Genomic DNA, 288,358 nt, shown 5'->3' with positions numbered 1-288,358 from the left:
GATCAAGTTATAATATTTTTTGCTTTCAATCATTGTGCATTGTGCATTTCCAGAGTTTGATATTTGAGATGAGCAGCTGTACAAAATAATAAAATAGATAACAATAAATGGCCAAATAAAATAAAGGATAAGGATAAGATAATTTTATTTCTATACCGCCCCTCTCCCGAAGGACTCGGGGCGGTGTACAGCCAGGTAAAAATACTAGCTAGCCCTGCCTGTGGGAAGAGCAGGGTCTTAAGAGCACAGCAGAAAATTTGGAGGTCAGAGATCTTGCGTATGTCCGGGGGCAGTTCATCCCAAAGGGCAGGGGCTCCCACAGAGAAGGCTCTCCCCCTGGAGAGCAAGTTAAAAAGTATATTTTACTATTTTTCTTCAGGATTTCTGTGTGTTCTTTTATGCGAGAATAAATTACAAATAACATGGGGAAATAGTTCATAGTGATATTTTTTTAAAAAACTTGCTAGGGAATATTCTGTGAATGGTGTCATCCTCTCTACCGTACCAGATTCCATTACAGCATAGAGAACAGCACTTTTCAGAATAGGGCAGCCCCCATATTTCTCTGGTCAGAAATATGAATTAAAAACACATTTTGAGAGAGATCCTTCTGACAAAGGATGATTGCGAAAAGATAATAGTTACGCAAAAACACACAGAGATTCTCCTGGGGAAGTTTATGTAAGAAGGAATTATGTAACAAGGAACAAGAAAAACCAGAGAAATTTGTTTTATAAAAAGTGGGTTCATGCAATGATTTACGTCAGCAGTTCGGTGGTGCAAAAGAAGCTCTGAATAATAGAGAAAGGAAATGGATGAGGATGTTGTTAGGAGCTAGTTTAAAATACCCTGATCAGTTTGGAATACAATTCTTCAAACAGCCAAAGCCTTTTACCTTTGCAAAGAAAAAAGAAAAAAAAAGCTTTCTGTTTATCTACTTCATTTTCAGAGTGTTTTAAAACTTAAGAAATTCTTGTGATGTTTTCAGGCTGGCTTGTTTGTTCTGAAATAACATACTTGTTTTTCTGCCACATACCACATTTAATTAAAGTAAGGGAAGACAGGGAGGTGGTAAAAGGGATCACCATACAGTGATAGAAGTACACATCCGTAATCTTTTTTTCCATCTCATAAATATGGGCTACGTAAGGGAATTTCGGCCTTGTAATCGAAGAACACGAGGCACAAATGTTTCCTGCCCCTGGTTTGCAAGCATATTCCTGCATAATTCTCCTATATATGACCTGCTTGTAGTCATTAAATGTATTTATAGTTAAGTGTGTATAATCATATAAATAACTATAATAAGATAGTAAAGCTGTTATGCCATAAATAACTATAGTAATACATAACAAAAAACTATAATAACATAAATAAAATATAATAACTAGTTACATGTATATAATAAATTACATGAATAACTAGCAGATTGAAATACGGTGAGCTCAGTTTCTGTTAAAACTAAATTATCCACTGCAATCCTATCATTACTTAAATCAGGTTGCTGCACAATTTGTGTTGCAACAAATTTCAATTCCTTCGGAGCTGGGAATGAAGCAGCTGAAAAGGCCTTGGGGAAAAAGAATAAAAACAGCAGGCAAAGGCTGAAAGCTAATCCTAAAATATACAGGTTCAGAAATGATACCACACTTTGAGATCAGGCAATTGCTAGTTTCTTTTCTTGTCGTGGCTGGGATGTCTTGTGTGGGTTATTCTGAGAAATTAACAAAGGCTGATTGGGAAGAAATTGCTCAACAATCAGGTTAGTGGGCAGAATAATAGAAGTTTTGCTGAAATTGCTATTGGCAACCATCAGATGTCGAAACCCGAAATGTCATCATGATCCCCCTCTGGCTACTAGCAGCCACGCGCTAACAAAGGTTGCCAATCCTCCTTCTTGGCAGTTTAGAAAGCCAGTGAAGAACGAAACACAAAAGTCAAGAGTCCATTCTTCAAACACCTAAAGATGTGATTTCAACAGTAGCATTTGACTTCTGTAGCTAACAAACAAGGGATGATGAACAGCTGAGGAAGTAAAGATCTTTTCTAATTGTAGTCTCAGTTATCAGACCCCTTACCCTCCCTCTTGTTCAGGCACAGGCATTTCCAGGAACCAAAATGTGAGCAAATGATGGTACAACGTACTTCTGTGAATGACTAAGAAAACAGAAACCATGTACAAACGTTTCCCTTCCTAGCAGTTCTAAATAAAACACCAGTGTCCAAATAAGAACTCTATATTTTTTTAGGATGCAATATTCCAAAGTGCCAATATTTATAGAAAAACATTTTCCCATCAATGTTATTATTCAACTATATGCCCTGCATTCTCTAATTTTAACAACTTTGAAATAGGTTGGTTAAGAGCAAGTGACTTGGCTTCAGATCGCTTAGGGAGATGTGTAGATGTTGAATAGTGACAGAAAACCCAAACCATTTTATGATCATAAGTTGTTGTGTTGCTATTCTCATTTTTGTTTCGTCTTCCATGATTTTAATCACATTCTCCCTAAATGTAAATATACAGAAACGAGACATTTCATCAGATGGCATAATTGTTGCTGTGAAAACAGCCAATGTTAAGTGTAGAAGCTATGCCACCTACTGGTTGTAAACGAAATGTACTGTTACTAAAAGTAAGGTCAGAAATATACAGTAGCCCCATCAAGTGGCAGATTTGCACTTATGTTAGACTGCAACAGCATATAGTATTAGTTATTAGTTCTCAGATTTCATGCAACAGATTAAAAAAAGGGACAAAATTTGAGAATATTTACTATTTAGTTCTCATGATATGCATGCCTCTCTATGTATTTCACTCAGAGTAAATAACCTCACAGAACTGCAACATAGATTTTGGAAAAGAAACAGTGATTACCCTAAATTGAACTGGAGAAGAGATACCAATGACTTCAACATTTATTAAAACTATTGATAGCCTATTAATTGGACAATAGATATAGTAGATTACAATTCCTCCTTAACATAAAGAAATTTGTTGTGGCATGAAGTTGCTATTACTCAGTTATACAATGTGTGACTGGCCTGTAGATAAAATTCAGGTTCCATTCACAGGATCTCAGGTTAAAAGACTGCACTTATATTGAAAGTATCTATCAAGAATAATGTTAACCAGCATTTAAATATTCTTCAGAATCCTTGTTTCAAATTACATCATAGTACAAATCTAAAAATAAAAAGTAAGAAACAAAAAAGAGATTACAATATAGCTCTAAGGATGTTGGAAAAATTCAACAGCATGCAGTCTGTTGTCACTTTAAGATGCAATGTTACTATATGCTGTATGAAGTATCCACACAGAGTATTTGTGTAATCTGAAGGAAGAGAAGTACTGCTGTTATGCTACAGGTGTTAAGCAAGAACAGAGTCAGTTTTGCTCAATTTCATTGGACCTATTTTTTTCAAATAAGTGTATGTCAGGTCACACTTTAATCACTGAGCCTGAGTGGCTCAGCAGACTAATGCTACTGTTAAAGGTAGTATTTAGCTTCCAGCTGCCTGCAATTACTGCGAGTTCAATTCTCACCAGGCTCAAGGTTGACTCAGCCTTCCATCCTTTCTAAGGTAGGTAAAATGAGGACCCGGTTTGTGGGGGCAATAAGCTGACTTTGTATAAAATATGCAAAAGTATGAAGGCTATTGCTTAACGCCTTGTAAGCCGCCCTGAGTCTCCAGAGAAGGGTGGCATATAAATAAAAAATAAAATAAAATAAATACTCAAATCAAGATATTTCACAATATATAGAAAAATGGCAGTAAAAGTCTAACCGAGAGAAATCAGATACACTTGCCAGGGATTGTTTCACCTCTCACATTGCTCCAAAGAAACTCTATAGTATTATACCATTGAAATAATTCAAAGGAAAATTCTAAACTCCATACCTAGGCAAGTGAAGATAATATTCACATAAGAGGCAACTGACTCCCTACTTAAATCCTCACCAGCTCAAGGGCTGCCAATAGATGGTTTAAAGTTTACTGTAACATCTACTCATTTATTCCATTCCAAACAGCAAACCTAAGATAACCATATGTTCTGATGGGCAGGTCATAGAGAAGTCTTAATTCACTGGTATATATTTTTGAATGATACAATATAGGTTGTAGGATAAGTCACACTCAGGGTTGGGCTGCTGCGGGTTCGCAGGGGTTCAGGAGAACCTCTAGCTAAGATTTTGTGCAGTTCAGAGAATCCCCAAATCCCACTCCTAGTTGGCCCTGCCCACCCCACCCTGCCCCTCCCAGAAGTCCCCATGCGGCCCATTTTAGATGCAGGTAAGTGCAGGGCGCACGCGGAGGCTTGGGTAGGGCGAAAAACGGGCCTACCGGAAGTTTGGGAAGACCAGAAATGGCCCCATTTCTGGCCTCCAGAGGGCCTCTAGAGCCTGGGGAGTTGTTTTCGCCCTCCTGGAGGCTAAAGGAATGCCTCTGGAGCCTGGGGAGGGCAAAAATGTCTTCCCCACCAACCAACACCTAGCAGCAGACTCTTCGCCACGAATATGAACAAGCTGCTGGTCACCCAGTGTTAGTCCAATAATGCAAAGAGCTCGTTCATTGTCTCTGTTAAACTTGGCTATTTTCTTCGCATCTTCTTCATCAGCAGGATCCCATGCTGTTACATCCGGTGGATTATTAACTATGTCCCACAGTCCTTCTCTACACAGAAGTAGAGTACATTTTGCAGACCAGGATACATAGTTTGTTCCATCCAGCCAGGTTATCATGGAAAAATTTGCTGCTTGTTCTAGTGCCATCTTCACTTGGATTGTTTATCACAAACACAGTTTGTTCTATTCACATTAACTCTCAGTTTAGCTTTTAACAATCCTAGTTAGTTCTGGTTGGCTCTGGGCCCATAACCAATGTTAAGGATATTGTTGTTGTGTTACCAACCAGCAGAGTAAATGCATAAGGAAATGTTGCTGAGAGCAATGAATAAGAGTTATGCAAACTGGTTTATCAAAAGCTTACTTTATAGTAGAAAAACAGTCTCATAGTCTTTAAACAAATTCCAAGTCTTTTCCAGTTAAATCAGTCCAGTAGTTACAGAATCTTCTTACCCAACAAACATTAGTTGGTTAGAATAACAAACTCACTCTGGTTCACAAACCACGATGGTTGCAGATCCATCAAACAATAGCATATCATACTCTGGTAGCATATCATATCAGCTTCATCATCAACAGCAGCATATTATAGCAGCAACTGAACACGTTACAATACCTTGCTTAAATACTCTCACAACCAGTCATTACCTAATTACAGCATGACTCAGTATTAAAGTCACATAATACATTTACAGATTAAAGTTACAGTACACATATATTGCCTGGACAACATAGTTAGGCTCAAACCATATCCTAACAGTGCAGGAGGCTGACTAGGCCATGCCCACCATGGCCACACCCACCCAGCAACCGGACAGAGAACCCCTTACTAAAATTTTTGAAGCCCATACCTGGTCATACTTTCAAACATAATCCTACATTTTAGATAGGCCATTATAGTATATCTGTAACGGTGAGAATAGCCTTGGGAGACAGGTCATAAAGCTGCAGAATACACAATGGTCAGGCAAGCTGAAGCTGAGTCCACAGAAAAAATGAGGGCATGGTAAACAACCCAGAAGAGATCCTCTCTAGTTTATTGGCCTGTAAAGGTGACGGGGGAAGAGATATACTTTCAGACTTTATAAGATTCTGTTACCATAACTTTACAATAAAGTTAGGGCTATATATACACATTTGTTATAAGGCTATGTATGCATTTAGATTTACACAAGTGTGATAATTTTTAAGATTTTCAAGTCAAGGTCTTAGAAATAAAGTAGAAGAGCCACAGCTATAAGGATTAGCCCAATTTGTGAAACATTTATGATTCTGATTATTCTTAAAAATAATTGAGACCAATGAAATATAATCTCAAATTTTATCTTTCATTTCATGAAAGTCAAGTTATTACCATTTTTTTTAAAAAAATATGCTTCTTATAAAACAAAATTAAAATCATATTCAAATATTATTATAGAACTATATAATGTAGAGGAAGCACAAGGCAACAATGACAGCTATGAAGCAATTTAATTAACTGTTTTCTAACTACAAGCAACAAAATATATGAATTTCTACATTTCCGCTCAGCATAGGACAAATAACAATGCTTCTTTCTATAAATATCACAATATAAAATAGTGCCAGGATATCGACCAGTATTGTTCTATTACTAAATGTCTAATGCAATTTTCATTAAAAGTTACATATATGTACAAAACTGATTTGTTTATTTGTTTTCTATTAAAGATCTGGAAGACAAAATGTATAAATTGTATTATGTTTTCATTGTTAAGATTATCAAAATAGTATTTTCTTAAACTAGGAAACAGACCGTCTTCATTAGGCTTCAGACTGGTTTGCAAAGTCTTCTTTCCTATATAACAAAAAAAGTAGTTAATAAATTCTAGTAATGAAACATGCAGTTCGTGATATTTACTATTCTAGATGTAATGTTATCACCACTAACCTTTTTTTAAGAGAAGACATAATAAACCATTAATGCACAGCCTGCAATCCAGCCAATCATGAGAAGAACAGGTACAACATACCTGGAATACGGCAATGGCTCTGGCTCTAAAGAGAAAGAATGAAGATTTTATTTACACGATGGGAAAATATTTTTTTTTTAAATATGATTGACTATAAGCAAAATTTGTAGCTCATTAAGATGAATATTTGGGATGCATTCTTTACTGAATAATGCATATGATATATTCTTTGCAAATGTTACACATAGTAACATTTTAGAAACTGCCGTTTAAATATATTAAATCAGATGTTCAGAATGATATTCTATTTGTATATTGAGGGCAGATATCATGCCAGAAAACATATCCTCCTAGGTCCTTCTAGATGACATTGCTTAAGTGATAGGACTCAAATACTCTGTCTGATCTCACTGGATACATAAAAACAACTGGACACAAACGGTCCATCAAATAACTGAGTCATATATCATGAATAGTTTTACAGGTGATAAACTATAAAGTTTATATCTGGTCCCACGAGGTAGACTAGAACAAAAAATCAACACAGGAAGGCTAAAATTAAATTTACGGAAATTGATTATAGTAACAGAAGAAGAAATTGGATTGTTTTATACCCCTTCTTCCTTCTTGCCATTGAGTAAATTAGGGAGGTGTCCATTTGAGCCACTTCTACATGTCATCTGGATGTTCAGGACTTTAAAAATGTTTTACATTATGTAATCTTGCATATCTTTGTCAAGGCCATCCATATAACAGCACTTTGAAATGCACCTGAGACCAACTAGTAGTCAGTTTAGCTCAGAGAGCAATGGAATCATATTGGCACACTGAGAGATGCTCATCACTTTCTTGGCAACTACATTCTGGATCAATGTCTTGTAGGTTATCTATAAGAAGTATACAAGATCAATGACAGCCTTTAAGGGTAAGCCAGATAGAATCAAAACCAGATTAGCTATTTTATTGAAATGCTAGATTGACAGAAACTTGCAAGTCTGAAAGTAGAATTCTTCCTCACCCCGTCTCCTTTAATGCTTGTAAAACTAAGAAGGGAACTCTCCTGAGCATTTTCACTCATTATCTTGCTGTGGGCTGTGCTGTAACCCAGGGGCCCCCAACCCCTGGGCCAGGGCCCACTACCAGGCCATGGCCTATTCACAACCGGGCCACACGAGTGGCAGGCAGGCACACATGCACATGTGCATAACTCAACTTGCACAAGCAGTGGGCCTGTGCGCGTGCACACACATGCATACCTCAATTTGTGCATGTTGAGCTGAGCGTGCATATACGTGCCAGCCTGCTACTCACGCACCCCAGTTCCCTCTCCCCGCCCAGCCAGGCCACCAAGCTGCAAAGGTTGTGGACCACTATTGTATCTCATCTGACCTGACCATTCCCTTGGCAGTGACTTTTTGCCTATTCTCCCAAAGTTTTTTTTCCACATTCCATTACATAATTATAGCTGCATTAAAAGAAGTGGAAAAGAAGAGTGCATTATCCATCATTCAAACATCATTAGTGCTGAAATTGAAACTGAAAATGATAATTTCTCAACATTTTTAAAAAAATATACAATCAGATGTGTTTGTATAAAATATACAATCAGATATGTTTGTATGATAAGCTCTTTTATTTTTAAGAAACCACAATTGCTTAGGGCAATTCCTTGGCATGGTTTTAAACTAAAGAAGCCATCTGCCCATGACATCCTAATTAAGAATAAAGTAAGCTAGCTCATTTACTACACTTACAGTAATAGATACTTTGTTTGTGTTAATGGTAAAGAGGCACTGAGTCAGTTTTGAATTTATAATTAGAATGTGCAGACTCTAGGATTTGTGTGTGTGTGTGAAAGAGGGAGGGAGGGAGGGAGGGAGGGAGAGAGAGAGAGAGAGAGAGAGAGAGAGAGAGAGAGAGAGAGAAACTAGGTCAGTGGATTAATACTAAATACTGTAGCCTGATATAAATTCTGAGTGGGGCATGAGAGAATGCACCATTAAAATGTACTGGATGTGAAATAATGAACCACATACATATTGTAATATAAGTCTTGAGTGCAATCATTTTGTTTCAGCTGTATAAATCAGGCTAAGACAGAAGACAGACTCTAAAATGGGGGTGTAGCCATTAAAAATTAAATTCATTGTAATTTAATTTAAATGCAAATGTTATCTGTTTCATTTTTCTTATACGTTGCCTTGAATGCTCCCTAGTCAAAAAAGAGTTACACAAATCATACCAATACACACCTAAAGAAATGTAAATCAACTCCAGAGATTCTTGTGTGTGTATATATATATATGTAAGTAGTGGGTTTCAAATCCCAGTGCTACCGGTTCGCTATCGGTAGCACTTGGGGGCATACGCTCGCTTTCCGAGTGTGCGGCACTTCTGTGCATGCACAGAGTGTTTTTGATGACATCTGGGGCAGGTGGGATAGGAAAATAGTATCCCCCATTCCTCTCAGATAAGCTGGGTATCGGCGCTCCCGCATGCGTGAAAGCCAGCAGGGCCGCACATTCCTCGTGGGATGGTTTCGCGTGCCATTTCCGGCAAGCAGGCCAGTACACAGTGACATAAAAGGTTAGCCATCACTAATATAGCCTATAGGCTAATCAATATACACACCAGTGGTGGGTTGCTCCCGGTTCTCCCCAGTTCGAGCGAACCGGTAGCGGCGATGGCAGGAGGCTCTGCCAGTCAGTGGTGCTAGAGGAAAAATGCTCAGTATCCCGATTGCTCCAATGTGGGTTTTCTTAAGGCTCCCCTGTACTATTTAATATCTTCAGGAAGGATGGTCATCCATTGATTTAAGATAAGATGTAAACAATACCTTGACATCAACCAATTGTACATCACTACCATGAGTCAAACTTCGCAAGAGGACTTGCTAAGATTTCCTCCCCCTCACTTTCTGTAGTAAGTGAAGTATAGACAAGTATAAGGCCTTCTCAGCAGTAGCCTCCAGTTTATGGAATTCCCTAAGTATGTGTGGTTTCAACGCTACTGGCTTTTTGCAAACATGTTAAATTTGCTTAATTTAATCATGCCTTTGGCTCCAGCTCACTAGGTTCAGCATGATGTTTTTTGTTTTTGAAAAGGAATTTTATTGCATTTGTTGCTTGTTTTAATTGAATCGTTGCTGTTTTATTATTTGCTGCCCAGAATCTGTTGGGAGAAGGTTGACCTAGAAATATCATTAAATAAAGAAGCAAGCTTTTAACAGCAATCCTCCTGCACATTTAAGTTCTGTCCTACTGTTACAGTGAATTTATAATCTAATGAAACTCAGGGATGTTTTTAGGAACATTTTTTTAAATTTTACTTTATTTTTTATTTTATTAGATTTTTTATACCGCCCCTCTCCCACTGGACTCAGGGTGGTGAACAGCAAGAATAAAAACATCACATACAAAATTTAATTTTAAAAAAAGAATTAAACAAATTTTGGCCCAATAAATTTAAAACACCCCAACTAAAATCAATTAACAATTAAAAATATCTAAAGGGGGGGGGTTAAACCAGCCTGGCTTGATGAAATAAAAAAGGTTTAAGGGCACGGCGAAAAGCACGGAGATCTGGGATCCTACGTATCTCCGGGGGCAGGTCGTTCCAGAGGACAGGTGCTGCCACAGAGAAGGCCCTCCCCCTGTGGGTCACCAGCCAACATTGTCTGGCCGACGACACCCTGAGGAGTCCCTCTCTGTGGGAGCGTACTGGCCGGTGGGAGGCTATCGGTGGCAGAAGGCGGTCCCATAAGTACCCAGGCCCTAAGCCATGGAGCGCTTTAAAGGTGGCAACCAACACCTTGAAGCGCACCCAGAAGACCACTGGGAGCCAGTGCAACTCGTGCAGGAGGGGTGTCACATGGGAGCGCCCCATCGCTCCCATAATCCCCCGCGCGGCTGCATTCTGTACCAGTTGGAGCCTCCGGGTGCTCCTCAAGGGGAGCCCCATGTAGAGAGCATTACAGTAGTCCAGGCGGGAGGTGACGAGTGCCTGAGTGACCGTGCGTAAGGAGTCCCGATCCAGAAAGGGACGCAACTGGCGAATCAGGCGGACCTGATAAAAAGCCCCCCTGGCCACAGCCGTCATATGATCTCACATACCCAGGCCGTAGGAAATCTTAGGTTCTCCCATGGAATAAATTGAATTATTGCCATTTATTCTTATTTTTAATATTCTTACTAGATGCATAAAGTAAATTCTTGCAGAAATAAATAATATAATTTGGCTTTAATAATATTTATTTATTTATTTGTTTATTTATTAGTCATATTTCTATGCCGCCCACTCTCTGAGGACTCTGGGCGGCTTACATCAAAGACAGTATACTAAATAGTATTGCCCCCTAACAATCTGGGTCCTCATTTTACCCACCTCGGAAGAATGGAAGGCTGAATCAACCTTGAGCTGGTGAGATTTGATCCGCTGATCTGCCAAACTAGCAGTCAGCTGAAGTAGCTGCAGTATTGCACTCTAACCACTGTGCCACCTCGGCTCAGTGATTCATGTATGTCTGGAAGTATGTAGAGTCCCTGAGCTAAGTATACAGAAGCCAGCTAAACTAGACAACCTACCCATCATTATGGCATTCATTTATACAAATACCTTAATATTAGTTAATAGAATAAGAAAGAGCTATAAAAAAGAACAAAGCCATCAACATGCTTTTTTAACAAAAAATCAATTTAGTGGAAGTCAGATAATGTCAAAAGGTCAGAGATGTCCTGCAGAGCTTCCCTATATCAGCAGTCAGACAACAGCTGGCTGGGAAAAATGATTCCAGGGGAATTATTACAAGCAAGCAAGCAAGCAAATAGCTGACAGAATTTGAAGAAACATGACTGCTGCTTGCCAAAATGAACATCTAGGGAAGCCCTTCCAAAATTAGCCTTTCTTTCTTTCTTTCTTTCTTTCTTTCTTTCTTTCTTTCTTTCTTTCTTTCTTTCTTTCTTTCTTTCTTTCTTTCTTCTGTCTTTGTGTCTGAATCAATATTCTATTTTTGTATTGTATTAAGAAACATAACAGGTTGGGACACAAAGTTGCCATGGTTGAAAAACACTTATCAAGAGCATTATTCTGAAGGCTCAGTAATACAATAGTATTGGGGGCAGTATACCTCCAAGCAGTGGTGGAATTCAATTTTTTTTACTACTGGTTCTGTGGGCGTGGCTTGGTGGGCATGGCTTGGTGGGTGTGGCATGGTGTGGCATGGTGGGCATGGTGGGTGTGGCTTGGTGGGCGTGGCAGGAGAAGGATACTGCAAAATCCCCATTCCCTCCCCACTCTTGGGCCAGCCAGTGGTGGTATTTGCCGGTTCTCCGAACTACTCAAAATTTCTGCTACCGGTTCTCCAGAACCTGTCAGAACCGGCTAAATTTCACCACTGCCTCCAAGTAGCCGGCTATAGAGGACCCACAATGGGAGAAGGTTCTATCTCAGCTTCCTACTTGCAAAGAAAAAGCTTCTACAAGAAGCAAATGTATTCAACTAAAATGAACCTGGGCTTCATCATGTCAGGTTCTGCCTATAGACCAAATGTTGCCACTAGTGTTGCTATTCTATCTTATTGTCCCACCAGATAAATCTTTGGACTAGATTACATAGATGTCTACACCATTTTGTAATTACGACAAAGCAATGAAATGTATGATGAAACTTCACTGAAGTTTACTGTAATTTTGATAATTGTTTTCATTTCCCAAACCCTCAGCACATTTATGGGGTATTTGGTGCTGGTCCCCATTACTGCTGAATTGACCTGTTGAGAAAAATCTCTTCTCTACCCCGAACTGCTGCAGATCACAAAGCTTCTCACCATCATACCACACAAAGGAGTGAGTCGGTCAGACCAAGAATGAAACCTCAGAAGTCTAGCACTCTACACCAAAATTCCTCTCTGATGATGAAAGGGAGGAATGATTAAATTCTGGCTAGCTTCACACTAACTTTTTCACTTGGGAATGGATGAAGAAGACCTGCAAAACCATGAAGTCAGAATTTATCTCCCAGGATGTGAGGTTTGGAATCCCCCAAAATGTATGAAACAAGAATTTCCTTCAGCAAATAGGAAGTGAGTCAGTGGTGGGTTGCCCCAGGTTCGGACCGATTCTATAGAACCGGTAGTAAAATCAGCAAGAGGCTCCGCCCACTGACCCCAATGTCATCAGGAAGCTTCTGTGCATGCACAGAAGCGAGAGAGAGTGAAGCAAGCACACGCACTTGGCCCCGTTGCGAACCGGTATTAAAGGTAAGTAGAACCCACCCCTGAAGTGAGTCATATTGCATCCCATCACCTGCCAAGAAAAATCAAACAAAAAACAGTTTTGAAATAGTTTCAGCCATGTTGTAGCAGACTGGAAATAAACCAGCTTAATTGATGCTGTGGGAACAGAAGCTTGCTCAAAATGCCAATGGGGAGACTCTCTAAAGAACAAAACTTAAGTATTCTACAGTGCCACTTTCAAAAACAAACAAAACAAACCCAAGTGCTATTTTTGAAGCCATTGTCCTACATTCTATTTAACTAAGTGTGTAGCCCTCAGAAAATAATCTCTCAACATGAGTTAAGCATAACAGTGTGAATTTCCAGTGGTCAGGAAAAGCATGCTATATTAATAACCATGATGGACTGCTGAATGATTTTCCTGACTGCTATCTCTACTTCAGTATCAGAAACATTGTGATATTTTTTTTAATTTTTTTTATTTTTAATTTGATTTATATGCCGCCCTTCTCCGAAGACTCAGGGCGGCTTACAATGTGCTCAGCAATAGCCTTCATCCTTTTGTATATTTATACAAAGTCAGCTTATTGCCCCCACAAACTGGGTCCTCATTTCACCTACCTTAGAAAGGATGGAAGGCTGAGTCAACCTTGAGCCTTGGCGAGATATACCATTTACCTAATAAAATCCAAGGCGAAATTAAAACTGGTTCACTACAATTTATTCAAACTTGCCTTTTGAGTATAGATCTGCATAAGTCCTTGGTGGAGGTCACTATACCCATGGTGCCAAAATCTAAATTCCCAGTAGAAAGAAAATGAAATAGAGAAGATTCCCTTTGCTACCTAGTAGTGACCCAGATTTTGGCACTGGCACAAATCCTTTATCCATAGCAGCCTCCCCACAAAAGGTAACCTCTACCGTTTTTTTACTGCTATGTATCAAAAATGTTGTTTTCTGGTTTGTGCCAGCTCAGTGCAATGTTCACCTGTTCTGTCCATTTTATTTTGGGAGAGGGATCCACCAATCAGCAGCCATGGTAAATAATCATATGCTCCAGACCCCACATCAAACCAACCAATGAACAAAGCAGAGGAAGATGTTGAAGTCCAAAAAGGATTTCTTAGGATGGGTTCATTTCTGTCCAGTTTCAAGGGAGTCCAGCAGGTATAAGATCTCAGCGAATCGTTTGTTTACTTTCCATGTGATCTTCAGATTATCCATGCAGGGCCAGAGCAAACAGTACTCTATTGAGAGTCTATCAGTTAACCAGAATTTATATTTCTTAACTTTTCTATTTCTAACATCTGTTTTTCTGCCAGTGCATTCTTTAATGTATGCTTGTATCTGTCTCTCTCTCTCTTAAAACTGATCCCATTCATTTCTGTCTTGAAACTTCTTGTAAAAAGATTGCACGGCTCCATCTGCCTCATCTTTTTTTAGAGTGAAATATACTGTCCATGAGCTTGTCAATTGAAATGTCGGCAGTTCAGCGGTTCGAATCCCTAGTGCCGCGTAACGGGGTGAATTCCCATTACTTGTCCCAGCTTCTGCCAACCTAGCAGTTCGAAAGCATGTAAAAAATGCAAGTAGAAAAATAGGGACCACCTTTGGTGGGAAGGTAACAGCGTTCCGTGCGCCTTTGGCATTTAGTCATGCCGGCCACATGACCATGGAAACGTCTTCGGACAGCGCTAGTTCTTCAGCTTTGAAATGGAGATGAGCACCGCCCCCTAGAGTCGGGAATGACTAGCACATATGTGCGAGGGGGACCTTTACCTTTTACCTTTATGCTAGCCACAAAATTCAATGTAGGAGTTTCAGCAAGGTACAATCTACTCTGACAATGAATTGTTCAGTGTATTCTGACCCTTGTATTGGAAATTGCCCCATGGAAACAACAGAAAACAAATAAATGTTTTTGACTTGGATTTCAAGGTGCTCTGCTAGTACAGAATATTTTCTACTCATAAAAGGACTGTATTTCACAAACAAGCTGGTCTGGACATAGATATTGTTTTTCTGATTAAGAGTTGCCTAAGGTTTTTCTCTAAAACTGAAATGCTATAACTTAGTTACTTTATCCATCTTTTTTTTTTTTACTGTTGAAGAACATATATTGCATTGTTTTTCACTCAACAGTTCTATTGCAGCTCCTTCTTCCATTCCTAGTTCTTGGGATTCAAGTTTATGACAATATTGTTTGATCTGTTGAATTTCCAGTATAACTTTAACATACCTATTTACGCACATGCATAGCATGCCCACAAACATTACAGTTTCTCTCTGCAGACTCAGTTTCATCTGATGCTGAAAATATCCTCATATGTATTTTATAATTCTAAATTTGGAAAAAAAAAAAAAAAAACCCTGCCGTCCAGAAATTGCCATCAAGGTGTTTGGCAAAATCAAAACATCATGGTAGAAAAATTCCATTGAGAGCAATCATCCCCCCAAAAAATAGCTCCTTGAAAATGCATCAGAATTATAGAGGAAAAAAAAACACCTTTGTTTTTCCAAAACTTTTGAAGGCATTTTTGGCATTTGATCCAGTCTTGCACAATCTGATTTACAACTTTAATATTAATGGATGATATTAATATTAATGGTTTTGCCTAAAAGTGCAAAAAATTTATCTTAACAATCCAAATTCCATTGCTGGATGATATGGTTATATATTTACCGACCAAAATAAGATTTTCCACCAAAGGAAAAAAGGAAGGGAGGGAGGAGCAAAAATGTCTTCACATTAAGACAGTTATTTTACATCATATATGGATTTTTCATAATTACAGTTTCATATATAGTATTTTCTTTTTTCTTTTAAAATATCCATAATTCAGTCAGTCATAATACAATTCATAATGATTATAGCCGTCTGAATTAAAGTTAATAGTGACTACCAGTATTTTCAAACACTGAGGCTATTTCTTCTTTAATTAAACAGGGGAGTAACATAGATCTTGTCAGTAATGTTAATTAGCTACAAACCACAAACAATTTATGTAATGAAATAAATGAAAATAAACATCAACGGCAGCATATTTTTGCCATTCTCCTTCACAAATGCTTTCAGTAATGCAACAAGTTATTACCACTGGCACGAATGTATTTGGATCTCATGATTCATGTCCACAGAAGCTTTTCTGCAGCCCAAATGACATTCATCCGCCATTTTTTTCAAATTTGGTGAAACGTCTGCATTTGATTCTGGGTTGGCCCAAGTTCTTTTGCTCTTTGAAACAGAAGCCAAGATACATGCCTTTTTTTCTGTGCACAAAATGAATCACTTTCAACTCTAGGGAAAAAATAATTAAAAATGGCTCCAAAATTTGGATAGTGTTGTATGATTGTCTGAATTTTCTTCTTCCCCTCATTCTGCTTAGAACTACATATGCTGTAAACAAGTACCTTTAAGTCTACAGAGAGCTCTCTACTGCACAAACAAACCCAAATAAACAAAACACCCTCTACATTTCTGAAGCGAAATAATTGTGTTGCCGTCTACTTTCAGGAGTTTTCTCATTTTAGCACATTTGAATATTTTTATATTTAGAAATCAAATATTACAAATATTTCCCCCAATGCTCATACAAATGAAATGTATTTTTGCTATGGTGAGGGAAGTGTGCAAAAACAATTTGCTAATACTCACAGAGATAACCCTCAAATTGACTTCTTCGCTGTTGACAATGGAAAAGCTATTGCTATTATTAAACACTAAACAAAATTGTCACAAGTAAATAACATTTATTTGATTCTGAAAAATCTATGCATTGGGCGTCCTGAGCTTTATTTTAAAATCTTACCTTGTTTCAATAATCTAGTTATGGTTTGAAATGCAATGTTAATTTAATAATTAGCAATCATTATACAGCAAGTAACTGCTATGCTCAGGCTTGAAGTATTTTTCTTGAAAGTATCAGAGATCTCACCTTTAAACACCTTCCCCAAAATGCCCATAAAATTACAAAACCATTAAAGTAAGAGTAAAGGTAAGAGTGATAATATCATCCACTGTATAAGGGAAACATCTTAAGTTTGAAGCAGACAGATTAAAAACCCATATTTGATGAATGAAACCAACAGAAACTCCCAGACTAAGTGCATAGCTATTTGTACTATATAGTTACATGAATAACATTTCAAAAATAACTCAGTTTGTATAATACCTGTTCTGGCCATTGTTCTCTTGTGAGTTTAAACAGACTTGATATAATCCTCTGAGGCTGTTGTTGTAACTCTGAGCTTTCAGGCGGCTTTAAATAGAGCAATATTTGGAATGCCCTGCACCTGTTTCTCTTTGGATTGCCAGCATTTCACGTAACTTTATTCAAGAGTCAGAAAAGATAGTGTTTATTTATTTATTTATTTATTTATTAGTTTGATTTATATGCCGCCCTTCTCCGGAGACTCAGGGCGGCTTACAATGCATTAAGCAATAGCCTTGATACTTTTTTGTATATACCTGCTTAGTAGGGCTTTTTGGCTCCCCCTAAGCGGTGTTCTCTTTTATACAAAGTCAGCTTACTGCCCCCACAAACTGGGTCCTCATTGTGTTGAGGAAGTTGCTCTTTAAATTCATTATGCCTGTTCCGAATATGGAACAAACCATTAAAAATACAAACCAGTGATGTGTTGGCCTATTAATGGTCTCAGTTATATCACTGGCAATTTTCAGGAAGCCAATATTTCCACATAGAGCTTGACTGACATGCTAGAATTAGGTGTGTATAGTTGCAGATATTATATTTGACTTTTGGGTTTGAGTATAGTTTGGAAATCCCACATGAGGAAATTATTTTAAACTTTAATCCTACATCTTTCTTGTGTAATGTATTCAAGCTACCATCTTTTTTTCAGACCAGCTCTTCCTAATCTTTAATCATAGCAAGCAGGCATCAGTTGACCCCAAAATGTCTGTTGTTAAGCGAGACATTTGTTAAGTGAGTTTTGCCTCATTTTATGACTTTCGTTGCCACAGTTGTTAAGTGAATCACTGCAGTTGTTAAGGTAGTAACAAGATTGTTAAGGGAATCTGGCTTCTCCGTTGACTTTGCAATGGAGAAGCCAGTTGCAAAGTCGCAAAAGGTCATCACATGACCCCAGGACACTGCAACTGTCATACGAACCGATTGCCAAGCATCTGAATTTTGATCTTGTGACCATGGGAATGCTGCAACGATTGTGTGAAAAATGGTCATAAATCAGTTTTCTCAGTGCCCTTGTAACTTTAAACAGTCACTAAATGAATTGTTGTAAACGGAGGACTACCAGTATATGAATTTTTGCTTTGCTGAGATTTGCTGACTTAAAGAAAATAGTTGAAGCCTAGGGATGAGAATTTTATTTGAGTCTGAGCTTTTTCTTTTGCTGAAAGCCTATGATTTCCCAAGAGTTTCCTTTCTATCTTGAGGAAGGAGAATTGGTTTTTCCACTGCATTCTCATTTTCTTCCTGATTTCTTTTGGTAGTAGTTTTGACCTTCTTTACTGCTTCAAAGAAGCTGTTCTTTGGGACGCCATCTCTTATCACCTTGCCCTTGCTCCCTGGCTCACCACCTTTTGAGTTATTCCTGGGATAAATTCCCTAAAGCTATCTGCTTTGAGATTTAATTCAGATTTAGAAATGGGGGAAATCAATGCGTAGCCAAAGTTATTTATTTATTTATTTATTGGTTCAATTTATATGCTGCCCTTTTCCGGAGACTCAGGGCGGCTTACAATGCGTTAAGCAATAGCCTTCATACTTTTGTATATACCTGCTTAGTAGGGCTTTCGCCCCGCCCCCCAAGCGGTGTTCTTTTTTACACAAAGTCAGCTTATTGCCCCCACAAACCGGGTCTTCATTTTACCTACCTCAAAAGAATGGAAGGCTGAGTCAACTTTGAGCCTGGTGAGATTTGAACTTGCAGTAATTGCAGGCAGCTGGTGTTACTTAACAGTGCTTTAGTCTGCTGCACCACCAAGGCTCTATTCCTATTGAAGGTAAAGTGAAGAATCATACTCCTCACCCCATGAGAATTTCACTGATTTTTTTTCTCCTTTTAAAAATAATTTGAAGGCAATTTCATTCTTGTCATGTGGAATGAGAAGGCTCAAAAATGCAATTTTTTTCCCCGCTGCAAATGACTATTCCTCGGGAAAAAAAGATTAAAAAGCAAATGGAAATGAATGTCTTCATGAAAATGGCATGAAACAGATTAAATAATAGTTGAGGCTGATTTCATTCAGGAGATGTACAAAATTTTTCCTTATGTGACATCAGCTTTCTCCTACTAAACATCCATCTGATGCCACCTGGTGTCTTATAATATGTCAAGAGATTATGATGAAGCAAATTGAATTTGATGCTGGTGAGAATAAGTCACTGGGTCATTATATAATGATACATGGCCCTGTTCCTTTTCCTAAACAGAAATAGTGATTTAAAAATTTACTGGTGGAAGCACTTTTTTTTTTGCCGGAAAACTGTTGCCTGATCAATCCTATGTCTTGTACTTCTGCTAATTATATATCACAAATGCCTGATCTACTGGAAATAATTTCCATCACGACCAATGCATTCCTAACCTAACAAGACATGTTGACCTTTGCAAATTGGTTCCTTTCCAGTCCTTGTTGTTTTGGACAAGGGCATGGCAACAATTGCCCCTGCAGAAGTTTGTACAAGAAACTATTAGATGAAAGCTAATTTTTTTTTCTAAAGGCAGCAAAACTAGACTTGAAATGTACAGTTTTAAAGGACATAATGAAAGGACATTTTAGGACCAGGATGAAAATTAAGCAGACTTTAACTTACAACAATGCTTGAAGCTGCCTTCTGATACAGAGGACTGGGCAGCAAGAATTGCTTTCATAACCGCTTGAGCATATGTTGGGTGAGAGGTTAAGCCTCTTATGTTGGCTCCAATCCCTAAGCCAGAAAAAGCCTATACTTGGAAAATTATGGCAGGAATGTATAATAAATTACATACTTCAGATAAAAACATAGTGATGCTGAAGTAAAATACAGTTTCAAATTCATGAAATAAAATCACATGTTTTGACCCATTCAGATATAGCGCTGATTTGTGGTTTGAAAAATCCATGATTTACTTATTATATTTTAAGCAAATTGCAGTTGGTTTACGTAAACTTGGAGTGATGAAAATTCAGGCCCTATACATGTACAGTAAGTTCAAAAATTAATTATCAATGACTTTTTTAAAAAAACATGCGGCACATGACCAGATGGGCTGAAAGATTAGCAGGATTGAACTCTTCCCTCACTTTCAAATCCTTCTCCTTTTGTAACAACTTTTGTAACCAATTCTCGAATAAAGCTCGTCTGCCTGGAATCCACACTGTATATCAGACGTTAATACAATTGAGCAAGTCCAGAAGTATTTCATGAGAAGAGTACTCCACTACTCTACTCACAATAGAATACCTTATGTCACCAGGCTTGAAATTTTGGGCTTGGACAACCTGGAACTATGCCACCTATGGTCTGACCTAAGTATAGTACACAAAATTGTCTGCTACAACGTCCTACCTGTCAACAACTACTCCAGCTTTGACCACACTAATACATGGGCAAATAATCAATACAAACTCAAGGTAAACAGCTCTAAACTCGATTGTAGAAAATACGACTTCAGCAACAGAGTGGTCAATGCCTGGAATGCTCTACTCAACTCCGTTGTTACATCCTCAAACCAGAGATGGTATTCAACAGGTTCTGACCAGTTCTGGAGAACCGATAGCAGAAATTTTGAGTAGTTCGGAGAACCAGTAAATACCACCTCTGACTGACTGCCCCCATTCTGTCTTCTGAGTCCCAGTTGATCAGGAGGGAATGGAGATTTTACAGTATCCTTCCCCTTGAGTGGGGTGGGAATGGAGATTTTACAGTATCCTTCCCCTGCCATGCCCACCAAGTTACGCCTACAGAACCGGTAGTAAAAGTTTTTGAATCCCACCACTGCCTCAAACCCCCATAGTTTTAACCATAAACTGTCTACCATGGACCTCACCCCATTCCTAAGAGGTCCGAATGGGGGCATGCATAAGTGCTCCAGCGTGCCTACCATCCCTATCCCACTGTTACCATTTATTTGTGCTCATGTCCATGTTTATACTTATACCTGTTATCTCATACATGCTTGACAAATAAACAAACAAACAAACAAACAAATAAACATTTACCTGCCCTTACAATTTACTAGAATTGTTATTCATTGTCTGTCTCTGTGTAAGCAAACAGAGATACTGTTTTAATAAATTTATTTTTATAGGTCAGAAAATATGGGTAGCAGAAAGTCTATCCTTACAAGACCTTTATCTTATGGACTTCCCTCCCACTTTCTGTCCCAAAGTTTCAAGATTTATCTTGTTTGAATGAAATGAAGCAACTATTTTGAAGATATTGATCAGGAGACTATTTACCTCCAATATGTAAATGAAGTAGGAGACGCGGTCGTTCAGTGGCTAAGACGCTGAGCTTGTCGACAGAAAGTTCGGCAGTTCAGCAGTTCGAATCCCTAGTGCCGCATAACAGGATGAGATCCCATTACTTGTCCCAGGTTCTGCCAACCTAGCAGTTTGAAAGCACGTAAAAAATGCAAGTAGAAAAATAGGGACCACCTTTGGTGGGAAGATAACAGCATTCCGTGCGCCTTTGGCATTTAGTCATGCTGGTCACATGACCATGGAGTCGCCTTCGGACAGCGCTGGCTCTTTGGCTTTGAAATGGAGATGAGCACCATCCCCTAGAGTTGGGAAATGTGCAAGGGGAATCTTTACCTTTATGTAAATGAAGTATTAATCATTCAGGCCAAATGTTTCTTTAAAAGTTTCATTTTGGGGAGAACCCCCCTGCTTCTGTAGGACAAGTGTTGGGTCATTTCAATGACTCTCTGACTCTCTCCCTGACCAAAATTTTGACTGAGGAAATTACTTGGCTGATTGAGTAATGAAACATCTCAGTTTTCATAAACTTTGGTCCAGTTGCCGTGATTTAACCTTTTTCTAAGATATTTACCTCCAATTTTGGGGGGGATTTTAATTAATGGGGAAAGAAAATGTGGAGGTCTCTCATGGATGCATAGAGGAAAGATAGCAGGTATAGGCATATGTGCAGGGAAAAGAGACTGGATTCTTAATGGGACTTGAATGCAATTTTACCTCCTCTGTGTATTATAAAGATGCCACAATGCTTTGCTTTCTAAAAAGAGCTAGTCTTTGATGCCTGACAAGCAGAGCGATATCTGGTTTATCCTGACATCTCTGAAATGGGACATTATGCAATCTCATTGAAACCATTTCAATCCTGTCTGTTACTAAAATTGAAAGCCAATTGATTTTTCAATAAAACTGTGATCAAGATATCTAGTGAATGTATTTGGGAGACATGTATCTATTAGAAAAATAATGAGGACTGAAGTTTGGAGATATAATAAATTGCAAATGTTTATAAGAAACAGGTGTGGTTATGACATTATTATTTTATCCAGTAAGATATTTGATATTCAGCTTCAATTTCCCCAAATGCTCAAGAACTGTGAAGTGTTTTGCTCAACCAATCTGATCTGGACTAGCAAAGGTATTAACTAATCAATTGCCCTGCTAGAGATTTAATGACAAGTCATGTCACATTTGGTTCCTTATTGATATATCTGAACTCCCTGGAAGGTAAAGGCCATCACAAATTAATAGCATATTAGTCATTGTATTTATTAAAAACTAAACTTTTCGGTCCTGCTTTCCCCTCCAAGTAGTTTGCAATTTGTTGGCTGAATAAAAAAGAGATGCAGAAATTATTTTCAGCCTATTTCTCATTTATACATTATTTTCCCCATTTATTTTAGTGAGGAAATGACTCAACTCTGGATTCCATTTCAGGAAGTGATATGTATTAAAAATTTTAAAGATGAAAATATATCTAAACTGTGAGCATTTGCGTATAACAATTAAAATTAGGCAAAATCTTAGCATGAAGAAGTTCATGCTTTCAAACCAGTCTAAACCCAGAATTTCAAACTATTTATTTACTTATTTGAACAATTTCTAAGGCTACCAATTAGAGGACACTACAGTGTCCTCTAAATCGGGGTAGGTGGATCAATTTCTCTCCCTTAGTTGATTGGAGTATTGTGAAGATTAAGAATCACTAATATTGATTCATAGCACAGATACAATCAGAAGTAAATCCTATCCGATATTCAGTTTTAGGTTCATGAACAGTGTCTCCTGGTTATGTACCAGAACAAGAAAACATAAAAATATATTTATATTGGGCTTTTAAGTTTTAATCCCACACTCACACTTTGCCCAATGCCAGGTTCTTGTTTCTGTTGACCTTCTTTAGTTGTTTAAATCTAGTCTTTTTCCTAGAACATAGTGAGTCAAAACTGCTAGATATTGAACCTCATATAGTCAACAATTACCAGCAGTCTGACTAGAGTTTTAAGAAGAGGCATATTGAGATCTTCCTGGAGGTGCTATGGACTGAATTCACCACGTCTTAAATATTTGTGTTCTATCTCTGGGCTATAGATTATCCACTCTCTTCAGACAGAGGCAAAGATAGATGATAATTTTATTTGGCTCATTTTAAATGAGAACGTGCCTTAGCAATGTTTTGCAATTATCTTTTAAGAAAGTTATAATTTCATATATTCAAAAATACAAAACAGACTAATCATGCAATGCAGGATTTGATTCCATAATTCATGAAAGTCTGTGTTTGAATCCGTGTATTCTCAAGCATGATTCTTGTGGGAAATAAGTTTACTCCACAGGATATTCATTGTAAACAACTACACAGCTTCTGTAGGTTCAATATTTCAGAGAAGAAACAGAGAAAACTATTGTATATGCCTAGAGTAGAAGAATGGAGTGGCATAGAATATGTTTTGAATAATTCTTTTAATTTTTAGAACTTTGCAGAAACATATTAAGATTAAACCATTTTAAGATTACCTATATTTGTTCATTTGCTTGCCTATTTCTAGCAATTTCTATTTATATGCCATTCCATTGAAATCAGCTCTGAATAGTGCATAAACACAAGCAAAAAATAAAAACAAACCACAAGATCACCGTTCCCCCAGAGGCAGGTCCAAAGATAGTATCTCCCAAATGTTTTCTTCCAGAAGCATATTTTCACAAGTGCCCAAAAATTCATCAGTGATATGGCAGTCTGTATGTATAGGGCTAAGCTATTTTGGGGGGAGATACAGCAATGGAGGAGAGCCAAAGATGCTTTTTCAAGAGGCAACTGGACTTTCTGGTTTTTCTTTGAAGACGTTTCACGTCTCATCCAAGAAGCTTCTTCAGCTCAGAGCTAAGAAGCTTCTTGGATGAAAAGTGAAACATCTTCAAAGAAAAACCAGAAAGTCCAGTTGCCTCTTGAAAAAGCACATTTGGGACAACCATGACTTAGGTGGCTGAAAATCTCCATAGACAATGGAGAAGGAACTATTCAGAAATGGAAATACTTGAGATACCAACATATTGAACTTATTTGGGGATCGGATTCCCAGCAACATTCTCGTTATTATTTTATTTCATTCATTTCAGAATAAGATGTCTAGATCCTGAGCCATGTAAAAATTTAAAGGTAACCAGCAGTTTGAATTGCACCCAGAAACTAAGAAGTCAACAGTTTCAAGAATAGAGGTATTACATGAGCAAATACACTCAGCTATTGAGGAGTAGATACACTCCTCAATAGCTGGGCAACTGCATCCTGAACCAGTTTCAGCTTGTACATGGTCTTGAAGATGTACATGGTCTTGAATTAAGATGATAGCCATAGATGACAAGGGGATAAGTGACCATGCACAATGTCTCTTGATTCAGGCTGGAACTGGCACATTCAGGTTGGAACTGGCACACAAAATGTAAATGCTCTTTTGCCACAGTTTTTACCTGTTGCTCAAATAGGAGCTGTGGGAGAACCTCTATATTGTGAATTTTCCAGAACTATAGATGCACTGTCTTCAGACTTAAAAGCCATTTTATTTTGTTAGGATTAGTCTACACATTTCCTTTCCATCCAGATCCTAACCACCAGGTTCGGGCCAAGTCAAGTTCACCCCTTTATCTCCTGCCCAGTTCATTTGAGCTGGTATCATCAATTAAACCACACCCCATGCTGATAAATGACATCATCATGACAAATGAAGTCATTTGCTGTCAAAGACCTCATTCAGTAATTTCATGTAAATATTAAATAGTAAAGGGGAAAGGGCTGAGCCATACATTATATCATAACAAAGCCATCAAATGCCCAATATCATTCTTCCATCACTGCCACCATCAGGTACTGGTTGTTCAAGAAGAGAATCACAAAATTATCCTTCCCCATAAAAAAATAAATAAAAAAAACCCTTGCAATCAGTCCAGAAGGATATAAAGATTGATAGTGTAAAAGGCTGATAACAAGCCAATCAAAAAGTAGTAAACTCCGAACCTAGCATGTAAAGAAACATATCAAACATATCTGTAGAATAATACTTTAGCAAAAAAAAATGTTTATTCTTGTGCTAGCATATAGTTATGCATAAGCATCCATGTGAGATTACACAACCTGGATTTCAGCTGGATAGAAAGAAATGTAAGTCCTGAAAAGTATAAAGTCCAGAAATGCAAGAATACAAATTTACAATCACATGTTCAGATTCTGTAATGGATTATGCGAATGACTTTGGGGGAAAGAAAGGAAGAGATTCTGCAATCTCTTGCAATCAGACAAAAAGCACAGGAACTCCAAGTGGCTTAACAGTCAGAAAAAGTTACTTAGGAAGGACCTGCCCCAATGGATCAAACAATTAAAAATGGTGGTAGGAACTTTGTACTTTCAGACCTGCAAAATTCTTTTAAAGTAGTCCTCTAATAAAGTATCATTAGTTCATCTAGTTGTATTTCCTGTTCGGCTTTCCCAGGAGGGCTGACAGATTCCTTGAATTTGGCCAATTTGGAAGACACACCAAAACTATCAGTGTTGCTGAAGCAGACTTGTAGAGTGTATTACAGAAATGAGATAAGGCTGTAAATTATATATGGCCACCAATAACCAGATCTGTATACTCCAGATATGGTTGTAGGATATCCATAATAGAATAAGCTAAAATGGTTTTTAACTTATAATTTATATTGCATATGTTTATTAAAAGTCACCCCCTCAATTTTATTTCTATAAATTTAAATTTATTTCCATGCATTTCAAAACTGATCTGGTTCAGGATTTCCTTGGCCTCTTTAGGACACTTCAGAAAAAAGGAAACAACCTCCAATAATCTGTAGGGTTTGCCTTAGGTCAAGCTCAAGAAGAGTTCTCAAGATTGAGGATAATTTCTCCAAAAGGGAGCATTGTACCATGGAAAGTCTTTTAACTATTCTTCCAAATGAATACCACTCAAGATCATCATCCAGGCATGTAAACACTTTCAGTATCACATCACCTAAAATTGAGCCTAAAGAAAGCAGAGAGAAAATTATATAGTTTCTTGAAGAATAAAATTGGCAGTTTCTACCTATCTTATTCAGGTCTTGAAACCCAAAGACATGGAATGAATCTGTTTTACTTTTACAGTTAGATATCAGTCATTTACCGACCCGTAAGAGGCCTGGCTCCATTGGCAGAAAATCTGATTAACTGGATACAATAGCCATGCACGTGGCCCCACTTGTTGGTGCAACTGATCACAAAATAAATGTATCTGGGTATATCTGCCTTGTTCTCGGTGTCCAAAACTTTCCTAACCATTTTCATTTGATGGATCTTATTCTCTTGGCTCCAGGGGGCCTGCAAGATCTCAAAAGGGCCTGGTGGCTCAGCAGACTAATAGAATTGTGATTAACACCAGCTGTCTGCAATTACTGTAAGTTCGAATCTCACCAGGCTCAAGGTTGACTCAGCCTTCCATCCTTTCTAAGGTAGGTAAATTGAGGACCCAGTTTGTGGGGGCAATAAGCTGACTTTGTATAAATATACAAAAGTATGAAGGCTATTGCTTAACGCATTGTAAGCCGCCCTGAGTCTCCGGAAAAGGGCGGCATATAAATCAAATTAAAAAAAAAAAGTCATGTCATTTCCAACCAGGGTATTTATTACACCTCAGAAAGAAGACTTATTCTCGGTGTCCAACACTTTTCCATTCAATGGATCTTCTGTTCTGGACTCCAAGGGGCCTGCAAGGTCTCAAAAGCCATGTCATTGCCAATCTCATACAGAAAATAAGTACAATTAGTACTTGAGCAACTGTTAATGGATCAGAGCACTCCTGTTGCATTTTCAGTTTCTTAAAATCAAAGTTGTATCTACCCTAAATTTTTGTTGACAGAGAGATGAAATTGTGATAAGAGTATGTGTAATTAGTTTTTCAGGCTGAATATCAACACCTGGGTCAATGTGTAAAAACAAACTTTGTAATTATTGCTAAACAGCAGTTCATTCATGAAATAAAGGATCTGAAAGTGACTTAAAACAAAAATGAATAAAATAGATATCCGCCACTATTGCAGTGATAAAACTGTATTAGACATTTGGTATTAACTGTAATATTTCAGGTTATCATTTATTAGAACAAACCGTTGAGTGGGATTGTATATTCTACTTTATTTATTTGCTAATTTGAATCTAAACCAATTACAAACCCATGAGTGAGTGATCTCTTGGAGCCTAAAAAATGTACATAATATTTGGGAGTAATATGAGGATCACATTGGTTGGGCCAGTCATGAGGAAAGTTTTCCTGGTTTTTAAAGAGTTTTGAGGACTTTTATTGCTCATTAAAGTTATGGTAAACCTATTTTAGGGCTTATGCTAAAATTTTCATGAATGTGCTTCATTAGCATGCAATAAAACAACACTATCAATTTTCAGCAATGAAGATCAGTGGAGGCAGGGCCCCCCACAAAGGTCTACACAATGTGTGTCCCACTCTCTCAGGAACTACAGGGGCTTCATGAAAGGAATGTTTATATATATTTTCACACCTTTCACTTTTTGTACTTAGCAAAAGTGTTTTATGGGATTAGACATCTGGAAAGCAGCAGCATTTAAAATGAGTCAGTGCTAAAAATAATATGACAAAGAGAAGGTGTCTATGCCCCAGAGAGGGAAAGTAAGAGCCCAAGAAATATTATGAAATGTTTCTTGAGAAATGCTAGGTTTGTATGCAGCTCCACCCTGTGGCAAATATATGAATAATATGTGGCAGAGTTTCGTGCATCTTTTTCAGGCCTTCATCTAAAGTTAATTCAAGCTAGGCGTTGCATCTTGCTGGACTAGAAACAATAGCATGGAGGATCTCCTGACCCAGGTAGCCATTGTTTAAGGACATGAATTTTGAGGGAGAATTTCTTTTACCCCTCAAGTTCAGAGAAACCATTCAACTATTTCCTGATGACAAATTTCAATAAATACTTTTAAAGAGACAACTCTTGATGTCAAGCCCCGTTGACTTTGAGTTTGTAAGAACTGAACCACAGTTCTGAAAGGCACTATAGCTGAGAGGACCCAATCTATGACATTGAACCTGCTTGATTTACAAAATAAACTACAGTCAAGTTTGTTATGTTAGAACAGAATAACTATTCTGTTCTGTCAACTCAAGCACAATTTTTTAAAAATTGAAGAGATAGACTGAGATCATTAACGATCCCTTAATGATACCATTATTTTTTAATTTAAAATCTTTTTAAATTTAATTTAAAGGGGTGGTGATGGGGCGGGGAAATAATCTGTAAACATTTTTTAATGTTCTTCCACCAACCTAAAACTAGTCTCCAGCTCCAAATACATCTGAAAACAAAACAATTATATATAATATAATTGTATAAGCACCAGTTCAGCCTAGTTGATGCCTTCAAGGATTTCAAAAGTGCTGACTCTGGAATCACTTCATTTTCTAGAAAAATATATGAAGACATAATTACTATGAGTTTGAGGCCATAATGATTTGCTGAATAGCTACTGATGCTATTTTCTTATTATGACAGTGCATATTGTACTTGAATTAAAGTTTGTTCACACTCCAATATTCAAATAAATATCCTTTATTTAAAAAAAAAAGTACAGCATCCAAATTGTTATGGAAGATTACAAAAGATTCTGTTAAATTATTTATTTATTTATTTATTTATTTATTTATTTATTTATTTATTTATTTATTTTATTCGGCTTATATGCCGCCCTATCTCACAATGGACTCAGGGCGGCTCACAACAATAAAACACAAGCCACAATAAAAATAAAGACTAAAATCTAAAAATTTTAAAATTAACCCATTAAAACCCTTAGAACCCCATCATCAGACCAGGTCAAGGGATTTGAAAAGCCAAGTTTTTATAATTTTATAATATTTTATAATTTTTATAATTTAAATTATTGTTCCCTATCTCTCAGCAATTTTAATCAAGAAAACCAAGTTGGACAGAAAGGTATCAAATTAAATAGATGAAAGAAACCTCATTTCATTGTCTGGGTTGTTTGTTTGTTTGTTTGTTTGTTTGCCAGGAGGAAGACAAATCTTGCATCATTAATGTGCCAGATCACATGCCTTATTTTTGCCTTATTTTTGAGAAACACATAAAATATAGATAATTTTAAAACAGAAGGTTCCTTATCCTGGGAAGGCTTGAAAAAGATCATACTGTTTCCCGGATATCTTTATGCTTTTTGAAATGGATACTGTAAGATTTCCTGAGTAAGATAATTCATCCCACAGTAAAGTCTTCAATTTAGATTTCAATTTAGAACAATAATTCCATTCTTATATACATACTTTTAAAAAAGAGATAAAACTAATACAAACTATTAAAAAAAGAAAAGAAGAAAGAAATTGAAGAGAAAGCTAAAAACATAAGGAAGAAAAACTAAGAGGAAAACAGAAAAGAAAGAAAAGATGCAATAAGTCGCCTCTGATCTTGTAAACCACTCTAAACAGTTATAAGTACAATGTTACTTCTTAATCTATCATTGCAATTTTATTCTCTTCTTTCTATAATCTATTTTGTCTAATTGTCAAAATCGTAAATCATACTTGCAGTCATTTTGTAGAGGATATGTGCTTTTTTCCCCCCTGTTTCATGCAATAAATGACCAAACTGATTTCTGTGATTAGAGAAAATATCTACATTAACCTACATTAACCATATATAAATATATATATATATATATATATATATATATATATATATATATATATATATATATAGGTTTATAGGTTTCCAGTCAGCAATTAATGTAGATATTTTCTCTAATCACAGAAATCATTCTAGACAATTTCTCTGGTGACATAAACCAAAGTTACATTATTTTATAAAAATTCCCCTTAGAATTATAATGTACTATGTATATAAAATTCAGTCCCTTCAACCCCATATTTTCTCATTATCCCATCTGTATATTATAACCAAGATTTTAGCCCACTCTGCATGCATTCTTTTCCTTGTTCGACATTTGTTTTAAATGTTCAAGTTTATACATTTTAGCAATTAACATGTTCATCATTTATAGACATTTATAGACAATTCCATTTAAAACTCAGTTTTACAATGTTCAAAACATGAATTATCTACTATAAATTTTTAAATTTAAAAAGAGCATCATTGCCAAGCATAGATTTCTGCCACCAGATCTTTTCTTATTTTTATCTTTCATTCCTTTTAACAAAATTCTAATATTTTACATCCAGTTAATCTTTTGTATTTGATTATTATTTCTCATCCATAAAATACTTCTTATGCTGAAAAAAGTTGTTTTGTGCAGAACCTGGACTTCTATCTATTCCACATTGTCAGAATGGTACACCTAACCCCTTGTATTAGCTCTATTTTTATGTTACCATGCAACCCAAAGCTCAGGTTGCATCCTTCTAATTCCAAAAGTCTTCTATTTCTTAGAAAAAGCCACTCTTTCATCAAAACCAAACAACCAGTTGCAAAATACAAGTTAAACACAGGTAATATGTTTACAGATAATAAAAGAAAATATGTGCAGAGAATTCCATGCTACCACACTTTCCTGAACATAGTGGTCTAATAATCCATCAAAAGTATTCATTAAAGCTACAGAAGAAGAAGAAGAGATGAGAGAAAAGGAACATAGCAATAGCACTTAGAATTATATGCCACTTTACAGAGCTTTACAGCCCTCTCTAAGTGGCTTACAGAGTCAGCATATTGCCCCCAACAGTCTGGGTCCTCATTTTACCCACCTCGGAAGGATGGAAGGCTGAGTCAACCTTGAGCCATTGAGGATTGAAGTCCTGGCAGTCAGCAGAAGTTGTACATTGTAAAAGAGTAATGAGGAAAGTAGCTCCTCAGTATTAACACCTATAACATACATTCATTGTTTGTTTCCAATTTCCAAGCCACCTGTCAAAAAGAAGGCATTAGAAAATTGTCACATTTTGAAAACCCTCATAAGTGAAAGGAGGAAAAATGGGCAAACATGAAGCTACTTTTGCCAGACATGCAAGTTGGTTGACCTCACAGGAAGTGGGGTCCTGCGGATAGTTGAAATAAACACTGTCTGGAGAATACATGGAAGGGTCATCATCAAAATAATTGTAGGGTCTCAAGAAGAAACCAACCACATTCCCAAGGGTTGCAGTATTGGGTATGTCTTCAGCATGCGGAATATGGAGAAAACCAGCATTGATCCAGGCAACCAGATCCTATGAAAGGAAAAGGGGCAAGATCATTGTGATATCTTAGATACAACATCTACTAAATAGAAAACGACAGAGGAGCATATTCAGAGAAGCCAAGCTTATTAATTAAAGCAGCAGATGTAGGAAAAACTGAGATAATCTGACAGCATAGTTTTATGCTTGCCTACTCAGAATTTGGGATACGTACAAATGGAAAACTGGGAGTACAAAATTGTTAGCAAAGCCCTTTTATCCATTCTGCAAAATTTTATTAGTCATGGTATTAAAAAGCCATTAAAAAACAAATGCAAACAGTAAGGCATAAATCCCATGCATACAAGTTTGGCTCAGTGTATTTTCCAAGGTCACATTACCTCAGCTAACAAGAATGCAAACAGGAGAACTGAGGCCTGATATAGGAAAATTTAAGTTGTCCTCTGAGTAGTCATTTGAAAGATCACTAAGTCTGTTTTTTTTCTTAAGGGAAAGTGCTTCTAAAACCTTTAGCAGCATTAGCCTACTTCCGGAGTACAGGTGACAGCCCAACAGGCTACCTTCCTATTCTGATGTCTTCCAAATAAGTTTGACTTCAACCCCAATGCATTTGGACAGCACCAGATTGTGGGATAATAACCTGCAAGGTGCTTCACTGCTAGTTGGGATCCATCTTCACTTACCTCATTGACAATGCTCTCATTGTTTATGAAGTCAGCAAAGGCCACGGGAGGATTCCATGGGTCAACCTGATTGTAGGCAGTGGTGCTGAAAGGTTCATTTTCCTTTCTCCTGGTAACAGCCAACTTATAACTTATAAGGCAAAAGAAGAAGAGTTGCAGAGATTGAGGTTTATTAATTATTATGTTTCCTCTTAAAGATCTTAAAGAGTTTATAGTTCCAGGAATAAGTCTTGAAGAGCAATATAACGACAGGTTTCTATTCCATGACTGCCCACTATAAAATATAGTGCTATCATTTATTATAAAAGAACATTTTATAATCAGCACCTCAAATTAGGCCCAGACGTGCAAATGTAAAAAATAACAAGGCTTGGATTCTTTAACTATTCAATCAGAGCAATTTGAAAGACACACATGGCTACCAATAATCAGATTTTTCTACTCCAGATATGGCTATAGCTGGAATAATAGCAGCAGTGAAATCCCCCCATTTCTATTCAGCTAGCCAACCGGTAGCGCCGGCGGCCGAAGGCTCCACCCACCCACCGGGATGTCATTACGTCCCATTTTTTAACCATCTGCACATGTGCAGAAGATTCTGTACATATGCAGAAGAGGCACTCCAGTGCGGAAGCGCACCCGAAGTGGTAGCGAAGGTAAGTGGATTTCACTGCTGAATAATAGGATGATTTCAAAAATGTATTTCACAATTCTATCTTTAATTTATGTTGTTTACATTTACTAAAAGTTCAACCTCTCAATAGTTTTTGTCTAAATTTAAAGTTACTTCCATAAATCTCAAAACTTATCTGATTCGGGGGTTTTTTGGTCACTTTGGGACATGTTGGAGTAAATGAAAGATTGTAAAACCCATTTTGCTAGATAGTATTATCCTCCAATAATCTGTAGCATTTGTCTTAGATCAAGCTCAAGAAGAGCTCTCAGACTGAGGATAATTTCCTAAAAATGGAACATTGTAATTACTATTCTTCCAAACATGATTGCAGATCAAAGCCCAAACATACAAAATTTGTCAAAGGAACTGTTTCTTACTACACAATCAAGTAGTGAATTGTTAATAAAACCAAGTTCCAGGGATTTAAATGACCTGTCATGATTAATAGTGAGAAATGTGAGCTTGAAGAAATTCTGCAGAGTTTGGATATCATTTTGTTCTTTTATATGCTCTATTGTTATGTCTTGGGACTGGAAGTGTCTTTTTTAGCAAATATTTGGATATTATCACTTTTTAAACACTTCCAGATTCAGCCCTGAAGCTGACCTGACTGAAGCCATTTTTGACTGCTTCAATGTTGCCACATTGGAGCTGAGGGATAGGGAGGGGGTAATTGAGATAGTTTGAACTTTGGTGCTGGAGAAGACTCTTGTGAGTCCCTTGGACTGCAAGGCAATCAAACTGGTCAGTCCTAGAGGAGATCAACCCTGACTGTTTTTTAGAAGGCCAAATCCTAAAGATGAAAGTCAAATACTTTGGCCACCTAATGAGAAGGAAGGACCCACTGGAGAAGAACCTAATGCTGGGAACGATTGAGGGCAAAAGAAGAATGGGACAGCAGAGAATGAGGTGGCTGGATGAAGTCACTGAAGCAATAGGTGTGAGTTTAAATGTACTCCAGGGAATAGTAGAGGACAGGAAGGCCTGGAGGAACGTTGTCCATGGGGTTGCAATGGGTCAGACACGACTTCACAAGTAACAACAACAATTGAGATAGAGGGAAAACTGTAGCCAAAACAACATCTTTTCTCTTGGTAACCAAAGACATTCTCACACCTGGTCAGAGGAAGGCAGAGTGATGCTATCCGGCTGCCAGCCTGTACTGTGATTGGACCATGTTATCAATTGTTTTGAGAAAGTAGAAAAACTTTCAATCATATGGTCCAATCACAGTACAGGCTGGCAGCTGGGTAGCATCACTCCCCTTTCCTCCGACCAGGTGTGAGAATGTCCTTGGACAGCCACATCCAGTATCTCATCATCTACAATTGGCTAAAGAAAGCAGAGAGATGGTATTAAAGATTTCTTTAAGATTAAAATTGGTTATTCCTGCCTATCTTATTCAAGGTGCTGAAACCGAAAGACATGGGTGAATCCATTTTACTTTTAAACTTAGAAATCAGTCACTTACCGACCCCAGCTTAGGCCTGGCTCCATTGGATCTGACTCTGGCAAATGGTCTCCAGAAAAGCTGAACGTCTGGATCCGATAGCCATGCTTGTGGCCCCACTTATTGGTGCAGTTGGATGCAAAATAAATGTATCTGGGCTCATCATCATGGAGACGGAATGCTGCTTTGTTCTCGGTATCAAAAACTTTCCTAACCATTTTCATTCGATGGATCTTATTTTCTGGGCTCCAAGGAGCCTGCAAGGTCTCAAAAGCCATGTCATTGCCAACCAGGGTATTTTTCACACCTCAGAAAGAAAACAAGTGGAACAATCAGTACTTTGAGTAGCTGTTGATAAATGAAAACATTCTTGTTGCATTTTCAGTTTCTTAAAATCAAATTGTTTATACAATAAATGTTTGCTGACAAAGGGATGAAATTGTTATGTGTATGCATAATTAATTTTCCAGACTTAATATGATCCAAGTAAGTCAGTTTAAAAAAATCACTGCAAATATTAATAAACAAAAAAATCCAAAAATGATAAAGCTGCATTAAAGATTTGGCATAACTGAGATATTTCAAGTAATAGTTTATTAGAACTAACCACTCTGTGAAGTTATTCAGTCTCCTTTATTTATTTGCTAATATGTACTTGAAACAAGGTGGGAACAGATTAGCTTCCATCTTTTAAATATATATTTGCAAGCTAGGTAACACAATCTCACATCTTTCCATGACAATGTCTTTGTATATTAGCAAAGAGGGTTTTTCTGCACATTCATTATCTCTACTTGAGAAGCAACCTTGCCTAGAATATAATTCAGGACCATTATGTTGTTATTATTATTGTTTGTCACATAGTCAGCCAGATGTTGAGACTGCATTTGGCATTTTTGTCTATCTATTGAGTCCTTTCCAAGTAACTGGCATAGGAGTAACTGGCATGCTATCTGGATGTTTGATGGTGTTACAGATATCATTGCAAGATGGAAGCTATTCAAGTAAAGCTACTTTTTGCAATTAATTGATAATTTGTCAATGCCTATGGCGTTCAATTGGTGCTCTAGTTGTTTTGGGATTGCACCCAAGGCGCCAAAGATTATTGGGACCACATTTGCTTACTTCTTCCACAATTGTTCTATTTCTATTTGCAGTCTTTGTATTTTGTAACCTTCTCGAGTTCATTCTCTTCTATTCTGCTGTCTCCAGATATTATCATGTCTAGACTTTTCTGTCTTTCTGATTGATAATTGTTAATTCTGGGGTGTTATGTGACAGGTATCCATCTGGTTGAATTCTAAAGTCCCAGAGCAAGTTAGTTTCTTTATTTTCTATGACTCTCTATTTTATGTCCCACCAGTTCTTGCTTGCAGGCAAATGATATTTCTTGCAGATCTTCCAATGTAGTATTGTTGCTACTTTGTCCTGCTGCTGCTTGTAGTCAGACTAGGTGATCTTCCTGCAGCAGCTAACCAGGTGGTCTGCTTTTTCTTCAGCTTCTTTGCAGAGACAGCATTTGCTGTCTTCTCAATTATGGCTTTGTACACATTTGTTGTTCAGGCTTGCTTTTGTGCAGCCAGAATTAGTCCCCAGCTCTCTTTCTTCAACTTTCTTGCTCTTAGCCATTTGACAGGTCCTGTTATCTGTTTTCCCTGCTATCTTTTTAAGGTATTGCCCATGTAATAGTTTGTCTCCCCATACCTCCTTTCTCTTCTTCATTTGATCTTTCTTTTTAGGCCTGCTTGGTCTCTCCAGTATTCAGTATGCAGAGTAAACAGAGAAGGTTACAGAGTAGACTAGAGTAGTATACTCTATCTATCAAGAATAATGGGTGGGTGTGGCTTCCGGTTTGCTCTTTGTAGCCACCAGACGGTCTCTCGGGACCGCCAGCCCCTTCGCCTGTAAAGAGCCGCCTGTACAGCGCAAAGGCGGCTCAAAAAACCCCATTTCCAGGAGGAAATGTGGGATAGAGCAGGTGAGTGTAGGTAGAGCTCTCCGTAGCCCCCAGGGGTTTTTTTTTTACTCTTGGGAGCGGGCGGAGGAAGCTCCCTATAGCACTCGCCGTCTGCTCCGGGCGTTGGGAGACTTCTGCCTTTTTGCAGAACAAGGCTACGAAGACAAGCTTTTTAAGATATTTAACAGATTAACTAAAGATGATGAGATTTGGATCTGGACCTGTGACCCTAAATTGCAAGTATTAATACTTATTTCGCAAAGGATATTCAACAAAGTAAAAAAGACCTTTTAAAATGGCGATTGCCGAAACTGGAGCAGGGAAGCTGAAAAGAGAAAGTCCTTCCGTTTCTTATTAAGTTACAAAGTAGCAGAATAAATGCTCCTGGCTACATTTGAAGAGATATGAGCTGGACCTGTGACCCTGAATTGCAAGTATCTTACTTATTTCATAATAATTATTGAAGAAGGAAAAGGAAAAGGAAAAAAAGAATCTTTAAAAAGGGCGATTGCCGAGGCTTGAGAAGGGGCTGAAAGGGAGAGTCCTTCCGTTTCCTATTGAGATACAAAGTAGCTGAATAAATATTTGCTACACTTGAAAATAAAGCTCTACTTTTGTGTTTTTTCTCTTCCTGGAGATCTGATATTGATCTTGGTTGGAAAGAAGTTTTTTTTTTCTCTGCTGCCTCTCTTTTCTTTAAAAAATAGTTTGTCTGTGTTGAAATATGGCATTAAAGCCGGACAAACAAGCAAGGGGGGGGGATTCCCCCATTAACAAATTACGTGATCAAGTTTTAAAGCTCCAGTCTCAGAAAACTGATTTTAATATAATTGAATTTCTTTTGGAGGAGATTGTAAGAAGGGATGAGATTGTGAATCAGAACTTTGAAAAATTTAAGCAGGAAATTAAAGAATTGGTGCAATTAAAGCTTGATATTCTGGATCGAAAGATTATAAAAATGGCTAATGGCTTTGCAGAATTTATGATCAAGTTGGGTGAAAATACTAACTTATTAGAGTCTAAAGTGGAAGAAATTGAGGACAGTTTGGATAATAAAATACAAAAAATTGAAAATGATTTGACAAACATTCAAGACAATAGCTCAGAAGAAAAACCTAAAATGGAGGTTGAACAAAAGTTTTGTAATGCAGAAAATTTACAACAACGGATTGAAAGAGAGGTCCTAATGGTGCATTACAATTTTACAGAATATGCGATCAGACTCAGAGGTTTGCAGGAAAATAACAGAGATGATTTAAGGAAAATATCTTCTGAAATTCTGGCTGGGATTTTAAAGGTTCAACCTGAGGAAGTGTTTTGTAGGATTGACAGAGTCTACAGAATAAACTCCTGGATTGCAAAGCAAAGGCAATTGCCTAGAGATGTGGTGATTTATTTTACAGATAAAGAAATTAGGAATAATATCGTGCAAAATTCCTTCAATTCTACTTTGCAATTGTATGGAAGAAAGATATGGATCTACAAAGAGCTCCCCCCCAAGATGTTAATGGAAAGGAAGAAATTTGGTTTTTTGGTGACTGAGCTAAAATACAGAAATATTCCATTTAGGTGGGATGCCCCAGTTGGCATAATATTGAGATATCAAGGAGAAAGATACCAATTAGATACGGTTGAAAAAGCGGAAGAATTTTATCAAAAAATTTTGAAAATGAACTTAACATCTATAGGCACAATACAGGATAAGCAGAAGGAGTTGGAAATAAAGGGAAAACATCGAATTACAGAGGTTGCGGTAGACAAATTGCCTTTGGATTCTCTCGATACCCCAGCTGGATTACCTACAAATATGAGAGAAGCGGCATCTGATTTCAACGTGATGATTCACCAAGTTAAAGATAAGTATGGAAATCAATTAGCTGATATACAATTGGCAAAAAAGAAATATGAGATACAAAAACAAAACCAACAAGATCAACTTATAAAGCAGAATGAAAACCGATCAGTTGATATACAACTTGTAGAAAGGAAAACAGGATGGAAATTAAACCCACAAAAAGAAAAGAAAAAAAGAAATAGGTCTCATAAAAACAGAAATTTCTAAATTAAGCAACGGTGAAGCCAGTGATTTTAAAAAAATGAATGAATATGTGAAAAGATAGTGGAGGCGAAGTATTGGTTAATATCATCCTGAGGACAGTGACAGACCTCTGCAATGCCGTAATTTTGGGATGTGAAAAGAGCCTTAAACTGTTGGATTTGAATTATCTATTTTGGATTTCTTTCTTGTATTGATAAATATATTATAACTATTCTGAGCTACAAGGCAAGAGAGCTACGTTGGGGCATGCAGAAGATCTGGTTGTTACCCATTAGGATGATGGGAATTAATAATCCTGATGAAAGCCACAATTACAACTATATGGAATATAATCATAATGTCACTCGGGTGGTTGTTTTTACTTTTATATATATATGAGGATATTCATTACTGATGGGGGCAGATGATGACTGAAGACTTTGAACAAACTGTTGCACCAGGATGCTACGTTACCCAATTATGGATGAGGGACTCAACAATCCAGTGGAAAGACATCAAAGAAGATATTATATGGATTATAAATTTAAAGTTATTGTCTTTTTTTTTTTTAAATAACGGAATACACATATATATATATATATATATATATATATATATATATATATATATATATATATATATATATATATATATATATATATTCTAGCAGAGTGGGCAGTGGATTAAAGACATCAAGAATTGTTGTGCATGGTAATTTTGTAGGAAAGTGGGTGGAAATATGTTAGTCTACTGATTGATTAGTTTAAGAAAAGGGATGTTTAAGTGATATATTTAGGGCAGTGGAGGAAATGGATAGAGTTGAATAAATGTTAAATTAGGATTTATGGGGAAGGCTGCTTTGAAATGTTATATTAATATACATAAAGAATAAATGTTAAAGTAGGATTTATTATATAGTCTTAAAGTGGAAGGTTGCTTTGAAATGTTGTAATAATATATAGATATAAGTTTTGGGGAGGACAAAAAGGGCAGATTATTGCTAAATTGGGAGTTATAATAATATTATGCTAAACTAGAAGTTATCATACAATGTTATAGCAGACTGCTTTTTTTTTGAAAAGTATGGTAAAAGGGGAAAGTAACAATACTAATAATATATTTAGTAAGTAAGGGTCAGTATATAGAGGAGGGAGTAAGGCGATGGTAAAATATTATGTAATCTGTTATGAATTAGGTTTTTGGTGTGAAGAAGTCACGGGGGGATGGGTGGCAAGGGGGGGTTAGGGAGGAGGGGGGGAAGGAAAAAAGGGGGAAAAAATTGTATTTGAAAACTTTTTCAATAAAAAAAAAGAATAATGGGTGGGTGTGAAAAATTGCAAGTACATCAGATGGTTGAAGAAGAAGAAAGACCATTGGAAAAATTTATACAGGACAGCAATGAAAATGCATGGAAGCCAGTATACCAGGAAGACTTACAAACTAGTGGAGAGACCAAACTGGCCCTACAAGAAAGATAAAATGAAGAACAGAATTCAGACAGACAGACACCTGTCACATAACACCCCAGACTTAACAAGCCTTTTTGAAACTCATTGTGACGTTCAAATCCAAATGTTTTTGCCAGCATGCAGCACATGACTGAGTGTACTATTGAAGACACAGGATTGTATATAATATTTTGGAGTAATTTGAGGAATACATTGATCAGGGGATTGGTAAGGGCATACATGAGAATATTTGTAAAACATGTCTTGTGGACTTTTGTTGTTTCTTAAAGCTATGGTAACCATATTTTTGGGCTTACACAACCATTTTTATATAGTTTTTGCATTAGCATGCAAAAAAACTGCACTTCCAATTTTCAGTAATGAATATCAGTGAGATTAAATAAGGGCCACATAATGTGTGCCCTATCTTAATAGGAAATACATGAAACTTATAAAAATGTTTACATATACTATTTTCTCAGCCCTCCTTCTGACCCATACAATATACAGGTCCTCAATGGAAGGTAGGCTGGTTGCAATTGTTTTTTCTGCAGTCCTAACTATCTGTTGAAGTCTGTACCTGTCCTGTTGCTGTTCTAAACCAGACATTTATAGGCAGATTCAATAATTCCTCTGTAGTTCTGTATCAACAGCTCCTGGGGCAGTCTGAACAAATCAGATCAAGTTCGTCATTGCATTTTGCTGGTTTAGAAACAAATGAGTGAGAAAATACTCTTTAAACAATTTTTAGTTTTATTCCTCTGTCGTGAAACCACCCACCAGTTCTGACTCCATCTAAAAACCAATTTATTTATTTATTTATTTATTTATTGAATTTCTATACCGCCCTACTCCCGAAGGACTCAGGGCGGTGTACAGCCATGAAATAAAACACATAGATATACAAAATTTAAAATCAAATAAAATGAATTAAATATTTACAACTGTAACTTTAAATGTGAGTACAGATAGTCCTCAACTTTTGACTACAATTGAGCCTAAATTTTCCATTGCTAAGTGAGACAGTTAGGTGAATTTTATAACCTTATTTGCCACAGTTGTAAATTGAATCATTGCAGTTATTAAGTTAGTAACATGGTGGTTAAGTGAATCTGGTTTCCCATTGACTTTGTTTGTCAGAGGTTTGCAAACATGATCACATGATCCCAGAACACTGCAACAGTCATAAATATTAGCCAATTGCTAAGCAGCTGAATTTTGATAATCTGACTATGGGGATGTCGCAACGCTTGTAAGTATGAAAAATGGTCATAAGTTACTTTTTTCAGTATCATTGTAACTTTGAACAGTCACTAAATGAACAACATGTTGTAAGTCAAGGACTACTTGTTCAATATTGTTGATATCTTCAAGTATTTCAAAAGTGCTGATTTTAGAACCATTTCACACGTACAAATCCCAGAAATATATGAAGACATAATTATTAGAGTTTGATGCCATCATATTTTGCTGATATTTATCTTATTCTGACAATGCACACTGTATTTAAATTAAGTTTTGTTAGAAACCAAATAATGAAATAAATATCTTTGATTAACAAAAAAACTTTATTCCATGGACCAATGGACCATAGAATGGACCAATAAATAAAAAAAAAAGAAAATCACAATTATGAAAAAAGAAAAAAATAATGATTTTAAATGATCTTATCACCTAAAGTGTTAAAGAACATTACAAAAATAATACTTATGTTCCTCCTGTTGGAAGCATATTGTTGAGTCTTTCTTCATTGTAGTAGTTACAATCATTAAAATAATTATAAGAAAGCAAATTGAGACAAAGAACCTATAATTTCCTTGAAAGTTACAAACATTTTTCCTACTTACCACCAATATCCAAATCCACCTTGAAATGAATATTATGGGTATGAATTGTTCCCAACACCCATTCTTGGACTCTATTGCCAAAGTTTTCGGCATCACCAAAGTAAAATGAAGTTTGAATGTACCCAGTGGCATGGACTCGAACACCAACAGCTCCATTTTGGTGGAAAATAAAATCCCAGACATAGTCATAGTTGCCAACAGTAGATACAGTCCGAAACACCAGACTTGAATCTGCCAACCCTCCATAAAAAGGAGGCTGGACACTTTCGTAATGTCGTCGTATGGGTAATTCAGCATTCTGCTCAAAGATGCAGATAGCCTTTTTACGGCTAACAGGTAATGAACTATCATAAAAAAAGTGCCAGTCTAAATAACTGGATAAATAAGGACAATCCAGACCCATGGTGAGTGGTGAGATATGGGATCCAAGTCCAAAGCTGGCATCCATGTATCTGATCAACATGGATTTAGGACTGTTGGAGCCATAGATAGCACTTGCTTCTTGCAAACTTAACTCATAGATTATCCTTTCTCCATTAAACCTGACATCAAAGATACGTGGACCCCTGCTTGCATCAATTCCAAATACAAAACTCCATCTCAAAAAAGTGACATGATTATTGTGAATCCTATAGCGTGGTCCACGAGGTTCATACCTCAAAGGGCCTGGATCTTTTGGTGGTACCCTCTGCTTCAGTGAAGAGTAGCCCCCATCAAGAGGTGCTTCTTTAACCTTGTCTACCCTAACCTTTCCCATATTGAATTGTCTCTCAAGGTCTTCCATATCTTCAAAGTATTGTCCATTATAAAACACTTTTATTACCTTCCACTCAGAAACATCCAAACTACTATGATCCACTTGGACCTCAAAGCCAACTGAATGCAAAGAGGAGCCACTCACATTCTGGAAATGACTCACCCACATTTTGCGATCTCCTGATTTTAGCCCTGGTGGCATTTGACTGCTATACTGAAGATTGCTTCCATTGTAATTTAGAACTTTTTGCATGAAATTTGGAGCCTTCAGGTATTCATTTCTCTTTAAGAAATTACGGATTTCACGAAACTCATTTGTCAAAACCATCCTTTGATAATAAGGTAATTTCTTTCCATATTTTTCTACTGTGATATCTTGATGATAGGTTGGTTCTGGAAGTGGACCCACCAGATATTCTGTCACATTGGGCTCCACCTGATTTCCAAAATGGACCCCAGCCAGAGCTTCTCGTGATGGCTGAGGTCCTTGATTATCTAAGAATTGTAATACTTGTGCTTTGGGAGGGAGCTGCAAAGATATGAAATAAATGCAGTTGTCTGATGGCATGGCTTGAGGCGTCTCCACCAGTGGGACTCCAAGGTTGGACTGTAAATATCTCTTCACTTGCATTATCTCTTCTGGGGTTAAATCTTGAAATACTTGACTGCCAAAATCCTGATCACCTTCCTCTTGTTCCTTTTTCTGGGAAGAATTCTCACATTCTGTGGGTTTTTCTCCTCTAATTTGGAAACTCAAGAATAAGATAATAATGATTGTGATGCCTATTGCTATGAGAGAATAAATCACTTTGGGATTCATTTTCCAAAACCTATGGACAAAACATAGAGAATATGGTTTGTTAATTTCAAAATTTTATATTTTTAATCCTGGACACAAATATTAAAGACACTTGTTAAGCATGTAAGTTTCAAAAGGATACATTTCTTGCATTTACAAAACAGTCTAGAACAGTTATGGCTAACCTTGTTCTCATCGTGTGCCAAAAGTGTGTGCATGTGCTGGCCCCCATAATGCAATATGCCCCTGCGCATGTGCACATGACCCTCCATGCTCCCCCACACATGTGCATGCAACCCCCCCACCCGCACCCCGTTTGGCTTCATCTTCTTCTTAGTCTACGTCTTGTATTTATTTTTGTATCTGTGACTTCTGAACGTTTGCCAAGAAAGGCCTTTGGCAGTTTGCCTAATTGGACCAAGGTTTGCGATAAGACTGAGGAATTTGTGTTGGGAGGAATTGGCTTTAATTTAGTTGAACAACACTGGGAATGAAGTAATTCTCAGCTGTTCGAATAAAGTTTGTTTGTTTTTTCACTGACTGATTTTTCCTACTACTTACTTGGGCCTGGGTCACAACAATCTTTAGGCTAGTGTTGGTGCACAATCTGTGGATCCTCCTGGACTCCAAGCTCCTGATCAATTAGCTGTCTGCAGCCATGGCCAGAGAGACATTTGCACAGGTTCCTCTTGTGTAGCAATTGCACTCATGCCTGGACTACGATGCCTTGATCACGCTGTCTCATATCTTTAATACCTTCTGTTTGGATTACTATAATGTGTAACATTACTGCTCAATTAGCTGCTGAGCTGATTCCCAATAGGCTTCTGGGTGCAATTCAAGATGCAGATGATCACCTACAAATGTCTCCATGGCATAGGGCAAAACTATACATCAGAACACTTTTCCACTGTAGTTTCTGCCCACCCACCAGATCAAGAAGAGAGGACATGCTCTGGATACCTTCTATTAAACAATATTATCTCATGGGTCTCCAAAGTCATGCCTTCTCAGTGATGGCACCACTTCTAAATATCAGGGAAATAATTAAATTCACTCGGAAACAAAACTCCTATTACAGGACTGATTCTTATTTCCTTTTTAAAATAGTAATTTGATTAAATATTACAATTAAAAAGATAAACATAAATTAATTTAATATTAACAAATTAAAAAGGAAAGAATAAAAAGAAAGTGCATCAATTAAAAAATAGGATAGAAAAGAAACACTAAGATTACAGTAAAGAAAAAAAATAAAGATGTCTCCTCCCTCATACCAAATACAACCAAGTTTAGTATTGTCTTCTCTTAAAATACAATAAGTCTTTTCCCCATATTCCATCTCTTATGTATAAACAAATCCTTAAAGCCTGTCATTCATCATTTTGCTGAACTTTTACGATCAGCAAAAGTTGCACTGTCACCAGAAAAAACAGCACTTCATCTTTAACTTTGACTAAATATACTGACCTTATATTGCTTCTTTTTACTTTTAACAATCATAAACTTTAATCTCTTCAAATAATTTCATAGAACTTGATTTCTTTTCATTTTTTCTTTGGCCCTTCGTAAAAAATTCTTCAATTCTTTAACAAAGCTTTTTTGTAAATCCAATATAGGAAAGTTATGCAGGTTTCTTGCTTGTATATCCCTTTTAATTATTAAGGCTTCATTTGTATGCCCTATATATCATCAGTTTCCATATATTCTTATAGACTGTAATCTTTAATCCACTTTCAGGTCAGTCTCAGTCTTGTGCAGTTCCTCTTCAATAATGACTCAAAACTGGAATGAACAGATTTTATATCATGTACAACTCAGCAAGGAAAAAAGGGAGAATCATCTGCGTATGCAGAAAAATAAATGCATAACGACAGTTGTTCAGGCATTCCCTTCAAATTGCTGAATTATTTGATGGTTAGATAAAAATGTTTAGATATTTCATTCTTTGAAGAACATGCCAAACCAGAAACAGCATCTTTTTGTGCTGGTGACATCTGAGATTTTGAGAACATGTTTAACAAACAAAATAGTTGTTGGAGAAGAATAGTGCTTTTTATCAAAGATGCTGTATAAGACTCCATGAATTATAAAGCACCATAAATTGTCTTTACTACCTCTGCTGCTTATCTCTCTTCTTTCTTTTGCACAGGTATCTTAAATTACAAATGGAAACATTTGTAAACACAAGGGATCTTTACATGAGTCCACAAATTCACTTCATTTAGGAAGGATGTCAAAGGGCCGTGGTGGCTCAGTGGGTAAGATGCTGAGCTTGTCAATCAAAAGGTTGGCAGTTCAGCGGTTCAAATCCCTAGTGCCGCATATTGGGGTGAGCTCCTGTTATTTGTCCCAGCTTCTGCCAACCTACGTGCAGTTCGAAAGCACGTAAAAAATGCAAGTAGAAAAATAGGGACCACCGTTGGTGGGAAGATAACAGTGTTCTGTGCACCTTTGGCATTTACTCAGGCTGGCCACATGACCACGGAAATGTCTTCGGACAGCACTGGCTCTTCAACTTTGAAATGGAGATGAGCACCACTCTGTAGAGTCAGGAACGACTAGCACATATGTGCAAGAGGAACCTTTACCTTTACCTTAGGAAGGATGTGTGGGGTTCAATAGCTAGCTGTAGCCACAGTCCCTCTGGAAGAACCACACATCTTCTCCTTCTTTCCTAATAAATATCCACTAGTTATAGATGAACTTTGCAACACATTCATACTGATGTAATTTAAGAGCAGTTCTATACACATTTCCTCATAAATGTCCCCAACTTCTTTTACTGGGTAGTAGGGTTTACTGTTTCTGAAGGATATCTAGAAACATGTGTAGCCAACATATATGAAATCCAATGGTTATTTTGAATTGCAAGTGAAATTGATATTCCATAGTGGGGAATGATGAACTATGTAAAAGGAAAAACATTCTCAGTATTAATTTCACCTGTTTAGCTGTCAATAGAATTGTTCATGATCAGTACTTAAACTCCCCTTGCTGGCAGCCTATCTGAAATCTTTACACAGCCTGTATTTACATATCTGTAATTAGTTCATTTTTGCCATCTTCAGTTCCTTTCTTGGTGTAGTTTTGTTCTGGAGAACTGGTAGCAGAAATTTTGAGTATTCGGGAAACCGGTAAATACCTGTCTGGCCCTGCCCCCATCTATTCTCTGCCTCCCAAGTCCCAGCTGATCAGAAGGAAATGGGGATTTTGCAGTAACCTTCCCCTGGAGAGGGGAGGGAATGGAGATTTTATAGTATCCTTCCCCTGCCATGCCCACCAAGCCACACCCACCAAGCCATGTGACACCCATCAAGCCACCCCTACAGAACCGGTGGTAAAAAATTGTGAAACCCACCACTGGTTCACGCATCCATAAATGCATTTCAGAGGGGATGGAAAACCTGTTTATTATCACGGCTAGCTCAGACTCTTACAAGGAAACCAACAGAGAGCAGCCAATCCCAGAACTGCCAGGCAATCCTGAGAAGCTGCAGGCAAAGGAGGTTATGCTGTCTGCCATCCAGGAGACACCTGTCTCAGAAAATGAGAGTCTGAGATGCCACTCCCTGCCAGTGCAAGTGCTCACTATGTGCAAAGGAGAGTAGAGTTAAGGTGCTCTTCAAGACTTCATTCAAGAAAGGAGTCTTATCTTTCCAAATAAGCAACATCAGAGTTCTTTATATACAAAAAGAGCAGAGAGCTCAAGACTCTTCATTGGCAACAATTGCTTGTTAACCAAGATTCCAGGTGCCTTAATCCTTGATTTGAAAGTTTGTGACTGTGATTCTGGACCTAGATTGGCTGGTGACAAACAATTGGACATTAAAATTTCCCCTGACCACAGTTGTATCTACTGTTTTGGATTTGGAGTCTCTTTCAAGGCAAACTTGCCGGACTTCTGGGGGACTTGATTTCTCTTCTATGTGTGTGTATGCTTGTGTATTTGCATGCACTTTTGCTTTCTCCCTTGCTCATTTGCTTGAAAAGTTCCTGCACGTCTGGCAAAGATGTTCCCAAACACCACACAGAACTGTTGGAAATGTAAAACATACAAAGGGACCTATTACCACATGTGGTGGTCATGCCCAAAGGTTAAAACATTCTGGAAAATGATCCAAAGACAACTGGAAGAAATTACTACACAGAAAGTGCCTCTTCGACCAGAAACTTATTTATTAGGAATATTGACAAAAGACTACAAAAAAGAAATACAATATTTGATAATACACATTCTTACAGCAGCCAGAATTACTTTCGCACAAATGTGGAAATTGGAAGACACGCCATCAGAAGAGAAAACAATACAAAAAACATTGGAATGTGCGGAGATGGACAGACTTACCAAAGAAATTCAAGAAAAAGAAGACTCAGATTACTATTTGATTTGGCAAAAATGGTACGATTGGTTGGAGAAAAAGAAGACGAAATAAGGGAATACCACTCAAGGACACAAAAATGAGGAACCAAAATTAATATCATTACATAAATATCGTTATATAATGAAGTATATATATATGTAGATATATGGCTATACAAATTACCGATGTAGCTCCATTCACAAAGCTCAAGTTGCATGACTTGATTTTAGTGTACAGTTTGTTTATGTATAGTTTGTTTTTATGTGTGTATGTTTGTATATGTATGTTTGTTTATCGTTAATAAAAATAAATAAAGAAAAGAAAAGAAAAGTTTCTAGTGAAGTTTCCAAACCTCCCTGTGTGTTTGTGAGTGTTTGGATTTAGATAAGATATTTATCCAATGAAACAGACTGATTGGAGGAACTGGGAAGGAACTGGCTAAGAATGGCAGTAGAAATTTTTGGTATACTAAATCTTATTAGTTAGCTTTAGCTTTAATAACTGTATAATATTTGCATTGCGATTATGCAGATATTATGCCACATGTTTATTTTCATTGTTGCATCCTGATGGAGAGGGATGTTATAAATAATGATAAAAATGTATGTTTGCTTGCTTGATCTGACTTTTAAGGGCCACACAGGATGGACTTTGTAGTACCAACATGAACTTTGTAGTATTGTACTTGCTAGCACAGTTATTTTGTATTTTTATTATTTTTCTCATTTTTTAAATGATGTTAATGGTTTATCAAACCATTGCAGATTGAAATGTAGAATGGATTGGTTGATAGCTTCTAACATTCCTAACTGAAAAGATAAAAACTGCTTTTGTTCCCCAGGTCAGGATAGGATGGGACCATGTTTGCTTTAATAATATGCCTGGAGTTGGTCTTCTGATAAGAGAAAGCTTGTTAGTGCTAATTGGTACCTGGTTTGTCTCTCCGTGAACTCCAAACAACCTTGTGACCTTTTCCCCTCATTAACACCTTAAATTGTACACCCCTGCTTTTGTCAGATTTCATTTAAAGGAACATGTGTGTTGTTGATATGTTTGACTGCATGTAACTGCTTCCCTATGCAAAGGGAAAGTTCCTTTTGTCCTGTTCAATCAATTTTTATAAATTCCTTTGATGCGTTAACTATAAAAAGGACTAAAAGCTGAGAATCGAGGTTCCTTCTTTGAATGAAAGGAATCCTTTCTAATCAGAACATTCTGAAAAAAATGGTAGTAATCTTCCTGTTTTGGTCTGTTTCACTGGAAAATTTTCTTGCTGAGACATGAAGCCATATTTCGGCCCTCTCTTTAACTAGTTCTCACCTCACCAGATGTAATGGGGTGAGCTCCCGTTACTTGTCCCAGATTCTGCCAACCTTGCAGTTCGAAAGCACATAAAAATGCAAGTAGAAAAATAAGGACTATCTTTGCTGGGAAGGTAACAGCGTTCCGTGTGCCTTTGGCGTTTAGTCATGCTGGCCACATGACCACTGAGACGTCTTTGGACAGCTCTGGCTCTTCAGCTTTGAAACGGAGATGAGCACCGCCCCCTAGAGTCAGGAATGACTAGCACATATATGTGAGGGGAACCTTTACCTTTACCTTATCTACTTAGGCCTCCTATTGGATTATCCTGTGTCAGAGAAAGATACAAAAGGGCTTTCTGGGTTACAAGACTCCTGCTGCAACAACATCTTGCAGTCCTGAATTTTTGTTACTTTGAGACACTGGTTCATTCTATCCCATCCATAAATTCACCCCACAGTTCTGATTTAGTCTTTATACCAATAATTGGCTGGATTTCTCTGGATCTTCCCACCCTGCCAAAGGTGTCCACAACTAAAGTCCAACAATATTTTTGAGAAGTCAAGCAGACCTGGACCTAATCAGTGCTTGCCTACATGGCAGAGTCCTTCCAAAGAGTTTTACACTTTCAGCAGTTTTAATCGAGAAAACAAGGTTGGACAGAAAGGCATCAAATTAAGTAGATGAAAGAAACCTCTTTCCATTATTTGAGCGTTTTTTGCAGGGGGAAGACAAATTTCATATCATTCATATGCCACTTCACATGCCTTATTTCTGAAAGAGACATAACTCTAGATAATATAACAGGGATTCCTTATCCTGGGAAAACTTGAAATATACTATGCTTTAGCTTGGATATCTTCATAGATAACTCAAATGTTTCTGAAGTGGATACTTTGAGGTTTGCTGAGTAAGATAGCACATTCCACAATAAAGTCCAGAGCAAAATGCCACCATACATACATACTTTTAAACATGAGATTAAAAACTTATAAAAAGTGAGTAAACAAAGAAAAGAAATTGACAAGAAACTAAAAGTATAAAGAAGATAAAGTAAAAGAAAAAAGAAAAGACATAAGTAGCTTTTGATTATGTAAATTACTATAAACATAAGTACAACATTAATTTACCTCTTACTCTATGGATATAATTTTATTCTCTTCTTTCTATAACACTACATAACAAATTTCAATTTAATTTTTGTTCCTTGGTACAAATTGTGTTTTCCTAATCCCTTATGCCTAAAATAAATAGAAAATAGCTATTGTTCCACAAAAACCTTGCTTCTGTGGTCAGGACAATGATATTTTGAAATTAATCCATTTGTGAGAACATTCTCGATTCACATTCAATGCTGAGTATACTTCCTGAATACTCTTGAACTGTGAGAACTGCCCAGAAGTTTCTACAATTAGCCAGCCTTTCTAGAACTTTCTGGAATCTTTTAGATCTTTCTAGCAGTTTTTTTGGACTATCCTGTAGTATCCATAGAAGTATAGAAGTACAGATGCCTTTAACCAACCTTTTAGTTTGTCTAATTGCTGAATAAGAGAATACTGAATAGCAATATTTGATTTAAATGGCATCAAGAAGTTGCTTGCATCCAGAACATACATTTTGCTACATGTGTGGACAATTTATCACGGCAAGATACTCTGTGAAAGCATATGTTAAGCTGTGTGAGGCCTACAAAACATACTTTGGCATGTCTGTCGGGGATCAAAACAAGCCCTGGGCACCTCATTTCACATGTCAACACTGCAAGAACACTCTTGAAGGTAACGTGAACAATTTGCTGCTCGCCAGATGAAATTTCAGTGGTTTATTACAGTTTAAGAGTTGTAATTAAGACGTTTTTCACTGTTTTCAATATTCTAGGAAAATGCAGGCTACAATATACATTTTATGCCCTATGGTAATATCTTGCACATATTAGGTAATGTGTGTAATATCTTTTTTTAAAATATATATATAATTCTGCTATGTTTACCAGCTGGTATGGGGATGAAAAGAGGGCCATGAAGTTTATTATCCCAAGAATTTGACAGGAACCAACTGACCTCTCAAGCAACTGCTACTTTTGCATGGTGGACTGTTTACTATCATGTATCCAGACATTCCTTCATCCATCGCCAAGGTACCACACTGCACTGAGCTCACTCCTGCCATCTTCAGGAGCGAGAAGTAAGTTAGACAGCGAGGAAGATATTGCAGATACAATTACAATTTCACAGATGCAGCTGAGGAGAGGAAGCCATACATTCCCAAACAGAAAGACCTCAATGATCTGATCAGAGAACTTGGTCTTACCAAGTCCCATGCTGAGCTTCTGTCATCTAGGCCCAAGGAGTGGAACTTGGATGAAAATATATAAGTCACAGATCAGAAAAAGCATCACCAACGTTTTCCAAACTTCTTCAGTTGGCAAGGTGGGCTGTGCTTTAGCAACAATGTGGCCAGTCCATTCAAGGCTATAGGAGTCAACGGTGATTGGCACATATACATAAACAGTTCATCTAGGAGGCTCAAAGCCATGCTGCTTCATAACAGGAACATCTATCCGTCTCTCCCTGTGGCTCATTCTGTGTACCTTAAAGAGTCTACACCATTAAAACAATGTTCATATTTGTCTCCATATCTTTCCTCACCCCGCCACCCCTGCCCAACAAAATTCCCAAGACATCAATAATTACTCCTCTCTAATATCTTCTTCAGAAATATTACTTCTAAGTAATCCCATATCTTCTAAAATATGGGATTACTACTAGGTCACAAAGAGGACATCACCGTGCATTTTATGATCTTTCTCACCAAAGACACCCCTGTTGTCCTCTAATCAGTGGATCAGAAAACTAATTTTCAATTCTAACATCAGTGTTTTAATATTGTAAAAGGAAGGGAGGATTATAGCCAATAAATGCGAGCATATATCTTTCTCTGTGTCCTCTGTCAAATTAAAAATGTGAATCATGCATGCTTTCTTTCCTATAGAAAAGAAAAAGTTCTACAACCTTCCTCTTAATCCCCAGATAATTCCATTTCATGGTTTCCTGAAGAAATTGGGCTAATATTCAGACAAAAAATATCCATTAATGCTGCAGAAAGAAGAAACAAGTATTAGCTGCCAGTAATGCAGACTCGTTGTTTCCAAATTCTATTTCACCTATCAAAAAGTAGAAGACATTAGAGAGTTATGTTTTGAAAACCTTCATAAGTAAAATGAGGGAAAATAGGCAGACATGAAGCTAATTTTGCCAGACATGCAAGTGGATTGGCCTCACAGGAAAGGAAGTTCATCTTGTGGTGGAAGTAAATACTGTCTGGAGAATATATGGAAGGATCATCATCAAAATAATTGTAGGGCCTCAAGAAGAAACCAACTACATTCCCAAGAGCTGCAGTAGTGGGTACATCCTCAGCCTGTGGAATATGGAGAAAGCCAGTGTTGATCCAGGCAACCAGATCCTATGAAAGGAAAAGGGACAATATTATTGTACTATCTTAGGAAAAAGACCTGTTAAACAGGAAAGTAGTACAGCAATGGATTCAGAAAAGCTAAGTTTATTAAGTAAAACAGCAGATGATGTAGTAAAATCGGGGGGGGGGGGGTAATCTGATAGTATAACTTTTTGCTTGCCTATTCAGAATTGAGGGTGTGTAGAAAAGGAAAACTGGAGTAGAAAATTATTACCAAAGACCTTATATCCGTTCTGCAAAATTTTATCAACTTTGATACTAAAAATCCATTAAAAATGCAAAAGGTAAGACATAAATCCCATGCATAGTTTCCAAGACCAAATTACCTCAAGTAACAAAAATGCAAACAGGAAAGCTGATCCCGGTACATGAGAACTTAAGCTGTCCTCTGAACAAGCATCCTAAAGATCACCATGACGGTTCCTTTTTCCCCTAAAGAGAAAGTGCTGCTAAAACTCTTAGCCGCATGTGCCTACTTCCAGACTAAGCTTTGGGTGACAGTCCAATTGGCTACCTTCATAATCTGATGTCTTCCAAATAAGTTTGACTTCAACCCCAATGCATTTGGACAGCACCAAATTGTGGGATAATAACCGGCAAGGTGCTTCACTGCTAGGTGGGGTCCATCTTCACTTACCTCATTGACAATGCTCTCATTGTTTATGAAGTCAGCAAAGGCCACGGGAGGATTCCAAGGGTCAACCTGATTGTAGGTAGTGGTGCTGAAAGATTCATTTTCCTTCCTCTTTGTAACAGCTAGTTTATAACTAAAAGGAAAAACAAAAGGACTTGCATTTCTTATTTCTTATTAATTATTAAGATTTATTATTTCTCTTCTTAAGATCTTAAGAGATTATTGTTCCAGGCATAGATCTTGAAAGACAATATAATGACAGGATGCTATTCCATGATAGCTTAATTATAAAAATATAGGGACTATCATTGTTATAACTCATTATTAAACTACAAATGAGTTTTAAGTTGATTTTACACTTGAACTGCCATGTGTAATTCCGTAGATGAGTTGCAGAATCCCAAGATCACTGTGGAGATCTCTGCCAACCTAGCAGGTATCATGGATCTCCATCCTGGTAGATAGTTCATTAAATATACTGACCCCAAATTCAGGAGATTAAAGTTTACTAGGAGCATCTCAGATTTGGTCCAGAACTGCAAAAATACAAATTTATAATAACATGGCTTGGGTTTCTTCAATACTCAACCAAAGCAATTTGAAATTTTCACCAGTAGCCAGTTCTGCTGACTTCAGATATAGCTAGGTACAAATTTACAATAATATGGTTCGGATTTCTTCAATGCTCAACCAGTACAATTGAAAAGACACATTGAAACCAACAATGTTTCTGAAGGGGACTTGTGGGAGGGTATTACAAATATCAGATAAGTGATAAAAATATGTATGGCCACCAATAGACGGTTCTACATGTATATGCTCTGGATATGATTATACTGTAGCTGATATGAACTTAAAGTATTTCAGGCCACAATTTTATCTTTACTTTATATTGTTTGGATTTGATAAATGCCATTCTCTCTTTTTCCCCTAATACATTTAAATTTTATTTCTGTACATCTCAAAACTGATCTGGTTCAGGATTTTCTTGGGGTTTTTTGGGAAACATTGGAGAAAAGAAAAGATTGTGAGACTCATTTTACTATTAGATCGTATTAACCTCCAATAATCTGTACCATTTGTCTTAGGTCAAGTTTAAAAATAGATCTCAGATTGAGATTAATTTCCCCAAAATGGAACATTGTAATGTGGAAAGTATTTTAACTACTCTTCCAATTATGATTATAGATCATAACCCAAACATACTGCATTTGTCAAAGGATCTGTTTCACTCTATGCCAGGGGTGTCAAACTCAATTTCATTGAGGGCTGCATTAGGGTTGTGTTTGATCTCGAGGGGCCAAGGTGGGAGCGGCCAGGGTGGGTGTGGCCAGCTTGACATCACTCATATCAGGGGCGCCTGTGGTGGACTGAGCGCTCTACCAGAGGAAAAAGGGCTCCCAAGCTCCATTTTCGCTGGCAGAGGCACCACAGGCCAGTCCTTTGCTGTTTCCAGGGCGGCCCCATTGGCCAGATCTAAGCACCCTGTGGGCCAGATTAGGCCCCGGGCTTTGAGTTTGATACCCCTGTTCTATGCAAAAGAAATTCTGCACAGTTTGAATAGCACTTTTTTCCTTAACTATATTCCACAGTTAAATCTTGGAAATGGAAAAGTTTTCCTTCGCAAATATTTGAAATATTTAAATTCTTTAAATAGATTTAAAGAAATCTGCCTCTTTAAAATGAATACATTTGGCAGTTCCTGCCTATCTTATTCAAGCTACTGAAACCCAAAGACATGGGTGAATCTATTTTACTTCTGCATTTAGAAATAATCACTTACCGACCCCAGCTGAGGCCTGGTTCCATTGGATCTGACTCTAGCAAATGGTCTCCAGAAGAGCTGACTATCTGGATTCGATAGCCTTGATCATGGCCCCATTTGTTTGTGCAGTTGGATGAAAAATAAAGGTATCTGGGCATGTCATCATGGAGATGGAATGCTGCCTTATTCTCAGTGTCCAAAACTTCCCTCACCATCTTCATTTGATAGATCTCATCTTCTGGGCTCCAAGGGGCCTGTATGGTCTCAAAAGCCATGTCATTGCCAACCAAGGTATTTTCCACACCTCAGAAGAAAGAAAACAAGTACAACAATTAGCACTTGAGCAAATGCTGATGGATCAGACCACTCCTGTTGCACATTCATCTTCTTAAAATCAAAGTCGCTTCTACATTAATTTTTTGCTGACTCAGAGATAAAATTATGATAAGAGTATGCGTAATTAGTTTTTCAGGTGGAATATGAACAGTATGTTCATGTGTTTGCTGCATCAGCATGCAAACACATGAAAACCACACTACCAATTTTCTGCAATAAAGTGGGTGCAGAGGAGGCAAAAAAAACGGGCAATAGGATGTGTGTCCAACCCGATCAAGAAAAACAGGAATTTCATGAAAGGGATGTTTATAAATGCAGTAAGAGCATCCACATAGTGGTATTAGCAATATAGTTTTATGGGATCATTGTCTAGAAAGCAGGAGCATTTAAAATGAGTTAAATGAGCTACAAAGAATATGACAGGGAGAATGCATCTATGTAACAGAGAGAAAGAAACAGAAATAGAATTGGACCTAACAAGTATTATGACATAATGTTAGTTTGGAAATGTTACATTTATATTCATTCTAGTTGGTGGCACAAATATGAAGATTTTCACAAAATATTTTCAGGCTTTCAACTAAATCTTCAAATCCAATCAAGCTACCTAGAGCAGTGATGGCTAACCTTTTCCGGACCAGGTACCCAAAGCTCACGCGCCAGAACCCCCAAAATGCAATGCGCACATGGGCCCTGCGCGTGCACCCTGCCCTGCGCATATGTGTGTCCTGCTCCTGGCCTTCTGTGCATGGGCGCATGGCTGGCAGGAGGCACACGAGCATGTGCAGCAGAGCTGAACTGGGGCAACAGCTTGTGTGCCATCAGAGAGGGAACTGCATGTCACCTCTGGCACGCGTGCCATAGGTTCGCCATCACGGACCTAGAGAATCTCCTAACCTAGATGGACACTGTTTAAGCCTTTTACACCTGAAGAAGTCATCATCCAACATTTTTTCTGATGACAAATTTCAGTGGAGACTTTTAAAGACACATTTCTCCATATCCATCCCTATTAACATTATGAGAGTTGAACAACAGAAAGGAAATGAAGTTGAGGGAGTTCGAGCCATGAAGTCTGGATCAAAGAAGCTTCTTGGATGAGAAGTCAACTGTTTTCAAGGAAAAAAAACTAAGAAAGTCCAGTTGCCTTTTGGAAAAGCATCTTCGGGACAACCATGATTTGGATGATTGAGAATCTCTATAGACAGTCCATTATGATACCATTTTTAATTTAAATTCTCAGGGGTGGGGGTGAGGAAATAATCTATTAAAGTTTTTTGATTTTATTTCTTTGCCCTGAAACCAGAATCCAGTTCTAAAGCTACCTGAAAAACAACCAATGTACAGATTCAGCTTTAAGTAATAATGCAAATTTGTTGACATCTGTAAGAATTACAAAAATGCTGATTCTAAAACTACATGTTCAAACCCCCAAAATATATGAAGACATAATTACACAACTGATGTGTAATTATATTTTCTTGTTATTATGGATTTGAATTAAGTTTTGTAACAAGGCAGTGAAATAAATATTCTTAATTAAAAAAAACTCAGTTCTCAATTGAAGTTCAAAAACATTATTAGGAAAATAGTAACCATATTCTTGTGTTTGTCTTCATTATAGTTCTGACAGTCATTGGAACAATTCTGAGAAAGCAAATTAAGGCAAAGAGCCTATAAATTCCATGCAAGTGACAAAGATTTTTCCTACTTACCACCAATATCCAAATCCACCTTGAAATGAATATTATGGGTATGAATTGTTCCCAGCACTTTTTCTTGGATTCTATTGCCAAAGTCTTCGGCATCACCAAAGTAAAAGTCAGATATAATGTACCCAGTGGCATGGACTCGAACACCAACAGCTCCACTTTGGTGGAAAATAAAATCCCAGATATAGTCATAGTTGCCAACTGTAGATATAGTCCGAAACACCAGACTTGAATCTGCCAACCCGCCATAAAAAGGAGGCTGGATGCTTTCATAATGTCGTCGTATGGGTAACTCAGTATTCTGCTCAAAGATGCAGATAGCCATTTTACGGCTAACAGGTAATGAACTATCATAAAAAAAGTGCCAGTCTAAATAACTGGATAAATAAGGACAATCTAGTCCTCGGGTAGTTGGAAAGATATGGGATCCAAGTCCAAAGCTGGCATCCATGTATCTGGTCAACATGGAAGTAGGACTGTTGGAGCCATAGATAGAACTTGCTTCCTGCAAACTTAACTCATAGATTATCCTTTCTCCATTAAACCTGGCATCAAAGATACGTGGACCCCTGCTTGCATCAATTCCAAATGCAAAACTCCAGTTCAGAAAAGTGACATGATTATTGTGAATCCTATAGCGTGGTCCACGAGGTTCATACTGCAAAGGGCCTGGATCTTTTGGCGGTACCCTCTGCTTTAGTGAAGAGTAGCCCCCATCAAGAGGTGCTTCTTTAACCTTGTTTACTCTAACCTTTCCCATATTGAATTGTCTCTCAAGGTCTTCCATATCTTCAAAGTATTGTCCATTATAAAACACTTTTATTACCTTCCACTCAGAAACATCCAAGCTACTATGATCCACTTGGACCTCAAAGCCAACTGGATGCAAATAGAAGCCAATCACATTCTGGAAATGACTCACCCACATTTTGCGATCTCCTGATTTTAGCCCTGGTGGCATTTGACTGCTATACTGAAGATTGCTTCCATTGTAATTTAGAACTTTTTGCATGAAATTTGGAGCCTTCAGGTATTCATTTCTCTTTAAGAAATTACGGATTTCATGAAACTCATTTGTCAAAACCATCCTTTGATAATAAGGTAATTTTCTTCCATATTTTTCTACTGTGATATCTTGATAATATGTTGGTTCTGGGAGTGGACCCACCAGATATTCTGTCACATTGGGCTCCTCCTGATTTCCAAAATGGACCACAGCCAGAGCTTCTCGTGGTGGCTGAGGTCCTTGATGATCTAAGAATTGTAATACTTGGGCTTTGGGAGGAAGCTGTAAAGTTATTGAATAAATGCAGTTATCTGGTGGCTTGGCTTGAGGCGTCTCTACCAGTGGCACTCCCAGGTTGGACTGTAAATACCTCTTTACTTGCACTATCTCTTCTGGGGTTAAATCTTGAAATACTTGGCTGCCAGCATCCTGACCACCTTCCTCTTGTTCATTTTTCTGGGAAGAACTCTCACAACGTGTGTGTTTTTGTCCTCTAGTACAGAAAACCAAGACTACGATGAAAATGATAGTGACACATATTGCTATGACAGAATAAATCACTTTGGAATTCATTTTCCCAACCTATAGACAAAAACATAAAGAAAAATTCATGAAATTCTAAATTATATGTTTATAATCCTGGACAAAAATAATAAGATATGTAAGTTTCAGAGCTACAATTTCCTTTGCATTTACAAAACACACCAGAAATTGTGCAAAGATAGCAATGATATGGTCACAAATTCAAGAAACTTACCATCTAGACATGATCTTCCTGTTTTCATTAACTAAAACCAAGAACTCAGATGAAAACACTGGTTGGACACTTCTAAACCGACTGGAATTTAAGAGCAAGTCAATTATACATAGGTTAAAAGGGAGGAGATCTTTTATGCAGATTTAATTTTATAACCTTCTGTTTTGAGGAAATGCAATCTAGAAAGCTTCATAAACCTTGTTTGCCAGCCTTTAGTCATTTTTCAACTTGTCAGCATCCAACATAATTCTCCAAACTGAAATATGTTTGGACTAGATGCTAACTTCTTTGTACAACAACTAAATGTCTCCTCATCCAAATATTTAAAGAATGACATAAGCACCAGCACAAGACTCTCACTTGATTGCCTTTGATTGCCTCTTAACTTTTTTTTTAATGAACCCAGCTTTTAAAGGAAGTTGTTTAATCTATTGTGAAACTTCTTTTTAATAACTATTCAGTGCTAATTCAGTATGTTTTGAAAATGTCTACGGTTTGAAAATAACTCATGCAGCATCCCTGATTACAATGGGTTTGCATCTTTCAAAATTTGTTCTAAAGTAAATCATTTTATTATATGGTTGGGCTCTGCAGCATTTACCACCACACGGAAAAGGAAGCCTCCAATCTGCTGACTACATTTCAAATGTTTTTAAAGGAAGAATTACTCATTTTAGCATCAGGACTAGAGTAATATACCAAAGATAAAATATATTATATCAATTCTCTCTGAGCATAATGTTCCTAGTAAATTTAACATTCTTCTTCCACTTATAAATTATGACTAGTAAAACTATCAAATTCAATCAAACAACTTTTTCTCTGCTCGTCCCCCTCTCTTTCCATCTTCCTTCCTTCTCCTTTTCTGTCCCCCTTTGTTCCCCTATGTTTTGTGACACGACAGTGAAATAAATATTCTTCATTAAAAGAAACTCTTCTCCTAAATTGAAGTTCAAAAACATTACTAAGAGAATAGTAACCATTAGAACAATTCTGAAAAAGCCAAATTGAGGCAGAAAGCCTATAATTTCCATGCAAGTGACAAACATTTTTTCTACTTACCACCAATATCCAAATCCACCTTGAAATGAATATTATGGGCATGAATTGGATCCAGCACCCACTCTTGGACTCTATTGCCAAAGTCTCTGGCATCACCAAAGTAAAAATTAGATATAATGTACCCACTAGCATGGACATGAACACCAACAACTCCATTTTGGTGGAAAATAAAATCCCAGATATAGTCATAGTTTTCAACTGTAGATATAGTCTGGAACACCAGATTTGAATCTGCCAACCCTCCATAAAAAGGAGACTGCATACTTTCATAATGTCATCGTATGGGTACCTCAGCATTTTGCTCAAGGATGCAGATAGCATTTTTATGGCTAACAGGTAATGAAGTATCATGAAAAAAGTTTGAATCCAAATAACTGGATAAATAAGGACAATCCAGACCCTCAATGAGTAGAAAGATATGAGATCCAGGTCCTAAGCTGGCATCCATGTATCTGGTCAACATGGAAGCAGGACTGTTGGAGCCATAGATAGAGCTTGCTTCTTGCAAACTTAACTCATAGATTATCCTTTCTCCATTAAACCTGACATCAAAGATACGTGGACTCAGACCAAAACACTGGTTGGACACTTCTAAACAGACTAAAAGTTGAGACCAAGGAAATTATACATAGGTTAAAAGGGAGGAGGTCTCTTATGCAAATGTATCTTTAAACTGTAAACTTCTGTTTTGACAAAGGCAATTTAGAGAGCTTGGGAAACCTCATTTCCCACCTTTAACCATTTTTCAAGTTGTCATAATTCAACATAATTCTGGTTGGACTAGATGCTACCCTCTTTGTGCAACAGGTAAATTTATGTCTCTTTGTCCTAGTATTTAAAGGATGTCATATGTTCCAGAACCAGACTCTCATTTTTATTGCCTTTGATCGCTTTTTTCTTTTTAATGAACCTTGCTTTTAAGAACTGTTATTTTGTTGGTATTAAATTTGTTGTTAAAATTCTTTTTAGAAGTGGAATACAAATTAATAGAACACCAATAGGAAAAAAATTATGTTATTTAATGGGGGGAAAGCTTACATCATCCTGATAATTAAAACAAAGTGGAATAATGAAAGAGCAAAGTATATATAATATCTATTTATATTAACATAGGATTAATTCAGACCTGAAATTTATCATTAAATTTAAATGATTTGGACACATATTGAATTTTCTTATTACAGTCTAAATAATCAATAATGCATTCCACTAATTATACAAAAGTTAAAATATGAGTTCTAGAAATGAAATTTTGGACCGCATGTTCTTTTAGATGTGTTTCATTTCTATGTGTCAATTCAGATAAATCACGAGATAAAGGAGAGAAGCATACGAAGAGATCATCCATTATGAAATCCATGTTAAACCTCTAGCATGATCATACAGTCTAAAATTTCGAGTTGTGAAGTCACCTCATTCTCTTGAGCCCTGAACGGAAAAGGAAGCCTCTAATCTGCTGACAACATTTCAAATGTTTTTAGAGGAAGAATTATTCATTTTAGCATCAGGACTACAGTGATATACCAAAGATAAAATATATTATGTCAATTCTCTCTGAGCATAATGTTCCGAGTAAATTTAATATTCTTCTTCCACTTATAAATTATGACTAGAAAAATGTCAAATTCAATCAAACAACTCAATATTCCTCCTTAATTCAGCAGTTATGTTACTACCAAACAGCTTGTTGAAGATACTGAAACTAATCAAATGTAGAACAAATCAGAATAAATGATTATCTCTCATCTGAGGGAAATTCTTGGATCCTTCATGTTTATATAAATAACCATTGAATAAAAGCCCAGATTATTATTTTCCTATATTTATTCCAAATATTCAGATACATCACAAGATAAACAACAGAAGCATAAGTAGAGATTATCCATTATGAAATTCATGTTAAACCTCTAGCATGATCAGACAGTCTAAAATTTGGAGCTGTGAAGTCACTTCATTTTTTTGAGTCCAGAATATTTTTTTTTCTGACCAACAGTATTTATTTAATTTATATGCCACCCATATCACTATCCTGAGTGACTCTGGGCAACTTACAATGGTATAAAATAACACTATATAGATAAATAATTCTCTAACCTGGATTGAAAATCTGCAGCAAAGCAGCACTTGTGTCTCCAGGAGGCCAGCGGTTACTCCCTGTAATACTCCTTACATTCAAGAAATTCACCTCATGTGTCTCTTTCATAAAAGTTGCCCTGAAAGACTTCACTAGTTGCAAATTACCAATAAATAGTCTTTACTACCACTGCTACTTACCTCTTCCCTTTTTTTTGCAGAAGTAATGGGATGTGATTCATAAAAAACTCAAAGGATCATCACATAACTCTACAAATGCAGTGTATATGTAAGGCTCAATAGCTAGCCACACCCCTCCACTGGAAGAACCACACATCCCTTTCTTGTCTCCTCCTAAATATCCATAGGTAATAGATGAGAAGAACTTTGCAACGCATTCTCTTAAATTTAATTTAAGACCAGTTTTATAGTGCATTTATTCTTAAATGTCCACCAACTTCACGAATCTAACTTTTTCCAGGTGAATTTTTTCCCACAGCATCAGAAGGTTATCTAGATATAAGATGGCAAATATTCAGTGAAATCCCTTGGTGTTTTGCACTTACCATGAGGGAATATGTCAAAGTAACACAGATACAGACTTTGTTCTGTACCAACATCCAGTTGATTAATGGTTCAGACAGGATCTGAAGCCTGGAAAGCTCCTTAAATTTTAAGGGGAGCCGTAGGAATCATTCCACATGTCTTCTGGATAGTCTGAGTTGGCAAGAAAAGGTGGAAGGGACTTTGCGATCAAACGGTGAAGTACCAAATAAAAGAAAGGAGGAATATCATGTCCGGTGCTGTGGTGCAGTCCAAATAGGACAACTAGTCTTGGCTTCCTCATTGTCCAAACAGTGTTTTTTGTTGTATTTATTTGCTGGGTAAGAAATATTTTGACAAAGTATATTTTTCCTCTTGATGATTTCCAATATTTCTAAATTTATTTTTGCTTGAATTATTTTGGAAGTTGGATTGGATTTTTTAAATAAATAAAAAAAACACAGTTGTGTTTTGCTGGATTTGAACTCTATTTCTTTTTAAGAAATGTTATTATTTTAAAAATATCTGCCAAAACTGTTTGTATTGAGGATTTGATTTTTTTTCCTGCTTCCGATGGTTTTCTTCTTCTTCTTCTTCTTCTTCTTCTTCTTCTTCTTCTTCTTCTTCTTCTTCTTCTTCTTCTTCTTCTTCTTCTTCTTCTTCTTCTTCTTCTTCTTCTTCTTCTTCTTCTTCTTCTTCTTCTTCTTCTTCTTCTTCTTCTTCTTCTTCTTCTTCTCTAACTCTCTGGGGATTGAATCTGTAAACAATTGTTAATTGAATATTCACTGTCTTACTGACAATATTGCTTTTTGGTCAGTAGAGGGTGCTATTGTTATTTAATTATGTCACTAGTTGGTGGAAAACAAAAGAAGGAACTTTTGACTTAAAAACTTTTATGGAAGATTTTCCAACAAAAATAACCCATTTTATCAGTTCAAGATTAGGAGCATGGAAGAAAAATATGGATTTAAAAGTGGAACAATTGATTGCTAATGCTAAATAGATTAAGGAAACAGAAGCCAACCTGGGTTTCTCAAAAGCAGATCAAGCCAATCAAATTGAATTGCATTTTTTGACAAAGTGACTAAATTAGTGGACCAGTGAAATTCTAGGGCATAGCACACTTGGACCTCAGTAAGACATTCAACAAAGTAGACCACAACCGACTTGAGTTGTACAGACAAAAGGGTTTTACACTTTCAGCAATTTTAATTAAGAAAGAAAGTTTGGGCAAAAATGTATCAAATTAAATAGATGAAAGAAACCTCATTCCATTGTATGAGTGGGATTTTTTAATTATTTGTTGTTGGGGTTTTTTGTTATTCTGTTAAATGTTGCATCATCCACATTTCAGGTCACATGATTTATTTATAAGAAGTGCATAATTATAAATAATTTGATAACAAGGGGTTCCTCTTCCTGGGAAGATTTGAAGATTTGAAATAGGTCATGTTTTTTCTGGATATATTCATAGCTAACTCAAACATTTTAGAAGTGGATACTTTAAGATTTGAGTAATATAATACTTCCCACTGTAGTCTTCAATTAAAATGTATATAATTATATATACATATATCTATTTATCTTCAAGAATCCACTTCAAACAGAATTTATAATAAATGTGTAAAATGTGTGCAATTCTTTCAACCATATATGTTTCACAATGTTTCATCTGAATATTGTAATATATTATAAATATTATAACCATTTTTAGTCCTCTTTATTATATAGGCTCTCACATGTTGTTTTTCTGTTTCAAATTTTAATGACAGTTTATACATTTTAGCAATTCCAAGTTCATCATTTTTACACAATTCTACTTCAAACTCAGTCTTAAATATATTCAAAACCTGATTTTTTGTAAAAAAAAGTTTAAAATATCAGTTGTGCATACCAAGTGATACAATTCCCACCAATAAATTGTCTTTTCTATCTCTGCTGTTTATCTCTCCCCTTTCTTTTGCACAGGTATCTTAAATTACAAACAGGATGCTATTCATAGAAAACAGAAGGGATCATGACACAACACAACAAATTCCGTTCAGTCAAAAAGGATGCATGGAACTCAATAGCTGGCTATAACCACACTCTTATTGAAAGAACCACACATCTCCTCCTATAAAGGTGCTTTTTCAAGAGGCAACCGGACTTCCTTGTTTTTCTTTGAAGATGTTTCGCTTCTCATTCAAGAAGCTCCTTCAGCTCCGACTGGATGGTGAGGAATGGAAAGATTTATATTCCTATTCCTATAAATCCTTTCCCCACCATCCAGTCAGAGCTGAAGAAGCTTCTAGGATGAGAAGCAAAATGTCTTCAAAGAAAAACAAGAAAATGCAGTTGTCTGGAAAAAGCACCTTTGAGACAATAATGATGTGGAAGACTGAGACTCTCCATATTCACACATGTCCTCCTTCGTTCCTAATAAATACCTACTGGGTATAGATGAACTTTGCAACACATTGATGTAATTTAAGAGTAATTCTATACACATTTCCTCATCAATGTCCCCTAGCTTCTTTTTCTGGATGGTTTTGTTTATTGTTTCAGAAGGATATCCAGATTCACCTGTGGCTGGTACTTATGTAATCCAATTGTATTTTGAATTGCAACTGAGTTTCATATTCTATAGTGGGGAATAATGAACTCTATATTAATTTCTCCTGCATAATTGGGCTGTATCAGTACAATTGTACATGACCAGTGCCAAAGAGCAGAAATGTTTGATTGCAATCAGTGCAAATTTCTCACACCGGCAGCTTATCTGAAAATCCCTACAAAGCCTGTATTTACAGACCTTGTATTTAATCTCCTATGATTAGCAGCTCATTATTTGCCAACATCTTTTTCTTTCTTGGTGTGGTTTTGTTCATATAACAAGGCAGGAGCTTCTTTCCATTTCCTTTTCTCCTTTTGCCCCATTTCATTTGCACACACTTCAAGATGAAGGTCTTCAATTATGCAGTTCTTTCCCACCCCCACCCCCACCCCCACCTCATTCTGGGTTAAACTTTCCTAGATGCATTGCAGAAAGGTTGGAAAACCTGTTTATTATCATGGATAGCTCAGACTCTTATAAGGAAACCAACAGAGAGCAGCCAATCTCAGAACTTCCAGGCAATCCTGAGCAGCTGCAGGCAAAGAAGGTTACACCGTCTGACATCCAAGAGACACAGCTGCCACCTGTCTCAGAAAAAGGGGAGTCTGAGATGCCACTCCCTGTGCACCTGTCAGTGCAAATGCTCACCATGTGCAAAGGAGAGCAGAGCAAGGATACTCTGCAACAGTGGTAGGTTGCCCCGGTTCGCACCAGTTCTATAGAACCAGTAGTAAAACCAGTGGGAGGCTCCGCCCACTGATCCCAACATCATTGAAACGCTTCTGCACTTGCACAGAAGAGCGCGTGTGTGGCCCCGCTGCGAACTGGTAGTACAGGTAAGTAGAACCCATCCCTGCTCTGCAAGGCTCCTTGCAAGAAGTGTTGCCAATGTCTTGTCTTTCCAAATAAGAAACATTGGAGTTCCTTGTATTTAATAAGAGCAGAGAGCTCAGGACTCTTCATTATCAACAATTGCTTGTTAACCTAGATTCCAGGTGCCTTAATCCTTGACTTGAAAGAATTGTTCTTCATAGTTCTAACTCATTACTAAAATACTTATGAAATTTGAGATGATTTTAAGCTTGAACTGCCAGACGTAATTCCATAGATGAGTTGCAGAACCACTAAACTACTGTGGAGAACTATGCCAAACTATCAGGTGTCATGTGTTTCCATCCTGGCAGGGAGCTGATGAAATATACTGATCCCAAACCACATAGGAAATTAAATTTCAGTTTAGCACTTCAAATTAGGTCCAGAAATACAAGAGTGCACATTTAAAATAATATGGCTCAGATTTCTTCAATACTCAACCAGAACCATTGGAAAGACATGCTGAAACCAGCATAGTTTCTGAAGGGGACCATTGGATGGTATTGCAAAAATCAGATAAGGGAGAAAATTGTGCATGGCTACCAATAGACAAATCTTTCTACTCCAGATATGATTATAGCTGATATAAACTTTAAATGTTTTTCAAGCCACAACTGTTTGGATTTGCTAAACGCCATTCTCTCATATATATTTTCCCCTATAAATTTAAATTTTATTTCTGTGCATCTCAAAACTGATCTGGTTCAGGATTTCCTGGCCTTTTTGGGACGTGTTGGAGAAAAGCAAAAGATTGCAAGACTCATTTTCCTAGATAGTATTAACCTCCAATGATCTGTAGCATTTTGTCTTAGATTAAGTTCCCAGAAATGGAACATTAGAGCATGGAAAACTTTTAGCTATTCTTCCAATCATGATTATGATCATAACCAGGGGTGAAATCCAGCAGGTTTTGACAGGTTTTGGAGAACTGGTAGCAGAAATTTTGAGTTGTTCGAAGAACCAGCAAATACCACCTCTGGCTGGTTCCAGAGTGGGGTAGAAATGGAGATTTTGCAATATCCTTCCCCCAGGAGAGGGGAGGGAATGGGATTTTTGCAGTATCCTTCCCCTGGAGTAGGGTGGGAATGGAGATTTTGCAGTATCCTTCCCCTGCCACGCCCACCAAGCCATGTCCACCAAGCCACACCCACAGAACCGATAATAAAAAAAATGGGATTTCACCACTGATCATAACCCAAACATACTATATTTATAAAAGAAACTGTTTCTCTCTATGCAATCCAATAGTGAATTTTGTGATTGGTAGTGAGGAATATGAGCTAAAAAAAATTTTTTGCACAGTTTGAACAGTGCTTTTTTTCTTTTATATGTTCCACACGAATGGAAAAGTTTTCTTTAGCAAATATTTGATCATTATCCAGACTTTTTAACCATATCTACAGCAGTGACTAACAAAAATGAGAGATGGATATATAGATTTCTTTAAAATGAATAAATTTGAAAGTTCCTGCCTATCATATTCAAGCTCCTAAAACCCAAAGACATGGATGAGTGTATTTTACTTTGTACTTAGAAATCAGTCACTTACTGACTCCAGCTGAGGCCTGGCTCCATTGGATCTGACTCTGGCGGATGGTCTCCAGAAAAGCTGACCATCTGGATCCTGACGCCTTGCTCGTGGCCCCATTTGTTTGTGTGGTGGGATGCAAAATAAATATATTTGGGCATGTCATCATGGAGACAGAATGCCGCCTTCTTCTCGGTGTCCAAAATTTTCCTCACCATCTACATCTGATGGATCTTATCTTCTGGGCTCCAAGGGGCCTGTACGGTCTCAAAAGCCATGTCATTGCCAAGCAGGGTATTTTCCACACCTCAGAAAGAAAACAAGTACAACAACTAGTACTGTTGATGGACCAGACCACTCCTATTGCATTTTCATCTTCTTAAAAATAAAGATTGTTTCTACTTTCATGTTTTGCTGACCTAGATATGACGTTATGATAGCAGTATGCATAATTAGTTTTTCAGGCTGAATATCAACATCCTAACTCAGTGTGAGAAAACAACTTTTGCAATTTTAATAAATAGCAACTCATTAAATAACACCATCTGAAAACGACGTAAAGTGATAAAACTGAATTAGAGATTTTGCATAAGTGAAATATTTTGGTTAATTGTTTATTAGAACTAATCATTCACAGAGTTTTATGCATTCCCCTTTATTTATTAGCTAATGTGTAGCTGAAACAAGCTTGGACTTGTCAGCTTCAGGTCTTTTAAATATATATTTGCCATTCAAGTAACACAATCCCACCCTTTTCCCTGACACTGTCTTTACATATTAGTAAAGAAGGATTTTCTATATATTCGTCTTCTCTACTTCAGAAGGGACCTTGACTTAGAATTTCACTTCCATGTTCATGTGTTTGCTGCATCAGCATGCGAGAAAACCACACCAACAATTTTCAGCAATAAGGTGGAGGCACAGCAGGAAAAGAAAAGGGCCATAAGTTGTGTGTCTATCAAGAAATACGGGAACTTCATGAAAGGAATGCTTATAAACACAATAATAGCATTCCCTTTGTGGTATTAGCAAAAGAATTTTATGGGCTCATTGAGCAGAAAGCAGCAGCATTTAAAATGAGTCCGTGCTAGAAAAAAATATGGCAGAGAGAATGCATCTATGTAACAGAGAGAAAAGAATAGGAATATATACAGTAATTGGACCTAACAACTACAGGTAGTCCTCGATTTACAACCTCGACTGAGCCCAAAATTTCTGTCGCTAAGCAAGACAATTGTTAAGTGAATTTTGCCCCATTTTATGACCCTTCTTGTCACAGTGTTAATCACTGCAGGTGTTAACTTAGGAACACGGTGGTTAAGTGAATCTGGCTTCCCCATTTATTTTGCGTGTCAGAGAATCGCAAAAGGAGATCACACAGAGAGTCGCAAAAGGTGATTACATGATCCCTGGACACTGCAATCATCATAAATATGAATCAGTTACCAAGTGTCTGAATTTTGATCACAAGACAATGGAGATGCAACAGTATTCATGAGTGTTAAAAACAATCATAAGTCACTGTTTTCAATGCTGTCATAACATTGTATGATCACTAAACAAACTGTTGTAAGTCAGAGACTACCTGTGCTATGAAACAATGTTTGTTACGTGGTGGCACATGGTTAGAATGCAGTACTGCAGGCTACTTCTGCTGACTGCTGGCTGCCAGAACTTCAGCAATTTGATTCTCAATGGCTGATTCAATCTTCGATCCTTCTGAGATCGATAAATTGAGGATCCAGATTGTTAGGGGGAATATGCTGACTCTGTAAATTGCTTAGAGAGGGTGTAAAGCACTGTGAAGTGGTATATAAATCTAAGTGCTATTGCAAATGCTATCGTTTGGCAATGTTAATATAGTGCTTCCCCCTGCAATGGTGTCATGCCCCCGTCGGAGCCTGAATCTCCAAAGGAAGATGAGCCGAAACGGGATCTGATGGAAATCGAGGGGGCAGCTTTGTTGGCTTTGGAGGCAAATGAGGAGGAACAGGCCCAGTCAGGCCAGGACCTTTTAGGATTGGGACTGTTTGTAGGCAGGTAGGAATGGGGTCAGGATGACCAGGAGAGGCTAAGCAGTGAACATGAGAGACAGAGCTCAGGCAATGATCAAGAACCACCCCCTCCTGATCCGTGAGCACAGAGAGTAGAGAGAAGGCAAGAACAGCACAGACTGACCTGACTACTTGGGAGGAGAGCACCCCACCACTCTTCACAAGGCACACCTGGGGACTGAGACTTAAGGAGACCCTCTGGGGAGGGGCATTTCTCAGGAACAAACACTGAGTTCATGGAGTGGTTGAGTGTCAACGTTTGAATTTTCCTGGATTTTCTTTCTGGATTTCTAGTTTACTTGCCTTGCTCCTTTACTTTCTAGATTCCTCAACTTGCCCTGCTGGATTTCTTACTTTGCAGCCATGGTGCTCACAGTGTTGGGTTGGACTATTTGCAGCCAGAAGGTCTTTGAGGGCGTGTGTGTGTGTGCGTGCGTGTGTGTGTGTGTGTGTGTGTGTGTGTGTGTGTGTGTGTGTGTGATCACTTTGCTCTGGGACTTGCCAGAAATGTGGGAGTGTTTGGGGAAATTTGGATAAATAAAGGGGTGGTTCGAACTGCCAGCTGCCTGTGTTACCTCTATGCCATACCCAGGTCATCACAAAGGGCCACTAGAGTCTGGGTCCCTCTGTTCCCTTTCTCCAGGCAATTAGGTTCTTCCCTGCTCTCAATCACTCACCAAGAGTCTCAATGTCCCTCTCTCTGTAGCCCACTCTGGCTGTCAGCCCACCTAAATCACTGGCATGTGCACTTCTGCTCACTCAGCACACCTCTCACCTAGCCCATCTTGGTCATCCTCTGGCATGTCTAGCTCTCCTTTGGTCACTGGCTTGCTCACATGCTTGGGCCATGTGGTGGGTTGGCATCATGGCAAGCTGATAATACCTTCTGCCACCCCTTTTCTCTCTTCACCACTTTCTCTGCTTACTTTGCCTCCTTTTCCACTTGATTCTGCTGTCTCCTTCTCCAATTCACTTTTTCCCTGCTTGTCCCCCTCTCTTTCCATCTTCCTTCCTTCTCCTTTTCTGTCCCCCTTTGTCCCCCTATGTTTTGTGACAAGACAGTGAAATAAATATTCTTCATTAAAAGAAACTCTTCTCCTAAATTGAAATTCAAAACCATTACTAAGAGAATAGTAACCATTAGAACAATTCTGAAAAAGCCAAATTGAGGCAGAAAGCCTATAATTTCCATGCAAGTGACAAACATGTTTTCTACTTACCACCAATATCCAAATTCACCTTGAAATGAATATTATGGCTATGAATTGGACCCAGCACCCACTCTTGGACTCTATTGCCAAAGTCTCTGGCATCACCAGAGTAAAAATCAACTGTAGATATAGTCTGGAACACCAGATTTCAATCTGCCAACCCTCCATAAAAAGGAGACTGCATACTTTCATAATGTCATCATATGGGTACCTCAGCTTTCTGCTCGAAGATGCAGATAGCATTTTTATGGCTAACAGGTAATGAAGTATCATGAAAAAAGTTTGAATCCAAATAACTGGATAAATAAGGACAATCCAGACCCTCAGTGAGTAGAAAGATATGAGATCCAAGTCCTAAGCTGGCATCCATGTATCTGGTCAACATGGAAGCAGGACTGTTGGAGCCATAGATAGAGCTTGCTTCTTGCAAATTTAACTCATAGATTATCCTTTCTCCATTAAACCTGACATCAAAGATACGTGGACTCAGACCAAAACACTGGTTGGACACTTCTAAACAGACTAAAAGTTGAAACCAAGGAAATTATACATAGGTTAAAAGGGAGAAGGTCTCTTATGCAAATGTATCTTTAAACTGTAAACTTCTGTTTTGACAAACGCAATTTAGAGAGCTTGGGAAACCTCATTTCCCAACCTTTAATCATTTTTCAAGTTGTCATAATTCAACATAATTCTGGTTGGGCTAGATGCTACCCTCTTTGTGCAACAGGTAAATTTATGTCTCTTTGTCCTAGTATTTAAAGGATTACATATGTTCCAGAACCAGACTCTCATTTTTATTGCCTTTGATCACTTTTTTCTTTTTAATGAACCTTGCTTTTAAGAACTGTTATTTTGTTGGTATTAAATTTGTTGTTAAAATTCTTTTTAGAAGCGGAATACAAATTAATAGAACACCAATAGGAAAAAAATTCTGTTATTTAATGGGGGGAAAGCTTACATCATCCTGATAATTAAAACAAATAAAGTGGAATAATGAAAGAGCAAGGTATATATAATATCTATTTATATTAAGACAGGATTAATTCAAACCTGAAATTTATCATTAAATTTAAATGATTTGGACACATATTGAATTTTCTTATTACAGTCTAAATAATCAATAATGCATTCCACTAATTATACAAAAGTTAAAATATGAGTTCTAGAAATGAAATTTTGGACTGCATGTTCTCTTAGATGTGTTTCATTTCTATGTGTCAATTCAGATAAATCACGAGATAAAGGAGAGAAGCATACGAAGAGATCATCCATTATGAAATCCATGTTAAACGTCTAGCGTGATCATACAGTCTAAAGGGCTCGCAACTTGGGCGTCCTCCTGGATTCACAGCTGTCTTTAGAAGAGCACTTGACGGCCGTGGGCGGGAGGATTTTTCATCAGGTTCGCCTGATCCTCCAGTTGCGTTCCTTTCTAGATCGGGACTCTTTACACACAGTCACTCATGCCCTCATCACCTCTCGTCTGGACTATTGTAATGCTCTCTACATGGGACTCCCCTTGAGGTGCACTCGGAGGCTCCAACTGGCGCAGAGTGCGGCCGCGTGGATGGTTATGGGAGCGACGTGGAGTTCCCATGTAACACCTCTCCTGCGCGAGCTGCACTGGCTCCTGGTGGTCTTCCGAGTGCGCTTCAAGGTTTTGGTTATCACCTTTAAAGCGCTCCATGGCTTAGGACCTGGTTATCTACGGGACCGCCTGCTACCACTGATAGCCTCCCACCGGCCAGTACGCTCCCATAGAGAGGGGCTCCTCCGGGTGCCGTCGGCCAAACAATGTTGACTGGTGGCCCCTAGGGGGAGACCCTTCTCTGTGGGGGCACCTACAATCTGGAACGAGCTCCCCCCGGAGATACGGAGGATCCCGGATCTGCACATCTTCCATCACGCGCTTAAGACCTTTTTATTTCATCAAGCTGGCCTGGCCTAAATCTTCTCCCCTTTTTAAATGTAAATTTTAATTTGTTTTTAAATTATGGGGTATTTTAAATTTGTTCAGCCAAATTATTTAATTCATTTTTATTCTATTTTAAATTTTTGTATTTATGTGTTTTATCCTGTGGCTATTCACCGCCCTGAGTCCTTGGGAGTAGGGCGGTATAGAAATTTAATAAAATAAATAAAATTTGGAATTGTGAAGTCACCTCATTCTCTTGAGCCCTGAACGGAAAAGGAAGCCTCCAATCTGCTGACTACATTTCAAATGTTTTTAGAGGAAGAATTAACCATTTTAGCATTAGGACTAGAGTGATATACCAAAGATAAAATATATTATGTCAATTCTCTCTGAGCATAATGTTCCGAGTAAATTTAATATTCTTCTTCCACTTATAAATTATGACTAGAAAAATGTCAAATTCAATCAAACAACTCAATATTCCTCCTTGATTCACCAGTTATGTTACTACCAAACAGCTTGTTGAAGATACTGAAACTAATCAAATATAGAACAAATCAGAATAAATGATTATCTCTCGTCTGAGGAAAATTCTTGGATCCTTCATGTTTATGTAAATAACCATTGAATAATGTAGCAAGGTGGAGAAAGCCCAGATTATTATTTTCCTATTTTTATTCCAAATATTCAGATACATCACAAGATAAATGACAGAAGCATAAGTAGAGATCATCCATTATGAAATTCGTGTTAAACCTCTAGCATGATCAGACAGTCTAAAATTTGGAGCTGTGAAGTCACTTCATTTTCTTGAGTCCAGAATATTTTTTTTCTGACCAACAGTATTTATTTAATTTATATGCCACCCATATCACTATCCTGAGTGACTCTGGGCAGCTTACAGTTGCATAAAAACATAAAAATAAAATAATTAAAATAATTAAAATTAGCAACCATTAATAAAGGTTAAATGAGCATGGATAGTACATGATTGGGCTTTTGTCTGTCACTCAACCAATCACCTCCAGCATAGCATACCCCTATCAGGGCCTCAAGCCAACTGAAAGAGCAGAGTTTTTTTATTTATTTATACATTTTTCTTTAACATATATAAGTATTTAGTAAACAGTTTATTGTCTGGGTCATTTTACATATACATAATGATAATAATAATAATATTCTTTACTTGTATATAATAGTATTCTTCCAACTTCTAATTTCTACCTTTATTATCTAACTATTGATAAAACACAGAAAGAGCAGGTTCTAAGGCCTTTCTGGAAGGCTCAGCAGCACTTTTTCGTGTGGCTGTTGATAAAAATAGGATTGCCAACATGATCGCCAACGTCCGATGATGGATATGTATTTATTTTATTTATTTATTTTGTTTGTGAAACATGTACAAGATAGCAGGTATAGATATAAACATAAACATAAACAAAGGAAGTAAGTACAGATAAATGGGGACAGAAAGACAAGGACGGTAGGCATGCTGGTGCACTTATGCATGCCCCCTTTACAGACCTCTTAGGAATGGGGTGAGGTCCATGGTAGACAGTTTGAGGTTGAAGCTGTGAGGATTTGAGGCTGTAACAACAGAGTCGGGTAGAGCATTCCAGGCGTAGACCACTCTGTTGCTGAAGTCGTATTTTCTACAATCAAGTTTGGAGCAGTTTACTTTGAGTTTTTATCAATTGTTTGCCCCTGTATTATTGTGGTTGAAGCTGAAGAAGTCATTGACAGGTAAGATGTTGTAGCAGACAATTTTGTGTATTATGCTCAGATCGGACTGCAGGTGGCGCATTCCAGATTGTCCAAGCCCAGAATTTCAAGTCTGGTGGCATAAGAGATTCTATTGTAAGTAGAGGAGTAGAATACCCTTTTCATGAAATACCTCTGGACCCGCTCAATCATGTTAATATCCGATATACAGTGTGGATTCCAGGCAGATGAGCTGTATTCAAGAATTGGTCTGGCAAAGGTTTTGTATGCCCTAGTTAGCAACACAATGTTACCAGAGAAGAAGCTTTGCAAGATTAGGTTAACAACTCTTAATGCCTTTTTGGTAATGCTGTTACAGTGAGCTCTGGGGCTTAGATTGTTTGAGATGAGTACTCCTAGGTCCTTGACAAAGTGAGGGTCATCTACAAGATCGTTTCCACCCAGCATTTGGTGTATTTGGTGTTCTGATTTTTTTTTGCCAATGTGCAGGACAGAGCATTTATTAGTTGAGATTTGGAGTTGCCAAATACACAATCATTCTGACACATAGTCAATGTCACTTTGTAGGGCAGCAGCATTGTCAGTGGTGTTAAATAATTTTACGTCATCAGCGAAGGGGACACAGCTGCTTTTAATATAATCTTATAGGTCATTGATGTAAAGCAGAAAGAGTGTGGGTCCTAAAACGCTGCCTTGGGGGACACCGCTGTTAACAGGTGCCGGATTTGATTGGGCCGTCCCTATTTTGACCATTTGTTGCCTGTTGGACAAGAATGTGGCTATCCACTTGTGCAGGGATCCGGAGATGCTGTAAGAACTTAGTTTCAACAGTAGTTTGTCATGCATAATATGGCACAAGAAGAAGAAGAAGGAAGGCCAGAAGGTGGAGACCGATCTCACCACAGTGACAAAGTGCTCCAGAGAGCAGGTGGCATGATAGAGAATCTCTTCTCCATGCTAAGCTAAATTCCTTGGCTGTTGGAGTTCACAGAACCCAAGAGAATAGAATGAACCAATCTCATTATGGTGAGATGGTTCCTCAAATAACCTTACCCCATGCCATGAAGGCTATGGAAGCGATAACTAATACTTTGACTTGGACTCAACAGCAACCCAGCAACCAATGCAGCTTTCATAACAGCATACATGCACCACCCTAACGGCCTCCCGAACTATCCATGCCTCTGCATTCTGTAACAGCTGTAGCTTCCAAACTCTTCAAAGGTAGCCCTATGTAGAGCATGTTTCAATAATTCAAATGCGAGATGATTAGGGCATGAGTGATAGAACGGAGGGCCTCGTGATGCACAACATCCTGCTCTCCCCAGAGATCATCTTCAAGCACAAAATACAGGGGTTTTTTTTTCTCCTACAACCAGGTCTGAAACCCTACTGAATGGAGTCCAGATAATCAATTTCATCCAGGCTCTCCAGGAGCTGCCGTGTAATCACCTTTTCACCTTAAAAGGAATGTGAGAAATTGGACAAAAATTTTCCAGGCAGGCAGGCTCCAGGGATGATTTCTTATTGGGGAGGGGGGGGAACCAATATCTCCTTTGATAATGCCAGGATAATGCCTCCCGCAGTGATGTGTCACTGTAAATGTAGCATCAAGAATATTAAAGATCCTCTGTTTTTAATTTTTTAACATAAATACTTTTAAAAAATAGGCGATAAATTCATATACGAAATCCATTTAGATTTTCCATAAAAGCATTAATTTTATTGTAGCACAAGTAGCTATGCTATCCAAAATCTCACGTCATGACCTTCTGACTCCAGAAACCTTCTATTTCTCAGCAACATGCACTCTTTTTTCAAAATCAAACAACAAAATGCAATTTCAGATCAGTTAAACCCAGTCCCCCTCTTTCCTTCACATCTTGTAACATTATGTAATCATGTTTTATTCCCGTGTCAAAGAAATTCCCTGCTATTTAAATTATGGTTTTCTGCCATAGTTTAAATGGTGCATTAATTGTTAAAACAGGTGGTGTATTTGTAACTAGGTATAAAAATGCTTCCCAGCAAAATCAACTATAGTTTCTCCCATCTAAACATATCTCTTTAAACTTTATTCCATATCTTTAAACAATCATTTTCAAATAACATTCAGTTCATATTTGTCATAGTAACAGTGAGTTGGAAGGGACCTTGGAGGTCATCTAGTCCATACTGCCAACTGAATTTAACTTCTTCTTAAAGGTATCTTATAAAACAGATAAAGGGTAACAATAATTAGAAAAAATGTCCATTAATTATGCAGAAGGAAGAAGAGAGAAAGAAAAAGAAAATTGTAGAACACTAGCAAGTAAGATAAATTATACCCATGAATTTCTAAGCAAAAACCAAAAGTATTATTGAGATACAGATTAATATAATACATACACATCAGTGATGAAATCTAAAATTTGTTACTACCGGTTCTGCGGATGTGGCTTGGTGGTGGTGGGTAATGTGACTGGGCGGGCATGGCCAATTTTTTTTTTACTTTTAAAACCATTTTTACATGTAAAACCATGTAAAAAAATGCTTTTAAAAGACTCTGACGATCCCAGCTGAGTTGCCTGATTGTCAGCGGGTTTGCCGATCAGGCAACTCAGCTGGGATCATCAGAGCTTGGATCGTCAGAGCTTGGCTCGTCAGAGGCATTTAAAAGAAAAAAAGCCTCTGATGATCGCATGGCTCAGCTGGGCATGGGGGGCGGGGGGCTGGGATTTTTGCTATTGGTTCTCCAAACTGCCCGCTGCCATCGCTACCTACTCTCCCGAGCCGGTCCGAACTGGGAGCATTTCAACCCTGATACACATAGTCTAAAATTCTGATTTCAAAAATACTGTGCAGAAACCCCCCGGGTGTTAGCTGACTATAGTACAAATTTATTGTTTATTTCCAAATTCAAATTCACTGTCAAAAAGTAAAAGACATTAGAAAGTTGTCAAGTTTGAAAAAAAACCATAAGCGGAAGAGGGAAATGGGCAATAATGAAAAATTTGGCATCTTTGCCAAATGTTATTGATTGATTTCACAGGTATTGAGATCCTGTTGACCGATGAAGAAAACACTGTCTGGAGAACACATGGAAGGGTCATCATCAAAATAATTGTAGGGTCTCAACAAGAAACCCACCACATTCCCAAGGCTTGCAGTATTGGGTATATCCTCAGAATGTGGAATATGGAGAAAGCCAGTATTGATCCAAGCAACCAGATCCTGTGAAAGGAAAAGGGATAATATTATTGTGTTATTGTAGGGAAAAGACCTGTTAAACAGGAAGGTAGCACAGGAATGGATTGAAAGAAACGAAGTTTGTTAAGCAAAACAGCAGATAATTTAGGGTGTAATATGACAATATGATTTTTTTGTTTGTCTACTCAGATTTAGGGATGTATAGAAATGGAAAACTGGGAGTACAATATTGTTAGCAAAGACCTTATATCCATTCTGCAGAATTATGGGATAATAAGCTACAAAGTACTTTGATGGTAGGTAGGGTCCCTCCTCACCTACCTCATTGACAATGCTCTCATTGTTTATGAAGTCAGCAAAGACCACAGGAGGATTCCATGGGTCAACCTGATTGTAGGCAGTGGTGCTGAAAGGTTCATTTTCCTTCCTCTTTGTAACAGCTAGTTTATAACTAAAAGGAAAAACAAAAGGACTTGCATTTCTTATTTCTTATTAATTATTAAGATTTATTATTTCTCTTCTTAAGATCTTAAGAGATTATTGTTCCAGGCATAGATCTTGAAAGACAATATAATGACAGGATGCTATTCCATGATAGCTTAAGGGAGTATCATTGTTGTAACTCATTATTAAACTACAAATGAGTTTTGAGTTGATTTTACACTTGAACTGCCATGTGTAATTCCGTAGATGAGTTGCAGAATCCCAAGATCACTGTGGTGATCTCTGCCAACCTAGCAGGTATCATGGATCTCCATCCTGGTAGATAGTTCATTAAATATACTGATCCCAAATTCAGGAGATTAAAGTTTACCAGGAACATCTCAGATTTGGTCCAGAGCTGCAAAAATACAAATTTATAATAACATGGCTTGGGTTTCTTCAATACTCAGCCAGAGCAATTTGAAATTTTCAATGTTGTTGAAGGAGACTTGTAAAATCTATTATAGAAAACGGATAAGGGAGTAAATTATGGATGGCCTCCAATAGCTTGGTCTGCCTACTCCAGATATGGTTAGAGCTAGGATAATAGGATAAATTAAAAATGTATTTCAGGCCACAGTTTTACCTTTCATTTATATCACTTAGATTTACTAAAACTCAATCTCAATTTTATTTCTATAAACCTACGTTTATTTCCATACATGTGGAAACTTCTGGATCTGTAGGATTTTTCATAGATCAAGCTCAGTAATAGCTGTCAGACTGAGGTCTGTTTTTAACTATTAACTATTCTTTCAAACGTGATTATAGATTACAACTCAAACATGTTATATTTGTCAAAGGAATTATGTATTTCTATGCAAGCCAATAATGAATTTTTAATAAAAAGAAGTTCTGGGACTTGAAACATCTGTCATGAATGGTAGTGAGGAATATTACCAAGAAGAAATTCTGCAGAGTTTGGATAGGACTTTGTTCCATTATATACTCTATTGTTAACTACAGCAATTGGAAAGATTTTCCCTAGCAAATATTTTATCAATATTCAGACTTTTTAAACATATCATCTGCAATGAGGCCTAACAGAAGCCAAGAAATAGATATATACATTTCTTTAAAACAGTGGTGGGTTTCAAAAATTTTTACTACCAGTTCTGTAGGTGTGGCTTGGTGGACATGGCTTGGTGGACATGGTTTGGTGGGCGTGGCAGGGGAAGGATACTGTAAAATCTTCATTCCCTCCCCACTCCAGAGGAAGGTTTCTGCAAAATCCCCATTTCCTCCTGATCAGCTGGGACTCGGGAGGCAGAGAATAGATGGGGGTGGGGCCAGTCAGATGTGATATTTACAGGTTCTCTGAACTACTCAAAATTTCTGCTACTGGTTCTACTGTTGTGGCTCCGTTGCCTGAGCCTGGGATATTGACAGATGCAGACTCTGAGAGTGAGGGAGAGGAGTTGGCAAGGCCTCCCTCTCCAGGACCCTCCTCTCTGGCAATGCCTCCGGAGGACACCGAAGGCCAAAAGATAGGCTCAGAGCCAAGCACGTCCCCGCAGCCACAAGTGGACAGCGATGAAGAAGATAAGTGATGGCTGGACCCTCGCCTGAGGCGCAGGGAGAAGCGTGTGCAGCAGAGGGGAAGGTGTGCCAGAGATTAGCTGAGTCACTGGACCACACCCCACAGGGTATAAATGTGGGTGTGGTGTCCGGTTCAGTTTGTGATGAGCAAAAACTGGAAATAATCCATGATTTCTGCATTACTGGACTTTGCCTGCTTTATCGGACTGCATTTGGATTAATCCTTGTATTGTTGAAACTCTGCCTGTTTTATCGGAATGCTTGCAGTCTAATCTTTGTTTTGTGTGAGTAAAGTCTGAATTGGCAGCTAGCCACTGGGTTGCTACTTATCTTCAAAGAGTTTTGTCGTGTGGCTTATTAACTCCGGGCCATCTGTGGGGGTGCGTGTGTGGTATGGGGACAGAACATCTACAGAACTGGTCAAAACCTGCTGAAACTCACCTCTGCTTTAAAATGAATAAATCTTATTCAAGTTCCTGGAAGCCAATCCATTTTACTTCTGCACTTAGAAATAGTCACTTACCGACCCCAGCTGAGGCCTGGCTCCATTGGATCTGACTCTAGAAGATGGTCTCCAGAAAAGCTGACCATCTGGATCCGATAGCCTTGCTTATGGCCCCATTTGTTTGTGCAGTTGGATGCAAAATAAATGTATCTGGGCATGTTGTCATGGAGACGGAATGCCGCCTTGTTCTCGGTGTCCAAAACTTTCCTCACCATCTTCATCTGATGGATCTTATCTTCTGGGCTCCAAGGGGCCTGTGTGGTTTCAAAAGCCATGTCATTGCCAACCAAGGTATTTTCCACACCTCAGAAAGAAAATCAGTATAGTAATTAGAATCTGAGCAATTAATGATAAACCAAATTATTCCTGTTGTATATTCAGCTTCTTAAAATCAATGTTATTTATATCCTAAAGTTTTGCTGACATGGAGATGAAATTGTGATAAGGATATGCAAGATTAGTTTTCCAGACTGAATATGAACAATGTAACTCAGTGTGAAAAAACAACCTTTGCAATTTTAATAAACAGCAGCTGGTTCATTAAATAGCACCATCTGAACAATGACCTAAACCAAAAATGATAAAACTGAATTCGAGACTGAAACATTTCAGGTTAATGGTTTATTAAGTGGATCATAAGCTCCCTAACAAACAGGAAGCAGCAGGTGAAGCTAAACAAAATCGTATCAGATACCTGTACAATTAGCACAGGGGCCCCCCAGGCTGTGTGCTCTCCCCACTTCTCTTCTCTCTGCATACCAATGACTGCATCTCTAACAATCCATCTGTTAAACTACTGAAGTTCACAGATGACACAACAGGGATCGGTCTCATTCGAGGCAATGATAAATTGACATACAGATGGGAGGTTGAACAACTACAGTAGCCTTGTGGTGTGATTGGAACAATCTGGAACTGAACACATTCAAAATTGTTGAAATGGTGGTAGACTTTAGGAGAAACCCTTCCATATTTCCACCTCTCACAATACTAGACAACACAGTATCAACAATAGAGAACTTCAAATTTCTAGGTTCTACCATATCGCAAGATCTAAAATGGATAGCTAACATCCAAAAACGTCATCAAAACAGCGCAACAAAGAAGTTCTTTCTGCACCAACTCAGAAAGCTCAAACTGCCCAAGGAGATGCTGATACAGTTCTACAGAAGAGTTATTGAGTCACATCTGCACCTCTATAATTGTCTGGTTTGGCTCTGCAACCCAACAAGACAGATACAGACTTCAGAGGATATTTAGAACTGCAGAAAAAACAATTGCTACCAACCTGCCTTCCATTGAGGACCTGTATACTGCACGAATCAAAAAGAGGGCTGTGGAAATATTTACAGACCCCTCGCATCCTGAACATAAACTATTTCAACTCCTATACTCAAAACAATGCTATAGAGCACTGCACACCAGAACAACTAGAAAGAAGAACAGTTTTTTTCCCAAACGCCATCACTATGGTGAACAAATAATTCCCTCAACACTGTCAAACTATTTACTAAGTCTGCACTACCATTAATCTTGTCATAATTCCCACCACCCATCTCCTTCCAGTTATGACTGTATGACTGTAATTTTGTTGCTTGTATCCTTACGATTTATATTGATATTATTTCCTGATTGCTTATCCTATGACTATCATTAAGTGTTGTACCTTATGATTCTTGACAAACGTATCTTTTCTTTATGTACACAGAGCATATGGACCAAGACAAATTCCTTGTGTGTCCAATCACACAAGGCCAATAAAGAATTCCATTCCATTCCATTCCATTCCATTCCATTCCATTCCATTCCATTCCATTCCATTCTATTCTATTCTATTCTATTCTATTCTATTCTATTCTATTCTATTCTATTCTATTCTTTATATACACTATAATAACTTTCACTTTGTTGCATTGGAAAAAGAGTTTTATGGGATCATTGTCCAGAAAGCATCAGCATTCAAAATGAGACAGTGTTAAAAAAGAATATGACAGAGAGAATGTCTCTATGTAATAGAAAGAAATAGGAATAGAATCGGACCCAAGAAATAGAGTGAAATAATGTTTGTTTAGAAATGCTAATTTCTATGAAATATTTTCATAGAAATATTTTCTGGCTTTCAACTTAATTTTCAAATCAAGCTAGCCATTGCTTCTTGCTGGATCAGAAACAAGGCCAAGACAGCCTCCTGATCTAGGCGGTCATTGTTTCAGCTGTATGTAGGAGAGAGACTGGCCAAACCAAGAGGAGGAGTCAAATGAAGAATTAGTCTGGAATCTCTACATGGGCACAAGACTGTAAAGTTCGACAAACCCCCCTCACCTTGAATGTTGTTGAACCTTATCTAGTCTCATTGAGGTATAAAGTGTGAGTCTGAGTAGATTCCTGTGTATAGGCTTGAGCAAGAAAACTTTAACTGAACTCTTCATACAGTATATGGGTCTGCTGTTTGCACATTACACTATATGATCTTCGATGGAAAATTTCTTCTGACCTGCAAGACTCATTCATTAGGTTTCCTGATAACAGATTTCAGTGGAAACTTTTGAAGATGGAGCTTTCCATATCAGGCCCTGCTAACTTTGGGATTATGAGAATTGAACAACAGCCCATATGTAATGCACTATAGCTGAAGGAACCTGATGACATGAAGACCTGCTTGACTTACAGAATTAATCACCTCCAAGGTTTTTTATTTTTATCCCACTTTTTATTATTTTATTATAAACAATTCAAGGTGGCGAATATATCTAATACTCCTTCCTCCTTCTATTTTCCCCACAACAGCCCTGTGAGGTGAATTGGGATGAGAGTGAATGACTGGCCCAAGGCCACCCTGCAGGCTTTCATGGCTAAGGTGGGACCAGAATTCATGGTTTCCTGCTTTCTAATCTGGTGCCTTAACCAGTAGACCAAACTGGCTGAAGTTTACTATGTGTGGATGATCAGTCTTTATTTTATTATTATTATTACCTCAGAGCTTATTCTTTAAAACTAAAGCACTAAAAAGAGATCACCCATGACCCATTTTATGACATCATTTTTTTTTAAAAAAAAAAAAAGACTCAGGGATGAAAATGAGGACATTTGGAAGTTTTAAGAAGAAATTAGACAACCATTAGTTTGAAATGGTACAGGGTTTCCTGCCTGAGCAGAGGGTTGGACTAGAAGACCTCCAAGATCTCTCTCATCTCTGTTATTCTGTATTCTAATTAATCTATAAAAGATTTTTGGTATTATCTGTCTTGAAAGCAACTTTTAGTTCCAAAAGCACCTGAAAATCAACTAATTTCCAGATTTAGCCCCCAAAATGTATGAAGACATAACTGCAATAAATTAAATGTCATGATATTTTGTTGAGAAAATCTGTTGATCATATTTTCTTATTATAACAGTGCAAATTGTACTTGAATTAAGTTTTCATAGCAGACCAATAGTGAAATAAATATTCTTAATTTTTTTTTAAAAAAAACTCTATCTTCTCCAAAATTGTTAAAAAACATTACTGAGAACAGTAAGCATACTTTTGAATCTTTCTTCATTATAATTTTTACAGTCATTATAAAAATTCTAAGAAAGGAGTAAAGAACCAATAAATTTCTTTGAAAGTTGCAGACATTTCTCCTACTTACCACCGATATCCAAATCCACCTTGAAATGAATATTGTGGGTGAGAATTATTCCAAGCATTCTTTCTTGGACTCTATTGCCAAAGTCGCTGGCATCACCAAAATAAAATGAAGTTTGAATGTACCCACTGACATGGACCTGAACACCAACAGCTCCATTTTGGTGAAAAATAAAATCCCAGACATAGTCATAGTTGCCAACTGAAGATATGGTTCGGAACACCAGATTTGAATCTGCCAACCCGCCATAAAAAGGAGACTGGATGCTTTCATAATGTCTTCGTATGGGTAATTCAGCATTCTGCTCAAAGATGCAGATAGCATTTTTACGGCTAACAGGTAATGAACTATCGTAAAAAAAGTGCCAGTCCAAGTAACTGGATAAATAAGGACAATCTACTCCCTGGGTAAGTGGAAAGATAAATGATCCAAGTCCAAAACCCACATTCATGTATCTGATCAACATGGAAGTAGGACTGTTGGAGCCATAGATAACACTTGCTTCTTGCAAACTTAACTCATAGATTATCCTTTCTCCATTAAACCTGACATCAAAGATATGTGGACCCCTGCTTGCATCAATTCCAAACGCAAATCTCCAGTTCAGAAATGTGACTTGATTATTCTGAATCGTATAACGTGGTCCATGAGGTTCATATTGCAAAGGGCCTGGATCTTTTGGTGGTACCCTCTGCTTCAGTGAAGAGTAGTCCCCATCAATAGGGGCTTCTTTAACCTTGTCTACTCTAATCTTTCCCATATTGAATTGTTTCTCAAGGTCCTCCATATCTTCAAAGTATTGTCCATTATAAAACACTTTTACTACTTTCCACCCAGAAACATCCAAGCTACTATGATCCACTTGGACCTCAAGCCCAATGGGATGCAAATAATAGCCAGTCACATTCTGGAAATGACTCACCCACATTTTACGATCTCCTGATTTAAGTCCCGGTGGCAATTGATGAATGTACTGAATATTGCTTCCATTGTAATTTAAAACCTCTTGCATGAAATTTGGAGCCTTGGGATATTCGTCCTTTAAAAATTCATTGATTTCATTAAACTCATTTGCCAAAACAAATCTTTGAGAATAAAACAGTTTCTGTCCATATTTTTGTGCCGTGATATCTTGATGACATGTTGGTTCTGGAAGTGGACCCACCACAAATTCTGTCACATTGGGGTCCAGCTGATTTCCAAAATGGACCACAGCCAGAGCTTCCCGGGCTGGTCTAGAACCTTGATGATCTAAGAATTGTAATACTTGTGCTTTGGGAGGGAGCTGCAAGGTGATCAAATAGATGCAATTGTCTGATGGCTTGGCTTGAGGTGCCTCCACCAATGGCACTCCCAGGTTGGACTGTAAATACCTCTTTACTTGCATGATCTCTTCCGGGGTTAAATCTTGAAATACCTGACTGCCACAATCCTGACCACCTTCCTCTTGCTCCTTTGTCTGGGAAAAACTCTCACAATTTGTGGGTTTTTTCCTTGCATTTCGGAAATTCAAGACTAAAATAATAATGATGGTGATGCCTATTGCTACAAGAGAATAGAGCACTTTCGAATTCATTCTTCCAAACCTATTGCCAGAACATAGAGAAAACAGTTGGTTAAATCCCAAATTATCAATTTTTAATTCTTAACACAAATATTAAAGACACGTGTTGAGCATGAAAATTATAAAAGTATAAATTCCTTACATTTACAAAATACTCCAGAAATTTTGCAAAGATAAGCAATTATATGTTAAATTTATATTTACCGACAAAGAAATAAAGGGAGACTAGTATAGATCTATTTCAAGCTGTTTAGCTCTCATCAGCTTGCCGTATACTTCTGGGATTCAAACCTGGGTGAACCAGCTAGCTGACGAAAACTAAATAGCTTGAAATAGATCTATACTAGTCTCCCTTTACTTCTCTGCCAGTAACTATAAATTTAACACAAAAATAATTTATCACGAAAGCAACTGACTGCGAAGGCTTCTGGACTGGGGCTGAAAGGTGAAAGCGGAAGCAGTATGCTCCATCCCATATTTTGGTAGACCAGGTTGCTCTGATACAAAATACATAAGCAATCATATATATATACATTTTCAATAATCTTACCATCTAGTCAGGATACTCCTTTTTTCATTAGCTAAAACCGAGAAGTCAGAAAAAAGCAATGGCTGGACACTTCTAAACCAACTAAATGTTTTGCACAAGAAATTTTACATAGGTTAAAAGGGAGGAAACCTCTTATGCAAATGTGTCTTTAAATTATAATCTTCTATTTTGAAAAAATGCAATCCAGGGAGTTTAAGAAAACTCTTGTGCTACCCTTTAATCATTTTTTCAAGTTGTCAGTGTTTAACATAATTGATTTCTCCCAATTGTAGGTGGTCGGGCTAGATGCTACTTTCTATATACACCAGGTAAATGTATGTGTCTTTGTCCAACTAGTTAAAAGATAACATGTTCCAGAATCAGAGTCACACTTTGATTTCCTCTTATCCTTTTTTTTAAAAAAATGAGCCTGGCTCTTTAAGGACTGTTCTTTTGTCAGTATTTATTCTACTGTTAAAATTATTTTTAGTAGTGGAATTCAAACAATTACAACACCAATAGGGAAAAACCAGGGTATTTGTATGCAGTGAGCAAACACTTGATCTTGAAACCCAACTGGCTGCAAATAATAGCCAGTGGTTTTCTGAAAATGACTCACCTACATTTTGCAATCTTCTGATTTTAGCACTAGTGGCATTTATTTATCTTTGTCAATTTCATATGACTACTGTATATGGCTACATCAAAAAGTCAATGGTCAGAACAATTAACAATAAAACAATAAATACATTAAAACAATCATAATTAAAATGCAAAACAGTCATTATTAAGAAAATAAAACCACATAGTGCAGGTGAGAATGTATCAGCCACAGTTACAGAGTCATTGTAATATTTCACAGGTTCCCTGGTACCCCCCAGACCTGATAACAAAGCCAAGTCTTTCTGAACATTAACAGTGATGGATCTCACCTTGCTTTGTGGGGGAGGATGTTTTATAAGGCAGGTGCCATTGCAGAGATGGCCTGCCTCCTTGACTCACCTAGCATAGATCCCTCATGGACAGAAGCCACAGCATGCCTTCTCTGCTAGACCTGATAGGACAGGCAGATATAATCACGGAAAGGTGGTCCCTCAGATAACCCAGTCCCATGCCATGAAGGGCTTTAAAGATTAAAATCAGCATCTTCTTGAGGGAAGAGATGTAACATTGCTCTTCTAGAAGCACATATAACTGCCACTGCCCCTCTATTCTGCATCACTGAAGCTTCTGAATTGTCTTCAAGGGCAGCTCTATGTAGGATGCATTACACTAGTTAAATAAGGAGGTAACTAGGGCACAAATTACTGTGAAAAGAGTTCCTCTTCCCCAAATCTAACAACAGCTTCAGAAAACTTTCCAGGCAAGTCAGAAGAACCTCTTTTAATTATGAGTTAAATTATATGATGAAGATGAAATAAAGCCAAATTACAGATTCATAGAATCAAAAGGGATCTTACAGTCCATATAGTCCAACCTTCTGTTCTTTGTGGTATGGGTGAAGGAGAAGATTCCAGCAAGATTTATAGTAAGATGGGATAAGAAATAATAATTAATAAAAAAGGTAAATACTATTTAGTCATCGAATTTAGATACAAAACACAGTTTAATCCCTGAAATTTCTTAACCAACGTCTGCCCTTAGCTGTTTCTTAAATATTCCTCTGATTTCATTTATAAATATGTAATATGTATTGTCGAAGTGAAAAACATACACATTATTACATTTTTGACAATTCAGTGGCTTCATTTTTGACATCTTCCCTGTTTTTGAGGGCCAGTAAGTATGCTTGAGAAGATCTTATGGTAGCATCCTCTATGGCCTCTGGCAAAGATGTTGAGTTGTCAAAGCTATTTGAGTATGTGTAGACTTCTGGGAAGTTTGGAGCTTCTCAGGTTGCAAGAGAAGTTGAGAGCTTAAATGCCTGCTTGGTGCCAATATAAGAACGATGATTCATAGGATTTGTTTCAGGATTTTAGGATTGACTGATAATAACATTGAAAGCAGGTTGGTGGTAGAAGAAACACCTGCTTAAATTACTTACGGCATTTACTGGAGCCTTTGAAGTTATCAGGCTGTTGGTTCTTAATTGTCTGACAACCTAGAAGAGGCTTGTTGTCTATGTTTCATTGGCTGTGTATTTTCCATTTATTTCCAAACCCAAAATGGGTTTTTATTTTTCAATGTAGACAGAAAAAAACTGAATGCAAAAGCAGAACTTGACAGCAAACTCACTTAAAGAGCCAAGATGTTTCATCCCAATCAGCAAAAAATACAATGCAGTAACAGTAAAATACTATCAGCACAATTTGATTTACATAAAAATAGAAAAAGGATTTCATCACAAACCAATAAAAAATCTGGGAAAAAGAAAGTTAATAGTTATGGTAATAAAAATTTAAGCTTCATTCATGATTCTATTAATAGATGGATAGAATCAAGATCACACAAAGTATTAGTACCACTTTACAAAGCCTTAGTAAGACCACACTTGGAATACTGCTTCCAATTTTTGTCACCACTATATAAAAAAGATGTTGAGACACTGGAAAGAGTAGTAAGAAGACCAACAAGGATGATTAGGGAGCTAGAGGCTGAAACTTATGAAGAATGGTTGCAGGAATTGGGTTTGTCTAGTCTAATGAAAAGAAGAACTAGGGGAGAGATGATAGCAGTGTTTCAATATTTGAGGGGCTACCACATTGCTGAAATCTAAAATTTGTTACTACTGGTTCTGTGGGTGTGGCTTGCCTTCAGCCTTGCCTTCAGAAGTGCTTCATCACTGGTGGTTTTTAAGAAGAGGCTGGACAACCACTGGTCTAGAATGGTATAGGGCATTGATGGCAAACCTTTTTGGCACAGAGTGCCAAACCGGAATGCATGTGAAACCTAAAGACCAGCTGGCTGGTGCACGCATGCCTATTTTATGGCCATTTTTTGGGCCGTTTACAGGCCATTTTTTCAGGCCAAAAATGGCCTGAAAACAGGCTGAAAACAGGCCGAAAAATGGCCTGTAAATGGCCTGTTTTCAGCCTATTTTCTGATATTTTCAGCATTTTCAGGCTATTTTCTGGCGCTTCGGTGCCCATGAAGACCAGCTGTCTGGTGCACATGTGCATGCCATAAACCAGAAGAGCAGCTGGCGACGGAGCATGTGCCCGCAGAGAGAGCTCTGTGTGCCATCTCTGGCATGCGTGCCATAGGTTCACCATCACGTGTATAGGGTCTCCTGCTGAGGAGGGGGTTGGACTAGAAGACCTCCAAGGTCCCTTCTAACTCTGTTATTCTATGTTCTATGTCCTATTCATTACCCAATGCTTCCCAAACTTGTGTAAATTACCTAAAATTGAATAAAAGTGGTTTTTGTTTGGTAAAGACACATAAATCCATTACCTATCATAACAGGGACATTTAACTAGACTTAAATATTGTTATGTATATTAAAATACGTTCAAAAATCTCCTAAAATATTCCTATTAAGATGAAAATGATGAAATTACAAAAGATAATTTGTAACAGGTCATTGAGTGATAGTAATCCTTGAATTAGAAACTTTTGTTCAGCGACCCTTGGAAATTATGACTGGGCTGAAAGAAGGGACTTATGACCAGCCATAAGTTTGTTTGTGTGTTTATAACATTTATAGGCTGCCTATTTTATGTCAGAATAACTCTTGGGAAACAATGTTTACACTACCTGATCATAATGCTGGTCTCTGGTATCAATGAAACTCAGAGAATGAAAGTTAGTCTCTTTTGGTAATACCATAATGTGGACTTCAACTCCCAGAATTCTCCAACCAGCCAAGGTGGGAGTTTGGGAATTCTGACAGTTGAATTTCAAACATCTTCAAGCTTCCAACACTGAGAAACACTGTCATTAACATGAGAGGTGTTTGGGTCATAAATTTCTAGCTTGCTTTTTATTCAGATCCCTAAAAGTTGCTAGGGTTCTACATAGATAGTACTTTTTCAGTAATCCCTGCTAACGAGAAGTGCTATCCTTAAGAAATGATCAAAGAATTTCTCCTTTTCCTTGACAATGCAAGGGAAGTTTTTTCCAGCACAGGAAAAATAAATGTTTTTATACTGTCAAATTAATTTATAACTATTTATAATTAATTTGACAGTATAATTTATAGTGTAATTTATACTATATAATTTATACTGTCAAATTAATAGCAGGAACAACTGGCAATGATCATTCTTCTTTTATACATAGCATACATACATTTTATACATAACATCAAAAATCTACCCAATTCATCGACTCATAGAATGAAAGCTTTAGACGGGAATTTGTAGATCATCAAGTCCAATCTTACTGCAGGAATCCACTATCAAAGCATCCCTAGTTGAAGGCCATTCAGACACAAATTTAAAATCTTCCATGAAGAGAAGAGAACCCTAACCAGTGGTGGGATTCAAGTAATTTAACAACCGATTCTCTGCCCTAAGATTTCTTTCAACAATCAGTTTTCCAAACTGCTCAGAAAGTTAACAACCGGTTCTCCCGAAGTGGTGCGAACTGGCTGAATCCCACCACTGACCTTAACCCTAATCCATCTCTCAAGGAGCTCCTTACACCTTCAAAATATCTGTCAGAAAATAGTCCTGTTTTCCAATCCAAATCTGCATCTTTGTAGTGCCATTTTCTTTGTCTTATTTTTAGGAACAACACTGAACAAGTTTGCCCCATCATCTTATCAGTTCAAGGTTGACTCAGCCTTCTATCTTTCCAAGGTCAGTAAAATGAGGATCCAGATTGTTGGGGAAAATATGCTGACTCTGTAAACCACTTAGAGAGGGCTGTAAGGCATTGTAAGTCTAAGTGCTAATGCTAGTGCCATCGTCTTTTCATTCTCAATGTTTCTTACCATTCCTCGTTGTTTCTTTCTTTTCTTTCCTTTCATTTTGAGGCTTCTTATCATCTTGACCTTCTTGGTTGCTTTCCTGAACTCATGCTCTAGTTTGCCTATGTTTTTCCTAAAATGTGGTGCCCAGAAGGGGATGCAGTATTCCAGAAGCAATCTGACCAATGAAGAATGAAGAGGAGCAATGACTTTTCTTGATGTTTACTTTACTGTTTATGTTATGCTGTTGATGCACCTCAGAATTATATTTGTTTTTTTAAAGGTATCAAGTCCTAGCTTATGTTCAGTTTATGATCCAAAAGACCACTAGATCTTGTATTACTTCCCAGTGTGCTTGTTCCTATATCTCCATCCTATTTGCATTCGATTTTTCCTACTTGGATGAAGAATATTTGTCCTCGTTAAAGTTTATTTGACTGGCTTCTGTCCATTGCTTACTCTACATAACACAATTGATTAAAGTATTGATTAAAATATTATAGCATTGGTATTAGGAGTTTTTGGGACACAAGCTATCATTTATAAGGTATCAACCATTTAGAGTTAAGACCACAGGTGGCCTTCAAAAATTTTAGCAAGGGGTTCTCAGCCTGGTTGCTGGGTGGGCATGTCCATGGTGGGCATGGCCTAGTCGGCCTCCTGCACCATGGGGAGGGTTTTCCCTCCCCGGGCTCCAGAGTCTTTCCTCGAGCCTCCAGGAGGACGAAAACAGCCGCCCCAGGCTCTGGATGCCTTCTGGAGGCTGGTCTTCCTGAATTTCCAGTAGGCCCATTTTTTGCCCTCCCCAAGCCTCCGTGCACACCCTGCACTTACCTGCATCCAAAAAGGGCGACATGGGGAGGGGAGGGATGGGGCCAGTCAGGAATGGGATTTGGGGGTTCTCTGAACTGCACAGAATCTTAGCTAGAGGTTCTCCCAAATCCCTGCGAACCTCCAGCAGCCCACCCCTGGTTAAGACCTTCTAGTCTTGTTCTTTTTGAAAAACCAGGAAGGGCATAGTAGGGTCATACAGATAATGTATGAAATTAACATTTGAGTTAAGATGCTCATCTTTATCTCTTCATAATACCATCTGTGACTTGTCAATTATATATGTAAATGAAGCATCACCTGCCCCAAATCTGTAATCCTGGAGTTGTTTCATTTTTTAAAAATCATAAGAAATAAGCTTCCTTATTTATCACTCCAGATTAGAGCCCATTTAATTAAAATTCATGATGATGATTAATGTGATTCAGTATATGTAATTTATTGGGAGGGGAAAGAATGCATTCCAGAAATGTGGTAGTGCAAGAATACAGCTCTATTATCAGACTGAAGGGCAATTTGCTAAATATATTAAATTGCTACCAGCAGAGGACAGTAAAAGATCTGATCATATTAGTAAAATATATGTGTGCTTTTATTATTTTAAATGTTTTTTAGTCAACATGTTAAATTGGAAAGCTGAAGTCCTTGGAAAGAAAATTAGAATATTTTTTTAAAAAAATGGCACATATACAGAGAGCAAGAGAGAGTTAGAGCTTTATATGTTGATTATGCACCAGCAACCCTGATGTCCTTCTGGATTAGCTTAGTGGGGCAAGAGCAGAGGGCACTGTTTTTCAGTGGTTCCCCTTCTTTCTGCAGGGCTGATTTTACCTGGTTTGGTTAGCATCATTTTATATGAATGCCTCAAGGCTCAGCACTCTCCCCACTCTTCTTTAATATTTGCAGGAAACTGCTGAGTGAAAATGTTTATCAGCACAGGATGAAATGTCATCAGTATGCAGATGATACTCAACAATAATTTCATTTGGGAAACTAATTACCCTAGACTACGGGTGTCAAAGTCGATCGTGTCACAGGCCGGATCGTGACGTATCACAGCGTTTTTTGTCTTGGCGGAGCTGGGGTGGGTGTGGCCTGCACATGACATATCCGGCCTGCGGGCTGCCAGTTTGACACATCTGCTAGACCAAGCCAAGTACAAAACCACTATCTCTCTCATCCTTTTTTTCAAATTCCAAAATTTAAATAATCATACACAACACATGCACATTATTATATGTTATTTCCCTTCATTTTAACAAGACCTCAGTAAGCAATGCTAGCCAGCTAAACCCAACCTTCTGCACTTTGAAAACAGTATTAATTCCTCACTCACTAAATTAATCAGAACTTTTTTTAATCTTTGTTATTTTGCTATTTTCCTCGAAATTTACATAATAAGGTTTCATTCTGATTTAATTGTAATATAGATTTATGCAGATTTACTAATTTCTGCCCATTTAGAATGTGCAAGAGATATGGACATGTTTATACCATAAATACAAGATTCTTAATTAGGCTTGAGCAGAATTTTATAGTGTGACAGCCTGAGAATTATAAAGATACCAAAATGTTTGTTTTTAAAAATCAACTAGGATTACCTGTGGGACCTGACATGAAGTCTGATGATTGATTTATCTTGACACTTGTGAAATAATACATTATAAAATGTATTTCAATCTTATCTGACTTTTTTTTTTCTAAAATGACAATTTGGTTTTCAGTAAAACAGTAACAAAAATATCTGCCGAACTGACATGTATCCATTAAAACAATAATGACTACTGCTGCTTGGAGAAATAGCAAATTACAAATTTACATATAAGCCAGCTGCTGCTGTGCCTCTTCCTCCAGTAAGATACCTGTCTTTCGCTTTATTTCCCCAAACTGCTGAGGTTTTGTTCAATGAATCTGTATTTGGAGTGGCAGAAGAATGAGCTCATAGTCCTGCCAGGCAATCTATAAAGAATCACATCATTTCAGCTAATAAGCTCAGCTCATTAGAAATTAAATGTCACCGTAAATTGCTTACTTTGGGGGCAATATATTTCAGTAGCTTAGTTATACCTAACATAGGTTCAGGATATGGCTGGATATTAAGGCTGGAAATTATAGGACTTAATTTCTAGGAGAAGTGTTATGATGATAACCAGCAAATGAGGAGGCCTACCAGCAATGGTGTTAATAGAAATTCTTTTGAAAGCCTGTTCTTGAAGATATGAATTTGATTGTGAAGATATGAATTTAAAGTACTGTGACTCTATCAAGATAACTTTATAATGAGTTCACCATTTATCAATCTTTTGTATGCTGGAATTTCAGATGGTTTGAACTCCAATAGCTTAACTTAATAAAGAATTATGGAAATTAGTCCAGCTCCAGGTTGGTCAAGTTATGCATGCTAACAGTGTTAAAAGCAAACGTACTTTATTTATGACCTTACATGATACAGAAATGTAAATAAACTTATTTATCACTTAAAAGTAATGCTTCATATTCAACTGTAAAGATTAAAGGCAGGGATATAATGTAATAGAGCCAAAAGCAAACTGTTTATTTTTCTTAGGAACAAAAATGATTCATAATTGCAATGGATGAGGTTGGATAATGGTAGCATTGGCCAAGGAAGAGAACGTGACTATTTGTTGCTGAAATTGTCAGTCAGTCATTTTGGATTATGCCTCTTTTAGATGTAAAGGAGCAGAAGAGCCAAGTGGTGTGCAATGTGTGGCAATAAATGAGAGAGAGGGGGGGAGGGAGGGAGGGAGGGAGGGAGGGAGGGAGGGAGGGAGAGAGAGAGAGAGAGAGAGAGGGAGGGAGGGAGAGAGAGAGAACACACTTACACATTTGCTCTGTGTAAGATCCCCTCAACTGGACAAGAATCTCTTTCTTTCTTTTTCTTTTTCTTTTTCTTTTTCTTTTTCTTTTTCTTTTCTTTTTTTTTTTTTTAGCTTTTTTACATGTTCACCAAGTTGTTCCTTCATGTTATTCACATTTTCAAGAAACATCTGACTTTGTACATTTAGTAGAATCTGGTGTAACATACCAACAATATATCATTTTATACAAATTGTCTTTAAAATCATAACATAATGTAAATTTCAATCCTTTTAGCCACATATTTTTCCATTGATCTATCTGGTATATTATAACCAACATGCTTAGCCACTTTAATCATATATCCTTCAACTTCTTCTTCCTCTATTTCAAATTTCAACAACAGTTTATACATTTTGGCAATTACATGTTCATCACTAAGTGCACAATTATATTTTAAATTCTGTCTTTTCCCATTAATGTTTCTAGTTTCATTAGCAGATCTTCCAAAACTGACACCAGGTAATCTGCAAATGCCCTTAACTTATAATTTTCCTTTTTTTAAAATCTTAATTGCCTTGACTTTCTCATCTCGTCTTATATTTTTTTTCCAGTACTTCAAGGACTCAGTTGAATAAGAGTGGGGACAGAAGGCATCCTTGTCCCTTTTTGAATTTCACAAAGTTTTATTGGTTCTCCCTTAACAATTTTTTGTTTTTTCTGTGAAGTATAAATTGATATTATCCATTTAATAAAATGGGCTCCAAGATTCATATGTTCCAGAACTCAAAATAATAAAATCCAATTCAAGTCAAAGGTCTTCTCGGCATTTAAGAATATCAAGGCTGCTTGTTATAATATCAAGACAAGAATCTAGTCAACTAACTGTCAAAACTACTTTCGCACTAAAAAACAGTTAATAGAATTCAAGAGGGTTTGGGTTTAGACCACTTGTGGGAACGTTAGCATCTCCAGGCTAATTACTCTCTTGTCTCCATCCCCAGACTCTGCCTGTGTTTTCCACTACAAAATTGTTCCAAATACTTCCAAATATTCAAAACATTTCTAATGTTTTCTCATAATTGTCTTTTAGGTAAAAAGTCACATTGATAGAAACAAATAGAATTCTTTATTGACCAAGTGCGATTGGACACACAAGGAATTTGTCTTTGGTGCATATGATGCATATGTCTCTGCATAGGGAGAAGTTCACAATGTAGCAAGGAAAAATAATAAACTGTCTGTAAAATGAACTTTATGCAGATGTATCATGAGAAGAGTTTGCACATCTGTGTAGACGGACATGCCTACAATGTGATCCAAAATTCATCTTAGAAGGAACATCACTCATAGAAAAAGTAAAGCAAAGAAGGAACCAGGTTTATACTGTGGTGAAAAAAATGCTGTAACTCTTCTCTTTCAATGTTGGACTTCAGCTTTTGCATCATGGGCAGTCCCAGATAACCTCAAGAGAACAACCGAGCATCTGCATATGGCAAGTTTATATTTGAGTTATAAAGTAGTCTTGATATTATATTAATTATGACAAAATCAGCACCTGATTGATCTCTGAAGCTAAACAAGATTGGCCTTGATTAATACAATAAGAGGAAACAGATTAGGGATTTCTGGATGGTAGACTAGACTAGGAAGTTATAAAGAAGAAAAGGACATTCCAAGTGGCAATGGGAAATCTCTTTCATTGCACATGTTAAGAAAATTGCATGGATCCAGTTGCCAGAAGTCTGATTTGACTTAAATATATATTTTTCTTTTTTCTGACAGTTCTGGTTCAGAGGTGGGTTTCAGCAGGTTCTGACCAGTTCTGGAGAACCGATAGCATAAATTTTGAGTAGTTCAGAGAACCAGTAAATACCACCTCTGACTGGCCCCGCCTCCATCTATTCTCTGCCTCCCGAGTCCCAGCTGATCGGGAGGAAATGGGGATTTTGCAGTAACCTTCCCCTGGAATGGGGAGGAATGGAGATGTTACAGTATCCTTCTCCTGGAGTGCTGTGGGAATGGAGATTTTACAGTATCCTTTTTTTTATTTTTAAAATGATTTATATGCCGCCCTTCTCCGGAGACTCAGGGCGGCTTACAATGCGTTAAGCAATAGCCTTCATACTTTTGTATATTTATACAAAGTCAGCTTATTGCCCCCATAAACTGGGTCCTCATTTCACCTACCTTAGAAAGGATGGAAGGCTGAGTCAACTTTCCCCTGCCATGCCCACCAAGTCACACCCACTGAACTGGTAGTAAAAAATTTTGAAACATACCAGTGTTCTAGTTCTCAACACTTTGGAAAGTAATAGTACTTAGCAATAGCACTTAGACTTATATACCACTTCACAGAGCTTTACAGCTCTCTCTAAGTGGTTTACAGAGTCAGCATATTGTTATATATTCATAAATATATTTTTATAGAATTGTATTCAGAAAAATTCAAACACACACAAGTACAATATGAGATTCAAGTTTCCAAGATACTATAAGATACACTGCAGTATTAGAAGCTGCTTGTCTTATATATGTCACAGTGGTTTCCAATCCACGTTTCCTGCATCCAATCCATCTGTCAAAAACTAAAAGATATTAGAGAGTTGTTAGGTTTTCAAAGCCCTCATAAGTGAAAGAGGGGAAAATGGGCACACATGAAGCGGTTTTTGACAGACATGCAAGTTGGTTGGTCTCGCAGGAAGTGGGATCCTGCAGGTTGTTGAAGTAAACACTGTCTGGAGAATACATGGAAGGGTCATCATCAAAATAATTGTATGGTTTCAAGAAGAAACCAATCACATTCCCAACAGTTGCAGTATTGGGCACATCCTCAGAATGTGGAATATGTAGAAAGCCAGCATTGATCCAGGCAACCAGATCCTGTGAAAGAAAAATATTTTTTTAAAAAAGTCCTGTTAAATGCTGAGCTAACAGAGGAAGGAAGAACTGACTCAATAAGACTCAGTGTTTGCTGAAAGATGAATCAGTATGATCTGATCAAATGGAATAATGTGATAGCACAATGTCTTACACATTGGCAACAAAAATCAGAACACCAAATACAAACTGGGTGGATACGACCTTGTAGATGACCCTCACTCTGTCAAGGATCTAGGAGTACTCATTTCAAAAGATCTAAGTCCCAGAGCTCACTGTAACAGCATTGCCAAAAAGGCATTAAGAGTTGTTAACCTAAGTTTGTGAAGCTTCTTCTCTGGTAACATTGTTCTGCATACAAAGGGCATACAAAACCTTTGCCAGACCAATTCTCGAATACAGCTCATCTGCCTGGAATCCACACTGTATAATGGACATTACATTACTGTATAATACAATTGAGCGAGTCCAGAGGTATTTCATGAGAAGAGTACTCCATTCCTCTGCTTGCAATAGAATACATTATGCCACCAGGCTTGAAATTTTGGACCTGGACAACCTAGAATTATGCCGCCTACAGTCTGACCTAAGTTTAGTACACAAAATTGTCTGCTACAACGTACTACCTGTCAATGATTACTTCAGCTTCAACCGCAATAATACACGAGCAAACAATAGATACAAACTCAAAGTAAACCGCTCCAAACTCGATTGTAGAAAATACAATTTCAGCAACAGAGTGGTCAATGCCTGGAACTCACTACCTGACTCTGTTGTTATATCTCAAACCCCCAAAACTTTAACCTTAAACTGTCTACCGTGGACCTCACCCCATTCCTAAGAGGGGGCATGCCAGTGGTGGGTTGCCCTCGCGTTCGGACCGGTTCGCAAGAACCAGTAGTAAAACCGGTGGGAGGCTCCGCCCACTGACCCGGACATAATCATAGGTGAACTGCGCACGCGCAGAAGAGCACATGCACAAGCGTAACAAGCGAGCATGCGCGGGCATGATGCGAACTGGTAGTAAAGGTAAGTAGAACCCACTCATGGGGCATGCATAAGTGCACCAGCGCGCCTACCGTCCCTGTCCTACTGTTCCCATTTATTTGTACTCATTTATTATGTATATATTTATACCTGTTTATACTTATATGTTTATATGTTATGTTTATACTCATACTTGTATTCTCATACATGTTTGACAAACTAAATAAATAAATAATAAATAAATACACAATTTTCTTCTCAGAGGTAGGATGTTGTGATCATTGCAAATCTGAGGAGACTATTCCTTTTTTCATCCATGAAAGGAATGATACTAAAAAGCAATTTTGTTTAATGACAAATATGAATCCAGCTCATGATAACTTTAAAATAAATAATAAATAAAATAATAATAATTTTAGTATGGTTTCAAGTGCATACAGACAGGAAGGCTATGCTGGAAAATCAGAAGCAGTCAATTTTTCTCTGAGCAAATTTCCCAAAGATCATTACTCTCTTCCTGTCAGGATTATTTCTCAGAATGGAGTGGGGCAAAGAAAAAATAGATTATTTTTACAAATTGGTAGTGAGAAACATTTTCAGTACCATTTGCCACTGATTTTTCACTGAAAATGCCCTCTTTGCATTTGTGTTTAGAATATCAAGAAACTGTTTTAAAATGTTCTCTCATAATGCATTTCTTTGCCCAATCTCTCATCAGAGATAACCTAACATTTCTAATTAATTGCCTTTTAAAACAGCAGCAAAACATATTTTTTTTTCAAATTAAAGTTCAAAAATTCATCTGGGCTCTGTTTGTTTGTCATGTATGCCTTCCCATCTCACTTATAATGACTATACTCTGTTGGGGGAATAGGAGGCATATTATTATTATCCAGCATAATTATTTTCCAGCATAAAAAGAATTAATTACAGGGTGTCTTTATAAGCAAGGAGTAAATATAACTACATAACTTAAAAGAAGGCAATTTTTAAAACTTGTGAGCCATCTCTTTTTCTAAACTAAACCATTGTATTATATATATATATTTTTAGGAAAAAAAATGAAAACTATTTTTTTTTAAATGTCTTGTTTATTTCTGATAGAGACTAAATTATTTTTTCAGTGCTTATGGCTTATATATGATCTCTTCAAATGGCAGTGTGCTAATGGCATTTTTTCTAAACTCATTGTTTTATTTGTTTGCATTTTATTGTAAACAGCTTTGAAAAAGTTTGAGGGGTAGCTCACAAAATGGTAAAAGGTAAAGTTTTCCTTTTCCAGTCATGTCCAACTCTAGGGCACAATGTGCTCATGTCTGTTTCTTGGCTGAGGGAGCCAGCATTGTCTGAAGATATTTTTCATGGTCATGTGACCAGCATGGTTATATGCCACAGGCACATGGAATGCTGGCACTTTCCCACTGAAGTGGTACCTATTAATCTACTCGCATTTGCATGCTTTCAAACTGCTAGGTGGGCAGGAGCTGGGGCAAGCTCACTCCATTGCACCACTTTGGTCTCAAACTTGGACTGTCAGCTTTCCAGCTGACAAGCTCAGCATCTTTATTCGCTGAGTCATCACGCCTTACGATAGCTCATACAAATGCTTCATTAAATAAAAAGACCCATTGTAATGATATGTGGGAAGGCCTTGGAAGATAAATCAAAGAGATGCTGCCTAGGGAATGGTCAAATAAGAGACAGCACAGTCTGCAGATGGATAGTGGGCATGTCATGCCCCCGTTGGAGCCTGAATCTGTGGAAGAAGATGAGCTGGAGCCAACGGAGATCAAGGGGGCGGTTTCGTTGGCTTCGGAGGAATGTGAGGAGAAGCAGGCCAAGTCAGGCCAGGGCCTTTCAGGATTGGGACGGCTTGTAGGCAGGGAAGAACAGGGGCAGGATGACCAAGAGAGGCTAAGAAGTGAACATGAGAGACAGAGCTCAGGCGATGAGCAAGAACCACCCCCTCCAGATCCTTGAGCACGGAGAGTGAAAAGAAGGTGGGAACAGCATAGGCTGACCTGACAACTTGGGAGGAGAGTGCCCCGACTTTCTTCACAAGGCACATGTGGTGACTGAGACTTAAGGAGACATTGTGGGGAGGGGCATTTGTCAAATACTGAATTCATGGTGTGTTGTGTGCCATTCCTGATGTTTGAAGTTTCCTGGAGTTCTTCCTTTCTTGCTTCCTTTCTGGATTAATTGCCTTGCTCCTTTGCTTCCTAGACTCCTCAACTTGTCCTGCTGGATTTCTTGCTTTGCAGCCATTGTGCTCATAGCATTGTGCTGGACTACTTGCAGCCAGAGGCTGCTGGAGGTGTTTGTGTGTGATCACTTTGCTCTGGGACTTGCCAGAAACGTGAGAGCATTTGGGGGAAAGTTGGAGCAATAAAGGAGGGCTTTGAACTATCAGCTGACTGTGTTGCCTCTGTGCCATGCCCCTGGTCATCACAGGGCAGGGCAAGAAGCTCAGGATGGACCTTCTCTTGTTTGGCATTGGAGGAAGTAGGTGGGTAAGCTTCCTCTGCTTATAAGCAATGCTGTTAGGGTAGAGAAATAGTGATATTTCAGTTGCAAAATCTAGTTGTAAGCTGGGCACAAGGGACACTTTCATTCCCTAAGCAGCATCTCTTTGCCTCCTCTTCCAAGGTCTTTCCCACAAAGCATTACAACCATTGATAGCATTTGCCCACATCCTGAGTGATTTTTGGTTCTTTTTCCAGCCTGACCTCTGCTCATCCGGATATATTGGGGTTCCATTTTTAATTGCTCTGCTCTGTGACAGTGAAAAACCAATAAAACTGAAGAGTGGGAAAAAACAGTTTTCCTCGCTATGTTAGATCCTCGTGACTCACCTCATTGACAATGGTCTCATTGTTTATGAAGTCAGAAAAGGCAACAGGAGGATCCCACGGATCCAGTTGGCTGTAGACACTGTTACTGGTCGGCTCCTTCTCCTTCCGCTTTGTAACAGCTAACTTGTACCTGAAAAGCAAAGCAACAGTGACATTGTGGTAAATTGGACTTATCGTTTATTTTCTTTTAAAAGTACATGAGTTACTCTTTCATATGTGATCATGGAAAGCAGTATGGAAAGAAAGGATAAAATTCTTGTAAGAGAAAGTTGAAGCCTCTAACTGAAGGAATACAGTACAGATAATCCTTGACTTACAACCATTTGTTCAGTGACTTTTTGTAGTTATACCACCACTGGGGAAAAAAGTGAGCCATGACTGGTTTTCATACTTAACAACTATTGTAGCATCCACTGTGATCAAAATTCAAACGCTTGGCAACTGGCATGTATTTATGACAGTTGCAGTGTCTCAGAGTCATGTGATCACAATTTGTAACCTTCCCAGCTGGCTTCCGACAAGCAAAGTCAATGGGGGAAGCCAAATTTGCTGAATGAGCAAATGATTTACTTAACAACTGTGGCAAGAAAGGTCATACGGGGCAAAACTCATTTAACAACTGTCTTGCCTAGCAACTGAATCAGGGGTGAAATCCAGCAGGTTCTGACAGGTTCTGGAGAACTGATAGCAGAAATTTTAAGTAGTTCAGAGAACCAGCAAATACCGCCTCTGGCTGGCCGCAGAGTGGGGTGGGAATGGAGATTTTGCAGTATCTCTCCCCTGCCACACCCACCAAGCCATGCCCAAGCCACACCACGCCATGCCCACCAAGCCATACCCACAGAACCAGTAATAAAAAAAAATTGGATTTCATCACTGAACTGAATAACTCATTTAGCAACAGAAATTTTGGACTCAGTTGTGGTCATTAGTACCTATAGTACTTAACTAATGGTCCGTGAATTTCTGGACCCTCACAGTCATCTGATTGCAATCTGGACTCTTAATTACCAGCTCACATTTACAACAGTTGCAGCATCCTGCAGTCAAATGATCACCATTTGCAACCTACCTTGCCGACTTCCTCCAAGCAGAGTCAATTGAGAAGCTGATAGGGAAGATCATGAGTCACTGAGGTAAGTCTTCCCCACCAGACAGCAGCCTTCCCAATCCCATTACACTCACATAGCTTCAGTCACCTGCACACATTTGTGCATCTTTCTATCCCTGGAAGCAGCCACTTACCTACCTACCAGCCAGCTTGTGAGTCACATGAAACTTGCAACTTCTTACTGACCATCGGGGACTCAAGACTTTCTGCTGGCTTCCCCACTTTCTTTGGTTGCTGGCAGACAGCAGGAAATTGCCAGGAGGTCCTTGCTTAATAGCCTGCTCCTTGCTAGACAGTGGCAAGAGAGACTGCTAGGATTGCCATTGCTAAACAATGCGATAACATGATATCACACTTTACAATCTTATCACTTAGCGATGGGAATTGGTCTCGATCACCATTGTTAACTGAGGTCAACCTGTATTTCTTTACATGTTCCAGAGCTACATTTCTTGGAGAAGAATAAGTCATTACCCAGACATTCTTAGCACTACCAAGAGTTTCAGTAGAACCCAGAAGAATCCAGAAGGCACTTTATACTACTACAAGTGAATAGTCATCAGCCTGAGAAATTTTGACTGGTAGAAATTGACGACATACCTGCCCCAACTGAAGCCTGGCTCCAATGGATCAGATTCTGATAGATGGTCTCCAGAAAAGCTGACTATCTGAATCCGGTAGCCTTTTTCATGGCCCCACTTATTGTTGCTGTTATTGGCAGCAAAATAAATGTAGTTGGGCATGGCATCATGGAGGCGGAATGCGGCTTGGTTCTCAGTATCGAAAACTTTCCTCACCTTCTTCATTCGATAGATCTTATGTTCTGGGCTCCAAGGGGCCTGCAGTGTCTCAAAAGCCATGTCATTGCCAACGAGCATATTGCCCACACCTTAGAAGAAAAACAAATACATTCATTAGTTTTTGGTTAGCAGTATAGATCAGATTTCTCTTGCTGCATTTGTCTGCAGAGTGACACAGAAATGGAGCTATTATATGTGTGTGTGTATCGAACTATCCTAAAAATACGAGTTCCAGGTATAGCTATAAAAGAAGAAACAGACATTGCGATCTCCAGAACTTAAAATATATTATCCACTTAGCTTTCGTTAGCCTCTGCTAACATCGTCAGAGTGTAAAAACTACCATTGAAGAGATATTCGGCTTTATGCATCATTGATCAATTGGATGGGATGGGCCTATCACGCGCACAATGGCCAAATTGATCAATGATGCATAAAGCCAAATATCTCTTCAATGGTAGTTTTTTACACTCTGGCAATTTTAGCAGAGACTAAAAAAAGCTAAGTGGATAATATATTTTAAGTTCCGGAGATCGCAATGTCTGTTTCTTCTTTTATAGCTACATCTGGAACTTGTATTTTTAGGATAGTAGATGCTAATTAAAAGCAGAATAGACATTAAATAGCAAGTTTTCAAAATAACATAAAGACAAACGTTTAATAACGTTGAAGATAATGGTTTGGTATTATTTAATTACCATTGTATTTCAGACATCGTAGGAAGGAGAGCCATGTTCATCTATGGTTAATCTTCTCCAGTTTTGACAGTATTACAGGGGGAAAATATTGAACATGTACAATAGCACAATGGGATTAGCATCCCTCATCCACCCTCATTCATTCTAAACTATTTTACATACTACCCCACTTTTCTTTCACAATCTGGCATTTTCAATGAACAACAAGTTACTTTGGAAACAAAAATAAGATATTTTTGGGAGATGGTTTTTGCTGAGTTTCTTTAAAATGTTATTCCTCAAGATGAATAGTTTGGGGCCCAATAATACAAAAAAAAGAGAGAGTAATAATCTGGAAAATGTTCAGAGGCTGGTTACTAAGGTACTAAAAGATCTGGAAACTAAACCTTATGAGGAATTATTAAAATATCTGGGTTTATTTAGTCTACAGAAAAGACAACTAATGGAAGATATGTATCTAAATACTTAAAAAGTAGTCACACGAAAGAGGCAACAGACCTCATATCTATTGCCCCAGAGTTTAGAATCAGAATTAGTGGGTTAACATTACAAGGAAGGAAGTTTGGGCTAACTTCAGAAAAAAAATTCCTGTCTATAGAAGAAAACATTTATTAGTTTTCTGGAAAGATAAATGCAGAATATTTACAGAAGAAAAACTGGCTGTTTCTTGCAGCTCCACAATAAAGAAGCAGATTTCTGTGGCACAGATGCATATGAAAAGAAATATAAATGTTGTTCCCACTTCCAGGTAGTTCTTCAAGTAAACCATCCAAGAAGTGAGAGGATAATATCTCTTTGGAGTAAGGACCTAAAACGGGCTCGGTTTTTAATAAATGTCAGTCAGAACATACATTCTTCTTTCATCACTTATGGACAGTAGAAGCAACTGCTCTGGATTCCACACAATGTTTAATATTTAAATTGCCATCCAGGCAGATACTTTTTATTCAAGCAAATAAAGTTAAGAAATTAAAACTTAATCCCTAGAGAGGTAGAAAAACATGTGGAACAGTCTGTCTCACTAACTCTTCAAATCCTTGGAGCCTTGGTAGTACAGTGGTTTAAAGCACCCTGTTATTAACACAGCTGCCTGCAATTACTGCAGGTTGGAATCTCTCCAAGGCTCAAGGTTGACTCAGCCTTCCATCCTTTCTAAGGTAGGTGAAATGAGGACCCAGATTGTGGGGGCAATAAGCTGACTTTGTATAAATATACAAAAGTATGAAGGCTATTGCTTAATGCATTGTAAGCCGCCCTGAGTCTCCGGAGAAGGGCGGCATATAAATCAAATTTAAAAAAATAAATAAAAAAAAATCTTAAAAAGTTTTGGTTAGATACAGAAAATGTTAGCAATTCAAACTGAAGCATGAGACTTTTGTCACGTAATCAAAACTGCATCCACCTCAAAAAAGGGATGCAAACATTTCCAAAAAAACACTGTACAATAAGTTATGTCAGGCTTAGAAATCACTGGCGTTTTTAAAATATCACAAATGAAGCTGCCACTCACCACCAATGTCCATATCCACTTTGAAATTGATATTGTGGGTGTGAATTGATCCCGATACCCACTCTTGAACTCTGTTGCCAAAGTCTGTGGCATCCTCAAAGAAAAAAGCAGTTTGAATGTATCCGGTGGCAAGGACATGGACCCCAACAGCTCCATTTTGATGAAAAGCAAAGTTCCAGATATAGTTATAGTTACCGAGTGCAGATATGAATCTGATAACCAGACATGAGTCAGACAACCCTCCATAAAATGGAGACTGGATGCTTTCAAAATGACGTCTCAGAGGCAACTCAGAATTCTGTTCAAAGATGCACATGGCCTTTTTATGGGTCTGATGGACTGAACTAGCATGAAAAGTGTGCAAATCCAGGTAAGTAGCTAGGTAGGGGCAATCCACCCCCTGTGTGAGTGTGAACATTCTAGACCCAAATCCAAAGACCATGTCCATGGATCTGACTGACATCATTGTAGGACTATTGGAACCATAGATAATACTTGCATCTTGTAAACTTAACTCATAGACTATTCTCTCTCCTCTAAATCTGACGTCAAAGATACGTGGTCCTCTGTTGTTATCAATTCCAAAAGCCAAACTCCAAGACATGAAAGTAACATGGTTATCCTGAATTCTATAGCGTGGTCCACGAGGTTCATAATGCAAAGGGCTCGGTCCTTGTGGTGGCACCCTCTGCTTCAGTGATGAATATCCCCCATCACGAGCAGCTGGTTTAACTTTGTTTACTTTAACCTTTCCCATATTGAATTGCTTTTCGAGATCTTTCATGCCCTCAAAATATTGTCCATTATAAAATGCTTTTATCACATTCCACTGAGAATAATCCAGGCTGCTAAAATTCACTTGGACCTCAAATCCAACTGGATGTAAATAGCTGCCAGGAACAAGCTGTAAGTGATTTAGCCAGATTTTGCGATCTCCTGATTTTAGGCCTGTTGGAAATGCAAAAGTGTACATGAAAAGTCTTGCTGGATAATTAAGGACTTTTCTCATGAAATTTGGAGCCTTTAGATATTCCTTCAGCAGCAACATTTTATATAGTTCAATCACATCCCTCAACAAAGGAAACCTTTGGTAATAAGGCAACATCTTTCCATACTTTTGCAATGTAACATCTTGATGATACGTTGGCTTTGGAAGAGGACCTACTACAAATTCAGTGACATTCGGAACTGGCTGATTTCCAAAATGAACCACAACCAGAGCTTCCCGTGCAGGCTTGACCCCTTGATAATCTAGGAATTGTAGCACCGCTGCTTTGGGAGGGAGCTGCAAGGTGATGGAATAGATACAGTTGTCTGATGGCTTGGCTTTTGACGCACCTACCATTCGCACTCCCAGGTTGGATTGTAAATACTTTTTTACTTGCATCATCTCTTCTGGAGTTAAATCTCGAAATACCTGGCTGGCAGCATCCTGACCTCCTTCCCCTTGCCCTTGGGAAGAACTCTGACAACCCATATATTTTTCTCCTCTATGTCGGAAAGCCAAAACTAAGATGACAATGATGGTGATGCATATTGCTATGATAGAAGAAATCACTTTCCAGTTCATTTTCTCAAATCTACAGACAGAAACATAAAGAAAAGAGTTTGTTAAATCCTAAATAATATGTTTTTAGTCCTGGACACACATGTTAAAAAGACTTTTTGAGCATGTAAGTTTCAAAAGTACAAATTCAAATGCAGTTACAAAACATTCCAGGAATTGTGCAAAAATAGCAATGATGTGCTCACATTTTCAATAAACTTACCATCTAGTCAAGATATTCCTTTTTTCATTAGTTAAAACCAGGAAGGCAGAAGAAGGCAATGGCAGGAGGCTCCTAAAACGACTAGATGTTGAGCTCAATTCAAATGAGATTTTACCTTTTTTAAAAAGCTGGTGTGCACTCAGTAATCTGCTGCTAGTATCAGGAAATTGTACATTGTTTAAAAGGGAGGAGACCTTTATGCAAATTGTATTGAAACAACAATCTTCTATTTTAAATGCAATTCAGAGCGCTCTCATGCCAGTCTTTAATCTTTTTTTAAGTTGTCAGCATTCAACATAATTTATTTCTCCCAACTAAAGTATGGTTGGATAGATGCTATATTCTTGATACAACAGCTAAATTTATGTCCCTTCCTCTAAGTATTTAAAGAATAACACAAGTTCCAGAATGAGACTCACACTTGTCCCTTACCTTTTTTTTTTTTTAAAAAAATGAACTTGACTTTAAGGGCTGTTGTTTTGTTGGTATTTAATCTTTGAAATTATTTTTAATGGTGGAATACGGACAACTACAAAACCAACTGGAAAAAATACTGTATTGGTTATGTAGTGAGAAAATAATGCACATTGTTGATGAATTTTTAAAAAAGGAAAAGACCTAAATAAAAAATAAATCCATATAATATGTATTTATGTCAACGTAGGATCCATATAAAGCAGTGGTGAACTCCAATTTTTTTTACTACCGGTTCTGTGGGCGTGGCTTGGTGGGTGTGGTGTGGCTTGGTGGACCTGGCTTGGTGGGCGTGGCAGGGGAAGGATACTGCAAAATCTCCATTCCCACCCCACTCCAGGGGAAGGATTCTGCAAAATCCCCATTCCCTCCCCATTCCTGGGGGAAGGATATTACAAAATCTTCATTCCCACCCCACTCTGGGGCCAGCCTGAGATGGTATTTGCCAGTTCTCCAAACTATTCAAAATTTCTGCTACCCATTCTCCAAACTGCTCAAAATTTCCACTACCAGTTTTCCAGAATCTGTCAGAACCTACTGGATTTCACCCCTGATATAAAGTCTATATCAACACAGGATTAATTGAGTCCTTAATTTATCATTAAATCTAAACCATTCAGAAACATAAGGCATTATCTAACTACAGTCATAAATAATGCACTCTACTAACAGTACAAATTATACCGTGAGTGAAAATATAAGCTCTAAAAATGAAATGTTGAGTGTGGCACAATTCCATGTATGAGATTGCAATCCAAAAATGATTTCAAGTTTGAATTAAATTGATATTCAATTTTTATTTAGAACTTATTTTAGATGGCATGACATATTCCCACAATTCATTTAGTTATTTTTACAAAGAAGGAATTAAAGGTCTTTTCCCATATAAGGCATATACAGGTAGTCCTTGATTTACAATCACAACTAGGATCAGAATTTCTGGTGTAAATCATTGTGATCATAAGTTGAGTCATCATGTGATTGGACCTGATTTTACAACCATTTTTACTGTGGTCATAAGTTAAAGCACCACAGTCATAAATTGAGTCACACAGTTGTGTGAATCCGAATTAACAAATGGCAGTTTTTCCAGTTGTGAATTCCAATCATGTGACTGCAAGATGCTGCAATCAGATGTAAATGTGAGCTGGTTGCCAAGTGTCCAAACTGCAATCATATTAGCATGGAGGTGGGCAATGGTCATAAGCTTGAATTTAGATCATAACTGGCTTTTTTTGGAGACAGTTGTTGGTGGTTTGCCCCTGGTTCTCACTGGTTCTATAGAACCGGTAGTAAAACCAGCGGGAGGCCCCGCCTACTGAGCCTGACATCATGAAAATGCTTCTGCACTTGCGCAGAAGAGCGCGCGCGCACAAGCGTAGCAAGCGCACGTGCGTGGCCCCATTGCGAACCGATAGCAAAGGTAAGTAGAGCCCACCCCTGGTCTGAACTATCGTTAAGTGAAAGATCCTAAGTCCCAGAATGCCTATAAACTCCTTGCTGCCACTAACGTATACAATGCAAATTCAATATATTTTGAAGAGATACATGGTTTGGTAAAATTTAATGAAATAGCTTAGGTTGCAAAGGATATGTAGCTTTCAAAATTTGTTCTGTTCTATAGCAAATCATTTTCCAATATTGTTAGGCTACACACTATTGATACCATATGGAAAAGGAAAGTTTCAATCTATTTACTGCATTTTAAATATTTTTTAGAATTATTATTAGTGTTACTGTCAGTTGTTATTATTATTATCTCTTTTATTCATTGAACGTGAAACTCAGTCAACTGAACATTTAAAAATGTATCACAAATACCATTGACTGATGCTAATGGTTGATACGGGTTGCTATCAGCATCCTAGGTATCAACCAAGTATCTTCTTAAAATGTACGATGTTCCGAGTAGTGCAGTTTTTTGTGTTTTATAAAATTCTTGGACATGGTACCAAGTGCCCCGATGACAATGGGTATCACTGTTATATCTTTCATCTATAATTGTGCAGTTTCGATGGCCAGGTCGCGATATTTTGTGATTTTTTCCAGTGCTTTTTCAACTCTGGCATCTCCTGGTACAGTGATATCAATAAATTGTGTGCTTCAGCCCTTGACAACCATGATATCTGGCATGTTGTGTTGTTGTTGTTGTTGTTGTTATTGTTGTTTTTATCATCATCATCATCATCATCAATATTGCAGTAGTATTCCTGTGATAAAATATATTATACCAATTCTCTGAGGATAATGTTCAAAGTAAATTTAATATTCTTCTTCCACTAAAATTACCATAATTTGAAACTCTATAACTATACTCCTATTCTGCACCAATTCAACTACACAGTCTCTATTTTGTTTGGATTCTTAGTCATAGTACACTAATATTTATAAATTGTGCTTAACAAATTGTCAGTAGGACATGCTTTAAGACTGTCAAATTCAGTCAAACATCTCAATATTGCCCCTTATTTCAGCAATTCTATTACTGCCAAATAGCTTATTGAAGATATTGAAACTAATCAAGTGTAGAATAGCATTGAGATTTGATAATTTTGTTTTTGTCCTGTTAATAATACCTTGCCATCTGAATAAATTAATATGTCTTGGATCTTTCACCTTTATAAAAAATAACCATTGAATAGCACAGCAAGAGGGGAGAAAACACAGATTTATTATTTTATTGTATTTATTCCAAACATTCAGTAGGTTACTGAGAACTGCATGATCTCTTAGAGGTTGTTTATTTCTATGTGTGCCACTGCATGTATATGTATACATAAAGCACAGAACCGTAAGAAGAGATAATCCATTGTGAAATCTACATTAAATCTCTAGCATGCTCATACAGTCTAAAATTTGGAGCACATTGCTTTTTATCCTCTATCAAATTCCATGCCATTTGACTTTTCTAATATTATTAATTTAATGAGAATGGATGGTATTGCTGAATAAATTGCTTTCAAAATCTTGTAGTCCAATTGTCTTAACAACCTTGGTTTGAAAAACTGGCATAATATGATTCCAGGAGACAGGCTGCAAAGCCTCTAACCGATGGTCCTTCCTACCCTCCTACCCAGGTCCTACCCTATCTTCAGAATAATAAATCTGCATCTTCCTTTCTGTAACAGTCCCTCAAATTTTGAAGGGCTGCTTTCATACCATCTCTTAACCTTGTCTCCTTTAGGTTAAAACCTGGTGCACAATCTGGGGGTCTTCCTGGACTTTCAGCTTCTGCTCATTGAACGGGTAACATGGGCAGAAAGGGTTTTGCACAGGTTCCTCTTGTGTACCAATTATACCCATGCCAGGAATAGGAGGTCTTGATCACGGTGCCTCATCCCATAGCACCTTCTGTTCAGATTGGGATCCTGGTAACCTTTTGGGTACAATCCAAGGTGGTGATGATTACCTATAAAGTCCTTCATGTCATCATTGTTGTTGTTGTTAATCGCAAAGTCGTGTCCGACCCATCGCGACCCCATGGACAACATTCCTCCAGGCCTTCCTGTCCTCTACCATCCCCCGGAGTCCATTTAATCTCACACCGATTGCTTCAGTGACTCCATCCAGCCACCTCATTCTCTGTCATCCCATTCTTCTTTTGCCCTCAATCGTTCCCAACATTAGGTTCTTCTCCAGTGTCATAGGGCCAGGCTACTTGTGAGATGACCTTTCTCCTATTGTTTCTGCCCACCCACCAGATCTAGAAGACAGAACATGCTCCAGATCCCTTCTATTAAACAATGTCATCTCATGGGTCATGGGCTTCTCAGTGGTGGCACCCTAACTCTTCTTTTCAGTTGGAAACAAAACTGATTCTTATTTTTTTAACATTAATTTTATTAAACATTAGAATTAAAAAGATAAACAATATAAGCAAAAAATAAAAGAATAAAAAGAAAGCACAGAAAAGTAAAAAAAAAAGTAGGATAGAAAATAGAGAAAAATTAAGATTATAGTAAAGAAAAAGAAAAGAAACATATACAGAAATGACTTCCCGTTCCTCAAAAATATAATCAATTTTAGTAATTTTTTCCATCTTCACTTAAAATACAAGTGATTTCTTCTTCCCATGTCCCATCTCTTATCTATAAACAAATCCTTAAAACCTTGTCAGCAAGTCCTGATCAGCAAAAGTCCATTAAGAGTTATCTGATATAACCACACTTCTACTCTGGCCTTGAATAAATATACCAACTTTCTATTCCTTTCTTTTACTTTTAAGAATTTTAATCTTTAATCCCTTCAAATAAGTCCTAGAACTTGGTTTCTTTCCATTTTTTCTTTGCCCCTTCTCAGAAAAATTCTTCAAAGAAGAATTTTTGAAGTCTCTTTTGTAAATCCAATATAGGAAAGTTATGTAGGTCACTCTTTTGGTTTGTTGCTTCTCTACCCCTTTTAATTATTAAGGTTTGTTTGCATATTGTTTGCCATAACATTCTTGCAGCCTGCCATGTTTTGTTTCACTTTCAAATCTGTCTCAGTCTCGTGCGGTAATACTTGTTCCTCTTCCATAATGACTCAAAACTGGAAACTAGATTTTATATCAAGTACAATTCAACAAGGGAGAGGACAAAATCTTTTGTGTATGCAAAAAAACCCTAAATATATAATGATTGTTTACAAGCAAAGTTGTTGAGACATTCTCTTTATTAAAATAAGTTTGCTGAGTGATTTAATAGTCATTAATGTTTTAAGATATTTTGTTGACTGTGCTTGCAGAACATGTTAAACCAGAGACAGCAGTTTTTGGGACTAGTAAAGACATCTGGGATTTTGAAAGCACACTTAATAGCAAAATAGCTCTAGGAATACTTGTAAAAGCTGCCATCTAAGACCTAACAAATCACGGATAAAAGGCCTTTGCTACCTCTTCCCTTTCTTTTGCACAGGTATCTTAAGTTACAAATGGAATGTACAGTAATTTATACAAAACACAAGGGATCATGACATGACTCCACAATTTCAGGAAGGATGGATGGGGGCTCAACATAGAATAGAATAGAATAGAATAGAATAGAATAGAATAGAATAGAATAGAATAGAATAGAATAGAATAGAATAGAATAGAATAGAATAGAATAGAATAGAATAGAATTCCTTATTGGCCAAGTGTGATTGGAAACACAAGGAATTTGTCTTGGTGCATATGCTCTCAGTGTATATAAAAGAAAAGATACAATCATAAGGTACAACACTTAATGATAGTCATAGGGTACAAATAAGCAATCAAATCATATTAGGAAACAGTCAATATAAATCGTAAGGATACAAGCAACAAAGTTACAGTCTTACAGTCATAAGTGGAAGGAGATGGGTGGTGGGAATGATGGGAAGATTAATAGTAGTGCAGACTTAATAAATAGTTTGATAGTTTGAGGGAATTATTTGTCATTTGGCATTTGGGGAAAAACTGTTCTTGTGTCTAGTTGTTCTGCTGTGCAGTGCTCTATAGCGTTGTTTTGAGGGTAGGAGTTGAAACAGTTTATGTCCAGGATGTGAGGGTCTGTAGATATTTTCACAGCCCTCTTTTTGATTCGTGCAGTATACAGGTCCTCAATGGAAGGCAGGTTGGTAATAATTGTTTTTTCTGCAGCTCTAATTATCCTCTGAAGTCTGTGTCTGTCTTGTTGGGTTGCAGAACCAAACCAGGCAGTTATAGAGGTGCAGATGACAGATTCAATAATTCCTCTGTAGAACTGTATAACAGCTCCATGGACAGTTTGAGCTTTCTGAGTTGGCACAGAAAGAACATTCTTTGTTCTGCTTTTTTGATGATGTTTTTGATGTTAAGTGTCAATTTTAGATCTTGAGATATGGTAGAACTTAGAAGTTTGAAGGTCTCTATTGTTGATACTGTGTTGTCTAGTATTGTAAGAGGTGGTAGTATGGGAAGGTTTTCATCTTTTTTAATCTCACAGCAACCAAAACTGGATGCAGTATTCCAAGTGTGGTCTTATCAAGATGATGGTAGGATGGAGCTTCATTTTTAGTGGTGCTCAGAATAAGAGATTGCGCCCAATGCATTGATTAGCTGCTTAAAAGCATAGATTCTCTCATACATAAAAACTAAAAACGACTACCATACAAATTTATCAAGATTAATTGGTCACAATGAATTTCTGGATTTGGATTACAGTTAGTCCTCGATTTACACTTATTCATTTAGTATTGTTAAATTTTTTAGCAGCACTGAAAATAAGTGGTTTATGACAGACCCTCACACTTATGACCGTTGCAGCATCCCCACAGTCACACAATCAAAATTTGAGCGCTTGGTAACCAGTATGTATTTACAATGTTTGCAGCTTCCTAGGATCATGTGATTGTGGGTTTCTGACAAGCAAAGTCGGTAGGGAAGCTGGATTCACGTAACAAACTGCAGTGATTCACTTAACAAGAATGAGAAAAATGTCATAAAATTGGGTGTGGTTCGTTTAACAACAACCTTAGTTAGTGATGGAAATTCTGGTTCCAATTGTGGTTGCAAGTCAAAAACTACCTGTCTGCTACCAAGCCATTTCAAAAGACTTTTGGATATAATCCCGATCATTGATTCCACGCAGCTACATGTTATTAAGGAAAGCTACCATATTTTTTGGAGTATAAGATGCACTTCCCCCCCTAAAATTAACAGAAATTCGTAAAATCTCTGATCTCCGTGTGTTTCGCTGTGCCGGCAAAACCATGTTGTTCCGCCAGGCTGGGCTATCAATGTAAAGATTTTAATTGGTTTTAAATGGGATTTTAAATTTGGGGTTTTGTAAATTGGGCCTATTATTTAATAATTTTAATTATTTTTAAACTCTGTCTGTCTTTGTGTTTTTAATTAGGCTGTACACTGCCCTGAGTCCTTCGGGAGAAGGGCGGTATAGAAATAAAATTAATAAATAATAATAAATAAATAATAAATAAATAAAAGAGGGTATAAATGTGGGTGTGTCTTATACACCGAATGTAGCCCTGCCCACCCGCCGGCCCCCACCCTTTGGCCTCTGCCTCCCAGCAATTTGCCTCCTTGCAGCAAACAGCCCATTTCAGCTTCAGCACAGCCTGATTAGCACAAGCAGCTGATTGTCAGTTGGATCGTCCTCCTGACCATCACCTGTTTCAGGCTGCAGGGATTGCCATTGCCTATTGCTGCGTGCCCCATTTGCTGCAAGGAGGCAACTTGCTGGGAGGCAGAGGCAGATTTTTTTTTTCTTGTGCTAATTAGACTGTGCTGAAAATGAAAATGAAACAGGCAGTTTGCTGTTTGCTGCAAGGAGGCAAATTGCTGGGAGGCAGAGGCAAAGGCAGATTTTTTTTTCTTGTTTTCATCCCCCAAAAAAGGTAGGTGCGTCTTATAGTCTAGAGTGTCTTATACTCCGAAAAATATGGTATTTAATCACAGTTAAGTAGCAAACCGGCACAAGATTTTATTTTTCTGTGAAAGTAATGAGCGAACCAGAAATTTTCAGAGGCAAAATAAAAAATAAAAAAACAACTCACAGGTAATTTCAAAATGGAGAAGCACATATAATAAATGAGCCAAAACACAATGTGAATCAGCAATGTGACATGGCAACAACGAGAAAAAAAAACGAATGCAATTTTGGATGTGGTTTTTAATCCCTTGTTTTTGTGTCAAAGGAAGTGCCCCTGTATTACACAGCAGTCAATCTCTCTGGCAATGCAAGATCTGGTCTATTTCTTTTTTTTCATTTTCTTATTTTTTGTTAGTTTTTATCTTTAAAAGAACTTTTAATAAAAAAAAATTATATAAAAAATATGGAACTTGCATAGTTGGCTAAACTGACTTTCTTGTTTGGAAAAAAGGCAATATCTAAATTTATTGCTGACCGGAAAACCTCCTTATCAATGATCTTATGATTTGTAGTTTTGATGATTAAAAATACATTGGAAGGCTTTTCTATTTCTTTTTATCTTTTCTTTTTTCTACTTATTTTCCCCCTTTTTCTCTCCCTCGTTTCTTCTGTTTCTTTATATTAGTTTTAGCTTGTTTTTAAAACAAAGTAATAAAAGTATATATATTTTAAAAAGGGAAGTAAGATCTCATTATCGGCACTGCTCTTTAAGAAAGCTGCCCAGCAGTTTCAGAAAGCATTCATATGGTTTTCAACTGCCAGAATTCTCAACTAACAAAAGAGATTCTGACTGGAAATTAATTTGAATAGCAAAGCTATACCACCCTTTCTTTTGTGGGGGGGGGGCATTGCAAAGGTGGTCAGTGATCATTCTTAAGTGAAGATAGAACCATGGTGGCACAGTGGTTAGAATGCAGTATTGTAGGCAAACTCACTGCTCACTGCCAGTGGTTCAATCCTGATTGGCTCAAGGTTGACTTAGCCTTGCATCAGGGGTGGGTTCTAAATTTTTTTACTACCGGTTCTGTGGGCGTGGCTTATTTTGTGGGTGTGGCTTGATGGTCATGTGACAATTATTTAGGATTTAGCAGAGGTTCTGGTCTACCAAGCTGTACCGATCTACCCATTTGTTTTTGCAGGCACTGGTCTACCCATTTATTTTTGCAGGCACTGATCTACTCATGTATTTTTGCAGGCACCGGTCTACTCATTTGTTTTCTTTTAAGACTGATCAGCTGTAGGTGGCCCTTTGAAGCCCCTACAGCATTTAAGCCCCTTTGAAGCATTTAAACAGTTTTTTTCCCTCTAGCCATCAGCTGGGACTCAGGAGACAGCAATAGATTGGTGGTGGGCCCAAATAAAAGGTAAGAATAATGTGGGGGTTGGGGTGGGGGGCGGAGGCGGGGTGGCAGAACCGGTTCGGTGACGTCATATCGTCACCGCTACCGGCTCGGCGGAACCGGGCCGAACCAGGAGGAACCCACCACTACCTTGCATCTTTCCAAGGTCATTAAAATGAGAACCCAGACTGTTGGGCGCAGGATGCTGACTCTGTAAGCTGTTCAGAGAGTAAAGCACTGTAAAGTGGTATATGTAAACTGTAAAGTGCAAAGGTTAGAAAATGGATGATGAAAGAGGACCAACAAGTTAGAAACAAATACAGGTATAAAGCTATATAGAAGAATATGTATTGTAAGCAATATTGATACTAGATTGTACATAATTGCAAATCAAAATATATAGAGTGATAAATGTAAAGAGATGTATGTTATAACCATGGATACAATAGATATAAGTATGTTGTATAACATTAAGTTCTTATTCTTTCTTCTATGGACTATACTGTACAAGAGTATAATGGTCGTAACTAGGATGTTATAATATCGTGTATATTTAAAAAGGTGCTGATATAACCAGCATATCGTTGTTGCAAAAGTGAAATTGCTATGTAAAATGAAGGAAAATGTACAATAAAATTTTTTTTTTTAAAGTATAAGTCTGAGTTCTATTGCTATTGCTAAGATATCATCAGTGGCACTTGAGAAACTCAGAGTGATCAAGTAATACTGAATCATCATAGCCAAGTCCTGGCCTTTTTCTTTATGCATTCACACCCAAAAGGGGGTAGAATTTGCATGTCAGCATTGCTTTCATTATTCTGATGAGATCAGTCATTGAGAACTCAATTGACCTGACCTGTATCTAGAATCTGTTGAATATAAAGTATTTGCCCTGGTTGGTAAAGGGATTGAGGGAAGTTTTGGGAAGATTTCTATTGCCCTTCAATACTGTTCAATCCCTGAAGCTATCTTTTGGCTTCATCATTCCTAAAAGATTCTTAATTCCTGAAGCTTAATACATCAGAGCAGCCGACTATAATGAAAATTCTCATCTCTTGTAAAAAATAAAATACGTACTGAATTTTAAAAGGAGAGCATCTGACCTACTGCCTAACATAACGGCATCCAAAATATTTCAAAAGTAAAGCATACCTGCAGTATGGAAGGGGGTGGAACTGAGGAAAAATACAGTTTGGGTCATGGTTTCTGTACTTGTTGAAAAGGTAATTTGGGCAAGACATAGTTTGTCATTGACCATTTAGTTTTCCATACAGTGTGTTCCTATAGAAAGCATAGTCACATATCGGGCACATCTCTTCAATCCATCAAAGCAGATTGTGATATAGAATTATAGAATAACAAAGTTGGAGTCTAGTCCAACCCCCTGCTCAAGCAGGAGACCCTGTACCATTTCTGACAGATGGCTGTCCAGTGTCTTCTTGAACGCTTTCAGTGATGAAATACGCACAGCTTGGTTGATTGTTCTCACTGTCAGAAAATATATCTTTATTTCTAGGTTGAATCTCTCCTTGATCAGTTTCCATCCATTATTCCTTGTCTGGCCTTCAGGTGCTTTAGAAAATAGATTGATCCCCGCTTCTCTGTGATAGCCAACACTGCTATCATGTCAACCCTGGTCCTTCTCTTCACTAGAGTATCCATGCCCAGTTCTTGCAACTATTCTTTATATGTTTTAGCGTCCAGTCCCCTGTTGCTCTTCTCTGCACTCTTTCTAGAGTCTCAGGATCTTTTTTATAGTGTGGTGACCAAAACTGAATGCAGTATTCCAGGAATGGCCTTAGTAAGCCTTTATAGATTGTATAGTACCTCATGTGATCTTGACTGAATCCCTCTGATTCAATTCTGATTCAATTCTGAGTAAGAAGAGTTTTATTTTCTTTTTTTCGGTCCACCATAAAGTATGCTGTTTCTGTATTCTGATTCCAAACTCCATGTGATATCATGCTTTGGAGAGAATTGTATAGCTATAGAGTAAGCATGAAGTTGGTTCAAGATGATGATGAGGACAATGGATTCTGATGCATGGGCAATGAGTTTTTCTTCCTTGTTTATGGACTAGACTGAGAAAAGAGATCACATTTTCCAGCAGGTAATTTCTCAGTGTGCTGGGACATCTGGTATAAAGTTTGGTCTGAATCAAGAAAAACCAAAAGTACACTTATAGACTGGGTGAAACCAGGCTTAATAGCAGTAACTGTGACAGGGATCTTGGAGTCTTAGTGGACAACCAATTAAATATGAGTCAGCAGTGTGCTTTGGCAGCCAAAAAAGCCAACACAATCCTAAATTGCATTAACAGAAGGATACAATCAAGATCAAGTAAGGTACTAATACCACTCTATAAAGCATTAGTAAGACTACACATAGAGTACTGCATCCAGTTTTAGTCATTACACTATAAAAAAGATGTTGAGACTGTAGAAACAGCGCAGAGAAGAGCAACCAGGATGATTAGGGTACTGGAGACTAAAACATATGAAAAACAGTTACAGGAACTGGGAATGGCTAGTCTAGTGAAGAGAAGGACCAGGGGAGACATGATAGCAGTCTTCCAATATTTGAGGGGCTGCCATAGAGAGGAGGGGGTGGATGGAAACTGATCAAGGAGAATTCAATCTAGAAATAAGGAGAAATTTTCTGACAGTGACAACAATCAATCAATGGAACAGCTTGCCTTCAGAAGTTGTGGAAGCTTCACCATTGGAGGCTTTCAAGAAGAGATTGGACTGCCATTTGTCAGAAATGGTGTAGGGTCTCCTGCTTGAGTGGGGGTTTGGACTAGATGACCTATAAGGTCCCTTCAAACTCTGTTAATAAGTAATCTGTAATGTATGGTATGTACTACTTGTTGGACTGCAAAACCATAATGTGGTTTCTTCAAATTTGGCTGAGCATATTGTATAAACTCATCTATTGTGGTGCATTAATAAAAGGATGGGTGATTGTAGTCTAAGCATATAGTCACTGAGTAACATTAAGCAATTTACCTCAGCTTGTACAATATGGTGAACCTTAGTCAGTTGTTTTATGGTTTAGCAGCACATGCAACATTTTTTAAAAAAACTGAAAAGAGCAGTATTAAAAAAATGATCAAACTAATTAATTCATACCAAATAAACAAAGTACTATATATATAAAAGAGGAGCAAATGACACAAAGATCTTTTCAAGGTTTTCAGATGCTATTATTTACCTCTGTGTCTTGAAATTTGTGCATTATGAAATATGAGCCACAGTGGCGCAGTGGTTAGAGTGCAGTACTGCAGGTTACTTCTGCTGACTGCCAGCTGCCTGCAATTTGGCAGGTCAAATCTCACCAGGCTCAAGGTTGATTCAGCCTTCCATCCTTCCGAGGTGGGTAAAATGAGGACCCAAATTGTTGGGGGCAATATGACTCCGTAAACCGCTTAGAAGCACTGTAAAGCGGTATATAAGTCTAAGTGCTATTGCTATTGCTATTATTATTTTTAAAAAACCGTCTACCCCACCATTGAGATAATACATTTATCTGACTGTCTTCTCTCCAGATAATTTAACTATTGGTGTGCAACGTTTCTCTGTTCTTTGAAGTAAAGTTTGGACTGGAGTACCCTGGAAATGGAAGAGAATGCTTTCCTACAGATGATTCTTTGTTTTCTCTTAAATAGGACTCAAAGCCCCTTGGTTTATATATATGGTCAAATTTCCAAAAATTATAGCTAGGATGCAAATCCTCTTACCCAGACACTTCTTTCCCAATTCAGTCACAAGAGGTATTTTTAATAAATGAAAAGTTTTGTGTAGCTGTCTATTATTATACCACTCCAACTGCATTTAAGCTATCAAATCTTTGTCTGAAAGCAATCTTTGTGTATGTATGAGATGGACTAATTTGTATGCAAGGGGTTGTACGATTGAACAAATGGATTTGACAGCTAGAGCATATTATTTCACACCAATGGCAGAATTATTAGTGAAAATCTTGTAAACCTGGCTACTGTTATCCTAGCCACTTGTTTAGCAATTTTGGCATCTTATTTATGCACCCAGGAGATTAGCTTTATGAAGAAAGCAGGAACTCATTTATCAGAGCCTCATGGTGTTCATTATGGAGTATCTTGAATATCTAAGAGATCATGATTCTCCAAAAAAAATGGAGATCTTGAAGCATGCTGAAAAAAAATAAATGTCCCAGTAGAATACCTGGAATATTTTCACTTGTAACAAAAATGCCAAGAGGATTCTAGAAGAAAATCAGAAGAGGTATTATAGGAAGACCATTTATTAGTGATTAATATCACAAGTCCATAGCAATCAGGTTTGGCGGTGGAAGCTGTCTCTTCAACATATTTGTCAGTTCCTTTCCTGAAATTTTAATGCTGTCTGGATTCTTGCTATCTTGGTCTTATTGATCATGAAATGTGCCAGGTTTGAAATCTTTTTTTTTTCTTATTGTCTTATAGGTATGATTTAATAAACTCAGTTGAATTGTAAATGTAATGGATCAGTTTGGAAGTTGTACCTGATATCATAACAGCTCTTCTGACAGCTGTAAAAACAATCAAGAAGGATATTAACTTCTTTGGTAAACAGCAAAGTTAAATTAGCTAAGATCCAAACCAACCAAAGGTCCAGTCCCCACTTTTTTAAATTTCAGAAAAACATCAAAGAGATGGCTTTTATCCTAAATGTTGGGACAGGGGTGGTCAGCAGTAAAAGAAAGTATTGTAGGTTGCTTCACAGAAATTTAGTTGTGGTGCTAGTTTTTCTGTTTCTGCTTTCATTGGTTTCTGTTCCCACTATTTCTATTGTGCTATTTTATCCTTTGATTGCAAGCTGACCAAAGTATAAACATTTTAAATAATTAAATCATATAAGAAGTTGATATGAAGAACTTGATGACCTCCAAACATTTTGGTCTTGCATTCTTGGAATGAGTCTAGTACGTCCAGATGATCCAAAATTGGGAAAGACTGCCTGAATGGATTTACTCAATACAAAAATCATTTCAGAGGCTTAAATTATCTATTATTGTGCTGTATATTGCTCACTATATTTACACAACTATGATCTTATTCTTACAGCAATAGATACACTTCTTAACATTTAACAGGTAAACATCCCTATTTCCAAGGATATATATGTGTATGTGTATATATGTATGTATTTGTGTTTATGTAGTACACACAGAGTTTTAATTAAATATCCACCATATAGACAATATTATAGGTAGTCCTTGATTTATGACTACAATTGAGGCCAGAATTTCCATTGCTAAGCATTGTTGGTTGTTAAATGAGTTGCGCCCAATTTTACTCCTTTTGCCACAGTTAAGTGAATTTTCTGTTGTTATGTAAATCACATGGTTGTTAAATGAATTAGGCTTCCTCCCATCAACTTTGGTTGTCAGAAGTCAACAGGGAAAGTCCTAAACGGTGATCATATAATCCCAGTATATTGGAACCATGGTAATTACATGCCAGTTGCCAAGCACCTAACTTTTGATCACATGATTTCATGATTAAAATGTGATGGTCTTGGGTCGATGGTCATAAGTCAGTGCCAGTAACTTTAAATAGTGCTAAACAAATGGTTGTAAGTTGAGAACTACCTAGAGATGACTTCAAGAATAATTTTAAACAATAATAGTGGGAATGACCCACCTCAGGATATGCTGTAAAGCAGGGATGGGCAACTGCGGCCCTTTTACAACCTGTGGACTTCAACTCCCAGAATTCCTGAGACAGCCAAGCTGGCTCAGGAATTCTGGGAGTTGAAGTCCACAGGTCATAAAGGGGCCATATTTGCCCACCCTTGCTGTAAATTTTACTCAGAGACAGCATTTCCTTAATTTAAGGACCAGCCTCCTTAAAGAGACCACATACTTCAAAAGCAAGTGAATATGTGGTAAAACAAGCCACCGCTCCCTGCTCCTCACAGCTGCTCTCCCTTTGGTTGTTTATTAACCCCTCTTGGAATGCCCTCCTGCTGGCTTGTCTAAATCTATTCTTGTTCTCTTTCCCCAGCCAACCCTTCTAGGCCTTCCCAGTTGGTGAACTTTAGCAGACTTCCTATCCCCTCCTTGGCCAGATGACCTACTGATTCAGCTGTCTTGCCCTTTGCAAGCTGTCAACCTCCTTGTTAACTGTGAAAAATGAAACACCAGCTGGACACATAATGGTAGAGGTAGAAAAGCTTTGTGGTTTTCCTTTTTACCACTTATTCATGAGTAGCTTCTCTATCTTTCCCTTAATTGGAAAACATTGTTCCAAATCACTTTATCTCACCCAGCTGCCTCCTACTCAGCTAACCAGTTCCTTTCCTTCTTTCTTATAATTCTTTCTTATACTAGCTTTCCTCTCAAGCAAAGCCTTTACTCCTCCATCCAAGTGTATGCATTTGCCTATATCAGAGGAGTCTTGTATCTCAGCTCCACAGCTTTTTATACCTTTCTCAAACTCAAATTTTTATTTTCCCTATCTTTATTATTTGGAACAAATTCTCCCTTTAGCAGGTGCCTAATTTTGATTTTCTCCCAGGTTCCATAAACACTTTTCTATGATGTTTATTTCAATAACCTGTTTAATTTCCCTCCTAGGAAGAATGTAAAAAGAAAAGAAAAAAAAAAGAATCTGATCTGAATTTAAGAGAACCCTTTCATGTCTTCTGCTCAAAAAGCATATTTATCCAACATTTAATATAGCATATGCATTTATACTTGTTGGTACATGTGATTATATATATTGGCCATTTTTAAATAATAATAATTTTTTTTTTTTACAAAAGCCTCAAGGATTTTGTAATTTTCTGGTTTTAACAGGCTGTAGGATTGCTGTTAAAATTCCTAAGCTTTTGGTTAATTAGAGCAGTTCAGGGAAATAAATAACTACAGTAACACTATACACTATAAATTTTCTTCCACAGGAAGGGAGAAGGAGAGAGAGGAATAGAAGAAGGGGAAGAGGAGAGGAAGAAAGGGAGTGGAATAGGAGTAGGAGAGAAGATTAGATAGGGAGGAAGAAAGGAGGAGGGAGAGAAATGAAGGGGAAGAAGAGAAGGAGTAGGAGAGGATGGAAGAAGAAGGGAGGGAGGATAAAAGAAGGGAGGGAGAGGAAAGAAGAGAGAAAGAGAAGAAAGATTGCTGTAAAACAAAAAAGAGGAAATGGAAGAAAGGCATCCCCAAACATGTTTAACATACTAGGATAAAGAATGAATTATTAAAAATTAAAAGAGAATATATATGATTAAAAATGGAGAAAATAGAACTTGAGGGCGAAAGAAGATGCTGTTTATATAAACAAGAATAGAAATATTAAGATTTGATTGAAAAATATGGAAAAAGAATACTTTGGCAGAAAATGTAACCAAGTAAAATGTATTTGGATATGACAAGTTGTATATGATATGATATGGTCAATACTGTGTTTCATAAAATATGTGGGTGTATATCAGGGGAAAAAAACCTAATAAAACTTGATTCAAAAAAAAAATTTTTTTCTTCCACTACTGCTGACAGAAAGGAACAAACAAATGCTCAACAAAGAAATTGCACAAAAAGACGTTTAAACTTTGCTAGTCAAAATTTTAATAATCTCCAGACTTCAAACTGTTGCCTTTTTCTGCATCTTTAGTGGTAATATGCAGAATAAGAGGAAGTATGATGTGGTTGTTACATTATTTCAGTTTCTGAAATAATACAACATATTAAAGTTAAATATTAAGGTTCATGTTTGGCTAGGCTTGTCATGAAGTGTGAGTTTTACAGTGGTTTGTAGATGAACCAAACCAATGTCTTATTTCAGAAATAATAGTTAAAACAAACACAGTATGGAACAGTAGTATAGCCCTTTCTTTATTTGCAAGTGATTAATATACTGCTTATTGGAAGAGGTACATGAATGAGATATTTGGCTAAAATTGTTCATATTTGTCTATTAATAATGTTATATCCTTTTCAAAATTATTTATCTTTCGATTCAGTTGTTTTCTATATTATACTAGCAGCCTTTTTTTCCCTTAGAGAGAGAAAAAGACGATAAAATAATTGGAAGTTTTTTCATTCCTTTCAGTAGATATAACTGTCTAAGACAACTCCAAAACTCATATTTCATTATTCTTAAGACCTATTGATTTCTGTGATTCAGTTCCAAGTAAGATTATGCCTGTGTTCAGTTCAAAGTCATTAATGTTTCCAATTTTCAGTGCTTTCTGTCTTCAGCATAGATACTCTGATCATGGGGATATGAGTCAAACTTTAAAGTTGTTCTGAAATACTGAGAAGTCAAGTAATTCTACCTCAATAAGTTGAGTCACTGACTTTTCTGATTATTCATTTCTTCATCAAATAGGGGGCATAATGGATAATGCCATTAAGTAGTTTGGGTGTTTCCCCCCTTTTTTCCAGATTTTTCATATTGAAGCATAACAGTAATCAATAAAATCAGTTGCCTTGTACACAACCATAATGAAGACCAAGAAGCATTTCTGAGCATCATCAATACATCAAGCTTCATAATTAAAAAGTTGGATACAAAAGTACCCTGTTTCCCCCAAAATAAGACATCCCCTAATAATAAGCCCAATTGGGCTTTTGAGCGCATGGCAATAAGGCCAAGCGCTTATTTCAGGGTTCAAAAAAATATAAGACAGGATCTTATTTTCAGGGAAACACGGTAGATATTTAAATTGCACACAAAATAAAAGATGCTGATTTTCATGTACAATTTTGCACTAATATTTTGTAGTAGAAGCTTAAGAGATGTACACATTTGCAACTGTAGGATAAGAAATGTTGAGATGTCTGTCACATAAAAAGAGAAAAAGAATGGATGGAGGATAGGAATAAATGAAAGATGCATCAGAGGCTAATATCTGGATTTCTCTATCCATCAGTTTTCTTGTCATGTTTTGGTTTTCCTTCATGCTCTGCTTTGATGTTTGGTGTTTTTTTTTCCCCAGCCTACATGATAGCTCTGAAATTATGCAAATATTTCCAAACTTTTATTAACTAGGACTGACTTTGGTTAGGTTCTTAATAGGCTTTTAGCTCAGGTTTATTAGTACCACTACCTGCTGAGACAACACAGTATTTTGTGTTTAAGTCACTCTCTGACTGGTTCCACTCCTTTTTTGAGTGGACAGTTCCATTTAGGAGTGGTAAAAGTGCATGGGAGTTGTATTTGGATATCAAAGGGTTCGCTCTCTTCTCCATCTTAGTAAACTTCTATATGAAATCACAGTTTGAGGCCTTAGTGACATTTCTTTTGTGGGTGCTGTGTTGCCTGTCAATAGCTTTCTGAGTATATTTCAAAGATTGGGTGATGATTCAGAAAGCCCTTTATGGCTTAGGTCATTGTCATCTATGGAATTGTCTATTTCAGGTGGAGTCGGTTCCTTGTGTTCCATCCAGAAAAATATGCTTGATTTCATGACAGGTTTGCCAAATATTTCACTGAAATCAGGATGAACTAAATTAAACACATTCTATTTGTCTACCAAACCAATTACTCATCATCAAGGAGAGCCGAGATTAGTCCAACATTATTTATTCACAAAAGACCTAGGCTGCTTCCTGGGAATGACAGCATTTCTGAGTAAATAATTTGAGATAATCAAATAAGCACCCCAAAAATAAAAAATCACGACAATAAAGATAATGACCCCATAGAAACATAACCACTGGAAAAAAAAAAAAACTAATCAAGAGACAAAAATCAGATGGCTAAAGTTATATCTGGCTTATAGTGGTATAGGCAAGTACTGCTTTATGAATGCACCCATGTATGCAGAAACTCATACGGTGCTCTTCAAATTCAGATGTCTACATGACCATGATGGCGAACCTATGGCACTGGTGCCACAGGTGGCACATGGAGCCATATTGGTGGGCACGCGAGCTCAGTTCCGGCATGCATGCGTGCGCCGGCCAGTTGATTTTTAGGCCTTCTGGGCCTACCAGAAGGCAGGAAACATGCTGTTTCCGGCCTCCGGAGGGCCTCTAGGAGGGGTGGGGAAGGCCGTGTTTGCCCTCCCAAGGCTCCTAGGAAGGCTCTGGAGCCTAGGAAAAGCGAAAAATGGGCCTACCAGGCCCACCGTGCCATCACGTGCAAAAAGCAGGGGAAGCATGGGGGCAGGGCACATAGAATTATGGATGTGGGCACATGTGTGCGTGACCCCCCCGCACTTCCGCTTTTGGCACGCGATGGCAAAAAGGTTAGCCATCACTGCCCTAGAATGTATTCCCTCAAAAAGTAAAATTAATCTAGTGAATTCTATCTGGCATTTCTATTCCTGAGGTTATTGGTTATTCTATAGTTTGATTTCAACAAATGTATACATTAAATGAGAAATAGAACCACAGCCCATTTTGAGCCACTTTTTATCAATGTGTCTTGCAAATGTTACTTGCAAAATTAGTGACAAAACCAGAAGCCTTCCAGTAAGGTCTTTCTAATGGAATGGAAGCCATGGGCATTCAGAGATTATTCAACACGTTTCAGCATTTCTTACCATTGATTACAGGTAGTCCTTGATTTACGACCACAACTGAGACCAAAGTTTCTGTTGCTAAGCGAGACAGTTAAGTGAATTTTGCCTCATTTTACAATTTTTCTTGACATGGTTGTTAAGTGAATCTGGCTTCCCAGTTGACTTTGCTTGCCAGGTGGTTGCAAAAGGGATCACAGGACCCCGGGACACTGCAACCATCCTAAATACATGCCAGTTGCCAAGCATCTGAGTTTTGATCCTGTGACCACAAGATTGTGGCAACAATTGTGTGAGAAACAGTCACAACTTACTTTTTTCAATGCCATTGTAACTTCACTTAAACAAATGGTTGTAGGTCGAGGACTACCTGTATATTAGCTGAGAATCTTGGGAATTGAAATTTAGCAACATCTGGATAGTCACAGCTTTTTGTTGTTGTTGCCAATATAGCCTTGGGGTGGGGGAGTAACTAATGTGTGAGTAATCACGACAGACGAGGAAGCTCCTATTTTTTTGCTGTTAGAAGAACATTCAGTACAGGACTTTCTCAATCTATGGATATTTTCAAAAATCAGATAGGAAGTTTTGGCAACACATTGTTTTCCTTTCTGAATAGAAAGACCTGAAGGGAATTGCATTTCGGTCAAGTTTTGTTTGCTTCAGCAGGGGGGCTAAGACTCTGAAACGTACAAAGAGCAAAGAATCCAGAAGGAACAAAATCTGCTGCATCCCATTCAATCTATTTGCTTTTTGAGCTCACAAAAGTGTTTCATTTTTCCGGAGTAACAGATAATCTTTAAGAAGTTCCTTTATAGGGTTAGGTTTGGAACTTCTTAAAAATTATAGGATTTGTCCTTTATAGGACAAAAAGGCACAATAGTGGAAATATTATGTGTTTTATTTTATTACACAAGTTAGCATGAACCAGCAAGGAAACACCCAGGTGAATTATTGTTTATACATTAGTGTAGACTCCCTAGAAATAAACATGTTTTAATAATACCCCCCTCCCCCTCAGTTCCCACTGCTAATTATTATAGAAAGTAAGGAAGAGGACTTGGTGGAGTATGCAAGAACAATTATTTAGGCAAAAGAGGTGGAACCATTTTTTAAATCCAGAGAAATGAGATAACATTCAGAAGCTGTTCAGATGCCGCCCTGATTTACTGGAATTTAAGAAGAGTAGGTACAGTGCAATCAGACTTGCAAGATTGATGCTGGCCCCACTAGATAGACTAGATCAGGAAGTCAACTCCACAGAAAAGTTATAAATGCAGGTAGTCCTTGAGTTATCATCATTCATTTAGTTACTCAAAGTTACAATGACACTGAGAAAAGAGGTCTTATGACATTTCTCAAATGACTCTTGTAGCATCCTTATAGTCACATGATCAAAATTTGGATGTTTGGGAACTGGCATGTATTTATGACAATTGCAGGGTCCTGGGGTCATCTAATGATCTTTTGAGAGGCCCCGACTGAGCGTTCCAGAAAAAAACCCAACTCCAAGTAAAAACTCAGAAGCAAGCATTTTTCAAAGTTCTATTTACTAGAATAGGTAAACTGGCACAGCTGGGAAAACCCAAATCTGAAAGGTCCGGGTTTTCCTTCAGTAAATCAAAAACCCTCAAAACCATCCCCTCACTCAGTCAATCACATGCTCCAATTACCATCCGTCCCATCTCAAGACAGCACTCCGACCACTCCTCCTCCTCCAGATGCAGGATCAGCCTGACCTTGACCGACAGGAAGAATGTTATTATGTCTAAAGACAACCCCTCTACTAAATCTCCCTTCCTACTTTCCCACACATGAGAAGGTGGCAGTATGGAAGCTTCCGGCCGACAAGCAGAGTCAATGGGGAAGCCAGATTCACTTAACAACGGTGTTACTAAAAAGTACAGTAACAAGTGTGGCAGGAAAAGTTGTAGAATGAAGTAAAATTCACAATAGCCGTCTTGCTCAGCAACAGAAATTTTTGTCTCAATTGTGGTTGTAAATAGAGGAAGCTTTACCAAGACTGGCTTTAATAACGGAATCTTGAAATTCCGGTCAATTGACTTGTTTTAAAATTGTAAAATTAAATTTAAAATACTCATTAGTATATTTTAAAACTTTTTTTAAAAAATAAATACAAAACAAACATAAATGTATGTGCTGTCTATTCTAACAAAAAGTCTAGGTGGCTCATAGAACAAAACATACTACAAAGACAAGTGAAATAAATACAGAAATTCTAAGAGTCTTATAGTCAAACTAACTCCATATCGGGGTGAAATGCTCCCAGTTCGGACCAGATCGCCCGGGTGGTGGGTGGTTCGAAGAACCAGTAGCAAAAATCCCTGCAACCCCCCTCCATGCCCAGCTGAGCCGCATGATTATCAGAGGCTTTTTTTTTTAACTTTTAAAAGCATTCTTTCTACAACTTCTTCCACTGAAAAAATGCTTTTAAAAGTAAAAAAAAAAGCCTCTGATGACCGCGCCGCTCAGCTGGGATCGTCAGAGCCTTTTCAAAGCATTTTTTAAAATCACCTCTTCCACTGAAAAGGTTGCAGAAAAAAATGCTTTAAAAGTCTCTGACAATCCCTGCTGAGTTGCCTGGTTGTCAAAGAGACTTATAAAACATTTTTTTCTGCAACCTCTTCAGTGGAAGAGGTGGTTAAAAAAATGCTTTGAAAAGGCTCTGACAATCAGGCAACACAGCTGGGATTGTCAGAGACTTTTAAAGCATTTTTTTCTGCAACCTTTTCAGTGGAAGAGGTGATTTTAAAAAATGCTTTGAAAAGGCTCTGACAATCAGGCAACACAGCTGGGATTGTCAGAGACTTTTAAAGCATTTTTTTCTGCAACCTTTTCAGTGGAAGCGGTGATTTTAAAAAATGCTTTGAAAAGGCTCTGACGATCCCAGCTGTGTTGCCTGATCGGCAGAGCCTTTTCAAAGCATTTTTTTGCATTTGCAGAAAAAAATGCTTTGAAAAGTTAAAAAAAAAAAGTTGGCCACACCCACCGTCACATTACCCCACCACCACCAAGCCACGCCCACAGAACCCATAGTAACAAATTTTACATTTCACCCCTGCTCCATATCCTCTCTGAGCAACTGCCTGCATTTAAATGGGATCTTTTGTTCTGAAGGCTTGTTGGAAAATGGAAAAAGGACAGTTGTTCTAAGGTATTAGCAGAAAAAGGGGCAGCCTAAATTGAGGGAAACTATTCCAGAGTGAGTGAGCTACTATTGAGGATTATTTCCAAACCAACATGATGGAGGGTAGGAATCCGCAGCCTGCCTTCTTGATTACTACAAAAAGGAGGACAGATTTTATGTGAATTAAACAGGCCTGCAAGTAACAAGAACTCAAGCCATAACCAAACCTGTCATTCCAGAGTCTGTTCTCCTACTATTCTTTTCATGATGCATACCAGATCCCATCAAAATAGGATATTTAGAAGTTAATTGTGATGTGCAACACATCTTTATTTTCAGTTTGGGAGAGATGTCAAATGATATACATGTTCTCTATCCTGGTTTTCTAATAATTTTTCCCCTAACAATTTCATATCCTGTTATAGGCAAATGCATAGCCATATGATTTAGTCAGCAATTGTATAATTTTATTGCTTTTGTCATATTCTGTTACCGTCAGATAATTCTGCCTTATCAAGAGAGGAAAGAGAAAAATCTCTGTGCTCTTTCCCAAGATAATAAAGAGCTAAGTGTTAGAATTTTAATTACAATTTTCAAAAAAGATCTGGAATTGATGAAAAAATAAAGACTATTCAATTTTCTTTGCCCCAAGTTGTAGAAGACCAATTGGATCTATTAGTTAATCAGTTCTACTTACCTGGGTTTCATTTGTTGTCAGGATAATGATGTTCTGTTTAGCAACCTGTTATTGTCATAATTTCTTTGGTATGTGATATGTTACTGAATAAAATGTATGCTTATTCTACTTGAATTTTGAAGAATATACCTTCAGAATTTTCCTCTTGAATTACTAGTATTTGGCATTGTGTCCTGATTTCAGTATGATCAAGTACTCTGCCTAAACATTTTATTTCATTTATTTAATTATATTACTTCCAGATTGTCTACTTAGGTTTTTGTTGCACTATGCTCTTCTCAAAATTAGCTTTGCTTTGAAACTTTATGTCCTTTTTTATTTCCAGACAGAAGGTAGAAAAAAGGCTTTTCATCAGGTGTCCTGGTCTTTTCTCTTCTGGTCTCTTTAGTTGCAAGCAATCCATTCTCTGTGCTAGACAAAGGAAGAAAACCTTCACTGGCCTATTTTGATAGATTTATATATTATTTACACCCAATATGTCCCCAATGACTGCTCCTTCACATTTAGTCTCTATTTTATCTTTCTTCCCCAAGTGTAAATCTTTTACCTTTTTTTTTTTTTTTGTAAAGCCAAAATGCAGCTGCTCTTTTAAGTTCTGTTAGACATTTTACCCTAATAATTATACTTTTTAAAAAATGTTGCCTTGCCTTCCTGGATCTAGTCCAGCCTTCTTGCCTCATATTTTTGAAGTCTTCTCTACTTTTAAGTCTGTGTTTGGTTTCATTTATTTTTTAATGATAAAAAAGGGTAAGGTAATGTTATATAGAAAATAAATAGTAATCAACAATGATGCATTGCAATTTTCTAAAACAAAATTGCATTTACCAGTAGGAAAGTAGACATGATGTTCTTTAAAAGGAGAATCTATTAAAAACAAAATGATGGAAATACATTAACAGCTATATTAAAATGATATTCTACCTGCATAATTGCAGTCTTGCAGGACTAAAAGTTCCATTTAAAACCATAAATGGCCAGAAACAGCCATAAATGTTCTTCTATTAAAATTAATTTCCTCTTCGTAAAAGTTGGCCTTTCAGATGCTTACCATATTTTCCGGAGTATAAGACGCATCGGAGTATAAGACACAGCTTAGTTTTTGGGAAGGGAAATGTGGGGGGGAGAGAATCTGCCTACCAGGTATTCATCTGGCTAGCACCCTTAGTCTGGTCAGCTTCAGCACATTAGTTTCCTGTTTTTTTATCCCTTGCTTGGGGATAAAAAACAGCTTCTAAGGCACAGCTGAGAGGAAGCAGCAATGGGAAAAGCAGGCAAAGCACAGTGGGGTGGGAGGTGGGGGAAGATCTCTTCACTCAGCTAGCGCCTAGGTAGGACTGAAAAAAAGCTTCCAAAGAACAGCTGAGAGTCGGAGCAAAGCATGGAGATCACTTCACTTGCTAGCGCCTCGTTAAATCACAGAGTCGAGGGAGCAGGCAAAGCTGGGAAAATTGCTGGCTAGTGCCTCGTTAGCGCTTCATTAGGGTTTTAAAAAAGCTTCGAAAAAGCTACATTCAGAGTATAAGATGCACCCAAAATTTCAGCCTCCTTTAGGGGGGAAAAAGGTATGTCTTATACTCTGAAAAATACGGTACTTTTTGTTAATTGAGCAGTTGCCTATCATGCAAGTTTTCCCAGATTCTGACTTAGTCACAAACCTGCCACTTTAGCAAAAAATATTCTTTCTGTCATGGCCCCATCAGAGCAGGGTTTGGAGGAGGAAGAGGAGTTGGAACTGGGACCATCCGATGGAGATGGCATGTCTCCTTTGGCATGTTTGAAGAGGCCAAGGACTGAGGTCGATGCTGTCCCAGGCCCCTCAAGCATTGGGGGAGGTGGTCAACCAGAGAGAGAGCTGTCTGCCCTCACAGGGGAGAATTGGCTGCTGACAGGCAGTGGCGCTGATAGGCAGCAGATCCCCTCTGATGAGGAACAGCTGCCTCCCCCACTCAATCCAAGGGCACGGGGAGCGGAGTGTAGGCAAGTTCAAAGAAGGGCTGCAATGCCAGTCAGGAAAAGGTTGCCACAGCCCTCCTTGCAGGCAACAGCTGGAATAGATTGACTTAAGGAGAAGCCATGGGGAATTAGTCTTTCCCAAGAACAGTTTTTTGTTTTGAGTTACAGTACATTCCCTCAGCTTTGAGTTGCCTTGCCTTGCCCTGAGGACTGCCTTTTGTCTTCTACCTTGACTTTGCCTTGTGGACTATAGTTTAAACATGTTAAAAATATGAATAATATGCAGGGTTATTACAATAGTTCCCAAGCTTCAATTTAAATATATAAACACAATCACACACAAATAGACTTCAAAAAGTTACATTAATACCCATTTTGTGAATTGGACATAGTATTTTCCATGAATTAAAGGTCTGTAAATAACAACTGCCTTCCCATGATAAACTTTCATTTACTTGACAGCATTACTCTACTTCATAGCTCAGAAGCATATCTTTGGGTATTACAAATTTATTTAAGGTTTCCCTTTCATGAAAACAAATAATCCTATATTACAAAAGAGGTGTACATATCTTGTACATTGAACAAGATTTCTCATTACACAATGCAAATGAAGCTGCTAAAACATTGCTACATAATATTGAGGTGATTTCACTATGACTCTCCTTCCTCTCTTAGCATTAACTAGAAAAAGCCCTTGTCCCAAATCCACAGCAAGATAAAGCTTTTTTGTTTCTATGTGTGAAGTTATAATGTTATTGCATACCACTTTGCTACTGCATTTTAAGTACGTTCATAGCCAAATACAGAAAATAAATACATGAAAAGCAAAATTTCTTTAAGTCAAAAGTTCAAAAGAAATACAAACTGCTCACAGAAAAGTTTGGGAAGACATAACATTCATTCTTATAGACTCTCCCCCATACAGTATTCTAGAAATCAGGAACTAGAAAACTAGAATTTGTTATCAAATTCCAATTTCAACAATTGGCTAATTCTGTTTCACATCAAACATAGCTATCTCAGATGGAACATTATATATTGGTAAAGGTAAGAACAATATAGGAAGAACTTGTAGCATGCTGTTACTAGGCAATTGAGTAATATTACATCTGTACTGACTTCTGGGAACAGATTATTTAATTAGCATGGAATTTTAAATCGAAACTGCAATGGTGGTTTTCTGTGAGTCACATAATTGTAGCCATACCTTTATATAGTTGTAAATTATAAACATGTCCTTTAAGGACAAGGAGATACTTCTAAAAAACCACCAAACTTCAATCAAGCTGTGCCAAGAGTATTAACATGAATAAGGTATTTCTGCCTAAAGGATAAAGCAGCCACATCCTCTGGGATGCTCACTATCCAGTTTTTTGAAGGTATAAATGCAACAGTGACAATATTTCAACTCAGACTGCCCTGTAGAGATAGCTGGATCCTGTCTTCAAAGTTAGTGTGTGAACCTGCTAGAGCAGGGGTGTCAAACACACAGTGTCACATTGTCATCACATGATGTATTGTGACCTTTTTCCCCTTCGCTAAAATGGAGGTGGGCGTAGCTAGCGTGTGATGCATCTGGCCCATGGACCACAAGTTTGACACCCCTGTGCTAGAGGATGCAGCTGCTTTAATGCTTTGAGCAGGGGTGCTTTGCTTGCATAACAAGGCTTTGCAAAGCAACTTTGTCAACTGCTTTGCTGGATCTCCTTTTTAATCTCATTATCAACAACAAAAAAACAATTGAACTCATGACCTCTTGGACATCACAGCACCACTTAAACAGCCAATGAAAGAAGCACGAATCTTTACATCACTCCAGAGGATATTCTTTGGGACAATATCCACAATTTACTGTGCTCTAACATAGCGGTATCAAAACAATCAAATATCTACAAAGAAATGATACGAAAACAAGTCACATAATTCCTTAATCACACTAAATCACACTTGTATTGCTGAAAACAATTAAGGGAAGAACTGGATTTCTTGGGAGTCTAGTTGAAATAAATACAGCAGCAGCAACAGAAGAAGAAGGAATGGGATACCCAATTCAACAAACTAATAAAAATAAACACTACAGAACTTGTAAAAATGAAAGTTTCTGCAGTTTATAAAAGAATGTTCTGTTCCCCTCAGTGTAGGAAATTCATTATTATCTAATAAATATGGAAGGTATGAAATTTAAATTTAGGATATCTTACATTTTGTTTAATCTGGAAAATGCATTAAATTAAAAAAATGTAATTCTTCAGGAAGAGAATTATATGATGGATGATAATTCTAAAAATCTGTAGTAACTCAAAAATGCAGCAAACGTAACATTTCATAGGTGTACAAAATTCTTTTGTATCCAGTTCTCCTGGATAGGAGAATTCACTTCATGTAGAAAGCAACAAATGTGTAGAAATTCTCAAAAACAAAATACATGACGTATTGCCACAACTATTTACATAAACATTTATCAGAATGTGACGCACTAATTAATTACACGATTCAAGCCGTACAAAAAAAAAAAATCTGAGTAATTGAAAGCCTAATGGATGCAGTGCTTACTGATAATCCTTCATTCAACAAGAAAGCTTGTAAACAATGAAGATATACATTTTTACAATTTATAGTCTTAGGAGAAAATAGATTTCTGGTTTATCATCTTCATTTGGCTTGGTCTCTAAAAGGGACTCATCTGTACAAAACCGGTCACTGTACCCCAAATGCAAAGATGAGCAGGCACCTTCTGGGACCCCTCTGCGTTCTAGGTCATCTGTGTTGAAGTTATCTAGATAGCTTGCTATATAAGATCCAGTAGAATGCCTGTTGATGATATGAGGTGGTACTGGGGGCTTTTTTCGAAGGACTATATCTGTTACATTACTGCTAATATTAGAAGGCTTTTGTTTATTGGCTTCTTGTCGTTCCTTGGCACGGCTAGCAATATTTCTCACTCTACTCTGACTTCTGGATGATAGTTTTCTGACCAGCATTTTTGGGCAATCATCATTTTGTCTAGAACAAAATGACTGGCAACTCTCTTCTTGATCAAAAGACACAAGTTTTCGCAGTTGTTCAGTCAGAATGTCTGTAGTTGATGGTTTCTTGGCCTTCAGAGTGGCCACCATGTTGTCTCTCATACCAGATGTAATAAAACCTCTACTAATGTATTTGTACTTGCTCTCAAAATTGCATGAGATATCTTCCGAGGTTAAGTCACCAAGACTTTTTGATTTACAAGGGCTCTGTTGCTTTTGAGCTCCAAGAAAGGGTGAAGGCAGAACATTTTGGGGCTTAAGAGCAGCATTGATGCTGTTTGATGGAGGGATGTTTAACAATTCATTTTGGGCATCTGAAATTTGCAAACAATTATTGTACAAAAGTTCGAACGTCTGCTGGCGTGGGTATGGAAAATACTGATTCTTATTGTTGAACTTTAAACCTTCAGCTAAGTTTTCACTGTGAAAGTCCATGCCCTTTAGGGGTTCACATATAGTTTTGTTATAGTATAGTGTATCCTGACTATGCTTAAGTTTCAGAGGAGAAGCAACTTGGCTCATATCTTCTATCTTATATTCAAAAGCAGTTATCAAGAGGTCTTGTAATTCCCCATCAATTTCCATTAGGCTACTACCTGTAGAATTTGCACAAGTGACTGGGACAACAATGGTATTCTGTTTGTCAGAAGTATAAGAGTTGCTATTGCTGCAAAATTCCCAGCTTGTTCCACATTTTCTTTTAGAGTTTGCTTTCTGTGTGGCGACAGGTGAAATACAGGAAGTGTGTTCATTTACACAACTATCTTTTGCATCCTTGGTTGTATCTTTGCAAACAGGTATATCCATTAATGCAGACTGAGAAACTGGAGAAAGAGAAGCCTCATGAATAATTGTGTACAGAGAACACCCGGTTGTCTTAGGGGTGGATATTATGGTGTTTTCCAGTCTTGAACCAGATGAACAAGCTGATCCAGCTGATTTTAAGTTTAAGGACTTATCATCCAAAATGACGCTTTGTTCATTCAGTGATGTACATGGTAGATGTATGGAGTTTAGATTATTGTTCTCTTTATTAATATCAGACGGACTTGAAACAAGAGTTAAGTCAGTTTGGTCACTTGTGACATCAACTTGTTCTATCAGCTTCGAGATAGAATTATCCCTTTCTCTCTCGTCAGCTAGAGAAACCTCATTAATCAGACAAGAAATGTCACTATCTGGGATAGTTGGTGTACCATTAAAGCCACACACATTAGTTATTGTTGTATTTAAAATTGGGTGGGATTCCATATTAGCTTTTTCATCTGCTATTTTCCGCTTTTCTTTGCAAAGTGCAATTATCTCCAATGTCTTTGGATCCATGCAGCCTATGTCTTCATGTTTTTTTCTTTCAAGGTCTTCCTTTACATGAACAAATTCATTGGAAAGACTACTTTTCCAATACTCAGTGGAGAAATAGGTTTCGGCTATCCCAATTGCAAAGTTTAGGCTTTCTCCTTTTTCATCAGGACAAAGTGTGTCACATGTACCAGACTTGGGTACATCTTTCTTAGGCAGGTATGTAAAAGATGGTTTTTTCTCAGAAGAGGTGATGGTTTTCTTTGCATTTGTACAATCCTCACTTGTATTGTTTCTGCTTTCTGCTAAATCAATTCAAACAGAAAAACAAAAACAAAAAATGTGTTATAAATATTATCTTACTTGCTTATGATTAGTTTATCCACAGAGAAATGGAGACTGTAAACTCAATCACAGTTGTGGAAAAAAAATTAATTATGTGAGTGTGTATTTACTATAAATTATCCATGTGATGCACTGAAATGGAAAAAATATACAGTGGGAGGCATTTCACTGAAGTTTTTCTTCAATGCTTTATTACATCACTGCAGTCATGATGTAATATTTGTATAAAGAAAGTCAATGAGGTATCATAATCTAGACATGTGGAATTACCTTCAGCTGTATTCCTATTCAGATTTGAACTATAAAGGAGCATGACAAACAAAGACAGAATAAGATAGCTCTGTTAAAACACCATCTGCAACAAGAAGCATATTTATCAGAACTCTTGAATTATACACCCAAACTTGCACTCTATGCATTAGCACGATTCCTGTATTGCTAATAACATACAAATATTTTCTTTTCCCTTTACTTCTAATATGATTTAAAATATAGTCTAGACTTTCAAGGTTATAAAGCAGACTGCTCTTTGTGAATTACCAAATACTTGGCATTGATATGGAGGTTCAAGTTTATTGCTGTGATAACAGCAATCTATGATGGAAGTAAAACATTGGTTCAACACCAAGCAGAGAATAAGACAAGAAATAATGATATTCCTTGACTGTTTAAAGTATTGATGGATTAATCTACAATGAATGTTTGTGGTTACCCAAGCTGCTGCTTCTATTGAAGGTTTGACCTCAACACATGAAAAACCTAGTGTTTGTGGTAAAAACAGAGAGGTGTTGCTGAGAGCTGCAAATGTATATGCAGGTAACCATGTTATTGGCTGACACTTTGAATGATTTGTACTGAATATTAGCTAGGCTATATAATGTAAAAGAAAATATGGATCTGAAAATTAATGTTGACCAACATAGCTGTTGTGTTGACACATAAAATAGGGTAACAATTTTATGCAATTGCCAGTTGTTTAAGTACATGAAGGAAGAAAATTAGAACAGATAGATGAGTTTGTATACTTTGGGAGAATGTTTAGTAAAGATCGGGAAATGGAAACATTTTAAGACATACAAATGCTGGTAAAAAGTTAATGGATAGTAGTGGATAATGGAGGTATGTGGAGCATACGTCCATTATTTTATATGGAATTGAGAGTTAGATATGGCAATAGGGATATAAAAACAAGTTGAATGCAGTGGAAATGGCATATTTAAGATGTTGAAACAAAAAGATATGGAGTCAAGAATGAATAGGTAATGAATGAATGTGGATTGATTAGAAAAGAGAAGGACTAATATAGAAGTGCAATTAGGTAATTTGGTCATATAGAGAGAATGAATGAGGATCATATTTCAAAACAAATATATGAAAGAGTGAGTAGTAAGAAGAAGGAGGAGAAAAAGAAGATTGTAGTGATTGCATGGAGTTAATGAAATTTTCAAAAGGAGTAAGAAGTTTACAGAACAAAAAGCAATGAATTGATACAGTGGAAACAAAGATGGTTTGCAAGGATAGAAAAGTATGGAGAGGTACAATAAACAAAGTTGTTGTGAATTAAAATTAGTGACATTGCCATTCCTATCTTGAATTTAATTTATTTTGCTTGCTACTCACCACTTTTCTGGCCCACGTGCCTTGTTTCGAAAGGAAATAGCATGTTAGGTATACAATAAGGTACGGTGTTTATGTATATATGTCCATACATCCTATTAGACTAATTTTCAAGCAACAAGCACAGAACTGACTTGATCAAAAGGTCAAAAGGTCTCAAAATTATTATCCTGAAAGTCTCATAGTGGGTAACTCACCAGATGTACTTTCACTTTTGGTAACTTCAACAACTCTGCTAGCATCCTGGTCTGGTGGTGGCAATCCTGCCAGGAGATATTTTTCAACTGGCATGGAGATGGGACGCAATTGTAAACTTCTGCTTGTTTGCCTGAAACCTCCTTCCTTCTCTTTCAAGTCCAACGTATCAGATACACTTTCCTTAAGGTCAGTGGTTTCTTGAAAGCCCATTTTGCTTTTTTTCCTGCCCTTTGCTGGAGCACTGGCTGTGCGTCGAAGGATTCGGTCCCCAAGTGACCTTTTTCGGATATAATTAGTACTGTTTTCCACTGAATTATGTTTGGAGTTCTTATTAAAAAGCCCTCGGAGTCCTATTAGTTGCTTGTTCTGGAAAAAAGAAGAAGAAAATGAGAGCGAAGAAAAGATCTAGAGATTTGGGGGGGGGGGATGGCCTGTTTTACATAAAGGAACTTCTACATTGCTGTATTTGCACACATTATCTGAGCAGTGACTGATACTGTATCTGATAAGAAAATCCCAAGCAAATCAAGGAAAGCCATTAAATGAAGCAAGTCCACATCAAGCTGATTTAAAAAAGGTGAAGCTCACCATGAGTTCATGCATGTATAAGAAAAAAAAGAGGCAGCCTGCCTTGAAGCAAAAGAGGTTTTACAAGACACTTCCTAATTGCATGTGACAAGCTCGCAAAACATTTCCTTGGGTGAGAAGCTAGCCTGGCCCAAAAGCATGTATTTTTATCACACGGGACCTTCAAAGCAGCAGCACAAACTTTCAAATGCTTGATGAGAAATAAAGCACTATGGCAGTAAGAGATCATGCGATTCAGAAAGCCTCCAAAAAGGGAGGGGGGGGGGGGGTAAAAGCACCCAGCTAGTGCAAAATTGCATGCTAAATTAAAAGCTACCTTTGTGGCTCCTAGAAAATGCATGATAGTATAACTGGGATTGAGGATTAAAGGACTCCACTGAAAGACAGAAAAAAATAAAGAAAAAAAAGCAAAAATGTCGAACTCAATTTCTTCATCTGAATCACAAGAAAATACATACGTTATAGTAAATTATTGTTACAGATAAATGGCAGAGCTGCTTTTGACATTCCACTGCTTCCTACAGGTGGACACCTCCAGCTGAATGTAACACTAACCTGATACAGGTAGTCCTCACTAAGTTCATTTGGTGACTGTTAAAAATCACAACAGCACTTATGACCATTTTTCACACTTATGGCATCTCTGTGGTCATATACTCAAAATTTGGATGCTTGGCAACTGACTCATATTTATGACAGTTGCAATGTCCCAGGACTACCCTGTTTCCCCAAAAATAAGACCCAATTGGAAAATAAGTCCTAGCATGATTTTTCAAGATGCTTGTAATATAAATCCTACCCCCAAAATAAGCCCCAGTTAAGACTGTCAGCCAGATGGAGTCATTTAGTACCGTATTTTCCCCAAAATAAGACCTAACCAGAAAATAAGCCATAATGTGTCTTTTGGAGCAAAATTTAATATAAGAGCCAGTCTTATTTTCGGGGAAACATGGTATGTGATCCCCTTTTGCATCCTTCGGACAAGCAAAGCCAATGGGGAAGCCGCATTCACTTAACTAACATGCTGCTTAACTTAACAACTGCAGTGATTCACTTAAGAACAATGGGAAGAAAAGTTGTAAAATGGGGCAAGACTCACTTAACAAATGTCTCACTTAGCAACAGAAATTTTGGACTCAATTGTGGTAAGTCGAGGACTACCTGTATAGCCTTCCTGTTAAGATTTCTACTTCCTGGGGAAAATTTCCTTTAAAGAAACATAGATCAAATGGTTCTCTTCCTCTCCCACCTCTATCAATTATTGCCAGAAAATAAAGGCGACAACTAATGAAGGACCAAGTCAGAGTTTCCTTTGCAAAGTAGCTACATCCCTAGCAATCCTTGGCATGGCTGTTAATAGCTAATGGGTAGCACTTCAAAGCAGTGGTGAAATCCTCCACGTGTTGCCACCAGTTCACTGTCCCTGCATGCGCACCAAACGTGTGCTGTGTGTCTGCTGTGTGCATGCATGCACAGTGCGTGCCAAATGCATATTGTGCATGCATGCACAGAGCGCACCAAATGCACATTATGCATGCATGCATGCAGAGCGCACCAAATGCACGCTGTGCGCAAATGCATACTACACACCAAACGCACGCTGCATGAGCACATGCACAGTGCACATCAAACGCACGCTTCATGTGGGAAAAGGAGCCGTTTGAAGGTAAGTAGACCAGCGAGCATTCTAACAAACAGAGAATGAGAGGCTTCAGGGGAGAAGATTTCCTCAGGCTTGAAATACCCATCTATTTTGTACTTCTTTGAATAATGATCCAAGTCAAGAATCAGAGTTCTAGATTCATGGAGCAATAATACAGGGAGGTGCACCAAGCAAAAGGAAGAAAAGCTCCTCAAAACAAGAAAACAAGAGCGCTGACTCCAATCTTTAAGCAGATAAGGGAGAAACAAGGGAAAAGGTGGGCAATGATTATTAACATCAGCACTGAGTTAATTTAGTGAATTAGGCTGTTCAACAAAGCAAGATGTAAAATGGGTTAATGAGTTCATCCTAGAAAATGTACTGTGCAAAATCTGATTTTATCAAATTGGAGAGTGCCTCTTTTGCACATTGTAGTTCTAGAAAGTATTTTTTATCAGCTTATGAAACTAAAATTGGCTGAAAAGTGGTACAATTATTGCCCCTATAGACTAGGGAATCTCTGTTTTTTCTTCCCTCTTGAATCACTAAAAATAAAGTTGCTTGGAACAATTAAAACGGCATATTTAGGCATCAAGATCATGAAGCTAAATGGAAAAAGTCAGTTATTCCCAAATCATAGGTTTAATTCAGATACAATGGTAAACCTTTACTGAACCCACAGTTAGGATCAACTGAATCCATTTAATAAGTAATAAATCAAAAGATCCAATCTTCTTGTGGCTGCACCAAAGAAAATGTGACAAAGAATCCTGAAGTTCACTTTGATTTACAGCCCGTGAACCTCTAGTCTGAGATTTACCTAGGCTGTCATCTTTAACAATAAATCAGAGTTCAGAATTACTGAACTTTCCTAAATATAGTCAGCAAAGACAGTGAAGAGCTTACAATGTCTTTCATAAATGTAATTGCTTGCAACTGCTTTGCAATGATAGCAACTCAAGTACCTTAAACGTTATTGCCGGGGACACAGAAAATATTGAAGTCATTTCAATTCCTTATTTGCAAACTAATGCCCTAAATTGACCAATGTTTCAGATGGGAGTCTTTTGTAGCTCACTTAGAAATGCCAAAAATTGAACATAGGACTATCTGCATGATATGAAACTAGCCTCCCTATTGTTCTATGGCCCCCCCAAGCAACTAAAATATTCTTCCATAACAGAAATTGAGAAAAAAGCAGTTTGCAAAAAATAAATTATTTGCCATTTTAAAACTTAAACTAAGTTTTAAAATTTTCCAAATTCAGAAATATAAGAGAACAGCAGCAGCTTTGCTTTAAAATTGATTCAAACTAAACACAAAGCAATTACCAGTAAAAGAAACAAATTCCATTGAAGAAGTATTTTTGCAGTTCAATGAGAAATGCAGTTCTGGAGAACTGGTAGTGGAAATTTTGAGTAGTTCAGAGAACCGGTAAATACCACCTCTGGCTGGCCCTGCCCCCATCTATTCTCTGCCTCCCGAGTCCCAGCTGATCGGGAGGAAATGGGGATTTTGCAGTAACCGTCCCCTGGAGTGGGGTGGGAATGGAGATTTTACAGTATCCTTCCCCTGCTATGCCCACCAAGCCACACCCACAGAACGGGTAGTAAAAATATATGAAACCCACCACTGCCTCCCCCTAATTTTGCTTATTAATCCCAAAATGGGAGGGATCAATTTAACTTTTTAAAGAAAGAGATGGGTGTGATAAGAAAAAGTAGGTAGGAAAGAAATGTTCTCATGAATATTTGGGCACAGTAATTTGCCCAGCAGCAAAATAATAAATTATTTCATATCTAAGGAAAGTACATCTATTAAGATGCAATTAATGTCATTTACTTCCATTATAAGCACAGATCACAATTCCTGGTTTTGAAACTTAAGTCCGATGCCCTCCAGAAATATTAGGAGTGCCAATATATCTGGAGATATGGCACTAGTGAAAGCAAATGTATCTCAAAACTTGAACATTCTTCAGACATTTGTACTCTGAAAACAGAAGGCTGAAGTTGTAGCTTAAATCTGTGGTTAATCAACAACTGCTCTTTCATTATCAAATGCTAATGTCAATCTTAACTGTTCAGTATGTAGAACTGAATACTTATCTCTTACCTTTCCATAAATTTCATTGATGGTTATATGAACAAAAATTGATGCTTCAGTCAGTCCTTCTAAGTAAACATGACGATAACCTGGTGAAAGTGAATATCATCAATAATGTTAAATGGTATGTTTCATAGTTAAGATGCTATCCTACAATGTTATACATAGAATAGTTCACACAGGATGCTAGACTAGATTAAAAGAAGGTTGGGTACACATTCTGATAGAGAGAAGTTCCCTGAAGATGAGCTCCAGCACAAGTCCAAAAGCTCAGAAGACTAAACCTCTGGTCCCAGTGACCGACCCAGATTGGATCCTGCAACATTATCCTGGGACACGTATATTTGTCTTCATTTATGAAGGTTGGGTAGTTTTTGGTTCAGGGTTTCTGTGGGAACTCAGTCACTATCTTTGCATATGGAATGAAGCTAGTGCATCAAATGAAGCCATAACATAATTTGTTGGTTTCAGCATCACATGTTATATGACCAGAGCATATTTTGTATATAGCATGGTGAAGGAATCCAGCTATAGCACACTAATAAAGGACACAAACGATGACTAGATGGTGGAAACAAATGAACTAAGAAAAACTTCAGACTCATCCTGCACATATGAGAGTGTGAAAGTATCTTTTTTTTTTTAACAAACCACTATACAATTGGAAAAGTATGTTTTAACTAAAGTAGGTTAACAATCAGGAATTTCAACCACTTTTTTATTCTGATTAAGCTTGACCTGGGTTAATGAGATTAAACTCTCCAAAATTGAATAGAGCAGTGATGGCTAACCTTTTTGCCATCGTGTGCCGGGGGGGCGGCGGGGGAGGGTCGCGCGTGGACGTGCCCATGTGCATTCGCACACAACCCCACCCACCCCCACTCCTAGCACATGATGGCCTCGTAGGCCCGTTTTTCTTTCTTACCTGGTTCCAGATCCTCTCTATGCATCTGGGAAGGGAGAAAACGGTCTTTCCCACTCCCTTGGAGGCCCTACGGAGGATGAAAGGGCCCATTTCCCAACTCTCGGTGGGACAGGAAGTGACATTTTTTGCTGTCCCCAGCCTCCAGAACCTCTCTAGGAGTCTCTTGGAGCCTCTCTAGGAGTCTCTTGGAGCCTCTCTAGGAGTCTCTAGGAGCCTCTCTAAGAGTCTCTGGAGCCTGGGGACAGAAAAAACGTCACTTCCTGTCCCACCAGGAGTCGGGAAATGGGCCCTTTCAGCCTCCGTAGGGCCTCCAAGGGAGTGGGAAAGGCTGTTTTTGCCCTTCCCAGATGCATAGAAAGGATCTGGAGCCAGGTAAGAAAGAAAAACAGGCCTTCCCCACCCCCACCCCAGGCCCTCCAGAGGCAGGAAACAGCCTGTTTCCCTACTTCTGGTGGGCCCAGAAGGCCCAAAAATCAGCTGGTCGGCATGCACATGCGCCCAGAGCTGAGCTGGCGTGCCCACTAATATGGCTCCGCGTGCCATCACGGGAATAGAGCATAGAACTATTTGTTCTATAAGGAAACAAAATGTTTCCATTTTCAACTTGTTGCAGAGAATTGAAAGATAAGTGTTGGAAAACCTGCAATTTGATGCAGATTATTCCTGTAAACTGGTATGTGGTTCTTCTATTTTCTAAATGCTACTGTACAACCTCCAGACAGCATATCTAATAGTACAAGGCAAGGGAATAAGTGCAAAAATATAGTGGCTAAGCTTAAATATTTGTTTTAGTTGTTAGAGGTATATCACACCACACAAGGCAGCATACATGGCAGCATTCTTTCCTATTTTTCTTCCCCAACAAACTTGTGAGGTAGATTGACTTGAGAAAGATTGCCCAAAGTCATCTAGTGTGCTTCTGTGCCTAGTCCAGTATTCTAATAACTATGCCACAATAGTCTGAACTAAACTGTACAAGGAATTCTGGTTGGAAAGACTTCTGCACTGATTTTATAAATCAGAAGAACAAGGACAATTTAGATTATTTTTATTAATAAATAAAATAAATAAATAAATAAATTTATTGTCATTGTACGTGTATACACAGTATACCCATACAACAAAATTCACTTAACACCCAAAGACCAGGTCCAACACACATAACAATCCTCAAACACACTCCCACCCACCACAATTTTCCACCCCTAAACCACCCAAACATCCACACAACAGAACAAGTAATACTGTCCAACAGCTCACTGATAGTGGCCCTTTAGTTCATTGTTGAGTGCAATTTTAGCTCTGGGATAAAAACTATTCAGAAAATGTATGGTCCAAGTTTTAATTGTTTTGTATCTTCTGCCAGAAACAACAGTCCAAAAAGATTGTAAGCAGGATGGGAAGAGTCTTTGAGAATGTTATGCAACTTTCTCAAACAGCGAGATTCGAAGATGTGGTCCAGGACTGGTAGCTGGAGTCCGGTGATATTCTGGGCAGTTTTAATGATTCTCTGTAGAGCTTTTTTGTCCACTACAGAGCTGCTCCCATACCATGCAAGAATGCTGTATGTCAGGACACTCTCAATGGTGCTGCGATAGTAGGACAGAAGTAGATGCTGAGATAGATTTATATCTCAGCATCTATTTCTGTCTAAGATAGAGCATTGTCAGGAAGTACAGCCTCTTTTGTGCCTTCTTCACAAGCATGTTAGCATTCATAGTCCATGAGAGGTCGTCCAAGATATAAATGCCCAGAAATTTAAAACTACCCACCCTCTCTATCTCCTCACCATTTATGTACAATGGTAAATGTACATCTCTCTTCCTCCTGAAGTCAATTATAAGTTATTTAGTTTTTGTGGTGTTAAGTGTGAGATTATTTTCATTACACCACAATGTCAGCCCTTGTACTCCCTTCCTTTAAGCAGACTCATTGTTCTTATTAATGAACCCCACCACTGTTGTGTCATCTGCAAATTTAATAATTGTGTTGTTGTTATACAATGGGGTGCAGTCATGTGTGTACAAGGAATAAAGGAAAGGGCTTAGCACACAACCCTGGGGGGCTCCTGTGCTTAGTATCAGAGTAGAGGAATGGTGAGATCCCATCCTTACTGACCATCGCCTATCTGTCAGAAAATCCCTTATCCACAAACAAATCCTCTGATTTATACCCAAATTGGACATTTTAAAAAACAATCTGTTGGGTAAAATGGTGTTAAAGGCAGAGCTATAATCCACAAATAACAGCCTCGCATATCTCCCCTGTTGTTCCAAATGATTCAATACAGTATGGACAACAAGAGACATAGCATCGTCAGTTGATCTATTACCCCTATATGCAAATTGGTATGGGTCCAAAATAGATGGAAGACTAGCCTTAATATAGTTCAACACCAGCCTCTCAAAACATTTCATGACAACAGATGTTAAAGCTACTGGTCTATAATCATTAAGGGATACCACTACTGTCTGCTTAGGGACTACGTTGTTCAAGATTTATCCAATGAATATACTTTACTAAAGAATATTATCAATAGATCTGCAATCCCAATCTTAAATGGCTTAAAAGACTGCATTATATTAGTGAAAACTATTTTCACTCCAATCACCTCACAGGGTTAGTCCTTCTTAAATTTAGTTTTCCATCTCAGCAAGGGTAATGGTTTTTCTTTGTTTGCTCTACATAACTTTCTTCATCTCAAGTACTCAAGAGATATGAGGAACATAATTGGACTTTCCTACACTATAGAATGTGAAAAGATATTCATTTCACCTGCTAGTGAAGCAGCTAAAGAAAAGAGAGAAATGCTCACCAGGCATCAAGCTGCTAAAAGCCACAGTTCTTTGCCCCACAAAATCTCGGCCAATGGGGTCATGATCCCATACTAGAAATCGGACCAAAGCTATTTCAGGCATGTGGATAGTGAAAGTCAGGCTTTCTTCCCAAACAGGGTTGAATCCTGTGAGAGCAAAATATATAGCAAATGTTAGGGTAGCATTAATCAGAAAGAATATGTGTTATTTTTGATTTACAGATCAATTTACAAGTCATCTACATGCCAAATCTAAGAGGAATTTTATTTAATGAAGAACTGATTCTGTATGAATAGATAAAACCTTATTTAAGGTTGCAAACACAATTATACTGTATATAAATAAGTTTATTTTATTTGAAATTAAATTATATATAATTGAACATTATAATTTCATATTAACGTTAAAAAATCCTAAACACTGTCTTTGACTAAGTATGTAATCAAATACATTCATGTTTTGCTTCCAACACCAAGAAGGAATGACAAACCAAATGCATTAGCATTCCATTAAACCCACTGGCTGAATTTTGACTGACTGACCAACTGTTCCATTCATTTATCTAATAGCACCCAACCTCCCACATTATTGTCAGGTCTAAGCTACAGCCTAATCCATCAAGATCAACGTTTCTAGAACCTGGGACTTGCAAGTCAGAATCTCTGCAGCTTCAGCCCCAGAACAGATGGCAAAGAAGAGGGAGCTAGGCTGGGAAACAAGGCCATTCCATACCCTAACTGAAAGATCATTTTTAACCAGTGTCTTTTCTCTGACAACTGTATCCTGCTTGGAGAACTAATACTTAAATACTCCCTCTTTCCTCTTGTACTTGTTCTAAACAAGGGGTGTCAAACTCGATTTCATTGAGGGCCACATCAGGCTTGTGTTTGACCTCATGGGGGTGGGGTGTATGTGGCCAGAGTGGGCATGGCCTGCTTGATGTCACTCATGTCAGGGGCGCCTGTGGCAGCCCGAGTGCTCTGCCAGCAAAAACAAGCTCCCAAGCTCCATTTCCGGCTGCAAATGCCTCCTGCAACCCTCTGTCAGTGAAAACGGAACTCAGGAGGGCCTGTTTTCGCTGGCAGAGGGTTGCAGGATGCCGTCACAAACAGAAACGGAGCTCAGGAGCCCATTTTCACTGGCAAAGGCACCACGGGCCAGTCCTTCACTATTTCTACGGTGGCCCCACAGGCCAGATCTAAGCACCTCGTGGGCTGGATGCAGCCCGCTGGCCTTGAGTTTGACACCCCTGTTCTAAACCTTCCATTTTAAAACATGAGTGGGTACCCTTTGGCAGCCCTTAGCCCTCATTTATTGACCTCAGTGTGCCAAGAAATCATGACATCAAAATTGAGAAGCAAAATGGCTGAATTTTGCCAACACAGTTTTTGGTGAGAAACTGAAAATCTGCAAGGTTTATCTCTTACCATTATCATCTACAACTCTGGTTTGGTCTTTGCAACAATCAGCTGGTAACCCAATAATTTCAACTTCAACAAATGGATCGATTATCTGCTTGAGACATTTTTAGAAACACAAAATCTGCTTGAGATCTGTTCATAAACATCTAAAGTAAATATCCCATCTTCCTTATATTGCATCCACAGGTTTTAAAGACAGAGTAAACTATTGCATTAGATTATAGTGATTATAGTGATATTATATCACAGCTCAGACATTCATAGTAAATGTTGAATTTGAATTTAGATGATGAAATGAGAACCATCTGCTGGAATTTTGCTAACTAGATGTTTTGAAGCAAGCATAGATTTTATTCAGACAAATATAAATTCCAATATTGAGAAAGCTGTAGTCATAGTTTTGAATATGTGGTTTATTTTAGGTATGGGAAACCTACATCCATTTAAATGTTGGTGGAGTAAAATCAGCTTTAGTCAACATGATTAATATCAATAATGATGGGACTTGTAATTAGAGTCTCTTGCCCTTGGTTTACATTTCTGATATGACAATTTAAAAAACTTGAAATTAGATTTGTTGAAGAAAAAAGTTACCTTGACAATTTGCAAAGCAATTGTCAAGCTGAAATAGTCCATATTGGATTGATTGATTGATTGATTGATTTGTTTGTTTGTTTGTTTGTTTGTCATATTTCTATGCTGCCCACTCTCCGAGGACTCTGGGCGGCTTACACCAAAGATAGTATACTAAATAGCATATTGCCCCCTAACAATCTGGGTCCTCATTTTACCCACCTCGGAAGGATGGAAGGCTGAGTCAACCTTGAGCCAGTGAGATTTGATCCGCTGATCTGCTGAACTAGCAGTCAGCTAAAGTAGCTGCAGTACTGCACTCTAACCCTTGCGCCACCTCGGCTCTTTAGTACAAGGGATTTCTTTGTGGATGCAAATATAGCATTATTAGCATTATTAGGTGATTATCATGGCATATTAAATGGCTGGAAAAATTGTACTAATAAAATCTGTGGTTCTAGAAACATGGAACAATTAAAGAATCACTGTCAATTGAACCAACAAATTAACTAAAGCTTTTTATTTCAGTCCAACAGTGTTTCCAATAATTGTCTGTTGGATCATAATCTTTGCTTTAAAAAAAAAAAACAACTCCCCCACAAAAATTACTTGTACTTTTTTATTTTCTGATAGTGAACTTTTATTATAAATAAAAGTTCTAAATCCTATATAGGCCTTACATATATTTCTGAATAAAGGATTGTTTATTAATAAATCAATTCTCCTTTTTTCGGGTTGCTATTATTTAAATCAGCAGGAAGAATGAAAATAAACATAGTTACAAACCCAAGAACAGTTAAAAAGCAAAGTAATGTTCAATAATTCTGTAGAGGAATAGTGTAGTTTATATTTAAACCAAATAATTTCCCTTTGCATTCAGAAAATTATTCAACTATAAATATCACAAATTAAATCTTGCAAACTCCCAAGCTATAACGTTTTTGTGTTATGTGTGCACCTAGATTATTAATATGAAATGCAAAGTATATTTTAGAATTCATTTTTAGCAATACATTAATACGAAATTTATTATAAATTAAGGAACTGCTTTAAATGACATAAATGCAGATATGTGTCATATGGCTAGTGTTTTTTTTTTGTTTTTTTTTTGTTTTTTTCATCCTGGCTTAAGTAGCACATTGGGCTACTGGTGTACTCCACCATTCTCAATCTACAGCTCCATTCTCTGCATCCTTCCATTTAAGGTTGCTGTTTTTCAGGTCTTCCTGAAATTGGTGTCAAGTTTTCTTTGGCCTTCCTCTTTTTCTCTGATCATGTGATCAATCCAATTGATTGCAGTCTTTGTGGGACGTTGCTCACTCATGCGGAGCACATGTCCAGCAAAGCACATTGATTGTTCTATTAAAATACATAAATTGAGATGTGAATGTTTGGATGCTACGTATTATCATGTTTGGTGGACTTGTAGGAAAGTTAAGGCTTTTTGGATAAAAATTTGGTGGGTCATGCAGAATGTTTTGAAGAAAAAAATTCAATTTTCTCCACAACTGTTTTTATTGGGTATAGTTCAGGGTTTTACATCGGGTGAAACAAAATTGATATTGTATATGATAACAGCAGCAAGATTGTTGATAGGTAAATATTGGAAGAATGAAGCTTTGCCCACAATTGAGGAATGGACTTTGAAGATGGCCAGTTTTGCAGAGATGGCGAAGATTTCAGCATATTTAAAAGACTGTTCACAAGAGACTTATGAGTGGGAATGGAAAAGGTGGATAGAATATGTTCAGAACAAATATCAAACTAGAAAGTATCAAATAGCATTTATTTGAAAATAATGTACTAGAAATTTTTTAATGTAATGAGATAAAGAGAAAAATTATACAGGGGAGGGAGGGGTTCAAGTTTATATATAAGTGTTATATTAGGGTTCTTTATGAGTATGAGTATATTAGAGGGAAGTCTGGGGGGAGGGGAGGGTTAGGGAGGGTTAGGGAGGTTGGGAAGTTTGAGGGGGGAGGTGGGGGGGAAAAAGGGGTGAAAATGTAATTGTAAAACTTTTGCAATAAAAAAAAATACATAAATTGACATGCTTATTTAATTATTAGTTTTACATATGCAATGAGTTTTATGGAGTAATTATTGACTAAAACGACTCTATCTATCTATCTATCTATCTATCTATCTATCTATCTATCTATCTATCATCTATCATCTATCTATCTATCATCTTTCATATGCAGATTAGAAAAATATCATAACATTCTTGTTTCAGGTCATTAATGAATCTCTTCTCCCATAAGTGAACTAAATTAACTCTATCACCAATATAGTTTACCTCTCCTCTGTCTCCTAACATGGAATCTGGGGGTTTTGGTAGTTGTTGACCACTGATGATTTTGAGTATAAGTTGCTTTTTAGGGAAAGCAGGAAGAGGATCTCCAGAATATGGATTAAAAGTGCCTATGGATAGAAAAAATATGGAAATGTATAATCTTAAGAAATACAACTTGTTTTCTGTACATTTGAGAAAAAACCTACAGTGAAGATTAAAAGAAAGAATAAAGTTAATATTAGAATTTAATATGTCAAATGTATTCCTAGACAATAATAATAATAATAAATTGGGGGTATTTCACTATTTTTGTTGTCCATCAAAATACAACAAGTACAAAATGACAGCAAGTAAGCAAATACAATTCATTAGACAGATCCATATCAACAACTGTATTAAATGTTTCATTTGTTTGCAGAAGTGTAGCTTAGCTACATTTTTCATTTAACTCTCTTATTGAAATATGAATATTTCATTATATCTTGCTCCTGATCAAAGTTTCCAAACTAACCTGTCCAATGTTACTAGCTTTCTCCAAACAGGTGTCATATTTTAATATTAACTAAAATGTCTTTAATAAATGACATTTATTGCACAATAAGTGCAAATTAGGAGATTGAGGGGTTTTCTATCGAAATTTTTAGTCAAATTTTTAAGGGGTCCCAGGGAGGGGGAGGGTCAGATTGGAATTCGGGTTGTGGGTATGGGGGATAACCCACAAGAGGGAGGGTCGGGTCTGGCAGTGAAGCGCGGTGTGGGGGGTGGGGGACCCGGGGTCGAGGGGGGGGGGTTAGAGCTTGTCCGGATAGTTTTTTGAACATCAGTACTGTAGGTGGGAGGGGTAGATATGGCGGGAGCAGGGGGCCATATCGTGTTAGGGGAGTGCACACTCGCTGTCTACGAGCGGTGGCGTGCTCCGGCCCCCAAGGCTCTACTCGCTCCTCAGGTTGCATAGACCCTCAGGACCCAGGCCTTCGGCTGATGCTGTGCAATGCCAGGTTCGTAGTAAATAAAGCCCCCCTCATCTGTGATCTTGTTCAGGAGGGGGGTGCGGACCTGGCAGGTATTACGGAGACCTGGTTGGGCCAGGAGGGGGGGGTTCCCCTCGTTGAAATGTGCCCGCCAGGTTTCCAAGCATTCCATCAGCCGAGGTCACAGGGGAGGGGTGGGGGGGTAGTGGTTATCATTAAAGAAGGTCTGAGACCGAGGGAGGCCACTGTTCCTCAGACGGCCGGCTGTGAATCCCTTTTTGTGAAATGGGGTCATGGGGTTCAGATGGGTTTGCTGATCACGTACCTGGCTCCCTGCCATGTGGCAACAGCCCTGCCCGAGCTACTCAACATCATCGCCGCGGTGGCGGTTGATACCCCTAGGCTTATGGTCATGGGAGATTTCAACCTGCCGTCTGTGGGTGAGACGTTGGAGATGGCTCGGGAGTTCATGGCTTCCATGACAGCTATGGACCTGACCCAGTTAATTCATGGCCCTACCCACACAGGGGGAAACACGCTGGATCTGGTTTTTGTCTCTGGACAGTGGTCGAGGGATCTTGAGTTAGGGGATATAGTTACTGAACCCTTGTCATGGTCAGATCACTCTCTCCTTCGTCTCGACTTTCGAACCGCTGCACCCCGCCGCAGGGAGGCGGAGCCGGTAAGATGGTTCCGCCCCAGGCGCCTGAAGAAACTTGACAGATTCCAGACGGAGCTTGGGCCATTTCCTGAGGTTCTAGCACATGCCTCGACTGGAGACCTGGTGGCCGCCTGGGAGAGGGCGGCTGCTGGAGCTCTGGATCGGGTCGTGCCTTTGCGGCCTCTGACCCAGCGCCGATCTCAATTGGCTCCTTGGTTTACTGAGGAGCTGAGGGAGTTGAAGCGCCGGAAAAGACGCCTAGAGAGTAGTTGGAGGGCCAGTCTTTCTGAATCTGACCGGACACTAGTAAGATCCCACATTAGGAATTACTTAGTGGCGATAAAAGCAGCGAAATGTAGCTATTTTGCTGCTCTTATTACATCATCAGATAATCGCCCGGCCGCCCTCTTTAGGGTGACCCACTCCCTGCTCCATCAGGAAGTGCGGGAGGACCCCTTGGAGGGTAGAGCCGAGGATTTTGTTCAGTATCTGTATGACAAAATCACTCAGATTCGGGAAGATTTGGACTCCGACTGGGTAGTCTCAGGGGGAGAGACAGGGGCAGGTCTTGAGAATGTTATCTGGGATGAGTTTGATCCTGTGACCCCTGAGGACGTGGACAGGATTCTGGGTAGACTGAACGCGACCACTTGTTTATTGGACCCGTGTCCTTCCTGGTTAGTACTGGCTTCCCGGGAAGTGACACGAGGCTGGCTCCAGGGGATTATAAACGCTTCGCTGGGTGAGGGTGACTTTCCCGCCGCCTTGAAAGAGGCGGTGGTGAGGCCTCTCCTCAAGAAGCCTTCCCTGGACCCGGCAATGTTGGTAAATTATCGTCCGGTCTCCAACCTTCGCTTTGTGACGAAGGTTGTTGAGAGTGTGGTCGCGCAACAGCTCCCCCAGCACCTGGATGAAACGACGTATCTGGATCCGTTCCAGTCGGGCTTCAGGCCCGGGTACAGCACGGAAATGGCATTGGTCGCGTTGGTTGATGATCTCTGGAGGGCTCGGGACAGGGAGTGCTCCTCTGTCCTGGTCCTGTTAGATCTCTCAGCGGCTTTTGATACCATCGACCATGGTATCATGCTGCACCGGTTGGAAGAGTTAGGGGTGGGAGGCACTGTGTTGCGGTGGTTCTCCTCCTTTCTCTCTGACCGGTCGCAGTCTGTGTTGACAGGGGGACAGAGGTCGACCCCGAGGCCCCTCATATGCGGGGTGCCGCAAGGGTCGGTCCTCTCGCCTCTCCTGTTCAACATTTATGTGAAGCCGCTGGGCGAGATCATCCGTGGTTTCGGGGTGGAGTACCATCAGTACGCTGACGACACCCAGCTATACATCTCCACCCTGGATCACCCCAACAATGCCCCTGAAGTGATGTCCTGGTGCCTGGAGGCCATACGGATCTGGATGGGGAGGAACAGGCTCAGGCTCAACCCATCCAAGACCGAGTGGCTGTGGTTTCCGACGTCCCGATATAGTCAGTTGACGCCATCACTGACTATTGGGGGCGAATCATTGGCCCCCACGGAGAGGGCTCGCAACTTGGACACCTTGGGCTGTCTTTAGAAGAGCACTTGACAGCCGTGACCGGGAGGATTTTTCATCAGGTTCGCCTGATTCGCCAGTTGTGTCCCTTTCTGGATCGGGACTCATTACGCACGGTCACTCATGCCCTTGTCACCTCCCGCCTGGACTATTGCAACGCTCTCTACATGGGGCTCCCCTTGAGGAGCACCTGGAGGCTCCAACTGGTGCAGAGTGCGGCTGCACGGGTAATGGGAGCGACATGGCGTTCCCATGTAACACCCCTCCTGCGCGAGCTGCACTGGCTCCCGGTGGTCTTCTGGGTGCGCTTCAAGGTTTTGGTTACCACCTTTAAAGCGCTCCATGGCTTAGGACCTGGGTACTTGCGGGACCGCCTACTACCACCAATAGCCTCCCACCAGCCGGTACGCTCCCATAGAGAGGGGCTCCTCCGGGTGCCGTCAGCCAAACAATGCCGACTGGCAGCCCCCAGGGGGAGAGCCTTCTCTGTGGGGGCACCTACTATCTGGAACGAGCTCCCCCCAGAGATACGGAGGATCCCGGATCTGCGCAACTTCCGCCACGCTTTAAAGACCTTACTATTTCACCAGGCGGGCCTGGCCTAATTTTCTCCCTCTTTTATAAAAGATTTTTAATTTTTAAATATCTTTTAGTATTTTATACATTCAATTTTAAATTGGTTTTAAAAGTTTGGGGTTTTAAATTTGTCGGGGCCAAAATTATTTAATTTGATTTTATTCTACTTTTAAATTTTGTATGTATGTGTTTTATTGTTTGGCCGCCCTGAGTCCTTCGGGAGTAGGGCGGTATAGAAATCAAATAAAATAAATAAATAAATAAATAAATAAATAAATAAATAAATAAATAAATAAATAAAATGGATGTATAGGAACACTAAATATATTCAGTGCACTGCCTTGTATTACCTTTGCACATCTGTTGCGGTTTCAGGATGTAACCACAGTTGCCATTCATCCTGAACTTGGCTTGGTTTAACTGCATCACCCGCCCTTCAGACTGGTAATTTAATGCCACTGTTGAATAAGCAGATCTTTATATTAATTATGAAATTCACTAGCTATAATCATATGTTTATATGGCTTTATACTTATAGGATTAGAATCAAACTAAATTAGTTTCATTTAGTACCTTAAAACACGATTTAATTAATTTAATTTATTTATTTATTATAATTGAACTTTTTATTTGAAGAAGTATCTTAGCTCAAATTCAAGCGGTCAAGTTAAATATTATTTCCAGTAGCAGTTCCAGTGATGAGAAAAATATGAAGAGGTGACAAAGATTGGCTTTCTTTCAGCTAACATTTGTTACTTCCACCATGGGAGCAGCAGAAATGTTTGAATGGAAAAAAATCATAGTGTGACTTTTTTTTTCAATATGACATAATTTTAATAAAGGAGAATATTTATAGATCAAGGTTGAAATGAGGGGTCCTGCTTGGTTGTTTTCTTGCAAACATTTCATTACTCACTCTAGATAACATTATCAGTGTTAGTGAAATATTTTTAGCCTGGATCGAATTCCTATCTATGCACTTTCTATTCTTTTTAAAGACCCTAAACAAAAAATGGATAAAGGGCACAGCAGAAGCCCAAAGAGCATTAATAATAATTGTATGGACAAGGAAGAGAAGAGGCCTTAATACTTCATACAGATAGTAAATAGCTGAATTAGTTATTAACAAATCAAGATACTGGGGCCAAGGGTACACAGCTTAAAGAAAAATAATTTTTTTCTGTTGCTCATTCTTCAGGAGTTATGCATATTGGGAAGAGGTTTGTCCTTCCCATGGTACAAAAAGTTCATCCTTGGGTAAAAATGAAAGCAGAGTCACCTAATCCTTGACACATGTGCACATGTTTAGTAATATCAAATTGCCGGAGATCATCCAAGCAGTAGAAGGTAATAAACATGTGGTAGTCAGTGGCCTCCAGCCTTCTTCATTTTGGCACCTTCCAAAACTTTGAGATAAGACTGAATTCCTTTCACCAAGCTGATTGGCCATTCTGGAAAATATAGCCCAAATGTAGTGGAGGATATAGAATAGAATTCTGTATTGGCCAAGTGTGATTGAACACACAAAGAATTTGTCTTGGTTCATATGCTCCCAGTGTACATAAAAGAAAAGATACATTCGTCAAGAATCATAAGGTACAACACTTAGTGGAGGATATCAGGATAGACAAGTCTGACTTGACTCAAGAACAAACAATGATGGGCATCAGGTAATCTGTTCCCCTTTACTGACTGCTGCTAAAGAGGGAAGACATAAAACAATTCATCAAAGAACTTCCCCATTGCTGATTCAGCCCACTGTAGAAGTTCTGAAGTGCATTGTTCCAAGGAGACAGCAGATCAGTAATAGATTTGATACTCTGTTAATCCACAACTACTAACTCTCTTTATGGAGCAAAAGAAGCAATCTTCTAAATGCATCTTTGTACGTCTATATTTTTTGTACGATGTGAACTACCTCACATATGGAATGAATGTAGGTAGATAATTAACAGGTGCCATGTCCATGGGGTAAAGAAAAGTTTAGGCACCTACATAACTGACAATACCATGCATCACTCACCAAGCTGGCATCCAACATTCCAATACGGTACAGGGTTAAAGTTGCTAGAGTCAATCCGGTAGGCAGATGGATAGATTCTGGTGAGCTGCTCCTGGTTATAAAGGATGAACTGCTCTGATTTCTGCTGGATCACCTGATGAGCTCTTGTCTCACTGAAGGATAATACATTCCCAACTGATCCTGCATGTTAAAATAATCAATAGGAAAAGGCATAGACAGGACAGCTTTAGTTTGTATTTGTAGGGCTTCCAAAGAAAAGGCATTTGTTACGCCACTATACAAACATGCTAAATATCCATTATTATTTTTTTCTGGTTCAGAATAGAAAAATGTAAAATGATCTTTAAATTTAGCAGTCTTCCAATATATGAAGGGATAATATGGGGAAGAGGGAGTAGATTTTACAGTGAGAGTCCAAAACTAAGTAAGAAAGAATTTCCTAATTATGAGTGCTATTAAGTGATGGAAGAGTCTGCCTCCTGGAGTCATGAGTATCTCCAGGAGTGGGATTCAAAAATTTTAGCAACTGGTTCTCTGCCCGGTTGCTGGGTAGGCATGGCCATGGTGGGCATGGCCTACTCTGCCTCCTGCACTAAGGGGGAGGAGTGTTTTCACCCTCTCCAAGCTCTGGAGGCTTTCCTCGAACCTCCAGGAGGGCAAAAACAGCCTTCCCCAGGCTCCAGAGGCCCTCAGGAGGCTGGAAACAAGCCCATTTCTGGACTTCTGGAAGGCCTGTTTTTCACCCTCGCCAGGCTCCGGAGGCTTTCCTCGAGCCTCTGGGAGGGTGAAAATGGCCTCCCCGGCTCTGGAGGCCATCCGGAGGCCGGAAACGCACCCATTTCCAAACTTCCGGCAGGCTCATTTTTCGGCCTCCCAGTGCCTCTGTGTGAGTGCTGCACTTACCTGACATCCAAAATGGGCCACATGGAGACTCCTAGGAGGGGAGGGGTGGGCGGAGACAGCCAGTCCTTGCAACTACCGGTCAGCGAACCACTTGTAAAATTAGCATTCGGTTTGCTTGAACCGGTCTGAACCAGCTGAATCCCACCCCTGGGTATCTCTGGGGGTTTTGAAAGAAAGATAAGACAGCATTTGTCCAGAACGGTATGAGGATTACTGTATTGGGCAGGGGGATAGATAGAAGGCCTCCAAGATCCCTTCCAACCTTATGATTCTATATTATAGCCTTCTTCTAGCAACATAGTCTGATGTTAAATATTAGCTGTGCCATTTTGCCCCTGGTAGTAAAAATTCTCAAGTTTAGGAAAGGCTTCCTACAAATATAAGACTGGGCTATGCCATGCATCCACAAGGCTATGTATTGTGTACAGATATTCTTTTATACAGTATTTTATATTTTTTGTTATCTCTGACATAGGACCTTATGTTTAACTTACAATGGCTTTGGGATTCTTTATTTATTTATTAAATTTATTTACTGCTTATCTTACTATCCAAAGTGACTCTGGAAGAAAGAGTCGTCTCAGGGATTACACTGTGAATATGATGGCCACATGAGATTAACTAATTACTGCCACCATTTGGGGCAAATGAATGTAGTGCACTGTTTGCCTTCTCTAAACAACAGAGGAAAGTGAATGCTGCAATCTATTTGTCAAGGCAACAAGCAATAAGTCCTCTTTCAGTATTCCTTGCTGATCTACCAGGTGACAGTGGGGGTAACAGGGTTATTTTACGTGCCCCGCAGCCTGTGACTCCTGGTGCTAAAGAGGAGTCATGATTCTCGACTAGGCGGCCACTTTGGATTTTTAAAAACCCTCCATTTGACTAGGAGACAATTAATCCCCCCTTCTACTTTCCCACATACGAGAAGGTTGCAGCATTGGAGCTTCCGGCCTAATATGGCTTCCAAAGCTGACACAACGACTGTTGTATAACTGTTCCCAGTAGCAACAAAGTTACAAAATAAATTTAGTTTCACATACATAAATATTTATGTGGACATTTTCAAACCATGACATAATTACTACTTCTTCCCTTAAATTTCTGAATACTAATCAGTTTATCAAAATGAAGAATTTCAGTGAATTTTGGATGAGGAGTTATTCTTCTCACAGCATTAATTTAAAAGGCCTTCCTGGCTTTCAGTATAAGGCTGTGAAGAATATCCAAAAGGTACATAATCAAACCATTCAAAAACAATTCAGTAAAACAGATGGTTTTAATCCCAAAGGTATGGGAAGTCTGTACTTCAAAAAGCTTCATAATTTAAACCAAGGTAACTATTTTTTCACATCACAGGCACCTGTGGCTCCCCTGAACGATTTAAGTAATAATGTAGATTGGCCGAAGTTAAGTCAGAGGGGAAATTAAAGAAATGAAATCTTATGTCTACACATTTGAGAGTTTACTAAATGTTACAAGCAGAATTTCAGCTCTGTCTTTGTAATCAGAAGTAATTGACACTTGGGCCAACAGAGATAGGTAAGCAATGCATGGTTTACTTTAAAAGTTTTCACAGAAATTGGAATGTAATCACAACCCAATATATCCCTCTGGTGATCTTTGAGGAGAATGAAAACCCTGAATGCTGACTCTTTTTTTTTTTTTAAGTGAGGCTCAAATTTGACAAATTGCAGAAGACACACTTGCCTCATGACAAAATAAGAAGTGTCATTACAAGATTCCCCCCCACAACTCTGTTCCACAAAATAGCCTGCTAGCACTTTTTCATTTGCTCTACTAGTGCTTATCAAGTTCAGTATGATTTCACCTCAGTCGTCATCCGATATCCCAGCAGGCCTAAATCCAGATGGCAAATTCTTTGCAGAAGATTGCTAGAGTATAATTACTTATGTATGTCATCCGTTTTATAGGGAGATAGATATTCTGACATTAAAAAGCTACCCAAAACACTCTCTTGGATAGGCTGCTGAGTGGAATGATAGATATCAGTATCTATACATGCTGAGACCTATGCAGTGACATTGCTTATCAAATATTTATTCCAGAGAAAAGCTGAGTGGCAGAGCTGGGTAGAAGCGTGGAGGGATTGCAAGTGAGATAAAACTTTAAAGTCAAAGAAAAGTAAGCAAGATGATACCAGAAACATGCTAGAAGGAAAACAAAGAATTGTGAAACAAACACTTTAAACAATTCTCAGAGATGAATTACCAATAGACAAGTATCAACAAGTATAAACTGAGTCATAGGTAGTTTTGTCACAAGCAGTAGATGCCAGCATATAAATCTACCCACTTAATCCTCTTTCTAAAGACATCTTGCCTTGAAGTTTTATGCAGTTCGATGGTATCTTCCTTTGTTTTCTACCTCTGCCATGCCAACCCTGGGATTATAACTTCTATTAATTTTATACCAGAAGAAAATGGCACATTGCAGGAATGAAAAGTCACAGAACTTGTAGCCAATTAGAATGTTTTCTAAAATTGCCTATTATTATATCAAATGTATAGGCTAGCTTTTTAAATCAACTTAATGCCTGAGAACCGGTAGTGGCGACCACAGGTGGGCCTGCCCACTTGCCCCGGAGCTATGCCGTCCTATTTAGCCACGTTTTCTATTTGTGAATGAGTTTTAATGTTTTTAATGTTTTTAATTTTTAAATGTTTTTTTATAATGATTTTAAATGCATTGTGAGCCGCCCTGAGTCTTCGGAGAGAGGCGGCATACAAATTGAATTAATATTAAATATTATGCCGCACATGCAAGCAAAACGCATGCACGGAAGGCGCACGTGTGAAGCGAGCGTGCGCTCACATTTTCGGTGTGTGGCAAACCGGTGGTAAAAATATGTGAAACCCACCTCTGAATATAATTGATATGTATTTGACCCATTTTACTATTCTCCCATCTCTTTGACAATAACAATCAGAATTTCTCAAACATTCTTATTAATTAAGACTGACATTTCTTAATGCTCTCTACTCAGAATGCCTTGTATTAAAATTCCCATGAGGCACGCTTGCTAGGGTATATGGAAATCAAAGTATGACACATTTGAAATCAATTTAATTTATTGCAGAAATCACAAATATTCTCATTAGCGGTCCAAATTCTGCTTATACCTGTTGCAACATCACAGCATTACAAAGTCACTTCTATGTCAACTTTGGCCCATACTGGCATCCCTGATTGCTTCACAATGAGTGAAAAAGATTTATTAAATTCAGGTTCAAACGATTATTTTTCTTCATTTTGTCATGAATACTGCATGATTTTCTTTTTTAAAGATTCCAACATTAGTTAGTCATTGCTCTGGAAGATCTCATAAATTGAGCATATTTTATATTCCAACCCAATAATCTTCATTCACATTTTATAAGGCTGGGGATAAGATGTATAATATTCTAAGCAATTCTGAAATGGGTAAACTGATGTCTTCGCCCCCACCCCACAATCTTCTATCTAGCCTGCAACCCTGATCTCTAAAGGAATCCTATACATTATATGTATTAAAAGGTCCAATTCTTTCAAGACCAAACATGATCAGAAAGATGTTAGCACCTGAGGCAAGTATTATCTATAGGACTATAATAACTACAGAAAATGTTTTTTGGACTTAATCCTTCAAACAACCACTGGAAGCCTCATTTATCCTCTGCTTGCATGAATGAAGGTATTGATGTGATAGAATTATTAAATGCCATCACATCATATCAAGAAACTTTTTCACAGGTTTCCATATACAATAATAAACATGCCCACACATACACATACACACTTAAGGAGTGTGGTGGCTCAATGGTTAGGATGCAGTATTGCAGGCTAACTCTGCCCGCTACCAGGAGTTTGATCCTGATTGACTCAGCCTTCCAACCTTCCAAGGTCGGTAAAATGAGCACCCAGATGCTTGGGGGCAATATGCTGACTCTGTAAATCACTCACAGAGCTCTATAAAGTACTGTAGAGAGGTCTATAAGTCTAAGTGCTATGCTATTGCTATTAAGCACACAATACTAATTTGTTCCTTAATATAAATTACACACCACCTTACCATCATCAATTATGTCTTGAGCTGCCACAGAGTTTGTGTACACCACTAGATCAGAAAGGTCACGGCACAGCTTCATCGTTTTCCTCCGCCGAGCCAAGCGGCTGGGAAAAGAAAGGATTTTTCAATAGGTAAATGGAATTATAAATTGATCTCTCTGTCATGAATTATTTTTCCCATCATGCCCAAAAAACTAGTGTGGTAAGCCTATCATTCTTTCTGATGTGCAAAGAGGGGAACAGAAAAAGAAGAGGAGGAAAAAGGGAAGGCGGAAAAAGAGACGTGTTGAAAGATGAAAGTTGGAGTCCCTGAAAGTTTTCAGGGACTCCAATTTATTTTTTAATCCTTCATTTCATCCCTAAACCTTTACATGTGCATGCCTTCTACTTAGGTGTATACAATGAAATTAAAGAAAACTGGATACATATCAGTTACCTTATTTTGGGAAGGTGTGGTAGAACATAGTCCAGATTCCCAGAAGGGAGGGAGTGCATTTCAGAAGAGCAAAAAAATAGCAAAGTTTGCCTGGGATGAAGAGTTAAGACTGCTCATCCCCAGGAATTCCCAGAGTATACAGTATGTTTAATGGTGCAAGTGGTTTCTGCTTTGGTTTGGCAAGACTTTGTTTATAAATGAGTAGCAATAAAGAAAACTGCTTAGAAGAACCTCAGTATATCTTTCTTCTTGGTTTTGAAGCTTGACATAGGCAAGATAAATAGGAAGCTTCTTCAACGCAAACATACGTGAAACAATCATAGCTTATGTATTACGTAATGAGTTAAGACATGAAGCATTATTGGCTTCTATTTCATTTACAACTGAATAGATCCATATTCTGCCCTGCAGTGTATTGCTGTAATTCTTCATTTCTTAAAAGGTAATCACTACATATATTGCAAGAGAAGTGCACTTTAATGTATGGCCTCTATTTAATATTTTACAAAAAAACGGATGTGAGTATTGTTACTAACCTGTATAATTGTCCAGATTCTTTTCCAGACACATTTTGTTGAGAGTCTTCATCATCGGATGTGCTGTGTGGTTTGGACTTGGATTTAGCTGCCTTCTGTTTGAGAAGCCAAAGTCTTACTTAACAATGTCCTCAATTATACAAAATGGGTTGATACGTTTATCTTAATATAATCATGGACTATTACTATATGGTAAATCCTAGGCAACTTTTCATGATTTTTTAACTTTTGTGAGAGTTTGATGATGTACTTTGATCAGCAACTTGGTAATTTGTGTGCCACAAGCTACTTTAAGAGAAAGAAAGAAGCAGACAAATCTACACAAAACAAAACAAAGAATCCCACTTTGCAGCCCAGATGTTTAACTAACTATGTTTTCCTTCCTCTTTCCTCTGTCTAAACACTTTGTATTCCCTGTCAACAGGCTGTATAAATTTGTCTATTCTCAAGCTTCAATACTTTGAAGATTGGAGCTATATTGATTATGAAAGTAGTGACATAAGAACGACTACCACTAGCAAAAGTCTAAAAAAAAATGTAACATTTTACCCATGCTACCTTTTGAAAGGGCATCTGCTGAAAATCAATCTGGAGGACAGTTACAGATATTTTTATAAGAAACACCTTCAGGCTAGATGATTCTTTTACCACTTTGTGAAAAATCATTCAAACCAACATTTTTTTAAAAAAAATGAAGTGGAGACTTCGATATACTAACAATTTCCAGTACAAAATCACTAGAAAATCTTTATCGTTACAAGGTAATAAAATCTAAATATTTAACGCTTAATGTTATGAAAACTCTCTCATTTCTCTAAGGTTATTAAAGAAAATGTTCTGTTTTTCAAAAATGTATGAACTGAAGTTTTACCTAATAATCACATCATAGAATAGTTAGAAGTTGATAAGTTTCACCAAGTTCACATTTTGAATTACCAGACAGATTTGGATTCTGTCAGTAGGCTAATATTTAACCCTAACTCCCCAATCATAAACAAATATATTCTTGGAAGCTGCAGCTTTTCTTTAGGCCCATCAGTATTTCTTAACCTTGTCAAATTTAAGATGTGTAGATTTCAACTCAAAATTCCTCAGCTGGCATGTGTGAAGTCCACCTATCTTCAAGTTCACAAGGTTGACAAATGCTGATTTAGTTGGCTAGTACAGAGGTGGGGGTCAGGAGAAAAGGATTCATAGTCAGACCACTGCTTACCTTATGTTTACCAAAGGTGCCCATGAGCTTACTGTGGGATTTTTTATTAGTGTCCTTCAAACCTGAATTCTGTGGAAAAACAACGAATTCATCAAAAATTATTTTCTAACTTAATTAGTTGTAGGTATTTGTGTGTGTTTTGTGTGTGTTTCAGAAGATCACACTGCATTTGGATAGTGATGGTTTTGGACACTATAGACAATGTAGAGAAAGAACAATCTTGCCTGGGCTATTAGAACTATACCAAAATCTATTTCAGAATGGAACTTATTTCCTTTCTTGTATTTCTTGCCCTAAAGCTAATTTTCAAACTTAATCTCATCTCTGGCTTATACTAACATAACATAAAGAGTAAAAAAAAAAAAAAAAAAAACCACAAGAAACAACCAGATACTAACTGCAAAGAATTCTCACTTACTCACAATAATAATTTTAAGATCTATTGAGACTTCATAACCATCACATCTGATTTGAATTCCACTTTACCCACACCTTCTAAATATTTTTCCTGTCCCCAAAGAACAGTTCTTCCCATTAATTTACTTATATGGATAATAATTTTAGTTCTTTTTCTTTTAAGATATGGCTTTTCTGCCTCGGTGAGCTTTTGATCTCTGATTGTCTCATTGATGGCACAAGCTTGAGTTCCAGTTGTGTGACTCTTAATAATAGCTTCTTAATAAGCTCATTAAGAAGCCTATGCTTGGTTGTTTTATTTTGTTGGGTTATCTTAGTAATACCCATGGAAATGAAAATATGTAATATAATAAAAACTGTTTCATATTCATTTCATCAGTATCTTCTCAAAAGTTATTAGCTGGGTATTGTAGATCAAATCACATATCCCTTAAATCAAGGATTACAGTATAGTTGTAGGAGGAAAGACAAAGCATCAACAGCAGGGGTGAAATGCTACCGGTTCGGGCCGGTTTGCCTGAACCAGTAGTAAGAAAATGCTTAAAAAAGTAAAAAAGAAAAGTTCTGACAATCAGCTGTGCGACAATCAGCTGTGCCGCATGATTTATATTCACGCGGCACAGCTGTTCCCCCCCTGGCTGTTCTACTTATCTTTGCAGACTCAGAAAAGGCTTCTTAGCGCCTGTGGTGTGCATGCGAGTAAAGTGCATGTTTGGCAAAGCGCGCATGAAGCAAACCAGTAGCAGATTTCAGAGCATTTCACTCCTGATCAACAGCCAGATATTATGAATAATAATATTTATTCCAAATGAGATTTTATAATTTTAAGGTAATTTTAGCAGATATTAGATTACACTAGGATTTCAACTGTCTGAAAACTATGCATTCTTATACTTTTCAATCCCAAGGCAAAGAAACAACAGTGTGACAAACCAGGCTGTGCACAGCAATAGGAGTAGTCATAACCGGTACTAGCAAATCTTCATTTTATTGCATAAACAACTATATGCTATATTATTATGCACAAAAATAGAGATTCTGTATATTATTTAATTTGCTATACTGTGTTTCCCTGAAAATAAAACCCTGTCTTGTATTTTTTTTGAACCCTGAAATAAGCACTTGCCCTTATTTTTGGGGAGGTCATATTATTTTGGGGCGCGTGGAGGAAACCAGAGGAAATGGCGGGGACCAGTTGCATATGTGTTTAAATATTTTCAGGGAGGGCCTATTTTCGGGGGGGGGCTTATTTTAGTGCATGCGCTCAAAAGCCCGTTTGGGCTTATTATATCTTATTTTAGGGGAAACAGGGTATATTTGTAAATCATAGATACATTCAGTAAATAAAATTACCTACAGAAATCTAATGGTCCCAAAACATTGTTTTGTACTCAGATACTTAAATCAAGTCAAACCAAATATTACCCAGGAGGACAAATCAACCAATCCTATCATTTGACATTCTGAGATAAATAGGAAAGGCAAGAAAACAGAACCGGAGTCATAGTTCTAGCCCATCTGAAATTCACACAAAAGAGACTCCCTAGGGTCAACAGCTTGATGAAATGTGACAGTGTTTCTGTCAGAACATGCATTCATACAGAGCTGAAAAAGGCACTGAGATACATTCCCTCAGCTATTCACAGTGCAAGTTGTTTCCATTATACAATATGTGGCCTGCAACAGGAATCTATGATCCATTCACTTTTTGGTGAAGAACAAAGAATGATTTTTCCCTGCCCATTTTCTAGACTTAGCCAAACTTTTTACACTAACCATTAATTCCAGATATTCATTTCCAGTTTAGGATGAAAACACAATGTGGGAATTTCTTTACTAATACATACTCTCAGTCAAGTCACCTACATTCTTCACACACTGCTTGGAAACTCCAAGGTGGCACCCAAGCATATAAAAATAAGAGTATAAAGGAGAAAAGCACATATACATGTGACCGAAGGATATATTCACACTGAAACAACAATACTTTGAGTGAATGAATGAACAACAATACTTCAACTGACTTAAAGTCAAAGAAAGAGGGTGTGGATGTATTCTCCAAAGCATTTGAACTAGTAGGTGGAAGTTTTAGTGTGACAGATCCAAACTTGAAATAAGGAAAATCCTAAAAGCTCTTAAAGCAACGGAACAGCCTGCGTCTTAAAGTTGTGGGGCTCCATCACTGGAAACTTTCAAGATTTAAAAAAAGATTAACTAGCCATTTGCACAATACACAACCTCACCATTTTGGTATTCAAAATAATAAGAATTTTTTTAAAAAAGCAAGTTCTGGTTTCTGGGAAATAAAAAATAGAATCATAGATTTACATCATCTAGTCCAACCTTCTGCTCAAAACAGTCCAGTTAAAAGAAATGAAGTCCAACTCTTTTGATTTAGTTTTTCTTTTGCAGCGAAAGTTCTTTATTTGGGAGAAACAGTGGAAATAATGATCATTTCTCCCTTTTTAAAGTAAGTGTCATTTTTCTTGTATGTAGTTTGTTCTAATGGTTAAGGCACCAAGCTAGAAAATAGGTGGTTGTGAATTGTAATCCTGCCTAGTTGGGCGACCTTGGGCCAGTTACAGTCTCTCAGCCCAACTCATCTCACAGAGTTGTAAAAGGAGGAAGGTGATTTGGGTATGTTTGCCACCTTGACTTATTTGTAAAAATAAAAAGGCAGGATACATATAAATACATGATGAACGAAAGAGCAGCTATTTTAATGTGACTTCTGCTTATCAACTATAAGTATATGTCAGAATAGCAGCGATAGATATTCCCAGAAGAGTAAGAAAAAAATGTCTTACCGGTTTAAAGTTCACATTTAAGCCCTCATGTGTTGCTTTTAAAAGTGCCCTCACAGTGAAGCTATCAGTGTCTTCTTTGTCTCTGATTTGAGACTCTTTGAGTAAGGATTCAAGTTTTTTCCTTATAAAAGACTCTATCTGATGCTCTGTTGTGCCGTTGCTCTGAAAGAGATCAATACGCAATACAAATCGTTAACAGATATTTTTTTTTAACAAAAGGCAAATAGAGTTGGGAAATGTATTGACAAATTTAAACAGATTCTTTCTTATATATTCTATTGCCTTTCTTTTGAAGTAAGTTAGAGCAAGAAAATAATTTAACTTTATTTTTTCCATATACAGAATATCTGAGATAGCAACTGCTGATATAACAGACAGAAAATCTCCTTGGCCAGGGATGAAATGCTCCCAGTTTGGACCAGTTTGGCCGAACCGGTAGCGATGACGGCCGGTGGTTTGGAGAACCGGTAGTGCTGGCAGCGTGAGGCTCCGCCTACCTGCCTGGTCATTACTTCCTGGTTTTAACCAGGAAGGAACCTGTTTTTTACCCTCTGCATATGCGCAGAAGGGTTTGCGCATGCGCAGAGGATCTGCACGCACGTGCACTTCCAAACAGGTTGGGAAGGTAAGTAGATTTCACCTCTGTCCTTGACCATTTCCTTTATTTCCTTTGGGTATAATATAAATATGCGGCAGTCTATCACAAATGGCTTTTTATGAGTGCCTAGTAAAAACTAAAGTTTCCCCAATAAATTATCATTCCACTTGATCAAAGAGAATTTGACATTCTTGCAAAGAAAAGAGAATTTTGGAGAAATTTTTAGGGTGGAGGGTAATAGTCTTGCACTTCTTCTGTTATAAGGTGGCCAAGGGAAGAATATGAATTCTTTTACCTTTCTCTGTACAAATGCCTCCCAAGCGGTCTGCAGCCTTCTTATCTTCCCACCATCTCCTTAATACAATGGCATTCATAAAAGAACACTTCCCTTTGGGCTTTCTCAGCAGCAGAGCTCCTGTCTACACTAAGGCTTCTCTTTACCTACACATGACATTTGAGAACCACTTATGGGAAACACACAGCTCAACCAAAATGTTACAGAAAAGACATAGAAAATAAATGCACACAGTAATGTGAGCATTTAGACTTGTATAGTATTCAATAGAATTTTATCTGGAAGTATAAATTAGAAATCCAAGAAAGTGATTCATTTTACCCTGGATTATGAAATTGGGGTAGGATGAAGTCAGAGATGGAGATGCAAATGCAAATAATAAAGTATAAATGTATATGTCCATGCCTGCTTCCATCTTCATGTAATCTAGACTTCATTGACCAAAGGGCACTTCACTATTTTATAAAATCAAATCAAATATCCACATTTTACATAGCTCTATCAAAGATATGTCTCTCCCTCAAGAGGTTTACAATTTAAATTTTGATGGGGAAGACAGCGCAGGTTGCTGAAAAAAATAAGTTACCCAGTGGTATAATTTATACTTATGCTTATTATTCAGCACTCTGATAATATTTATGATAGGTATTTCATGAATTATTGTGGTTGGTCACACAGTCAATGAGATGTTCAGATTCAATTTGGCATTTTTATCCACCTATCGAATCCTTCTCAAGGATCTGAGAAAGATAACTTAATCAGGTATCTTGTGCAAGCAGAGTCAGATCTAACCCCTTGGATAAAAGACCAACAGGAAATCCTATAGCTGTTAGAATAGACTGGTAAGTTGAAAAAGCATTCCAGAAAGGCAATTATAGGTCACTTCCACCTTGCTGCAAAAAAAAAAAAACCAAAAAAAAAAACCTACTCGGGCTTATCTAGGAAGTCACTAACTTCAAAGACACTTCATTAAATTAAAGTGAACTTTGGTTCTGGCCACACCTACTTTATATGCCATACATTAAGGAATAATAGGAGCATTACATCAATCAAATTACTATTGAGGCAGTGTGGGAAAATCTAGATTTAAGCCTCCATCAGAAAACATACTAGATCAGGGCTGTCAAACTCCCGGCCCGCAGGCTAGATGCGTCACGAACTGGCCACACCTACGCCTGGTTTAGCAAAGGAGAAAAAAAGTCTCGATTTTTTGACACCCTTCTACTAGATGTAATATATGGACTTACATAAGAAAAATTTAACTTGCAGTCATCTTCAATTTCATCAGCACTGTCTTCATCAGAAACCTCTCCTTCTTCAGCATCTGCACCAAGACTATATGGGAGTTTTTTACCCTGCAAATGAAAATAATACATTTTTAAAAAATATTTTATTTCTGATATGAAATTCAACTCTTACTTGTTCAGCAAAAAAATAATAGCTTATGATAAATGTACATTAGAAATCTAAGCAGATCCAATGATATGTACAGTAGCATCATATGAAATTATTACTTAGAAAATTACGATAGAGCAGGTACTAATGTCCAGTTTTATTCCAGTAGCTTTTAAATAATGAATTTTTCAATGTTCTCCTATTCTCTGTTATCTGTTAAGTGTCTGTTAAGTGTCCAATCACACTTGGACAATAAAGAATTCTATCTATCTATCTATTCTATCTAAATAAAAAAAAACCAGACCCTTCAGTATATATATATTCAAAGTAATCCTCTACTTAATAATGGATAATCCTGTAGATTCAAAAAGATTTTTGTCCCAGAGCATAACTTTAAGTGACTGAAGATACCACCTTTTCTCCATGCTAGTTTTTCAATCACTTTTTCAGAATCTCTTCCCATCTAAAGCATATTCTCCATGGCATATAGAACAGCTGTTTCTAGGACCTCTAACTGAGCATCGGATATCACATACTTGCATGCTTAACAGCATAGTATAACAATAGGCTTGTTTTATCGGACCAAAAATAGATCAGATCCAGGGATGTGTATTTGAGTCAGATGCCTCCTGGGAAATTCATTAGCAAAAGATGAATATAACATGTCATCCTCTAACTAGTTTTCATAGTCGGAATTCAATATATAGCCATTAATGACAAATAACCTTTTATCTTCCATTAAATTATCTAATCCTATTTTTAAAAACTTTCTAATTAGTGGCCACAGTCTTGTTTTTCATTACAGAACAAGCTGACACATTTGAAAAAGTATATTTCTCTCATTGCTCAGGCACATAACTTTATACACTTCTAGCTGTATTATCATACTTTACATACTTTGTTTTACTAATTTAGTAGCATTTGCTAATTTGGATACAGTCAACAGCCTAGAGTTCTACCCAACTGTGATAAATCAATCCCATAAAAAAGGGAAAAAAAACATAACTGTCTACCAAGGAGCCTTGGTAGTACAGTGGTCTAAAGCACCCTGTTATTAAGATCAGCTGCCTGCAATTACTGCAGGTTCGAATCTCGCCAGGCTCAAGGTTGACTCAGCCTTCCATCCTTTCTAAGGTAGGTAAATTGAGGACCCAGTTGTGGGGGCAATAAGCTGACTTTGTATAAATATACAAAAGGATGAAGGCTATTGCTTAGCACATTGTAAGCCGCCCTGAGTCTCCGGAGAAGGGCGGCATATAAATCAAATTAAAAAAAAAAACTGTCTAAAGCCCTCAAAAGCCATAATCAATCTTGGGCTGGGAACTAACTCAATACAAGGAAATTTCCAGGGCACCAAAGTGCTCTGTGAATGAAACAACTTTAAAAATGATGTAACTCAAGACTATTCCTACATCTGCACTGTATCTGTAATAAATAGGTCTCTCTTCATGAGCACCTCTTGACAGGGTCTCTGCTCAATCATAGTTTCTAAATACTTGTTGGCTAAGGAAACAAGAAGTGGTTTAACATTAAGTTTCCATCAAATGGTTGTGCTTCATTTTAGAACTCAGTAATTCAATAAAAGTCTGGAAACCCCATGATGAGGGACTGATGAGGGTACATCAAATCACACGTACTGGAGATTTCTGAAGTGTATTAGATATACTGAACAGACAGGTCCTCACTTAATAGAAAAAAGGAAAGAGTTAATGTGTTTAGGCAGTCTGAGATGGTCCCTTTGGTTAAAACCAGAGTATAGACAGAGGGAACCGAACAGATAATGGTGGTAGGGTATGGTAAGGGTTTAAAGTCAAAGCAGTTGAGTTTACAGTAGTTGGAGTAGCAGTAGCTAGAGTAACAGTAGCAGTGGGGAAGAGTGGAGAAGAATGAGTAGTAATTAATAGTGTGAGTACATGAGCCTTGTGGGTGTTGTTTAGGAACCTGTTTTTTTATTGGCTGTTTTGTGATATGAGCCACCAAGCTGGATGTAGTTGAAAAGAACCCATGACAGGCATAATGATAAAACTACAATATAGCCTTGATTTATAGTTCTAGACTCCCCATATTTCTTTTGCACAGTCGACACAGCTATTGAAAAGGATGCCAGGATTTAACAGCCGACAAGAGTAAGAAAGCCTTTAAGAAGTAAATTCATGGAGAGCTTAGCTCTTCAGAAAATCCTTTTCCACCGCCACAACCTGATCCTCCCTGAACAGCCCTTTGTAACAGCTTGTCTTTTGAGAAAAGGATGGGTGGCTATTTCCTACTAATCTTTGTTGGGCTTTTTTGTTCTGTGCTATGAGAAGGTTAAGGTTAATACCGAAGAGACAAAGACAAGTGGTGGCCTCTGACAGCCCATATAGGCAAGAAAAAAGAGGACCATTAAGGAGGTGCACAGACCATGCAGCTCCCTGTAACAGACTGGTGATTTGCAGCACATTTTACTATGGGATTTAAAGGTGACCTAAGAAATCATTATTAGCTAAAAGTACCTTCTGCACTTCCATCAAAATGGCTCCGAACGGTACTTCAGTCACATGCTGTAGTAGCCTTTCAGAAGCCAAGACTCACAGATATAATCTTTGGCTACCCTTCATTCAAAATTTTTAATGCAGAACTTCCTAAACATACGATCTTGGAAATACATTTATCAGGATTAGAAACTGGAGGGGCATACTTGTCTGAATGAAAAACTGGATGAAAATGATTCCCTTTCAACAGCATGAATGAGCAGGATAATAGTCTGTTAGAAATGTGTTCTTTAATCAGCCTCTATTTGGCTTACTGCTCGCGAAGTGACAGGGTGAGTAACATCTCAGCGTGAGTAATAAACAGCTTTTCCAAAACTTTTGCCTGAATGTAGATAAACTGCTTCCACCCAGGTCAGGTATAAGAGGCAAAGGTTCCCTTAAGTTCAATTCCTAATGACTGCATGAATCCAATCATGCAGTTTTGTGTCAATGCCTTCTGCTGGCTTGGTTCAACTTCTCTGCAACAATTGAATTAACAGAAATTTCATATCTAAAGCCCTACTTAACTGCCAAGGCTGATAAAGTAACTTACAAGCATGTAACTGATAAAGGTAGGTGAGATACTGCCACCAATTGAAACAGTTTTAAACACAAGGCAGAAAAATTATATACAGTAATCAATCACCCGAAAACTCTACATCTAATAGAGCAGGGGTGTCAAACTGGCAGCCAGCAGGCAGGATGCATCACGCGCAGGCCACGCCCACCCTGGCTCCGCAAAGGCAAAAAACACCATGATACGTCACGTGACGTCATGTGACTCAATCGAGTTTGACACCTGTGTAATAGGGCACCAAAGCTGCTAAATGAAATTAAATGGCTAAATGTTATGAACAACTTCAATCCATTCCTGGGCCAGTCTCAAACTGTTACTATTTTGACATGGCTTCAAAGGCTCCTATATATACTTATCTGGATCTTCAGATTACTCTGAAAAATCAGAACAATTAATCAGTGGAAAAAATTGCCTCCAGACATTGTGGGTGCTCCAACACTGAAGGCTTTTAAGAAATGGTATTGTCTGAAATGGTATAGGGTTTCCTGCTTGGACAGGGAGTTGGACTAGAAGATCATCAAGGTCCCTTCCAACTCTGTTATTCTGTTAAATCTGTTAAATTTGTTAAATCACTTTCTGTACCCCTCTTTAGAGAAACATTTGTCATGTGCATACAAAGAGTTGCATTTTCACTAATGGCACATCTGTAGAATGGCTCCTACCATAGAAATGCATACCTAATATAGTGTATAATCTTTTCAATGGCAAGGTAAAATTTTATTATTTTCCCAGATTTTTAAATGACTCCTCAGACTGACACCCAAAACTAGTCACTGTGAAAGACTTCTGACATTGGGGGATGCTAAAGGTTTTAAGCCATATCTGTATGGTGTGAGTTTAAACTATGCTCATTGGAAATACTTTATTATTGATTCCTATACTGAGCAGGGAGTTCAATTTGGTGGCCTACATAACCGCATCCAACTATGATCTCAGCTACATTTTTTTAATATTGTGCTGCATTTTTATTGTTCTTTTTATATGCTACCCCAAGAAACTTAATTAGATATTCTAACAAGGATTATATTACACAAACATGCTAGAAATCAATCAATCATATAAATCAAAACAGTGAGAGAAAAGCAATAAATTACACTATGTATCTCCATATGCATAATCTCATTTGTATTATAGGCTATTTGAGACAAATAAATGGCTAACTGAAAATTATGTGCCAGAACTCTAAACTATTTCATTTTTCGTGTATCAAGCTTTTGTCTTCATAACTGAACAATGATGGATTTAAGTGTCCTTTTCCATCAGAGAAGCAGTTATGGCTATTTTAAAAAGCGGTTTGTACATGTAGCTTGCAAACTTATTAGTGTTATTTAGGGCAGCAGTGTGTTACTTACAGGAGCTGATTAACTGAGATTTGGCAAAGCATTTTGTTAATAAAAAGTATGACTGAGATTGATCTTCAGGAAATTAAACCTGCTTGTTACAAGGTGTGCTGATCTGACTCATCCAATTTTGATTAGTTCCAAATTCCAATAAAAACGTACTGTTCTACAGAAGATACTGTCCCCCTTATTTATTTATTTTATGTCATCTTTTTATCAGCACGGCAATAGCACTTGTACTGAGCAGAATCACATGAAATAGAAATGCACCTAGTCAAACGAAAGACACATTCAGGAAGCACAGATCTGGCTTGGGGTTCACTGAGTCTATAGTGTTCCATTTCACCCCACTAAAGCCTCTTCTTTAGAAGTATCAAAGGGCAGCAGCTCGTGGAAAGATTGTAGTGTTCGAAAGTCATCAGATATAGATAGCGCATTCCCACAAGACAGAATTCAGAAGAAATATAAAACTCTCTTCCACAAAAGATAAAGAGTGACAGTTTGGTGGTTCTGTTTTCCACCAGAGTTTTCTCTGGTGGGTATCCTAAAATAGGAATGGCGTTTTTTGCCCGAAATTCCAAAAGGACATTGTCCATTGTTGAGAATTCTGAAAGCTGAAGCATCCACATCTGCAGGGTTGGAGAAGGCTACTACAAGGATGTTGATAACTGGTTAATCTAAGAGCCAAACAAGGAAGCTACAGGTGGCTTGGAATAGTGGGTATGTGCATTGACCATCATCAGTATGATTTCATACTGTATATAAATTAAATATATTCAAGTATAAATAATAACCAGTACAATCTATGCATCCCAAATGCTGTATTAAATAATACAGAAATTCTCTTATTTTGAATAAACACTTTGATTAAATGTTGTCAAAAACATTCATGTTGGGGATCTGATGCATTGGCAATTCAACTTTACCTAAAAAAAAGTATTAATCTGGAGATGAGAGAACCATGAAATATTAACAATGAAGTAATTAAGTATTAACAGCCAGCTTCAAATATGTGAAAGTCTTCTATCTACTTACGTCTTCTGTTTCACCTACAGGAAAGAAAGATCTATTGTGTAATGTTTTGAAGAGCAGAAAAGGAAATTGTAAGGAAGCAGAATTTTTTTTAACTAAACTTTGGGAATTTTTTTGTCATATAACTTATTCAACAGGGAGATATATTACATTGGGTGATGATGGTATCTCCTTCAATAGCGATATTCAGCAGAATATGGATATCTGTTTCCTATGTATAACAGAGAAAGGATATTGAACTCGATCATGGATGTAAAACGTACAACCTTAGGCCATACACAGCCCTTCAGTATCATTCTTGTGCCCACCCCACCCCCCTTCAAAGATTTCCTGATAAGGAATAGGTTAAAAATGTCAATTCTTTTCTTTCTTTTGCATTTTCAGGATTGGAGATTTAAGAGTCTCCTAAATGAATATCTGGAGACTTGGATATGCTTAAGATTTGCTCCTTAAAACCCTCCCAAAATAGACCATGGTATTGCTCACTTTTGAGAATGGTCCTTGACACTTTACAGACACTATTTGGGTTTTCAGGTTAACAGAAGAACCCCAGGATCCCTTCCATTTTAACATTCAGTTATTTAGTTATTATAGTTACTCACACATGCACACACACACTCAACATGATTCTGGAGGAGACGTTTTATCTGTAGACAGAATTTGAAAAGAAAAACAAGGCTAGATATAAGATTGAAATTACAGTTTTCCAGCAGGCTACTCTTTGTCATTGTTTACCTTGACTAGAATTTTGCCTTTCAAATTCTGAGGACTTGGAAGTTGTTTGAGATCCCCAGTGTTCACAGAGGTCAAATCTAGCTTGTCACCAAAAATCTCCTTGAGGTACTGGGCAATTTTCTTTTGCTGTTGAACATTACAGTGATTTTCAATAGACAATATAATTGGAAACCTAAAAATGAGAGGGAAATCATTTTGAAAATATTAAAACCACTGCAGGGCAACACTATTTTTTAACTTCTATGAGTAGGGAGTTCCCAAAGAAAGCAATCAATCTACCAGTTGTTCACTGAGGGTAGAAAGATACTAATAGATAAGAAAGAAAAGGAAGAATTATTCAGCTTCTCTTTTGGCTTAGTCTTCTTCAACAAGAAGATGTGTGTTGCAACAAATAATTATGAGGAGAAAGATAAAGGACAAGCAATACTAGTAGATAATGACCAACATGTAGTCCAATAATGTATATTTATTTAGAATTAATTTAAATTTCAGGAGGCTGATGAGTTACATCTTCTAATACTGAAGAAATTTTAATAAAGGACTAGCAAAACTTTTATATAATAGTTCTGAAAAATCCTGGAGTAGTGGTAGTGCTAGATGACTTGAGGGAGACAAATCTTCCCCATCTTCAAAAAAGGAGAGATGAAAGATCCAGGGAACTATAGATTTGTCAAATTTCTAAAAGAATGTCATACAGAAGATCAAGATTTCTTCTCTTTACCTTCCATACTGCAGGACAAGGAATAATGGATTTCACTAAAGCAGATTCCAATTTGATAGAAAAACTCGCTAAGTGTGATCACTTTTGCAACCTTCTGACGAGCAAAATGGGGAAGCCAGATTCACTTAACAACTGCAGTGGTTCACTTAACAACTGCGGCACAAAAGGTCATACAATGGGGCAAAACTCACTTAGCAACTATCTCCTAAGTACAACTCAGTAAATTGGACACTTCTCTTATTAAAATGAAAAGAAATATGATTGAGAAATAAAATTTGCTGTAATTTTGAAGAAAAAAATCTGTTATCAATTAAACACGTTACCATATATTATTTACAAACACAGTAATGAGAAGAGATTTGCACAACTCTCTTTTAATTGATTACAATATTGCATAAAATTCACAGACCAGAAGGTATTGTTTACATACTGAATGTACTGTACTTACTCATTCTTAGTAAAGGCATTTTTGTTTATTACATCTATTACATCTTTAAAAGGTATTTTGGAAGTAAGGGTGTAACCATGATGCACAACTGGTTCTCCATCTGGGCCATCCCAGCAATCAACTATCAAGATAAGAACATTATATGTTAAATGAATATTTTGCTGATATTTTCCCTTCCAAGTAAACAGTCTCAGAGGAGATTAATGCCCCAAGCATATATTTGGCATTTGAAAATGCTATTCAACAAGTGGACATTCTCTTATTACATGCATCAAGTCTCATCTTTCATAATCTATAAAGCTCATGCTGGCAAATGATTAAAGCTGACAAGCTATTATTATCGCACAATAACAGCAACAGTTTTGCTGGAAAGAAAAGTACCTCAGAAGTACAAGTGAGAATGCTAACCAACCTTTTATTTAGAGCTGTATGTATCAAAGTATTAATTTTTGTGCTGTATTTTCAAATATTTATTTATACAGAAGCATAAATTACTAGCATTTGATCGTATTCTCCATTAAATATTTTGTATGCTTTGAGAGCAGGCATAGAACAGAGTCATTGGATGTGTATGCACATATATGGAATTCCTGTCTGGAGGGAACTAATTTTACATATTCAGTGGAATAGTGGAAACTCCACAGCAATAGACCACCAAGTGAAATAAAGAATACACCTTCAAGACATCGGCAGCCATCTTGTAAGACTCGGGCATACATCTCTACTTTAGACTGAGACAGAAGCTGGTCTCCAGTTAGATATGTGTTGTGGGAAGAAGCAATAAAATAGTTGCAAAGAGGTTGATCCATATCCTGATGTACCTCGCTGTGCAGTGGATTGAACACATCACAGGCCGGACTGCACATAAAATTGGTAAAGCCTGTAAAATTAGAGAAAATAGCAAAATATGGAAAAGTTTTATATTAAGCACATAAATTTAGACCATTCATGAAGGAGTAACAACATAAAATAGAAACTATTCAAGAATCATCACTCAGATACTTTCTTTCAAATGTCATTCTAGCATTCCCCAAATGGTTACCGTTGAGATCACTTGCCTTAATGCTTCATACATTTTGATGCATAATTATAAGTCACTAATCACTTCCATTCCATCAGTAAATAAGCCAAAACTTTTAGATACACATCCAAATTCATCCAAAGCATATTCAATGCTGAAATGCTTTCCTTGTCTTGTCTATGGTCTGTTAAGACCTGAATCTTACAAGGCAAGAGCATTAGCTATTTTAGAATTGGAATTTATTTGACAGCATTTCAAGGATTTAGAAATCACAGCAGAATTGTGGCATACATTATGACTATTGATCTGAGGTATACTGTTCATTGGTTGTTCCATTCTAAAAGCAGGCAGATGGAAATGCTTTGGATCCAAAGCGGCATGCTCTCTGTAGCTGTTGGCAGTTCCTTAAAGGAGATATCCCTTTTATTGGGCTCTCTTACTAGTCATTCAAGATCAGAAATATTAATACAATTGAGTTAAGCAGCCATCGAGGTGGTGGGTGAAAGGGTGGTGCAACACAGGTGCACCATCACCAATGTGGTAACGTCTCCTTTAATCAGATCCATCTTTTCCAGAACCCACAAGGTCTTCATACAACCTCAAGGAAAACCATATTTCCTTTCAGCATAGCTGGCAGATATGGAAAGGGAAACCACTTCAGATCTGAATATTGCTCACTTCTCTTCTGTTCCCATTCATGTCCTATTCATTTCATCATCAAAGAGTCACATGATGGAATTTCCCCTTCAACTGCAAGAATTAGCTAATCTCTTTGAAGAAATAATTTTTAATTAAACATGCCAAACCAATAGACATACATTTATTTCCCCAAATTTCCTAGTCCCTTAACATTGAAATATAAGCTGGTTCATCATGAACATAGCAATGTCACACAGATGGTGCACAAAACTAATTTAAAACTACGACAAAGCACAACAAAGAATGTTCTTTCTCCACCAACTCAGGAAGCTCAAACTGCCCAAGGACCTGCTGATTCAAAAAGAGGGCTGTGAAAATATCTACAGACTTCTCACATCCTGGACATAAATTGTTTCAACTCCTACCCTCAAAACGACACTGTAGAGCACTGCGTACCAGAATAACTAGACACAAGAACAGTTTTTTCCCAAACGCCATCACTCTGCTAAACAAATAATTCCCTCAATGCTGTCACTAAATCTGCACTACTATTACTATTAATCTTCTCATTGTTCCTATCACCCATCTCCTCCCATTTATGACTGTATAACTGTAACTTGTTGCTTGTATCCTTACGATTTATATTGTTTCCTAGTATGATTTGATTGCTTATTCTTCCCTATGACTATCATTAAGTGTTGTACCTTATGATTCTTGACGAATGTATCTTGTCCTTTTATACATCAAAGACAAATTCCTTGTGTGTCCAATCACACTTGACCAATAATTGCTTAACGCATTGTAAGCCGCCCTGAGTCTCCGGAGAAGGGCGGCATATAAATCAAATTAAAAATAAAATAAAATAAAATAAAATAAAGAATTCTATTCTATTCTATTCCAAAAAAAAAAAAGACAAAAAGACAAAAACAAAAGACCAGGCAGGTTTAAAGAAAAGTTTTCCCCAGTTCAAACTGAGTATAGAAATTATTCTAGTCAAATAGAATCTTAGTTTTTGGTCTTTTTTAATGGAAAATAAGAATACAAGAGGAAAGAGAGACTCAAGCAGAGCAACAAAAGAAAAAAATCAGTAAGGCTTTGGAGGTTCCAAAATGCTTAAGCTTATATATTAACCTTCTTTTCAGATTGTTTTCTCCAGCCTACCAGAAAGGATGTTTGTGATAAAAAGAAAAAAAGAAAGTCTTACAAAGACCCTGGAGAGCTTTGTTTTGTCAATTTTGATGTGCAGTTTCAGGCAAAATGGCCCACACTGTCTAGTTCCATCTATCTATCCATCCATCCATATATTTTATTCATTCATTCATTGATTTCATTCATTCCACAAAAACAGGTCATCATCCTTAGTATGGTAACTTACTCAACTGCCATCAAAATTAATTTTCATCTTTTAAAAACTGCTTCCTAATGCTCCTCAAAACAACGTTGAGTTTAACAATGTTAAACTTCTGATCTTTATCCCAAGAACAAGATTAAATACTAATGAGATATTTAAAAGTATGGAGTCTACATACTAACCAAGCAGTCAATCCACACTGTTTCACCTACAATAATCCAAGTGTTTGCATTAGGAAGCTAAAATGGGTATAGGCAGCACCTTATTAGTTAAGCAATTTCCCAGATGACAGGTGCACCCATGAAAATTTTGTTTGGGTTTGGCCTTTACAAAATTGGATAAACAGAAAATTAAATAATTATAAATAGGTTCAAAAGGAATACCCTTCAGGGTCAGCTGCATTGAGCAGGAGAGATGGGATGGAATGTGTATCATGATGTATACCTGTGACCTACTTTCTTATGTCAGAGGCAATGATGCAAATTGGAAAGGACAGGACTACATCATGTCATCATTTTTTTGACCTGCTACAGACATTGCTGACCAGCCTGAGACATTTTGATGTTGTTGGCATTCCTTTAAATCCAATACAAAGTAGACAGTATTCTAACTTGGCTTAGTTTTTTTTATTATTATTACAGTGTAACTAATTTAGATTTAGATTTAGATTTCATTAAATTTTTATACCGTCCTTCTCCTGCTGGAGTCAGGGCGGTGAACAGCCAAGAATAAAAACATCACATACAAAATTTAAAATTTTTAAAAGAATTAAACAAATTTTTGGCCCAATAAATTTAAAACACCCCAACTAAAATCAATTTACAGTTAAAAATATCTAAAAATATTTAAGGGGGGATTACGCCAGCCCATCTTGATGAAATAAAAAAGTTTTAAGGGCACGGCGAAAAGCACAGAGATCTAGTATCCTACGTATCTCCGGGGGCAGGTCATTCCAGAGGGCAGGTGCTGCCACAGAGAAGGCCCTCCCTCTGGGGAGTCGCCAGCTGACATTGTCTGGCCGATGGCACCCTGAGGAGTCCCTCTCTGTGGGGGCGTACTGGCCAGTGGGAGGCTATCGGTGGCAGAAGGCGATCCTGTAAGTACCCAGGCCCTAAGCCATGGAGCGCTTTAAAAGTGGTAACCAACACCTTGAAGCGCACCCAGAAGACCACCAGAAGCCAATGCAGCTCGCACAGGAGGGGTGTCACATGGGAGCGCCCCATCGCTCCCATAATCCCCCACGCGGCCGCATTCTGCACCAGTTGGCGCCTCCGGGTGCTCCTCAAGGGGAGCCCCATGTAGAGAGCATTACAGTAATCCAGGTGGGAAATGACGAGTGCCTGAGTGACTGTGCGTAAGGAGTCCCGATCCAGAAAGGAACGCAACTGGCGAATCAGGCGAACCTGATAAAAAGCCCCCCTGGCCATGGCTGTCATATGGTCTTCTAAAGATAGCCTTGCATCCAGGAGGACGCCCAAGCTGCGAGCCCTCTCTGTGGGGGCCAGTAACTTGCCCCCAATAGCCAGCGATGGCACCAGCTGGCTATATCGGGATGCCGGAAGCCACAACCACTCGGTCTTGGAAGGGTTGAGTCGGAGCCTGTTTCTCCCCATCCAGACCCGCATGGCCTCTAGGCACTGGGACATCACTTCAAGGCATCATTGGGATGGCCTGGGGTGGAGATGTACAGCTGAGTATCATCAGCGTACTGATGGAACTCCACCCCAAAACCACGGATGATCTCACCCAGCGGCTTCACATAAATGTTGAACAGGAGGGGTGAGAAGACTGACCCCTGCAGCACCCCACAAACAAGGCGCCTCGGGGTCGACCTCTGCCCCCCTGCCAACACCAACTGTGACCAGTCAGAGAGATAGGAGGAGAACCACCATAAAACGGTGCCCCCACCCCCAACACCTCCAACCGGCGCAGCGTGATACCATGGTCGATGGTATCAAAAGCCACTGAGAGATCTAACAGGACTAGGATAGAGGAACAACCCCTATCCCGAGCCCTCCAGAGATCATCCACCAATGCGACCAATGCTGTTTCCGTGCTGTACCCAGGCCTGAAGCTGGGCTGGAGCGGATCTAGATAGACAGCTTCATTCAGGTACTGTGGAAGCTGTCACGCCACCACATTCTCAACAACCTTCGCCACAAAGCGAAGATTGGAGACTGGACGGTAGTTAGCTAAAACAGCCGGATGCAGAGAGGGCTTCTTGAGGAGAGGCCTGACCACCGTCTCTTTCAAGGCGGAAGGCAAGACGCCCTTACTCAAAGAAACGTTAATAATCCCCTGGAGCCAGCCTCGGGTAACCTCCCGGGAGGCCAGCACCAACCAGGAGGTACACGGATCCAATAAACATGTGGTCACGTTCAGCTGTCCCAGAATCCTGTCCACGTCCTCGGGAGCGATAGGGTCAAACTCCTCCCAAATGACATTCTCCAGACCTGTCTCCATCATCCTGCCTGTATCCACCCAGTCAGAGACCAAGCCTTCCCGAATCTGAGTGATTTTATCATGCAGATACTGCACAAAATCCTCAGCCCGACCCTGCAAGGGATCCTCCCAGATGGAGAAGGGAGCGGGTCACATTAAACAGGGCGATTGGGCGATTATCTGCAGATGTGATAAGAGCGGAAAAATAATTACATTTTGCCGCTTTTATCGTCACTAGGTAGGTCTTAATATGAGACCTCACCAGTTTTCAGTTAGATTCGGAATGGCTGGTCCTCCAACCGCTCTCCAGGCGTCTTTTCTGGCGCTTCATCTCCCTCAGCTCCTCGGAGAACCAAGGAGCTAGGTAAACTTGGTGATGGGTCAGAGGCCGCAAAGGCACGACTCGGTCCAAACCGTCAGCGGCCGCCCTATCCCAGGTGGCCACCAGCTCTTCAGCCGAGCCGTGAGTCAGAGCCTCAGGGAATGGTCCTATAGGAGATCAACCCTGACTGCTCTTTAGAAGGCCAGATCCTGAAGATGAAACTGAAATGAGAAGGAAGGACTCACTGGAGAAGAACTTAATGCTGGGAAAGATAGAGGGCAAAAGTAGAAGGGGACGACACAGAACGAAGTGGCTGGATGGAGTCACTGAAGCAGTTGGTGTGAGCTTAAATGGACTCCAGGGGACAGGAAGGCCTGGAGGAATGTTGTCCGTGGGGTCGCGATGGGTCGGACACGATTTTGCAACTTACAACAACAACTAATAATTTGTGTAAATCCCAAAATATGTTGCTCAGTGATAGGGCTGTTACCGAGATTTCTTCATATAATACTGAAAGGAAGCTCTTCTTGATTCTGCAAGAAATAATTATCTTGGACCATCCTTCTCTGTTCAAGAAAATGTTTCCTTCTAGAGAAATGCTTCTCTAAATGCTCATACTCAAGACTAACACCAAACCTTAGTCTGTATTTTTTTTTTCCTCCCTCAGGTTCAATGCTACAGCTGGAGTGTGGTGGCTCACATGGTTAGGACGCTGTGGTTGGAGGTTAGCAAGTCTGTGTTCGAGACTTGAGTGCTCCTGCATGGTGGAGTGAGCTCCCATCATTTTTTCCAGCTCCTTGAAAGGAGTCTTTACAGGTATCTCCCAGGCAACAGTGATGTCATTGGCTAATTCTTTCAAACTGGAAGCACCTTACATGATGCCTCCGACACAAAAAGGAATGCTACAATTCCAAACATGAGGAAAAATATTTTGGATCACTGCTGAATCCATATGCCAGTCTATCAATTTAAATCCTGGGGGAAGTGAACCAGTGGTGGATTGCTCCCGGTTCTGTCTGGTTCTTGAGAACCGGTAGTAAAAATGGTGGGAGGCTCCCCCCACCTGCACTGATGTCATATTTGATGATTTGCGCATGTGCAGAAGAGTGCGTGCGCACTCCCATTGCAAACCAGTAGTAAAGGTAAGTAGAACCCACCCCTGAAGTGAACTTGAGATAGGATATTTTCAAGACACGGGTAATAACATGCTTCACTCCAAACAGACACCCTGATATGAATTGCTAACAAAGTGGTTTCTTCAAATTATTGGTGCCCCTTCTCCATTTCTAGGTTCATCAGGCCAATATTTCCTATATAATTTCCAAGCATATTCACTAAATAATGTGAGAACAACTCACTACTATTATTTGCCATTTATTTAAAGGAGGCAAAATTATAAACTATAGCATTTGTTATTTATAGAGTGCTTTGCAGCTTTCAGTGCAAAATAACCTTTATAGCATTTGGATACTATAATTCCAGTTTAACAGCTAGGAAGTGGAGGTTGACAGAAAGTGACTTTTGCAAGGCTATAGATATTGAGCTCAAGACAACCTTAATTTGAACTGATACTATGTAAATTAAAGCCTATTTTCTCCATCTGGCAGACACTGGCATTGTTCATTTTTTTATGTTAAGTCTTGAAATAGAGAAAATTAATTATAACCCTTTTTGTTCTGCTTAAATACTACTTCAACCAGCAGTCACTTACATTGTTTTCTCTCCTTGTTTCTAATTAAATCTAAAATACCATTCTAAAGAATAAGACTAGAAATGAATTTCAATGGAGAAACAAACTCTGTCTCATAACAGCATCACATTCTGCATTATTCATAGTCTCATTTATGTTTTCCATCATTAATTAAAATGCTAATAAACTGACCTCTCTTTTACATACTGACATATTAATCTAATCTTTCTCAAAGCAGCACTCTTCATATGTTTTCGAAGTACAATCTCTGCAATCACCTGCTAGAATAGACAAGGATGAGCAGCATGATGGGAGCTGAAATCCAATAGCATCCAAAGGAACTGAAATGCTAAAATATATTACCTTCTATTCCCAGAACATTCTGGTTCTTGTTTTCTTCTGAAACCTCAAATTTTCTTATGATGTCTAAACAATACTCTGTTGTCACAGTATTCATCTGTATCAAAGACAAAATTGATATATATTTTTGTTTGCTTTCTGAGAAAAAGTGACCTATATGTCAAAGTTTAAAATCCCATGGTCATACTTGGTGTGCAGTCAACTCTAACTGCAACTGTCAGGATTTTTTCAATGACCTTTTACAGTAGTGAATTGAAAATTATATATGTTGTTTTTGTAAAAGCATCACAACTATGCTTTAAATACTGCAGTTAAACAGTGAACATAACTAAAATCATGCATCTCTCTGGTCCAAATTGTATTTTTTCCACAGGATTTATGGTACAATAAAGCCTATAAGCCAAAAAAACAAAACAAAAAAAACAAAAAACATAGTTTTGTAATTCTGCAACAGATGTTTCCACATGTATATGCAAAGAAAGAACTATATATAGCTGTGTCACCCAGCATAAACAATTTTGCATGGGTACCCATTCTCTTGTGGAAATTGGGGAACCCAAATGTTATTCATGTTGTCTACACCATAAGAAACATTAGAGTCATTTTTCTAGATACAATTGTCCCAGTTTAGTGACACTGTGCTTATCACTTTTCGACTCAACTCGTGAGATAATATCAATTACACTTTTCAGTGCATTGCAAATTACACACTCATAATACCAGGAGAAGAGAATAACTGCATCTCAGTGTGAACTGTAAAGTCCTTGATGTTCTCTGAGTTTGGTTGCTTGCTAGCAGACATTTTGTTATTAAGCTGGGTTACATCTTTAGGGGTAGAAAGGAGTGGGGTTTGCTGTCTATTTATATTTGGTATCTTACCCTATCAGTGTTAGAGAGAAAATTCTGGTCACACAAACTACCTAAAGCTCTCAGAAATATCTTAAGTAAATCAAAAGACCCAATAGCCCAAGAAAAAAAAATAGAAATCATCTAAAGACTATAACAGCTGCAATATAGGAGACAGACAGACAGAAGGCCAGTACAGCACATCCATGAACACCACCTAGCAACTAGCTGTCAGAAGACGTCATGAAAATTGCTTAATTTCACAACACATGGACAGAACTAACCACAGTTTCAGCTGGGAAACGGTGAGCACCCTAAATCAATCTCAATCCAGAATTAGTAGGGAATTCCTGGAAGCATGGCACTCAGACAAATCTGTCATCAACAGACACACAGAGATAAACAACATCCTCATACCATTCAAGAGAGAATGTTGTTTTCTTATTAAAGACCAGAGCACCTCCTCACCAACAATCAACAACCAGATAAGCAAGGATTAACACCAGATAAACAATGAAGAAGTAAACAACAGTCTAATTAAGGATCTGTTAAGAAGAAAACAACATCCCACCAACAATGAGAGCTAATGTATAAAAACAGGGAGCAAAGTCCATTCTTTTCTAACACTGAATATATTACCTGGTCTGGTAGCAAAATGTCTGCAAGCAAACAACCAAGCTCAGAGAGCATCAGTGATTCCTCCCACTTACAGTGTAATCGCTATGAAATAACCCTGGCACTACATAGGTATTAAAGCTAAACTGAATTCTCTTAGATGAACAGCAAAGTGTGAAATCTCCAAGAATAAAATAAAATTCTTTATCAAGAGTGTTCCCTGCTGTCTTCCCTTGAGGAGGAGGAAGAAGACGACATTTCACTTCTCATCCAAGAAGCTTCATCGGTTCTGGCAGAATGAATCAATTCTTCCATCATCTCCTGCCAGAACCAATGAAGCTTCTTGGATGAGAAGCAAAATGTCTTCTTCTTCCTCAAGGAAAAAACAGACAAGCTGCCTTTTGAAAAAGCACGTTTGAAACAGTATCAGTGTAATCTATTAATTCATTCAAATTATAGGCCACTGTATAACAGTGGCTCCTTGGGCAACATACAAGATAAAACAAGTCAAAATTAAAATTCAATAAAATGCATTCAGAAAGTGAACAAAAAAAGAAAAACAGGTCGGCGCAAATAGCAAGGAGAGACTAATTCCCACCAAGTCCCTATCCATGATTTCAATGTCCTCATCTATAACTAAATAACAGAGTTAGAAGGGACTTTGGAGTCTTTTGGTCCAAACCCCTGCTCAGGCAGAAAACCTTATACCATTTCAGGCAAATGGCTGTCAGTCTGATGAATGTTGTCGTTGGGCTAGAAATTCTAATGTATCCAAACATGTTTCTTTGTACTTTGAAAGGAGTTTTCTAGTTCATGTTCATTCATTTTCCAAGCCAATCAGAGAAGCTTGTTTAAGGAACGATGATCTCTCAGGGCACTGGATGTAACAACTTTGTCTTCCTTCCTCTCTATCAGTTCATGAACGAGGAGGTACATTTATCCTTCCAAATTTGCTGAAATTCTAGAAGTAATGAAAGACTCGAAGGGAGGCTTAGCCAATCTCATTGTACACATGTTGTACTCTGACAATAAAGGTTGGCATTGAATTGAATTTGAATTGAAAAGACTTCAGAATACAATGTCCTTCAGAGTCTATTCTTCAGCATAAAACAAAGCATTTATTTGCAGCCTCAGCCTAATATCAACAGTGGAATTCACTTTCAGTGTTCATCCAGCACATCTGATGAAGTGATATGAGCACACTAAGTTCATCTTGTGACATAATCACAGTATAGGTCAGGGGTCAGCAACCTGCGGCTCTGAAGCCGCATGTGGCTCTTTCACCCCTCTGCTACGGCTCCCTGTCACTCAAAATATGCATCACGACCACAATGTGCAACACCCACCGGCACGCAATTTATTGAGCTTTTCAACCATGGATAAATCCAAGAAAAGAAAAGTCTCAGAAGAAAACAGAATGCTTAATTCAACTACATATGCTAGTTTTGTGGTCGCTCAAGAAATAGTCAGGCATGGGAAGGGTTTTGTGGCTCCCAGTGTTTTATTTTCTGGGGGAAGTGGGTCCAAATGGCTCTTTGAGTGTTTAAGGTTGCAGACCCCTGGTATAGGTTACGTTAACTTAAGGTTTGTCCTTATATAGGTGGGTGACGTTCCAAACCAGGGGTGTCGAACTCAATTTCATTGAAGGCTGCCTCAGGGGGCCAGGGTGGGCATGGCCAGCTCAATGTCACTCATGTTGGAGGCGCCCATTGTGGCCTGAGCACTCTGCCAGTGAAAACAGGCTCCCAAGCTCCGTTTTCTGCTGTGATAGCCTCCTGCAACGAAAGCGGAGCTTGGGGGAGAAGTTGCAGGAGGCTGTCACAGCAGAAAACGGAACTCGGGAGCCCGTTTTCCCTGGAAGAGGCACCGTGGGCCAGTCCTTTACTGTTTCTAAGGTGGCCCCGCAGGCCAGATCTAAGCACCCCGTGGGCCAGGAACTGGCCACCGGGCCTTGAGTTTGACACCCCTGTTCTAAACAAACAAACAAACAGCAAAAAACAGATGCAAAAAAAAAAAGTATACTGCAATAAATACAGACAATTGTTTGTGGTCCTAAGCCACCAAAGTGTGATTGCTATTAGCAGGTAGTCTAGAACATGGACAAAAAAAAAAGATTAAGCACATCATCTGAACCTGACCTTCATCTACCCTGGCTTTATAAAGTAACCCTCATAGGGCTAACTTGTGCTGGTCAATATGTACCACTGACATTCTATTACTGAAGCGCTTAGGTTCACTGCTCTTCTGTGTGTCTCATATATATTTTTATTACTCATTTCAACTTCAAAGCTCAACTTGTCTCCTGAAAGGAAATCATAATGCTGAGCACGTTTGCAATCTTTTGAATGGACAGCAGGTGTTTTTCAAAGTCATTGATCCAGAGTGAAGTAATGGACACAATATAACTGTCTTGCATGAATATACGTGATAAGCCCTATGAATAGTGACAGGGATAGAGAAGCTGGGCATATTACAGCTGACAAATGCATTGGTAAAGAATAACAGATGACCAGCCAAAGCTGACACACCAATGAAACAAAATACCAATTATTTATAACAGGTGTCAATATTGGCTTTGGCCTTGAGCTATACCCAAAGCCTATAGTCTTTCTTTCTGGATGCTTCAAAACTGATATTTTAGCTTTTGTCCTTCCACACCATGAACATGACACTAATAATAAAGAAGAAGAAAAGCATGTGGTCTCCTTTAAATCCATATTGTGAATCTAATACAAATTATCTTTTCACATGCTATGATGATTCCAGCTGCTAACGTAACGGGAAAACCATTTGATCATCATTTTCCTGGTACATGTATAAGGTCTCTTTAAAGCAAAGGAGGTGCAATATTACTTACATAATAATAGATATCATTGAAGTGGCAGCCCAAGCTGATCAATCTAGCAAACCCAGTATAAGTCATAAATACACAACAAAACAGCAATAAAAACTTTTTAAATACTCCAATAAATTAAAAAGTGCCTCCTCTAGTGCCAAAAAGCACTGCTCTAAGTGTTTTTTGTGGCACAGTACTTATTTATTTATTTATTTATTTATTTATTTATTTATTTATTTATTTATTTATTTATTTACTGTATTAGTCGCATTTCTATGCCGCCCAACTCCCTAGGAACTCTGGGCGGCTTACAGCAAAATTAAATAGTAAAAAAATAGTAATAGTAAAAGTATTCATATAGTCTGTCCAAGAACTGTCATTCTAGTAATATCCAGCCTAACTGCAGATGATAGAGGAGACAAGCAAGGTCTTCAAGTGAAGGTTTTGGACAGGTGAATATAGTGCAATGAATATATGGCATCAGGGGCTCTAAAGCAGCAGTTGCTTTGTAAATCTTATTCTGATTTTCATGATTTCTAGACTGTTTGAACATTATAAACAGTGAGTTGTATCCATAGCTCCTCCATAGTAGGAGCAAAAACTTCCTGTTCTTCTTTTGCTATAAAAAAATTAGTAACCAATACATTCTCTCTTTCTGAGAACACCTCATTGTGTGAAGCAATCAAATTTTATTTTTCTATTTAGAGACAGACAAACAGAAGGGATTTGTCAACATATACATCTGATGGGAGAAAATGAGTTCCAGCAGCTAAATTATTTCTTGAATAAGAAATAATTGAATTCTTTAGACTCTCAGCTTCAAACAAAATCTTTGCATTCTGGAAATGTGTAGATATGAGTTGTGACACTTTCGAGTTACGTAAGGGTCTACAGAAAATATAGAAAATAAAATAGTGCTCAAAATAAAAGAAATGAAACCTATGCAGCTCCGATTCATAAAACATTTTCTGGTCTCACTGTTCACAAGTATAGATGTCAATATTTTCAAGGGTCCAAGTATTAGATAATTGTTTTTTTTTGATAAATGTTTTCAAGATAAAAGCAACAGAATGCAAAAGGCAAATGAGGACATTTTGTTATGATTTGGAGTGTTAATCATTTTTGTTTTGCATCTTACCTTCTGCTCTATCTTCAAAAACTGAGTAAAATCTTCAACAGTGAGGTGGTCTTTCTTATCACTATAGCTCAAAAGCAGCAAGTATAGGTCACGCCGTAATGACATCATCTTATAAAACACAGAAAACTCTTCAAAGTTTAAAGTTCCCTGGTTCTCATCTGTGTCAGCCTCCTAAGGAAAAAGCATAATCAATTATGTGTGGTAGCTAGATACAATACTCATAGAAAGAAAATACATCTGTGAAATCCCAAATAGCTCAATTTAGGTTCACTACTAACATTTCCCCAATCTGGGACTGAAATCCCAAGAATAGCAGTTTTGGCCCATTCCACCTAGGAATTTGAAAAATTGCATTCCAATCACTATTTTAGGCATCAGACTGAGTTGCTTTTAACTGCAATTTGAGCTTCTTTTCAAAGCATACAATAGTCAAAAGACTTCATTTTTGTATCTATCGTATCAACAGTCACATGACTTCATATTTGTCAGGCACTGAGTTTTACAGGTTATACCAGAGGTGGGTTTCAATAGGTTCTGACCAGTTCTGGAGAACCGGTAGCGGAAAGTTTGAGTAGTTTGGAGAACCGGTAAATACCACCTCTGACTGGCCCCAGCCCCATCTATTCTCTGCCTCCCAAGTCCCAACTGATCAGGAGGAAATGGGGATTTTGCAGTAAACTTCCCCTGGAGTGGGGTGGGAATGGAGATTTTACAGTATCCTTCCCCTGCCACGCCCACCAAACCACGCCCACCAAGCCATGCTACGCCGACACCCACAGAACCGGTAGTAAAAAATTTTGAAACCCACCACTGGGTTATACCCTAATTATTGTTATACCAGTTATTCCTTAACTGTCCGCCTACTTGTAATTATCATCAAGTTAGAAACAATAACATTGGTTTATAGTAAGATGTCCAGTTCAACCTGCTGCCTCTAAGCATCATTCTTCACAACCTTTGCCATTCTTAGATTACATTCTGCCTTGGCAAACAGCCACTCCATGTGTCAACATACAATTCAATAGGGAAGAATGTTTTAAGGTTTCAGCAAATTGCATTAAATGTTTGCAAGAAAGCAGCTTTTCTCACCAGACCTAAGCAGTAATGGTATGAGAGCACTAAGTGAGAAGTCAAAAGACTTAAAAAATCATTACCGTGTTTCCCCCAAAATAAGACCGGGTCTTATATTAATTTTTGCTCCAAAAGGGCTTATTTTCTGGTTAGGTCTTATTTTGGGGAAAATACAGTACTAAATTAAATATCTGTTGATGATCTTAACTTGGGATTTATTTTGGGGGTAGGGCTTATATTACAAGCATCCTGAAAAATCATGCTAGGGCTTATTTTCCTGTTGGGTCTTATTTTCGGAGAAAAGGGTAGTATTCTATGAATCATAGAATCTCTATGATTCACAGCCATTCACTTTTTTGCTTTGCCTGCAGCAATTACAGAACTAACATAAATAAACAGGGTATTCCCAAAGATAGTATAGCTTATTTGTGTGCATCATTTGATCTTAAGGAACTTTATATTAGTTATCAATTCCTTATGCATTTTAACTGGCACAACAAAGGAGTGTGTTATCGGATCAAATCTGGATAGGTTACCGGGACCAGAGGTTTAGTCTTCTGAGCTTTTGGACTTGTGCTGGAGCCCATCTTCAGGGAACTTCTCTCTAGCTTGGATCTTATAACATTATCCTGGGATGTGTATATTTGCATTCATTAGTGAGTGTGCTCTTGTACTATCCCAATGCTTGTTATCATTAATACTAGATGTTATGTCAGCAAGTACATAATTGTGACATTTGCATGATGGCTTTATCCTGCATTTGTCATCATGTTGATACCTTATAGTTTGATATAGCTGACACTATATAAATCTACTAGTTGCAATTGCAATTTCTAGGTTTCAGTTCTGATCTCTTACAAGACACTTCAAGAATCTAAACAGTAAATTATCTAATTCCATTTGTATTGCTAAGCACACTCAATTAAAAGTAGATCCTCACTCCAAAGTAGATCCTCACCCCTAAGTAGATCCATGTGTATAGATTGAAGGTTTGCAACTTTACATTATGGTAAAAAATATGTTTATTTCAAGCTAATTTCTACTGAGTTCAATGCATATTAATCCTTGCTAAATGTAAATGTAGGCCTAATTTTTTTTAAAAAAAGGAGAATGCAAGAGGTAGCTGGGAATGACACACTATGTTTGCCAAAGTTTTTCTATTTGTCAAGATTTCACTATGGCTATTTTATGGTAGCGTAAACACAACCTGACCCATACTAACTGATCAGAATATAATATAATCCTGTAAGTGTTTGCAAAATGTCTGTGTAATAAGATCTTTTAATAGCACTAAAGACAGACTGATATTTATTTATTTATAATAAGAACAGCAGTATCTCCTGATCTTGGAGCCAGATACTTATGATTTTCAACAATATTGAGACTGCATATCAGGAACTAGTTCAACTACTAACTCCCTTTTTACTGTGATGAGGATTTGTCCTCAAAGAAGAGTCACTTATCATGATTTTGGTTTTGTAAATATAGTATATACTTAAGAGGATTTGCTTCAGATGTGCACAATATTCACGATGGTCTTTTAAAATAATGATCTCTGTTGCTAAATCCACACAATAATGGACTCAAAAGAAAGTCTACTTACACTGCTAAATATTAATCAACTTGTTGTAAGCTTTAAAGGAGGTATGCAAGAGAATCTCTGTAGCATCCTTTTAGTAATAGTAATTTTAATTCTGCCTAGTAAAGTGTTTTCACATTAAATTAGAGCTATTTGTAATTAGATTATACATAATCTAGATTGCATGTAGTTCTGGCTCATGCTACATTTGCTGACTCAGTATGGATTCAAATAAAGCCAGTAGGTTTAAAGTGGATGAACATCATTTGTGTTACAGAAGCTATTGTGAGTCAGACTGTATCTATGGTGTGTATGTGGGCTGCTATTGGATCAATTGCATGATAGAGCCAACCACACAACAACAGTGCATATGTGGAACAGAAAGGGCTAATTGGAACTGCTGCTCTCAAGAATGTGTAAGAAAACCTTTCAAGAAATTCACTACATATGTGTCAACTCTGTTACCCTGCAGTTATTTTGAAAATAGAGTTATGTGACCATTTCTTCTGTTAGGTGTAGTGCAGGGGTGTCAAACTCACGTGCTGGCCCCGCCCAGCCTGGTTTAGCAAAGGGGGAGGGGAAATCCTGATACATCACGTGATGCCGCCATGACGACACACATTTGACACCCCTACTGTAGTGTACTAGTTCATTCAATGTTAATACAGGCTTGAAACAAGCCAAATTCATAATATATTATGAAGCTAACTTATTCTAAGAAACCATTGATCACAAAACCTTGAGTTTAGAGTTTTGACGACATGTTAATGATTAATTATAACTTGAAATAAGAGCTTCAGAGAAGGAAAGGCAACATTGGAATGGATTAGCCAGAGGTTTGCCTTATTTCCCTCATATCACATTAAAAACAGTCTAGTGCAATAGTTAGATACAGCTATAGTTTCCTTACAGGTAGTCCTCGCTTAACGATTGCCCTGTTTAGTGAGACTTTTTTTATATATATAAATTAGGTTTTAATTTATAAAACCTAAATAGCTCCACTTTTTTTTTTTTTTTTTTTTTTTTTTGCAGGAATACATATCCACTGTGTAATCAGGACCAAAAGAGACTTAAGTGTGTATTTTCAAAAGAACACAACAAATCTCAAGGGGAAGGGAAGGGAAATAATTGTCATCTAAACTGGTGGAAAATAATATTGATGGCCATAACTGAGAAGGCTCACTCACTGGACATATTTTATATTGTATTTGTTCTATATTAGACACTAAGAGTCATTTTGATTGAAGTGTGATTGAAATATATTTAATAAAGTAAACTAACAAATACATTTTAAGCTATCTTCCCAGTTTTAACTTCATTCATCTGCTCAGTCAACTAATACTTAATCCATTCTAGAGAGTTAAGGAGGAAGAGAAAGAAATGTCTCTTTAGATTTGAGATTTCCAACCTCCAGTCCCACAACTGCATGGGCCCACGGTTGATCAGGCCACCCAAACACTGCCAATTTTAATATGAACATACATAATATTGATTTTAATTTAAACTTAATTAATGTGGCACAATTAATTGGCACAACACACAAAAGCCAAGTGTACCTTTAGCTGTTTCTATAGGCTGGGCTCAAGCTTTGAAGATGAAAATCATCAACACTTTGAAATGATTCTAGAAATGGATTGGCAGCCAGTGCAAATACCAAAGTTATCGAATCATATGATTATATCAGGAAATATGATCAGAGCTAGCAGTTCTATTTCAGATTGGCTGAAGCCTTTGAACTCTCTCTTCAAAGGTAGCATTATACAAAATTCATTGCATCAGTACAGTTGGGGGACTACTAGGCTAGGCTAGGAGATGCCTCACAATTCCTGACCAAATAAGGCTGAAGCTTGTACATCTTTTTGAACTAATAAAAGTCACACTTCTATTCTGAAGTGACAATAATGGAATATTTTAGTAATGCATACCAGGGTATCTTACATATGATGCATTCCCCATATAATAGATTAATCCATTTTCAGTGGGGCATAATTCAGAAACTAAACATACTTCAGTATTCTGTATACATATTCTGTATTATAACATTTGTCTGAAATGATATAGGGTTTCCTGCTTGAGCAAGGTGTTGACTAGAAGCATTCCAAGGTCCCTCCTAATTCTGTTATTCTGTTATTATCTGAACTCAATTTCAATGTATTTGCTCTGACTCAATTCATTTTCCTGTTTTTGTGGGACACGTAGAATGGTTTAAAAAGAGAATAAAGTTTCATGTCATTAAGACATTATGACACCCTCACCCTTTATTTCCAGAGAAGCTACCCTCCTGGTCACATATAAATGTCAATACTTTGAATGAATTTGAACTCTGTAGGACCCATAATGCAGTTGCCAAGAAACGGAGCCAAAAAAATCACAGAATTCTTTCAGGAGACAGGCATCAAAGCATGAATATGAAATTCTGGTTTCATTTAAACTGATCATTGAAAACTATAATATAATATAATGGATAATCATAGTTTCTTTTGGGTGAAGCTATTCTGAAAAAGGTAAACTCCACATTGGAAATCATCAGAAGAAGCATCAACTAAATTATACTTTCAATCTCTGAATGCCTTTCCACAAATCTGTCTTGCAATAAAACTTGGAATTTTCTACATTCCGATTAACATCCCTCAAAACGGATGAGGTAAAAGCTGGAAAATACATTAAAAAAAGAAACTATTGTACAATGTTTAAGCAGCTGGGTAAATATCCCTACAATGAAGCAGTATGAGTCTGAAATTTAATTTGGGGGAAAAGAAAATATAGGAAACTTGAAAAAAATGTATAAAATAATATAAAGATGAAATATGAGAAGTTTTTTTTCTTGCCCTCTCATAATCCCAAAACTTGAGGTGACCAATAAAGCTGTTAGAGCAATAAATTTGTCACTTAACCCGAGCTAGCAAAATTGATACCATGCTTAATCACCAGCCTCTTAATATGCTCGGTAAATAAGTATACCATCTGCAGTTATCTCAATATAATAAATCCTTGAGGGTGGACTACTGTGAGATGTGTCACCAATCCAACAAGAGCCAGATGCCAATACTGACATGCCTTGATGAGTCTTTCCCCTTGATCTTTCCTTCATGAACAAACAAATACATTGTACTAACTCTCCATTTATCTTCATTGATAGAGGTAGCCCTGAACTTACAACTATTCATTCAGCAACCATTTGAAATTGTGTCGATGCTGAAAAAATGGGCATCTGGGCCCAAAGTTATGGCCAATAAGGTGTCCCTCATGATCATGGTCCCCAATGATCAAGATTTGGGTGTTTGGACCTATAAGCACAGGGCTGCTGCAATGCCACCACCCAACTATTCCCCTCCAATCAATGCCTTTTTTGGCCACCTTGTATAGAAACACTCAGCAGAGCAGTGCCAATACTGAGGCCAAAGTAGAAGACCTGGGCCTTCAGCAATCTCAGCTAGCTGCCACCTCGATTTTAGCCCCAGTGTTGTGGTCCGCCAGCAGCCTGCGGAGCTGGCAGCAGAGTCGGACAGTAAGGAGGCTGGGGAGGAACATGGGCCAGTCCTAGAGTCTGGGAAAGGCTCGGATGAGGGCTCTGTGTCGGAGGCAGAGAAAGGGCCATCTAGGAGGTATGTGCTACTCTGGAGCCTCCAGAGTCAGACCTCAGCAAGGCAGAGAAACAGGGGGAGCCTGTTCCCAGTGCACGCATGCGCAGAGCTGGCAGAAGGCAAGAACAGTTAAAACAAAAGGAACGACTCAGGAGTAGGGCTTGGAGATGATTGGCCCCTCCCATAAGACTTAAAAGAAGAGCAAAGGCATGTGGGCCTTTGCAGGAAGCAATGTTAATTCTGTGCAGTATATGGTTCAGAGTGCGGCCACGCGGGTGGGTATGGGAGCGACGTGGTGATCCCATCTAACACCTCTCCTGCGCGAGCTGCACTGGCTCCTGGTGGTCTTCCAGGTGCGCTTCAAGGTTTTGGTTACCACCTTTAGAGCGCTCCATGGCTTAGGACCTGGTTACTTACGGGACCGTCTTCTGCCACCAGTAGCCTCTCACCAGCCAGTACGCTCACATAGAGAGGGGCTCCTCAGGGTGCTGTCAGCCAAACAGTGTAGACTGGTGGCCCCCAGGGGGAGAGCCTTCTCTGTGGGGGCACCTGCCATCTGGAATGAGCGCCCCCCGGAGATACAGACGATCCCGGATTTACGCACCTTCCGCCGTGCCCTCAAGACCTTTTTATTTCAGCAGGCTGGCCTGGCCTAACTTCCCTTTTAAATTGTAAATTGTAAATTTGTTTTAAAATATTAGGGGTGTTTTAATTTGTTTTGGGCCAAATTATCTAATGGGTTTTTATATTGTCTTTTAAATTTTATAGTTTGTGTGTTTTATCTTTTTGGCTGTTCACCGCCCTGAGTCCTTCGGGAGTAGGGCGTTATATAAATCCAATAAAATAAAATAAAAATAAAATAAATAAAGTCTGAAGCTCTGTTTGATTCTGGACTCCATGTGGCTTTGCCAATTAGGTCTTTGGCAGCGTGTCAAGAGAGATAAAAGTGGGTGATTATCAGCCTTATCCCGAAGGACTCTTTACAACTATTTGGGATTCATCTGTGAATGAACAGAATTCCCAGCTGTTAAAATAAAACTACTTGTGTGTTTTACTGACACAGGAAGGCTAGATCAGAACACCCAGGACCAAAGATGACTCAGTAAAAGGACCAAATCAAAGCCCTGGGACCAAAAATGACTCACTCCAATCCTTTATTTGCTTGCACCTGATGGACAGAATCTTGCTGAATTAAAGCTGTAACTCTAATCTAATAGATATATACTGAGATATATATGAATAGAAATATATATTTCTAGGTGTGGCTGCTCTAAATCTCTTCTCCCTTCTCCCATCCACTTTGGGACTATGCAGCCTCTTAATTTGGGCTTTTCTCTGATGGAACATACTGCCTCTTCTCCAGGTACACATTCTATCACATTCTCTATTCCCCATGCAGCATCCTCATGTTTCTCACCTAGAAATCCCTGCAATTAATAACCCATAATTTTTGGTGACAGCAGCTGGAATTGCAGTTGTGGTTGCTAAGTGATGTGATCATGTGACATGTTGCTTTACAACGATATAGTTTATAGTGTCATAAATTACAGTTTCAATTGGGGTCATCAGCTGACAGCTACCGTACTTGCAACTTTAGATTTCTCTTTTGAGAGACTAATATCTATATTTATAGATAGAAAAAGAAAGAAAGCTCACCTGAAACATTTGTCTTACTTTTCTTCTGGGTAGGTTGACATTCAGTTTATGCATCAACTGATGAATCTCTTCAATATTCAGCAAACCATCACCATTCTTATCAGCTTCCTGAAAGGTTTGCTTCACCCAAGTGGAGACAAATTAAGGAAAGTATAAACTTTATCAAAATATTGGGATACACTTTTACATTATTGAGAAAAAAGCAAAAGTGTAAAGAAAGATTACGTAAATCAGTGCATAATGGTAAGAACGTACAGCACAGAAGGAATCAGCTTGTTTCTTTTTAAAGTAGGGGATAATATGTACAAATACACATATGAATGAGAAATAAGGAAGATATGGAGCCACTAATAGTGCTGCTTTAAATTATGATGAAATGGAATATACAGCATCTAGTACTTAACCAGTTCCAAACTGAGTACCCTACAAAAACTTTAAAACTAGTTTTCAAAATTTCTATCCAGGATTTGGGAGGGTTGGAAAGAAGGCTGCAACTTACTTATTACACAATAACTAAAACCAAAGTTAATTAAAAACCAACATATTGATTGGACCTCTCCTTGTGGCAGCCCAGTTTTGGAAAGATGTCCATTGTCTTAAGATAATTTTGAAATGATGTCTATTTAAAATGAGCCCTTAGAGATACAAAACTGAAGTTGATGATATAATACTAGCAAGATTATGTTGTATAGAGATACTATATTTGTTATAGTGGCCTCATCAATTCATAAAAACTCCCTTCCTAGGTTAACGTTCAGACTCCATCAAGTATCAATCACAGATCCACAGAAGCTCCCCAGATCTGAATATTTGATTAGAAAGACATTGTCTTCCATTCTTCTGGAGCAGACTTTGAGGGGCTACAAAGATGATCCAACTAATACTAGAAACAGTACTGTTAGTAGAACAACATTGCCATGCTGAGTATCGCAGGTTAGCCTTTGATTGCAACTGTTTCCCACACCACCACCTTTTCACAATACTGGAAGAAATCCTTTGGCTTCACTATTGTCCAAATGTAAATTTACCTTCCCTCACACAGAGCTTTTCTGATCACAATAAAAGGAAGCTACACTCAAATATTTCTATGACCAGTGAGGATATTCTTTCTATTGCAAATAAATGCCCAGGGAATTTTTTGATCTGAACCATAAGTGCTTAAACTTCTTCTCTTATACAATTGACCCAATTTAGTTTCTTTCCCCTCTCTGGGCCCATCGTTTATTTTAAAGAAATAGTTCTCCATGGACCAATCCTGTTCCATCTGGTTTGGTTCTTCTTCCATAATTTAATAACCCATTAATTCTAGTGCTTTTTTTTCTTCTTCAGTTGCTCCCAGTTCACTTCTGACAAATGGAACAGAGGCATTTTTGCTAGGAATCCATACCCTTTAGTGTCTGCCATTATATCCTCACTCCAGCTGGAGATGCTACAGGGCCCAGTTCTCTGTGCAGTCATCCATCTGCCAGAACTGATCATGCAAACAAGGCTTGAAGAAATATTTCTGCATAACCAAATGCATGGCAGCCATGTGAAACCTCCAAAAGCCGGAAAAGATAGAAATTACATAAGTAATTTATGGAGTAATTAGCCATAAAATGATGGCAAGTGTTTCTCTGCCTTATGATAACAAGAGCTGAAATTCGGAAATGAGCATATTTGGCATTCTTTTCTTTTTAGCTTGGCAACTTGGGACAAATCAAACCATTTCATCATCCAATATCCTCACGGGGGGGGGGGGGGGAATGCTTTTCCAATGCATAATCTTTTTGGAATGAAATGACTTTGTCTCTAGAGATTTGTCCTTAGGTTACTTTATTTGAGGGGTGTCAAATTTGCTTCGTCATGGCATCATCACGTGATGTATCATGGCTTTTTTCCCCTTCACTAAACCGGGTGTGGGCGTGGCCAGTGCGTGATGCATCCAGCCCGCGGGCCGTGAGCTTGACACCCCTGGTTTATTTGGTCTTTAATTAAACAGGATGCCCAAAATTACCATGTTTTCACGCCCTTTCTCTTTCATACATACAGCAATTTGTCTCTGAGAGAAACTCTGGTGTTTGTAATCCTAATTTAATGATTTCTGCTTCTTTGTTCTAAAATGAATTGCATGTTGGGTTGTGGTTTTTTTTTTTTAGTGTATTTGCAGAATTGGCAAATAGATTATAATATGTGAGTAAAATACAAAATACTCAATGAATAAATAACCCAACAGAAACTAAATGGCATTTTACTATCTCATAAAACCACCTGAGTAGAGACCACACCGCGTCTAAAGACACAATGTGATTAAAATACTAAGCCACTTTGTCCACAGAGAACTTTGAAAAGAACTGCACACAATTACTCCATGTTTCTGTGTTATGTTCTTGCCATGATTAACAGGAAAAAACAAAGCAGAATCACCAAGCCAATTGCTCCAATTCTGCGTGCTGTGAAGGCAAATAAAACCAGCCAAATAAATAAACAGAAATTATAGTAGAGGGTAAGAATTACACATTTCCTCCAAAGGGGTCAATCAATACAAAATTAAAAGAGAGGTTATAGTTTCATACGAATAGAGTTGATCAGACTCACCAGTTTAGAAACTAAATTGCTGCTTCTTTCTAATGAATCATTAAAGACTACAACATTTGATTACAGACAGATGGGAGCCAATTAGAACAATTGATCAGCACTTCTCTGTTATTCATTAAAGTACCCCATTTTTTTCCCACATTTCTGGTGCAATCTAGGGGGGGAAGCCTTCAGACAGTTGCTATATGAACTGCATTAACTTTAATAAGTCAACTCCTTAAAGCAACTTGGTTATTTTTTTAGACTAACGTAAAAGCTTGGAAATAAATAAATGCTTGTTTTATATGCAGCAGAGAAGTGCTGTGCTCATGAAAAATCTAAAGAAATGCTTCCACATCATTTTTAAGTACCTTAAGGAAAAAAAAACCTATAAAGTACTATTCCCTTGCTTGGAACCAGTTATTATAATTGGAGCCCATTTAGCTATTTTGTAATGGCTGATGGATTTAAAAGGTTGAACCAAATTGTTACTCTATAAGTGCCTAAAATGAGAATTGCTACTGAAAGTAGACCTTGTACGTCAGTGGTGGGTTTCAAAATTTTTTACTACCAGTTCTATGGGTGTGGCTTAGTGGGCGTGGCATGGCTTGGTGGGCATGGCAGGGGAAGGATACTGTAAAATCTCCATTCCCACCCCACTATAGGGGAAGGTTACTGCAAAATCCCTATTTCCTCCCAATCAGCTAGGATTTGGGAGGCAGAGAATAGATGGGGGCGGAGCCAATCAGAATTTTTACTAGCGGTTCTCTGAACTACTCAGAATTTCCACTACCGGTTCTCCAGAACTTGTCAGAACCTGTTGAAACCCACCTCTGTTGTACGTGCAATAAATAATTGTGAGTTCTAGTCCCACATTAGGCATGAAAGCTAGCTAGATGACGTTAGGCCCCGAGTCAGTCTCTCTCAGCCCAGCTCAGCTCACAGGTGAGGAAGAAAGGAGGGAAAGTATTATGTATTTCATCACCTTGAATTACCTACAAAATAATAAAGGTGGCATAAAAATTATTAATGAATAAATAAAAACAAATCAATCAGAATCACTATATTGTCCCAGAATAGAATGCTTTGAAAGGATATTGATCGTGTGTTCTCTGTCTTTTAGCAAGAGAGTCCTCGTCACTTATCCCAGCCATCAAATATTTCAGCCCAGTGATCCAGGTACGTGCTTCCTCTGAGTTAGAAGTTATCAGATCCAATGATTCCATATGGTTGCCATGGTAAATTGTAAAGCAACAGCTTGGATCAAAGTTGCCCTCTGCATGGCGATGGAATATTTCTGATTGCCGACCTTCAGTGACTTTATAGATAGAATCAATTATGACTGTGAAAACAATAATAAAATGGTATAATCTGGTTTATCATATTATAGCTGATTGCAATATTCTATTTTACATTAATAAATTAATCTAGGAACTAATTTATCTACGATAAATTCAGAAATGCACAACTTCTGTAAACCTCAGATGTGGCTCTGCATTTCATGTCAAGGATTGCATTCTGAAAGTAGCCTTAAGCCTGATCCCATTCTTGCCCCACAAAATCCACCCAAAATAACTCCCCAAAATACAAAACAGTGAAATGAAATCTTTGACCTCACTCATGTAGGAAATGTTTTGCACCTTCAATTTAAAAAAAGAAAATCTATGGAGATAAATTGTAATAAAATTGTAGCAGGAATTATAAATGCCTTCTTAATATATGACTCCAAAGACATGAAAGCTAACAGGGAATACTTACCCCACCCTCACAAAAGGAATTTTGCTTATTCACCAAAACTATGTAAAAAAGAGATGAGTTAAGCATGACTCCCTTTGACATACAGGTAGTCCTTGACTTAGAAGCCCAATTGAGCGCAAAATTTCTGTTGTTAAGCAAGACAATTGTTAAGTGAGTTTTGCCCCATTTTACAACCTTTCTTCTCATTGTTTTTAAGTGAAGCACTGTACTTCTTAAATTATTAAGACCGTTGCTAAGTGAATCTGACTTCTCCATTGACTTTGTTCATCAGAAAGTCACAAAAAATGATTATATGATCCCAGGACATCCCAGGCAACCTTCATAAATATGAACCAATTGCCAATGTCCGAATTTTGATCACATGACCATGAGGAAGCTGCAATAGTCGTAAGTATGAAAAATGGTCATAAGTCACTTTTTTCAGTGCCGTTGCAACTTTGGTCACTAAACGAACTGTTGTAAGTTGAGGACTACCTGTACAGATGAAAATATAGAACGTATTTTACATTATGATCTCATGTATATCTTATATGCTCATTTTTTTAGCCTATGAACAACGAATCAGAAGACAACTAGAGATCAAGTGTTCTCTTTCCTATGACTGCCAGTCTTAATTTGATGTAGTTAATACTGGCACCATAAATTGGACCATAAGGAAGGCTGAGCGTTAAAGAATTGAGGCCTTTGAACTATGGTGCTGGGGAAGATTCCTGCGAGTCCCTTGGACTGCAAGGCAATCAAACCGGTCAGGACTAGAGGAGATCAACCCTGACTGCTCTTTAGAAGGCCAGATCCTGAAGATGAAACTCAAATACTTTGGCCACCTAATGAGAAGGAAGGACTCACTGGAGAAGAGTCTAATACTGGGAAAGATTGAGGGCAAAAGAAGAAGGGGACAACAGAGAACGAGGTGGCTGGATGGAGTCACTGAAGCAGTCTGTGTGAGCTTAAATGGTCTCAGGGGATGGTTAAGGACAGGAAGGCCTGGAGGAACATTGTCCATGGGATTGGGATGGGTTGGACACAACTTCACAACTAACAACAATAATACTGGCACCAAGCTTAATCACAATCATTTCTAGTGATGGACTAATGCTGTGGGGAAGAGCTGGCACCCATTTTTAATAAGCATAAAACATGTGCTCTTGCGAATTAAAAAGTACACCATAAGACATGCAAAGTAAGTAATAACTTCAAAAGAACTTACTTTTTGCCTTTTCACTTTTTCTGGATGGCCTCCATCTGATGCATGTCCTGTGCTCATCAAGATAAAAAAGTCGCACTAACCCTTTGGCTCCATGCTTGAGTTTAATCATCTGAGTCCCAGATTGCATAACACTCATACATCTTTCAACTAAAGGATGAAAAATTGCAACAATTTTATTTAACCAGCATCCCTAATTTACTCTGCTGCATAATTACTGCAATAATTATCTATAAAATAGCTACCACATAACTCTTTCAATCTTCACTTTGCATGAAGAAAAATAGGCAAATAATTATAAATACGTGTGATGCTGAAACTACTAGATTTCTGTGGGTCTTTTTAAACTGAGTATAAAAAACAAAACATTTTGAAAATATCTTTTTTTCTAACACATATCTTTGGGGTATATAATATTTTCCCAAAGCTTTAAGATCAGAGGAGAAGAAAAATCTGGAATGAAACCCCACAGTGCGTCATTTTCAGCTTGCAAGCGAAATTTGTATTAATACATGAATATATGAACATACATGAAGCATACATCAATACATGGGGATATTATTTTCTTTCCTTCTGCCTATGTAGATCAGTTTATCTCATTGCCTACTTTCTTTTGGCCCATTTCCATGGTTCCATTGATCAATTGTTTTTATCAGAACTGGGCAGAATTATTTCATGTGTTCTTATGTGATAAACTACAAACTAAAAGTCAGTAACATTTTCAGGAGGTCAACAACATCATGAGCATTGAAAAAGTCTTACAATTTTCAGATATCAAAAAACAGTTATTAATTGTGTAACACAGTTACACAATTTCACTGTTGAGACTTTGTAAGATTTTATGAGAGAACAACGAAAGCCCATAAAAGAAATAATATAATTCAGAATTTTTCTTTGATCCACTCAAAGGGATGTTAACCGTAAAGAAGCTTATTCATATTCATTGGCAAATTACATACTCTCAAATATGAATAAATCGAAACCTATGATAGGAGAGGAACAAATCAAATCATGAGGAAGAATTTGGAAGAAGTAAGAAAGAAAGAAAATACATCCAGTGATAAATTCAATGGTATATTGATCTTTACTGTTTGGTTCAAACAACAGTTTGAAATTGTATATCAATGTTGTTCAGGCATTGTCAGGGTCAAAAACATACAAAGAAATGTACAGCCTTGTAGTGTACTATCCTAATAAATAAATAACGAGACAAAGGAATCAACTGAACTATCAATTAACATTTCAGAAACTGATTAGCATTTAATACTTGTGTTATTGTTATTACCAATATTTATAAGTCATCTGATTCCAACATTCTCTGCACTCTCATGAGAAAATAAAATGTGTATATTTGTACCTATAAAATTATCTCTGAATATATAAAAATTCTGCATAGGGACAGTTATTCAAAGCAACACAGTCCAGGATGAGAATGCATAAAGTTCAGCATGTGGACATAGAGTAGATAACAGCACTTACAGTACATATATTAATATATAGAGGATTGACAGATTCCAGAAGAACCAACACTTTACAATGTCTGCTTACACAACAGGACTTCTCCCTTCAATCTTCCCTACATTTACTAATAAATAAAATAAAATCTGACACTATCATTCTATCAGCAGAAAAGAATTCAACTTTTCTATTTCATGAGATTTCAGAGCTCTCTGTGAACTCATTCGACATGCTTTGCAAATACCATAAAACATACATTTATATTTTTGGATTGGTGGATTTTTTTTTTCCTATCAAATATACACACAAAAATGAAAGAACCATTGTTTTTGTAGCATAAGTCAAAAAGATTCTAAGCTGAGCTCACAAAAATCAATCCAAACCCTGTTCTAGCTATATTTCTGATAAAACAATGCATTAACAAAAGCCACCGATCAAATGTCTAGCTACAAGTTCTTGAAACAATCCAAGATCATAGAAAATTGTTATATTCTTGTGGACAACAGACTATTATGTAAGAAAGAATGTGAGGCTGTTGGGTGATTGTATACTTATTTTTAGTAAACCTCGCTGAACATTTTAAGTCTTACTTCCAAACAAACAGGCACTGGACTTTATACTTACATTAAGTATGACATATTTTCAAATAAACATATATAAGATTGGGTCCTTATATTTATTTAAGTATGACTGTATAAACCTTTTGAAAAACATGCTTTCCAATAATTTTTCACAGCTGGGTGGCTGTGCATGGACTCACACACACAGAGAGAGATAGCCAGAAGCATTTCTAAAGCAACTGCATGAGATAATTTGAATAAGGGTTTTTTCGACACATTACTGCACAGTACTACAATCACAAAGAAACTTTATTCAAAGTCTCTGCACAGCCTTTGCCATCAGAAAAGTTTTTGCACAGTAGTTAAATTTCACTGTCAAAACACAAATCACATAAAAAGTAACTGCAATAAAACATTATTTGCCATTTAAATGGTATCAGTTTGACAACATGCCTGAGTTAATCTAGAAGAGCATTTCCGACAATTTCTTAAAAGCAAAACAGAACTGAGTGTCAGCAAAACTAGCAGAAATACCTAGTTCAGAATCAATGCGATAGCCCTTATTCCCTGATATTCGCCCCAGGCAATTTATGGGTCTCTATTCAGTAACGAACACTTTCACATTGAAACGCTAAGAAAGATACCAACTCATTTGGCTCAGGCAGCATCCTTGTGAAGTTGCTACACTTCCCACTACAAGATAGATCTCTGATGCTAGAACGGAAGCCATTGGAGGAAGAAAAGTCCAGAAGATGGCCTGAAAGTTGGGCGAACGGCCGACAATCTTTATCCCACCTGATAAACAATGTTTTAGTACAGAGATCAAAAGCTGTTGGATTGGGATTGCTATATTGCAAGCCTGAGCAGTAGGACACACATGGCATGTTTTCAAAAAGCACCCTAATCTGTACTAATGCCATCTTCCATTTGTCATTTATCCCTGTGTAAAATGAAATCTTTAACCTCCTGCCATTGCCTGGGTAAGGCACTTGGCATTATGAATTGCATTGACCATTTCAAGCATAAAGCTTGCTTTTAAGCAGCTTATGTTTCTCTCTGAATCATGCCTAGCCTGAAGCATTTAAAAATAGGTACGCTTGTATTTTATTTCAGCATACTGTATTAGGCAAACAATGTATTTCTTTCATGATCCCCTCAAAGGTGATCTCCATGCAGTTTGATGAAGATGTAAACAATGGTCAAAAGTATATAAAATCTGCAACCCAGAAAATTCATTTTAAACACGGTATTTTGAAATTCCAATCCCATCGAATCTCAACAGATGTCATTCAGACAGTCATTCCTGCAACAGATACTCCTGCTGTATCTGTATTCTTCAATATCATTTGTAGACCCAGTTATGTATATGTATTATCATGACAATATGTGGGTTGACTTCAGTGTGGTACTATTGTATTAGGCTTCTGGAAGTATCAGAGTTGTATCTGCAGCAAATTTAGCCTTGATAAATGCCCATGAACAATTTAGTACATTGTTAACTTAGTAAGTCAGTAATTTAGTAAATGTAGAACCGAGGGAGAGGGAGAGGGAGAGGGAGGGAGAGAGGGAGAGAGGGAGAGAGGGAGAGAGGGAGAGGGAGGGAGGGAGGGAGAGAGAGAGAGAGAGAGAGAGAGAGAGAGAGAGAGAGAGAGAGAGAGAGAGATTTTCAAAGTTGTTTTTCTTAAATGCTATACAACTATATGTGTATAGGTTGAACCTGAGGTTTTGTGGGAACAGAAGACAGACCAATTAAGATAGTCATCTCTAAATACTTTACTTTTTAATTAATTTTTATTAAAGGAGGGTTTTTTTACAAAGTAAAGACAATAGAAATTTAAAGGAAAACAGAGATAATTAGGGAAAAAATGAAAAAGTCCAAAGGAAGAAGAAAGAAAAAAGATATAAAGGAGTGGCTTCCAATCTTCTTTACAGCACTTATAAATATATTTATATTTCATCCAAAGTTGCATCATGGCTCCTTTATTTCCATATCCTACTCTTTCTAAGAAGCCCACAAAGAACAAGTTATTTTTTCCCCTCTTTTCAGCAAAAAGTCCATATTTGTCACTAACAAATATAGTTATTGTCTTTTCCCTAATCAAACTTTCAAATTTTCATTTTCTAATCAAATTTTGCCATCTCTGGAAATTTGGTCATCTTCACCAACCATTGTGGCTATTTCAGCATCCTTCCATCTTTCTGGCCATAATAATCTTGTTGCATTTATCATGTACAAAACCAATTCACCATTGGTCCTATTTAGTTATCTGTCCATTAGTCCCAGCAAGAAAATTCTGATTTCAGTTGAATATTAATCTTATCTCTAGATACACAGACACACACACACACTCCAAAAGACACTTTGGGAATTTTCTAGTGATAGGAAATTTTGTCCATGAACCTAGTTGGGACAAACTCTGGAGGATGTAAGAACCAGTTTGGTGTAATGTTGGGGTACCAGGCTAGACACTGCAAAACTGACAGTTCTAGTCGCACCTTATGATATTAATGGAAAGCCATTTAACAGCCTTTTATAAAGTGACTTATAATTTTGGGCCAGGGCAGGCTAGCAAATCTTTTGGGAAAGTGTGAGAAGTTTGCAAAGGACTTTACACTGGCACTAAATAGTAACTAGGATAATATCTGAGATCTATTGTCAGTTTTCCTTACTCTGAGAATTTAGTTAAGGTCCTTTTTAAAAAAAGGAGGAGGGGAGGGGGAGGGGGGAAGGGGAGGAGGAAGAGGAAGAAAAAGAAGCAAAGTAACCAACTTTATACTCCTTCTTTTTACTTCTAACTCACCCCGTTACGCGGCGCTAGGGATTCAAACCGCTGAACTGCCAACCTTTCAATCGACAAGCTCAGCATCTTAGCCACTGAGCCAAGTCCCTTTATTGGAACTAGTGGAGGGAAAATGTTAAAGGCAAGGAAAAGTTGCTTAAAGACTGTCAGAGATTGAGGACATTTAGGACATAAGAAGGAACTGCTCTCTGCTTAATCGATATTATGTAACACATTATTACATATTAAGAGCTGTGATGGTGCAGTGATTAGAATGCAGTACTGCAGGCTAACTCACTGATCACTCTAGGAGTTGGATCTTAATTGGCTCAAGGTTGACTCAGCCTTCCATCTTTCCGAGGTTGGTAAAATGACGACTGGAGGCAATATGCTGACTCTGTAAACTGCTTAGAGAGTGCGGTAAAGCAATATGAAGTGGCATATAAATCTAAATGCTAAGTGCTATTGCTATCTGCTAAGGAGAAGTTTAAGAATATTGGATTGATATTTTTATTTTTACTTATTTTTCACACTTTTGACCTGTCCATCTCCCTCGGTTTTATGTAGTTCTCCCTATGTGTCCTCTATTGATCTTGTTTTTCCTTTTCATTCAGGATGTTAAATTTATTGTTAAAAATCTGCTGTTTCACATATTTGTTTTCCTTTTAGGCAGGCTGCCAAATGCAAATGGGTGTTCTGCACACATATTAGGAAGATGTTACAAATAAATAACTAGGGAAGGAAATTTTATGCTGCTATTTTATGGTTCGTCGGCTGTTGTTCGTTGGGATCACTTGCTGTTTACGCAGGCAAGCGAGGCTGCAAAAGTACTATATGTCAAAATATTGCTTCTCCTCTGTGGTGTTTTTTTAAATTCCCCAAGCCAATGTTTCTGTAGCTTGGGGGATAAGAAACATTCCATATTGTACCTAGGAAGAAAAACATGGGAGCAAGGGCTTCTCTTATGTTCCTATTATTCTTATGGAAGAACACTCAAAACATTTCAAGCATTGTTATTTCAGAACAGGCAACAGTCCCATCGTTAAGAGTTTATGTTTTCTGAAATGCAGTAAAAATCTTTAGACACAACATTGCAAGAGGAGATGCTTCCTCTGAGCTTAGAACAAAACGTTCCTTGACCAGTTTTGTTCATGTCCCTACAGGGAACACAGAGGAAGAGAAATTAAAACACTTTCTCCTATCAAAAACAACCAGAAATGGACAAAATACAGTGCCTAACAGGGTTTAATATGGTTTACACATCTAAACAAAGCATTTGATATGGCATATTTTAGACATGATAGCAATTGGATACTTGGGCATTCTCTAGGAAGATTGGTACTGGGTCTGGGGGGGCCAGTGGGAGAGGAAATCACATACATCAAATCCTCCATTTATGACTGAGCTATGAACTGCAGTTTGTTCCCATGATAGTCTATAGCAGTGATGGCTAACCTTTTTGCCATCGTGTGCCAGGAGGGGGGGCGGGGAGGTTCGCGCACGTGCCCACACCCATAATTCTATGCGCACCGCCCTGCGCATGCACGCACAAACCCCCCTCCTCCTCCGCTCCTGGCACGCGATGGCCTGGTAGGCCCATTTTTCTTTCTCACCTGGCTCCAGATCCTCTCTATGCATCTGTGGAGGGCAAAAACAGCCTTCTCCACCCCTTCGGAGGCCCTCTGGAGGCCTGATAAACGGCCCATTTCCCCACTCCCGGTTGAACAGGAAGTGACTTTTTTGCTGTCCCCAGCTTCCAGAGCCTCCCCAGATGCTCTTCCCTACCCAACCCCAGGCCCTCCGGAGGCAGGAAACAGCCTGTTTCCCTACTTCTGGTGGGCCCAGAAGTCCCGAAAATCAGCTGGCCGGTGCGCGCATGCATGCCAGAGCTGAGCTGGCGTGCCCACTGATATGGCTACGCATGGCACCTGTGGCACGCCTGCCATAGGTTCGCCATCACGGGTCTGTAGTAAAGAGTAAAGTAAAGAGGAGCTACATGGCTACCATTTACCTGAGTATTGTTCCCTCTCATAGAAATAATGTAATAGGAAATCCCATGCAATACTCCATAGATACTAATAGGTCCCACCTACACCGAAAGGATATGAGGATAGTAATCTTATACTTTTTCAACTGTGGTATGTGATGCAGCAAAATAGACAGCAAATGCTGTCAAGTGGAAAACACAACAAAATCATCAATTGATGGGATCTAACTCAACTGAAATATTCTTCAGGGTTCAAAAGAAGCAGAATAATTTGTTGTTAAGCTATCAGGATCCCCTCATGAGTTTTTTAAAGTAAAAATTAGTTTGTATCTTTCAGAATCAATGAAGCCAGGGCTTGCATCACTTACAACCAGATAATATGTAGAGTGAATGCGGTATGCTGCATAAGGATTGAAAACATCTCTAGATTTCTGGTAGGATCCTATACAAACATCCAGTTTTACAACAAAAATAATATTTCCTCTTTTTCCTCTTACTCTCCCAGAAACAATTTCCCTTTCACCTTTCCCCAAAGTTTTAGATGCAAAAACAAGAAAATTACTACGGTCTTACACTGAATTCTCTATCATTCGTGCAAGTTAATTCAAGAGTGTGAGGATTTTGAATTATTAAAGGCTTTTTCTTAATTTGTCAAACAGAGAATTCTCACTGAGGCACCCTAAGGATTCAAAGAAAAAAAAAGAGAAAAGGATCTACTTGCCTAATTAAGAGGTTCCATGCTGGCTATTAAATCAGGAATTAAATCAAGTCGCATAAGGTCAATTCTACCGTACTTCTCATTCTACCGCAGACTTTGAAAGAGTACTGGTGCAAGCAGGAAACCCAGCCAGAGAGCAGCAAGTTATTGGGGAAAGCTGCAGATCTTTGCATATATTATGCTCACATTCCCACTCTCCACACGCAGACACATTAGTTATATTAATATGAACATGTGGTTGTATATTAAGAACAAAAATTTTGTGTGTTTATAGTCAAGCTTTCCTCCTAGTAAACTACTTAATTCACTTGTTTCAATAGCCCTAAGCAATTCAACACATTGATTACGTGCATTATGAAGTCTCTACTGACAGATGATAATTATACTTCAACTTGTTATAACCATGGATTAAGTTACTTCCACCTGTTTATTTTCTGGGTCAAACTGTAATTCAGTGCAGGCAGGCATTCTCTCACATACCCTTTTGATAATAACGAAAAGAAGATCAAGGTATAAAGAATGGAATTATATAGAAAGAAATACAAGTATCATTTCATCTACCAATTTCTACTGCGTTTTAGTTCCTTCCCACTCATCCTTTTGTTATTATCATGCTTTGTTTTGATTTGATTCATTCTTAAATTTCTCTGCCAATTCCCATGATTGCAAATCTTAAGCTGGTATGCAAATGAAAATTAAAATACAAAATTTAAACAACCTATTAAAGTAGCATGAAAGTACATGCTTGATTTAAAAGCAATAGAATGAAGGGAAAAAACAAAATATCATTCATTGTGGGAAAGTTTGGGTAAAGAAATAAAACTTCAATAAGTCCCCACAAAATTCAGGGAGTAGAATATTTTAAATTCCTCTAAATCAAAGTATTCCAGAATGAAGGCAACCCTGCCAAGAAGGTATTTGCGGTCCTTGGCAACCTTCAGGTAGCCTGCTCCCATGTTGTTATGAATATTACATATCAAAAGGGAAAAGCCATAACTGGCTCAGAAGCTGATGAGCAATTACTTCAGCTTAGGAGCCCTACTCAACCACAATTTGGCTTTCATATGGCAGCACAAGAGCACTCATAATCACAGGGGTTACTTAGAGAAGACTTTAGAAGCACCACCAAAGATTCCTATTATTCAGAGAGATTGCAATCTCATTAGAATAAACATCTCCCACCTAACAAAAAGGCATTGTTATCAGGATTCAGCATCGGTTTACTGGCTCCCATCTAATTCATCATTAAATCTAGCCTCTGATTCAGAATATGCACTGCCTTTTCTTATTTAAATCTTATGGAGAAGTGGGGCTGAATATCATCAGTGAATTGATGACAATTGTATTGTTATTATCAATTGTCTCCCTTTCCCATTACAAATCAATATAAGGCATTTAGAGTAAATACTTAGCATGAACATTTCTGATGACTCTCCTACCCCCCCCCCCACTCCAAACTTCATATTGGTATTAAATGGTTTTGTAGAGCAAGTAGTGTAGGTTCTAGGGTACAAAAACATGCCACCCAGTAATTGTCTCTGGCTGTGCTTACATAATACACTTTGCTGAATCTATTACAGGCTTGGTGATTGCATTTGCCCCAGCATGCTGAGATTAATCAGTTTGGTTTGGTTTGATTTGGTTTTGGGTTTTGTTCTCAGGCTTAGCTTGTTGACTCAGTCAATTTGGATAGTTTATCTCTTATTCTCTTATCTTATCATCATATAATCCTAAAAGGTATAAATTTAGCAACCTGGTTTTAAGGTCACTGGGACTATCCCTGCAAGAAAGAACCAAGACATCAACTGATTCATCAAGATTACCATGTTGGGAAATATTAAAAGCATTTGCAGAGCAAGAAGGATCAAGATTCATGCCTTCTCTGCCTCTTTCAGGATGTTGTCTATTAGACAAATACAGTGATTTTTGCCTCCAAAAATAGGCTTAAATCCAGACTGAAAAGAGCAAAATAATCAAAAAGTATCTGCAACTTCATAGATATCAGCTGTCAATCACCTTACTCCAAAAGGATTGTCACAGAGCAGTAACTAGCAAAATAGTATAGTATAGTTTACTTTATTGTCATTACACATGGTACAATGAAATTAAATGCCGTCTTCAGTGTACATTACAACTATAAAAATAAAAACACAAACATACATCCTTTACATTCTATATAATTGAAATTGAAAACCCGATAGTGCACTATACTGTAGAATTCAATATGGTTATTTCCCTGGGATATAATCTGTTTTTCAGCCTATTTGTCCTTGTTTGTATTGACCTGTACCGTCTGCCAGATGGTAATAGTTCCAAAAAAGGGTGCCCAGGATGAGATGGATCTTTAAGAATGCTTTGAACTTCCTTAAGGCAGTGGGGGCTATAAAGCTGTTCCAAGGAGGGGAGAGAGCAACCAATGAGCCTCTGGGCAATGACCTTGACCCTCTGGAGTGCTGTCCTATCTGCCACTGTGCAATTGGCAAACCATACACAGATGCAGTAAATTAAAATACTCTCAATGGTGCAGTGTTAGAAGGCCACTAGCAGTTTTTCATTCAGTTGTTGTTTTCTGAGAAGTCTCAGGTAGTATAATCTCTGCTGGGCCCTTTTAACCAGTGCTGCAATATGAGTGCCCCAGGTCAAGTCCTCTTTAATGATAACACCCAGAAACTTAAAACTGGCCACTTGCTCCACTTGGTCTCCATTGATAAGCAAGGGCTGGATGTCTGACCTATTCCTTCTATAGTCCACTATAAACTCCTTGGTATTATTGGTGTTAAGGACCAAGTTATTGTCTCCACACCATGAAAGCAACTATTCCAGCTCCTTGATAAACAGACTCATCTGCCCCCTGCCTGAAGATCAGTCCCACCACTGTTGTCTCATCTGCAAATTTAGTAATAGTATTACTAGCGTGAGTGGAAATGCAGTCATTTCTCAGATCCAGGCAATTTCATCAAGATAAGATGGGCCATTGCATCCTTCTACCTTCCACTTGTACTTGGGCCACTATAGAATGTTTCCTCTCAAGTATTTAAAATTTAAATATTTCCCCATCTCTTTTCAAGCAAAGGAAAAAAATGAAAAGCACATTGTACTGCAATGCTTGTTCCAAAAATCTGATTTAAAGCCAGTTCCTCAATCATAAATCTGTTTCCATGTACAGAAAGAATAGAAGCCATTCTCCCCCTTCCTGTGCTCCCTCTTCCCCTGGACCTGGGGAAAATGATTAATCACAATGTTGGGACAACCTGGGTTTTCCAGGAGATTGGAAGAATGTTATTAGCAAAACAAAAAACAAAAAAAACCCCAACCATTTGATTTGTAATTTGATTCAGCATCAAATTAAAATGGGTGTGTGTTATTAGACTCCTAAACCTCCTGATTGATGGAATGCAGACAGAAATATGTTGGCTTACAAACTAGTTTCCAAATTAGAGTATTCCAGTTTGCATCAAATAAAATAAACATGCTTTAATGCATTGGGTATCTATTGATATATTAACTAAAAAGTGCCAAATCTGTAATTATCCTTGTTAGCAGAAAATGTTGCACTTGATATGTGTATGATTAAGGCTCTTACTGTACTCCTACCCTATTGCTCTATTCCTTCTCTATATTATGGAAAATGTTAGGGGAAAACTTTATTTGGCCAAAGCAGTGGAAATCAATACATTTAGATCCATTTAGGTGACAACTAAGGCAAATAGAAATTCATGTATTGGAATGTAGTAAGAATAAATGGTGAACTTGGATGATATGAATGAAATTAAAGAAAGAGAAAGGTATAAAAGTGCCTGGGACATTAAGAGAAGGGGAAGGGATTTTGATTAAGAGACTCAAGAACGGAGAGAGTGATGACTTGTGAAAAAAAGATTCAGGCCCTAAATTCTGTTTCAGGCCCTAAATTATTAGAACAGATAGAAAGATATGGAAAAGTCACCGGTTTGAAAATAAACAAAGATAAAACAAAAATCTTAGTGAAAAATACAACAGAAAAACAAAACAGAGAGATAAAAGAAAAGTTAGATATACAAGTTGTGAAGAAAGTCAAATATTTGGGAGTACATTTAACTTCAAGATGTGCAACAATAAAGGAAGAAAACTATTATAAATTAAAACAACAAATTGAAAAAGATTTGGAAAAATAGAAGAATCTCCAACTATCACTTATGGGACGGATTGCATTGATAAAGATAAAGATACTACCAAGATTGTTATTTCTATTCCAGACGGTGCCAATAAAAATTGAAAAGAATTGACATACTTTTATCATCTGAATAAGATAATGAGGAAATTTATATGGCAAGGGAAAAAAGCAAGAATAAGTTTGAAAATGGTACAAGACACAAGGTTGCGAGGGGGATTTGGTTTACCAAATTGGGAATTATATTACCAAGCAGCAACATTGACATGGCTGAAAGAATGGATTAAACTAAGAAATATAAGGTTGTTAACATTGGAAGAGCATGATTTGCAACTGGGTTGGCATGCTTTTTTGTGATATGGTAGAAATAAGATACATACATACTTTCATGGACATTATATAAGAAATGCATTGCTATTGGTTTGGGAGAAGGTTAGAGATAAATACTATGTGAAAATACCAATATGGTTATTAACGAATGTTAATAACACTCAAATGTTTTTAATTTTGGAAATATTGTTAGAAAAAAGGATTTGTTAACAGATAAGGGGGAATTGAAAGAGAAACGAGAACTGGAAGAACAGGGGATTGAGACAGATTGGTATATGTATATGCAGATAAGAACAAGATATGAAAAAGACGCTAAGTTACATGGTTTTTATTTGGAAAAGACTGAGTTGGATAGTATACTCACAGGAATGGAAGAAAATTTAATTTAAAAAATTTATAATTTTTTGCTATATATTGAATTGGAGGAGGAACAGGTAAAAGAAAGCTTGATAGGTAAAATGATAGCTTGGGGAAGAAATTTTGGACATTCAATTGATCTTGAAAAATGGCAACAACTATGGGAAAGGAATTATAAATTAACGATGTCCCCCGCATATAAGGAAAACCAATATAAAATGTTTTATAGATGGCATATGCCACCGGAGAAGTTAGCAAAAATGTTTAAAGATAAATCAGCGAAATGTTGGAAATGTCACCAACTACCAGGATCCTATTATCATATGTGGTGGACATGCCCTGAAGCAAAAAACTATTGGAATAAAATTAAAACCTGGCTGGAAGAAATGACACAATTACGTATTGAATTCAAACCAGAGTTGTTCCTATTCGGTATCCTACCTGACAAAATTAAAAAGGAATATATTTATTTGATTATACATGTAATAACAGCTGCAAGAATTATTTATGCTCAAAATTGGAAATTAGAGAAAATACCTTTGGAAGATGAAGTAATAAAAAAGATTTTAGATTGTGCAGAAATGAACCAATTAACTTTGTTGATTAAAGATAGGGAAGAATCAGAATACTTTAGAATATGGAATTATTTCTATTGTTGGTTGGAAAAGAGATATAAATGATTAATTTTATAACTATGTGTAAAAATTTGATGGCAAGAATATGGTTATAGGAATGAACTTTTATAGTGGGTTGGATGACGATTAAGATAGAAGAAACTGTTGGAACAAGAAGAATAAAAAGAACTGAAGAAGTTAACACCAAGATGTCACAGGGGAGGGATGATTGATGTATTAAATGTTTGTTTGTCTTTAAAAAAAAAACTTTTTAAAAAGAAAAAGAAAAAGATCTGTTTCTTTTGAATATGTGGTTTAAGCATGAAACTACAGGTAGTCCTCAATTTACAACCACAATTGAGCCCAAAATTTATGTTGTTAAGTGAGACATTTGTTAAGTGAGTTTCGCCCCATTTTACGACCTTTCTTGCCACGGTTGTTAAGTAACCCACTGCAGTTGTGAAGTTAGTAACATGGTTGTTAAGTGAATCTGGCTTTCCCATTGACTTTGTTTGTCAGAAGGTCTCAAAATCTGATCAGGACACTGCAGCTGTCATAAATATGAATCAATTGCCAAGTAACCAAATTTTGATCACATGACCATGGGGTGCTGCAATGGTCTTAAATGTGAAAAATGGTCATGTCACTTTTTTAAAGTGTCACTGTAACTTTGAACGGTCACTAAACATAAGTGTTGTAAATCAAGGATTACCTGTATTCATACACCCATGGCAAAAAATGAATATAATCCAAAAGCATGGTTGATTTCATAGATTATAAAAAAAAGATTGAGAGATTCATGAAGGATATGAGGGTAATGAGATATTCTGAAAGGGTGACTGTTCACTGTTTAATAGTGTCAAGAGTGCAATTTAAGGATAGGGATGGAGAAAAAAGTAGGGAGAAAATAGAAGAATTTCGGAAGAGAACAGAGATGTGACTCATAAAGTTGCTTACATTAAAAAGAAATAGAAATGGGTATGTACAGTATCTATACAGGTAGTAAGAATAATATCAACATCCAAGGTGGCGATTATTGAGGCCAGGGCCCTGTGCGCCATTTTAGAGTTGCCACACGCGGGAGGAGGGAAGGGTCACCACAGATGGATGTGGGACAATGGGGTGTGTGAGAAGGATTCATGAAGGGGTTGGAACGAGAGATCATGGCAAGAAACTGCAACATTGGAAGCCAGCACGGAGCCGAGAAGTCCAGGGCCTGCCGATGAAGGGAGAATGTGATTCCTTACAGGAACGAACATTCTCCAAGGGTGGGGTAAGCCGAGCCCTCATAATCAGCTGGAGGGTGGAAGGCTGTAACGCTGACTCAATTTGCATCACCTCGTGCCAAGTCTGTTACTGAGTAAAGGAGAGTCACTCTACTTGTGGTGTGGTCTCTTTCCTTGTGGCAATAGGCTCAGAACAGTGACAAATAATTTGTGCTGAAGCAAAAAAAATGCTATGGAACAGGTAGGAGCACGCATGCCATACTTGTTGGCATCTCCTGAAAGAAGCTGAATCTTTTCCTGGGCTTGCATCCAAAGAAAATACATATTTGAGGTAAGGAGCAACATGGCCACACCCAATACAGTGCACATTGCACACTACTTGCTTACATTGCACACTACTTGCTTCTGATCCAAACTACAGCACATCCCACAAATGTACATGCTTAATTTTCATTGTTATAAACTCCATTCCATTTCTTTGAAGCAGTGTTTATGAAGGTGAGCAAATCCTAAGATATGTGGACTTCAATTTCCAGAATTTTGGCTGGCAAGGCAATTCTGGGAGTTGGTTTTAAGAGTTGCCAAGATTGAGAAACACTGCTCTAAATGGGAAAGGGCAGGTAGAATAGTGAATGAAAACAGCAGGCACCGCAATAGCAGGTATGGAAGGCAATTATCAGAAATTGATATTTTTGAAACTCAAAGCTCAGAGATGACCCCAAATAATAGAAAAATAGAAGACTGCTGAATAAAAACAGCATGCCAGCAATAGCAAGCCTAGTAGGCAATTATCAGAAATAGATATTTATGAAACTCAAAGCTTGGAAATGGCCCCGAATAATAAATTAGTATACCTTTTCCTAGATACAGTATCAGCAATCATATGTATTTTATTTTATTTCCATATTCACTTGTATCGGTATTTTTTTCAGACGATTGCTTCATCCAATGTTTCTCAACCTTGACAAATTTAGCAAGCTGGTTGGGGGATTCTGACAGTTGAAGTCCATCCATCTTAAAATTGCCAAGGTTCAGAAATACTGGTCTCATCAGTTTATGAACTGAATAAACCAGCAGTACACAAAAACACATCTTTTCCAGCAATTTTCTCCTAGGAAATTCAGTGTTGCGTAACAATTTTTTATTGTCAAATCATTTTTCTATCATGGGTTTGTAGGCATTTTTCTTAACATCATTCTTTTTTCCCTCTGGTTGTGAATTCATTAATTTTGAACAAGGGCCACAAGTTTCTGAATTGTTGAGGTGAAGAAAGTCAGAACTATTCAGAAACCCTATTCATAAACACAACTCCATTTACAGTCAGTGAAAATAATCATGCTTCAAAGCTCTTATGGCCATCCTGCTTTCTGGTTTTTATTCAGTGCAACTGTCTTCTCAAGTAGGCAGTTATTAACCCCATTTAAGCACTGAACTTTGTATCCTGACATTAAAAACTAGCTATCTCAGAGCAGCCTGGAAATAATAGTTACCCATACAAAACAATCTGCACATTAGTGAATTACTGCAATATCAGGCCTGTGAAGCCCCAGCAATGCATGGGCTATGGGACAGGAAGGTGACAGGGGAAGAGATATTAAAACTTTGCTGCTGCTTCCACTCCCTCTACATATTTGGACATATATGTCAAATATGAAAAGACAAAATCTTCAAGATGGAGGTCACGCTTTCATGTTCAAGCCCTACCCCTTTGGTTCATGAAATATCCACATATCAAAGGAGCAAAACTTAAATCACAATATGTCTACCATCTTGTAAATTTTGAAACACCCCCCCCCCAAAATATATTTCTTTGCCAGAAAGTGCCATGAGCAAACACAGAGAATTCACAATGTTTCAGCCACAATTTTTTTTAAAAAAATCTTACTTAAAAACAAAACAAAACATGTAAATAACAGTACTTAGTAAGGCCATGTCAGTATGAGAACATCCACAAGCATTGTGTTGTCAACTTAAAGATAATATGTTTGGGACCAGACAGCCAATTCTTCCCACAAATAAATTGGGTATTTGGAAAAGTACAATCCAAAATATTCTCACTGTAAATGTTCTCCTTGTTAATAATTCCTCTTTGGTGCATATTCACAGGGAAGAGATGAACTTAGAGTCCAGTTAAATATACAAAGGTTAAATGACTCAGACTATCCAATTCCAAATCATTTCAGTCTTTAAAGGTTTACTATCTCTTGAATTAAGTCTGGAAATTGATTTTATAAAAAGTGAAAATGACAAGGCACTGGCATAATCTGATTGTATAGGCCCGTGATGGCGAACCTATGGCACGTGTGCCAGAGGTGGCACGCAGCGCCCTCTCTGTGGGCACATGAGCCGTCGCCCCAGTTCAGCTTTGCCGTGCATGCATGCGTGCCTCCCAGCGGCCAACTGGTCTTTGGGTCTCTGCCGTGCATGCACGGGTGGCATGCACATGCGGGGGCGCATGTGGGGGGTGCATGCGAAGGGGGCAGGGCATAGGCATGGGGCCCACAGGGACATTGAATTTTGGGGGTTCGGCCTCTTTGGGCACTCGGTCCGGAAAAGGTTAGCCATCACTGGTATAGGCAAATCCCTGACAACAGGGCCTTGGCTTGGTTTTAAAAGGCAGCTCACACAAAAAGAAGTAATTGATTTTACTGCTGACACCTCAAACATACTAGTGTTAGATGGTATAAATGCAAGATGTATTCCCTAGTTGTGATAATAGCTAGATCATACAAATGACATATGAAAATAAAAATGGCAAGGAAATAATATTCATATATCAGTGTATAGATAATGTCCTTATTTGAAGAATTAAAACTATTCATTCTGTTCAATTAACGACAGCTGGACCTTTTCCATTATCCATCTCTGGAGAGCAAAACATCAACTTTTTCTTTTCATCACTCCAAACAGTTGAATGTTCCCAGATTCATTGCACTTTAGCCTGGTTCCTATGATTGTCCTCAAAGAATTAAATCCATACGCAACTTTCTACCCAAGAAAGGAAAATGAAGCTAATATTAGAATACAAATGCCGGTTAGGTTACACAATTATAATTAAAACCTAACACTCAATAACAAGTTTTAAATTAATTAAAGCAAATTAGTACAAATTGCTCTTTTGATTTCATGGCTGCCCAAGACAAGCTCTTAGTCCTGAACAATCTAAATGCACCCCTTCTTCATGTTAACATGAGATTACTTGTCTTTCAGAAAATGCATCAAAATGCATCAAACTTACAATTATCTCTGCCAACTTTAATAATGTACTAACCATGTACATTTGGCTAATAGTACTTGGTAAAGTAAAGTAAAGTAAAACTGAAGACAGAATGTTTAATGCCCTTGCATCTTGCTCATAATCACTGTTATATGAAATTAAGTTCTTTTAATTTTGGCAGGATTCATTTTTGGGTTGCTCCTTCATATATTGCTCACCAAAATGAAATAAAGGGTTCTCCAAATTTTATTAATAGCAGCAGTGCAGACAACATAATAACCCTCATCCTCAAATCTTCTGTTTATTACCATAAGTGAAGAATTCTAGAATATGTTTTCCAAATCTAAAGAACTGTCTGTCTGAGCAGAAGAGAATAGCATGAACAATATTCATGCAGAATAGTAAAGTTTCCTTCCCATTTTTCCCTACAGAAAAATTTGCAGAAAAGAAATAAAAGGGATTTGGGCTTCTGTTTTTCTATTTTCTTCTTAGGGAACTTTAGAATGTCTTTTGCTTAATGTTTTGAGATGATATTATTGCAAGGTACAGACCATGCTGGTGGATTCTCCACTGTACAACCCTAGCTGATCTTCCTACCTGATCGGAAAAACTTAAGTGTCGGAAGAGTTTACCTCCATTATGGACTCTTGGGTTTATTTAAAATGTGGTAATCTAGGAAAGCTGCAGAATGACTAGCTTCAAGTTTACATTCAAAGGCCAAATACTTTATATATCTCTTGGCCACAGTGGTGAAAATTTGTTACTGCTGGTTCTGTGGGTGTGGCTTGGTAGTGGGGGTTTAATGTGACTGGGTAGGCGTGGCCAACTTATTTTTTTTTACCTTTTAAAAGCATTTTTTCTACAACCTTAAGAGGTTGCAGAAAAAAATGCTTTTAAAAGCTTCTGACGATCACGCGGCTCAGCTGGGATCGTCAGAGGCTTTTAAAAGCTTTTTTTTTCTACAACCTTTTTTCTACAAAGAGGTTGTAGAAAAAATGCTTTTAAAAGCCTCTGACGATCCCAGCTGAGCCGCACGATCATCAGAGGTTTTTTTTTTTTTACTTTTAAAAGCATTTTTTCGGCCGAAGAGGTTGTAGAAAAAATACTTTTAAAAGTAAAAAAAAAAAACCTCCGATGATCGCGCAGCTTAGCTGGGCATGGGGGGGGGGAGGCAGGGATTTTTGCTACCGGTTGTTCAAACCACCCGCCACCATCGCTACCAGATCGGGTGATCCGGTCCAAACCGGGAGCATTTCACACCTGCTTTTTTTTTTTTTTTGCTTTAATTTATATGCCACCCTTCTCCGGAGACTCAGGGCGGCTTACAGTGCGTTAAGCAATAGCCTTCATACTTTTGTATATTTATACAAAGTCAGCTTATTGCCCCCACAATCTGGGTCCTCATTTCACCTACCTTTGAAAGGATGGAAGGCTGAGTCAACCTTGAGCCTGGTGAGATTTGAACTTGCAGTAATTGCAAGCATCAGATGTTAATAACAATGCTTAGTCCACTGTACTACAAGCTCTTCCCTGTACAAGGTGCTTGGCCACCTTGTAACTCAGTTACATGAAGAAAAATCCACTCCCTACCAAGAATTTGAAAGAATGTTAATTTCTTGGCCAATGAAAGAAAGTTACCTTTGTTCCATCAAACTGAATGAGAATGGTTAAGAGAAAAATGGAGAACAATTTTTAGTCCAATGTAAGAAGTACACTTTTTGAAATATGAATAACCTCTACGGTCTTGAGGAATGATTTGGAAACAATATCATTTTCTTTTAGACCAAGAGATTTGTGATTGCATTTCTATAGGATTGAGCCCTTCTCCTTGGCCTTGAGTTTGATCTGCCCTAATACCAGGAAAGGTGGAAGGAAAAAGAAGAGGATGACCAGCAGCAAGATGGACTTAATCCAATGTGACTCGCTCAATTCATTGATCAAGGAACCAACTCTCTGTGTTCCTTTTTCAAGATTTCCTTTCAATCACGAGGACTAGAGAGTTCATTTATTTTTAAAAAGGACAAATCAAAGGAGACAAATGGATGATTGGGTCTGCTGTTTTCATCCACCTGAGAGACATCTCTGCTCTATAATGTGACATGATCAAGAGCTCTGCAGTTTCTAGATTCTATGTTTATATATAGGCAGTACAACAAGGCAGTTGAACAAAGCATTCCTTTTTTTTTTCATTTCAACTGTAATGTAAGTTACATGAAAAAAGAAAAGAAACAGATGAGGAATTGGTCTCTGATGGAACATAATATCGGGCATCAATCAAACACTCCCTTGGTCTTTCACTAGTAAAGAGAAGAACGCCTTCTAACTGTTAATACATCTCTGTCTTAAAGGAGTTACAGGTAATAGGGCAAGTATGGTCAGGCGTTTGAGGGCTGTCAGTTGAAAGCTACAGTAAAGATATGTTCATACAAAGCCATGCTCTGCTTAACCACAGTTTGAGTTGGTTGTAAATCATAGGTTTATAAAATTTCTGGTAGCACTGTAAATCCAATCCAGGGATGGATTCTACTTACCTTTACTACCGGTTTGCAATGGGGCCATGCGCGCGTTTGCTTCACTTGCGCACATGCGCACTCTTCTGTGCATGCGGAGAAGCATTTTGATGATGTCGAGGTCAGTCGGTGGAGCCTCCCGCCGGTTTTACTACCGGTTCTATAGAACCGGTGCGAACCGGGTGCAGCCCACCACTGACCCAAACCAAGGAAAATATACAGTGAGGTTAGCCACTATATATTCTTCCTTATTAGAAAGTATACTGCTCAAAAAAATAAAGGGAACACAAAACTACTGTATGTAACGAACAAAGTATTTAATAAGGCTATTTCATTCATTCAGATCTCGGATGTCTTCTGCTTGTGTTCCCTTTATTTTTTTGAGCAGTGTATAAATTTTTTAAATTCTTTTTTTTTTAATCTGATAGTCATAGCTATATTAGAACTATGTAATCCCCTCATTCTGCACTACTTTAAAACAATCGTTACAAAGCGTATAACTCTGCCCAATCCTTTTATTTGTATAAGTAAGATGAAAGTGACAGAGCCTTGGTAGTACAGTGGTTTAAAGTACCCTGTTATTAACACAGCTGCCTGCAATTATTGCAGGTTCGAATCTTACCAGGTTCAAGGTTGACTCAGCCTTCCATCCTTTCTAAGGTAGGTTAAATGAGGACCCAGTTTGTGGGGGCAATAAGCTGACTTTGTATAAATATACAAAAGTATGAAGGCTATTGCTTAATGCATTGTAAGCCGCCCTGAGTCTCCGGAGAAGGGCGGCATATAAATCAAATTTAAAAAAAAATGCACCACTTCTGTACATATATCTGATTTTTAACATGTCAGGCAGGGAATATGGTTTCAGGAAGCGCTTTCTCGGATTTTCAAAAAATCTGGCAGTATTTTTATACAGTAATTTAATCCAACTAACCTTTTCCTTCAAAGGCTCTCTTTCATAATTGTCCTTTTCATCTTAGCTAATCAAAACCTCCTGCGTAATCTCGGAAATAGAAGCCCTTCAAAGTCATTAGGACATATTGCTAGCAAGAAAAAGTTGTATATCAATATTAGCTGTTTAGTGAGCAGAAAACATGTTTTGTTGAATGTACATAGAACATTCATACAGGAATACTTTTAACAATTCAATAGAACCTCTGGTCACGACCATAATTCGTTCCGTAACTTTGGTCACAAACTAATTTGGTTGTGACCCGAACCTAATTTTGAAATTTGGCGCTTACAAAAAAAAATTGGCGTGGAAAGGGAAATCGGCCCCCAAAAAAATAATAATTTGAGGATTTTTTGATCGGAACCTGATTTGGTCATGGTCAGAAGTGTTCGTGACCAGAGGTTCTACTGCACTGTGTTGAACAGGTGGGGCTATCTTAGGCCACAGATGTAATATGGTACAATTGCTAAAATAATGGATTAGAACACAGAAAATACAGATTCAAGTCCATCCTTATTATACAGAGAGTCCTTTTATGATGATAATCATTCTGTCTCTCAGTCCAGCCTACCTCAAATGATCATCATTAGGAAGATAAAATGAGTAAAAAATACCCAGTCAACTACCTTGAGCTCCTGGAAAAAAGTGGAAAATAAAATAAATAGTGTGATATATAAATCTCCCCTCCCCTAAATAAAAATCAAACTACATTTAGTAAGCAAAGCAAGCCAGTATTGGTCAAATGCTCTTCCCAGGTTGCTAGAAACAATGATTATTCACCTATAATGACCAGGTGCATGATTATCAATAAATCTATGGCATAAGTTAATAATTATAATTTTGGTTCCTCGGTCCAGAAGGGAATTTTATGCATAAAAGTAGGTACCAGTGATTTGACCGGAAGTGTCAAGGCAAGACAGTCGGGGAATTAGCAAGCTCCGATGTCCTCCATGGAAACCTGGACTGATGAACTGCTGCCGAGGGGTCTTTGGACTGGAACCATCCAAAGACCCCTCAATCTTTGACCGAGGATCTTCCCCATCCCCCCGTAGGGACGGGGAAGAAGGAGAGGCACCTTGAAGACCAAGAGGAACAGGCAAGTTCCTCGAAGGTCAGAGAAATCTCTCTCCGATTCGGCGGTGGGGGCAGCAGCCATTGCGGCTGTCAACAAGCTGGGGCAACCGGACTAAGTATTGAGCAGGAGTGGTGATTGCAACAGAATTTTTGAAGGCAGGTGAGTGACAGCCAACCCACAGGTAAAATAACAACAACAAAATTTTAAACCTGAAAAACCCCCAGTGTAAAAATAGCGGCTAATGGGCACAGGGGGGGAAAGAAAAGAGGATGTAAGCTGAATTTAAAGGGATACAAAGCCCGAAAAGAAAATTGACTTTTGAATAAAACTATTTGGAAAATTTTAAAAATTAGAAGAAGTCACCCCGAATTTGGTTAAAGGATTGGAAAGAAAATAAATAGATCCTTTTTCTTGAATGGAAAAACAAAAGCAAAAGAGATTTGGACATCAAGCCCTGCAACAGAAGTGCTGTATATCTAAAGATAAATAAAAGAGAAAAAAAAAGAGGGGAAAAGTATTGTTCAATTTGGACTGGACTATAAAATTGATTTGGTATTTTCAAAGTTAAAAAGAAGAAAAAAGAAGCTAGTAAAGATTGTTAAAGTGGATTGATACAAAATGGATATTTTGTTAAACAACTAAGAGGAATTGGAGATTGTAGAGACATTTTCAGGAGAAAAAAGATCATTGCAATTTGGAATCTTTGTTTTGGAAAATTTTGAACTGTATTAGTGTTAACAGTCGTGAGAACTTTTGAGGATGATTGCTTTGTCTGCTTGACTTTGGAAAAAAAAGGAAAACAACAAAACTTTTAAAACTGGAACAATATCAACACAAAAAGAATAAAACGGCTCAGGAAATTAGAGAAATGATGGAAATGATGTACTCGTCATAGAAAGCAGAAATAAAAGGAATAATTACAATGTTACATGGAGAATCGAAACTTGAGGACTCAAAAATTGAGATAGAGCATGCTCAAACTGACAAAGAAACAAAAACAGAGAAACAAAACACAGAGACTTGAAATAAAGAAGAAGATAAAGACAATGAGATTAATTTTGGAAAATTAATTGAATATGTGGATAGTAATAATAAAAAGGAGGTTTCTAGAGATTACATTGGGATTAACAATGAAAAAAAACAAAAAGGACAGAGACAAAAATGGAAAGAAGGGTGGAACAAAAAGAACATAAAAAACTTAAATGATTACACTGGGATTAACAGTGAAAAGATAAAAAAGAGAGGAAAAGAATGGAAAACAACAGAAAATGGAAGGCAAAATAGAAGAGTCCAGGACTGTGAAATACAGAATGATTACACTGGGATAAACAGTGGGGAGATAAGAAAAGGAGAAAAGAGATGGAAAACAATGGGAAATTTAGGGCAAAATAAGAGAGTTCAAGATTTTAAAGCACAAAAGAAAAAAGGGGGAAAAAAGGCAAAAATCAAAATGGGAAGGGAGGAAAGAAATGAAAGAGAAATATGCTATATATATTTAGAATTGAAATATAAATTGTAATTAGAAATAAAGGGGAAATTATATGATTGCAAAAATGAAATGAATAATAATGGGAATATTTTTATTTGTATCTTTGAAATTTAGACAATGATAAGGGTTTTTTTAGAAATATGAATGAGTTTAAACTAATAATTGAAATATCTGCTTTGTGATGAAAGCAGAAATGATTAAGTTGGTTTGGAGGAACATATGGAGAAAATTATTTGGTTTGTTAGGAGAGTTTAAGATTTGAAAATGAGCAATATATGGGGAAAACTTTATTTAACTAGGGAAATTATAATAACTGAAATACTTTAAATTGTACATTGTGGTGTAAGCAGAAATGGTTAAGTTATAGTTTGGAGGAACATATGGGGGAAACTATTTGGTTTATTATTATCATGTAAACATAATTAATTGATTTATAAGAAATTGGATTGCATGAAAATGGAAATAATTGGAATATTCATGTTCATATTGATTAATATATAAAGGAAAAAGAGATAATTAGATATCTAACTGATTTATATTAAAATGTTGGATTTGTATTATCAAAAGGAATGTATGTTATAAAATAAGTGGGTTTATTATTTTTATAAGAATTGAACATTTGTAATACTACATAATTAACTAATTTGAGGATAGATATAAAAATAGATGACAATGGAAAGGGATATAACATAGGACAGAAGGAAAAAACTGAATTTGGTTAAGATTAGAGATGAAAATGAAGGGTAATATTGGTTCTTTTAAAAAAAATAGATGAGAAATAAATATGGCAAAAAAGAAATATAGAAATTGTAAATTTAATTGTAATGACTAAACACTGTTTAAATTTGTGAATTGGCCAAATACTCTGTTCAAGAAAATACATTGTATGTTTGTATGTGTGTTTGTCTAAAAAATTAAAAAAAACTTTTAAAAAAAGTAGATGCCAGTAACGTTCGTTAGGCTTCCAGCCCCACCCTTCACTTATGTACTAGTCATCAGTATCAGGATGACATGATGGAAAAGAGAATGTCAATTAGAAAAGAAAAAAAATCAAGTTGAATCAGATTACTATCCACTTTGCTGACCCTATCTATTTGAGGAATAACCCCGTTCAAGTCTAGAAGGGAATGTAAGTCATTCAGAATATGCTGAATGATTGGAGAGACATAGAGGTCAGTCACTCAGTAATAAAATGAAGATAAAAGAAATAGAAGATTGAAAAAGAGGAATCCCAAAAATGTTCTCATCAACCATGAGTACCTAGATGAAAGGATGATCAGATGTAGAGATCATTGGCCATTGCTTTCTCCACAAGTGTAAAGTGCATTACGTGTGCCCTTCTAAATTGGAGTGTTATGAATAATAATTAGGACATGTGACTTTAGATGACCCAAATCTTCCTTCGTCTTTTTTTTGAGGGGGGGTAGAAGAACAAGTGTCTATTCTACTTGATTCTTTCTTATTCAACAGACAACAAGTCTTAATTCCTAATAAGCAAGATCCTTTATCTAAAAAAGTCTGTAGCCAAAGCTGGCATGCAAAACACACTGCTTATTACTGGACAGCAGTAATATACAATTACATGGCTAATTCACATGTTACATAGGGAGTAGTTTTCTTCCACGGAATAGAAAAACGAACCTGACCCACTCATCTTTATTATTGTATTATTATTATTTATCCCATCTTTATTTTTTCTTCAACGCAAGGCAACATATACTCCTAACATTTCCAACTTCTATTTTCCCAACAACAACCTTGTGAAAGGGTATTGTGGCAACACTACAAAAAAAAAAAAAAACCTCAAACCATTTCTTATAGCCCATCCTTTGCATTTGGATAGAACTTTAGATTTGTTTTATTTTTAAGAAGAAGAAAAAACGGTGCAATGGAAGCTGAAACAGAAAGCCAAGGAAGAAGAACGTTTGAAAAGTTGTATTTTCGACAAGCCTCAGCAGTACCCTGTCCATTTGACATCAGAACTCAGTTTCTGTCTCCCCCTGCAGCCAAAGAGACTTGTTAGGTAACTTTAATGGGGAAAAAACATTGTCTCAGATTCTAGTTGTGAAAGTGTGATTTCCCAATAGCCCAAAATTCCATACGTTGTCTTTACCAAGGAGCAGTAATGGAATCTATATTATGGATAGTAAGCAGAATCAGATATAATATTAGCGCCTTATCACAATGTACTTTTAAAATTAAATTACCTATTTTTCCATCACAAAGCAACATGAAAAGTGTCCAGTTAATTAATTCACTCAAAGTGCATTTTTTGGGGGGTGAAACAAACTTTAGTGTAGATTGATATCTTACCAATTAGAGAAAGTTGAATAGAAATAAGAATGAACAAATAAGACAGAGCATGAGAGTGGCTGGAACCTTATACATTTTTATCTTACGTAGTATTACATTTAATGCAGCCTGAAAGGCACTTTTGTCTGGCTTTTGGGAAGATTCAGAGCTTTTCCTTAAGACTGCAGCTTAAATGCCACTCTCTACCAGACACCAGAGAATCCCTTGATCCTCTAAAGAGGTTTGTTAAGAGGAAAGAGAATGCCGCATCTTGCAGGGAAAGGAAAAAAACAACAACCTGGTGACTCCTTTATCTATGAACAGAAGTGTCTGCTATTTGCACGTGGAGATCTTTAGATTTATTCCTATGTCAAACAAAAGGAAATGTCTAAAGATATCCAGTCCTTAAAAGTATTAAACCATACTGTCAATAATTTCACAACTCACTACCATGATCAAATGTACATACATTGGAATACAACACTCAGTCGGATGACAAATGCTAGACAGCAACTTAAAAACACATAAAGAACAAGTTTTAAGCAAGCATGTATGTTGTTGTTCTAAAGATGTATAGATATGCATAATATCTTTAGAATCAGGTATAAGGTCTCTACAAGATTTTTAGAATCCTTACCTTTTTCTGGGCTAAGGTTTTTATATACTTCAAGGTCTGCCATTCATTTGTTTACTGATAGTCATTATGGATCAACAGAATCAGAATTATTCCTGAAGCAAAGCCCAGATTCACTCGCATGTCCAGGGTTAATACATTTGCAATGCCATCCTTACAAGTATTGAAGAACTTTGACAATCCTCCCCACTGTGAAACATAATGTAATCATGTTATCCACAGAATTGATTCAGGATCATTAGAGAAATCCACAAGGTGATCCTGAACAACTTTGCTCCAATCTACAAATGGGAAAAAGAGAAAGAATTCCCAGTCTGATCAGAAACCTGGAAGGCTCTGCTTTCTGCAGCTGCTCTTGTGGAAATGCAGGACCACTTTTGGTATGAGACATGCATGCACAGTGCAGTGCTTAAAATCCTCAAGGCACCAAATGTGCAGGAAACATTGTGGGGAAGCTGGTCTTGAAACGTCAAGAGCAAATCCACGGTGCACCAGAAAGAATAAACCACAATCACCTTCTGGTTATTCAAAGGGGCTCTGTGGGGAGGGGGGCAGTGACGCAGGATGATTGCTGAAGATGAAAAGAAAGCTGAATCCATTTCCCACCCTCATCTGTTTCAGCATCTCTGGCCAAGGGAATTCATAAAGTGGAAGGAAAGCGAGACTGTCACTCCAAGAGTTGTATTTACAACACAGAGGTGAGCAGTCAATGCCCCGACAGCCCTACTGGGAATATATCAGGAGTAACAAATAATTTGATTACTGTTTGTAATTAGGCAGCACTTCATGCTGCTTTGAACTCTGAATGGGAATTGCAAGGGCATCATTAAGTTCACCGTGTTTTGCTTGGAGGATAGGATCCCTGAATGAAGAAGGCAAAAATTCAACAGGTTTCATGTTGGAGAAATGTGAACATGTATTTGCCCACGATGTAGGCAATATCTTGACAGAAAATTACACCGATTCAACTCTTTGACTCCACAAACACATGTATGGAATATATTGTCCCCCATAAATGCAGATCTTTGAAGTGCATGACCTGCCATTCTGGGGTGTTTCTTTTTATCATTTCTGGATTTAGAGAAAAAGCTGCTGTATGAAAGTGGCAACAGCAGAAGACAGTCTATTAGCATATCAGTTGATCACTTGCATTTAAACAGAATATCAATCCGTGCACAGTCCAGAATACAAGAGTCAAGCTCTTTCGAAAATAATTAATACACCACATTAGATGAGAGTCTAGCATCTCTACATATCTTCTCCATATAACTCTTTGGCTAGATCAAGATACTTCACTGATTTAAGATACTTCTGGTTCTTGTCTCTGTTTTTGCAGGGTGTTGACAACACTATAAGGATTAGATGCATTAAAGAACCCTCCCTCAATCCCAACTTCCAGAGCCATGCTGAATGAAGATGATACTAATAAATGCCCATATTAGATACCTCTGGGGACCACCAGACTTGCAAATGCTAGTCTCCTGCACTGTCCTAATTTTTTAAAATAATAGAGGCAGAGATTAGAAACATTATTAGTTCTGAAGTATCCAGCTTTATCTGGCTGATATAGTCTCTTTTTACCTGAAAGGAACCCCCTTCATTCAAGAAAGAGGAGGAGGAGGAGGAGGGACTCTGAACATAGACAATAATCCTGCGAAATGGCCATCTGCCTCATATTTTCAGTCCAATGTTTCCAATTTTAGCTAAACCTATCCTAGAAATCCCATCAGCCCTGCCACATAAATTTGCCTATGACACCCCTATGCAGCGGTGGGTTCTAGTTACCTTTACTACTGGTTTGCAACAGGGCAGTGTGCACACATGCTCGCTTCACTCACGTGCGCAGAAGCTTCCTGATGGGGTTGGTGGGCGGAGCCTCCCGCCGGTTTTACTACCAGTTCTATAGAACCAGTCTGAACCGGGGGCAACCCACCATTGCCCCTATGTATAAATGCATGTATATATACCTCTGTGCCTATGTATAAATGCATGTATATATACCACTGCCAGAAACCACACACAGGAGCCACAAAATATAGACACAGGATAAAAAGCAATAAATATATAGAAATGCATGGATACTTTTTCCCTCCTTCCAGAAGGGAGGGAAGGAGGGAGGGAGGTACAATTGGGAAACTACACAATATAAGGAAGAAAAAAGGAAGCAGGCAGGCCATGCCTAACCCCCAGCTCTGCAAAGGGAAAAAGGTCGTGAAACGTCATGTGATGGCAATGTGACGCGGCAAGTTTGACACCTGTGATATAGACAATGTGAAGAGGCAACTGGATGATGAATGGAAGAGATAAAAGGAAAATGTACCCTGGTTGGCATCATTAAAAAGGTTAAATTGACTAGGCAATGCCCTCGGTAGACACATCTAATTTTCAAGCAAATCTTCAAAAGCGTCTATCAACAGCGTCTCCGCACCCATTTCCATAAAATACTAATTATTTTGTTTTCACAAACACTTCCATATTTAGAAATGAATAGAAGGGAGGGCTTCCACCACAATTCAGATAATTTCTTTCAGATATTTATTCTGGATAGCACTAAATGTATTCACCTTGGACAAGAAAACTTTGCATTGATGAACACCTTTGTTGTCATTGCACAAAGCTCTAAGCTAGTAATTTCTCATGTCTAATTTATATTGAGCTTCTCAATTTTTCTTATCCTATTACACATATAACTTATTCATGATTCTGATCAACTAGAAGTGCTTCCAAACCATCTAACAGTTTTTGCCTAAAAGACACACAAACCATAACTCTTTCCTTGTGACTCTTTGTTCCTTCATTTCTTACAACTGTTTCATTTTTTTTCTACTTACTTATAGTACCATAGTTTCACCTTCTTCAATTATTTGACCCTTATAATTACAGAGATCTATTCAACTCGATTTGAGTACAACTCATCTTGACATCTCCTCAGGCTATCTTTTTTCTTTAGTTTAAGCCATCAATTATGGCCATAATCATATTTATGCATAGGAGGATACATTTTAAAACTCATAACCTTGATTTTGTAGAACTACAGCTTCAACAAACCATAGAAGATAAAGTTATAGCTTAGTGGAATAAAAATATCACACAGACAGAAAGACTTGGGTTTAACCACAAGCTTTTCTATATATCAGACTATAGGAACTCATCCTAAGTCACTATTTCTCAAAGCAGGTTTTAATAGATGGTTCTTTGGTCTCTCTATATTCAAACCAGAATAGTAGCATTCTTCCCATATATACTGCCTTTATCTTGATTAGATTTGCAGTTTTCTACACAATGAGTTTACAGAGGCCAGTATCCTACTGTATATGATTTTTATCCATCCCTTTCTATATTATTTGTATTTTACATAATTGATTGCTTTTTGACCTAACTGTGGATGTATATATGTTTCTGTCTCAGGATGATGGTAAATTGTCACTTATCAAAAACTATGTTAAGAAAGGGCAACATGGAATTTCTGACTTCAGATGCATCTGGGAACACCTGCTAGGTTCTCTATTTGACCAAACTTCCATTTATTTCTTCAGTTATTTGTGTGAGACAGAATTTCTTAATTAAAAAAAATAAATAAGGTGAGCTTCATATGCATTCTTCCAAGACAAAAGTGATAGGTGAATGCAACATAAGACTTTAAATTTATCTATTTCCCCCCCCCCCCATCCAAACTAAAAAAAACAGGCAAGAGTTGAAAGACACTGGAGAGCTTGGAGACTTTAAGAGGGAATGGCCTCATTACGGTACTTTTCCCTCTAGTGTAGGAATTGTATATCTGGTCATGATCACTACAGCAGATACTTTATAAGAAAGGAAGCCTCTCATCTCAACAACTATTTTGGGAGAATGCCACAGAGAGGGCCTGGAGGCTTTTGGAGCACATCTTGATGCTTCCCTAAAGAAGCCACAACACTTCTAAGTTCACGTGTGGTGGTGCAGTGGTCACGTGATTCCAGGGGGAAAAAAAACCTGCATTCGAGCTAGAGCCAACTGGTGCAGTGAGTTGTTTCACATCTCTTTGAGATTTATATAAATCAGCAAAAGCAAAGCAATATTTTTTTCTGGGTGCTTTTCTGAGATTACCCAGCAACCTTTCCCAATAGCAGTCCCCACCTAGATTGGGATTATAACTCCAATCTTCCCTTGGCCAGTGATCATACTGTCGGGGATGATGGAAATTGGGGCTCAATAAATAGGATAGAAAGGAGGAAATAGTGAACTTGTACTTTAGACCAAAACACAAATAAACATTGAAGTTGTTGAAGTTTGTGTTTAACCCTTTTGCTCTTTCTGCCTCTGACACTGGAAGAGCCAGAATGAATGATTAAATGAATTCACTACTTTTATGATCTAGAGATAATCAAATTCCACTCAATTTCACATTATGTGACACCTAGTATTTCACACAGCTTTTCAATATTTAACATTCACAACCAAGCATCAGCAAAATGTTAGATTTCATTTGTTAAATCAAGACACAATGCACTTTACAGTTTTAATTTAACTTCTTCCTTAGAAGAGAGCCAACACACAATTCTTTTGCCCTCTTCCCCTCTTACTCTATTAAGAGTGATGAATTTAACAAAGAATGATCCTGGTTTTGTAAAATAGGTTTGAAATGTTAAAACAGCAGGTGAATTTTTCAGAATAATTAACTCCATATTTCCAATTAATATGTGCTCAGCATACATAAACTAATGTACTTAGAGAAATGACTTTCTTTTTATTTACCAAAATCTTTTGTAAAATGTTGAGAACTTCAAAAGTGAATGGCAGCCAATTTTAAAAATCAACAGAGCCATTTTGCAGATGAATTGATATAGATCTTTACATATATAAACATTTCAAAGAAGTTTTAAAACATTCTGGACGTGTCTAAATTACTTAGTTTAATGCAGCTACCTGCAATGACTTTCTTTAATTTCTTGTACTTGAAACTGGATTTAACTAAGTGAGAGAGATGGGTAATTTTTCTCACAGAACATGTGGGCACCTTAGGCAGAAAAAAACAAAACAGGAAAAACTCACCTGGCAGAGACGTACAAACTATGTACGAATCTCTCACATGTGTTCTACTTTGGCTAATAGAGAACAGGAAAATGACATAATTGCTTCCATAATTTTTCAAAACAAGAATGATTATAATGATGGACAGCAATTCTCTTTCTTCACGTAATATAAAACAACCTTCCTAATGGAAGAAGTTTCTCCCAACTAATAATTCTTTGAGTTGTAATTTCAACACAGTGGGGAGGGAGGATATTTTGCTAGAGAATGTTATTATAACAAATTGTTTGTATTTCCTTTTCTTCCATCTACTCAAAGAGCTGAGCTAAGGGCTTCACGTAGAGCTGTGCTAAAAGAAATGCATAGAAACCCAAGGTTGGAAGGAGGTCCAGGCCCTCTTCTTTGTGTCAGCGTTCCAAGTAACACATCCATCAAAAGCAGAACTCCGAGGCAGGTAGATTCCTCAAAGAACATGTTTATTGGATACATCATACCGGCACAGCTACTGAAAACCAACTCTAAAAGTCTTACACTTAGGTAAGAACAACCAAAAGCGCACATATAAACTGGGGGAAATCAGGCTTAATAGCAGTGACTGTGAGAGGGATCTTGGAGTCTTAGTGGACAATCAGCTAAATATGAGCGAGCAGTGTGCAGCGGCAGCTAAAAAAGCTAACACAATCCTAAATTGCATTAACAGAGGGATACAATCAAGATCAAGTGAGATACTAATACCACTCTATAAAGCCCTAGTAAGACCACACCTAGAGTACTGCATTCAGTTTTAGTCACCACACTATAAAAAAGATGTTGAGATTTTAGAAAAAGTGCAGAGGAGAGCAATCAGGATGATCAGGGGACAGGAGACTAAAACATGAAGAACAGTTGCAGAAACTGGGCATGGCTAGTCTAGTGAAGAGAAGGACCACGGGAGACATGATAGCCGTCTTCCAAGACTTGAGGAGCTGCCACAGAGGACAGGGTCAAGCTGTTTTCCAAAGCACCTGAAGGCCAGACAAGGAATGATGGATGGAAACTGACCAAAGAGAGATTCAACCTAGAAATGAGGAGGAACTTTCTGACAGTGAGAACAATCAACCAATGGAACAGAAGTTGCCTTCGGAAGTTGTGGAAGCTTCATCACTTGAGACTTTCAAGAAAAGATTGGACTGCCATTTGTCAGAAATGGTGTAGGGTCTCCTGCTTGAGCGGGGGGTTGGACTAGATGACCTATAAGGTTTCTTCCAACTCTGTTAATCTGTTAAATCTGTTAAAAGTTCCTGTGGTTTTTTTCTTCTAATTAAAAGAGCAAATAATTCCCTTCCCATATGTACCCAGTCACATTATCCAATGAAAGTAAGCTGGCAGGCTGCTTGGTCACTCCTCTCCTCCTTCAACTGCCACCTGTTGGGATGACCTTGCTTCTCACAAGAAAACTTTTTGTTTTGACTGGTAGCCGGTCTATCTACTTCCCCCTCCCTTTCCCCGCTCAGAGTTCATGGCAGTATGAGGCAGCAAAAGGTGGCTTCAGCCAGGCTCACTTCAGAGTTGGCTACTCAGTTTGTTTTGGAATGTATAATAAATTAAAATACATTAAGAACATATGTTAAATTAATAAATTAAGGTACAATGGCACGCTAATAATGATGGAAGCTAACAATTTTTGGTACACCTATACATACACAATTGCAGCCAGTAGGAATTAAATCCAATTATTCTGATATTGTTATAATGAGTCTGCCATAGCCACACCCTCCTTAATCTTTGGTGTTACCATACAGATGGTCATAAACCCATCAAAGGTGAAGCATGCTGTATGCTGCAGAAGATTCTATAACATTTTAAATTTATACCTATAAATTAAATACTAAATTAAGATAAAGTTTGGAAGATTCCAAATATTTTAGGAAAATTTAGGGATAGAAAAGAGAAACTATGACAGGACAGTTGCTGTTTTATTCAATCCAGAAGATATGACTGTATCCATAATTAGCGTCCATAAGAAAAGTGCCTAAAGAGGGAATGACAATTGTTAAGAGGAACAATAAGCCAGGAAGTTGGGTTCCTTCTCCCCAATGCTTATTGAGAGATATATTACTAAAAATAAATATGATGTATAGGTTTGAAATGTGCACCTGTCCACATAGTCTTCCTGACAAAACTAAGCCCAAGAATTAATATACAGAGACATATTTCTAATAGAACAGAAATAGACAACTATGAACCCCATAAGTGGTAGATTAATATACGTAGACTACTTAAAAAAAACCTAGCGGAAATAGAGACCAACTTTGTTCTTTGTAGTTTTCACTTAATTCTATGGAAGGGAAGGGGAAAATCTACATTATGGGATATAGTTCAATGAGTCCAAAACCATTGACTAGTTCCAGATACCAGCATTCCGTAAAGGTCAAGACAAAATTCTAATATAATAGCCCCTAGATGCAACTGTCAATTTCTTCATATGAAATCTCTATTCCATTCTATTCTATTCTATTCTATTCTATTCTATTCTATTCTATTCTATTCTATTCTATTCTATTCTATCCATTCCATTATTGGATTTGATGGCCTTTTTCTTAATAGTTAGTTCCTGGTTCAAAAATCATGTGAAGGAGCAGTAAGTTTAGTTTGGTCTGCACATAGCATTGAGCGAACTAAATATTATGTCTTATAAATTCGCTGCTTAATGCAGGAACAGTTTCACCTTGGTAAAGCTAAGTTTGAGGAATGATGAGCTCTTCAATATTCAATCAATACAATGCATTAACATTCTACTCCTCAAAAATGACATTTTTCTTATTGTTGTAAATTTAAATGACAATTTCTCAGGAATATTTGAATTTTACAAAAAATAAATGAAACTTAGCATTTTTGGTTTTTTAGCTTCGATTTTTTAAAATGCAAATGTTTTAGTGAGTTGTATTTTCTGTGACTCAGTGAAAATTAATAATAAATTCATGATTAGCTCAATAGTGAGATGGGCATCGTAGAAATTTAATAAAATTAGTAATGACCTGGGTTTGAAGAAAAAAATATAATTTTTCTTCATAGAAAGAGACATGCCAGGAAAGTTTGCAATCCTAATTTACTGTATTGAACATACTGTACAAGATTGCAAGGAAGAACTAGTCTCTAAGCTGAGGAGGTAAAGAAATAAAAACTGTCTCATCTTAGATGGTACTCAAAATTTGTAAAATTTCCTGCGTGTATAAGGAAGCCCAGAAGCCAACCTATTATAACATGCAAGAGCAAAACTCATAACACTCCAGTGGGCAGCAAAGTGATCCAGATTTGGGTGGGCAACTTTCTGTGCATTGAAACTGTCCACTTAACCCAACTTTGTCAGATAGTCTTTGACTTATGACTGGTCGCTTAGCAACTGTTTGAAGTTACGGCTGATCCAAAAAAGACAATTACAACCCAGATTCAAAGTTCCAAAGGCCTCCTCTCCATGATCACATGGCCAAACTTCAAGCATTCAGTAATAAGGCCACATTTAAAGCCATTTGCAGCATCCTGCAATTATGTGACTGTGTTTTACAAAGACAGGCACTTCCAGTTTTCAGCAAAACAGCACCCATAGCAAAACATTAGTTTGCTTAATGACCATGCCATTTATTTAACAATTGCAAGTATTAAATACCGGCACAAAAAAATTCATAAAATCAGATTGGTCAAGTGACTGACCCATTTTACAACCGTCATGACAGACAACCATAATGGGAAGGCTCCATTACAGTCATACGTCTAGCACTACCTGTACACTACCAGTAAGCAAGATTCTTGATGTCCATGAAAGCAGAGACTGATGATCACGACTTCCATGTTGGAAGTGAGGCAAATGTGAAGAAAATGCTTTTCTCCTCCTTCCCAGCCATGTGATCCAGAGCCGAGTCTTAAAGGATTGGAAAGAATTCCAAAACCATATTCTTCCTGTCTTGCCTGTTTTGTTAATCTAAATATTTACCATAGACGAATCAATACAAGAATGTTATCAGGCTGGATGACTGGAAATAATAAAAACTAAAAGAATACAAAAGAAAACCTTCTAACAGAAGGCCTAGGGCGCAAACAGAAACATAAAAACCAAAGTATAGTTGAACTATGAAAAAATCTAGTTGTTAATAGCAGGCACTTTATCTTTCAGCCAAGAAGGGCCTTTCATAGGGCAATTTCCACACACAAATTTTGTTTGCATTAATCTTAAACAGAAGTGAGGCACACCCAAATTTATCTAATCCATACACTGCAAGGTGTGGAGCATATGGAAGAATACTGTATAACCGTGTTGGTGAACCTATGGGATGTGTGCCGGAAGTGGCACACAGATCCATTTTTCCAGGCACGCGAACCGTCGCCAAGCTCACCTGAAACTGCACATGCACGCACGCCCCCAGCTGGTGTTCAGGCCTCTGGTGCTCATGCGTGCAATTCAGGGGACCCAGCTGGTCTTCGGAGCTCTCCTGTGCATGTACGCATGTTTACGCATGCGCATGAGATTACTGGTGCACAGTGCACACATGCGCAGACATTTGCATGCATGCATTGCACGTGTGAAAGCTGTGCACATGCGCATATGGTGAGATTGCGACACACCCCATACACAGATGGGGTGGTTGCACGCGGAGCACATGGTGGGGACACGTGCAAAAGCTGTGCGCATGCACAGATGGTGCGGTTGTGCACGCAGCACATGGGGAGGAGCCGTGCATTATCGCAGATGGCATGCGAGCACGCGTTCCTATGTGTTCTGAAGAGCCCCGTTAGGAAAACAGTGACAAAATTATTTGATCTCTCTCTTTCTCTCTGGTATGACAATTTTACCTTCAGGGCAGACAGAATGTCCCTGGAGAAGCAGATAACTACTATGGCAGTCTGAATGTCTGTGACTAGAAATTTGTTAATCCAAGCAGATCAGAATATTCATATCATGCAAAGAGCGATAGGAACATTTTTTCTAATAACATTAGAGAATAATAAAGGATCTTCAGGCAATTTTTCAGTCATAAAATGTTTGAGTTTAACAAGCACAGACTGTGTATTTATTTAGTGCTCAACCAGTTTTTTGTGTACGGTAACATTCTTCTTTTTAAGATATTTGCTGGCCCCTGCCGGTAATATTCAGAAGCATTCTCTCATTCCAGTGAAGAATATGTTATCCAGTCAGTAAATCTGTTCTGGCAGGCACTATCCAGCCATACTTATTTTTCTTTGTACTCTACAGATGTAGGAGAGGAGGCTACTCTCAATTGCAGAAAATTACAGTCCTGACATCTGTCTTAGCCATTTCCAGTTTAAAAGATTGAATGAAAAGATTGAAGTAACAGGAATGACTTTTTCTTGAGAAGCTGAGGATGATTCAGGGCTGTGTCATTCTCCCAGACAGCAATGCAGATGGTCTTTATGACCAGAATTGAGACTGGAATTGAAGTTGAAAATCATTGTGATTTTAAATCAAGGCACCCACATGACCACTTCACTTAATGACCACCCAACTGGTATTCCCAGTTGCAATCATTAAGAGATCATGCAGGTCATTAAGCAGAACACAGGGATGCCTCAGAAGGTGAGGGAACTGCAACTCCCCCACCTGCCTATCTCCTCCTCCATCTAGGCTGCCCTGCACAGCAGTATTCAACCACAGGACCTAGCCTGAAGTAGAGGCCCAGGGCCTTCAGCAGTCTCATCCAACTGCCACTGCCCCAGGCTTCTACTTCAGCCCTAGTGCCACTCACAAAGGCTGCCTCACACTGTTCTCTAAAGCGTGGAAACCTTGGGAAACTGCGTGATTGCCCCCATTACTCAGCACTCCCAAGGATCAAACTCACATTGCTTATCTTCAGGTGGTTTTCTCCAGCTGTGGAGAAGCCCATGCAGCCTATCTGAGGAAACTCCCATCACACCAGGCCTTCTTTCCTGAAGCCTGTTCACATAGGGCTTTCAGAAGCTCTACAAGAGTTTTCTCCCAAGGGCATGAATGCCAAGAATCCAAATTTTTTATCACATAACCAAAGCACCACTGCAATGGCCATAACTTTGAGCAGGAGTTGTAACTCTTTTGATTTAGCACCACTGTAATTTCAAATAGGCACTGAACGAATAGTCATAAACTGCAGATAGTAGAGCTATCATTTATTTTATTTATCCAATATATTTGCTGTCCATTTCACAGTTCAGGCAACTCATATTAGGAAGGCGGATAATGTTATTACATAATTTGTCTCACCTACGTATCTCCCTGATTATCTAAGCACCTCTAGTTCAGACAATTTGATTTCAACGGAACAAACGTGCTCCCAGATTGCCAAAAGCCCATTGAGCAAAGCAAAATGTCACGGATTATGCCCCAAAATTACATTTATTCAGTAAACTGAAAAGCATCCCTCCCCTGCTAATTTTCTACCTCCATAGGACCTATTGTGGGTAACTTTGAATTTCTCTGCTTTATGAACTATTAGTCCTAAAGAAAAAATGCTATATTATACTCTTTTAAAGCTTGGCGAGTCTGCTTCCTTCACAAGTATTATGTTTATCTTGATGTTTATTCTCTGGAGAAAGCAGTCTGTGTATTCTTTCCCCAGTCTTAAATTCCTTGCAAAGCTCCTCTCTTATTAATCTCTTCTTTGTCACCCTCTCATCTTTCTAAAGAGTGCTGGCTGGACAATATACTCTTCAAATTTCAAATGAGTCCACCAATCCAAACTCATTAGAAAGGGGTTTCTCAGAAATTGTGTTCTCATGACCCATAAAATAGTAAATGAATTTATGTAACCTTCCCCAAATTGTCAAGATGCTCTGACAAGACACTTGTCAAGCAGGGCAGAGATGCAATCTGGCAATAATCCAACTGTTACTATGCAACCTAAGCTTGCACATTCAATGTTGGATTGCTGTCAGAACACAATTCTTGTGATGGCATGTGGGAATGATCTGCAGACCATGGTCATATAAGTGAACTGAGTCCATAGACACATGATAAATACCACAGAAGGGACCCTCCCTAATTTATTGGACTATGAAGATAACAGGAGAGGAAAGTTGCAGACTTTCAGACTTACAAGATCAGTCTGAACATCAATATCAGTCTTGAAGGTAGTCCAGGCAAGAAGCACACCTAGAAGTATTAGCTCTAACTTTATTGTAAAATTACGGAATCTTGTAAGTCTGAAAGTATATTTCTCCCTCACTCACCTTCGCATGCAAGAAACTAAGGAGGTTCTTTTGTGAGAGCTTACTGTGTGCAACTGTGCATATTCTGTGGGCTCAATTGCCTCTTTCTTGACTATTGTCTAGTCTGCTGCACTTCCTTCTGTTGGCCGAAGTCATTCCCGTGTATTATTATGTTCCTATAGCCAGGACTTTCCTTCAGCAGCCTTTGTGCTTTTAGCAATGGCTCCTTCAACAGTTCCAACCCACTACTGCTGCACAAGAGGACTCAGCGGTGGCTGAGGCTTACTTTCCTAGTCTCACTTTACCCCTCTTCCAGGGGCATATTTTCCTGGGGCCTGGTGCTGAGCCTACCTATGCCTACCAGGCATCCCAGATGGGCTGGCTTCTTGTAAAGGAATCATCATCTTTCTGCAAGGTGTAAAAGAAGCACAAAGCTCTGGATGCCTAGAAGGTTTGTGACTCATCATTTGGATTTATTTATTTTTATTATTTATTATTCATATGTCTATGCCGCCCATTCTCCGAGGACTCTGGGCAGCTTACTCCAAAGACAGTATCCTAAATAGCATATTGCCCCCAACAATCTGGGTCCTCATTTTACCCATCTCGGAAGGATGGAAGGCTGAGTCAACCTTGAGTCGGTGAGATTTGATCCGCTGATCTGCTGAACTAGTAGTCAGCTGAAGTAGCTGCAGTACTGCACCCTAACCACTGCGCCACCTCAGCTCGGATTTTCTTATATAAGGTACCCACATATAAAACAACAAGATCTACAACACATTCTAATGATAGTTTAAATCAACTACAAGAAGTCCTCAACTTACAACAGTTCTGTCACGTTCCAAGCTGTCATTTAGTGACCATTTAAAGATATAACGGCACTGAAAAAAGTGACTGATCACCATTTTTCACACTTGTGACCACTGCAGCATCCCTATGGTCACATTATTTACATTTGGATGCTTGACAACTGACTCTCATTTATGACGGTTGCAGTGTTCCTGAGTTATGTGACCCTCTTTTGTGATCTTCTGACAAGAAATGTCAATGGGGAAACCAGATTCATTTCACAACCCTGTTACTAATTTAAGAACTGCAGTGATTCACTTAACAAATGTGGCAAGAAAAGCCATAAAATGGAGCAAAACTCAAATTTCAAGTGAGAAATTAACAAATTTCTCACTTAGCAAGATAAATTTTGGGCTCAATTGTAGTCATAGGTTGAGGACTACGTGTACAGTGATATACTGTAGTTAATTCTAATAACCAGAAAAACAGCAGGTGGCATGCCTGAGCATGATTGATTTAACATGACATCCTAATATTGCTCAGTTCACTCAATACTGATGTATCCAAGGAAGGGATCAAAAGAGGAAAACCATCTTCAGCAAAGTGAATTCAGGACTATTTTGTAAAATTTGTCAATCAAAAAAGTTCACCACTGGGTGAGGAATCAAACAAATGGTAAACAATTATGTTTCCAGCCCCGTTCCCCCCACCCAAAAATCCCAGAACCAAACAAATTTATTGTTTGTTTTAATCTGTCTGGCAAAATCATGTCCTCTTTCCACTTAATGTCAGGATAGATCTCACGTAACTAAGACTGAAAAAAATAAATCAACCAAGCGTCATTAACCTCATATAATGTGAAGCCGCTGGGTGAGATCATCCGTGGTTTTGGGGTGAGAGTCCATCAATATGCTGATGACACTCAGTTGTACATCTCCACCCCAGACCACCCCAATGATGCCCTTGATGTGATGTCCTGCTGCCTGGAGGCCGTGCGGGTCTGGATGGGGAGAAATAGGTTCAGACTCAACCCTTCCAAGACCGAGTGGCTGTGGCTTCCAGCGTCCCGATATAGTCAGCTGGTGCCATCGCTGACTATTGGGGGTGAATCTTTACTCCCCACAGAGAGGGCTCGCAATCTGGGTGTCCTCCTGTATGCACGGCTGTCTTTAGAAGAACATATGACGGCCGTGGCCAGGGGGGCTTTCTATCAGGTTCGCCTGATCCGCCAGTTGCGGCCCTTTTTGGACCGGGATGCCTTACGCATGGTCAGTCACACCCTTGTCACCTCTCGGCTGGACTACTGTAATGCTCTCTACATGGGGCTCCCCTTGAAGAGCACTCGGAAGCTCCAGCTGGTCCAGAATGCGGCCGCGCGGGTGGTTATGGGCGTGACTCATTGCGCCCATGTGACACCTCCCCTGCGCGAGCTGCACTGGCTCCCAGTGGTCTTCCGGGTGCGATTCAAGGTGTTGGTTACCACCTTTAAAACGCTCCATGGCTCAGGACCTGGATACCTTTGAGACCGACTTCTGCCACCAGTAGCTTCCCACCGGCCAATTCGCTCCCACAGAGAGGGACTCCTCAGAGCCATCGGCCAAGTTATGCCGGCTGGCGACACCCAGGGGAAGGGCCTTCTTTGTGGGAGCTCCTGCCATGTGGAACAAACTGCTCCCGGAAATTCGCAAGATCTCCGACCTCCGTGTGTTTCGCTGTGCCCTTAAGACTCTGCTGTTCCGCCAGGCAGGGCTATCTATGTAAATGATTTTTAAATTGGTGTTCTAAATTTTGGGTTTTAAATTCTGGCCAAAATTGTTTAATACTTTTAACTATTTTAAAACTGTTGTTGTATTTTGTGTTTTTAATTGGCTATACACTGCCCCAAGTCCTTAGGGAAGGGGGCGGTATATAAATTAAATTATAAATAAATAAAATAAATATAAAAACAAGTTAAACTGCAACTCAAAATGTTATTAATTATTAGGTTATAAATGTAATGTTCTAAAGAAATTAATATTCAAACAAACAGATCAGCCATCTGCAACTTAGCAACCGCCAGACATTCTGGGCCTGCAAAATTGTTGCCCAGAAGCCTGTTCATAGCAGGGAGCTGGATATTTCTGTTACATGATTAAGACTAGTGGAGCAGTTCTCTGTGGCCAATTAGCAGATTTTAAAATTATTAACATATTCTGGTACAGAGGCGATTTGCCACTAGCTACTCTTCCGCAGGGAACCCAAAAGTTAAGTGTGAGTTCACACATATTATAAGTCATACAGTACATATACATTTCAAGTCCCTATAGAATTCTATGATACACTTTCTCTTTAGAAGATTATGGATTAAGAAAAATTAATTTTAGAGAATATCATTATAATTGGGAGGGAAGTAATCCCTCCCAATGATAACAGTTTTCAAGACTTTCTTACTGTATGATTGAGAAGTCATTCTTAGTAGAATTAAAGAATCATATGGCTGAGGTATTTGGATCATTTTTCCATCTTTTGCTAAGGAATCCAAATTAAAGCGTCTCAGACAGATGGGGATCTAACCTCTGGGTGAAAATATTCAGTGAAGGGGAACTCATTACTTCTCTGGTTTATTTCATCCATTCTCAAACTGCTCTTACTGTTAATTCTTTTTTTAACCTTCTGTTGGAATCCACCTTCCTATTATTTAAATCCACCTGTAATCTATAATGAGAGAACTTGTCCTTATTATCTATTTACTATGAGAAAAAACCCAAACTTCTAATTTTCTAATTTTCTTATTTCTCCATGTATACAAACACACCAACCTCTCATTAGAGAGCAGTAGCAATGTTTTGAAAATATAGAAAAGTTCCAGATTTTCAGCTAACTGGCAGACCCCTAAAAAATTTTTTAAATCCCCTTAATCCACCCTAGTTGCTTTCAGAAACTTTCCATATTTTACTCTCTTGCAATAAAAAATGAGATGCTAATCATTAATATCTGCAGCCTTCTCTACTTCTGCCCTCAGCCTGGTGAATATTATGCTTCCAAGATGATAAGAATTTGAATTAATACATGCTAATTGTAATTCTAGCTTCAGCTATGGATATTAGATTTTTGCTCCTTTTTATATTCATATCAAAATTAACATGAAATCAGGTTTCTGCTGCAAAAAAATGAAACAGAGAACAGATAGGCAAACAATTCAATAACCTATCCTTTTTAACCCAAAGGAAACATATCAATTGCGTAAAAAACTATTATTGTTAACAGCAAGCAAGTACTTTCATCCATATAAAAATAATGATTGAAGCAATTTTTTTTTCAATTTGGTATGTTCCATCTGTGTTGGGCTACAGATCTCCCTGGCAGCTGCATTGCCAACATCTGGAGAGCACAAGCTCAGGGATCGAAATTTCTCTAGGTCACATCATTGGATCAAGTCAGCAATAGAAGATATGAAAATATGTAACATTTAACTGACTTTAACTGAAGTTAAAATCCATGAATTAAATTTCAGAACATTGTGTTAGCCTATTGAATTATACTTTATTCAGAAACCACGATCTGCAATGCTAGTTGGTGTAAGTTTCACTGCCAAAAGCCATCAGCATACCACTTGCACGGGAAAACAGAATGAAGTCAAGTGCTGCAGTAATTATGAGGGAGAAAAGAGGAAGAGCATTAAAGTGCTTGTAATGGTCTGTGGGAATTACTTTAGCAGATAAAAGGAAGTGCTGCAAGATAGACAAGCTTTGTGCAAAAAGTATTTTAGCCCACAGAAGAAAAGAGATATAGGAAGCATCTCAAAATTTTTCCTGGAAAGTTAAACTTAAGGAGAAGATAAATGCTTTCAGTCTTGCAAGATTCAGTTACTGTGACTTTACAATGAATGTAGTGTTAGTACTCATGGTTTGTACTTCTTATCTGGATTACTAGGTCTGACAGCTCTGATAGTGATCTTCTCTTTAATTCTTCTGAGTTCTCTAAACCAGCTTTCTTTGAAAGCACAACTAATATAATTGGGAGACACAAATGAGTGAGAGCATATTGCATCTATTCTCCACTGACAATACTACCAATTCTATTGTCTATGGAAATAGTCATTCAGGTCACAGTTGTCCCAAAGGTGCTTTTCAAGAGGGAACTGGACTTTTTTGGTTTTGGTTCAAAGAAAAGCCAAAAAAAGTTCAGTTGTCTCTTGAAAAAGCACCTTTGGGACTACCGACTCGATTCCTAGTATGGTATCAGGGAGAATAAAGCTTCTCTCTTGTTACTTCAAGTTGTAGCATTTTAGGCTGAAAATGCTTTTTTCAGCATTTCTGAATGAATCCACAGTCTTTGGTCAGGGCTTTGATTTCTAGTTTTACTATACAGCTAACAGAAAACCACTGAAAATAAACTGCAACAAAAACAGGCATTTTGAGCATCAAAGTATCTTCCAGCCCAGAACTGCATGTAGAGTCAAAGTTAAGGCCTGCAAGAAGTTGAGCTGTAGAGTCCTAAGAACATAAGCAACACCCTGCGGGATTAAACCTCTTTTTCTTCTAGTCCACGATTTTGTTTTTACAGTAGCAGTCACACGGCCATCAAGACTACTAACCATTGATTTCTATGGCTTCCATGAACTGGTCCAAACTAGCACCATATCTCATGATAAATTCAAGTGATATAGGAAAACAAAACTGAACTTGAAACAGGAATTGTAAAAAAAAAAAAAAAAAAAAAGGATTTCAATCCAAGGCCCAAAGACAATTTTCACCTTTTTAACTATTGCTCACCTGTATTAGTAATGCCCCAACACATACATAGCAGAGGTGGGTTTCAGCAGGTACTGACCAGTTCTGGAGAACCAGTAGCGGAAATTTTGAGTAGTTCGGAGAACCAGTAAATACCACCTCTGACTGGCCCCGCCCCCATCTATTCTCTGCCTCCTGAATCCCAGCTGATCGGGTGGAAATGGGGATTTTGCAATAACCATCCCCTAGAGTGGGTGGGAGTGGAGATTTTACAGTATCCTTCCCCTGCCACGCCACCAAGCCACACCCACCAAGCCATGCCATGCCCACCAAGCCATGCCATGCCCACAGAACCAGTAGTAAAAAAATTTAAAAACCCACCACTGATACATAGCATCTTTCAGAGAATTTTAACAATTTGAATGAAACCACAATTCTTTTTATTAGGTATAATCTTATATCATATGAATATATAACACTATAATTTACTAAGATATATGCTTGCAGCTGGGAGGACAGATGTTACACAGCATTGGAAAAAGACAGATTCACAATATCTGACTGGGAATTTATATTTATACAGAGAGAGAGAGAGAGAGAGAGAGAGAGAGAGAGAGAGAGAGAGAGAGAGTTTAAATTTAGGCAAAAATGATTTCCATGTATACTATATATCATGGCAAATACAAATATTTAGACTATTGTTTCTAAAGTTTATGATTATAAGCAATGTAAATTAGTTGGAATACACAGAAGTTGGAAGTCAGAAACCAAATATTTATCTACACTATTTTAGTAGGGATTTCTCTACTTAATTTTTGTTTCTTTTCATTCTTTTTTTTTAAGCATTAAAAATCATAGTACAGTGGAAATTTTGGCATTAAGGTCAAAGATTTATATTCTTTTTCATATTATACAATAATCCAATGTGCTCCATTGGTATACTGAGCTTAATTTATATAACTTTAGTAATTATTTTTCTCCATTTATAAACATCACATTCTTTGAAATTATACATTGTTTTAAATAAAATAATTCTTAATAATAGTATCCCGAGACCAGAAAATGCTAATTGTATATGGTTTCAGGCTGTAAACTGAAAACATTAGTAAATGATATTGTTCATTTCAAATCATATGCTGCCCTCTAGTGAGTTACTCCGTAGATTTAAGTTCAAGCAATAAATTCAGTTTTTGCTTGTGCTTGCAAGTCCTTGATTCTTACCAGAAATAGTTTAAAATTCGACCTTGAGCAAGATTCATTAATGTATCTTCCTTTATTTACTCAGGTACTTCTTATAGGATCACTACAATTATATAAGCTGCTCATTTTAGGACTGTTTTTCATGTTGCCTTTTTTTTAAAAAAAATGTACAAGATTGATATGTAGTATCATGTAGTGCGATCAAGAGAAGAATCAGTCTGGAGCCATTATGTTCCCTCAACCAATCCAAGTCCAATCCTACTTGAATTCTGTTCACTCTTATCAATTCAATGTTGACTGTTAATTAGATTCTTGTATATAGGCATGAGCAATAAATCTTCTTAACTGGAACTTAACATATGGTGCTGACTGATTCTTTGCCCCTGACGTATAGTACATATAGTATGTTATGTAGTATAGTTTTAAAGGACAAGAGTGCAAAAATGGACTTTGAGAAGCACATTCATATAAATGTAAGTGCATTTAGACTTATATTCATTTAATTACAATAGAGTGTTGATCCCATTAGCATAATAGGATTGTTGTTTGTTTTCCTACTCAGTTGACCAAGGGAGGTACAGTGATTTTTAAAAACAGTATGGAAAGAATCTTCCCCTACCCATCGTTGCTGTCAAGATCAATCTATCATTATACTGTAATTAATGGTATATAAAAAGAAATTAGGAATGTTTCTACCTTGAGTAGTCTACCCTTAAGTATGACTCAAACCATAGATTTTCACAGATTACTTAGGCAGGTTAACTGCACATTTTATTGACTTCAAAAGTGTATGTCCAGCAAGTTTCTAAAGAGTTGTTATATTATTAAATGTCAGTTTAAAATCCAGAAGTGAAATAATAGATGCATTCTAAAATAGCAAATTGAACAGTAGTAATATAGAACTATAAGCAGCACGTCAAATAGACAGAATGACATATTTGTAAACCTATTGTATCTTGAAAAAAGTATTCTTAAATGCATTTTGATCCCATTTTGTTTTCTTTTCTTTTACTCAAAAATGACAATAAAAATTTGCAGTAGTGTAAAATCATAGAAATTAGTACATTCCAACCTGAACCCTAACTGAGAAGGGCATATCAAAGCAATTCATTTTGGAATTGACAGGGTAGACTTCAGTAAACACATCTACAACTAACACAAAAGAAACACTGGGACCTGAATAAGTAGCTTAAATATTTCCACAGAATGCATTATTGGTTGCCATTACAATTTGCACAAAATGTAGCCAATGAGTAAGCAAGTAATCCACTTTCAAAACTAAACCCAGCTTTTATATGGCTTAATAAGAGATAAATAAGAATAAATAGGAGCCATTGATTCAGGAGGCACCACAGTGTAATTTCAGATGTATTTAAATGGAAGTAAGTAAATGGAGACAACAAAAAACCTGAAGCGATAATATACATCTTACCATGAAAAACACTATTGTCCACCAAAAAATGTCTGCAGTATTGAAGACAATTTCTTTTGTCCATGTTCCAGTAACTCATTGTCAGAAACTTTCTTCTTAATGTCAAAGACTGTTTACTCTGCAAAGGAAAGAAAAAGTGTTGGCAATGCACAGAGTTAAGAAAAACAATCTAGTGAAATTCATTCAAAGAAAGAAATTACATTTGGGGGCCAACATCAGTACAAACTAAAAATATAATTTCATTCTAAACGTTTCCAGCATTACTTTTTCAACCTTGGCCATTCTAGTGTAATCACCAAAGCAATTTGTATATTATTACATTTCCCCAGGGAAAGCAGGGAGGCGAAAGCTTCTGAATGGATGAAATGTAAGACACTGATTTCTAATAATGTAGATGAATAGCTTCATTTTATATAGAATCATATAAAACGATATAAAATTGTGTTATAAAGAAGCTTGGAGGTCACCTAGTCTAACCTACTGCTAAATATAGGATCTGCAATGCACCATATTCCATTATTAGAGCTTTTACCATTAAGACATTTTTCTTAATTCTTACTAGAAATCTATTCCAATCTTGCTATTTTAAGGCAAAGAGCAAAAAAATAAAAATAAAAAAAAATGATGTTCATGCCTCAATTTCCAGTGGAAAAAGCGTTTCAGAGAGGCATAGCAACTGAAGTCATACGTTTCCCAGAGCTGCATGGCTTCAAACTCCCTTGGTGGTCCTCAGAGTCACTTCTACAGTAGTGGCCAAAATGGTGGAAACCTTTTGGAAAAAGTGTATTTTATAAAACTAGCTAATAACATCACTTTTCTGGGGTAGTAGTACCATAAAATTATATAACATTGGAAAGATAATTTAATCAAGAATGTAATGCAATAACTTTTATGAAGGATTTGCTATTAGAATAGCAGTTACAGTATAAAGAAGAAAAGTGAAACACGTAGAAAAAACGAGATATATAAAAATTACCATGTCAGTTAATAGTTGGGTAATCTTTAGCATGAATTTACAATTTAGCCTTACAATGTCTTCCCATGGAGTGAACCAACTCTTTTAGTCCTGCAGCTGTTATAATGTGAAACCAAGATCGAATGATTGCTTCCATTAACTGGGTTTTATTGCTGGGTCGCTTCTGACTAACAAGTTTCTTTAGTCGGCTCCATAGATTTTCAATTGGGTTAAGGTCTGGGTTATTCCCAGGCCATTCCAGCAGTGGAATAGGATTATCTTGAAACTCCCCCCCCCAAAAAAAGTGGGATAATTAGCCATCAAACCTCAAAAATACACTTTTCCCAAAAGGTTTCCACAATTTTGGTCACAACTGTATGTCTGCAAAAAAACCTGCCATGGCAATATCCTGCCATATGCATTTTTAGATACAGAAATTAATACATGAAAATATTATAGGATGGGCATAAAACACCATTTGGGCTATTTGGAGTCCCAAGAATAAATGAGACTGGTAGTGTGCTGGATGGGTGGGTGATAGGTCATCTTGGAAAAATACTTTCCAATCCACTTTAAACAAAAGCTTACTATAATGTGTGCATATAGTCCGAAAAATTGACTTGACTGTTCATGATGAAAGATAGAAAGAAGGAAACATGGATAATAATAGTTTCTGAAGGTGGAACAGGTTATTTTTGGTAATGCCAAATCTTGGGGGGCGGGGGAATGAACATAACATCTAGCTGACCCAGGCAATATTGGAAAAGGAGGTGAAAACACATATTTGAACTCCTCATATTGACAGCCAGCTGAGCATAATTCCCATAGTTCTCCTTATTCCTATGTTTTTCAGACAATATTTCTTTGAGTTCTCTTTCTTCGGCTTTTCATTCCAAAACTGGGGAGGAGTTATCCATTCAAAATGGAAGCCATGACAGAACTTTTCCTTTTTTATAGAGAATTTTTACTTGAATAAAAGAAAAAATAAATATATAAAAGAAGGAAGAAAAAAGAAAAAAAGTAGTGCAGGAAACAATACCGTTAAAACAGAAGAAGGGGGAAAAAGATAATTAGTGACTTATGATCTTCATTACCGCAATTACTATCACAATTGTTATTCCTCCTTAAATACAACCAGGATCCCTTTAATCCCTTGTTCAACACTGTCTTAATTGTTCAATCTAAAAATCATTTTAGCTTTTTTCATTTTCAGATAAAAGACTGAAAAGGTTCAGTACTCTATAAAAATACTTGTTATTTTATCTTCTATTGTGTGTGCTTCAATTTTATATACATATGATTATTGTGCTAGCCCAGGGGTCTGCAACCTTAAATACTCAAAGAGCCATTTGGACCCATTTCCCACAGAGAAGAAAACACCGGGAGCCACAAAACCCTTCCCGTGCCTGACTATTTCTTGAACGGCCACAAAACTAACATATGTACTTGAATTAAACATTCTTTTCTTCTGAAACTTTTCTTTTCTTGGATTTATCCATGGTTGGCCTACCAGGGGTTGAAAAGCTCAATAAATTGTGTGCCGGCGGGTGTCGCTCATTGGTGGTTGTGACATATTTTGAGTGACAAGGAGCCACAGCAGAGGGGTGAAAGAGCCACATGCAGCTCCAGAGCCGCAGATTGCTGATCCCTGTGCTAGACAATGAAATAGTATTCTCCTCTATGTACTATCTGTCACAAAGAATATATTCTTCTGGATTGGCCCATCAATCCTCTCCTCCTTTCTAAAATGTTCACTCCTTTTAGTGATAACCATTTTTATTTATTCAACTTTGTAATCCATAAAAAGGGAATAAAAATAGGTGTTTTTTTTTACACATACATAACATGTGTCATAACACTTTATGGCAGGGGTCTCCAACCTTGGCAACTTTAAGACTTGTGGACTTCAACTCCCAGAATTCCTCAGCCAGCTTGCTGGGAGTTGAAGTCCACAAGTCTTAAAGTTGCCAAGGTTAGAGACCCCTGCAATTTATGGATTACTTTCAGCATTTCATAATTCTGTACATGGTCATCTCAGAATTTCATGATTCCCTTTTTTTCCTACTTCTTTGTTTAACATAGTCGATCATCTCTGTTAGCTAATTTAAACATTCTCCTTTCTCATACAGAGATATATATTACCTGTTTACAAAATTCAAAAAATATCTTAAATGGCATATATTTTTTTTTAAATTTGATTTATATGCCGCCCTTCTCCGGAGACTCAGGGCGGCTTACAATGCGTTAAGCAATAGCCTTCATCCTTTTGTATATTTATACAAAGTCATCTTATTGCCCCCACAAACTGGGTCCTCAATTTACCTACCTTAGAAAGGATGGAAGGCTGAGTCAACCTTGAGCCTGGGGAGATTCGAACTTGCAGTAATTGCAGGCAGCTGAATGTTAATAACAGGCTATTAGTCTGCTGCACCACCAGGCTCCTATTCCACATTTAACTGTCCCTTTAATCAGTTTTTTAGCTTTTTTATTCCAAAATCCAGTTAAGTTTTTTTGCATTTGATTCTTTTAAACTCTTTATAATTGGTTCCTTTCTTTTTACTTTAATCTTTCCCAGATCAAATGGGCCTGGGGAAAGGTGGCTTTGGGTGTTCCACTGTTCTGGAAAGACTCTTCATACTTAAAATTTGCTCCATTAATGCATGATTTAGAAAGTGGGTTGGGCAAACCTGGTATCCTTCCAAAAGGCTTTTGCATGAGGCTGTGACTTCTTCCATGGTTCCTAGTGCTCTCCTTGCAGGCTAGCTGAAGGGTCGCTACCGGTTTGCCCCGGTTCGGGCAAACTGGTAGTGGCGGCGGGAGGCTCCACCCACCCACCCAGATGCTTCTGTGCATGCGCAGAAGCATCGCGTGAGCAAGCACCCCTGAGCGAACTAGTAGTGATGGGTTTTGAAACCCGCCCCTGCTCCAGACCCACCAGACTGCTTCACGAGGAGCTCCTTCCCCCAGACTTCATGCTGGCAATCTCATGGCTTCTTATCTGGAGAAGCTCCATTAGTTCAAGCATATCTCCTGGCTATTGGTCTCTGTGTCATTCTGTGTTATTGTTTGTGGAGACGTGCTAGTTTGCCATGTTCGACCAGGAAGTCTCAATGAGACAACATTTCCAAGCTCTTCTTTCAAAACAACTGCAATGGAGATACCAAGTTTAGGATGATGTATCTCCTCTGTAGATAACCATAATGTACCATTCCTGGTCCTAGTAATCATAATGTACCATTCATTCCCATCTTAGTTTGACTGAGCCACTTACACTTGGCCAATTTCTTAACTTGCCTCTTTTCTCCATTGCCTACCATCAGTCATTTCCATTCCTTCACTGATTATTCCTTCATAATCTATGACAATTATGTGAAGACAGCATACATGGCACCACACATGGATCTCTTTAGCTTTGCCGTTGGATCAGAACAGCAGATTGTCACAGTTCAGTTTGTTTCTTCAGCCTAGAAAGCAATTATCCTAAGGAATATAAGGGAGCACTGACCCAATCTTTAATTAAATTGGACACTGAAATGAATTCTACACACAGTTTAAATGTTTAATGCCGCACATGTTTCATCTTGAGATGGCCTGGGAGAAACTTTTCTTCCCCAGAAGCTCTCAGATCTATATTTAGACTATGTTAATTGCAAAGGCCATGTTAATCCATTCTAAAGTGATTACACATTATCAATATAGTCTGTGTGTATATTATTCAGCTTTTCTTCCTAGCCATAAGATTAACTGCCAAGAGTGCTTCTTTATACAGTAAGTCATTTCTGAAAATAATCCTTACCTTACATGTGGAAAAATTATACCAGGTTGAAAACCTGCAATATCTGGATTATATAACAACCAGATTTCTAAACCTGAGATTGACCATTTCTTTTGCACTGTCCCCAGGAGAGAGTCAAACTTCTCTACTATCCTTCTTAGAGCAACCTTAACACACCAGGTGGTAGATACAAACCTCCCTCCTTATTGGTTTTTAAAACATGACAGCTGTATGTCTCTCCCTTTCCATGTTTTTGCCTCCCTAGAGTCCCTCATCCATCCTTTAGGAACATGTGATCACGCTGTCATTTTTTCTCTCTGAATTGCTTGCCAGCTGGGTAATGACACAAGTGAATGCTGACAAGCAAGCCATCTGGCTTTCTTTTTCTCCCTCAAGTTGTTAGCCATAGTTTCAATACTGCAACTGTTTTTTTTTCATGGAAAAAGAAAAAAGGCATGCCAGAAAAAACTTGATTGCATTACACCATCTTCTTAGATGGTGACTTGATCTACAGATGCAGCAGAATGACACAATAGGATCTTGAGTGCGAGAGATGAGAGAGGGGAGGGAGAGAGAGGGAGAGAGAGAGAGAGAGAGAGAGATGAGAAGGGGGTATAATCCAGGCTAAGTAGATGCAGCTATCAAATATGACAGAATGTGTAACTGTACAGGGAACAAGATAAGAAGCGAATTGGACTATTTTAAATGGATTATGAACCGTTTTTATATGTTTGTATATTGGTTTTTGATGTTGTGAGCCAGGCAGAATTACTTAGATGAGATCAAATGAGATGGAAACCCATACAAATCAGGAGGAGGAGGAGGAGGAGGAGGAGGAGGAGGAGGAGGAGGAGGAGGAGGAGGAGGAGGAGGAGATTATTCATTGTCTAGGGAAGAAAGGAAACATGAAAAAGACACTTAAAGTAAATCTGCTTTAATTAATTAGATATAAATTGTCTGAAGAATTTCTTTGACAGGCTTCCAAGAGTCTGTTACAATACCTTATTACCAATACATATCTTTCCAGACATTCAATATGGTTCTTTTTGCCTGAGAGTGACAGTCTGATGGGGCTTAACATCAAGTCACAATTATAATGTTGCTTTGTTATTGCAAAAAATAAAAAACCCAATTCTTTAGAGTATTACATAATCAAATGAAAATCCAACATTTTATTCCTAAAAATAAAGTGCCAAAGTAGAATAAAGAGTAGAATGAGGATTAAAATAAACTTCCTAACAATTAAGTGGCAAAGTAGCTAAAAGGGGAAAGAGAACAAACAAGATGCAATTATAATAACAATCTCCTGTTTATCGTACATAGCAAATAATCTTGATTTAAGCATTGCAATAAGACATCACTTAATAACAATTTATTGAATCAGCCAATAAATAATGCTGCAAGATTTATACACTATAATGGCTAGGATCTGGTCAAAACCAAAACCAAACATTTAATGGCTCAATGCAATGTGTCAATCCAATCACCAACCTGTATTATGATATTACATTAGCAGGTAATAGATTTTCTTCAGGATCTTCAACAGTCAACTTACATGCAAAAACAATAGAGCTGAGGTGGCACAGTGGTTAGAGTGCAGTACTGCAAGCTACTTCAGCTGATTGCTAGCTGCAGTTCAGCAGTTCAAATCTCACCGGCTCAAGGTTGACTTAGCCTTCCCTCCTTCCGAGGTGGGTAAAATGAGGAGCCAGATTGTTGAGGGCAATATGCTGACTCTGTAAACCGCTTAGAGAGGGCTGTAAAAGCACTATGAAGCGATATATAAGTCTATAAGTCTACTGCTATTCTGCATTGCTGCTTTCACCCTCCCTTGCCAGTTTTCCTGCACCAACATGATCCAAATCAATAGTCCCTTGGAATTATGCCTTCCAAAACCCACTGGGGATCCAGTCTCTAAACATGTCTTCTTGTTCTAGCTGCTGTGCAACTTCTTCTCACTTCAGTCAAATAGAATGCTTCCTTTGCACTAAAAAGTTCAATCAAAATAAAGACTGTGAACGATGGCAGAAGACCTACATATTTCTACTGGTATTCTAGACAGAGGGCCAAGATGGAGGCAAGCTACAATTACTTTAGTCTTAAAATATTGGACAACAAAAAAGACCAAAGTAGTAAGGGACCGGAGGGTGAGTAAGTTGCTACTATTTTTAATAAGTAAATTGGATGGGTCATTTTTCAACAGTTGTTTGGTGTTCCTGCAATTCCAGTATATGATAACTGACTTTTGTCAAAACTGTCTTATGTCAAATTTTTACATCAGTTTTGACAAACCAAAATATTCTTGGCTTAATTTCCTTAACCTCCTGTGGGAAACCAAAACTGCTCCAGTAATGATTGATTTGTTAGAAACACAACTGTGTCCTCATACTAATCTGATTAGAAATAAGGAGACGGTACTCCACTCTAGGATCAATCAAAATGTGACATCTTGTCTAGAGCAGTTCAGAGAAGTATTTACGATGTCATATTGGGTGGTAATGTTGCAGTCTATAATCCAACAAATCAGGATGGTACCAATTTGCGGAAAGCACATCTACTAAAATGACATTATGCATTAACAGTCAATCAATAGAGAGTTAATGTTTTCCAGAGAAAAATCATGTGGCCAAGCTATGCATTCAATAGATGACCTTGGGTGTAAATTGGAATCCTCATGTATCTTTACAATGTCAGCCATTGCTCACTGACACATGAAGGGTTCACTCGTTATAAATGATGCTCAAAATAAATCTACCATTTAATCTATATCAAATGATCTCTCATATCCAAAAGGGACAACATTTCTAGGGAAATACTAAAATAGGCTGTGTAAAGTCACCTAAACTTTGCTTTCACAAATGAAACATCGATATGTATATTTTTCATTAAATAAATCTCTAAAATAAAATGCACGCTTTTACTTTTGATTCCAATTAACTGCAGCAGAAAGTTGTACCATGTAGGCAAAAAAATGTACTTCCATATCATCTATTATTCTGTAATATGGAGAAATACATATCAGTTTCATGAGTAAAACACAGGTGATCTCAATCTCTTTTAATGTTAAATGTTTCGGCAAGGTGTCATATTTTCTGTTTGAATCCACAGTTGTCAGGATAAGTTCAGTCCCAAGATCATTTCCATCACAGAAAATATTCTGCAATTTAATGTTATGTCAGCTGGATCTCAAAAATAACAAAGATCCACATGTTTTTAGGCTGGGGAACTTGGTATGTTCTTGTATATAGCTACGTTACCTCATCCATCAAGTCTAGGCAGCTTGTGTCTCAAAAAAAACACAACAGCCACAGTTCATAAAATCCATCTTCAAAAGACGTCTCGATTCAAGGTCTCTACAAGAACGCCTAGTTTTCCTAGATACCATTACAAAGTAAGTGGGCCGCAACCAAGCTACCTGCTTCTGGGCTTCCACCACTTAACTTTTTGGGAAAGGGGGAGGGGGTGGAATCTGCAACCAGACCTCTCACTTGGTACATACCAGATGGGCAGATTCTATCTGCAATGTTATTTTGTTACAGCAGTTCTCATCAATTAACGAACTACCTCCCTGAATACTAGCCAACTTATATTTTAAGATCAGCTGGAGATACCCTTTTGTGTCCTAATTTTTATGATTGGTTCATAGTGAAGAAGCCAAGAATAAGGTTTCTTGACGACAGTGTTCTAGCAATGGACCTCTCTTTGGGAAATACTCAATTGTTTTTTTAAAGAGCTAGCTTGATATAGTGGTTAGGGCTCCAGGCTAAAAACCAGGAGACTGTGAGTTCTAGTTTCATGGCATGAAGGCCAGTGATTCTCATTTTCAGTTTAACTCACATTACTGTATAGGGTTGTTGTTATGGGAAAATAGGGGGAGGAAAGAATATTAGGTATGTTTCCACCTGCAGTTATTTATAAAAATAATAGTGGTGGAATTAAAATCTACAAATAAAAAAAATCTGCTGCACCATATTCTTCTTTAATATCAACTGCCAACAATAATTTTGCTCCTAAAAAACAATGTAGGAAGAATTATTCTTCTTTAAACTCATAGAGGAGATCACTTTTAATATTTCAGATTCAAACTCAACTCCTAGAATAAGCATAGTTCTACAATTCTTGCATTTTTCTTGCTTGCATGGGAAAGTAAACTTTTGCATTAAAGGGGGGAGAGGTCCTGAGGTATTCTAAACTAATCCACAAAGAAAGTAATTCTACAATTTTAATAATACAAGGTGTATCACTATATGTGCACTGTTGCAATTTTTGTATTAGCACTTTCAATACGTTCACATTAATTCTCCTACCAAGCTTACAGTATTTTGACAATGGACATGATTCCTTACTATCAGTGAAAGGTAAATCCTATAATTATTATGATGGTTTTAACTTCAAGACTTATAGCAAGTTAGTTCTTTAAGGTTAATGTTAGTCATCATGTTATGAGCCACGGTGGCCTAGTGGTTAGAGTGCAGTACTGCAGGCTACTTCTGCTGACTGCTGGCTGCTGGCAATTTGGCAATTCAAATCTCAGTGGCTCAAGGTTGACTCAGCCTTCCATCCTTCCGAGGTGAGTAAAACGAGGACCCAAATTGTTGGAGGCAATATGCTGACTCTGTAAATAACTTAGAGCAGACTGTAAAGCACCTGTGAAGTTTAGACCTATAAGTCTAAGTGCTCTTGCTCTTGCTATGTTACTGTACAAAATTTAAGACATAAAAGCGTCCTAATTCACTGTTCAACAAAAACTTTATCAGGACCAATCCAAATGCCACCAAAGTGTGTGAAATTTTCCACATTATCATGCCCATCACACATGATGGGACACAGAAGGAAGGGAATGGGAAAGAAGCAGAAAGCTTTTTAAAGGTCAGTGACCTCATGACCACAACACCTGGCCTTTAAAAAAAATCCTGCTTCTCCACCAAACTCTTGCTCCCCCCACCTCTTTATTAGCTAGCCCTGAATCGATAAAATTCCATTTTAATTTTTTCTTTATATCTGATGTTGCAGTCTTTTTTGTAAAGCGTCTTGCAAAATGTGTGGTTGAAAGATCAATCAAGTAATTTCTAATTATTTGTTGTTTTACTTGCCAATATGGAAATGATAAATCAGTTAACCTCTGTGGCAGCAAAGATCACTCTAAAAGTATACAGGTTACAGGAATGAAATGCAAGGAAATTCTGAAGTAATGGGGGACTATTTAAAGCTCTTGTTGGTTCTTTCATGGCAAAAATATTATCTAAGCATCCACAGTGAAAACTGATCCAGGAACTGATACAGCTATTAATAATTTCAATGCATTCAATCCCTCATTTACTTCTAGGACCATCATTTCATCATACTTTTTATCACAACTGCCAGTGGAAAAAAATCTTACTAAATAATTGCTTTATCTTATGGGTAGCTTTTGAAAATAAAAACTACACCTCTTGCTGAAAACTAAAGAAGATATGTTCAGATTATATAAAAAAACAAACATGCTAGGAATTACAAAATCCTCTGGACAATAAATACATTGTCATTTAGATACCAAAGTACAGACTATCGATTTAACCAATTTGATTTAAATAAAATGTGTCCTCACCTAACCTGATGAAAAGCTCTGCAGAATTCAAAAGTTTATACCTTCTTTTCTAACATTTTGGTCCATTATAATAAAGGTGGATTTCGGGTTTTGTTTCAAAGGGCTTTCAAAGGATGAAAACCTTACTTGGAAATAAGTCTCAATGAATTCATTCCTAAATAGGTAAGCACAGAATTGCATTCTTAACTCAACAACTCTAAACACTCTAAACAAATATGACTAGAAAGTTGGTTCCAATCCTAACAGGTTTACTGTATTTCTAGTGGCCTACATAATCCTATTGTTCTGGGAAATTAGGCGATTATGACTAGAATCAGTTCAGGAGACATGAAGTCCATTTCAAATTAAGGAAATCGATATAAAATTTTTAAAATCAGTTCTTCGCAGTGTTAGAAACCTTACACAATTTCCTCCCATATGTTAATAAAATGTTGCGGATAAAAGTGACACAGTGCAGTGGAAAGAAAATAACGAGTTAACTGGAACACCATGTGTTCAGGCCAAAACTGCCTTATGGTGTCCACAGTTGCTCAAACAATAAAAAATGCTGTCCATTTTCACAGCCAAGAAATCATTACCAGCACCAAATGCCCATGAAGAGGAATCTATGTTGATTAGTGAAAATGGGTGCAAGGAAAAGGAGAGAGACCAACAAATGTTGGTCTGGTTTGATAAGTGCATGCCTGGCTGCTTGAAAGACAAAGCTAAGCTAAGCTCCCCAGAACTATAAAAACGGTTGACCCTAGACATTAACCGTATTGACAGGGACTAAATGTAATGCTGTTAACCAACAAGTACAGCTAGCAGGGAGCAAGGAGGCTGTTTTGAAAAGATGAGGAAACAGGGCTTTTCAGCAGATTCCTGGAGCCTCTGTCAGTGTGCCAGTGCTTTAAGAGGGTAAAGTAGTAAGATAGGAGGTGAAGAGGAAAAGCAATCAACCAACTCGTAAGAGGTTAACCCTTTCCTCTGCCTGCCCTGTACAACAATCCATCTATTTAACACATATAAGGCATGATGCAGGAGATAAGAAGTTGGATGTGACATCCATACATCCCAGAAGACTCCGAGTTACCTTTGAGAACAAAAGCACTTAATCAAACCCACCACTGCTGGCATTGTTTGGATATAACTTCATCTAATATCAAAACAGAACAGACTGAAAAGTGTCAGCCCCATTTACCTGCCATCTTTTGTCACACACTGTCAGAGATAAGATAGTAGAGAAAGAAGGAGCTTCTAGTAATGACCTATTACTTTCTTCAGCATGTTTATCCCAAACTCCCATTTAATTCAGCAACACTTCTTATGCCCATTTAGGATCAAGCTGTCTTCGCAAAAAAAAAAAAAAAAAATCTTGAAATTTAAGGGCTCCTTTTTTAAAAAAAAATATTCAATACAAAAAAAATTAAACACTTGCTAGTAAAAAAAAAAAGTTATCATCTTATGTGCACCTACCTAAACAGCAAACCAACTGAACTGAGATAGCTTTCCTTCCAAGGAAATAACCTTGTATAGAGTTGCACTCACCTATTTTGCTTATAATCAACTTCTTATACAGGAAGAAGCAAATACAACCACATATAAATATATACATTCCTATTTTGGTACACATACTTGAAAAGCCACAATACTCACGATGTACGTGTCTTTTTTCTACCCAGAAACTATTTAGATATCTATCTATTGCAATACTATCTGTGTGGTCCACTATCTACTGCAATGTCTATCTATGTAGTTACTAGGAGTCGAAAACAACTTGGTGGCACATAATCAATCAATTGCAAAACCATAATTCAAGGCAGTTTACATAAACATAATTCACATAATAAAATTTGCATGTGTAGTTCAAGTCCAAAGTCTGTACCCAAAGCCCACTGGAATAAGATGGTTTTTGCTGCTCTGCTTCCCTCATCTCAGATGACAAGGCATTCTATGTCATGGGGGCCACCATAAAGAAAGAAGGGTCTACAGCACCCATGTCTTTAACCTCACATCCTGCCTTGTATGTTCAACCTATCTCAGGATGAATGCACAAGGCAGGATGGTCCTGATTGAGAGAGTTAATCCTGCAAGTACAAACGTAAAAATTAAAGCCAGCATCTTGAACTAGAGTTGGGAGATGTAGCCAGTGCAGCTACCTTAAGGTAACTATGATGCTGCTGAATCTACCCTCTTCTGTCAGCAGCCAGACCACTCACTGCATTCTGAACCAACTGTAACTTTTCAGTCCTCCTCAAGGACAGCCCCATATAAAGTGCACTGCAGTAGTCTAACCATGAGAAGTATGAATCACTAGGTACGGTGTGCCGTGTTTTAGCAATATTGCATTATTAGAGGAACAATATGCACATTGAATCTTCTGTACTGTCAGACAGATTTAAACTAGATACCAATGGGTATCTAGGAAATCTAAGACATACGAAGTAGTCTTTATACAGTAGAACCTCTGGTCAGGAATGCTTCTGACCATGACTAAATCGGGTTCCGACCAAAAAATTCACATTTTTTTTTTGCGGCCAATTTCCCCTTCCATGCCTTTTTTTTTTTTTTTTTGTAAGTGCCAAATTTCCAAAATTAGGTTCAGGTCACGACCAAATTGGTTTGCGACCAAAGTTATGGAATGAATTATGGTCATGACCAGAGGTTCTACTGCTAAATCCTAGGGAAGTTAATGTGGATCTGCACATGTACAATTATATAACTTGTGCAGAGATCTATGGTTTATATCAGGGGTGTCAAACTTGCGGCCAGCAGGCCGGATGCGTCATGCGCTGGCCATGCCCACCCCCAGTTTAGTGAAGGGAGGTAAATCATAATACATCACATGATGATGTGATGCCGCGAGTTTGACACCCCTGGTTTATATTCACTCCATTAAGTTTTTCATTACACCAAAGCTGCCTTTAAGATCATGACATCACCTTAAATAAAATGTCTTTTAAGTATTTAATAATATTAGTTATACAAAGCTTTCAGCTCATCAAAGTTCTGGATACATTATTTATTACCAGGTACTCGCAACTAAGTCCCCTAAAGATCAAGGGACTTAATTTCTGAGTAAATAAGCTTAATATTACATTAAATATTTGCTTTATTTCTTTTAAATGTTCTTGGTGCTTTACAGCATGAATTTTTTATCAGCTACCCCCAGACAACTCTTTATGCCTACTTTATAGTACAACCAGGGCTAAAAGTGCTGTGTTTCTAATCATTCATGATACAGTGTCAGAAAGGGGAATTTAAATTCAGTCTCTCACATTAGAGTTCAAAACTCAAGATTCACTATTCCAAAAGTTAGCTTTTAGTAACTTGGATCAAACCGATATCAATCATCAACCACTCCTGGAAATAAGCAATTCCCATTTAATCAGGCCTTCATCCTGCCCGATAAATTCCTTGAGCGCTCAAAAACCCCTGTGCATTGTTTTATATCTGAGTTCAAATACAAGGGCCCACCCTTCAGCTTCACAACAGCACTAAGGGGGGGCTAACCAAATTTTTAAAACACAGAAAGATCCAAAACTTAAACAAACGCTAAAATCAAGCCAATGAGAAAAGAGGCATCTGTAGAGAATTTTGTGCCTACTTTTTAATACAGCTAATCAACACACCAGCTCCTTTTGCTTGTTGCCTGATGCAGCCAATGTCTCTGCAGAGGCTGGTTTACTTAAGCCAACAAAAGGAGCTCTCAGTCACCTTTCTTCTCTCCTCCTCCTCCCCCCCCACCACCAATAAGTTTGGGGAGACGGGGAAGGGAATGATTGACCAACGGAGGCTGGTTTTCTGAGGGGAGTGAATCCACATGAGGCTACTTAGCGACTAGGAGGAAAGCGAGGAGATCTCAGTAAACAGATGGGAGATAATAAGCAGCCTCCACAATCCCCTCCCTTTTCTTCCGCCCCCTCCCCGGCTTTTTGTCTCTTCTAAAAGGATAAGAGAAATGGTCAAGGAAAAGCACTCCCACGGCCCACGGCCCCAGCTGGAAACGCAAATCTCCAATTACTTTCCACGACTTTGCAGACTGCAAACCCAAGGCAGCCTTTCCTCGAGGTCTCGGTAGCCCTCCAGAGATCTTAACAATACTTCCCAGGGAACGCGCATTGGGCCGGAGACTAAGGAAAGAACGACCCTAAGGAATACAAATAAGGAAGCCTTGTTTGTTTGAAGGTGCGAGACCGGAGAATGACCGGGGATGGAGCGAGTCTCCTTCATCACCAGCGCCGAGGGTGGGCTCATCACGGGGGTTAACAGGAGCTCCACGCAGCTGGAAAGGAGGCGCTCCAGAAGTTGAGCGGAGTTCTTTGCCATCCCAACGGGACACGTGCAGGTGGGCCGCCCGGGGGATCGCCCCCCCCCAAACCTTTGCAAGGTAGCACCCTCGGCACTGCGAAGGAAGAGGCGACTAGCGCCACAGCCTGTTCGGGGGTTTTTTGCCTGCGAGGTTTCCCAGGAGCACAAAGGATGTCCTACTCTTCCTTTCTAGATGCCGCGAGACCACCCGGCTCCCCTCCGAAACAATTGTCGTCCCCCCCCCCCAAAAAAAGCCCTCCAAACGTGTGTTGAGTAGTCCCGCTCTCGTACTTCCCAGGCTTTGGGGGGGTTAGGAAACCCAAACATATCTGGAGGGCGCCCGGTTGGGGAAAGCTTTGCTAAAGTTCCCTTGCAACCTTTCCTGATTATCCGAGAAGTCCAGCAGCCCCCCCCCCCAACTCTTTTCATACCCACCTTTCCAGGTTTCTTGCTTCAACCTTTCCTTGCGCCTTTTTTTTTCTTTTCTTTCTTTTTCTTCTCCTCTTCTTCTTCTTCTCTCTCTCTCTCTTTCTCTCTCGTTTTCCTGCTCCTGCTGCTGAACCTGAAATGGTTTTGAAGACTTTCGCGCACCAGGCGGCAAAGACTCCGGCCGCCCCCCCAGCCCAGCTCTTTTCAGCTGCCGCCACAACCTGCTTTCTCATTCAAACGCACAGCGAGCCACCCCCAACGGCGCGGAGGCGAGGAGAAAAACTCGGAGCGCGTTTTATGGAATCCGGAATGGCTCCTGCAAACTGCTGGGGATTAAATCGCTTGATAGCGTATGGGGCCTGGTTGGGAGTTTGGGCTCAAATCTGATTAAAAGCCCCGATCAAACCTGGAAATGTCATGAATATTTTAAAGCTGCTTCCCCGTGACACAGTGAGCCACAAAAGATATGCACTTGGGGAAATGCAGTTGTGTATTACCTATTTTAGGGTTGGCTTCACACCATCAGTCAAACCAGCCCAAAATCTTTATTTGAACGCACACACTTGAGATACAGGTTTATCAACCTGATTTTAGCCTGGCTGTATCTCACAAACCTAGTGCATGTAAGTTATGGTTTAGTAAGTTGTGAAAACACAAAAGGTACAATATATTGTATAACTTAACTCCATGAATTCCTTGACTTTTAATCATAACTGTCATGCAACCGTGCTTATACTGTAATAACAAGTAGATTATATCTCATCTGCATGTAATCTGGATGTCTCTGTTGATTGAAGACCACCACTTCCTCTATTCATCTACCCATCTAATCAGATCCAACAGGGCCAACCTCCTTCATGTCTCATCTTTACAAGACTGTCATCTGATGGAAACACTGGAAACGGGCTTTTTGACTGTTGTCTCCACACTGGAATTCTCTCCCTGTGGAGGTTCAATAAACTCCATGAATCCTAGACTTTAGGACCCAGGAAGATTAAATAGTACCTAGGAAGGACCTATTTAACATGAGCATCTAATGACTGAATGTGGGTTTTGCAAACATATGGCTTCTGTATTTTTCCCTCAATATATCTTGTGAGTTCATTTTTTATGCATATTTATAAGGATCTTGTGGCTTCATTACTACATCTTTTTTCTCCCTCCCCAATATTTTTTCATTACCCGCTGGCTGGACACTAAAGACGGTATCATCAGGATGAGCATGGAGGACTTGAGGGAGGCAGTGCAAGACAGAGGGGCATAGACAGTGCAGATTCATAGGCTGGCTAAAGGTTGAATACAACTGAATGGCTGATGATGACAATGACAATATATTTTATAACAGCAGTAGTGGGATTCACTTACTTTTGCTACCGGTTTGCAAATGTGAGCGCTCGCACACTCGCTTTGCTTGCATGCGCCATGTCTGCGCATGCGCAGAACCTTCTGTGCATGCGCAGAGTTTCTGTGATGACGTTCAGGTGGGTGGGCGGAGCCTCCTGATGCCGCTACCAATTCGCCTGAACTGGGTAGAACTGGTAGAAACCCACCACTGTATAACAGGCTGCATAATGAAAATATTGGGATATTTTGAAAGGTTGCATCTAATAAAACATTTATCTAATGCCTTTGTTGTGGGACGTAAAAACTCTTTTGGGTTACCCTTTATTGGGATATTATGATTGCTTTTCTTAGGGTTTGCCCCACACAACTGCAAAGTCCACCTATTTTGCACCGCACACATTTAATTCACATAGCGAAGCTATCAGTACACGATGGACCAATTTTGTTTGTTTGTTGTTGTGTTTCAGCCAACCAGTTGTACAGTCTGATGCTTACCTGGGCTGGAAAGAAATAACTGGCTCAAGATCCAACTGGCTCTCGTGCCTATGGGGAATAGAACCTAGGTTTTCCTAGCCCAGCACCTTTAACCACTACACTACACCACACTAGCTGTCTAGTTAACTGGGCCACTAATCCCAATAAAGAAAAATATATGGAAGAAACAAGACGTAAAAGGCTATATGACATCAATAACTCTACTTCTGCTTTTTGCTAATGAGTATATTACAGTAATGTTAATATGAATTCCTTTAAGGCATCTCTAGAAATTATTTCACATGAAGGTATAATTACTTGGCATGCTTATACATTGCTTCTACATACATGTATATTTATGAGCCAGTTTAGTCTAGTGGTTAAGACACCAAGCTAGAAAATAGGAGACCGTGAGTTCTAGTCCTGTCCAAGCTAGTAGTACATCAGAATCATATTGACCTTCAGTGTAAATGATACAATTTAACAATTCTTTATAATGCTGCTAACTAGGGGTGAAATTCAGCAGGTTCTGACAGGTTCTGGAGAATCGGTAGCAGAAATTTTGAGTAGTTCAGAGAACCAGAAAATACCACCTCTCGCTGGCCCCAGAGGGAATTGAGATTTTTCAATATCCTTCCCCCAGGAGTGGGGAGAGAATGGAGATTTTGCAGTATCCTTCCCCTGCCACGCCCAAGCCACGCCACGCCCACCAAGCCACACCACGCCCACCAAGCCACGCCCACAGAAGTGGTAGTAAAAAAATTTGAATTCCACCACTGCTGCTAACCCATTCCATTTTCTGGAACTCGCTTAAACTAATCTTACGGCTTTATAGTTTTTGCTTTATTATATGGTTGCAGCATTCTTCAAAACCAATCAGTTTGATGTAGTGGATCAATAGTAGACAGGGAATAGCTCTAATTAGACAGCTTCAAATCTTCATTTAGTCAGCTCACTAAGTCATCCCGAAGATTGTTTGGTTTGGCTAAGTGTGTCCTGTGAATTCATTGATTGTGATTTAAACATTTCAAATTATAGGTTAATGAACTCTGTGAACTTGGCCACTGTGACTTAGTTGATAAACCATGAACAACAAATGCATAGTTTACACTGTTGTGCAATTCAAACCAATTCCTCCATTTAATTTGCCTCATTCAGTTGTAAGAATAAGATGCACAGGCACTATGAATGCCATGTTGAACAACGCAGGAGGTAAATAAACCAAAGCAAAAAAAAAAAAAAAAAAAGCAACTTCTACTCAGTGCATACAGAGTATCTTGTATGTATCAGAGTATTGTTTTGTTTGCTTGTTATTACAGTTCATTTTAAAAGGTAATACTGTGTCTAAATTTGTCTTCCAGTTTCTGGCAAGTTCTGTTCTCCAAGAAATCTTGTTTTCCTACTTCATACCCACTGACAGTGCCTTTGTTGGTATTTCTGAATCTCCTTTCATACTGTAAAGCAGATAAAGCTACTGATATTATTGGTATAGAGAGCGAAGAAGATGTAGTGGTTAAGGCATTGACCAGAAACTGGGAGTCTGTGAGTTCCAATCCCACCTTGGGCACAAAGCCAACTGGGGGACCTTGGGCCAGTCACTTTTTCTTAGCTCTAGGAAGGAAACAATGGCAAACTACTTCTGAAAAACCCTGCCAAGGAAACTGCAGGAACTTCTCCAAGCAGTCTGAGAACACAATTGAACAGAAGGGTAAAATAATTACTATACAGCCTCCATTCCTTTGCAATCTGTTTGTCTGCCCATCCTGAAATGAAATCCTTCTGTTTCCCTTTTACCATATTAGTCTTCTGCTGAACCACAAAAACCTGGCTTTTCTCCAGCATTCTGGACCGAAATGCAGGGGAGTCCATTCTGTGGTAGGTGTATTTGTATATACGTTCACTGCCAGCCTTGAGTGTGTGTTATCTTTGATTTTGTTCAATTATTCTTGGTTTTGTACTGTATTTTTAATATTGATTGCGCATTGTGCAAATTGTGAGAAGAGAGGCTTTATAATTATTTTAAATAACTAAATAATTAAAGTGCAGGACATCAAGGAGAAGAAAAAAACTTTAAGACAAGACCCTTTATATGTACACTTGGGCTACCTCGTCACTAAATTAAGTGCAGATCTTTGGACCCATCTTATGAAAATGTTACTAAAGTATTATATTCATTTTGGAAAAAAGCAATCCACACTGAAAAGAATGGTTTTTTTTTTTAAAAAAAAATCAGAATACACAGCACAGCACTAATCTCTTTTAGTGTAGATCCACTAGGATGTGTGTCCTATATCACTTGCTGCAAATTCTTATTTCATATGCATTTTAAAAATGCCACCGAGCCACTGCTATCTACTTTCATTTTAAGAAGCCCAGGATTGGTATAATCCAGCACCAGGAATTCCAGATTATTCTCGCCTCTGTCCAATTCAACCTGCCTCTATTGTTTGCTGGTTCAAAGTCTGCTGGGAGAACCAAGCTGCTTTCATTCACCTATTTCAAATTCTCCTCCAATAAGAAAGAAGCAAGAAAGTTTGGGGTGTACTGTTTATGTAACTGCTGCTTTACATGCGTGGGATCTCTCTCTAGTGACAAAAGTGCTCTCTTTTAAAACAAAACATAACCACGGCTAGAAATGAGCTGCTTCATCCTGCCCTTGTCAATTGCTCTATTAATTTACATGACAAATGAAGTAAAATGCCTGTTTCTTCAGTTTATATGGGATATTCCTATAAGTATTTCCCCTTGTATTATGTTGGAAACGTTTTAATGATGATTCTAATTTGCAATGGCATAAGGCAGTGTTTCTTAATCTCAGCAGCTGTAAAACTTGTAGACTTCAACTCCCAGAATTCCCTAGCAAGTTGCTAAGGCTGAGAAATAGCGACATAAGGCAATCTTAAGTGGTTTATCTAAATCCACAGAGAAGGCAAAGCTAGACATATTTTCTCTGAAAGATGTCCCAGGGAGTCTAGGAGGGAAACCTATAAACCACAAAACCCCAATCCCATTTTTGTGATCCCTAGTTTCCCAAATTACATAATGAAATTTGGTGGCAAATCACAGATGGTCGGCGTGCAGTATTTTGCTTTATTTTTTTTTATTTAATTCAACAGGAGCAAACAAGCTTATGGCTAACACACTGACTTTGCTTTAATCCCACATCCTGAATCACAGAAAGTATTGGACAAAATTATTATGTCTCTTCTAGGGATATCACCATGTCACTCTCTGTTTTTCTTAGAAAATTGTTTTCCGTTTGTATTTTAAATGTGTCTTCTGGCTGCAAAAGGACTCTACTTCAGGGGTGTCAAACTTGATTTCATTGAGGGCCGCATCAGGGTTGTGTTTGACCTTGGGAAGCCAGGGTGGAGGGGCCAGGGTGGGCGTGGCCAGGTCGACATCACTCCTGCTGGGGGCGCCTGTGGGGACCCGAGCACTCTGCCAGTGAAAAAGGACTCCCGAGATTCATTTATGGCTGCCACAGCTTCCTGCAACCCTCTGCCAGTGAAAACAGAGCGCCACCCGAGCTCCGCTTTCACTGGCAGAGGGTTGCAGGAGGCAGTAGCAGCCAAAAACGGAGCTCAAGAGTCCATTTTCGCTGGCAGAAGCACCATGGGCCAGTCCTTTGCTATTTCCAGGGTGGTCCTGCAGGCCAGATCTAAGTACCTCGCGGGCCAGATCCGGCCCCCTGGCCTTGAGTTTGACACCTCTGCTCTACTTCTATTCTATTGTCTGGTTCCCACATGACCCTAAATCATGATTAACTATGGTTACTAAATGAACCACCTTTAAACCATAGAGATTATGATTTATCACTCATGACTGGTTCCTATGACACATAAACCAAGCCAAACTAAAACTAAACAAACCAATTAAACCTTAGTACAATGAGCACAGTCATTATGTGCGCCTGAGGCTACAGCAGTAGGAAGTTCAGTTGCAGTCAGATCTGAGTGATTCTTAACCGGCAGATCTCATCAGCTCTTATGTTTAATATATGCAAAGCAGCCTTGCATCTAAGAAAGAGTGCAGGTTTTGGAAGTGGCACTCTTTTCTTTAGGGGTTGCAAAAAGGAATTATTGTCAATCTGATGCATTAGCTTTGCAGACAACTTGAAGGGAGGCTGAAATGGGGGAACGGTGACCTCTAGGAGCAGCCAGCTTAGGTTTCACCTTTTCATCACTGTCCAGTTTTGGCCTGGCTGAAACCATAGAAACACCTCATTGATGTTATTCAATTCGGCTGAAGAGCCTGCAGTTTCAAAGCAAAGCATCATGGGCTCCAGCTGAAGAAACTTTATCCAAAGATAATTGGAAGTGACATGGTTGGGGAGCTGGACCCTTCATAAATGGAGAGAAAGAGAAAAGCAATTGCCCACTGAAGTTTTATAGCATTATTGTTCTACTAAAGATTTGTAATATAAAAGCAACATGCCCAAATGAATCTCATTTATCCCCCAGATATAATTTTGCTACTATTTCTCAGCCTATGATACCAGCCAGTGGGATCATACTGAATGAAGTGACCAGGATAAAATCTTGAAGACAGAAATCAGGATTTAATGTCATTCTTCAATATAAAATGCACTTTTTAAAAGCTATGCTTTAAATCAGGTAGAACAACAGGATTGTATTTAAAATTATTAGGAAGGTTTTATTTGTGGTGGAAGTTATGCTAGCAATTCACAGAGCTGTGGGCCTGGAAAATAAATCTACAGATCTTAATACCCGGTTCCATTCTTAAGACAGGTTTTTAATACTCATAAGATCTCTTTAAGTCATCATTCAGATCTGAAGATTATTTTTTAACTGAATAACCCACTTTAAACATATTCTATGAGAAGATATTCTATGAGATAACCTTATCCCTAAAGACAATGAAAAACGCATTGGGCATATTATACCCAAGAGAGCCACTCGGGTATAGTGATTAACTGGAGATTGTGAGTTTTAGTCCCACCCCAGGCACAAAGCCAGCTGGGTGACCTTGAAGTAGTCACTTTCTCTGTCTCAGTGACTGGAGAGTGACTGGACCAAAATGTCACCTAACTGGCTCTCATGTCTAAAACAGGACTAGAACTCACAATCTCTCATTTTCTAGCCTGGTGCCTTTAACCACAAGAGCAAGCTAGTTGAGCACAGATCCCTTATGCAGAGTTTGTTGAATAAGCCACAAGCTAACTTTACATGCCATACTAAACCATCAAGCAGTTCATAACCCACAACGTCCAATTTTACACAAATTTATCTAACCCTACTTTATTTAATTTGGAGTGTGAATACAGGCAAAGTCGTCTTTCTACTAATAGATTGAAGAACTGCATTTCATATATTGATATTTAAGGAATACATACTGCTTTGTAATTTTAAGACAATACAGATCAGCAAAAAAAATATTTCTATAAGATTTAATTGTCAATGTAGATACATTCTCTCTATATATTACCTACATTGGCCATTGAAGACCATTCAAAATGTTGTCAAGTGCTAGTTAAGCATATAAATAAGTGGTTCAGAACACAAAGTAATACATAATGTTCTACCAAAGTAAATCTATTCATGTGATCACATCTTATGATCAGGTCAATTAATCTTTACATTCAAATCCAACACAAACTTGCCTTGAGCACAAGTCTATAATTTCAATGTCACTTCCTTCTTCGTCCCTTAAAATGTTAGAATATCTATAAAACACAAGCAGTAATACTGGCTCTTGAACACATTGGTCTCTCTGAAATTAGCTATTCTCTTTGATAAACAAATTATTATACAGGCAGCTGCATTTAATTCTTCCATCTAGCATCACAAAGTAAAGAGAAATAAACAGAACAAAGGAATGAAGCCACACGGACATAGACCACAGAGACAATATACCATGTACAGATAAGATAGTTTGGCTGGTATAATTTCTACCTTTTCTGAAAGAAACCTGATATAGTTATAGGAGCAACGAACCAAGAATTGCAATTGCTACACTTTGATATTTATAGAATGTAGGTAGTATCTTGATACCCATTAAGAACCACCTCTAGAACAGACAGCACAAAATCCACAATGTTTATGGGGCTAATTTATATAATTATTAGCTAATCATCTTTAACCAGTGCCAGTATGAACCTAAATCGGACGATTTGTCACAAGAGCATTAAATAATGCTGCAGTCATAAACTGAAGCCAGAAAGCCGTCTCCCAAATGAAGCCAAATTCAGCATTTAGAAGCATGTTGCCAAAGGTCAAACATCAGCATTATGGCTGCCCTATCATAAAAAAGCTGACCAATTTTTTGCACAAAATGTAATAATGGAGATCAGTCCTTGCTTTTTTTTTTTTTTTTTGCCCTGTTGCATGCCATCTTTGTAAAATACATCACCAGTAATTCCATATTTACTTTATCTTCACATTATATTTTGTGCTTTTTCCTCTGGGGGAGTTAGACAGCCTAAAGAGTGTTCTTCCTTGTGAAAAAGCTTAGATTAAAACTTTTAACAATAATTATGTGTATTGTATATGTACATTTTCTTAAGACATAGGCATCAGATGTTTTCATCTTCTTAAGAACTTAGTTACATCATTTTCACAGAAGCTAACACAATGTACTCCCTGCTCCATTTAGGGTCCTCCAAGCAATTGTTTTCATAGCCGGATTCTTAACCATGTTGCAAACTGCTTTAATTTTTGGATAAATTTATAATTGCTCATGTGTTCTTTGAGTTTTTCAATGAATGTCTCTTCTTTCCAGATTCCTTTCTTTTTTTTCACAGCTTTCATTTCTGCTTGAAGTAGCCTCTTGTGAAGCTTCCAGTATATCCGGGATTCATGATCCAACCCTTCAATACAAACTGTCTTGCCAAGCCCCCGTCGCAAGATCTCTTCATTTAGACAAATACTGAAAAATCTCCCCTGTTCAAAAAAGACATTAAAATTTTGCATAAAACATATAATTAACATATTACGGTATTACATACTGTGTCCATTCCAGTAAGGAACAAACATTAAAGCTGAATTCCTCAAGTGAGTTGGGCAGCCATATAAATTTTCTTAAGTAATGCCATCATTGTCCAACCTGAATACAGGTAGCCCTTGACTTACAACCGTTTAGTGACCATTCAAAGTTACAACCGCAGTGAAGGGTGACTTATACCAGTCCTTGCACTTGCAACCTTCAATATATCCTATCGGTCACATGATTGACATTTGGGCACTTGGCAACCGGCATATGACAGTTGAAGAATCCTGGGATCATATGATCCCCATTTGCAAACTTCCCAGCTGGCTTCCGACAAGCAAAGTCAAGGAAGAAAGTTGGATTGGCTTAATGACTGCATGATTTGTTTGTTCACTAAACAACTGTAGCAAAAAAAAAGATTGTAAATTGAGTGTGATTCACTTAACAAACACTTTGATTAATAACAGAGATTCTGATCCCAACTGTGGTTGTAAGTTGAAAACTACCTTTACTTCTGGATGCACTGGGGCTACTATTTCTAGATTCACAACTTTTGGCTATGTTGGTTGGAAATTCCCGGGAATTGCACTCCTAACATGTTGGAGGGCAACTGCCATAGGCTAAGACCAGCAATAAAGTCTCCCTATGCACCAATCTCTTCTCCCTCCACATCCAATACAATAGTTTGCCAAACATTTGTCTAGGCATTGCATAACATCAGTCAGCATTTCTGAATCCAGAATTGATGCATGACCTTGCTGTAAGTTTTTACTTGGGAGAAAAAGTCACTGAATTCATCATAAATTATTTTACACTAAGTACTCTTAATTGTTTGCGCTCATGGAACTCTTCTATTCTCTCTGGACATTACCTTATTTACTATTACGAAGCAATCAAGTGCTGATTCTTTTCTGCCCAAAAGCTGGAACCAAATCATTTGTGAAGGTTTCATTTCTTCTTTTAACCAGATTACCCCATCAGATGTTAACTCCACACCAGCAAGCCTGACAAGCAACAAACCACTTGAATGCCCTAAAATGATATACATGCCTTATTGTTTTATTTAAACATTAGTAAAAATACCTCATTTAGGACATTGATCTAAACAATTAAAGGGGAAGGTAAATTAGAATTTTGCTCTCCAAGATTTAAATGAAAGATTCTAGGAGTCAAAGTCTTATTGTTAGAGCTGTAAATATTTTCTGTGATTGAAGAAAGCTAAAAACTCCAAAAGTGACTGTTCCATGCATGGAGAAACTAGTGCACTGAATAATTTGCACATCTGTCTTCTTTTTCTAAATCATGGAATGATAGAAATGACAAGGAACTGCTACACTATGGGCTTTGAATTCACAGTGTGGTGTTGATGACGACGGAAAGTAATTATAAATACCTACTTCAAGTGAGTATAGAAAGTGTTAAGTAATGTGCATTTATTGTAAACTGAAATCAATTCAGGTAATCTACAAAGCAGATCTGAAATATGTAGGCTCTGTATTTTAGTATTAGTTTTTATTAATTTTAAAATACATATTTTGTATATATTGCTTCAATTACTGTTAGTATAAAAATGCAGGATAAAAATAACTTTTCGTTTTTTGAAGTAAGAGAACATTGAAGAGATTTTATTTGATTCAAAACTTGCCCTTCAGCTCTGGTGAGCACTCAACACAGCTTAGAAAACATATAATAGAACTTTAAATTTACAATAAAATAAACATTAACACTGCCTAACAAATCTAGCAACCTCCCCAGACCCACTTCACATCTTTATCTATTTCCTAAACATAGAAAAAGCAGAAAGCAAACGCAACTTTCCCTTCCCACACACCCAGAAATCGGAGCTTCTGACAGTGAAGGCTTCTTCAAAAGGACTTCTCCTGCTAATCTTAGCAACTTGACAACCGTAACAAAAGGAACAGTCCTTAAACTCATACTCTAAACCGTTTAAGCCTTCAAAAGTCAATACCAGCATTTTAAACTGTCTCCAGAAAACATCTGGCAAGTAGCATAGTGTTTCTTTTAATGTAGACATAATATGCCCCATTTAACAATGCAGCTGATATATTTTACATAACTACAACTTCTGCATATTTCCATGTCATGGAAAATTCATTCATGGGACATTTTCATAGGTCAGATAGACCAGCTCCAAAGGAAGATTAAAGATACTTTATGGAGGGGCTATCATAACAGAATTGTATAAATTTATTTGTGCAGTACCTCCATCTCCTTCTTACAATCCAATGAATTAGGGAAGTTCTGTCTGAGCCACTTATTTTGGACTTTCTGATTGTTTTGAATTTAAATCATATTTTTTCCTTGTTGCTTTGGTAGCAGATCTTGCCTAACTCTGTTAGGATCATTTTCCTTATTTTCTACAGTAGTCAACATGGATGTAGTCAAGGCATAAATAATCACTGTCAAAACTGATGAGGCTGGGAAAAGGATGTAGTTGGCATAACACATATAACTGTACAAAGGCACTTCTCACAACAGCTACCACCAGTGATTCCAGTGACAGCTAAAGAATAGAGTATTCCAAGATTATGAATATACTCTTTAATTTACTCCATTCAAAGGAGTCTGAACCTCAATCTTTGCCTCCAGTTGTTGTTGTTTTTTTAACCTCATCCATAGTCTGCATTTAACCTTTTTCTTACCCAGCCTAATATGGTGCTTCAGTAGAAGTCAAGGATAGCCAGCATGGTGTAGCGTAGCAGCGTAATGTTGTGTGTTTGGATTACGACTGAACAAAGTTGAAGTCTGCCCGTAGCCATGGGAATTTATATGTGATTTTGAATCCATTGCTCTCTCCCAGCCCAACCAATTTCACATGGCTATTGTTGTAGGGATAAAATGAAAGAAGATTCCATGTAAACCACTTTGAGTTTTAGAGTCAAGGTAAGTTAGAAAGGCCTAAATAATATTTTACTCTGGAGGGGTTAAAACCTACTAAAATAAACACCTTATTTTTCTTGCTGTTTTATCTCATTTTTCCCCTCCAGAAGTTCAAATCAAGTTTGCCCTCATTTTATCTTCTTACAGGTAGTCCTCATCTACTGACCACAATTGGGACAGGCAACTTGGTCATTAAGTGAAGTGGTCACTAAGTGAAATTGTGACTGTGCTTATGATCTTCAGCTTTCCTTTGATTTACAGATCTGCCAATGTAAATACAAGCACTGGTCATAAAGTTACTTTTTCATCCCTACTATAAGTGCAAACTGTTGCTAAGTGAGGTAGTCACTAAACAAGAACTACTTGTAAAGTCATTGTGGGATTTCAGGCTGAAATACATTGTCTCATTTGACCCAAGTCATCCTCATGGTTGACTTGAGTACATGAACATGCCTATCTTCATTCCCATCCAACTCTCTATCAATGGTTTTAGTGTTTTAGTGAACAGCTTCCACTGCCCCATTATGTAACACCTCCTTAATTTAAACACCAAAGGGCTAGGCCAAAGAGGTTGTAAAAAAAATGCTTTCAAAAGCAAAAAAAAAAAGTTGGCCATGCCCACCCTGTCACATTACCCCCCACCAAGCCACGCCCACAGAACTGGTAGTAACAAATTTTACATTTCACCACTGCATACAAGTACATGGTAAAATATAGATTGCATTTGCTTTTCATATGAGTTTTCTAAAGGTGGCCACTCACTCATGTTTAGAATTCCTTAAATTCAAACCTCTAAAAATGTTTCAAACCTGTAAAAAAAATTTAACTTTGCCACTATGAAGGTACCCATCTTACTTACATCTTTTCTGCAGAGAAGAAATGATTGGAAGGGTAATAGGTACATGTTCAATTTCTAATCCTTGTTCAGTTATTCGATGTAATTGTCCACGTAGCTTAACATTCTTGTCTATAAATTCCGGCGGTATTTCCAAAGCATTTGTGAATTTGGCTGTCTATTCATAAGAAAAAAGAATATAAACAGAGCCTATACAAATATTATAAGAATATAAATGCGGGCGTACAGTATTTGGTCTAGTCACTTGGTTCATGCAGAAGGCTAGAAACCAGGAGACTGGAAGTTCTAGTCCTGCCTTAGGCAAGAAAACTGGCTGGGTGACTTTGGACCATTCATTCTGTTTCAGCCCTACTCACTTCACAGGGTTGTTGTTTTGAGGACAATAGAAGAAGGAAGATGTATTCAATATGTTCTCACTCTGAGTTATTTATGAAAAAAATAAAGGCAGGATAAAAAAATCAGTGTATTATATATTCATTCCTTTGTAAAATTAAATATGTAATTATACAACATATATTATATATTTGAATACATATAACAACTGCAAAATCATTATTAGTTTAATTTGATTGAAATTTTCAGTATAAATACATTGTACTATAAAAAGCTCTTTTTATTACTAATTCTCACTCTATAAAGTGCTATGAAGATTGAACGTCAATGGTTTCAAGAAAGACACTTTATCATCCTGAATTTTACTTAATATAGAAAGTTTTCATACTTTATAGGGAAATAAATTTAGATGTCAAAACCCTGCTTTAAAAGAAGTAAGAGCAAGAAGAAAGGAGTTGCTATACAATTAGTATTTCCTACCAGACTGGTCCTTGGGATATGCTATTCATATAACATCCCACCCCTATTATATGAAGGTTAGAACACCAGGATTTAAATTATTTGTACAATGACTCTCTTGTCCTCTTACAAGGCTTCTTTGCCAACATAGAAGCCCTTGAAAGTAATGTGTGAAGGTCTGTAAATAAACTGAGTAACATAATTCCAAGAAATGTACTCATTATGGCATTTCAAGGTCTAAAACAACTTAAAAAAAACATAACAAGCAAATTTTAAAATAAACAAGAAAATAAAATTTGGGAATATTTATGGTAACTAAGTTTTTCATTATAAATTAAGACCCCCCAAGTATACAGAAGCTTAGTTCAGTGTTCAATGTGTACAGCAGCAATACATTAAGGTTGTGATTACTAGTAGAAACTTCTGTAAATATTTAAGGACTTTCTTACATTCATTAGTGAAATATTTTGCAAGTTTCTTATTTGGAAAAACCCATCCAATAGGATCATTAATGAAAAATCTCTGTGCCATTATTTCAGTCAGCGACATTTTGTGTTTCAGAAGATGGCCGCCGAGCCCAAATGAATAAAGTGAGATCCTTAAAACCTATATACTATAATGGTTCATAGTTTTTAAAATTCTGCCAAAAAAGGCAAATAAGACTCAAAGCAATATAAATCTGCTTTCTATCTTGCTTTGAAAAAACAAAACAGGTAGTCCTCATTTAACGATAAGTAATAAAACTTTTTGATATTTATTTGAAACAAAACAGGCTACATTAAAACAAGACTTGGCTGCAAGTTGTACATGAGCAAGCAGCATGCTCATTATTAACTTATTGTTCCAATTTATTGGATACAACAGTATGTGCTTCCTAAAATTAAATATATATACTCAATATATATTTATACACAAAATGTAACTTACCAATTTGATACTCTTCGCAAGTACAATCACTCCAGCTATTGCCAATCCAGTACTTATGTTCTAGGAAAAAAAACCCCATAAATTATTTCAAAAACATGTATTTCCATCTCCCGGCCTGAGACTTAATCTGTTTTATGAATATGATCTACAAGATACAATATGTACATTTTTAACACCAACTGCTGCCTAAAAATGGAATATATAATAGTACTCACAAATGTATCTAATTTTTAAAAAAGTCACAAAATCTCCAAACTTTATAGGTTTATGATTTTCATCCTTTATTAAATTGAAATGATTCTGCAAATTTGGAACTAGACAATTCTGAGTATGAAGAATTTCAGATGAGGAGTACTGGTAGTCCCCAACTTACAACAGTTCATTTAGTGATGGCTTGAAGTTACAAAGGCACAGAAAAAAGTGACTTATGACCATTTTTCACACTTAAGATGGTTGCAGCATCCCCATGATCATGTGATCAAAATTTGGATGATTGGCAACTGGTTATATTTATGAGGGTTGCAGTGTCCTAGGGTAATGTGATCAACTTTTGCGACCTTCTGACAAGTAGAGTCAATGGGGAAAGCCAGACTCATTTAACAACCGTTGTTACTAACATAACAACTGCAGTGATTCACTTAACAACTGTGGCAAGAAATGGAGCAAAATTCACTTAACAATGATCTTACTTTGCAACAGAAATTTTGGGTTCAATTGTCGTCATAAGTTGAGGACTACCAATATTTAAGATTTGATGTACAAAGGCTGCTTTGAATTTGGAAATGTCTCTTTACCTGCCGTGTAATCCTGAGAAAAGTGGCTGCTGCTTTAAGTGTGCCTACAATATACATTTTGTGTTATTTCATGCTCTAGAACAGTGATGGCTAATCTTTTTGCCATTGCATGCCAAAAGTGGGGGGAGCGCAGGGGAGTCATGCATGTGCATGCCCACCAGGGCTGTGGAGTCGGGAGATAAATGTTCCAACTCCGACTCCGACTCCAGGTACCCAAAATTTCCTCCGACTCCGACTCTTCGACTCCAACTCCGACTCCACAGCACTGTCAGGGCTGTGGAGTCGGGAGATAAATGTTCCGACTCCGACTCCTCAGTTTTTTGTACTTCCGACTCCGACTCCAGGTGCCCAAAATTTCCTCCGACTCCGACTCCTCGACTCCAACTCCGACTCCACAGCACTGTCAGGGCTGTGGAGTCGGGAGATAAATGTTCCGACTCCGACTCCTCAGTTTTTTGTACTTCCGACTCCGACTCCAGGTGCCCAAAATTTCCTCCGACTCTGACTCCTCGACTCCGACTCCACAACACTGAGCCCACACCCATAATGCAATGTACCCTGCCCCCTAGAAACCCTCGAGCCTGGGGAGAGCTGAATTGTGTCTGGTTTTATAACCTTTTTTTTGCCAGGAATGTTAGGGGAATCATTGTAATTAAATGAAACATGCAGTCATTAAGCAAATCTGTCTTCCCTCACTAACTTTGAAGTTGGCTCACAAGTTTGCAAGTGTCAATCATATAATCCTATGGTGCTGCAACCATCATAAATACACACCAGATGCTAAGCTTCTGTATTTAGATCATGTGACCATGGGGATGCTACAATGGTCATAAGTGCAAGGACTGATCATAAGTCACTTTTTTCAATGCCGTTAATTTCAGAGTTACTAAATGAATAGTTGTAAATTGAGGACTGCCTGTACTGTTGCAAACTACATGACTATGACACTGAAGTTATCAGAAATTGAACCCATTTTGTTAATGCCATTATTATTACCTCATGTTTATACACCAGCTTCCTAACTTCTGCAACCTAATTTAAAAATATGTAAATATCACCATTGCTTCGTTATTTGATCATAAAGAAAGACTTCTTCAAGCAATGAATTTTGAGACCTTTCCATAAACCTAATTTATATTGCTATAAATGTTCAAGGTTCTTACACTGAGAAGTCTGAAAAATATAATGTTGCAATCATAGTTTTTTTCTGTCTACATGCCTTGAATTCAGCAGATGCATAGAATTTCTTTCCTTGAATTCAGTTTAGGAATCTGATGCTTCCCAGAATTTTTCAACTACAACCTCCATACTTTTTGACAATGATAGCTGGGCCTTCTCCAAATTACAGTACGTAATAAAACAATTCTGATCAATTAACAAGATCCCTCCAGTTAGAAACACTTATGCTTTTCCCCCACAAAGAACATGAACTATCTGAATGTCTTTGAAAGGATACATAATGCACCAAGAAACCGTTATTCGGTTTAAGCAGTCTCAAGACACATTTTCCAGATAGAAATTATATTTATGTTATTCATAATAACTTTGGAACATAGGACTGTTTTCTTCTATGCTATTAAACCATTCATTCAAAACAACACACACACCCCTGTTTTCTTCTATGTCTAGAATGTATCCACAGAATCAATGTAGCAATCTTTATTTTGCCTTTATATACTAATACAACATCACTATGTATGTACAAAGGGCAGAGGTTATAACGAGACAATGCTTTCCTCATTTGTCCCCAGCAGATACCTCTGCCCTTTTCTCCAAGACAAATCTTCATTTACAGACTTCTTTACTGTACTATATCATTCACAAAGTTTTAAAAACTTAATTTTTAATCTCTTCACCCTTCACCAGCAAAGTACCACTGCGTCTCACCTGTTGAGTAATTTATATATGGGAATTTGAGGGATTCAAATTTATTTATGGCTAGAAGCGGCAACCTGGTATCCTCCAGATGTTCTGGATTGCAACTCCCCTATCTTTCCTTGGGCCCTGCTGGTTGAGTTTCATAGATACAAAACACAGCCGTTTACCTGCATCAGGAAATATTAATTTATCTTAAACTTAGCAGCAGACTCATTTATAATCGGTGCTATGCAAAACACAACAGGACAGGCTTTATTAAAAACCCGCAAAAACTGATAAGATTCCAGATAAATTATATTTGTTATTCATAATAAATTTTGGAACACAGGACAGTTTTCTTCTATGCAATTAAACCGTTCATTCAAAACAACACACATACACACCCACACCCGTTTTCTTCTATCTTTAGAACGTTTGATGTGTGAAGAAAACACAGAGCGATAAACCAGGTGCTAAAAGACCACAATGGTTGTCATTTAAACCCAGAACTGATGGCCATTCCGACATGTCTCACTTTATAGAATTTTAAGGCCGAGGAGTTTGAAGGCTACAGGATACGAAGGAAAAGCGCAAGGGAACTCTGCATCTACGAAAGCTCTACCCCTTTACTATATATACTAAGACACTACTATAAATTAACTGCCATTTTTTGCCCTAGTTGGAACCGGAGCAAAGCTGACTCCGGCAGCCCCGCTTCCGCCCTCAGCCAGCGGCGCAGCACAGCCCAAAAACGACGCACGACGAGCCCTCCGCTTCACCCAAACCGATTCCCGGCGCGTACCCGGACGAAGGTGAGATGCGCGTCCGCCCACTCGGAAAGACGCGCGACATAATTCGGCGGCTCTCCGCCCTGCTGCCCGGCCATGGTCGCCTATAACCGTCGCGGCCCCGTCGCTTCCTTACGCCGCGGCTCCCTCGGGCCTAGCAGCAACAGCAGCAGCAGCGCCGCTTTTTGGTCGTTGGGAAGAGCTGCGTCTCTGCACCCGAAGGCCTTTTGGAGACGCTTTTGCGTTGAAGTCGCAGCTGCAGATCGAGCGTTTCTTCCGCCGTTGGGTGGAGGGCCCCGCGCCGCACAAGCCCTCCTGCGTGTGATCCCGAATCCAGCCGTCCCGAAGATGCTTTTTCAAAAGGCAACTGGGCTTTTTTTTTTTCTTTCTTTCTTTCTTGAAGACGTTTCGCTTCCCGTCCGAGAAGCTTCTTCGGTTCTACAAGATTTCAGTCCTTTTTCAGAATGGAAGAAGTTTCTTGGATGAGAAGTGAAACGTCTTCCATCAAAACAAAACGAAGAAAGTCCGGTTGCTTTTTCAAAAAGGACCTTTGGGGCAACGGTGACCTGGAGGGCTGAGAATTCACCATAGACCTGAATCCAGTTGTTGCGGGTTTTTAATAAAGCCTGTCCTGTTGTGTTTTGCATAGCACCGATTATAAATGAGTCCGCTGCTAAACTTAAAGGTAATTAAATATTTCCTGATGCAGGTAAGCGGCTGTGTTTTGTATCTATGAAACTCAACCAGCAGGGCCCAAGGAAAGATAGGGGAGTTGCAATCCAGAACATCTGGAGGATACCGGGTTGCCGCTTCTAGCCATAAATAAATTTGAATCCCTCAAATTCCCATGTATTAATTATTCAAGAGGTGAGACTCAGAGGTACTTTGCTGGTGAAGGGTGAGGAGATTAAAAATTAAGTTTTTAAAACTTTGTGAATGATATAGTAAAGAAGTCTGTAAATGAAGATATGTCTTGGAGAAAAGGGCAAAAGTATCTGCTGGGGACAAATGAAAGTATTTTCTCATAACCTCTGCCCTTTTGTACATACATAGTGAGGTTGTATCAGTATATAAAGGCAAAATAAAGATTGCTATGTTGATTCCGTGGATACCTCTGGAAAATGAGAGCTTTATGCTCCTTGACAAAATCATCAAAGGACTCAAGGTAGGGAAGCCTAAGAACTTTGTTGTGGAGCTCAATCAGTAATTATAATAACCCCTACAATCTGAATTTGTTTAAATAGAAACAAGGCTGCACCAAACTGCTGCACTATTTAATCCATGGACCAGACAGAGAGATGATGTGAATCAGTTTCAAAAGATTCTGTCTCTCCCGTGATTGTATACAATATCTTATTATTTAAGATCTAGTATTTAATCTGCAAATGTTTTTTTTTCCCTTTCTCTCTTCTTATATTCTTTCTGTATCATGATGTTTAGACTGAAAGCTTATGAGCAGGATTTTTTTGCCATTCTAGAAATCGTTTTGATTTGAAAATGGAGTGGTAAGTGAAAAATATAATATGTAGTCATCTTTAACCATTGACTACATATTATACAGTATACAGTACAGGTAGTCCTCAACTTATGACCACAATTGAGTTCAAAATTTCTGTTGCTTAGTGAGATGTGAAGTGAATTTTGCCCCATTTTATGACCTTTCTTGCTCCACTTGTTCAGTGAATCACTGTAGTTGTTAAGTTAGTAACACAATTGTTAAGTGAATCTGTCTTCCCCATTGACTTTCCTTGCCAGAAGGTTGCAAAAGGTGGGTTCTACTTACCTGTACTACCAGTTTGCAACGGGGTCACGCGTGTGCACTTGCTTTGCAGAAGCTCCCTGATGACATCATGGTCGATGGGCGGAGCCTCCCACCGGTTTTACTACCAGTTCTATAGAACCGGCCCGAACCGGGGGCAACCCACCACTGATGGAGTCGTTTGTAGATTTCAATTTTTTTTTTTTTTTTGGCTTTAATTTATATGCCGTCCTTCTCCGGAGACTCAGGGCTGCTTACAATGCATTAAGCAATAGCTTTCATACTTTTGTATATTTATACAAAGTCAGCTTATTGTCCCCACAATCTGGGTCCTCATTTTACGTACCTTTGAAAGGATGGAAGGCTGAGTCAACCTTGAGCCTGGTGAGATTTGAACTTGCAGTAATTGCAAGCAGCAGATGTTAATAACAGTGCTTTAGTCCACTGTACTACCAAAGCTCTTTTGGTCAATTATATGACCAATAAATGTAAAACTAATGCTCAGTCTTGGATAACAAGGAATATAGAAGCTCCCAGTCCAATCTTTGCCATCTCCAATTAAAAGGGCAGGAAACAGGTGATATGAAAAATTCCTGAGTCCCTGGACAATGACTCCTTGTTAGATAAATAGCGCTATGTAGACCAGAGAGCTAGTGTAACACAGCTTTCTGTTATTAAAATAACACATGGTTGTCATCTTTCAGATGCAACATTTCTTCTCAAAGACAATTTCTTCCTACAGTAATTAACCTGTACCCTTCTCCAGAGTTCTTCCACTGTATTCTATCATTTTGCAAGTGAGGGGGAAAATAAATAACAAGATGCAAGAATTTGCAATCATTATTTTAAACATTTCAAAGGCTGCTCCATATCTTGGAGGAAAATTGATCATACATCCCTCTAGCAATCTTCTAAAAGTTGGTAGACAATTCTTTTTCAGAAGATCTACAAAATAAAATGTTTCCAATTTTAATTAGCATTTTAAGTATTCAATTGCTGTCCTCCTTTTTCTTGCTGCTACAGTATTTCAGAATGGTGCTCTGGGAATCTCTGGAATTATAACATCATAGATAAATTTAAAAAATAGTCTAAGGGGAGGAGAACCTTTCCTCTCCATTTTTTTCAAGTTTCTCTAAGTTTTGGGGGGGAAATAGGTATTATTTTACATTTTTATGTGATCTTTTAACTTTTCAGGAATTTCAGAAGCAGAAATTACTTTGGAAGTTGAATATTTGGAAAGAAACTGCAGAATCAAAAAACTGGGCAAAGTATTCACTGCTTTTCAGTTGCAAAGCAATGTTTGTAGCACAACTTTCCTGCTTAGCATATCAATGCACACAAAAAATTAAAAGTTGATATTGCTTTATTGAAATAAGCAAAAAGAGCTTTCAAGGCTTTGTAATGTGACATTTTCATAAAAGCACTTGCTCCAAGAAAATTGTACTCTGTTCTCATTAATAAGATTAATCTTATTAATAATATTTAAGGCAATGAAAAGCTTTAAATATTTTAAAGAATCCAGTAAACATTTTAGTTAAATTATCATGAATTTATTTTTGAAGTGAACCATTTTTATCTTAAAAGGCCAGCAGTTTTTTCAAGGTGCTTAACAGTTAGTTCAAAAGTTTTTTTAATGTGCTTTTAAGTGACATTTTCTGATTTTATGGTCCACTACCGAAGAACCTCCTCAAAGCTCAATTAGCAATTTTCCAAAATATACATTATATTACTTTTCCATCCTGTATTATAGTCAAAATATTTTCAGAGTTACTACCCATCATTAAACTGTTCATAACTAAAAATATTTTTTAAACATTTGAGAATGCTTTTTTTCAACAAGCATTTACTACTCATAAAATTATATGGAAATAGATTTGATTGTATTCCGTTTTCCCTCAAGTTATTTTAAGCTATCAAAACCACGGGAAATAATATAGTACACACTATTTTTAAAGTCATGTTTGATTAAACTTTGAAGAGAATGAGTTCATCATCATATCAAGGCAGAATAAAAGCATGGCATGGGTAACTAATACAAACAAACCAAACCCTAGCTTTATAAATCTTAATAATGCAAACCAGAAGAGACTGTGGCAGACTGCTGATTAAGTTGCAAATGATAAAAAAATTAAGCCTGAATTACCAAATAACATTCTCATCAAAATTCAACGTCATTCTTTACAAGTTTTACCTTTGATACAAGATTGCTACTATTTTAAAAATCACTGATTTTGAATTTTAAGATCACATGTTCTTTTAATGAGGTAATTATATTTAATTGTTCCATTTTCAAAGTTATCAGGGTTTTCTCATTCTGAAAAATGAAATTATTAGATGTATGGGTTGTTGGATGTTATTTATTCCAATTCAGCAACTTATTAATCAAACTGGTGAAAAACCATCAGAATATTTCTCAACCAACTTACTTCATTTGGAGTCTGCACAGAAATTATATTAACTAGCACAAAACCTCCCCCCCCCCCCCAAACTCAACTTTTAGGGCCTACAGATACTTAATTCTCATTTAATATTGGTTCAGGTTAAAAACACAAAAACATGTCTTTAACTTATGATAGCCTATAGTATATTTAGATATTTTCATACAGCAAAAGCAGAAATATTACCCAGGTTATATTTGAGATTCGGGACACTGTTGTACATCATATCAGTAATTAGTTCCTAAAAGTAACATTTAAAAAGCTTTAACCCATGACTCTTAGAAGAGAGGCTTATAGTAAGCCTCCCTTGAAATTTGAATATATTTGTGTGTTTTTGTGTTTGTATAAAGCCTTGAAAACAGTATTTAGAAAGAATTGCTTAATTTGTATCTGTGTGGGACATACTGGGACATATTCTGATTGTGTACTAAGATCTAAACCAACCATATACAAAATATATAAAAGACCTAGGACAGGAAGGGGGAACCAATGCCGTATCTTACAAGCTGGGGTGTTTTTTTTTTTAGACTTAGGGGCACATGACATGGATTTAGATTTGGCTATCAAGACTAAAATATGGTAATTATTTTAAATTTATTTTTGCATTTCAAAAGTGACTTTAATGCTTGTGGAAAGGAGAATGCTGTTTGAGAAACAACATCCACAGTCTCCTTGAGCACAATTTTTTTAATGTCAACTTTTATAATTCAAGTGATATTTCAAATCTCATATTCTTAGAAACGTCTTAACTTTTCTATTGATACTGAATTTTATCAATTTATATCATTTATTTTACATTGCCAGAGTTTTGTTTAAACGGATAACCTTTATTTTTTTTGGCACATTGTATTAACAGTAATACAGAATAGGAAAACATAAAAAGGCTATTTCATCATTTATGGTGAATACTCCTCGTTACATAGATTTTTCTAGAAGAAAACCCTGCCCCCTGCTGAAAAGGCCTAGAAATAACTAATATTTTAACAGAAGAAGGAAATCCTGGGAAGAATTATTTTAAATATTTCTCCTTTTTTCTCATCTCATCTCCAACCACCTATCCCCGGCCTTCATATTCTAACATATTCACTATATTTATTAAAACCATTAATTATGGTTATTGTATTTGTGCTAATCTATGCAGTAAGGATAAATCAAATTTAAGAAAATCCAAATCAGGTTGTTGTAAAATATTAATGAAGTCTCTTTATTGTGAGCACTATGGAGTTTTCATTCAAGTTTCCAAATTTGATTGTTCTTGTGATCTATATTATTTAAATAATATGTTGTCAGAATCTCAGAGCAGCATGTCAGAATTTCTATCGCAAATTCTAAGAGAAGTGTCAACCAAACACAAAAGGTTATCTTCCCCCTGTTGATAAGGTTAAAATGTATTTGAAAACTAACACTATTTTTATTTTCTT

General features: G+C 37.9%; 7 protein-coding genes across 8 annotated transcripts; all 7 read right to left on the bottom strand.

Moving 5' to 3' along the window:
* Nucleotides 1-5,051: 5,051 nt before the first annotated feature.
* On the bottom strand, nt 5,052-17,028 carry STRIT1 (small transmembrane regulator of ion transport 1). Of its 2 annotated transcripts, XM_070946057.1 has the most exons (4): nt 16,967-17,028; nt 6,541-6,647; nt 6,406-6,447; nt 5,052-5,672 (listed from the first exon to the last, which is right to left on the bottom strand). In XM_070946057.1, the coding sequence occupies exons 1-2, from the start codon at nt 16,977-16,979 to the stop codon at nt 6,547-6,549; spliced, it is 114 nt and encodes a 37-aa protein (XP_070802158.1). In that variant the 5' UTR covers nt 16,980-17,028; the 3' UTR covers nt 5,052-5,672; nt 6,406-6,447; nt 6,541-6,546. The 2 variants fall into 2 exon arrangements, with proteins under 2 accessions (XP_070802158.1, XP_070802157.1); XM_070946056.1 differs by lacking the exon at nt 5,052-5,672 and having other exon boundaries at nt 6,221-6,447.
* A 14,153-nt stretch (nt 17,029-31,181) lies between these two features.
* LOC139318127 (amine oxidase [copper-containing] 3-like) lies at nt 31,182-43,111 on the bottom strand. The gene is made up of 4 exons (XM_070945406.1): nt 41,536-43,111; nt 34,267-34,552; nt 32,120-32,249; nt 31,182-31,466 (listed from the first exon to the last, which is right to left on the bottom strand). Exons 1-4 carry the CDS (start codon nt 43,109-43,111, stop codon nt 31,182-31,184), a joined length of 2,277 nt encoding a protein of 758 aa, XP_070801507.1.
* Nucleotides 43,112-51,939: 8,828 nt separating this feature from the next.
* LOC139318194 (amine oxidase [copper-containing] 3-like) lies at nt 51,940-58,259 on the bottom strand. Its single transcript, XM_070945513.1, has 4 exons — nt 56,684-58,259; nt 54,651-54,936; nt 52,871-53,000; nt 51,940-52,221 (listed from the first exon to the last, which is right to left on the bottom strand). The coding sequence occupies exons 1-4, from the start codon at nt 58,257-58,259 to the stop codon at nt 51,940-51,942; spliced, it is 2,274 nt and encodes a 757-aa protein (XP_070801614.1).
* An 18,776-nt stretch (nt 58,260-77,035) lies between these two features.
* LOC139318289 (primary amine oxidase, lung isozyme-like) lies at nt 77,036-84,944 on the bottom strand. Its single transcript, XM_070945683.1, has 4 exons — nt 83,372-84,944; nt 79,758-80,043; nt 77,534-77,663; nt 77,036-77,236 (listed from the first exon to the last, which is right to left on the bottom strand). Exons 1-4 carry the CDS (start codon nt 84,942-84,944, stop codon nt 77,036-77,038), a joined length of 2,190 nt encoding a protein of 729 aa, XP_070801784.1.
* Nucleotides 84,945-96,559: 11,615 nt separating this feature from the next.
* LOC139318312 (amine oxidase [copper-containing] 3-like) lies at nt 96,560-106,372 on the bottom strand. Its single transcript, XM_070945706.1, has 4 exons — nt 104,803-106,372; nt 102,395-102,683; nt 100,684-100,813; nt 96,560-96,844 (listed from the first exon to the last, which is right to left on the bottom strand). The coding sequence occupies exons 1-4, from the start codon at nt 106,370-106,372 to the stop codon at nt 96,560-96,562; spliced, it is 2,274 nt and encodes a 757-aa protein (XP_070801807.1).
* Nucleotides 106,373-134,649: 28,277 nt separating this feature from the next.
* Nucleotides 134,650-265,153, bottom strand: PLCH1 (phospholipase C eta 1). Its single transcript, XM_070945186.1, has 24 exons — nt 265,066-265,153; nt 250,024-250,141; nt 203,368-203,514; nt 201,501-201,744; nt 197,847-197,976; nt 189,957-190,127; nt 184,525-184,618; nt 177,373-177,576; nt 176,697-176,817; nt 175,528-175,699; nt 169,186-169,293; nt 167,046-167,207; nt 163,822-163,890; nt 162,609-162,703; nt 161,641-161,741; nt 156,666-156,845; nt 154,993-155,100; nt 150,893-151,017; nt 148,027-148,111; nt 146,599-146,745; nt 142,868-142,947; nt 139,427-139,486; nt 138,522-138,888; nt 134,650-136,667 (listed from the first exon to the last, which is right to left on the bottom strand). Exons 2-24 carry the CDS (start codon nt 250,100-250,102, stop codon nt 134,650-134,652), a joined length of 5,067 nt encoding a protein of 1,688 aa, XP_070801287.1. The 5' UTR covers nt 250,103-250,141; nt 265,066-265,153.
* Nucleotides 265,154-272,246: 7,093 nt separating this feature from the next.
* CUNH3orf33 (chromosome unknown C3orf33 homolog) lies at nt 272,247-282,845 on the bottom strand. Its single transcript, XM_070945244.1, has 5 exons — nt 282,755-282,845; nt 279,302-279,361; nt 277,586-277,739; nt 274,697-274,857; nt 272,247-273,779 (listed from the first exon to the last, which is right to left on the bottom strand). Exons 1-5 carry the CDS (start codon nt 282,836-282,838, stop codon nt 273,513-273,515), a joined length of 726 nt encoding a protein of 241 aa, XP_070801345.1. The 5' UTR covers nt 282,839-282,845; the 3' UTR covers nt 272,247-273,512.
* Nucleotides 282,846-288,358: the final 5,513 nt, after the last annotated feature.

The sequence above is a fragment of the Pituophis catenifer genome, unplaced genomic scaffold (assembly GCF_029215685.1).
Source record: "Pituophis catenifer annectens isolate HBS135680 unplaced genomic scaffold, rPitCat1.0.hap2 SCAF_6, whole genome shotgun sequence".
NCBI lineage: Eukaryota > Metazoa > Chordata > Lepidosauria > Squamata > Colubridae > Pituophis > Pituophis catenifer.
This window is presented reverse-complemented; position numbering and strand designations above follow the sequence as displayed.

Coding starts and splice junctions, on each gene's coding strand:
- LOC139318127 (XM_070945406.1), bottom strand. CDS start 43,111: ATGAATCCCAAAGTGATTTATTCTCTCATAGCAATAGGCATCACAATC. Junction 34,553..41,535: donor GGTGGATTTGGATATTGGTG/GTAAGTAGGAAA, acceptor TTTCTTTCTGAG/GTGTGAAAAATACCCTGGTT. Junction 32,250..34,266: donor CCAGGCCTAAGCTGGGGTCG/GTAAGTGACTGA, acceptor TTGCCTTATAAG/TTATAAGTTGGCTGTTACCA.
- LOC139318194 (XM_070945513.1), bottom strand. CDS start 58,259: ATGAATTCCAAAGTGATTTATTCTGTCATAGCAATATGTGTCACTATC. Junction 54,937..56,683: donor GGTGGATTTGGATATTGGTG/GTAAGTAGGAAA, acceptor CTTTCTTCTGAG/GTGTGGAAAATACCTTGGTT. Junction 53,001..54,650: donor CCAGGCCTCAGCTGGGGTCG/GTAAGTGATTAT, acceptor TTTTCCTTTTAG/TTATAAACTAGCTGTTACAA.
- LOC139318289 (XM_070945683.1), bottom strand. CDS start 84,944: ATGAATTCGAAAGTGCTCTATTCTCTTGTAGCAATAGGCATCACCATC. Junction 80,044..83,371: donor GGTGGATTTGGATATCGGTG/GTAAGTAGGAGA, acceptor TTTCTTTCTGAG/GTGTGGAAAATACCTTGGTT. Junction 77,664..79,757: donor CCAGGCCTCAGCTGGGGTCG/GTAAGTGACTAT, acceptor TTTTCCTTTTAG/TTATAAACTAGCTGTTACAA.
- LOC139318312 (XM_070945706.1), bottom strand. CDS start 106,372: ATGAACTGGAAAGTGATTTCTTCTATCATAGCAATATGCATCACCATC. Junction 102,684..104,802: donor AGTGGATATGGACATTGGTG/GTGAGTGGCAGC, acceptor TTTTCTTCTAAG/GTGTGGGCAATATGCTCGTT. Junction 96,845..100,683: donor ATGAGACCATTGTCAATGAG/GTGAGTCACGAG, acceptor TTTCTTTCACAG/GATCTGGTTGCCTGGATCAA.
- PLCH1 (XM_070945186.1), bottom strand. CDS start 250,102: ATGAGTTACTGGAACATGGACAAAAGAAATTGTCTTCAATACTGCAGA. Junction 176,818..177,372: donor TGGCTGCCGATGTCTTGAAG/GTGTATTCTTTA, acceptor TTATCTTGATAG/TTGATTGCTGGGATGGCCCA. Junction 148,112..150,892: donor TGTTAGGAGACAGAGGAGAG/GTAAACTATATT, acceptor TGTCTCAAGCAG/ATAATCGATCCATTTGTTGA.
- CUNH3orf33 (XM_070945244.1), bottom strand. CDS start 282,838: ATGGCCGGGCAGCAGGGCGGAGAGCCGCCGAATTATGTCGCGCGTCTT. Junction 279,362..282,754: donor CGCATCTCACCTTCGTCCGG/GTACGCGCCGGG, acceptor TTTTTTTCCTAG/AACATAAGTACTGGATTGGC. Junction 274,858..277,585: donor TTCTTCTCTGCAGAAAAGAT/GTAAGTAAGATG, acceptor ATATCATTTTAG/GGCATTCAAGTGGTTTGTTG.